The sequence below is a fragment of the Syngnathus floridae genome, chromosome 1 (genome assembly GCF_059516105.1).
Source record: "Syngnathus floridae isolate MCC-2025c chromosome 1, RoL_Sflo_1.0, whole genome shotgun sequence".
Taxonomy (NCBI): domain Eukaryota; kingdom Metazoa; phylum Chordata; class Actinopteri; order Syngnathiformes; family Syngnathidae; genus Syngnathus; species Syngnathus floridae.
In genome coordinates, this window is record NC_142413.1 from 17,077,597 (window position 1) to 17,304,236 (window position 226,640).

Genomic DNA, 226,640 nt, shown 5'->3' on the forward strand with positions numbered 1-226,640 from the left:
TTTGCTTTTGCATCCATGGATGTGTTCTATTTGTGTCTTGTTTTGCATGTTTGTTTTTTCCCTCTATGGTAGATTCTGGCCTGATTTGCAGTGTCCTTAAACACACTGGGGAGGATGGCATTGAATCTGTTGATTTTAGACAAGCAAGGTTGTGTTAACACCCTGGTATTGTTTAGGATTTGGCATCATTGCACACAATCTTGACACATTCACAGCACATTAGTTTGATGTGAAGATTGAGTGGATGACTCAAAACAATCTCAGAAGTTTCCTCGCCCTTGAAGACTGGCAAGAACACTTTTTGGCAGACTCAGACGTTTTGCTCATTTTGCTTGAGCGTGCCATGCATATAAAAATCATTTCACTCTCTTGTGCTATACTTAATTGTGTCTCTGAAATATACTTATTTAGGTCCAGCATACATCTGAGGCTGCAAACCGATGACAGATATTTGCACTACCTAGTACTTTCTTGTTACCCTTTTTTTGGATGAAGAAACCCTAACCCTAACCCTAACCACAGCAAGAGCAAGCCTAACCCTAAGCCTCAGCACAGCAAAAGCAAGCCTAAGCCTAACACAAACCCTAACCCTAACCACAGCAAGAGCAAGCCTAAGCCTCAGCACAGCAAAAGCAAGCCTAAGCCTAACACAAACCCTAACCCTAACCACAGCAAGAGCAAGCCTAACCCTAAGCCTCAGCACAGCAAAAGCAAGCCTAAGCCTAACACAAACCCTAACCCTAACCACAGCAAGAGCAAGCCTAAGCCTCAGCACAGCAAAAGCAAGCCTAAGCCTAACACCAACCCTAACCCTAACCACAGCAAGAGCAAGCCTAACCCTAAGCCTCAGCACAGCAAAAGCAAGCCTAAGCCTAACACAAACCCTAACCCTAACCACAGCAAGAGCAAGCCTAACCCTAAGCCTCAGCACAGCAAAAGCAAGCCTAAGCCTAACACAAACCCTAACCCTAACCACAGCAAGAGCAAGCCTAACCCTAAGCCTCAGCACAGCAAAAGCAAGCCTAAGCCTAACACAAACCCTAACCCTAACCCTAACCACAGCAAGAGCAAGCCTAACCCTAAGCCTCACACAGCAAAAGCAAGCCTAAGCCTAACACAAACCCTAACCCTAACCCTAACCACAGCAAGAGCAAGCCTAACCCTAAGCCTCAGCACAGCAAAAGCAAGCCTAAGCCTAACACAAACCCTAACCCTAACCACAGCAAGAGCAAGCCTAACCCTAAGCCTCAGCACAGCAAAAGCAAGCCTAAGCCTAACACAAACCCTAACCCTAACCCTAACCACAGCAAGAGCAAGCCTAGCCCTAAGCCTCAGCACAGCAAAAGCAAGCCTAAGCCTAACACAAACCCTAACCCTAACCACAGCAAGAGCAAGCCTAACCCTAAGCCTCAGCACAGCAAAAGCAAGCCTAAGCCTAACACAAACCCTAACCCTAACCCTAACCACAGCAAGAGCAAGCCTAACCCTAAGCCTCAGCACAGCAAAAGCAAGCCTAAGCCTAACACAAACCCTAACCCTAACCCTAACCACAGCAAGAGCAAGCCTAACCCTAAGCCTCAGCACAGCAAAAGCAAGCCTAAGCCTAACACAAACCCTAACCCTAACCCTAACCACAGCAAAAGCAAGCCTAACCCTAAGCCTCAGCACAGCAAAAGCAAGCCTAAGCCTAACACAAACCCTAACCCTAACCCTAACCACAGCAAAAGCAAGCCTAACCCTAAGCCTCAGCACAGCAAAAGCAAGCCTAAGCCTAACACAAACCCTAACCCTAACCACAGCAAGAGCAAGCCTAACCCTAAGCCTCAGCACAGCAAAAGCAAGCCTAAGCCTAACACAAACCCTAACCCTAACCCTAACCACAGCAAGAGCAAGCCTAACCCTAAGCCTCAGCACAGCAAAAGCAAGCCTAAGCCTAACAGAAACCCTAACCCTAACCCTAACCACAGCAAGAGCAAGCCTAACCCTAAGCCTCAGCACAGCAAAAGCAAGCCTAAGCCTAAGACAAACCCTAACCCTAACCACAGCAAGAGCAAGCCTAACCCTAAGCCTCAGCACAGCAAAAGCAAGCCTAAGCCTAACACAAACCCTAACCCTAACCACAGCAAGAGCAAGCCTAACCCTAAGCCTCAGCACAGCAAAAGCAAGCCTAAGCCTAACACAAACCCTAACCCTAACCCTAACCACAGCAAGAGCAAGCCTAACCCTAAGCCTCAGCACAGCAAAAGCAAGCCTAAGCCTAACACAAACCCTAACCCTAACCACAGCAAGAGCAAGCCTAACCCTAAGCCTCAGCACAGCAAAAGCAAGCCTAAGCCTAACACAAACCCTAACCCTAACCCTAACCACAGCAAGAGCAAGCCTAACCCTAAGCCTCAGCACAGCAAAAGCAAGCCTAAGCCTAACACAAACCCTAACCCTAACCACAGCAAGAGCAAGCCTAACCCTAAGCCTCAGCACAGCAAAAGCAAGCCTAAGCCTAACACAAACCCTAACCCTAACCCTAACCACAGCAAGAGCAAGCCTAACCCTAAGCCTCAGCACAGCAAAAGCAAGCCTAAGCCTAACACAAACCCTAACCCTAACCCTAACCACAGCACGAGCAAGCCTAACCCTAAGCCTCACACAGCAAAAGCAAGCCTAAGCCTAACACAAACCCTAACCCTAACCCTAACCACAGCAAGAGCAAGCCTAACCCTAAGCCTCAGCACAGCAAAAGCAAGCCTAAGCCTAACACAAACCCTAACCCTAACCACAGCAAGAGCAAGCCTAACCCTAAGCCTCAGCACAGCAAAAGCAAGCCTAAGCCTAACACAAACCCTAACCCTAACCCTAACCACAGCAAGAGCAAGCCTAGCCCTAAGCCTCAGCACAGCAAAAGCAAGCCTAAGCCTAACACAAACCCTAACCCTAACCCTAACCCTAACCACAGCAAGAGCAAGCCTAACCCTAAGCCTCAGCACAGCAAAAGCAAGCCTAAGCCTAACACAAACCCTAACCCTAACCCTAACCACAGCAAGAGCAAGCCTAGCCCTAAGCCTCAGCACAGCAAAAGCAAGCCTAAGCCTAACACAAACCCTAACCCTAACCCTAACCACAGCAAGAGCAAGCCTGGCCCTAAGCCTCAGCACAGCAAAAGCAAGCCTAAACCTAACACAAACCCTAACCCTAACTGATTCTTGTTGTCTTGGTTTGACTGAAGCATTCACTGTTTGCTTTTAGCAGTGTGCCACTGTACTCATTTGTGCAAAACTGATGCGTGCCGAGCTAAGATGAACTGAGCCAAAACAACACTGTGCAGAGAAAAAGCGGCATAAGTCCAGCCACCTTCACTTGTGTTCTCTCATTTGGTGATGCATCACATTAGCATTCAAGATGTCCGGCTATACTGGAAGAAGAACCGTATCTTATGACAACAATAAATATGCCTTGGTGGAATTAATCAATTAACAGCCCTATGAATTATTGAGATATTCGACACGGCGAAATATTTCAATGAACTGTGCTTGCTAAAGCTGATTTGCAAACAGTGGTCAAGGGCAGTGTCGCGGAGTGAAGGCTCGCACGACTGATGGTGATTTAATTGACCCGGGACTGACAGTGACCTAAATGTAATATGTAAATGGAATGAATGTAATTAAAATTTGTTTCAATTTAAAGTATTGGGGGCCCAAAAATAAGTGTTTGTTAATACGCTCTAAATCACCGGTGAAACCCCTAACTTTGGTTAAGTCATGCAACCTGTGTTCAAGCAACAGTGATCTTGTTTTGATACAGTAATATCGTAAATTAAAGTGCCAACAGGATAATGCAATCAGTAGAGTCCAATCATAAATATAATATGGAGTGAATTGGCCTGTAAAACGGCATACACGAAATGTGTCAAAAAGTATACTAGTATAAAGGGAATGAGTGGCACAAGTGCAAAAATGTGAGGACTCCTAATTCCAAGGCTATTATGTACTTATCTATAATTCAAGTTAATGGCTCTTCAAAGCACATACTGTTCTTTAGGAGGGGTGCATGATATATGATAGTGCTAAATTTAATGACTTTCCATTTGTGTATCCCAGTCAAGCATAGCCGTGAAAGCCAACATCATTGCAACAAAGTCTGGAAATATTTAAAAAAATATATTGATGATGACAACAAATGCAACCAACTGAATTCAAAATGTAGCACGTAAATCATCAGACTCAGCCTATAAAAATACAACGGCAAAAACGTAGGGATAAATCAACACATGACACGTGGAAGAGTGGCAAAATATTTGACCTTGCTGACCTGACAGGTGTCTTAGGGTGCAGGCCGAGGAGAGGAAATCTGACAGTGCAGCTGCAGCTTGCAGCAGCACAGATTCTTAACTACTCTCTTGAAGTGAGAGGAATGAGTGGAAGAATGGGAGGGTGGTTGTAAGAGGAAAGTTGGAACAGTGGGAAACTTGAGTTTTTTTTTTTTGCCATAGTCTAAAAGATTGAAGCGCTCATCAAGGGGTGCTGAGAATAACAGACTGTGAGAAGAGAAAAAGAGTCAACAACTACATTTTTGGGGTAAATTGCTGAGAAACTCACCTCTTCACAGTTTTTGTGCTCTGTGGTCACATGCTTAACTGCAGTATTTTCTTGCATTTTCTTTGGCCAATTCAATAAAATCTGTCCGGAAGAAGGCCCAGCAGAGGCTGTACTTCCTGAGACAGCCCAAGAAAGTTCACCCTGCCGCGAGAGCTGCTGAAGTCCTCTGCACCTCCATCACTGTCTGGTTTGGATCGGCCTCCAAACAAGACAAGCACAGACTACAACGGACAATCAGGACTGCAGAAAAGATAATTGGAATCAACCTCCCATCTATCCAAGACTTGTACCTGTCCAGGACCAGGAAACGTGCAAGTAACATCTCTACAGACCCTTCTCACCCAGGTTGCAGTCTGTTCAAACTACTCCCCTCCGGACGGCGTTATAGAGCTCTGTACGCCAAAACCAGCAGACCCAGAGACAGCTTCTTCCCCCAGGCTGTTGTTCTGATGAACTCACACCACTCTTAGAGTCTCAGAGTCATTACTGTGCAATAACATCCTGCTCTCCACAACTTTTTTGAATTGTCTACACTGTTTGTACTATGTGTCCTCTCTGCATCCATTACAGCCTGGTCATCCTGGAAGAGGGACCCTCCCATCTGTGGTCTCTTCTCAAGGCTTCTCATTTACCCTAGCTGGAGTTTTGAGGTTTTCCTTGCCCTCTTGGGAAGTTTAAGATCAGGGGATGTTTGAGAATATTTGCCACTTTTCACATGTCCTGAGAGTTATTAGTCACCTAAATGTTGAACAGAGGCTGTGATTTACCGAAGTCAAATTCCTTGTTTGGCACGCTCAAACATGGCGAATAAAAACTCTTGAATATGGCATCTTGAATCTTAAAAGTATATAAAAGTATTTTTATATCTAGCACTTTTTTGCTGTTTATCATTCTTTCATAGAGTCCCCTAAGCTCCAGGAGAAAGGAAATCATCGTACTGGTTTAAAAAAATCGGAGTAAAAAAGAAACACTTCTACTGTATGCTTCAAGAGCTTTATAAATTTTAACTGATGACACACAAATCACATGAGCAGTCGATGTGAAAATGGAGGGCGGCAGTGATTTAGATTTTTCCCCATTGCTTATCAAACCACGGCTGGGTTTCAAATGCAAACAAACCAAAAAATTAATTCTCTCTTTTGTAGCCACTACATTAGGTACACAAAAGGAATAGCATGTGGTGACTCTAGAATTATAATGTAGTTTTAAAAGTAAAAGAGAAATTTACAATGAAAAACTATGACATTTATTTTTAATCAATGATAAAAAAAAAAAAACATTCATAGCTTAACAGGCTTCAACAATTATGATTGAAGCTCAACTGCTTCTGAAGTGTCTGCATTGTTTTGTTTTTACCCCATGAAGTTGACATCAGCTTCACACTGAGCTCAGTAGTCTGACTATTTGACACAATGTGAACGCACAATCTGTTATCACGCACATCCCCACTGCGCGCAGTTTGCACAAGGGAGTCTGCAGCCTCCCTTACTGCCCTTCCATCCTACTTCGCCGTAGTCCCACACAACGCCCTGTTTCACGACTGACACTCAAAACAAACAAGTACAAAAGTCAACAACATATGTTATCATCATATACGTCAGTCGATCGAAGGTGTAAAATCGACAGAGAAAACACATCCTCACCGGGTGTTTGCAATGTTGAGGAAGACCCATCTGTTACGATCCTTCCCTTATGACCATCATCTTACTGTCAAATAATGAAAGCCTGCAGGAGGGAAAAGTTCATACCAAAGCTTCTAATAGATGTTTCCGAGCTGCATCTATGATTACTGTGGTCCTCCCTAATTTTCTCAGTGCTGATTTCTAATCATGTCACATGTACTGGGTCAGGAGACTTTTATTTAATTCTCAGTTTTTGAGTAATTACAAGGTGATGAGATCACATTTCTCATAACTAATGTGTTCAGCTTCACAGCAATAATTGATTAAACTGCAGATTATAAGAACGTATTCATGTACATATGTGTCTGAGTGTGTGCGATGGTTTGGCTTTGATTTCAGGTTCATTTTTTCATTTGCATATTTTTACAATTTCTGGTGTGATTTATTTTCCCAAAGAATACTGTTTCACTTTCTAGCATTTGTTTTGTTAAAATGGCACAAAGTTAATGGTGTATGGTGCCAATATCTAATGGCCCGACGACCGTCCAAATTGTTGTAAAGGGGAAATCAGCAGTTTACATTAAAAGGAGAGATAATGATGCATTTGCACCATTTCAAAAGCATTACACACTAAAGCTAATGAATATTTGATATGCTGCACAATGTGAACTGTACTAATCTGATCCACAAATATATTCTTCATTCAATGGGATACAGAAATTGTTAGAACAATCAGAACAAACCTTTAATACAAAGACTTTGAAATTTTCATCCTAAAGTCAAACTGCCCTTGCAACTGTAAAATGGTCTAAAACTGTTCTTAATATATTATTATTTCATTTAGGTCACAACTGTGACTGATCAGTCTCTGACTGTATTTGAAGTAAGACATATACACTCAGCTTCTTTAAATAGAGAGCCATACGGTGCTGTAGATGGCATATGAATGCTGATACAGCGCCGGGCCAAATTATTAAAAGCTTTATCTACAACAATAATTATTCTGGGAGAATGTCTGTCTTACCGACCCCAAATGAACCCAGATTGCTCTTAAAGAGAGGGCAGTCCGCCCCCAAGCCCAGTAGGCCAGAATTAAAGAAATGTTAATTCCCAGAAAATTAAAAATATTCCAGATTTACAGTCTAGCCCCTGCAGTGTATCAGCAACTGTTGAAAAAGTAATTAAAATGGGTAGGGCCTAAACTTTGTAAATTGGGAGCCCGGCTTCTACTCTTCTGAGAAGACTTTCTGAAAGAGTTTGCTATGAGGTTTGCTCATTTATACAGAAGAACATGAGTGAAGTCAGAGGTCACTGGTGTGAATGCCTCACAGTCTCTTTTCTAGCTCATCCCAGCGTTTTCTGATGGCCAAAACCTTCCAATTCGTTTTTTCCCACGCAGGACAAAAACATAAAATGCTCCAGAATGTCATGAAAAGATGATGACTTATGGTTTACTTATTGAAAGTGTAAAAACCCGGTCGGTTATGTGTTACTTTTGTCAATATAGGCTACAGAGCTGAACTCACAGAACACATTGTTCTAGAGCAGGACTGCCCAATGAGTACATTTATTCCCACTCTTATATTCCACATCTGTGTATAAAACAAACAGGGACATTAAATCAGGTGGAAACTCCATCCAGTCGGCATTTGCTTCCGCGCTATCAGTGGAAATGTACGCCCCAGTTCCAGTGTTGTATCTGTGTTGGGGGAGGGGGTTGACATGTTTATGGTCAATTAGGTGACCTCAGTCAAAAACATCTTATGGTGAGGTCGATGACAAAGTGCATTACGAAACATTGTAAACATTTACGCTGTGTTTGTGATGTGATTAGTTGGATCCACTCACATCCGCATTCATTTACTATGAGTAAAAGTGACACCCCAACCAAAACAGTCTCAGACTTATTTTTCTACTGTCTCCATGATGATTATTACTCTGAGACTCTAACAAAACTTAAAGGGAGTCTAACATTCCTGGCCTCATGGTTGATCCTTCAATTTAATCGCATTCTTGTATATATGAGAATTTAACATAGCAGGTATGCCATGTTGCAACCAATTAGTTGTATATTATCTTTGCTATTGATTACTAATCTGTCATTTAACTGTGTTCTTTATTCATAGTTATTCATAGCTGCATTTATTGCACTTTTTGTTGAAAACCATATACAATGCCTATGTTCAATTAGGATGAATCTGTTACATTTTTTGATAGTGACACTTTAGAGAAGAAGAAAAATCAGCAATAAATAATCAACTGAATTTAAGACACAGTGCCAGTATCCTTGTCTTGATAAGAATACAAAAGATGAGATACATTTTGGCTGGCCATCAGTAAACTGATTTTTATTCCAGAGTTGGGTTTAAAAAAAAAAAAAAATGCATGCTCCACAGTATTTGTCTATTCTTTATGGCCTTTTTTGGTTCATCTGCTATTTAAAGTCAAAGTCCCAATGATCGTCAACACACACACACACGTGGTGAAATTTGTCCTCTGCATTTAACCCATCCCCGTGTGATTTTGATCCATCCCCTGGGGGAGAGGGGAGCAGCGAGCAGCAGCGGTGCCACGCTCGGGAATCATTTGGTGATCTAACCCCCCAATTCCAACCCTTAACGCTGAGCGCCAAGCGGGGAGGCAATGGGTCCTATTTTTATAGTCGTTGGTATGACCCGGCCGAGGTTTGAACCCACAACCTTCCAGTCTCAGGGCGGACTCTCTACCACTAGGCACTGAGTTGAGTTTATATTTTGGTCTCACATAATACGACACAATTTCAGATTAAAGATAGTTTTAATACCACCTAAAACAAGCTAACGGTGTGGAAATTACCAGACACATCACTTTTTTTTTCATGTGTCATGTTAAATTTGTTGTGAGGTTCTTTTTTCAAACATTCTAAAATGGCCAGTGTTGCATGTATTGAAATATACATATTTGTTTTCTGCATCTAGGAAGAATGGTCTGCCATCGTTGTTTTATGATAGTGAGCTTGGTATTTGGGTAAACGCTAGACATTATCATAGTTTGCTTTCAGGTCACTTGCAGAAATAAAGATGGGTTGAGGCAAAATTATACAATAGGCCTATTGATATTTACTCGGTTCCACTTTCATTGATTCTCACCTCAAGGATTTAAAAAGAGACAGACACAGAATTTGAACATTTAATTTGGCTAAGGGTGAAATTTTACACTTCAAAAGACATAAACGACAATCAGCACAACAAAGATGAAAATTAAATTCACCTTTTATGTACAACAGGAGCGACTCGACTCTTCTATGAACATACGCAGAACCTATATTGACATAGAGCTTCGATAAAGGTTCACCATTTTGCAGTGATGTCAATTTTTTTTCTTAAATTCTCACTCCTTTACTAATAATCTTTATTTGAAGGAGACACGTCATGAGACTTAGGGCCTTTAGTAATTATCTTTGTTTGAGGGAGACATGTCTCCCTCATGTCTCCCTCTGTGAACTCTGTATCCATGTATATTACAAAGCAAAACACCCACAATCTTGCATGGCCAACATGCTATTGTTGTCCCTAATTTTTAAGCCGTTAGTGTTGTGAAGATAGGTTTATTAAATCCCTCCAAATGTTTTTATTTTATTTTATTTATATCTTACAAATCCCACAAAATTATTGTGAGATACAGTAACAGACCGTCCAAGGTCACTATAGCGACTTTGAACTTTCTTTATAGTAGCTTACCGCTGGAGTTTCCAAGCAAATAGCTAAGGACATAAACTACAATAAAATACATTTGAATGACAACATTGAATCTGTATTATTGGTCCACTCCAACCAGTTGATATAAAGCATTTTTTTGCACTAAACACAAAAGTAACCCCAAGAGTTTAATACAGTACAGATGTAATCACTCAAAATAGCGAACCAGATTTAAAATGTGATTCTCACAGTGAGCATCTCTACATACTTACAAAAGCAAAGAGTGTCTGCTCACTTATACCAGCACATCATTTCAGTTGTTTGAAAAAGCGCCCCCCCTTGTGCCCCACACTCAAATTGAAATGTGCAAAATTATAGGTAACGTTAATGGTGGAAAAAGTTTCCAGATGATAATTCATCAAGATTGTAATTTGGCAAGTGAGCTCAAATGGACAACATGTATGTGTGTTTGCACATAGAAGTCAGCGGTAGCTGAGACTTAAAACATCTATATTTACATAAGAAAAATACAATAAGAATTATGGCCCATAAAGAGTGATAAATATTTTTTTTCTGCATCTAGCTATGTGAAGTCCTTGGAGACAGCCTCTATGAAATTGGGTGCTGACATGAGGATGGTGAAGGTACAAATGATGGAGAAGAGCGAGAAGGCCACCAGGCACAGACGGTCCACCACTGCAGCTGCAAACTTCCACTCACTGCTAATGGCCTCAGCTTCATCCTGATTCCGGAAGCGCTGGGCTATGTAGGTCACCTCCTCCAAGATGCGCTGAATCTCTGGTGGCGGGATCCTGACTCCCATCCCCGCACCCATTCCCAGAACACTGGGGGGCTCAGCCTCTTCACCAGGGGAGCTGTGAGCGCGACCCCCCAGTGCTACACCAGAGTCGCTGGACAGTGGGCAGTGTGGAGTCTCCACTGGATGGTAGTTGCCAAAGTAGAGGCTCATTGAACCGTTGGAGGTGCCTGAGGTGCATGGTGGGCAGGACGTTTGGGAGATAGGAATGGAGAGACTTGGAACGGCGCCCATTTCGATAGAGTTGCTGCTGGAATGGTGCTGTGTAGTATGGCGGTGCTTGTAGCCGGGACGCCTGCGCTCATCGCCAGGTTGCTTCATCCGCAGAAACCAAGCACACCAGTTCAACAGGACCACCCGAACCTAAACATGTACAGGGCACTCATGGAAAATTGTGTTTTTGAATTCTTTCACTTTGTTTACACAACAAGCAATTGCTCTCATCTCATCTTGAATGATCAAAGAATAGTAACAATAAAAGTACATTTTCACCAAGCAGGATCCAATTGGTTTGAGTAAATATCATGTGGCTCAATAAAACTTAAATCAATTTGCCAAACTATTATTGAGACAGATTTTTATGTAAACTATCAATAGAACACTTTGATGATGTCAGATTTATTTGGAAAACAAATCCTTGCTACTTTGCGTAACAAGCTGACCAAAAATAAGTCCACTTGAACATTAAACAAAAGATGATAGATGATCTGAATTAATGGTCATCTATATAATCGCATTCTCTCTCTCTCACTCTCCCTTTGTCTCTTACACCCATATTAATTAGGTCTTAAGTCTGCTCGAGGTTTCTTCTCATGATTGAGTACATGTTGGCTTATCTGAGTCCCCCTGTCCCTAATGCCTGGGATGGCAAATCCAAGACCAAAAAGTAAAATCCTCCCCACAGCTTGGCTTAAGCCATTGTAGGTTCTGGATTTCGCCAGGTAAACAAGATCCTGAAGCTTGTATGCCTGCAGCAGAAGCATCTGTGGCTAAAGCCAAACTGTGGCAGGGTTTTAACTTTTGGACCTGGATGTTCCATTTCTGCGTAATGAGGAGAGCTCACAGGGAAAAAAAATCTATCACTTACCCACTTGGGCATCTTGCCTCCCTGAGGGTCATGGTGATGAAATTGCAGGACGATCACAGTCACCACCACCGACATTCCAACTATCATCATGGTGCTGGCAAAGTATTGAGCTGGAAGACACACAACAAACATGAGCATACTTTCTGGGGATTCAAATCTCATGGTAAAAGACCTATCTTACATTTCAGGCAGTACTGTTGAAAATAGTTAATAGCCACATTCAATCATTTTAATTGACAGGGCAGTTAGACTTGTCCTTCAGCCATTTAAAGCAAATATTATGTTTGGTTGGATAGCCATTTAGTTATTTAAACTGTATTGTTAACGTAATACCTCTCAGACAGTGTCACTTACATTGGAGAAAACAATATTTATAGCAGTAATACAATTAAATCTGTAGGTTGTGCATTAGTGAGGCCTACACTACTAAATGTCCAACACAACTGGTTGCTTTAACGGATATTCTGATACAAATAGTGAAATGCATTTATCTTTCGTGTTATAGACTAACATGGAATCAAACATTACCATTAAGTCCTGTCATTCCCGATGGAAGGCTTCCAACTTCTAAACCAAACATTCTGCGAACACTCTTGTATTGACTTTTATTTGATTGTGCAGGTCTTCCTAAAATTGAGGTTGACGAGTGCCCCTGAATTACTCAATCTGGGTAGGAATCACAGAGAGCACTTAGTCAGCTCAAGGTCTACTTTAATATGTCTGAGTTGTGGGTATGGATCAATTTATTTGATGTACAACTGCATTGTGCTGTAATTTGTTTAACATCAAATATGATTGTCTCTTCCCTCTTCTTTTACATTTTCCATTTAGCCTTTATTGGATGTTCTTCCACCCTCTTGTTTTAAGTTTCTTGTCTTGGTGGTGCTGACAGTATATTCACTTGGGTCACCCAATTTTACCAAAGAACTTCTCTGGAGAGCCGTGGGAATGATGTTTGGTCAACCTCAGTGTCTGCCAATTGAACAATTCTTCTCCAGGTGACCATATTGAGAGGTCAGTCAGCATTGAATAACACATTTACCACAATGCATGTGTTAATATTGCTTGCAGAAACACTCCCAAGGCTTGTGGTCAATAATGTCAAAGCGATGACTGAAAGAATCAATAGTCACTTTGCTTTGATGGGCGGAGCCATATTGCAACAGTATGTACGTGCATATAAATAGCTCAACAACATGATTCCACTGTGTCAAGTTCTTTTCCTGTGGGTGATTCTGTGTATATGACACATAGAGTCACACATAAATAGAACTTACCGATGAGGGGAACTGAGTCAGAGGTTGCTGGCATGATCTCAGCTACCAGAAGCATGAAAACGGTTAGCGAAAGCAGCACGGTGATCCCTTGCAAAAAAATAAAAATACAGAGACAAGGCATAAAGAACATACCATAAGGAAAATGATTAGTGTGAGGTAAACAACTGACGTGTGAAATTATTCTTGAAATAACTTATGGTCATAGTCAGTTATCTTCTCAAAACCACAGTAATTTGTCAGGTGGAATGCTCAAGGAAGCTTAGCTCTCCAGAAATCTGTCAAATTCATGTTAACTGGTGACTGCTCATCCACATGTGGCGATTCATCAAAAACCGCAGATGGAAGTCCCCTCAGAAATTCAATTATTCCAAGCGGTTTTACATGCATGTATTTATGACTCGATACATGATTTATGAGAATGTTTGCATACACATATGAACACACAGTATTGCATGCTTTGTACTTAAATGTAGGTTGGAAATATACAATGCTGTCAGCATTTCTTCTAAAAAAAAAGCAGCATTTTGACCCAACTTGTTCAGTTGAATGAAAAACCGACATTTGGGTCGTCCCGCATATTATATTATTATTTTTACCCAACTATCTTTAGGTGAGGTCCTGATTGAGCATCCCCAAAAGAATTAGATGTTCAAGGATGGAACGAGGTTCCTTCACAAGAAACTGACAAGCTTTCACACTAACGCTGTCAGTGAGTAGGAACTCAACCTGTCATGGGTAGGGAACTCCGGTCCTTGAGGGCTGGTGTACTGCCAACCCCTGCACTACTCCATCAGTAACCCTGACTTATTTGAATTTTTTTTATTAAATCTAGGTTTGACTAGAAATATTTTCGAGACAACCCACACGATGGAACACCAATGTCACTGTCGTGTGACAAAATGTGGACAGAAATTCCAAAAGGCACAGTTCTAAATCTAGAGTTTTCCCAAAAACGACAAGGTTACATCTATGTACAAAGCCATGGCCAACTCCCAAGTTCTTAATTGTTCACATCTGTGCATCATCTCACCTAGAGAGATCTTTTCTCCTGAGTCAGCAGGCAGCAGGAAGACCAAAAGAGCCAAGCCAGAAATGAGCACGCAGGGAATGAGCAAATTGAGGCCGTAATAAAGCGTTCTGCGGCGCATGGTGACTGTGAAGGTCACATCAGGGTAGGGCTCCTTGCAACAGTCGTAGTATAGCTCATTGCGCTTGACTGGGACACCTGAGGGACACAAGTGCACAAAACATTAACACAATCATCCCATCTGTCCGTCTAAACAGCCATATGGGTGAAAGAAGGATGAATGGAGAGATGGGTCACACAATTAAAGAAATGTATCACATTGCATGCAACAGCTTTGGTTTTGTCGCTTATTAGCCATGGCACAAATAGTGAAACATGGGAATGAAGTGAAGCAAATTTTCAACATAGTAACTTATTAATCGCTAAGAGATGTTTCTATCTCCTCTCACATACTTCATGCCTGTCAAGCTAGCAAAATATAAAGCAACTTACCCACAAGATCCCACTCGCCATTGGGTATGTAGGTGGATGTGTCCACATCCAGCATCTGAAGATCCAGCAGCCAGCCATTGTGTGTCCAGGAGCCAAACTTCAAGTCACACTTCTGGACATCAAAGGGGAACCAGCGCACGTCAATGTAGCAAGTGCTCTTCAAGATGCCGGGTGGGATGTACTGGCAGTAACCCGAAGCATTCACTAGAACATTGGTGTGGAAAGTGGCATCGAAGCGGTCATCCGCACTGGGAGGAGAGTAACAAGTGAGAATTATCTGTTCTATGGAGACCCCATGAATACATCAAAAGCTAAAATAGCTTAAAAGTGATGTGTTTGCAAGGTTTAAGTAAGAGGTGGTAGCAGGTGTGGTAATGAGCGGCAGGAGCGGGCAATAACAGGACGGAAGGGGCAGGAGCTGTCCGAGGTTCTGATCAGTGCCAGGCGTGGCTGAGAACAATTGACGGAAGGAAAATCACTGGTTGGATGGCAGGTCGTAAGGGGACGTGACAAAATCTGCCTTGCCTCGCCTTTGAATGGCTCAATGCACAGCTGACAATTTTTTTCTCAGAACTATCAACACCGTTAAGGCTCAGACCCGTTGAACTGGACTGCCCATACACCTGTCTATGGACCCCGTTGAGGCTATTTTGTGTGTTTTGGGGTGTTCTCTGATATTGAGGGGTGCTGGTTGGCCGCTGTTACTTTTTTTCCTTTGTCTTTTTGCTTTGCTTTGCTTTGATGGCTTTTATTTTTCGCACTTTCTGGCTTTCTTTGTGGCGCCGTTGTGTGGCAGCCTTATGAGAGCCTATTGAGTTGCGCTCATGCCATCTGTGTGTTTTTTGTATACCTGCTCTGTGGTATGGGTACTGCTGGGGCTTGAATTTCCCCACCCCCGGGGATCAAAAAATGTTCAATCAATCAATCAATCAATCAATCAATCAATCAATCAATCAATCAATCAATCAATCAATACATGTGAATTAAAAGCACACGCAATACATCCACACTCTAATCCCAAACTTGAGAGATAAATTGCTGGATCCGACTTGAGCTTCATTCACAAGCCCAAACAAAGGAAAGCATGAACTGCATCTCGGCGCAATACCTGGAAGGACCCCCTTTTATTTGATCCCGCCTCTAGTCAAAACGAGTCATATAATTGTGTTGTGATTTATTCTTCTTCCATGCGTGCCACTATCAGATGGAGGTAGTAAAACGGGGCGACAGAGGCAAAACCACGTCATGAATTATTCAAGCTTTTATTATTGAAAGATTTATTTAAACCGAAAGTGTTCACATCCTTGTAATCCAGGGAACGTGGCATGTGTAGGAGAGCGCGCATACTTGTGGTGCGGACAACTTTAAAGATGTATGTTGTCTTCAACCTATAAATAGCAGTTATGAATTCATTTGGATCGTACACATAAAAACAGTGGGCTAATAAACCATCTGCTTTAACAATCAACTGTGGATTTGCTGTGAACATAGAGGAGACATTTTAAAGTCAGATATGCTCTTTTGTAAGGAACAAGCCTTGGCTTCCTGCACAGTCAGACAGAACACTACACCGTAGGCCCTACTTTTGTGTCCAGTGCAAGAAGTTGGAGTGTTCTTTCTTTTGGGATTTTCATAGACATGCAGTTAGAAAAGAGCGTCTGTGTCATTGTGAGAGCGAACAGAGCCAACTCATTTCCCAGCCAATGGAAGTGATCCCTCTCATTCCCTTTAAAATCAGCATGCCCGAGGCATTGACACAATATTGAAACAATATTGCAATGAAACAATATTACAATGTTTGCCTAGGTCCTTTAATTATGTACTCAGGCTGATATCAGAAAAAGCTGTCTGCCTGAAAATAATGGGCATCATAAGATGCGCTGAAAGAAAAAAAACATTGACAAACTATTGAGGTTTTTAGTGAGAAGATTTTTAGTGCTGACATCAAAAAGCAAAATCATTTACAAATAATAATCAAATTAAACAAAAACTGCCGTACGATTGGTTTTAATGTACGATTGGTAGTAATTTACAATTGGTAGTAATCAATTTGCACAGTGAACCAACCCGCTACACATTTTTGATTTTGCGCTTGAAAATTTAATTCTATTATTTGCTTGAAAAAAGCCACTTATTGGCTGTCAACTATTCACTTTTTTGTACACTGGCCAATATAACCCTATTTTTTATTTGATGCAATCTGGTGGCATCTTTGTGTTAAGGATGCTGAGGTGAAGTGAAAAGTTTGAGTTAGACATAAGTAGTGCTTTCCCACCAACATGGCAATTACAAAGCTTTTGTCATTTTTTTGCCAAAGAATTTTGTGTGAGCTTGTTGATCTACTTCTACATACATACAAAAATATTGACCATATCCCCTTTTGATAACGAGCACATCTATCTTACAGCAAAATCTCAACAATATGTAATTGAACTAAAGACCTTGAATTGGTGTTAGGCGTGAAGGTGAGAGTGAATGCTGACTTATCTGGAGTTTAGTTAGTGCCTGGATACCACGTTGTACCTTTGTTGATACCAATGTTACTGTTGTTTACTTCACTTTAGTGCTTGGCGGCATTTTTTTTCTGACGGGAGCAATTTTCAATGTTTTTGAAATGACTGAACTGAGATGAGTTTGCACAAGTTCATGATTTCACAGTCGAGAAATACAATCGTTAGTCAGGAAATCCTGACATCTGGGCTCAGCGGTTAATAAGATGCCAAGAAGCCCACAGGCAGTAATAGTAGGCTACAGTACAGTGATTCCCTACTTTCAAGTGATACATATTTATAGTAAGAAGAGAGCATATACGGCAAATGAAGCGGGCTAAATAGATTATATCACATCATCATCTTCCTCAAGTCATCCACTGTAAGAAATGTGGAAACATACAGCATTGGATCATTTTGCTGAAATAATGTTGCATTACACAACTGTTGCAGCATGTTGTTTATTTTGTATTAATATGCCACCCGATGTAATTTCACATGAGCTTTCATGTGTTATTATATTGTTAATTGTCCAGTCAGTCAATATGTAAGCAATACATGCATGGAAAAACAACAACAATAACAATTGGCTGTACGTATTATTTCCGCATTTGTGGTACGGAGGCTAGACTAAAATAGCGATAGCACCAAACTCTTTAAAATATACTCACAATCTGCTGAAATTGTGTCAAGTTACCATAAATGACATTACATTTCCACATTTACTGTACCGACCTAACTTCAGCTGTAATGTAATGTACCTACCTTTAAGTAATGGATTGATCGTCAGTCAAGTGAAACCACTGACTTTATCCTACAATAACAAAGGAGGTTATATACAGTAGTTTATGTACTAAATTCCCACAAGGGCCATTTTGTGTGGCAAAAGCAAGAAATGCAGATGAGGAATCAGTTTATGCCCAGTTAAATGCCATGTGGTGGGAGGGTTCAGTTATGTTGAGCAACATCATTGAGGGTAAACAGCAAAAAAAAAAAAAAGTGCAGAATATTGAACAACTATGTCAAGCATACCCATCAGTTTGCATCCAAAACCATCACAGAGTCAGATAAAAATACACTGTTCATTTGTTTATGTTCTGATTTGGTTGAGAGTGAATAGCCGGCTCATTGATCTAAAAAGGTATCACCATAGTAATATAATGGCAGGAGTTGGACAACTCATCAGGAAAAATTTCAGATCAGATGTATTTCATCAAATGATGCCGTCTGACCTCATAGCTCCAACAGGTCAAAGGGCATGTGAAGTCTCCATCCACTATTCAAAACAATGAGATTACAGTGGTGCTTGGATGCTCTCTGATGGGATAACAAGTACCGTAACAGTGTGCCTTATGCCTGTGGTGGTATTTGTGTAACAATTAACTGGCTGATTTTTTAGTACAGCTCTCTGGCTCATCACACGAACTTGACTGAATGACCATATCACCAGTTCGGATGTCAGTATTTGCATTCCAAATTACAGCTGAAACTGTACTTTTTCACTTCTCCTTAGGAGAAAAGCAAATCAAAGGCTAAAGCAAAACAAAAATTTTCTCTCCACAGTCATGATGGTTAATTGCCCCCAAAAATCGTATTGTCCTTGACAGAGATAATAAATTCATTTGCAAATAAAATTGGCTCATTGAGCACACCTACCGTAAGATGATTACAACTATCTTAACTAAGGATAATAACTTAAAACAAATCATAGATTTATAAGAGGAAGAGTCAAAAAGTTGATAAATTGTAGGAAAACAAAATGGGAGAAACTTGTGAATATAGTGACTGCTTGACAAAATCAAATTCTGTGGAGGGTATGATTTATAAACAGCAGCTAGAAGAGTTCAGATGATAAAATAAAGAAGAAAATTGAATAGCGTGAATACCGGTAATGACAGAAAGATGAGTCATGAAAGAAAAAGGCCAAATGCGAGGAGCAGTAGTGAAGAAAGATGGATGAATGAGAGAATGAGGCAGGAAAGGGAGGTTCCGGGTAAAGGGTTGAGATGGGGAAAGAGAGCAGCAGGATTAGGATGGGTAATCCGGCAGGTCTAAAAGCTGAGCTTTAAATATTTGGGTTAATACACCCAAACCTTTGTTCTGTCCTTGTGCTCCCTTTGACGTATGTGTAATAGAACTGGTACTTAAATACACAGTAGCAACAGTTTTGTTTAACTAAAATGAAATGATCTCATCCCTAAAGTGCATGTGTGTTATTAAATCACCATTTCATGGTTATTAATGTTAAAGCAACACTTGTCCGGATGTTTAATATACACTCCCAGACATTTGAGTTGGCAATCATTTATTTTCTCTGCTGCATAAGTAGTTTTTCTCACATGATCTCACACTCTCATCTGAGACAATTGGATTTTTAAAATATCAACCATTTGCTCTGCTTTTTCTCCAAAGAGAAAAAAATTCTGCACATTATTTTTTATTACTACCCTTATCCAGAATGAGACCAATAGTAATCATGCTTTTAATAAGAGATTATTTGGCAGCTATTTCTATTTCTATGTCAGGATTAAGAAGAGCAGATAGTAAAATAGTGCCGGATGAGAAGGATTAGACTGTAATTGAAAAAAAAGTATTATTAAAAATCCATTTTTATCATAGAGAAACCACAAGATACTCACATTCGCAATAATGTGGGGGGAAAAAAACTCCCTCCAGATTAGAAAACACTTGGTAACGATAATAATTTGCATCAGCTATTTGTTTTGCTTCAATCCCCTTGCTTTAAAACAAGATAAAGCTGCAGTGTGTGAGAACAAGGAAGAACAATTGAAGACAATTTGAACAAGACATTAAGATAATTACAAAGTCAGCCTATTAGTGCGGAAAAAAATCTATTTAGGATTAGAGGTCTTAATGAGTGTCTCAGAGGGATTTGGACAAACATGTCCTTACATTAATCTTCAGTACTGTGGTTGTGTCTAAGCAAAGATTCACGTCAGTTCCAGTCATCATTGCCCCCCCTCCAAAAAAGCCCATTTTATCACTTAGTTTTGTCAATATTTATCTTCTTCATGCTGCTGCTCACATTTCATTTTATATTTCTATGCAGGGGGTGGATATCTACAATTATGCTTCTGCACGACTTCTTTTCTCTATTTATTGGCGTAGATTATAATGCTTTATAATCAGTGGCGTTTGCAATATGATTATGTAATGTCCATGAAAAAAATCAGCAATGATGTTCAGTTCAAATAAACCTGCGTTTGCCTTCCTGCACATGAACAAGTGCATACACGATGCTATTGCATGTAAATGAGCCTGCTGGAAGAAGAAAGAAACCTGACCTGTTGTAAAGAAGGATGTCAGGAGTCCAGATCTGGTCTGAAGGGAATCGAAGGTTCTGGACACCAGGGTAGTTTTCTGGGTTCCAGCTCAGGTAGATATCAGTCCAGTACTGAGAAACAGGGAGATAGTCTACTTCTATATGACATTTATTTGCACGGTTGTCGTAATGCTTACATAGGCGAATGAGAAGGGTCATATCTTTCTAGGGATGTGTTTCCATGATCTTTCATTCTGGGAAAGATGCTGATGGTGCACAATCTTGTGAGGGCCAGTAAAAATTCAAAATACAATTTTCATGCACGTATCCTTTTCTTTCAGAGGTGATTTTATGCTTGGCAGCTTTAATTTTATAGCCTGAAACAGTAACTTTTGGTATTGCTGACGGCGTATATTAGGGTTGAGCACTGTATAACTATGTTCACCATAGACAGCCAAGACCCTTGCAAATGTATGATGCTACACCATATGGACACAAATTGAAGTATCAGTGATGTTATTCTGGATGAATGGACATAATAAATCCCACAGACATTTTGTAGAAAATCTTTGTAACGACTCACCAGCTGCAGCCAGGCGTTGGTCATCAACACTTGGTTCTTTTCATCCTGACACCAGAGAGACAACATCAAGAAAACAGTTTTTTTGCACAAATGCAATGCAACATCTTGAGAAATGTAATTCTTTCAAATTGTGTTTATTGTGCATTGTTTTATTTTATTTATTTATTAATTAATTTATTCATTTATTTATGCAGTTTGCTTAACTTGTAAGTTTCAATTGAATGCATTATTGCTAACATCCTTTTCATTTGGCTCAGTTATCCACAGAGAAATACAACTGAATAACAATTCAATATTATAGTACCAAATGAGTTTACAGTTTTAATTGTCTTGCTTTATAGATGCTTTTAGATTACACCGGTGGGACAAAACTTTTGGATTTTTACTACCTTCTAAGTGAGACTGTTTTCATTTGTAAATATATTAATTATACATTTGTGAACACTTTAAAGTCTTCAGTTAGTCTACAATGTATATTTTTAGGACGGTGGAAGGAAGCGGTCGGAATTAAAAAAATAGAACAAACATGGGAGAATATGTAAACTATGCTAAGGAGAGCTTGAGCCGAGATAACTACTATATTACCATGCTGCCCAAGAAGCAACTTTTGTGTTTTCGTTACAGTGTATGCAGATCAGATTCTCAATGTTGCAACATGAAAATGTCTGCATGCAGTGTTCGGAACATTGACAATTACACTCCCTGCAGTTTTGTATATTTTATGTACTGCAGCGAGTGTAATTGTCAATGTTCCGAACACTGCATGCAGACATTTTCATGTTGCAACATTGAGAATCTGATCTGCATGCACTGTAACGAAAACACAAAAGTTCAACATGAATTTGAAAACGGAATTTCAGAAAATGAAATATTTTTTTATTTTTAAATGTTTTCGTGTTGCATCGGCTAATCCACCCACATATATGTTTTGACCTTTTCCTTTCAGGTTGAAATGTGGCACACATAGCACACTCTCCATCATGTCAGACAGCAGACCATGCAGATGTTGGTGCATTGCTTAATGTCAGTCTCTTCAGAGATTTATAACTTGTCTGCTAAAGCATCTGCAATACGTCTTGGAAGTCAGCTTCTTAGGATGTGGATATTGCGACTTCAAATAATGATGTTATTTATATCATCCTTCATGAGATGAGCACACAGACCTTTGAAGCCCTAAATGACTGCCCCTCAGACATCTTTCTCATCCAATTAAGCCCTCTTGAAGACCCTCCACCATCTTGGTTCTCTGGGTCTTGCTTAGCCTGCCACTGTTTCATGCATTTTGGTCTAATTGTCCACCTCTCTTGTACTCATTGACTCTTTTCAGTCTAATAGCACATGGGTGACGTGAACTACCTCTGCTCATTGGTCGAACAAATGTGACATTTCTGTGTGACTAGAATTTTTGAAGATACAGTTTATGGATAGAAACCACAAAAATAAACATGTTCATCCAACTATGCTGTTGCTATGCCTTAGTTCTGAACACTGCAGCATTGTTTTGCTGCCCTACTAAATCTCGTCTCAAAGCCACAGTTATTTCTCTACCTCCTTATTCTTGGCCATTGTTATTGTTTCTTAGTGTGTCATGAACTGAATAATGTCTGGCTTTCACAATTCTTCTAGCAACTTTTTTGTATTAAAAGCTGAACACTCCAAGCAAAGGCAAATAGAGCACACTCATGCACATCTGCGGTAGAAAAGCGGTTTAGCTGTCAATTTGGCTTTTTTTGAGGAATAAATGCAAAAAAAAACCCAATAGTCTATCCACTTTGTTGAAGATATTGCCGAGCCACATAACCAATGTAATTTCCTTAGAGTGAAAGAAAAGAGGCCCTGCAGGGGGAAAAACACCACATAAGCACAAGAACTGCAGTTTCTGTCCATTTTGACAAAGAAGAAGAAACAGAACCACTTATCTTCTTCTGAAAGAGGATCTGAATTGCAAATCAAAATTTAACCTCGCACAGTATTTCAATACACTGTTGGTCAAGGTCACTGTTGTGGCTACCCAGGATTTTTTCTGGGCTGTCCCATTTAGACGAGCAACTACTTTTAAGAACTTTGAATTAGAGCAAAAAAAATTAATGGAGGTTAAGAGATTATTGCTATATGAACATATTTGTGTGTATGGGGTTGGGGATTTCTTTCCCTGAGTCAAACTGCTCATATAACATGAGTTCATGATTATGTACATCGCTGGCGTCGGGCGGAATTCTTGTATCTCCAGACTAAACACTTTTCTGAAGACCCCAAAAATGGCAGTTTTACCCAACCGTTAACACTGCATCGGGTACAAGTCAAGCCATTTTCAACTATTTAGATTGGCCAATAATTTTTCAAAGTAACACACACATCTGAACTGACCAAAAGTGTAGATTTTTGAAAATATATCTATGAAGTTCACCAAAATGTGACATATGATGTTTTGGCCTGACACCAGCGACATTCAAGGTGTATATGGTGTTGATGCTTTATGATCCACTCCATTTCAATTGTTTTCCACATCATACAAGAGAGCAAAGCTTGATATTCACAGAATGCAATATTGCGTTTGATTTGATTGTTACAGACTTTCACTGTAAATGAGTAATTTAGGGGGAATTTATGAAGAGAAGTTTACCATTCAATGCCACATCTTTCATGGCATATACCTGGCAAATAGGTTCTAACATGTACTGTTCATGCTCCTCACCACATCTATTATCTGCAGAAGAGTGAAGCCCAGCTCCACCAGGATGGCAGCTGAGTCATTGACCACTGGTCTTTCCAATCGGTTGTAGTTAGCAAGCAACTCCTTGTAAAGTCTCCTCTGGTACTCTCCTTGCAGAGATCCTGGGGACCAACAGGAGTGAAGTTACACAAGGTAGCTAATTTCCTTAATACAGCAAAGCTTTTTTTATTTGTTTATTTTCATTTTAACAGCGCCACTTAGACAGCTGCACAAAACAGTTCAGCTCGGCTTTCCATGGAGGAATTCCTCCATTCGGCAACCATCCCAATTGCAATTATAGTCAGCTGGATGGCAGAAAGAGCAAGTCAATCCTAGCTTTGTGAGGAGTAAAAGGAGCGTGCATGTCTTCAGCCTGGCAGGGTGCTGATCGGGCCATTAATGCCCAAATGGGAAGCGTTATGGCAAGTTAGTGTTTGAGGTCAGACAAAATAGAGCAAGCTATCAGAGTCTAGTCAGCACATAATATAAATCGGCATTTAGGAAAATATCTTAAATTACACATCAAGGTAAAATATTGATTGCATGGGATTTTTTTGTGTGGCACAAATGATTAAAAATTATATTTAAACTATTAAATTGATGCAAAAGATTTAAGAAATAATCAGTGCAGGTAAAGCCATAAATTTGCGTATTTTTGCACAATGTATTCAGAGACCAAATAATGAGCATGTGTTTTGTCACGGTGTGAACTGAAGTTCAAAGAAACATAAAAAAATAATAATAGTAAAGCAGTCATTAGTAGGGGATATTATTGATCCTGCTGCTCCCTGACTCATGAAATTGTGCTGGTGAGGAAGAAAATGTCTTCAATGCCTGAACAAGTCATGTGCGGCTCACGCCAGGCACAAAGAAAAGCACCCCAGTTTATTCATTTTTAATAAATATCCCAGTATTGAATTTTCATTTTATTTTGAATTTGATGCCTAAAACATGTTAAAAAAAATATGCAACAGGAGCCACAAATGACGGGGACAATTGAGGAATGCTTAAAAATATTCCAGAGGTTAACAGGTTGATTGGAAACAGGTGAATGTCATGATTGGGTATAAAAGGAACATCCCTGAAAAGGTTCACAGATGCACCAACTTCTCCAACTGCCTTGTCCTCATTGGCAAACTTCACATCATTTGCAAGTGGAGATATTCTAGTTCCTTGAAAATGTACTTTGTGCGCACTAATCTCTTGCATCTTCATGCCATGTCGGTCTCAGTCTGCACCGATTTTAAAGGGAACTAGTTGAGTTGCTGCATTGGAAGGCAAGCAGGTCAGCTGCGTTCCTTCCCACATTGCACAACAGCACAAGCACCTTTTTGCCTAGCCTTCTAGGAGAAAAAATAAATTTCCACTCATTCAAAAAGTTTGACTGCACTAGATTTGCGCTGGGCATGAATATAGGGCACTAAATGTCCATGACCTCCGATCCCTCAGGCGGTGCTGTATCAAAAAACCTGTAACACTGAATAAAGGATTTTGCCACATGGGGTTAGGAACACTGAAAAAAAAAAAAATCCAATGTGATGTAAATGACCCAGAATTGGACCTAGAAGCAGACAGGGCACAAAAGTGGCAAAGTAGAATGATTTATGTACACACTCAAAATCTGCCAACAGGCAGTGAAAGGCACAAAGTAACAACAAAGAACAAGACGCATTACTGGTAGAGCGCACGACGAGTGGTATGGGAGTAGACTTGTTCTGGCAACGTGTGACTGAGCAACCAGAGTAAATATGAAAGACAAAAGGCCAGGCCCAACCCATAAAAAAATAAATGACCCAAAGTTAACACAGTTTGTCACTTAATGCAAGTTAATACTCGACCACTCTAAGCAAAGGTCGTATGTATATGAACCTTCTCAGATGGACAAAGTGGAGAAGTAGGCTGTACCGTTGTTCGGCAAGTCCACATCTCTAATTGCTTTTGAAATCAAAGATGTCATAACCTCCAGGTCAAAGATGAAAAAGGACTTCCCCGAATGTTTTCAAATTCAAAAGCCTCTTTGCATCTGTATGGGGGATATGTTTGAGCCCATGACATGTGTACTTTGCAGCATTTATGCTGAATGCTACATAAAGGTTTTTGGAACAATGTATGCTGAGATTCAAGCAGTGTCTTTTTAAGGGACATTCCATCTTATTTCAGTAAGACAAGCCACATTCTGCATGTGTTACAACAGTGTGGCGTCGTAGTAAAAGGGTGCGGGTACTACGTTGACTGGCCTGTCTGCAGTCCAGACCTAAAATGTGAAATGAAATGAAAATGTGTGGTGCATTATGAATTGCAAAATATGACCTTAGAGACCAAGGACTGTTGAGGAACTCATGTACATTCAGAGAGAACAGCAAAGAATTCCACATTTAGATTTTCAACAATTAGTGTCCTCTGTTCTCAGGTCTTTAAAATGAAAAGTGATAAATTAACCCTTGTCCCAGCTTGTTTGGAACATATTGCAGACATCTAATTTCAAAACTAATGAATATTTGCCCCCCCAAAAAATAGTCAGATTTGTCATTACGACATTAAATAATATATCTTTGTCACGCATTCAGTGACATCCAGGCTGAAAAGGATTTTCAAATCATTGTATTGTTTTAATTTAAGTTTTACACAAGTTCACAATCTTGATGAAATTGGGATTTTTTTTCTGTCAATCAGCAAAAAAGCTTCACTCATCCAGAATGCATGATAGCGATGGGCTGTGGGGAATATTGAATTATATAATATCTAAAAATACCAATTCTGTGAGAAACATACACTCACTGGCAGCCACAATTTAAAGCAACCCAGCAAAGCTACACAACGTTTCATTAGAAATTACCATCTGAGGTTGTACAACGTTAATGTTCTAAAAAATATTTCAAGTCACTCAAAGCTCCAAATGATCTTTCAGCTCTTTCAGATCTTTCAGGTACAAAATTGTTTTAAATCTACGCAAAGCATCCTCTCAAAATTAGTACTGGTCGGGCAAGATGTGTACCACTGCCATTTTAGATCAGCTTCCCTAAATTATATACTCAAAACATCCCTTGCTTAGTTTAAACAGAATGAGTATTCATTTAAACAAATAGCCATCTTGTCACATTTGAAAGGAAACAACAAAGTCTAAGTTAGAGATGCATCAACTCGATTTTAATGGCAATGACACTGCACTCATTCATACGTAGAACATGGGCTGAATATTTAGAACATAGAATCCTAAAGCGGTTTTTAATGCTCCATACAGGTTGAGGAGTGTGTACTGGAATTGGATCAGAACACTGCGTGGAAAATTAGTTCTGACTTAATAAGCAGCGCTAGAGCACCTCTGGGCACTAAAGCAAGCCCAAGGGTATCAGCACCACAGCAGGGGCCGTGAGGCAGAGGCGCTTTTAGCTTTGCAGCACCGTACAAAAATGCACATTTCTCATGTTCCTTCAGTACAATGGTTTCACTGACCTTGTTTCCTTGACATCAAAAACAATATTTGACTTTATGATGCAACCGATGACAAAGGTGATATGGAACTTGTGAGAATTTCAGGGATACCTCGCTGAAACATCAGTTCTATATACAGATCTATTACCCAAACGTTCAGCCTAATCAACAGTTGTTTTTATTTTTTTAGAATGGTGCAGAAATTTTCAGTGGCCTACAGTGTACTATAATAGAATTTTTTAATTCCTTCTGTTTTGCTAAACATCTACGGGGACGGCATGGCTCAATGTTTGGTTGGTCAGAGGTTGAGGGTTCTACCACAAAGTGTCCTTAAGCAAGTAACTGAACACTCAGTCTTTCCTGATGCCGTTAGGCACTATCAGTAGGTACTGTAAACTCAAAGTTAATGTAAAGTGGTTCGAGTGCCTTACTATACAAGTCAAAGACTGATTATTGTTCTGTATTTTAACATTCATCATTATGGTGGCATTCAGATTTTTTGCGACTTGGTGTAAAAAGTTTGAGAAGCTCTCGGCTGAATGATATGTTCAGCACATTTATTCAAAAAGAGTCCATATACACGACCCTACGAGTAAATAGAATAATTAAATACATTCAAATACAGTCTTTAAGTGCACTATGACTTTAAATGGCATTTTATTGTGCTGCCCTGTTGTTTAAATGCAGCAGGTAACTACCCATAGTGCACACCATTGGAATCATAAGAGTTTTAAATGTCACATGAAAATTTTAAAAAGGAAAAGTCAGAAGCTTGTTCTTATCTTCCCTAATCTCTACATCTGTTTTTGTCCCAACCCGATGCTTTATACATCACCAGTGTTGCTCATGAAGCTCTAATTTATGCAACCTCATTTTTAGTATATTTTGTTTGAGCATCCTCTCGTTTGATCTCATTCTCTCCTCTCACAGTCTTTCTGGCTGCTCTGAATCCACTTGTTTTTTTTGTGCGTAATAAATTAACACATTCCGAAGCCAATTGGGTTTTGGATTGAAATGAACGACGAGCCAAGAAAAACACGATTGGCACCATTTCCAATTAGTTCGCGTCACCTAAAAATGAATGCAAGGAATTTAGTAGGATCTCTTTTTATGCAGTGTGTGTTTCTCCAGCATGTTTGTTTGGGGCTAATCAGGCCATAATTCTCTACTGCTGTCAAACAGCTCGGTGATAACGTCTGACTTTGAGACATGCTCATCGGAGCTGGTATACCCAAAAACAGACCGCCACAGGGACACATTCTCCCTTTCACAGGCTCACACACACTCATATCTCATGAACACACACTCACAGACAGAGACACAGGAATGTCTGATGTTTTTGTGTCTGCGCTTAGTGGCGCTAAACCCTCTCAGGCTTTAGCGTCTCACACACATTTATTTGCTGACTGTAAATTAGTGTATGTAAATTCCAAGCGTATTTTACAATAATTCAATGCAATATTGAGTTGAAAAAATATACTTGGAAATATGGTTTAAAAGTAACATTACTGGTTCAGCACTATTCTTGAAGTGCTGTATCTTTTTAGTAAAGACATAAGGGTCAAATTGAAATCTTTGCCTCTCTGCCACTTACTTAGTCACTATCACACATCTATTTAGTCCATTCAGGCTTTGCTGCATCTAAATTTGCCTATATCTGCATAAGTAAACCAAAGCTTGGAATTCATAAGGGTCACATGAATCATGATGAATAAACACAGTGGTAAACAATCGGCACAAAAAAGACAAAAAGTCATCCAATTACGTTAAATCAACTTTGATTAAAGACACTGACACTTGGTTGCATACGAGACATACAAATACTAAAAGGATTTGATCGGATCAACACAAAACATGATGCCGCATTTGAATAACATAAAAGAGCATCGATCCTTTAGTGTTTTGGGCCAGCTTTCAAGACCTGCAGGGGGGACGGGTTCTGCACAAAGAAAGCGCTGTCAGCCCACCCCCTCCTTCGGGGTCTGCTGGTGAGTCAACCAAATGACAACTCTGCACATCTCCAGCTACTTTGGTGCAAATATGTGTTGGCTTGTGTGCAAGTGTGTATAAAAAGTAACGCAAATATTTCAATCCTCTGTGAAAAGGGGCTGAAAAATAAATTCCCAAAGCAGCCTTTGTTGTTTAATTCAAAATGGTGACACTTTTGTTTGAGAAAGAAAAGAAACTGCACTTGAATACCTCACCCAAATAATATAGAATACACTCACTGAGCCCTTTATTAAGAACACTGATGCAAAAATAAGGTCAAGAGAAGAAGATCGGAGGAGTTCTGCAATGAAGCTCTCCAGGTGTTCAGAATCTGCCATCTAAAACTCAGGTCATTTTGTTTGTTATCCATGAGGAGAGGTGATAGTTGGGCACAAGTTGAATGCAAAACCATTTCAAAAGAAAACAGAGTTGAAGTGGGGTGAACACTTTTTGGCAGGTTAGAGGACCTGAAAACCGCATCCTATGAAGCTGCCGCCAAATTAAAACCTTCCAGAATTGAAGTTGCCTACATTTAAATTTACAACTGCAACTGTGTATACAACGATTTCAAATGTAATGATTAAATGTGTCCTAGTTACAAAAAACAAAAACAATCATTTAAGGACTTTAAAGAGAACTTTGTGCATTCAAACGTGAAAAGAGCAAAATGTGACAAGCAGAACACATGGACAAGTGTCCTAATAGCGCTCTCCAGATAGATTGAATCATATAGGGGAGTTTTATAATCTATGGTAAGGGATCACAGCCCTAAAACCACTCGATGTTTAATCCTAATCCGGAAGCAAAGACCTCCAATGTGTCTTCAATTTTCATGCTATAACGTGTTCTGTTAAAACCAATGCTTGTGCTAACCCAACATGATACTGTAGGTGTCCAGCTTCGACCAGCAGTATTTCAGATCATTTATAAGGTGATTTAGTGACTCAATAAAAGCAGTGGAGCATTAACCTCACTAATGAAATGTTTGACATTTCAGAGTCTGGATGATGAAGGTCACAAGAGGTTTCCATTGCTTTGAGTTTCAAGAACAAGCTAATGTGTCAATTTAAGTGTCATCATTGACTGAAGAGTGTCACATAAACCACCGCATGCCATGGATATCAAACTGAACAAGGGATTAAATATGATAAGATATATGTAGGCCATTATTAAATAGCAAAGAGGCTCGGGAAGAGTCACTTATTGCTGACTTGGGGAACATATTAGTCTGCAGTACAGAATAAAAAACAGTAAAAGAGACACCAAGAGAGAGAAGAGACGTTGAATGGAAATGATGCAGATAATATTACAGCATCTGGGCCAGGCAGATTTGGGTTTACGAGCGTCTGAACCTTCATGAGGGTCAAGAATAAAAGATCAATCCAAAAAGTTGTTGGATGTGAGTAAGCCCGATACACAGCACAGGGCCGGTGGTCGTTTGAATCATATTCCCAAACTGAATACGAATGTTGTTTTGATGAGTCTGACTTTGAAAGTTACTTCAACTTCTATGTACAACTTGTGTTCAAAGAGTAGCAAAACCTCAGTGGTGAATAGGGATAAGAATTGAGAAACCTCTCTCTGAGGGTTGCTTTGCTTGCCTGATGATTCCTCTTGTCAATTGAGTGATGGTGTCATAAGAAAGAAGAGGATTCTGCTTTGGAACTTTTCCAACATGGTGTCAAGGCAGAAGCACTCCAAAGCTTGCCTATATTTCATGTATAAAAGATAACACTTGGGCTATTTGGAGCACTTGCATAACATTAGTTTCATCAAATGAGTGGGGATATAATTGTATGATTATAATGTACAATGTACAGAAAGGATGAGCTTATATTGTTTGATTCATGAGTGCGTGTGGGTCACTTTTCTATTGCATCATCCTTGTGCCTGTCTCCACGAATGACCAATCAATTTCGGCTCAAATCAACTGCAACACTACTGTAACAGTTTGATTTAGCGTGCATTGATTGTTCATGCCTGGAGAGCTGGCGCTGTAATGACATGCTAAAGAGGCAACCAGTTATCAGACAAGAGTGAATAGTCCACCATGCTTCCAGCATTCTGTCTGACTTTCTGTTTTAATTGGCAGCTTAATGGAACGCCAACCGCTTTCAGTTCAATAATCATCTTTCCTAAGGTAATGACGTGTCAACTACCAACTGTCGTATCAGCCATGTACAAATAAATACCTCCAAGATTTACAAAAACAGTGGTTGATTATTGAGGTTTTTGCTGTAGAAGCTTCTGCACATGATATTGCTTTTAAAGCTCTATTTACTATTTACCACCTTTAGCCACCATCAAGTGGAGATGGAGAAGAGCATTGAATATGTTCTTAAAGCTGCCTCACCTAAAAATCTTTTATCTAAAGATAAATTCATTAGTTAATGCTTTTTGGATGGATGGATGGATGGATGGATGGATGGATGGATGGATGGATGGATGGATGGATGGATGGATGGATGGATGGATGTGCAAGTGGGAAGTAGGCTATTGTATCATTGGTAGCAATAGTTGTACCGATTAATTATTATGCACCCTGTATGTAGAGTTTATGAAAGTTATATTTATGCCCAAACTGTAGACTGTAGATAAATTGTAGACTAGCCAGCATATTATGTTAATATCCATATTGTTGATTGTACATATCTAGGTATAACTTAATAGCATGTGTCCAGAATAGTTAATCAAATATTTTCTTAAACATTTGAATTCAAAAGTATCTTGCACTTCAAGTGCAGGGATCATTATTGCTCAACTTTCAAAACTTGAAAAATACTCCTGGATTTCATGAATAACCATCACAGGTGTCGAATTGCCTTCATCTTCAATCCCCCCCACACACACACACTTGTTCCAACCTGTGCCCATATTGAACAGACCTTGAGCGTGCACTGTAAATAATTTGTTTGTGACATACATACCTTTGAAGAGGAGGGCTGTCCACATGTAAAATCCAACCGAACACGCGGCCCAAAACTTACAGCACCGCATCCTGGCAGGTTGGCACCGGCCCTGGCTACGGGCTCTCTGCTGCTGATGCTCTTTGTCGTTTGGAGGGTGGCGGGAACAAGATACAGGAGAGAGGCGGGGTAAAGGGAGAAGAGGCGAAGAGTGAGCAAGAGAGGAAGGGAGGGGGCACTGTGCTCACTGTTGACAATCTAGAACAAGTGAAGATTAGTGCATTCATGAGACTTCATGATATTGCACAATGGAGCGCGCTTGTGGTGGTCAAGGTGCGATTTAAACTTATTTTGCCAGAAAATGTACATTAGGACTCATCCTAATAACATGATACAGCTTTTAATCGTGTAGGTCAGAAATAAAGAAATTTTAAAAAACCTGGATAAACTGAAATAATTATGATTTTTGTCACAAATTAGCCAACCTGCAAATTTACTTGGTGAGAAATCTGGTCGTTTTTCAAGAGCGGATATATAAACAAGCAAATATTGTATATGGCTCCACAACTGTGCACACCTCATAAATGGAAGGTGGGTGTATTCACAATAAACCAATAACCTTTAAACTCATGTTATATGAAATTCAGCAAACAATAGGGATGTGGAGAAATGGGGGTTTGGATGCCCTGACACGTGCTCCTTTTCCCTTTAAAGTTTTTTAAATGTATTATTTTATTTTTGTTTACCATGTGCTTGTTTTTGAAAGTCTTTGGCCTTGTGACTGCAGGTCATATGACCTCTGCACATTTTTTCCACGTATTCCCCCCGTTCTTCATATAGCAAATCTTTATCAGCATTTCAAAGAATGTTTGAGCCTTATTAAAAAATAAATAAATGAATTATCCCCAGTGAATTTGAGTGGGTGTCAATTTATGAGGATTTTTGCTATTCGTAGGCCGGCCCGGTCCCTCCATGTTGCAAAATAAAATATCCAATCTGGCCAGGCACCTAGGGAGTCCAAGCATATTTCAGGACAGTGCCCCCAAAAGCACCCCCGTCCCACTCTTGCTACTCCACCCTTGCGAATACTGTACTATGAAAATGTTGGTAGTTTTATATAATTAGCCTGTGTTACAATCTGCAGGTGTACTCATTGATATCAGTTAATTGTCACATAATATTTACTCATGTTCACACTTCCAGCATTTCGACCAAATATTGGTTGTTTTTATCATTATTGTAGGCCAGTGTGGCTCAGAAGCAGATGAGCTCTGGAGACAATTCCCAGCAGAAATAGGATCCAAGAAGCAATGAGGTGGAAAAACTCTTTAAATGTTCTTATCAACTCACTCTCTTTCACGCGGTTTTACTTTATTTCATTCAAAAAGCAGTGCTGCCATTGCATTCATGTCTCAAGGCATTCTTTTGGAAGACTATCGTGTATTTAGATTTTATTTGCTATAGAATTTAATCCATGTGTGCTCGGACAGCCATAGAGGACACAGAGCTCAATACTGGACTAAAAGATAATGTTTTACATTTTCCAAGACCAAATATAGTATATCACGTGATATTAGTCAATTTTAAGGGGTTCTCCTGAAGGTAAAATTGATGTACATGTACATTGAAATGTAAAACAAAAAACAGCTGGAAAATAAAAACGATTTGCCCACTTGCCTTATTACAGTATAAAAGTTCACTGTGATCGTATCTTTTTAATGCTAACAAATGCTTAAGTGACAGGTGATTAATGTGACGGATGTATGACATCATTGTTTGAATATCTGTAATTGGCGGAAATCGAAAGTCAATAGTGTGCAATAGCTGCATGTTGTACACTAGAGCTGGAGAGTAAGTAGTGAGCTGATGATCTGATTTGCTGTTTAGAAGGAAGCAGACTCGAAAAACTGGGTCAAACTTACATAGTGACAAACTAATGGGTCTTGGTGCTTGATCTAATCTGAATTGTGCTGTTGAAAAATTGCCAGAATGGTTTACTCCATGAAAGAGTTTGATTCCCAACTTCCATTGTCATCGCACATTCCAATGCACAGAATTCACACTATAATTTTTTAATGGACATAAATTTTATTCACGAATTGAATACAATGCAACGGTAGTTGCATCTTAGTGACTAACAGGATTTGTATTTAAGAGAGTATTATGCTCCATATAAATTTGTCCTTCTCAAGTGTGAAAACAATTTGCTTGCACTAAATATATTCACACACCCCCCCATCTTGTGCCCTGAGGGTTGCACACACACAAAACTGCATTATGGAATAAAATTTCTCCCAAAAGCTCCCCAGTTTGAGCTCCAAAAGTTGAGCCAGCAGGACAATAAACAGCACCAATAAAGTCTTTAAAAATTCCAACATGCATGTCGATAGACAACAGAAAGATCATTGGTTCATCATGTTAATGTCAACCTGCATAATGGTGTGTTACTTTTGCAATAGAACAATAGTCTTCCTGTGGGTGTGTGCCAGGAGAGAGACAGTAAAGAGGTAAGTGTAGAAAATACTGCAAAGAGCGGAGGGAGATGTTAATTCTCTTATCTTTAATACATGAGCAGTGTTCCACTAATGGACTTAAATGTTGTGGCGTTGCTTTTTCACTCTTCTATCTTGGCTCTGCATCTCCTTGTGTGTGTGTAATTTTCTTTTATAGTTGTCTCTTTTGTTGGCTTCTTTTCTCATCTGTGGTCACAGCAAAGACCGTGGTGGAGAATTGGAATGTTTGGACACAAATGGAATTCTGTCACAAAAATTTGCATTTTTTTCCTTGAGTAGAAGTGGCTCAGCTAATGATGTTTGGGTGTCTTGTAGTTTGTTGTATTTAAGTTCATCCATCTGATATAATGCGGTCGGACCTAAACTCAATGACTAGCTGGATAAGGTACTCCAAGTATTAATCTCCCTATGGTGCAGTGCAGCTCTATAGAAGTGGTTCATTAGTTAAAGGGCTGCTGGAGCCATTCATGAATGTAGTCAGAACCCCACCCAGTGGAGGAACCGTTATTGTACTGACACACAGATAAATGCACACACACTTCCAAAGAGAAAGTAGAAGTAGAGAATATTTTTTATTAAATAAATCTTTATTTAACAATGCAATTTAAATTGACAATATATTTACAGATCACATCAATAAATGCCAGGGTTCCTAAATAAAAATTAAGAAACATTGACAATATTGAAATGGGACCATGACTTCAAAGTTTTAACAGCTTTGTTAGAAAACGGTAGTCAGAGAGTGTACACGGCACAAGATAATGGGGCATGACGTACACATCTATAAAAAAAAAAAAAAGGTCAGAGACTTATATTTGAAACTACCACTGCATGTACTGCTTTTGCTGCATGGCTTCCTCTTAAATCTCAAATCATGCTCGGAATTATTCATGTTTCATAAATTTTAAGCGGTACCTCAAGAAAGTGAGCTCATTAAAATGTAGAATTGTTTGTATGCATGTATTTTTTGTATATTTTGCATGAATTATTTGTATACGTTTTTCTTTCAAAGCAAGACTTTGCTTTTTTTTAATTGGTATTATACATAACTTGTACATTGATGACTGCTTAATACAGTCGTTGTCTTTATTATAAATCTCAGAGCTTAACTTGTTCCCAAAGTGAAGGAGCAGTGTGTGTGTGACTGTGTGTGTTTTGGACAGTTACCTTCTAAGTCTTGTTTGTTTGACTTAACGCATTCCTCTCAGCTTCTTGCTGAAAGAAACTCTTGTTCTCTTCCACATTCATTTGTGAGGTTCTCAGTTTGAAGCTGAGATCAGCACTCACTCTGCAGGTAAATTTGGAGCATTTTCTTCTCAGGATAAATAATGTACTGTATTTTATATTACTCTGAATAGTTTTGTGTTGAAACGATGCACCTAAAATACTATTTTCTTTTTCTTTTTATAGACATGAAGTTTGTAATGCTTTTTGCTCTTTTGACTGGTAAGTACAATATTAACATAATTATTTTATCATCATCAAGTCATAGGTCACTGAAATATTAATGTGTATTTGTTATAACACGTTACAAATTACTCTTCTATTGGATTGTACAATTTACTCTGATTGGCTGTACAATATGCTTGTAGCATATTTAAACACTGAAGGGTAGTTTGTTTACTACATTTTTTTCCCAACTCCATTAATTCATCATTTTTCAGCCCAGAAAGCATTTTTTGTCCAGGGTCCTTTGCACTGTTCAAGCTATGTTCTGTCATCATTTTATATTTAGGGGTTCTGGCGGCCCCATTTTTAAAAGATGAGGAAGCAAAGCGCTTCATCCGGCTGAAAAGACAGTCAGGATACTGGGACCCCCACAATTCTCAGAACCAGTGGGGTTACACCATCCAGGAGCAGGTGATGTGGTCGTCACTAGTTTTGGACAAACGGCACATATTTGCCGAAAAACACACCTGATTCCTTCATAAATGAATGTGTTGCTTTGGCACCCTTTGTGACTTCTCATTGCTAAGGAACTATGCTGTAGTGACTTGTGGAGCTTCAAGTAGTGTGCAATGGTCAAAAAAGATATTTTATTTTGTATGAATTTCCTTGACATCAATTTTGTCTCTCAGGCTAACGAGTACTGGACAGCCCTTCGAACAGATGCCCAGTTCTACATGGATATGGGTCACCTGATGTTTGACCGCTCTGTGGCAGAGTAAGTCACAAAGTATTCTAATGTAGAGCCCAACACCATGGCAGAATAATGACAGTTAAGAAGAGAGTGATGACATTCACAGAACGCAGGCTTGGAATCCTGACTGAGGAGGTGCGAACGAGACTGTCAGAAAGCAGTTGTCAATCGTCACCAAAATTTACATGCACATGCCTACGCATGCCCACATGAATCTCTGACATTGTCAGAATGATTTCTGCAACATTTTGGAGTTTATGGACATGACTGTTTCCCTCCTTAAGTGCCTACGGCGACAAAGGCCTTATAATGCCTATAAAATCCAAAATACAAAGGCACTTGTTTTGATATTTTTTTAAGTTAGAGTGGACATAAGTGGAGATGTGCATGTTGAGTTTTTACAGTGATTACTATTGTTTTCTGACATTTAGTATTTTTTTGTTGTCTGGGCAAGAAAAAAGCAACTTCTCCTAAGTATTCGCTCACGATCACGCCTGGCATGACGATTACTAAGTGGACGGTGTAGCACAGTTTTTTAACATATAAAAATACCACTCAATGCATCATTTGTACTTGTTTTTTATTGATATTTTATTTATTTACATCACCTGGGGCTGAGCTTTCTTTATAATCAATAATGTCATGATAATAGTAATGTCATAAACAACATGTTTCCATTGATGTTGCAGTGAGAATCACAGACTGTACATGGAGATGTTGCGCAATACGAGAGCTCACTTGGACAGCCAGACCGGAGGACGCAAATAGAGAAGACAAAGACAAATTATATGAGGGTTGACATGATAGACAAACATGATTATAATGTGGCTAATGCCAAGGGAATGTTCCATGTTTGTACTGTAAAACTGCTCTGTACCCATGTTTTCAATGCAAATAAGAGATTAAAAAATAGCAATTTAACGCATTATAATTTGACTGCACCGTCTACCCAACAATATCACAAGAAAGAAATCATATGAGCCAGAGATGATGGAACATCATTTGGAACTTTGTTGGCTGAGACACACTTTGATATTGCATTTCAAACAGAAAAACTGAAATACAAACAGTTCTTATTGTGTAGAAGAGGTAGAATTCTGTAAATTTTGTGAAATGGATAACTGAAGAGTATCACAGTTGCAACAAATATTGGTAACAAAAATAATAATACATTTCAAGTCACATTCTTCTTCTTTTTATTATTATGATGATGATGATGAACTATAGAAACAGTGGCGATTTAGGATATTCAGGATTATCAGAATCAAAAGTTGTTTCATATTTTGCGACCACTAGGGGGTACTGTCATCTACTGACAACATTGCATTGCCATTCTTGCATGTGCTCCAATTCCATGCATGCATCAGCATCACGTTGAGGTTTTGCTGGACTGATTAAAATAAAATGTATTGGAAGACCTAAAAATGTATACAACTAAGTCATTTTTCTACCACTTAGTCAACCCTCAACCCTCAATACTTTACTATAGTCAGTGGTAGCTAGAATATACTTGTGATCACTGAGTGCAAATTAACATTTCAAGCCAAGATAGCGGTGAACATTTGTCTATACAGTACTTATTTTGACCTAGGTTTGCTACTTTTTGTTGCATATATTGGAAGAAGAAAATTAGCCAATGAAAACTACAATGTTCTTAAAGTAGTGTCAAAGGGGTTTGAGTAAGTTGATATATGACAAAACAATTCAAATCTGTCAAAACAACATATTGAAGAAACAGATGTTTCAGACACACAGAGCTATGTGGAAGAGATTTACGTGATAAGTGTAAGAATTATCACAAGTGTAACAGATCCCCTGTAATAAAATGATTAATACTGCGTTATTGACTCAAAAATCAAGTGATCTATGCTACAGCTGTGAGCTTGAAGTTGGATCCTCACTTGGAATTGGTGGTGGGATTTTGAAGAACATGTACAGAGCTGGAGTGAAGATGCAGATGGTGCCAAGTATGGAAACAGTTAGGAATGCCCACAGGAAGATCCTGTCTAGCACCTGGGCCACAAACTTCCAGTCTTGAACCACCTGGAAGAAAAGGGGATGTGAGTATCACAACAAAAATTTTCCACATACTGAGAGCGTATTTAAAACAACACCCATTCACACAGACCTGTAATGAGGGAGGGGGACTCAAAATGACCAGTCGCAATTTACCTTTGTGCGGAAACATTAAGCGATTGTGCACCGACTTCTTGGATACGATTCACAATGTCTTTTGATTACCTTCTGCATAAATGTGTCATGAACATTTTACGGGAGTATGGTTGTGCTACTCCACTGGTAGCAGTACATTGCAGTAAATGCACACTTAGCTAGAAACCTTTTAAACTCATCAAAGTCTTCTCTCGCAGTTAGTGAGAATTGAACCCAGCCTCCCATAGCAAAAGTCTGTGCCCCCCACAGTTTTAAATTGACTGGCAGTAAAGCACTCGCAGCACACATTGGTGTGCCACGGAACTCTGGTTGAGAATCACTGCTTTGGACTAGCAGTGAACAACTGCTGGTGAGGTAGCTTGTGAGAGAAAAACAAAAAAGATCTATTTTTAGAAACCTGATGAAGGCCAATTGGATAGATTTTGAGTTCCTATGTTGAGAGTAATTAGTAGAAATGAGTTATGTTCTGGAGAGTGACAGGTTCACTTTTCAACACAAACCCTTTCAACCATTATGAGGTCATCTTACCTCTCGAATGAAGTGTTCCTTGCGAATATGTCTGCTGATATAGCGCACTGAGGAGATGGCTTTCTCCAGCATGGTGGCCCAGGCCTCGTCTTCCTTTCCGTCAGAAGCACTCTGTCCTCCGCTTGCCCTTTGGCCTGCTCTCCGAGCACCAGATCGTGGCTTCACCTCGGGACTTTCAGGAGCCAGCTCGGGGTAGTGGTACCGGTCAATGTGACCTCGCATGCACAGCAACCTGGGCAGCTTTTGAAGAAAGAGGTTGCGAACCCACGGCGACATGGGGTGGTAGGTGGCCGACGAGCGGTGGTGTACGTTGATGACGAACACAGTGACTATGATGGAGAGCGTCACAAAGATCATGATAAAGAGCAAATACTCGCCGATAAGCGGGATCACTTTGGAAGACGAGGGGATGATCTCCTCGATGACGAGGAGGAAGACAGTGAGCGACACGAGGACAGAGGTAGAGAGCGACAGCTTCTCCCCTTCGTCGGACGGAAGGTAGAAGACCAGCACAGTCAAGAAAGACAACCCCAGACAAGGGATGATGAGGAAGAGAGTGTAGAATAATGGCAACCTCTTCAGGATGAAGGAGTAGGTGAGGAAGGGGTAGGAATACAGGCCATCCTTCCTGTTTCCCTTTGCACCCGTGGCATTGAGGATCTCCCATTCGCCGTTATCAAAAAAGTCCTTCCGGTCCACGTGGTTGTCAATCAAAACAAGGTCGACCATGTTGCCGTCGTAGGTCCAAGAGCCAAACTTCATGGTGCAGTTCTGGCGGTCAAAAGGGAAAAAGGTGACGTCCATGGTGCAGGCCGACTTGTAACTGGCAGGCGGTGTCCAAGTGATGACCCCGTTGTACTTGACAATGGCTTTGGTCATCAGCGAGCCCTCAAACCGTCCGTCAGCACTACGGAAAAAGCAGTCGCAGAATGTCTATCTTTTTGGAATTGTTTAAATAAATAAATATATAATTTCCATAAAACATGGTCATGTAGGATAGTCAATGAACTCTAGAATGTTGCCATGAAACAGTCCAAAAGGTTTTTGGACAATATGTCATGGCTGCACGGCCATAATGGTCCCAATTTCTTTTTATTGTTATTGTTGGCTTTCTAGTTTTCCTTTTCAATGTTAATTGACCGTCTCTGATCATGTTTCTTCTTAAAATGACCTTTGTAGAAAAATGATGAAAATGTCAGTTCTTACTTTTCGTACAGGACAATGTCAGGGAGCCAAATGTTTTCAGATGGAACTCGAATGGAAGTAATGCCTCCATATTTATCTGGATTCCAACGCAGCTTGTAATCAAGCCACTGCTGCTCAACAGAAAAACAACACACACACACATCAATTGATTCATTAACTGTAAGCATCAAAATGAAAGTTAGGTCGTTATTACCGTGAGTTACGGTGTCTTTTTGTAGAATTTTATTGTCACAGAGAATCTTTGATTGTTGTGTCTTTTTATGGAATATGTAATGCATGATAAGTCTATCCATTTTCAATGGCGAATTTCCTCATTAGAATTGAGATTTGAAACTTTTTCCACATATGCAGTGAAATGTGTGTATATTATCGTCTTTTTCAACAAAAATAAACAGTGCAGTAATATAAACGTTGACTGCTATTTACCTGCCAAAGCCAAACATTAGTCGTCATCAGCTGGTTCTTCTCATCCTAATCATATTAGCACAAATAAAAGAGTAACATGAAAAATGTATTAGAGATAATCACATGCTCAAAAATAACCAATGGTTGATATAATTATAACAGTTAATTGAGTTGATGGTATTTGTGTGATGTATTTGTTTCATCCACCATAAGTGACAAACATTTGGAGTCATGGTGTGTGTAATAGTCATTTAGACAATTATACTAATCATTCACCTCACTGGTTACACTTGCATAGATGTATTAGATACAACAGATAAGATGTAAAAATATCTGCCATTGCAAAGATTACTCTATGTTCAGTTTGTATTAACACTGTCAGGAAGATGTACAGATTATGAAACAAATATCAACTATATTGTGTCACGCCCGTGCCAGAGCACGCTCGGCCGTCAACTTCCCTAAGCCACACCCCTTCATCACCGTAATGTCTGTCACCTGCTTTCTCTTGTTACCTTATGTATTTAAACCCTGCCCGTGTGTTTCTCCCTGTTTGGGTCTACTGTTGTCTTCCGTGCCTGTCAGCGCCCGGTGTTCCTGTCAGCGCCCGGTGTTCCTGTCGTCTGGTTTCCCCTCGGTCTTGTCTGGAGGCTCACGGTCAGAATTTTATCCTTGTCCAAGGTGACTTCTGTTGGTCGGTCTGTTTGCTGGCCGTGAGTCTCTGTCCCGTATGTGTCTTCGGTTCCCCACCGGACTCCCTTCCAACTCCCTTTCCCTTCAATAAACCCTGGTCCAAGCTGCATTTGGCCGCCCTGGCTCAACTCATTTCCTGACATATTGTTGTCTTTGTAAGTATAAGTGGTGCGGAATAAACTGCATCATATTGAGAGGTGGAGATTATTTACCTTTTAGGGACAGAATTTGGAATTAGCTTTCATTAGATTGTGCAGATGCACCTGATGAAATTGAAATGAAATGTACAGTCATGTTGAGGCCTCTAATGTTGTGATGCCTTGGCATATCAGTTTAAAGAATCTAATTTCTTCCCCCAGACATTTGTAAAGGCCATAAAAACCTGAGGACCTAAATGAAGGAGGACGAGCACTGATCATAGGCCTCTTTAAGATGAGATGGAGGGACGAGACTAGAAAAAGATGTCAAGAAGATAGAGTATTTAAAAGATGCAGAGGTCTGCAGGTGAGAGAGTGTTTCCTATGAGCCCTGACCCCAGCTGTCACCCTTAATTGGATGCTGTGGCCATCACACTGAGCAGAGGTGAAGCAAGATCTAATAATGAGCTTTGCAGCAGACAAATAGGCAGGCTCAGGAGGGCAGCGCACAACACATTGTCGTAGCACTCTCCCCTCTTTAGTCGAAAATTCAAAAGGACCACCTGGCTGTAGCGATTGAAAGTTTTTTCTCTCACCCAAGAAAGGACTTCGAATTCAGCTCATGTGGCAGGTAGAAGCTAAAACGGTAGCGATGAATATTTCACTCTGAGGAGTGTGGTTCATCCATTAGCATCCTCCATTTTCCTCCCTTTGAACAAACCAAAGCATCATCCTATCAGCTGCAGCTCTGAAATATTGAACGAGCACTCCAGTCAGAAATGGAATGCTTGTGGATATACAAAGGAAGTGTTCAGGATCTATGCTCACAAATTCATGAACTGAGATAGTTACAAACTCGGCTTCATTTATAACAATAATAATAATAATAATTGTCACGTGCCACCTGCCATCCAACCAGTGATTTTCCTTCAATTGTTCTCAGCCATGCCTGGCTCTGATCAGAACCTCGGACAGTTCTCTTTCTCTGCTCCTGCCCCTCCCGTCCTGTTATGCAGTGATCAGCATTGCTTGCCCTCACCTGCCTCTCATTACACCTGCTCCCAGGTACGTCTGGCTTGCTACTTGTCTGTTTGATACCTGTATGCTACCCGTCAGTTGCCCGACCTGTAATTCTGTTCTCCTGTAGCTCTCTATTACCCAGCTTTCCACTTCCCCTTTTCCCTCAACTCAATAATAATAATAATAATAATAATAATAATAATAATAACAATCATAAAGCACAAACATGGTGTTAGAGAACATTTTTACCAAACTTTTGGTAGCGGACTAGATGGAAAGTCTCAGAATATTTGCATTTTAAGTTTAGATTGCAGAACGGATTTCTTATCCAAACACCCCTAAAGTCATATAATTTATGATTATCCATAACTTTGGGAGAGAGCTTTGAAGTTCAAACTGTAATCAACAATCACCTCAGTATATCCAACAATAACTTCTCATACGTATATCAACATCATTTTTTTCCTGTGGCTTTTTGTTGTGCTAACTCCCAAAAAGAAAGCAGCTGAAACAAGGGGTGTTGGGACAGAAAGTGTGCGGCAAAAAAGACCAGAAATTACACATTTGACTCACACTGAGAGCACACGACTCAAGTGTCACCATACACATCTTCATTTGTGAAGTTAAGGTTGAGTTTTTTATTGCTTTTACAATATTATTGTGGCTGAGGCAGAGCCCAGTGAGCTAATATTTAATTATTACTTTGGGGCCAACGTGTGCCATATTGTTGAAAATGAACTATGTGGTAGCATACCCTGTATATGCATCTATTTACAGCCTGTATTGTCACCAATCATGGCAGGGCTATTCTCTCTTCAACATAAGTGACATAAAATAAACGATAAACCAGAATATAAATATCCATAAACGCTAAACCAGAATATAAATATCCAGTAAAAAGATGATTGCAGTCCATTAGTGTGTGAGTGAGTCTTGCCCTGTACTCCCCCTGTCACAAAATTCAGGCTTTATAAAGATGACAACCCTCAATATGATGAGGTGAAGTTTTACACCACTAAAAAGCAATAATAATACAAAAAAGGCAAACCTTTTAAAGCACCTCTTGGATTTCATGGCATTGTGCATATGTACCGAATGAAGTGTAACTGGTAAGCAAGTTTATGTTAGCAATTTCTAAAGTGTAAGTTATGAAGCAGAAGTAGTGTTGTATTCGCTCTCACCACATCGACCAGCTGGGAAATCTTGAGTCCGAAGCGGACCCTGATGGTATCGTTGGCATGTTGAATGGGCCTCACCCAGCGCTGGTAACCTTGGAAGAGATTCTTCAGCAGGGCGTCCTCCATCTCCGCCAAGGATACAAACTCATTTGATGCTCGAATGAAAAGAAGACAGTGAGAGTGAAACATGACATCCAACAACCCTAAGTCTGGTACTGCATTTGATGCTGTATGTTGTTCCTTTCAGAATTCAAAGGTATAATTCTGTTGTTTACAAGTTGAACTGTCACCACTGTAATGTAGTACATAAAAACAATATGGTACAGTCATTCAAACAAGCAGAAATGTATCTTTTTCCTCTTTTTGTCTCACCTCTCTGATTGTTTTTTACCAAGTCCTACAGCTCCAAATTTACTTTAACTTTAAAAGTGTATTAAAGTTTTCTTTGCAAAAGGATACCTCATCAGCAATTAGATATGAAATTACCCTGAAAAACAATCCAGTTTATTAGGTACTCGTGCATAATCTAACAAAATCGAATGTACTTAAAGTACACATATACTTACTGACACTTTAAGTATTTATTTACAAACATATGTATAGGATTGTGGTTGTATTTTGCAGTGTATCAAAGTGCAAAATTCTGTAAATATTCAGTACTTTTACAAAAGGTGCAGGATACCATTCTAACCACAATGAGATACATATTGGTAAATGAACATTTTGAAAACTGGAACATTTATATTAGGTATTTTATTATCACATTATTATTATTACTAGCAGTAGTAGTAGTAGCAGTAGTAGTAGTGTTTGAAATTTTACAAAAATTTATTCTCGTTCTTGTGGACTCAATCTCGTGAGACTTCTCGTCTCATGGGATTTATGTCTTGCCTCATCCCTACTGACTAATCAGGAACAATTGTGATTGGCTTGGTTTATTGAACATACAAACATTACATTATGTGAAATATTTCAAATCTATGGGAAAGAAAAAAAATTGATTATTGTAGATCTAAGTTGTTAACATGTTCAAGAGAGTGGGTGTGATAGTGATAGTGAGTAGTCTGCAATTTCTTGCATATCAAATTAGAAGTACAATTTGGGGCCAAAGTTGTTTTCTTTTTGCAGAGATGAAATTCATCATGTTCTAGTGACAAGTCATAATAATTGTTGTAACAAATATGACAAATAACTGAAATTGCTTGCATAATATGAAAGTAATTGAGGCACCACGAAAAAGGTTTGTATTTGCTGATACTGACAAGTCATAATAATTGTTATAACAAATATGACAAATAACTGAATTTACTTGCATAATATGCAAGTAATTGAGGCGCCACAAAAAATGTTTATATTTGTTGATAGTTGCAAACAAAAACAAATGCCTCAACTCACTTCAACACCAAGATGACACCATGTGTGGGGCAAAGCAAGAGTGTATTTTTCTTTGGCGTGAAACAGCTAATAACAGTAGGACTAAAAGTAACATACAATGTGACATTATACTAGTTAAAGTCTGGCACTTCATTTGAAGTACTATACTACTAGTGAAGCACAGGATGTTGGATGTGCACACATCTGCACCCAACTGTAGTACGCAGTGTGCACATGTCAGTTTGTGTAGTTTTGCTTTACTAGTAACATTTGCGATGCCAAATTAGTCATTTGTGCAGAAATGTCATAATGGTGGAAAGCACCAGTGGTGTAATAGATACATTTTAAAAAAACGTTATGAGTAAGACACATTCGTTCTACTAGTGCGCTCAGCCTAATCGTTATATTGCGTTGAATTGTCTTACTGGCAAGACAAAGAGCGTACCGAACCAGAATTTAATATATTGGATATCAAGGATATCGAGTCCACGAAAGAATGTTCAAACGACTTTGCATGCATGCGTGCATACGCATCAGTTCATTCTTACCACTGATGGTGGCGAGGGCGAGCGGGCAAGATGCAGCCGAGAGGACAAAGAGGAGCACCAACTTCATCATGTCCTGTGCGCTTCTGCAGATTCTTTTTGCTAACATCTGACGGTCCGGGGACACGCCGAGGCTTCCATCAAGACGAGGCGTGCAAGCTCCGGTCCTCGCAGCGATACAGCGTGCACGCGCAGATTCAGGGATGGAGCGTCAAAGGGTGAAGAAGGAGGTAGGATGGAGGAAGAGGACGAGGGGTGGAGTCACAGGGAAAAAAACGTGGAGCATTTTTTTCGATTATTTTCACAACAAACATGAATACAACACCGTGGTGTAATAGTTCACGTATTTTTCTTTATTTTTTTTATTTTTTCTTTATTATTATGGAATCACCCTTTTTTTAGATGAGTCATCTATTTTTAGAGCGTGTCCAAATAGTTCTGCTCTATTTACATTTAAGATGTTAGGATATAAAACGCTCAAGTGCAAAAGCTTTCGGTTTTGAAATTTATATCCTAACATTTTAATTGACTGAGATGTAATATAACACCTCATGTAAAAGATGAGGGAAACTCCAACGCTCCTAAAATTACGAGTGACTGATGCTTCATTTTAGGATGGACTTCCATGTACATCCACTGGAGGGCAATAAAACAGGAAAAAGATTCAAGCACGTTGTCAAAGAGCATGCATAACGCGTCATACTGATATTCCCAGGTGGAGAAGTGAGAAAGCAGCTACCTAGAGATTTGCAATGCATTACATACGGGGAAAAACATATATGTGTTGGAGTCATTCAATTAGTTCCTCTCACAGGATAGGTGTGAAAATACTCACGGGAACATCACCAGAACAAGTACCTATGTGCACTGTGCAGCCAAATGTTCACTAGCTCCAAATGACAGCTTTACTATATAAAACTGCCCATTAGAAATGGCTGATGAGAAAAATGAGAGATTGACTTATTTTCAAACAACTTGTGATGCCTTCATAATCCAACATGGTTTATATCACAAGACAATAATTGTCCAGAAATTAGACTATCCGCTAATTGTATGCATTTTTGTTACAAAGACACCCATGTAACTTGTGACTGATGGCCATGGGTTCTCCCAGATGATACCACTTTTGATAGTGTTGCAAGTGCTGAGAATCTTGTAGGAAGAGCGTGAAAACGTCAAGCTGAAGTGTTAAATAAACAGTCGATGGTTTAAAAGTTGGCTTAGTGAATTACGTAGAACAAATGTCCATTTTCCATGTTGCTTATTCTGTTCAGACTCAATGGGGGCTGTCAAAGATAAGAGACCACTGCAAGATTTACAAACAAAGCTTAAGAAAAATGAGATCATTTCAAAACCAAGGGTTGTTTTGGACTAGTTTTGCTTGCTGTGCTTGGGTCACACCCATATAGACAGTAGATCATGGGGACTCAAATACTAATCTCAAAGGGCCACCAAAACCTTTTTCAATCAGTCAAAATGTATTTATTAAGGTGAAACAGGTCACACGCAATCATACTGTAGTAGTCAAGATAAAATGTTCTTTTCATTCAGAACAACAACGTCATTTCCATTTGATGGAGCGAACAAACACGGGAGCGACTGAGTAGAAGAATTGAGGACAAAAGGAACATACGCTATGATAGTTTCTGCTAAATGATCATATCATTTATTTAAAGAAAAAAGTGTATCTTTCTTTCCTACTAAACATCCCTTTAACTTTCGAGTGATTTCAAAAGTTCAAAAGCCACGATTGTTTTTGAAAAGACAAACTGTACTTCACAAAGCAGCATCAGATACGATAAAAGATACAAATCTGCAACCCCTGCAGGTGAAATGACCCAAACTATTTTGGTGCACAACATGCAAAGAACAACGCGTCAAGCACAAAGCGCATGTTTGCTATTTTGCATCTTCATCTCCTCCTTCTGTCCTCATCGTGGGCTACAGTGATGGGAGGCTGGTTATCACAATGAAATTATCCTGATTTTCTGCTCCACTTGGAGCCAGGGGGACGAGCAGCTGCTGCCTCCCAGATCGTCCCGTCCGCCTCCCCTCTAATCATTTGGAAACAAAATTTCTTGTGGGCTGGAAACCTGCCGGTTCCTTCCATTACGACTCAGGACAGCTGGGTTTGGAGAAGCATGTGTGATTGTACTGCGGTGGGTTTTGTTACATGCACGAGAGACCCCAGAAACCAAAACGAACTACTTTTGTTATGTGTGTATTGCTGTGGACTGGATAATTGTGTCCTCTGTTGTTGCATAAATTCATTGTGCATAATTTGGCTGGGTGCAACAATATTTGTTAAAGCAGAGGAAGCAGCTGTGTCTCGCCTGTGCCTGTGGGTTTAGGGTTAGCCTTAAAAAACTGGTGATAAAAGCAGCACAAGAACACAAGTATAAGTATAAAGTCACTGGTCCCACACATGCTCATCTGTTAGTCAACAGAGGTTGCCACCAGCACTTTAAATGATGAGATGATAAACTTTAAAGCTTTCATTTAAATGAGTTGCACCTTGACTATTGTCAAGCGCTGAGTGAAGAATGTATCACTGAATTTATTAAATGAATCCGCTTTTCTCACAATTACTAAATTGAAAGACAATCGAACGGATGAATATGCAATACTAGTGAACCTCATATATCAATTCGATTTTGTTCTTATGTTTTAATTTATTAGGAATACTTCAAGTGGGATGCAAAAAAAGACATTTGCAAAGTGTTTTCAAAATGTGTTTGTAAGTGTGTGCATGGATTATGAGTGTGTGTATACGTGTACGCATGTGTGCATGCTGCAAGTCAGGTGGCAGAATGAACTCTGGCACATCAAACATGTTGTCATCAGATGTGACTCAACTGTGCTTCTTGTGTCTCATCTGTACTCGTGCATCATGCATGAATGTCTGTTGACGGTATGTGGTTGCGTGCGTGTAGTATAGGTAACGAGGTTCATAAAAGTGCAGGGCCAAGAGGGCCAAGAAGCAGAGGCCAAGAATTGCAATGAGTACTGCCTTGAGAGATACAAGTGACATAACTTGATTTGTTTTTAGATACAATGTCATTGTTGAAGCAAATCATTACATTTACGAGTAAACGTTTGAGATACGAGCGCTGAAAAGGCAACATACGTTATAATTTTCTCTCTCTCTGCCTCTCTCTCAAAGTCATCCATCCATTATTTGCAATGCTTGTCCCCATATAGTATATGTATATTTTATTACATGAACACACGTACACATACTGACCTGTGTGTTTGATGTCGCCATTGTATCAAACATACATGTGATGTCATTTACAGTGTAGTCAACACTACAGGGCACGCTGCGATGTGTGTGAGTGTGAATAGTGTGTCTCAGTGCAACTTGACAGTGAAATTTGTCTCTCTTTCCCATTTAGAGTCAAAGAGATGTTGTATAACCAACCGACCAGCGCCTCTGGACAAGAGCGACAGATAATGAGGCGCCTTCTGTCACGTCACATATGCAACACATCACGTGTGCTTCGAGCTGCAGTGACAGCATCAAGAGGACCTCGATTTTTGGCTGACAATATCTCTTTGTGTCTTCAGCTTTTAACGGACATAATGTACTGCAGCGTTAGGGTAGGCAGACTATAATGCACCTTTCAACATTCATTATTCATCATGCACTGAAAGAAGCTTAAATGTATTGATGCTGTAAAAAAAAAAGACAATCTGCACAATACAAGAGGAAACCACTAAAACAAGCACTCAGTGGATGGTTTATTAAAGTGTGATGATATAAAATTACGTATCAATCCTTTTGGCTACTATACCGCGTATTCTAGTTAGGGTTGTGGGTAGCTGGATATTATCCCATCTGGTTTTGGTAAAATGGTAGGTTACACCATGAACCCGTCACCAATCACACAAAAAGTAATGAAATTAGGAATATATTGCTTAATTACAAAAACTGTTCTGCCACAAGAGCATGAATTTTGATCTGGTAAACATATTCAATCTACAGCTACATCCATTCATGAAAGTCTCATTACCAAGATGGCTCCTTCCATGAAATCAGGCATCATCTCTCACAAAACCATCTCAAGAAGTAAGGTTCAGAGATTATTGGAGGATTAGGAGAGCAAGTACTAATGGTTTCACAGGTCCAAGTGCATCTGCATGTCGAATAACAATAATGATATTTTATATAATATTTAATATAATAATATATTAGATATATAATTTTTTCATCAATTTGCATTAAATATTGATGAATGGGTGGACCACTATATTGCACAAAACATTTTTTTGTCACCAAAAATGTGTAAATTTCTTCCAAGTTCCCAAGGTGATACTGAATGGAACCCAGCCTATGAAACTGAGGAGAATGACAATAGCTATATCTGCTGTCGTGTTTCCACAATTTGCACTCGAGAAGCTGTTTATTTCTGCGTGACCTGTGTCTTGTCCATGTTTTGAGCTAACTGTTGATGATTCCTTTGTTATTTAAGTCAAAGGCCCGTATAACTCTCAACAGTAAAGGTTTCTCACAAAGCTTCCAGCCTTAGAAGATCAACGGAATAACAAAAGTGCTCATCACCAAATCAACCTCACATCAAAAGTGAAGCACGGTGGGGGCAGCATCATGGTCATTGGCTGTTCTTCCTCAGCTGGAACTGGGCCCTTCCTCAAGGTGAAAGAAATCATAAACAGTTTCAAATAAGAGTCAACGCTTGCACAATACTTTAAGGCTTCTACGAGAAAGCAAAATAAACTTTACTTCAATTCTCCCCCCCCAAAAAATAATCATTTGAGTTATACAGGTTTTAGGTTAAATTAATGATGAAAATAAATTTTGAAATTACTATGTGTTTAGAATTTAGCTGTTAGCGGTATCACGGGATGGAAGTTTGTATTTGGATGAACTACAAAATATTAATCGTTATCATAATCACATCTTTTGGAGCTGAACAGCAACTATCTGATATTAATCTTACCTGCATGAAAAGATTTAATTTGGGGAACACAGTATTATTACTTGAAGCAAAATAATGTCCTACTAATAAAACAAAACAGCTACGCAGATGACTCGCTTCATTTGTAAAGATCATAATCTGAATTGTGCGTGACCTTTCAGTCTGAAACCCAAGAAAGCGCCAGAAGCATTTTGTGTTGTTAAACCAAAATACTCTTAATTTCTTCGACAATGTTCCTGTATCCGTCTATAAATATGCATCCGGTATCTCTGCACTTGTGTGTTTGCCTGTGTGTGTGTGTATGTGTGCATTCAGAAGCCCCCCCCCCCAAGAATGAATTATTTAGAGAAGAGTCTCCTCGACTTATCCACGGTCGAGCGGCCTCTGGCACGTACGGTTCTGCTCACAGCGGCACAAGAGACCCTAATTCGGCATCGTCTGCCGCTGTCCTACCCGACAGCGCCACACAATCTTCCCTGCATGCTCTAGTCCACAGCTGATGTCCCCTTGCTGTGCCCTCACCTTTGCGCAACTTCTCCACCGGAGGGATCCGGTCTTTTGGCATATAATGTATCTTCAGTTAAAATAAAATAACACACAATTTCATGTTCTCAAAAACATTGGATTTAAAACATTGTTGATTGCCGCTATCTCGAAGCCGCACTACGTGTCCGCATAGACGAACCATGTAAAATATTCATCCATATGGCTGGCTTAATAATGTATTATCCCTCAATTTAGCACCCAGAGCTTTGCTGGGCTCAGCTTTGCTGCAACCGCCACCAAGCACAAGAAGTCCAGTTTCCCAAGCTTTGAAAGTATCGCAATTTCACACTTACAAATTCCGATTAATGCGGTGGAGCAGCTTGTAGAAGGCACCCTTCTCCAACCTGCAGCTTGTCTGTGTCCTTCACATCATACAGGGAAGGTGAAAAAGTATTGCAGATTTGTTCAGGTGCTTAGAATGTTCAGTCGCTCTGTCATGTTTACGATATTAGGTTAGATGTTTTTTACAGGTTGTGTATTTGCAGGATTATGCAAAACCTTTTTTTTTTGTGGCAGAGTGCAGGAGCCATGAGGCATTTTGGTATGAATATGACAAGTGTGGATCCAGGAATATTTTACGGATTATGGGGCATTTTTGTTAAAAAAAACAATAACAATAAAAACTGACAAAACACATGAAAGCTTACCCTATGGTGCTGATCCAAATTATGATTGTCTCACTATATCAGAAGGCTGTTATCTATGAGTTCCTATCTAACTCCCCATGTTTCTGAAGGGCATCTCAGAAGCATACACAATGTCCCAATATAGTCAGGATCACCTCACACAGTGGCAGCTGATACTGATGCGGCCACCTCCTCTATGAGCCAGATTAAGACTGATGGGATAGTGCTTGCTTCATCTCTGTATTTTTAACTTGACTCTGTCCTCTCTCTACAAGTAATCCCCAAGCATCCAGGTTCTGCCTCACGTCCACACAAACATACAGGGAAGCTCACACTTTCCATTTCTCACTTTGCAGGTGTCGTGCAGTCTTCCCCCACCTCTGTTGAGCGCACACATTCTGGGCGCGCACACACAGAGAAACATGCCGCACGCAAGGGGGGATTAAGTGTGACTGGTCGAGTTGCTGAGAGCCACCGGCTGGGCCCATTTGAAACCAGGCTGGGATCAGACGAGGGGAAATTTGTGACCACCAAGAACGTTCCATGTGTGTGCTTGTCAGTGCTGACAGGCACATTCAGGCTGAGCTGTGACCGCCGATAGATGGAGGGAAAGAAGGAAAAGAAAACAGAATGTGCTGTGCTGTACTTTTGCCATGGAGAGAACAGAAGTTCACTTCTCTAAAAACACATCAACTTTTCTGAAGTGGGAAAACTACATAAGTGACGCAACATCATTATGCAGAATTTGTAGCAACAGCTATGAATAGCAAGTACGGTAAATACATACAGCAATTGGGTTTAAATTCTTAGGTAGAAAATAAACCTAAAGAACCTTACCCAAACAGGTGAAATCTTCATCCAATTTGGTGCCAACATGTATAACTGACACATCATTATTGTCACATATTACACCATGGTGTTAAATGTGCTTAAATCCACAGTGGTGTGATTAAGATGCATATAAAATTATTATGTATTGGCAAAGGTTTTGCAAATGCAAGCGTGGACTCACAAAGAATAAGAGTGGCCCAACTTTATGTGAAACACAGAGTAAATACAGCACATAAAAATATTAGGAATTTGTTAAACAAATTCATGATTTGAATTTTCAATATGCAACTTTTTCACTTGTTTTACAGTAAATACATCACATGAAATTATTGGGAATTTGTTAAAGAAATTCATGATTAGAATTTTCAATAAGCAATAGTCGTACTTAATTCAGGCTACGTAAGTTCTACCACTCGGATATTATATTCATGCAAAATTAAAACGTGGAAAAGACTGTGAATAATCAAAAAGTGTAATAAATTAAATATAAAACAGTCTTAACACTGACTTAGCAACGAAGTAAGCCCTATTCCATACGCTTTCACTTGAGTGCAGCTTAGTATAATTTTCTCTCGTTACTTAGTTCCCCTAGTTTATGCTATGTGATGCTTGAAAAACTAAATGGGGTTGAAAAAGTGTTTTCAAGGAGAGATTCCTGATATTACTGTGTATTTTCTTTTACTCCCTTCTTTAATCGCTTTTTACACAGAGCTCCAAAAAACTGACAGAAAATTACCACCAGGTTTAATTTCCATTGTTTCTATACACAAGCTGTGTAGTCTGTAGTAAATGTCTCTCTGGGAATATTTCTACTCATTGTGACAAAGAGGCAAACAGTTATAAAGTCATGTCCATGTCTCCTGTTCACAGTCCATGCATTTGTCACCTGTATCCTAGAAACAATACTACAAGAATACATTTTGAAAAAGAAAGAAACAACAGGCGGTGTTTCACATGATCCAGTTGTCAGAAAGAAGTACAGTAGCTAAATATGAATGATCATGCTGTCAATTACTGAAAAGTAGATTGTCTCTCTATATTGCTAACTATAAATAGGACATCACTCTGTCTTCTATTCTGGTGCTCTGAGGAAAATGTGTGCTCTACTCAATTTTTATTTGATGTGCACTGTTTTGGGGCAAAAAAATATTTTGACCTTATACATGTGTAAAGATACACCTAAATCGAACTGTGTTTGATCGAGGTGGAGGTTTTCGCAGTGGCCATCTTAAATATCATAAAAAATACATTACAAATATTACTGTTGAGTATTTTTGGAGGAGAGGCTGAAACGGATTCATGGCATTCCTATTCATTTCAATGGTGAACGATGATTTGCGAAAAGAATGTTATGACATATGAGTATAATTAATTGAACTTGAATGTCAAAGCATCACGGTAGTTGAGATTAAATATCTTAAAAGGTCTTGAAGATCTGGAATAGATGAATAACAGCTTTTAAGATGGAAATGTCATATTGGCGGTCAAATCCTACACAGCAATTATGACCACAATGATTAAACAGTACTGTCTCATAATAGTTGAGAGAATATTTTGAAATAAAATAAATGTAAAAGGAGAATACAAGGTGGCAGTAGTGGCATTTAAGGACAAAATAGTAGAGCAGGAGAGCAGATGTTATTTTCTCACTAACACTTATAGGGTAGTACACAAGATGGCTTGCGTGCACATCAGTGGGGAGAGGCACAGGGTGATTGAGGAATTCTGGGTAGGTCAAGTGTCGGGATGTGCAGTTGATGGCGAAAGGTGATGACTGACGATTGCCGGGGAGGAACAAGAGAAGGGAAAGACGACAGTCCAACGTGTGACTTGAAACACCTGCAGGAAAGATTTTTCCCACAGTGGTGACCAGCAAGTGACTTTCATTTAAAAAAGCTGATGAGCGGCTGGAGGAAGAGCCCCAGTGTTCCCAGAACACACACCATCACAAATACCCACAGGAAGATCCTGTCAATGACCATGGCAACGTACTTCCAATCGTCTTCCACCTAGTGAAGACAGAGACAGAAGATGCAGCTTATTATGTTGCATACATACTCATACAGCAATAGAAATCATATTAAATTAATCAAATCAATTATATATGATAATAATATCCCCGATTAAAATGATCCCTGCATATTCATGCTTCAGCATTCACCTGTTTGACACACTTATTCACTATGTGCTGAGGCCCAAGCCATATCTCATATATATGTACAACTTTGGTGCAGTCCTGTGGCAACTTGTCGTATGGGAAGTATGGTGAAGAAGTTTCATATAGTCTGGCCATAGCCTTGTCTAATAGAAAAAAGAGCTTTGCGGCAACTGCAGGCAACTATGAACTTTTTTGGAGCAGGTGTGAATAACCTCAGTGACCAGTGATTGGCAAATTAATTTCCGGTTAACTTCGTGCTCCAATCACAACTGCACCAAAATGAATGGATAGAAAATCTCTGGCACTTAACTGCCAGAAAAATAATCAATATTAATGAATCTGAAGATTCCTAAATATCTTATTGTGCTGAGTAACAACAAGACCCTTCCTCTATATTCTGTGTATCCACTGCACTCCAACTGCAATTTGAAGAAAGTGGTAGGAGATGATTTCGCAAATAGAGTGGCTCAATCCTGTGAAAAAACTACCGAATAATGTTAATGGAACTTTAAAGTAGGCCTCACATGATATTTACTCATTTTTCTAGCAGTTAAAACACTTTCTGTCTGTTCATTTCTCCCCGGTCTATGCAGCAGGAAGTTAACTGGAAACTGATCAATGGTGAGATTGGAAGCATGTCACTGACTTGGAACACCTAGTCCATCAAACAAAGACACTTGGATACTAACACCATGACAAAAAGATGTATAACATGTCAATTGTAAACACTGGAACAGAATAATTCGAACCAAATGTGGCTCTCCTTCGAGTATTTGGATTTTTTATTTTAAAAAGGTCAACTTCTTCATGACAGTAAAGAATGTTGAAATGTCACCTAACACATCAAATGCTTTTGATGGTAATAGTTTGACCATGTCAGGCATTATTTCCACCTCTACCACAGTGCTATAACAAATTGCCTTGCACCATCTATAATAGCAGAGGTAGATATACGTTTTCCCCTCCTATGAAACTGGAACAACACATGTGGACCAAATAAAGGTCAAGCTATTGAGGTGGCTGCACATGTAAGCGTACAGTTTGATTTAGCACTCGAGCTATAGTGTGTGTGTGTGTGTGTGTTTGCTTCTGGTCCACTCTTCTGCTTTTGGTCTACTCTTTGATCATTCAGGTGTGTACAATCGGATCAGGGCTGCTGTGGCCATAATGCTATTGTTGTGCCCAGAGAGGAGCCTACGTGGCTATTTTACACAGCCAGATTGCAACGTTACAAAGAAAAGATGGCACAACAAACATATCAGGCCCATCCAGAGTGTGAGGATGAGATAGGAGAAGCCCTTCCAACAAGAAGCTTTATTCTCCTTTTATAGCCCCATGCTAACACTCTCAGGATAGAGACACACACAGCCAATTTTGTTCTTTGACTTAGAAGCAACGTTTCAAGGGATGAATCACTGGGGCTTTGATTCAGTGTGATTCTTTCTGGTTCTCTTATGTTGTATGTATGAAATACAGACAAGGTCTCATGCAATGGAATGGACTAGGGGTGCAACATCAAAATTTTCTTGCTGATCACTGGCATTAAAAAATGCCTCATTTGTCAATCCTGATTCATTTTTAACAACAGGTAACATCGTCAATGGTCCAAATAAAATCAGGACTCACAATTTCATGATTTGATTGCCAATTTAAAAACTGTAAGAATAAATAACAGAGATTGAGCACTGTATTTGATCATACCTCTTTGGCTTTGTTGCGAATCCGCATGTTCTCAGCGATGTACTTCACGCTCTCAATGGCCTGCTTGACCTCAGGCGAAATGACAGAGAATGCCACAACAGCATTCACTTGAGAGGGGGAGTTCAAGGCCCTTGGCAGTTTGGGCAACTCCGACTCTGGGGGTCTTTGGGTCTGAGGGCCCTGGGATGAGGGGGCCACCTTAGGAGGAGGGACAGGTGTTGGAACCTCCTTGCCTCTGTAGGGGCATCTTCTGTTCATATCCCGCTTATTGTCGCGGTTCATCTCACCATACTCGATACAGTTCATGGAACCGCCCACTGAGGAGGCCCCTCCTCCACCTGCTGCACCATCCAGCGGTGGGCACGCCACGCCCCCTGTGATGCCCCCGATGCTCACACTTCCTGACCCGCTTCCGACGCTGTTCTTTCTCTTTTTGTTCCCTCCGCCGCTCCCTCCTCCGCCCGTCCCCGCTGTGATGCTGGCAGTAGACGAGCCGCCTTGGTCAATTGGTCGCCTCATCAGCATGACCCTCGGCAGCACCCCGAGGAACACTGACCTTACCCACTCGGGCATCGTGTGAGTCATGGGAGTGCGGTAGTGAACGTTCAGCACAAAGACGGTGATCACGATGCTGAGCGTGACAAAAATCATGGTGAAGAGGAGGTATTCGCCGATGAGAGGGATGACGAGTGACGTGGAGGGGATGGTCTCCGTAATGACCAGCAGGAACACGGTGAGAGAGAGCAGGACAGAAATGCACAGGGTGACCTTCTCGCCGCAGTCGGATGGGAGGTAGAAAACCAGCACGGTGAGGAACGAGATGAGAAGGCAGGGGATGATAAGGTTGATGGTGTAAAAGAGCGGCAGGCGGCGGATGTAGAAGGAGTAGGTGATGTCTGGGTAGATCTCCTCGCAGCAGTTATACTTGATGTCGTGTTTATAACCAGGTGCGTCAATGATCTCCCATTCTCCGCTTTCCCAGAAGTCTTTGAGGTTTACCTAAGTCATTGCAAATTTGAATTAAGTCATGAGTTTGTCTTGCAGTGCATAGTACGTTACGCAAAATCATCAATTTGACATAATGCCATTTTGGGATCTTCGTACCTTTGAGCCAATAAGGACCAAGTCAATCTTGGCCTTGTCATACGTCCATGAGCCAAATTTCATGGAGCAGTTCTGGTAGTCAAAAGGGAAGTAGGTGATGTCCATGGGGCAAGAGGATTTAAAAATAGCCGGAGGAACCCAAGTAATGGTGCCATCAAACTTCAACAGAGCCTTGGTTTTATCCTCCACCAGAAAATCCCCCACAGCACTACAAGAGAGAATACCCAAGAAACTCAAATGTTATTTCACGTAAAGGTCTTCACAACATTCGACCGAAAAGGTCAGCACACGGTGAGCTAAATACGAAATTGGGGCCATGTGTTTATCAAAGTGCTTTGGTATAGTAATCCACATCAGCAGACAGAATAAACAGCAATAACTAAGGGTATCGTGTGATCTAATCTGTTCTGTGTCTAAAAATGGAAAATGAAATACACAGATCCCGTGTCTCATTTTGCAGGCTAAATTGAGATATCATTCAACCATAAGTAAGCCTTTAAAATAATTTCAGTGTGATACCATTCCCATTCGTGCATAAGTCAATAATGTACTGTAATTTCCGGTGTATAAGCCGCGACTTTTGTCCAAAATTTTGAACCCTGCGGCTTATAGTCAGGTGCGGCTTATATAAGATTTTTTCGTGATTTTTGCAATGACTTGATCACTTTTACTCTTAACACTATTATATACAGTAAAAGCTACAAAACAAACTGACAAATAACTCGTTTTCAAATCAGACGAGTAAAAACTGGTCAAATATGTTTAAAAAAAGATATTATTAAAAGTGAAGACAATTTGCAATTCTAGTCATGACACACGAATTTGATGCACAATTTGTCTTCGTGGGCCACATAGAATGATGTGGCGGGCCATATCTGGCCCCCGGGCCTTGAGTTTGACACCTGTGCTCTAAACCCTTTCTCTTACTCTGCCATGTAACTCAGAGATTACACAAAGCAGTGGCGCTGTTTGGACCATCTGCATTGTATTAAAACCCAATCAATCAGCATTTAAATTCAATTCTTCTGACATTTTGCTCACCAAAAACAAGTTGTAATGAATGTGAAGTTTTAATGCATTTTATTCAGAAGGTTACTTTGAACCCTGAGGCGTACTTATGGATTTTTACGGCCTCCGGCCTCTAGGGGGCGCTCTAGCAGGAAGCAAGAGCGAGACAGGCGAAGAAGAGATAATGCGCCGAAGAAGACGTGCTAGTTTGTTTACAACATTTCGCGCATCATGCAGAAAGCGATCAAGACAGACATTACTGAAAGGAAGGTTTTATACACAAACCGTCATTATGGGGGACAAAAGAAATTTAAGCTAAAGGCAGTCGATGTTGATGACATTGTGTTGCGGCACCCTTTTCTTTAAATCGTGGACTAGAAGAAATGGATAAAAACGACGACAAAAGAGATACTGAGAAAGTGTGTGGCGAAGGATATCTAACGCTATTCCAATCGGAAATTGAGGAGGAAGACTTCGACGGTTTCAGTGCACAGGAGGAAGATGAAGACGATGAAGCTCTTTTTTTTACTTTTACTTTAACTAGCCCTGTTAGTGCTGTGCTACCGTGTTGCTGCTGTGTTACCGCCGCGTCACAGGCAGTGTTTGGAAAGAAATGTTAAGGTATGTTATTAAAACTTTAAAAAAGCTTTCTGTGTCCAGTTTTTCTTTGTTAATAACTCACGTGCACACTTCCGTGTTGCTGCGGTATTACTGTCGCGTCACAGGCAGTGTTTGGAAAGAAATGTTAAGGTATGTTATTAAAACTTTAAAAAAGCTTTCTGTGTCCAGTCTTTCTTTGTTAATAACTCGTGTGCACACTTCCGTGTTGCTGCGGTACTACTGCTGCGTCACAGGCAATGTTTAGAAAGACATGTTAAAGCATGTTATTCAAACTTCAAAAAGGCTTTCTGTGTACTGTCTTTCTTTGTAAAAAAAAACTCGTGTGCAAGTGTGGCTTATAGTCCGGTGCGTCTTATGTAAGAAAAAAACTAAAATATCCCCGAATTTTAGCTGGTGCGACTTATACACCGGTGCGGCTTATACACTGGAAATTACGGTAATACGTAAATAAATGCAGTGAACATTCTGTCGTCAATTTGCTCTCCTTTCAGGTAAGTAGCGTAATAAGTAGGCATATTGTCATAACAAAAGATGATCAAAACATTGAGCGAGTGTTCAATCAATCTTACTTGTTGTATAAAACAATGTCAGGCCTCCATATCTTATTGGATGGAACTCGGATGAACTCAATTCCATCATACTCAACCGGTGCCCATCTTAGTTTGTAGTCATTCCAAACCTAGGCAGCGGAAAACATAACAATAAACCAGAGAAATCTTTTGTCACATGATAAGTTCAACAATCGGAAAAAACATTAGGGGTGACCCATGAACACAACTCACATGTCTGAGCCACAGGTTTGTTTCCATTATTTGATTCACCTCATCCTGCCAAGAACACATTTGTTACATAGCCTCAATAAAACTTAAATACTTTAGCTTTTTATTCTGAGAATAATTTTAAAGGTTATAGCCTCAATAAAACATATTTTTGCTATTTATTCTGAGAATAATTTTCATGGTTATCTTACCACTTTGACCAGTTGAGACATGGACACCTCGAACTCCACAGTGACCGGATCAGACACATTCTCCACTGGGCGGATGAACTGGTTGTACCTTCGGAATAACCTCCGAAATAAACGGTCCTCTGCTTTGGACGCAAAACAGCCTGATGGAAGAAATTTATAGACAAACAGCTTTGGTAAAATGGGAATACAGGATGTAGTATGATGAACATTCGTTAAATACAATCACATTGTTTTCCAATAAGTGTGACAGTCTGTCTCTGTAAATGCACTTCACCTTTAGAAAGAGAGCTGAGCAGATGATGATGGAAATCGCATGTGAGTCTGTTTGTGTGCATGCACACATTAAATTAACGGTCTGACATCCGAATTTGCAAGAGTCGATGGAAAAGGGCTACAGTGTCGAAAGCTGTCTTGGCAATGGGGGATTGCAAATACCCTTGAAGCTAACCCCTGCAGAATCTTCATGAGTTCATGCCATAAGGAATTGTCAAATACAATTTGTTGGTAAGTTTTAGGCACAAGAAGCATAGACAAAACAACTGTTGGACTTTTTACTCAAATACAGACTCGACCATTGTCAGGTTGAACTTAAGGTCACATTGTGGAAAAGTGCCAGGAGTAACACTGCTGCATGGGATGGCATACAGAGCTGCTCACGCCTGTCCGAGCAGAAAATGTTGCCTCGCTTGGGACAGTGAACACTCACACCACCAGCACTCTGCGCCAGAGTCCTAACAAAGCTCTGAAGCCTCCACATATATCCAAACATGAGTCATCAAAATTGCAGTTATCAGCATCCATATGCATTTATATTAACTCCAACGTGATTCATGATGGAGAATATGGAAGATTTATGAGGTCAGCATTGCAATCATTTCTTCCGCACCAAACTCAACCAAGCAGGCTTTGCCTGACCTTGCATTGTGCAATGGAACACAGCCGTGCCGCAACAGAAAATGACCTTGCTTCAGTTACAAACTACACAAACATACGGTAGGCAAATAAAAAATTATCAAGTACACGTTACTTCAAGGTCGATGCTTCCGCCCAGGCTTTTAAGCTGAGAAATGATGCACACACAATTCAACGCCATCCCCACTACACCAACCTGTACTTTCTTTTCTGCACTAACCACAAGATATATGGAGGTCAATGTGCTTCACTTATAGGACAACTGGAGCACAACACCCATGTACACGCAAAAAGCTTCACTGCTATTCACGGAAGAATAAATAAAACATGCTGCTTTCAAATGATATTTTCTTGCAGGGCTTCAAAAGCACTATGGGAGGCGTTTTTAAACCCTTATTCATATCTGTACTTGTATCATCTTTAAACCCCTTATGGATTTCCGCTGTTAACCAACAATGCTATAATTAGCTATTGATAAAAAAGCACTTGCACATAAAGATGAGTCTACTGAGGCCTGCACTGTCCAAACTTTAGACAACTTCTTTATGACTTTAAACTCTGAAAGTCATAAGGAAGTTGTGTACCTTTTTTGCCCTGGGGATTACTCGTGATGACAGAATGTAGACATCCTACATTAAAGGCTGCATTGTTGTGTGTGCATCTGGCTCTTGGCTTGTGTTTCTCCACTCTTCTGACCTGTCCAGGGAAATAACGGAGCTAACTTATTTGAAAGGTTACCTTACTGACACGTCAATCTGGAGTGCAGCACAAAAAATGAAGGTGTAAGACAGAGGAGAAGCTGAGAAAACAAGTATTTCGATTCAACATTGTACAAGAATGTCACAGCCTTGTGGGGGTGTATGGGAAGGGGGTAAACCTCCTTCACCAGGGACATGTGATCAGGGGAGGGAGGGGAGGCAAAGCCTTACCTGCATCATACCTAATTTAAAAAAAAAATGACCACAATGGTTAATGAAATTATGTATTTCAATTTTGGTTTTCTGGTCTGCACTTTGTATTGATTTTCTTTTTTACTCGAATGATGTCCATGATTTCGAAATTGCTCAATTTAATTGAATATACTGTTGAAATGCGCACAGTATATAGATGTGAAACATGTGAAATAAGGCAGCCTCACCTCAGCTCTGATTGCACAATCCCACAACAATTGAATTGAGGAGGCTTGTTTTGTCAAGTGCCATCCCCAATACAGCAGAACCCTGACAGTCAACCGCCTCGGAACTCTTACTTTGCCACACATAGGCAAACTTTACACACCAGAATCGATTATGATTGTTTTGACTGCCCACCCAACCCTAACCCCAAAGTCAATAACACAAAAGACCAGGATGAAGAACATTTTTCCATTGTTTTACTTAATAAATGTCGCTATTTTTTTTATGGTGCGTTATTAATTAACATTTGATTTGACCCGAAAGACATGAGAATTTTTTTTTCTATTTCTGAATTGGCACATATAAAATGGCTTTGCAAAGGTTTCCCGGGGTCACTGCACAGGCGAGCTGAGGCTTCCGGAGTAATGAGACAGTCACCCTCCTGAGACGTGCAATCTCAATGCCTGTTACCTGCTTTTAAGCATTCGGTGCACCCACAACCTTGCCTAAGCCTCTAATTGGGTGTGGGCAAAGCAGAGCAATTATCATCAGTCAATTAATTGGACCTTGTGTTCACTGTTGAAAAATAAGTTGAGCTATCTTTTTTTTTTTACGCTGGAACTTTAATTCTCATTACTCCCTCTGCCACAAAGTATATGAGTAGTGATAAAACAATGTAAAAGAAGTTAATTATAACCTTGGCTTCTGTTAAGTGGGTGTCCAAATATTACATTAAAGAACACAGCGGCATAGGCTTTTAGAAGGAGAGGTTTGCTTTGTGCAAAGCCAAGAGTGCATTCACGAAGGCACATGTGACAGCAACACAGTTGGTGGTAAAACATTCATGACTTTAGATGTTTTATGAAGATTTCATAACAGCTCAATGTGATTCACCGTGAGTGAGCTCTAGATAAGATCAAGAACATTTTAAACAACCTAGAAGAGGATTTAAGGGGGGGTGGCTTATATGACGGAAATACTGTAATTTCCTGTGATTCCCACTTGGTCTAAAAACTGACGTATATTGAATTTTGTGCCATTGCAAACCCTCATTTAGTGTGTTTGGGAAATTAGCAGACCATATTGCAACAGGCAAGGGTGTATTATTTACCTGCACCTGACAATTTGGTAACTGACAGTACACTAGACCTACAACCAGCTCAAAGCAGGCGTAAGCAGTGGCGCAGGTGGTCTAATGCGATTTCGATGAGTTTGATCAAGGTGCAGGCAGACAGACTGGTGGATGTCATCATATTTCATTCATAAATATGTCAAAAGCATCCATCAAACCCTCTGAATCCTTATAAAAATCAATTCAATGAACGCATTGTTATTACCATCCTTATTATACTCTAAAACACGCCCGCTGGGCAGCAGCACAGCGTTGCTGGGGTTGACGTCCACATATGGGCAGGAACAATCAGAGTGGAAGGTTGTCTGCAGGAGGGAATTTCTGTGGTTCAAATCACTTGATAGGTTTTTTTTCTCCATCCCTCTAAAATTACCCATCTGTGTGAAAGTGAAAGGTTGTTAGTCTATACGTTTTCTTTGTCTGGCTAGCAACTAGTCTCCTGCCTACCTCGCCCAAAGTCAATATAGTCCAGATAGGCTCCGACTCATTCCTAATTTGTGCTATAGAAAATGTATACGTGGATGAGAGCTGTTAGATGTGTACGGTTTCTTCTCATTCCCTTGAGAAACCTGCTCATATTGCTCAAGCTTAGACTGAACAATTGCAGACATTTTTGGTCATCAAAATGTGATGACGTGACGAAAATGTGACAGTCTTTGTTCTTGGACGAATGAAAACGAGTTGAGCAGTCACACGTGTTCGGCCTCAAATAGCCACAATGATTGAGAATTAGCCAGTGTGACTCCATATCTCATGGCTCCAGGAACACAAAGAGCCAAAGCCTATGGGAGGTTCTTTGATCAGGCATGTGCTTAACAGGATGAGGATGGAAATGAGTGCTGGACACTCTGAAGAAACTAATTACCCTCCAATAATACATGGTTGATGGTGTGTGTGTGTATGTGTGTGTGTGTGTGTGTGTGTGTGTGTGTGTGTGTGTGTGTGTGTGTGTGTGTGTGTGTGTGTGTGTGTGTGTGTGTGTGTGTGTGTGTGTGCATGCGTGCGTGCGTGCGTGCGTGTGTGTGTGTGTGCATCTGTGTGCGTGCGTGCATTTGTGTGTGTGTGTAACCGTGCATGCGTGAACTATGAATAGGTTTGGAGCCTTTTTGATGTCCTGCTTGTGATACGTTAGACAACAAAAATAAAGTAAAAGAGCTTCAAGCCACTCATTTCAACACATGGTCCAAAGCTCTTTGCGTGAGGGGTCCTATGTGTTCCCGTGTGTGCGTTTTATTTTTATTTATTCTTTTTGTGAAACACACATTCTCTCACCTTTGCCTCAGACAGCATGTGATATTTTTGTTTCAGTGATGCATTAAATCCAGTGGCTTCTTGATCGCACGCTTTAATCTCTGAGGATGTGGCAGTTGATGTCTGATTCACTGCGAATGTTAATTTATCATACAATGACATGTCTCCAAACCAAAAAATGTTTGGGACTAGGAAAGGAATGTATCTTTGTTTTTTGTCTCTGTTATGTCTGAACCAGAAAATACATTAATTGGCTGAAAAATCATCAATTCATCCATCCATCCATCCATCCATCATTATCTGTACCGCTTCAGGATTTATATTTTATTGATCTTTCTGAAGTAAAATAAATTCCAGAAAACTAATTTCTATACACCAGCAATGACCAGAGGTAAGCTGTATTGCATATTTTAGATGTTTCTCTCCTCCAACATACCTAATCCAAATAATCATCTCGTCATCGGGTTTCTTCAGAGCTGATCATTTGAATCAATTATGTTAGAGGAGGAAAACATCTGAAACAAGCGGACATCGATGACCAGAGTTGGACATTGAGTAAGACTTTATATTTTGTATCATATATACAGTACATATGATATATTTACAAACAAAAATAAGCAAAGTACTTGTTACCTCTCTGTCTGGCATACATCAACATGGCAACCAAGGGACCTAAATGATGTGAAGTCATACAATTAAAATCACATCAGTTAAGAGACCAATACATGGCACAGAAAAACTCATTATGTCCATTTTTATGTCCATTTTTTGTGTTTCATCTGCAGTGAACACAAAGTAAATGATGCGTTGGATGAGCTGAGCAGAGGGAGAGCTAAGAAGCATTCCAAGTAAACTGTGAGGCAAGTAGAGTTGGGGAAGGAGATGGAGACAGTTGGATCAGTACAGAAACACATCTAATATGTGGGTCAAAACATCCAAGGTCATCAAACTTGCATGATTAATACCCTTGCCATCAGAAACAAACAATTATGAACATTTTCATCTGGAAAATGGATACAGCTTTTGCAGATATCAGCAATTAGCAATCATCATTCTATTGTGACCTTTTGGCCCTTTTGCATTTGTACGAGACACAGCAGGGCAGGCTATCATTTTGTAATTGGTCGTCTATGGTTATTAAAAGCCCACAGGGAAGAATTTAATGGGTTGAGACCTTGTATTTTTCAGTGAACCTGAAGAACACGTTTTTGGCATGTGGGAGTAAGTACTTAGAGAATATCCACACAAGCAGGATATGCCAATTTAGTAAGGGAAAGCTTGGATTCTACCCCCCCCAACCCTTAGACCTGTGATGCAAATGTGCTAACCACTTACAAGTCAATTTTCAATATGTCCCCTTCAATCACAGTCTGTGGCAAGACCCCGCCAGTTAAGCACTTTTTGTGTTATTGTGCTAGTTACGACGAACAATGGAACCAAAACAACAATTGGTACGTTATCTCGCATCAGCAATCACGGTATGAGAATTGAATTATCTGCTGTCTTGGGACGAGAATGCGTTGCACTTGCAGCTGCAGCTAATGTAGTAAGCACTGCTAATGTCTTCTCGTCTCTGCAGTGTGGCCAAAACAGAGGAGGCGATTACACACAACATTAGCGAATCATCAGTGTTCACATGGGCGTGACCTAACACTATAAGTGGCTGCTAAATGTAATCAGTTTAGCAGATGTAGACTACAACATAGAAAATAAAATCAATCGATTGTTGTCTATTCCTTCATTTCAGAAAAGAGGACAAAAATAACTAAGACAAGGAATGGTGCAGTAGAAGTTGAAAGAAACTTATATTTGTTCTTGTACTAAGTCTAAAGTATTGCTTTGCCTTCATGTTGGGACATCTCAGTGCCAAGCAACTATGTTGAAATTAATTGAGGATCTTCATTTAGACAAATGTAGTGCTTTGCTTCTAACTTGTGGCATCTTGGAGCCAACAAACTATATGATGAACCGAGGTGATGAGTTTGCTTTTGACATATAGTAAGTAAGTAGTTGTCGCCATCTTTTGGCATATTGGTGGCAAGGAACTATGGTTAAGTGACTTAATGAGTTTCATTCTAACATAGTGATTTAAAAAATCTGTAAAAAATTGTTGACCGGTGTCAGTACAAATCTTTGTGGAGGGGGTCTCAATTAGTCGCAGACTTTGCCTATTTGGAGCAGGGCCGATTGCATTACATACATATTTGCTAAAAAAAATAATAAATCAAGAAAAACAAAGGCAGAGACTGCTAGAATATTATTAAGGTTACTGTGAGATTGCCACTTCACAAAAAAAACAGCTTTGACGTTATACCTGAGTCAACCATGCTTCTTGGAATGGTTACATTTTATAGGGAAGCTTTGAAATCACACCTTGTAGGTTCCAAGTTGTTTACTTCTGACTTTCTGACTTTATTTAACTCAATTTATACAATAGGTGGTCGGGTGAGGCTTCTGCTTCGGCCTGCTGTTGTAATTCTGAATGTGTGTATGGGAGTGGGTGGGGAAGGGAATGTGGGGTCTCAGTGGCAATAAAAATCGGGCTAAGCAGATCCTGCTGCCCCCGCATGGGCCTTAGGCAACGTGCAACCACACGCATTCTCACTGAATGCCTGTTAGACTTCTATGCAACTTTATTACATCTGGGAGGGAAACCAGAGAGATGCTTGCTAGCATCAAACTCACAAGAGCATTTAAGTCTGCCGCAAGAGCAAACACACTTGGAGACGCTGTGATTCAAGAGGACATCCCTTTGCAAGCACATCCAAGCAACACTGGCTTTGTGTCAACAAATTTACTCAAAGGGAGAAAGCAAAAGTGATTTTACATTCAGGGTACATAACGCAGTGCTTCATCCAATGGCATCTTTTCTGTTTGAATGTTTGAATGACCTCCCCTTAAATGTTAAGCAAGCCCCCTCTTTGTTCCATTTTTAAAACTCATGTGAAGTCATGGTAAACTCTTGTGTTTTAATCAATGAATGTGTAGATATGTATGTATGTTTGTGCACTTTAATAATTGAAATATAAGAAAATTTATTTTCTAGCTAACAGGGACTTTTGAACCTGTTTTCCACAACACTGTTAATTGCAGGGTGCATCGTAAACATATAAAAACAAGTGCCAACCCTCAGAAACACACCTCCTTTTTCCCTGCCAAGAAATTAATACTAATGAAGGCATAAGATAACAACATGTACCATAGAGAGATGCAATTACTATGGGGTTGGGACTTATTGAATTAGTTGACTTATTTATCAATTATGTGGCGCTGACTTTACGTGTTATTAAGCAATTTGTTTACCCAATTCCTCATTTTGGATTCTTAGTCAATTCACAGCACAAACTGGCTCCACAGCAGACGAAGCATCTGTAAAGATGAAATGCACCGACTTTAATATTGTCAGTCCTTTGTTTGCCTTGTGCTATCTAATATTGCCGAGGACAGTGTGACTAATTTCCTCCTTTTTTTTTCCAAATGAAAAAAAGGTAATCACATCTTTCTGTTGTGTTATTTTTATTTTAATATTAATAGTCAGCTGAACATAACTTTTTTTATAGCCAAGGTAAATAGAGATAAAGGGTCAGGCCTATGAACTACCACAGATCTGTTTCATGCCAGCTTGGCTGGACATCCCTCTAAGCTGCTGCATCAGGCAAACTGCCTTGGGCCGCTAAAACATATTATGCAATTCAGCTGATTTCAATCACTAAATCCCAAACCTTAAGACACTGTCTCATCTTCAAAATTTGCTGATGTGCACCACAGCCCATCCACAGACCGACTCTTTTTTGAATGTCATAAGGGCGTCATATTAGCTACTAGAGTCAGATTATTCTTCAGAAATAGCTTGATGCGACTGACTGCAGCTTCAGCGCTTCATCTCTTGTGTTGACATATTAGCCATGGATGGCAGGAGACAATATCCTCTGCAGCACACAATTCAGACCCCCCAGTGCGAGTTCCTGCATGGGTGTTTTCAGGCTGTGATCTGTACACACAGTCCAGTTCAGAACGACCCAAGCCCATAAAGGATTGAGCAAAGAAGGAGAAGGAAGACTCCTGTTGTTTTTTTGGGTGTTGTCGTTTTATTCAGGTTTAAACCCAAATAACCAACTAACTGTGTCTATTACAAGAACTCATTGTCCAGTTTCCTGACATTTTTCCAATTTTGGTTAGCTGGTTGTGTCAAAACTCTCTGGATGAAGCAGAGCTAAGAGAGAAGTCAATCCATGTGCATGCGTCAAGTTAAAGGCTGTGTGTGACTCAACGGCGTGCACACAATGACTACGCTGTGACAATGCGAAGCACTCAGCACTGCTTCTGGGGGATGGGGCATATTTATTTCTGCACTTAGGGCTTTGAAAGTGAAAAGTTTAAAAATATTTGAACAGAACAAAACTTTTTTAAGAATCAAAGCACTTCTTATCCCTGCGCTGCACTTTTCTCTTGGGAAAGACTTTGGATCTTTTGGGAGCAACGTTTAAACGCAGAGGTATTTAGCATGAGCAGCGATTACTAACACTGTTGTCACACCCTGCAGTTTGAGTGACAGGCTGAAAAAGTGTTGTTGAAGCAGTCCAAATGCCAAGATTAATATCATTTCAATTTAAGGACAATATTATATGTCATCTGGAAAGATGCTCATTATGCTCACTAGAGAAGACCATCTCCTGAAAAATTAGTTTCACTTTAGACTGTGAAATAAATTCCGGGAATTCAAATAACACTGCCGAAATGCTGAATGGCCCACTAGAGAGCCACTTAAGGACCCCATGATAAAACTGCCTGTAGCTATTTACATTTAAAACACACAGAAAACTGGTGACACCACAAATAATAGAAATCATTAGGTGCTGGACCATCCAAGAGAGTGTTTTAAACCCACACAAAATAAAGCACACGTCCTTTAATTAATGATGTGAATGTAATATAATATATTCTTATTTCCCATACTACATAAAAATATTTGTTTTGAAAAAAATTTCTTCTCCTGCACGTATTGTTCAAAATGTTTAGCCAAGATAGTGAATGAAACAAGCTGAAAGGAGAATAAAGAAAACAAATATAAGATGGCCTTGTAAAGGCGATATTGCAATCAAAGAAGTAATGACTACATATGTCAACTTTAAAATATCAAGTATTTATCACATTTATGATCTGAGTAGCAGTAGCAGAAAGAGAGAGAGAGAGACAGAGAGAGAGAGAGAGAGAGAGGAGAGAGAGAAATACTCAATCATCATCCCTGTACTGGGGCCGCTGCCAGGCAGTTGGAGACCCTAATTTCCTTGCAGCACTTTCTGAACATTCCAATTTTGATTCGTCTGTCATCATCGACGCTGCTCACATAGTAGCAGGGTATTTGGAGAGTGCTAAAATGGATTGTGATGCAGCCATCTAATGTTATGTTACCTTTCACTCTTTAACGTGATGCATGCATTCTGGTTGGTAAGTGAAAACTATGAACATACTTGAGCAATACAAAGCAAATCCCACTACTTTTTTTGAGAATTAGCCATTAAACGCCAGCATCTAAAATAAACCAAACCATAAGAAGATAGCTTAACGCAATAAATGCTGTCAAGTGACACAACAATGCTTTCAGGTTGAAGGCTGTGTCCAACAATGACCTCTGGCCTGGACATTTGCAAGAGACCCACAACCCTGCAAATTGCATCAACATCAACCATGTTCGTATTAACTGCATTAGCTCCAAGGGTTGACATATGGCTATGATTATGTATCCATATTTTTTCACTGGCCACAACGTTAGGGATAGTTGCATCCGGATGAGAGCACACACAAACCCTGTATAAGTGTTGTGGTTTCCAGTGCACACTGGATTGTAACAAGGATTGCAAAGGGGTGGAACATTTCTGGCAACTTTCCAGTAAATTTCTTTGGGGATTTAAGATTTTTTTTTTTATTTTGTAAAAATTTCAGATTGAAAAAAACACATGTGAATTTAAATGATTACCGGAAGGGTACCATTATCAAAGCATAAACATAAACATTTTGTTGTGTAGCAGAAAACCATACAAAATGAAGTGCTCTCCTTGCCCACATGCGAGGGCATTGCAGTACCTCAGTTACTCTTTTTTTTTTTCTTCACTCAAGCGTTGGCGTAGTAACAAAAAAGTGACGGTTCAAAACTTTAAAACTCATAAATAGGGGCAATCACAAATCAATATATTTGACCATGCTTGTGTGAAATTTGGCTGTTTTTGTCAGTACCGTATATACTATAGCAACAGCAGACTTTCACTGTTGTGCATTCCTGATTTACTCTCAAAATTGATTGTTAATTCCCTTGGAAAGTTTCCTACTTGGAACTCTCCTGGATTTTGTAACCCTGATTAAAATTGCACTGCATCAGGGTGAGGTGTTTCCTCATACCTTTTGTAGCCAGCTCTCACCACACTGATACCACATTATAAAAATGTTTCAAAAAATATTTATCCTCAAGATCTAAAAGGTCTTTCCTCATCTCCGTAATTATGAGTAGCATCCTGTTCCCAACACCACTACATCTTAATCTTGACTCCAGAAACATGCGTATTTGGTTGGACTCGTGCACACTGATGCGCTTTTATCAACTCAACTAAAACATATTCCATCCACGGAACGTATTGTTTACAGATGAAGTAGTGTCGCGCGTGTAATTTGCTACTTCCTGGGTTTGTTTTAGCTTTGTGAGTGCAGCGCTATTCAGTGCGCTTACCTTGCGCCGTAAGGAGGACCAGCAGGAGAACGACGCTTGTTTTCCCGGGAAGAATCATGGATGCATCGGGCAATCTGGGATGTTTTTCGAGATTTAAAATAAAAACGTGATGGCGATGAGACGAGACGTCCTGTAAGTGACCTGTTTCAGTCAGTCAAGCTTCAGATTAATTAAATAAGCATTTTTCTTTTACGCGCTGCGAAGGAGAGGTTTGGACAAGCGGTGCGCTTCGCCGGACAACTTCGGCGCCTCCCCTTCACCCTCACTCTCTCCCTCCTTGGATCTTTCTCTCTCTCTCTCTCACCCATCGTGACTCAGAGGTGATAAGTTTGCAACCATGGTATCCAAGTAACGCCCGAGGACGCGCACAGGTTTGTGAAAATGCTCAAGGCATTATGCAGTTTGGATGGCGTGCGTCTGTTGGGGGTTTTTTTCTGCTCGAATGGTTGCGTTTGCGTGTGCGAAAAACTATAGTGTACACTTGATATCCGTCAAACTTTGTGAGAGGTCGAGAAAGATAAGGAACCCACAGTTCACACTTTAGTGACACAATCCAATTAAAGTGTTAGTGGGGACATTTCGGGACTGTTTTAGTTCACGTCGTTATGCCTTTTCTCATTGTTTCGGTTGATGGTTTGCAACCAATTTGCAAAGCGAATCACCACCATCTACAGGACTGGAGCGAAACCATCTTCATTATTTTTCATTCATCAATTTTTCAGACTCCTTAGTTTTACCTGAAGTGGTTGATGGTGTAGGTACACTTGTCTGACTTGTGTGTGGGCATCGTGGGGTCGACGCCCGCTCAATGGTGCGTATGTGGGTGTGACAACCAGTATATCTGCCTTGCAACCAGCTGGTGAAAAGGTCAGTGTGTATTCTCCCTCTCACCCAACGTTAGATGGGATAGCCTCCAACGCACCCCATGATCATGAACAGGATAAGTCATTTTGAAAATGAACGGTGTTTCACATGCCATAAAGTGGGCAAGCTCTAACTAATGCATCGAATTGCCTTATTTGTCAGGATAATGAGCATACAGTAAGATGAACTTGAAGCTAGATATTCAAGGCAATTTGAATAAGTGCTCAAAGCTCTGCCATATTTGTCCTCATTTGGGTTGTACAAGCTTATTCCAGTATGATTTGGGGTATAGCTCATACAGGAACATGTCAAAAAAAATTCAAAAGTTTAATAAAATACATCCTAGTTGCCAGAAATGCTGATGATTATTAAATTTAAATGTGTGCATATGTTTTGTGAGCCAGTATGATTTGGGGTATATCTCATACAGTAACATGACAAAATCATTTCAAAAGTTTAATAAAATACATCCTAGTTGCCACAGATGCTGATGATTATTATATTTAAAATGTGTGCATATGTTTTGTGAGTCAAAGTTGAATTACTGACCAACCCGAGGACAGAAAAATGCTAATAAAAATGCTAATAATAATAATAATTATTATTATTATTAGTAGTAGTAGTAGTAGTAGTAGTAGTAGTAATAGTAGTAATTATTACTTGTAATAATAACAATAATTATTATCTATTACTATTAGTTATTATCATTATTATTATCATTATTATTATTATTATTATTATTATTATTATTATTATTATTATTATTATTATTATTATTATTACATTGTGATATGAGAATTATTGAAATTCAGGTTTTAAATGTAGGCCTTTGCGTCAGCCTTGCAAGCCTGTACTATACGTTTGCATTCAAATGGTTGGGGTCTATGAGTATGAAAATTATTATACCATTATAACGTTCTAGTTTTCTTTGTTAGTATTTCTCTCAAACATAAAGCTATATTTTATGGAACTGCACTATTAGAGAGAGTGCTCCGACCTGCACACACCAACAGCTAAACTGGAAATGACCCATTAAGCCACTTAATTGATTTTATGCAAACAGCAATGCTTGGGTAGCTTAAAGCATTAGCTGCTCTGTAATAGTAGAGCGGTGCGGGCTGCACTGTCCATCCCAATCAAATGATGGGAAGCTATAATTGCATAGGGGCACTATGCAGACTTGCAATGAATGCATGGCTAAATTATTGTGTCTCCTTACCGAAGAAGTACTTAGTTGCTTTGTTAATGGCTGACACGGAAATTGCTTAGAAAGTCGCCTCTTTTTACACATACATACGTATATTGAGCAGAATCTACAATTGTATATTTTATGCTCACAATGTATGAATACAAATATTATAGGCTGACCATGGACATAATGAATAGCGGTTCCATGTAATACATCCCATGTGCGGCAATGTGTGGCTGTACTGCTGTACCTGTGTGATAACTGATTTTGTGTTCCGGCCACTTTATTAGTACACCTATGTACATTATAGAGCTGCAGCAAAGTTAAAAAAAAATACATAAAATAAATCCCTGTTTTTATTGATAGTGGAATGAGTATTGGACTCCTCCCTGAAAATTAACGATAACATTTGTTGCTGCAAGCTGAGTTTTTATTCATAGTGGAATGAGCATTGGACACCTCCTGGAAAATTAAAGATAACATTTGTCGCTGAAAGCTGAATCCCATATTCATGCTGAGCAAACTACATCAGAATGTTTGTTAACAACATGGTTGTCATTTTAACCCCCTGCATTATACTGTATCAGATATTTTGCAAAACTACTCAGCGTGCACAATATTAAACATACTGTTAAATGAATGCAGTACATCCGTGAAAATATGTGACAACCCCGCCATCCTTGCACAGGAGACTGGAAGACAAAACAGCAAGTGACAAGGATTTATTTTTCATAACATTCACTGGCAGTTAGTATGGTCTACTCTGGGTAACCCTGAGGTAAAAGCCCACATGTTGTATTCACTAACAATGTACGAATATACACACGAGGTGCACTTCTATTAAGTTTGACACAGCTTTTCCTGCTCCATCATGTCACACAAACGTAAGCATCACACTAGTCCCATATGACAACTGAATCAGTGGTTCTAATGCAATGTAAGCTGCTGCTCCGCTGCAGCTATGTGGCAGCAGGAAGGTGCCTCGCATGTTTGCAGCTAGAAGGTCAGCAGACAAGAATCGGACGAGCAGTGGAACTGCTCAGTCCTCAATTTTAAACTCAATTAGTTTTGTCATAGGAAAGGCAAAGCCAGTCAAGGTTGTTGTCTGGGATCCGGGGATTGGAGGCTGCGCTGATTACAGTTAGAGGCCACCCGGCTGAACCAAAAGAGGGTAAAAAAGCAGGAAGGTACAAGAGTGAACATGATGGATGTCATCTCGTGCAATTGCACGCAAACAGTCAAGCCTTTTAAGGCATTTTGCACGTTATCCTCAGTGTAAAGCTGTCGCTTGTCATTTAATCCACACTGCCTTCAAATGTGATGGGATGGAAAACATTTTATGCCTGACAATACCAACCATTAAGTCAAAAATCACTTTAGAAGAATATAATGATGCAGATAAAGGCCGGTTGGGATTAGGCAGATAAATGATGATGATGATGATGATGATGATGATGATGATGATGATGATGATGATGATGATGATAATGATGATGATGATGATGATGATGATTATAATGACTATTATTTACAATACAAAATAAAAATGAACGACGATGAAAAATCCCCAAATGCCTCGGACTCCAGTCTTTTCATGCCGTTGAACGTGGACAATTTTACACGTCCAAAGAAATATTGTCAATTTTTAGCAAAGTTCTGAAGTCTTGATCATCCCCCTCCGCCCACCCTTTTACAATCCCGTCCGCAGTTAGTATGAGGTGTAACAATCAATGACTAGCCAATTATGCTGAGTCTGATATAAGTGGGGTGTGAAAGTAAGCTGCTCCACATGTTAACACACCCTGATCTTCAAATGTGACAAGCTGAAAGGAGCAAAGCCTCAACAATGCAGAAAATAATCTGTGTTTTTGATCCTTGTCTTTGTCATTGAGTGGTCACCACAAGACAGGAGTGATAAAGAGCAACACGTAAATAATGGAACATCTCAGAGGAAGCAGAAAGACCTTGAGGCCCCAATGGAGGCAGCAGAAAGGGCAAGTGGTTATATCACTGAAGCGTCAGATAGGAGTATATCCTCACCCATTTGCTTCAACATGACACTCACTGTGCCTACAATTATATTTTTATTTTAACATTCATGCTGACCCTCCCCAGGACTCCACAATTATTTTTGTTGATGTACCTGTATGAATATTACCTGTTTTTTAGGAATCATGTTATGCAGTACCTGTTATTTGACCACCTCAATTCGCAAAACTGAATACTCTAGGTCAGGGGTCACCAACCTTTCTTAAACGGAGAGCTACTTCCTGGGTACTGATTAAAGCCAAGGGCTACCAGTTTGACACATACTTCTGAAATAGTCAATTTGCTCAATTTGGCTTTCACTATGTGTTATTATTGTCATTTCCAGTTCACATGTAAGTGTGATTTTAACAAGAATAGCAAAAATACAGTCAAACCTTGGTTTTTGACCACAATCCGTTCCAGAAGGCGGTTCGAGAAGCAAATCGGTCGAATTCCGAATCTATTTTTACAAATAATGGGAAAAAATATAATCCGTTTCAAGACAAAAAACCCCGCCTTTCTTAAGCATTTTTTCATTTGCGCATATTTGTCCGATCGCGCAACATCAGCGCACCGCCGAACGCGTAAACCGTAGCGCGTCGCCCACCGCGCAACTGCACCGCGCCGGTCGCATTATTGTCACAGAGCCGTCGCTGAAATTTAGAAAATATTTCTAAAGTCCTGAGGTACTTTCCAAAATTTAAGTGGACCTAAGTGCGCAGGGAGCTTAATTTTGTCCGATCGCGCAACAGCAGCGCACCGCCGAACACGCAACCGTAGCGCGTCGCCGACCGCGCAACTGCACCGTGCTGGTCGCATTATTGTGACAGAGCGGTCGCTAAAATTTAGAAAATATTTTTAAAGTCCTGATGTACTTTAAAAAATCTAAGTGGACCTCAGTGCGCAGGGAGCTTAATTTGGTCCGATCGCTTAACCGCAGCGCACCGCCGAACGCGCAACGTCGCCCACCCCGCAACTACACCGCGCTGGGCGCGTTACTGTGACAGAGCCGTCGCTAAAATTTGGAAAATATTTTAAAAGTTTTGATGTACTTTCCAAAATTTAAGTGGACCTCAGTGCGCAGGAATCTTAATTTTGTCCGATCACGCATCCGCAGCGCGCCGGGCGCTCACTGTCACATTGCTTTAAGAGCGTCTTTGTGTTTCAGAATTTCTTTACTGCTCCCACTTGCTGTCTTTGGAGGCATGATTAGGGGTTAATACAATCCTCAAAGTAACGAAAATACAATAACAACGGAGTCAGTCGGCATCCGGGCCGCGCGGTCGGGTTTTCTCGGGTCCTCCCGGCTCATCTCGCGAGGTTCGACCTCCGAATTTTGTTCTACAACCGAAGCAAAAAAATCTCGAATTTTTTGTTCGAATTCCGATTATTTCGAGAACAGGGACGTTCAAAAACCGAGGTTTGACTGCAAAATAAATAGATGCAGCTCAGTGACAAGTGCCGCTATTTGAGCTAATTTTAGAACAGTCCTGCGGGCGACTCGTGCGGTCCTCACGGGCGACCTGGTGCCCGCGGGCAACGTGTTGGTGACCCCTGCTCTAGGTGGTGTAGCTGATCTTGGGAGTGCCCCACTTAATGTGTTTTCCTAGTTACAAACTTGGTCTTTCTTTTTTCTTTTTTTTTTTTTGCTTGGCAAGCTTGAGTGATGTATGTGTGTATGTAGAGGGGGGGGTGAGAGTTGTACTTTCAGCACATCTACTTAGTTAATGGACAAATGCAAACATTCACAGGGAGCATGTAGCAGACCTTTCACTGAACTGACTACGTGGTGAATGGTCAACCAGTGCTGGATTCAGTTTACTAGGCCCCGCCTCAAAGGCATAGCACAGCCATCTTATTTCTTGTTATTCTATTGTTTTGTGTTTTACAATACGTAATAAAAAATGTACTACAGTATTATCATCAAGAGCTGAGTAGGTAAATTGGAACATGTATGCCTCTGTCATTCCGTGTGAGGGACTTGACTTAGTAGATTCTTGTGAAAGTGTCATGTTTTTATGTATATTTATATATATATATACATAAACATATATATATGTATATGTATATGTTTATAGATATATGTTATATATACATATATATATGTGTGTTTTTATATATATATGTATACACGTATGAATATATATATATATGAATAAATAAATAAGCAAACAATAAACATTAATCATAAACATGTTAAACATGTCAAACATAATTAAACCCAAGATCATGCCCGTGAACCCTGCCCCCGTGTCGAGTAAAAAAGTCTCATGGGGTCGGGGAGAAATGATCCCCTCAGCCTTTCCATGGAGCAAGACGGTGACAACAGCCTGTCACTGAAGCTACTCTTCCGCCCAGTGACAGTGGGTGGACGGGGTTGTCCTTGATGGACAGCGGCCTGGCCAACACCCGCTGCTCTGCCACAGATGTCAGATCAGGCAGCTCTGTGCCCACAACCGACCCGCCTTCCTCACCAGTTTGTCCAGGCGGGAGGCATCCCTCTTCTTGATGCTGCCCCCCCAGCTGCAAAAAAGAGGGTACTTGCCACAACAGATTGATAAAACATCCGCAGCATCACATTGCAGACGTTGAAGGTGCCAACCGCCTGTACAGCCAACATTGTCCTTTTCTGCACAGGCATTGTCCTTTTCTGCACAACATTTTTTAATAAAGCCTCAGCATCTTCTTGTCTTGTCCTGTCAGTCACCCTGTGACCCTCGACCTCATCCAGCCTTCAGGGAAGCCCTCTCTCTTACCCTCTCCTTGCTGCTTCCTCCTCTTCCTTCTCCTATCACATCCCAGGGTTCAGTAACACGACTGCCTCATTTATTCCATCTATCCAGTGCTGACTAACTGCTGTCTATGCAGCCATTTGGTGGCCTCCTGCAGCCACTAGTGGTGGATACTTATTCCTGCTTGAATGGCTCTGCTCTTAATTAAGTCCTGTTTGCTCCCACAGGCTTTCAGAAGGACATCTTTCGTCATATTTCTCTTGTGACGACATGAATTTGACACTTTTCAATAACACTCATTTCACTCTATAAAAAAATAAAGAGTCATAAAATAAAGATCCATATTGTTTATATTCTGTGCAATTCAGTGATCAACACTTACTGTATAACAAATACTACATTAAACTGCCAAATTTGTCATTTTAACTAATATACAAACTGCAACATTAGCTCTATATAGAAAATGGATGGAAACATGTATAAAGTCTTTACATACTGTAAATGCAAATACTATACTGTAGTGAGTAGACAGACAGACAGACAGACAGACAGACAGACAGATGGGCAGATACCTTTGATAGATAATCAGCACATCTACTTATAACAGTGTTCTGTATTTGTACTACTTGCACCAATTAAGCACAAAGTGTTAATTTTGCCACCTCTGCTTTTTGGTTTGTCTGGCGTTCTGATATATACAAGAGAAAGCTGCATTGACTCCAACAACCACTAGCAAGCAGCATTGAGAACTTAAGCCCCCGAGGGAAAACAACTTGAGGGAAAATGTATTGCTTCATCAGATACATTATGAAGTTACCTCTGAGGCCATTTTTGAACCCCACCACCTTTGTCTGCTACGTAGACTCAACAGCTGGGGCCTGCAGTGTGGATCAGCCCCTGACGTAATTGCGTGCCAGCCACACATTCGCTAATGCAGTTACGTAGCCCATGAATATCGACCAGAGTGCCACAATGGCAGGGATAAATCATAACGGTTGTGTAGAAGATGATGGGCAAAATGGACGGCATCGGTGGACTACAGGAAACACATCAAACTGCAGACACTCGCCAGGCTGCATCACAGTGGCATGAATGTATGTACGCATGTTTATCCCCGTTATTCTATTTATATTTAACTGCTGACACTCACCAGTCAGCATCACAGGCTAGGGAGATGCACACATGTGAACGTATGTGTGGATATACTCCGTGTATTTGCTGAGTAGGGTGCTAAGATGAGAGATGAGATGAGTTGACAAATTGTATAGGATGCATACACATACAGTACATGTACTGTAAGCATTGCGGCCTACACAGAGGATAAGTACTTATTGATTTTTCAAGACATGAAGAGGTCCTTAATGTTGACTGCAAGGAGTTCAGGCATCCATCTTTATGACTAGGCTTCAATATCTCTCCCTTTCTCAACCAAAATTAAACCAGTGTGATTATTATTATTATTATTATTATTTTTTATTATTATTATCTTTACAAGGATTAGAGTGTGTTTGACACTAATTCACATCAAAGCCCCCCAAGTGTGCTTACAGTATAGCTCTTGACATACAGTAAAGGAAAAGACAGAAATTCCTCATTGATACAGATGCTCAACAAAATATATTTTGAACACCATGAGGCAATTGTCACTCCCAATCTTCATTCAGAAGCTGCTTTAATGAAAATGCATGCAAACGTCAAGAGTCTTATTTATGTGTCATGCACAGAGAAATATGCAAGTACAACTTTGCGCTATAATTGCTGAATTTGACTCCAGTTCCACGGCTGTCACAACATTTGTGGGATTATGTCGCTGTTTGCCACACATTTGTATGTATATTTGTATGTGTGCCTTCACATTACTGCTCTTGCGGGGCCATCACTGACACGGATTAGCATCAGCACAAGGAATTGTGTAAACGTGACGTGATCAGTGGTGGCGTGACGCCAACAAATACCCAGATTTGTATGATGCCTTCAGGCCCCATTTCGGGCTTGTCGTCACAGTTTTAGAAATAATTTTCTATCTGATAAAAAGAGCGAAAGAACACAAGATTTTCCAGTCTTATAATTGCGTGCATGTGTGTGTTGCGCTGACTTGAGTTAACAGAAAGTGAAGTTATGCAGTCTACTGTTACAAAATTGTTAAAGGAGCACATGATGCAAATACTGAACGAGGTTGTAAAATGTCAGCATGTTAAGCGAATTTACCACTGAACAAAACTGTTCAACTCACAAAACAACCGTTGATCTGAGGCACTGGGCAGACGAGTAGGGATGGAACAGCTCAGAGAAGTAAGGCAGCATAAGTATTGTGATCTGTGAAGAACACCCAAAGACAACAGTCAGTGACATCTCTACCATCCTCCACAGCGCAGAGGTGAAAGTATAACAATCCACTGTTCAAAGACGAGTTCAAGAGAAGAAATACATGGGCCATATAACAAAATGCAAATCACTCATTCGCATAAAGAATCAGAAGGCCAGATTGGGTTTTGCAATGAACTACAGAGAGGAGACTGATGAGATCAAGATTAATCTCTAGCAAAGTGATGGAAAAGCCAAATTATGGAGAATGAAAAGTTCTGCTTATGATGCAAAACACACAAGATGATCTGTGAAGTATGTTGGAGGTAATCTCTTGGTTTGGGTTTGCATGGCTGCTACTGGAGCAGGTCTTTATTGATGATGTAACTCACGATGGCAGCAGCAGAATAAATTCTAAAGTCTACAAAACAATTTTACCTTTAAAGAAAAATATATCCAAACTAATCTTGAAAAGCTTCATCTTGCCGCAGAACAATGACTCAAACACATTGCCAATACAACAAAGGACTTCATCAGGGTAAAAATGGAATGTCTTGAACTGGCCAAGTGAATCAATGGACCTTCACCCAAGAGCATGCATTTCATCTACTGAAGAGGAGACTGAAGGGAGAACCCCCCCAGAAATAAACACAAACTCAAAGAGGCTGCAGTAAAGGCCTGGAAATTAATTTCAAATAAAACATGTGACAGTCTGATCAAGTCAATGGGCTATATGCTTAATGCAGTTATTGTAAGAAAGGATTATGCCATCAAATATTGAACATTATTCACTTGAACTGAATTTAATAATGTCTGTTCCAATAGTTTTGCATTCTTCAAACAAAATGGACTTGACATTGCTGTCCCAAGGCTGTATGTGCTTCCTCATTGCCTACATGTTCCAGATAAAAAGTAAACTGTTTTTAACATTTTTCACTTCTTGGAGCTACTATGTGGAGAATTAATATTATCACTCTTTCAACATCAGAAGTTTTCTTTCATAATATACCAGACAATATTCTTTTGGTACATCGGACCTATCTCTTGTGTCAGAAGCCATTCAAAATCAACCAAATTAATTCTGAGATACCTGATAATACTGCGATTGGCTGGATATGGTCTTTCCCAAAGTCAGCTGGAATGGGCTCCAGTTCATCTGTGACCCGAATAAAAACATGTAGTATATAAAATGGATGGATGGCTAGCAGATAAAAGTACAAGGCAGTTTGATGACGATTGATAGAGAATTGCGATCAGTGGACAAGAAACCTTTGTGCAACTACAATAAGCCATTAGCAGAGTTAAATGGTGTGATGCCTCTTTTTATATTGCTGAGTCAAGCCATGCAGAAGCAAATGAACAATTAATGTTTCATCACATCAGCGCGTTGCTTCCACTCTCCTTTATTGATATAGTTACTGACATCAACTCAGTTTCCTTACATCCATCCACAAGACAGGCAAAACGACTTCAAATTAAACCAGCACGAGATGCAGCACATGTTTGTTTTTTTACTCACATTAGCCCCAGCAACAGATGTAATGACAGTAACTTACACTTCTTTATAGAAATAACTTGAACGCATCTCAGAGAACAGACAAGAATTCTAGACAGGAAAAGCAAACGAGAGAGGCTTCTTTGTTTCTGTCAGTATAGAATGTTATTGCTGTAATTTCCTCGGTCATGGTTGGAAAAAAAAATTTAGTACCATTTAGAAGAAAAAATGAGAAGCTTAGGGTCATCAGTTTTGCAAGCAGTCCCCCGGCTTGGTGTGCACCAGTCTGGGTCTACAAACTTGCATGTGTGTATCTGAGAGTGAAACAAATTGCTCTTCCAGTGGTTGTGCGACTCAGTAATATCACGGCATGTGTGCTACTGGGAGAGAACGCATGGAGGTGATCTTCTTCTGTGAGGCTTATTGATAGTTCCCTTACTGGCACGATTTGTGTGTTTTTAATGTCTTTATCTGTTTGTTTTTTGTCTTTGGGCTCTTGGGAAAGGAAACTAGGGTTTTGTTTCATGCATGTGGAGCTAGGAGAGTAGAAAATAATTCACAAAAGAGTCAAAATAGAACAAGATCTTGAGCCACTCATAGTTAGGTTTGATCCGATTCACAGTAAGAGTCATTAACATGCTATCTGGGTATACGAGGTGATATCCAGTGCACAGTTGGAAGCAAAACCTGTGATGCACTTATGATGAAACTTTAGTTACTGCTGGAATATTTTGTCTGCTTTTTTCTCATAACTGATTTTACTGGTGCCATGCTTGAAACAGATCAGAAAACAGAATTATTATTTTTTTTGCAAGTGAAGAACATTGTGAACACCATGTACAACAACTCTTGCATCAAGACATAATTGAACCCTCACCATAATTTGTATTCATCTCCACTAATGGATTAGCAAAGTCAAAATAGTTGCTAACATCTTGGGACACAACAAGAAAATTTACAATACACTATAATAGTACATGGACTATAGGCTTTGGACACGCTTTTTCTCCTTTGAATCCCCCTTTAGCTTGAATTATTGATCTTAACAGGATATTCCAGACTGTGAGTTTAGGGAAGCTACTTTTAAGTTTCAGCATGATTGCGTCCCACTGCATAAAGCAAGGTCCCTTAATGGAAGCTCGAATAAGTTTAATGCTCAAAAACCTGACCTAAATGCAATCAAACAACGTTAGGGTGAACAAGGACAAAGAGTGTCAATTTAAATTCTCATGAGAATCAATGGGTTAACCAAGGAAGATCAATTGGACACAACATTGTTAACATATAATAACTCGTCAGGGAGCTTCACGATTAGTGACCTTGCTCAAACGCAGGAAAGCAACAAAAGCAGCAATTTCTTCTTCAAAACCACATGGATCTCAGTTCTCCTGCTTGATCAGAAGATGGCAGGACAAGCACAAGTCAAAAAGACTAGGGAGTGAGTTCAGAAGCAGAACAGGTGCTCGAGGAAGAGGGGGTGCATCAGAACGTCAGGTGATGAAAAGGATTGATCTGGCGCTTTGAAGAGAGGCATAGTAGGAATTAAGGTTGTTTTTTGTTTCTTTTTGTTAGTTTTGTTTCCCAGAGTTTGGGTGTCATTGCTCAGTTCTGGTCCATGTCTTCAACAATAGGTGTGTTGTAACTTTGAAACAGAGGCTGCATGAAGAGGCCCACGGTTCCTACCACACATACACACACAAAAATCCAAAGGAAAAGTCGGTCGATCACCATCGCAACATACTTCCAATCCTCAATGATCTGGAAGAAGACAGAAGTGAGTGTTAAAAATATATATCATTGATGCATTTAGAGTTTACCAAGTATCTAACTTGATTTAATGTAAGTCTATTTTTAGAAGCAAATGGAGACCGCCTTACAACCCGATCGTGCATATGTGTGCCCGACAGGCTCCTCCCTGCAATTGTGACGTGTCAGGATAGTACTTTTAAACATTTTTAAGATGATAATGACGATAATTCGTTAAATGAATTGATTTCTACCAAAGATTTTGAAGTATTGTCCCATCTACCACACAAGTCTAAGGAGCTCCACATCTGTCTGCCTGTGCCTCCATCAAATACAATAAAAATTACGTTACACAACCTGCACTGCAAAATAGACCTACTTCTAGTCAGTCTAAAATTTAGTGTACTTTGTGTGACCAAATATGCACATGCGGCACAGGGCATAGCAGGACCGCTCCGAGATGCGTAGTGCTCACGAAAATGAAGACTCGCCCATTTTTACAGCAAGTGCAGACTAATCTGTTACCAAATTGGTGGATGAGTCGGCGGTGAGGCAACTCCATGAGCCAGAAAGCCTGGACGCGCAAGACAGCCGAAAACATGGTAGTGTCGGCTCTAAAATATAAGACTAGTTTTTACACTGAGCGCATGGGCACCACCTACCAAAATAGGGCCCAACAAATTAATAGGATACCATTAGGTAAACTTTGACGCTGTTAGTATGCTTCCAAATCCATCCATCTATTTTCTATTGTACTTCCCATCTATCCATCTCATTCACCGATTAGTCTCACTAGTCCTCTTCAAAATTTCTTGCATTATATAACAGTATGTGCAGTGGTGAAATGTTGTATTACTTCTGACAAATTGGAGTGGAACTTTACCAGAACATGCTGCTTTATCAGAATGAAAGGGATTTGTCATTGCACTTAGCGTAGCAGCATGTTTTCAAAATGCATTTTCTGCAGGCATATTGTGAAAGTGGACAAAAAGAAGGGATTTGATCAAGAATTATGTGCACATCACACATGCATTGAGGCATTCCTTGAAAAGCCTACCCCTTCATCATCATCCTCACTCTTCATCTTGTCCGCAATGTAGCGCACACCATCTACGGCATCCTCCACATCGATGCTGCTTTTCAGTGTCGTCCTCTTCCTGAATTCTGTGTTGTCGGCAAAGTCACTGAACATCCAGCCATAGCGCTTGGCCGACTCCTCGTTGACGTAGAAGGATGACGAGCAGTCGGCCAGTCCCAGAGAACCTGTCCCCGCATCCGCCCCTGCTTTCTTCTCTGAGTACGACCGCTGTTGGTGTTTTTTCCGGAACCTCTCGCGTATGTTGGATCTGCCAGGTCTCCGCATGAAAAGGTAGGAGGGAAGTTGGTACATGAAGACGCGTTTGACCCAAGGAGGCATGGTGTGCGTACTAGGGGAGCGATGGTGCACGTTGAGCACGCAAACACTGGTGACGATGGAAAAGGTGACCAGCACCATGGTAAACATCAGGTACTTCCCGATCAAAGGCACCGCTAAAGATGTGGGTGGCACAATCTTTGAGATAAGGAGTAAAAACACAGTGAGGGCCAGGAGCACTGAGATGCACAGCGTCATCTTCTCACCACAGTCTGACGGTAGGTAGAAGACCAGGATGGCCAAAGATGTGATCAGGATACAAGGGATGATCAGGTTGATGGTGTAGAAGAGAGGTTTTCTCTTAATGATGAAGTCGTAAGTGATGTCCAGGTACCTGACGTCAGCGGGGTCTTCATTCTTGCGTCCCGGCAACGACACAATATCCCATTCACCGCTGGGTTTAAAATCGTCGCGGCTGGCAAAGTCACTCAGGAGGATGAGGTCGATCTCGGTGTGGTCGTACGTCCACGAGCGAAACTTGAGGGTGCAGTTCTGCTGGTCGAACGGAAAGTCGCGGACCTCAATCTTGCAGGCTGACTTGTAGATGGCGGGAGGGAGCCAAGCCACCTCACCGTTGTTGGAGACCACCGCGTTGGAGTAGAAGGAGACTTCATAGGTGCCGTCAGCACTGAGGGATGGACAGGGAAAAATTAAGAGGAAGAGCACAAATATATCTATTAAAAAACGTCCCTACAATCCAGCCTGAATCCTTATGACCTCACTTCCTACATTATTTTTGATAGTGTCTCAACTGAAACTAGTGAAGGTCTTGTTCTACAATGTATGACGGTTGGAAGGTGATCAACTTGCACTGACTAGCGGTGCACCTGAGATCTGATTTTAAGGTTTGATTAATCATTTCACAGCTCAGCGCCTTCCTATCTTGCTGACTTAGTGGTGCTTTATGTTCTATCCAGAGCCTTACACACACACACACACGCACGCACACACACGCACGCACACACACACACACAACATGGTGCTCTTTTGACTCTGGGAGCTAAACAGAAGTCATAAAGCAAAGAAAAAAGCAAAAGTAGGTTCTGGTCCCTCTTGGACCTCCACTACTTTGGACTGCAAATTACAGCGGGTATCTCTAGAAATTTTTAAATTGAGGACTTAATTCTACACTCTTGCATTTGGTTCTAGCCACCACACCTAGTATACAATAGTCTCTCACCCCATCACACTACCAGGTATTTGGATTTTCACCTGTCTAACAGTTTCCATTACTGTTTTTGTGAATATTAGACAGTTGCTCCTTTTAAAACAGGTCCAAGTTCAGCATTTCAGAATATTGTTATCATTCTTTGGGGGAAAATTCTATATCAGCAGCATTTCAACAATCTCCCCTATACCTGCCTTTAATGCGCTGAGACGTTCCTTTTGAATTGATCTTACCAAAGCTACAGGCATTGCATTATACATACATAGACCATCAATTATGAAGTAGGTCAGGAATCCAGTGTCACATTCACTTCCTATTGGTAGAAGACAAGGGCGGTTCAGTCATGGAGAGCACTGAAAATGAGGACCTTCTCCTTCATTCTGCGACCTCTAGCCCCATCATCTTCTATCATATGGACCAATTTTGCCTGTTGTGCAGTCTTAACGTTGACCAGCAATCTGTCTTCATGAAGGTTTCATGGCTACCAGGAGAGCATAGACAGTGGTGCACCACTACTGACCACAACACACGAGGCATATCCATCCACACAACCAGATAACCTCCACCCATCTCATATTTACATGCACACAACCAGATAACTTACACCCATCTCATATTTACAGTTGATTGATTTATCATCATTTTTATCAACATTTCCAGGAGGCATCATGGTATGGTTTTATGGCACCACTGATACTAATGTGTGGCGGTGTTGATTAACAAGCTTGTCCACCTAGACATGGCAATTGGATTTCATCGCTTGGTGTGGGGTCACCCTAATTGCTTTACACAGCCCTTGATTGATGTTTATGTTCTCTCCCCGGGACTCCTCTCATTTGTGATCCGATTCTTTACAGGGTGTTTGGCACTGGAGAGCCCCTCCCGCCACATATTGGTACAACTGCCTCTCACTCAGTCACCCTGTCCTGCTCTTTGCTACTCATTGCCTCACCTTCCCACAGGGTTTAGCGCTACCTTCCCAGTCCTCATACACAGTATTGGGTCACTGTCAGTATAACGTGACTTTGGTATTCTCGTCAATTTCACAATCAGTCATTACAATGCAGCAGAAAAATAACACTTTGAGGTCAAGTAGCCAACCTTTTGCACACATAGCAGCACATTGATAAGTCTCAAAGTGTTTCCCTTCATTTTGTTGCACTTTTTTTTATCAGCTGTACGTGATATCGGCATGATCCACACACTGTTCTGCTAACTACAGTGTGCAATAAGTGCCACTAAAATGGCACCAAATAAATTCCTTTGCACATGTCTTCAACAAGGTTATTTCAAAAAGAGTCATTTTGATCATTTATATTCTGTTATCATGATCATTTTTAATTTATTTTGGACAAATTGTTACCATAGGAAATGTGAAGGTGTTCTAAATAAAATTGTTACTTTTTCTTTGCATCAGAAATATCCCAACGATATACTATACCCTTATTAAAATGTGTTATGATATTACAAACAAGTATTGATTACAACAACCAGTATGTAGAATTACTGTAGTCCGTATACCACAATGGCATGCAGGTATGTCAGAAAATAATCCTTAACAAAAGTTTTAAAAAAAAACAGAAAAAGTGTTTAATGTTGAAACAAAGACATTTGTCTTGTGTGTCTAGCTTTGTGTCTGTTGTTTCATTTTGCAAATAGTTGGAACCCTACTTGTTGTAGAGGACAATGTCTGGCAGCCAAATGTGTTGTGTCGGGAGGCGGATTTTCTTGATGCCGTCGTACTCATCAGGGTCCCACATTAATCTGTAGTCGTTCCACACCTGATGATTGTTTGGGAAGGAAAAAACACACTAAGAAAACAAACATCTCATGTATTTTCATTATCAAACACACAACCATAAATTATGTGGCAATAAAATGTGTATTGCTGTGTTAATTTTACTCAGTGAAATATTTATCCCACTGGGTCATTCATGGGTGCTTATTCTGATGCATGATGATTCTGTCCACATATTTTTTTGAGGATGGGGGGGGGGGGGATATTCATGTGCATGTACAGAGCCTAACTTTCGAAAAGAGACCAAGACAAGACAAACCTGGGTTAGCCAACAATTGGTGGTCATGATCTGTTCCCTCTCATTCTGAAACACACATCATTGTCATCATCATCATGATTATCACATATAGGACTGGCACGGCTGATCTTCCTCACCACATTGATGAGCTGGGCAAGAGACACTTGGATGTAAATGGTGACTTGCTGGCTGTTGTTGACGGCTGGTCTGATCAGTTTGTTGTAGCGGTCTGCCGACAACAGGTGACCCACAAGACGTTCCTCCACCTCTGCACACAAGGCAACTGCAAGCACACATGCACACACATATGCACACAAATCTAGGTTATTTAGGACTGCTTTACATCCAACATACTGTACGTTCACAGGCAGTTGGATTCATACTGACGCTAGCGTCACCATTGAAGACATATCGAGTGTGATTCCAATACAAGAGCTTGAGTTCCTAAAACGGACGACTTGGAACAACTTGGAAATCACTACGTTTGTGCCTGAGGAATTTTGATTACCACATCAACTTTGTTTATCCAGAGGATATGCAATACTAGCATGAAGGTAGCCGGTCCCATCACATATTCAGGAATTCAGTAATGTTTCGTTAGAAAAAACAAACTAACTTGATTCTTATCCAAAACAGAAAGAAGTAATTTTGTTCAGATTAGAAATAAAGACTCAGAAATTTGTAGAAGACTTGCTGAAAATTTGAGTCTTTCATATAAACAAGATCAACAAATATGTCCAGAAACTAAATAAAACTGAAAACAAAACTCAATAAATTCATATTTACCACGAATGCAAAATAAAAGGGATGATTACTGTATATTATTTGTGTTCATTGCAAAAATGAAACAACAAATTGCTGCTCCATGCAAAGGCACGGGCGGGATGTAAAACATCTGTCACAAACCTAAAAAGCTATGAATAAACATACTATACGCTACATTATTACAAAGAATGGAATGGCACAATAAATGTCTCTAAGTGCTAGTTTTGTGTTGCACACCACTTATCCAGATATGACAACATGGTTGAAATGGTTCACAACAATTTAGGAGAGCAATGCTTTAATGTTGCTCAATGGTTTCATTCAGACAAGATAATTTGATCTGATAGCACTGACAGGCTAAACATGTCTGCATCCAAACATCCTTATTTTAATTAGCATATTTTTTTTCTACCTCAGCAGACAATACCTACTCTACATATACATTGTAAAGCCCAATGTTCTCATAATAATATAGTGGAAATCACAATAAACACTCCTCACATAGGGGAATCTCGCGATGTGCCAAATAAAATAAATATCCAAATGCGTGCAGAGCTGTGTACTATTTTGGGCTGTGCAGATCCTCCCATCAACTAAAGTGTGTCCATTACACACCTTCACTCTGGATGGAGCAACCCCGGAATGAGATGTGAGTGCATGTACAAATGGTTGTTTGTCTCTGTGTGCCCTGCGATTGGCCGAAAACCAGTTCAGGGTGTCCCCCGTCGACTGCTCAATGACTGCTTGAATAGGCTCCAGCACGCCTGCGACTCGCAACAATAATGGATGGATGGATGGTTTTATTGTTGGTGCGCTTACATTTAAAAGTGTCACTTACCTACATTACCTGCATAGGTAATATCGGTGATTATGCCTTTTTATACTTAGAAGTAAATCCAACTACTAAATTCTTGGAAAAGCATGCTCAAGCATCCTAACTAATTTTATTCCATAAAGCCAGAATATCCTCCGGCTGTTACGCAATCTCGTTCTATTGGACGCCATGCCAAAAATGTCAAACCACAGAGTGCAGCTGCTTCTAAATAAACATTCCACTTCTCTGATTTTGACTTCCCTAATTTCATCATCTCAGCTGAGTGCTTATCGGGACGATGCATTCATATCAGGCTAACGTGGGTCGTCGACGGGGCCTGGCGTTGCATAATGTGTGTGTCTGAAGTGATTAGCTATGCTGACTAGTTACCCGGGGCCACATGTAAACACATGCGGTTTGATCCTGCCGCCACGCACAGGTAGATGTCTGTACTCCCCTCTGATAGGAATGCGATATGTCACATCTGAGGTGTTACGCATGACATTTTTTGGCTGAAACAAAAACAGGTTAAAGTAACACAAACACAAACAGTTTTTGGAAAGGTGAAAATCCATCCAGGATATCCCACACGTGACGTCGTGGGAAAAACATTTGAATGTGGCCAAAAGAACTTCATTTGTGGCCACCACAATGATACAATGTACACAAAATACTAATTTGAGGGTTTAATATCATTCTAATGAACAACTCGGATGTCTTTGTAAGCAAATGTGGTGCATTTTTCCCAAGAAATCAATTGTCAATATCCTGTGATGTCAATTTCTTCAGAATGCCTAAAATCAAATTGACTACCTCTGATGGGGAAGGTGCATCCTATCGCTGATCCAACTGTCTGATATTGAGCCACGGCTGTTTTAGTCGTTTATGGCCAAAAACTAGCATGTCTTTCTCACATTGGACCTCTTTCGGGGGCACAAATTAGTATTTTGTGGCCATAAGTTAGTCTTTTTGCGTGCATATTTAACTTATTGCATGGACAAATTAGTACTTTATTATTTTGTGCGCATGTTACACCAAGTGGAAACAAATTTGTATTTTGTGCAAATAATATTCAATTCATGGACACATAATATTTTGTGGTCACATATTATTATACATATTTTGTATTATATTATTTATATTATGCATATTTAATGCGCACATTATACCTATTTTGACAAAGATTTGTGGCTGCAAACAGATTTTTTTTTTGTAGTCACAAATTACTATTTTTTGTGCCACCCTTGAAATGTTTTTCCCCGGCATCATATTCTTGGCCTCTATATGATTCTGATGATGCAAGCAGGACATTCTGATCCTACTGAGTCTTCTCACAATGTTCAAATCCAAAAGGAAACCAATTTCAAGAGATTTCTTGACCATGATTAAAAGACACAATTCAAAAGTGTACTTGATATTCAAAGTATTCTTCCTGGTATTTGTTGACCTATTTAAGATTACCAGTGTAGATTGAAAGGATCACACAACAAGAAACGTACTAACACTTACACACGCCCATGGCAACAGTTGGTGAAGCGATGTTTAAATGTCGTGCTGCAAGGTCTCACCAATTTGGTGCTCGAGCAAAATAGCATGCTGCTCGATTGAATGGCTAATGAAATAATTGCGTGCGTGTGCGTGCGTGCGTGTGTGTGTGTGTGGAGGGGCTCTTAACCAGATGTATTTTTGCACCCATACTGACTACACACTGTACCTTTTAAAAATCAAGGACTGTCTATAGATATATCATATCTATGTTTGTTTATTATACTTTGTACATACAATATGCTGATCAGCAGTGCTCGTAATGTGCAGCTCGAACGAGAAAGATCCAGATTTAACACACACAAACACACACAAGCACACACAGGCACACACAAGCGCACACAAGCGCACATAAGCGGACACAGTCACCGCCGGGCTGTTTTCATCCATGTAATCAACACAGAACACAGTCTGACTGGGTCACAGAGCTTCCGTGACAGTTGCTTGTTTCAAACATGCTGCCAGAGTTTTGTACATTACAAACTTCTGAGCCCCTTTCCTTTCCGTATGTATATGTAGAGCAGTGGTTCTTAACCTGGGTTCAATCGAACCCTAGGGGTTCGGTGAGTCGGTCTCAGAGGTTCGACAGAGACTCCACTGAGGAGGTCCGAACAAACCTGATTTATTGTGTAAATTCTGATTTGCCAGTATGTAATTTGTTGTGAGTTCATGCATTGTGTTGGTTTTGTTCGTTGAACATGAAAAAAAAAAATGTTCATGCACGGCTCATTTTGTACACTAGTAAAAAACATCTATGTCTTGAATTAAAAATACTAATAATAATAATTCACTAAAGAGGGGTTCGGTGAATGCGCATATGAAACTGATGTAGAGTGCTTCGCCACAATCACAGTTGTTGTGAACATCATTCCGAGAATTTTATGATAAGAGTGTAATGTTACATGTACATCTTTGTGTCATTTGCAAGACAAATGGCTACATGTACACGATCTAATATATAATATTATTGCTGCAAAAAAAGTGTCTGCCTTTGCAAAATTAATTAACTTTTTGATTGACTTTGACAAAGATATTAACTTAACAATGATTCTTATTTATGTTTTCAATTGTGTATCGGTGACAACTGTTAAAAATATTACAAATGTCAAAACATTTGATGACTTCATACTATTTCAGTTTATTTTTCTTGTGGTTATTGTGTGTTATTAGGGCCTTTGTGACAGCCTGGTTTGCTATTCATGAATCATGTTTGCTTGACAGGACAGTGGAAACTGCGGGGGCAAAACAGCGCAAAGTAAATGTAGATGAGGCAAGAGGTCAATGGTTGTTTTTATAGCCAAAAGGGACAAAAGCATTTGCCTAAAACACTAAAAATATGTTGCTTAATATAACTTGCTGATCTTTCTTCAGTTGTAGCAAGAATTACTAGCTATGCTTTCATTTGAAATGTAAAAAAAATATGAATACTGATAACCTGTCACTAACATCTTGTATTTCTATTCCAAATAAAATGAATACAACATTATCATAAACAGCTGTGGCTTAGGTGGGAGAGTGGGTCATTCAGTAAATGGTGGGTTGAAGGTTTGAATCCCGCTCTGTCTGGGTCATGCAGGGCACACAGAGACAGACAACCATTCGCACCCACACTCACACCTAGGGACAATTCGGAGTCTTCAATCGGCCTACCAAGCATGTTTTTGGAATGTGGGAGGAAACCGGAGTGCCCGGAGAAAACCCACGCGGGCCCGGGGAGAACATGCAAACTCCACAGAGGGAGGGCCGGAGGTGGAATCGAACCGCACCCTCCTACTTGTGAGGCGGACACGCTACCCAGTGCGCCACCGAGCCGCCCATTTTATTAAACATTTATGTTAAAACTTGTCTGGTGTTTTATTCCTTGTTTTTATATTCGCCAATTAAAACATAAAAATCAGACATTTGGTTAACTGCTTTATATGACAACATGTGTAGGTACACTTCATGGACACTTAAATAGGTACACTACACGAGGTAAAAAAAAAAAAAAAGAATAAATAAATAAAGGGTTAATTGCACAATAAAAGCACATTCACGCACTTGGGATCAAACCAAGATCTTACCGAGCAAGAGCCCGTGTCACTAACCAGTCGGCTGTTTCGACACGATAGGCAATGGTTGAATGCACTGTTTTGTTTGGCCACTTTATTAGGGAAATACACAAGGTGAATCTTGGAAAACATGTTGGAATGCGGCCCCAAGGACTAGAGCTTGACACCTGTGACCTTTGACCATGATATTTCCCTAATAAATTGGCCTGTTATTAGGTACACTTGAAAATGGCGGTGTACCTAATGGAGTGTCCGTGTGATTCCCTCGTTAAGTGCACCTGCGTGAAAAGTTTTAGCTCCTGCGGAACGTGAACGTGACCAAAAACTTTTCACGCAGGTGCGCTTAACGAGGGTCACTTGGAAAACATGTTGGAACGCGGCCCCGAGGACTAGAGCTTGACAACTATGACCTTTGACCATGATATTTCCCCAATAAAGTGGCCTGTCATTAGGTACACTTGAAAATGGCGGTGTACCTAATGGAGTGTCCAAGTGACGTCACAGCTCAAACAGCCAATCCGGAGGTGGGGGTGAGGGCGAGTGTGCCACTTTTCACTTTCACTTAAGCTTTTTCCCTCTTGGCCTGTGATGCACATCGCTAGTACAAAACAGTGCATTCGACCATTACCTATTGTGTAGGAACAGCGGACTGGTTAGTGACATGGGCTCCTGCTCAATAAGATCTTGGTTCGATTCCAAATGCTTGAATGTGGTTTTATTGTGCAATTAACCCTTTATTTATTTATTCTTTTTTTTTTTTTTTTTTACCTCATGTAGTGTACCTATTGAAGTGTCCATGAGGTGTACCAACACATGTTGTCATATAAAGCAGTTAACCAAATGTCTGATTTTTATGTTTTAATTGACGAATATAAAAACAAGGAATAAAACACCAGACAAGTTTTAACATAAATGTTTATTAAAATAATAATAATAATAAAAGTACATTTCAAACCAGCAATCCAATGTGAAATTGCAGTAGATATATTGGATAACAATATTTAAACGTATTGAAGGAATGCAGTAGAAATACAGAAAGTCCTGCCTAGCTACAAAAACAGATATGAACAGTGGTTATCTGCCTCACACTTGAGAGATTCTGAGTTTGAGTCTCATCTCACACCTTCCTGTGAGGAGTTTGTATGTTCTCTCCGTGCTTGCGTAGCTTTTATCCAAGCACCCCCCCCATCTTTGCCGACATTCCCAAAAACACAAACTACATTGCCCATAGATGTGAAGGTGAGTTTGTCAAAATGTGCCTTGCTGTGTACTGGAATCTGCATCTTGCCTTAAATCAACTGGGAGACACTCCAGCCCACCTGCGACTGTGGTGAGGGCAAGCACTATGGAAAATTAATTAATTTAGCTTTCGTTTATGGGAACAACATTTGAGGCAATGTGAGACTCACATGGATACACCCTAACCCAGAAGCAGTGCAGCTCAACTGAATCCATACTGCAGCACTGTCACAACAATAATCAGCAACAAGCTTGATTCAAAAACATAGTATTCACTACAAATGTAAGTCAACTCAAGGATGACACTCTGCTGTTGATCCAAATGGCTTTTGCACTTTAGAATTGTAGATGTGCCTGTCGCGCTCTGTTAACATGCGAACGTCTAAGTAGTTTAGAAAGCCGTTCGGATATGGTTCATTTCATATTCATAAGCTCACTGTATTTAATTTAATGTGTTTTGTCTGACTACAGCTGAATCAGACAAGTCCCAATGACCATGCATAAAATGAAGTCTGTCAGTGTCAGTATCTTATAAGTAGTTTCCGCGTCATTACTGTAGAGGGAGCACAGAAGAAACCATCCTTCCTGTTCAGTGATGTGAGAGAGTGAGTTGAAGCCTATCACAGCTGACTTTGCGGCCAAAGTCAGACTACACCCTCATATGGTCGCCTGTAAATCACTGCATAATACAGACAGACAACTGTTCGTGCTCACATTCACACAGTCAGTGAACTTTTGAATTGAACCCCTGCAACAAAGTCAAAGTTTCATGCAATTTTAAAGCATAATTTTGCAAATATTTTGGTTCAATGATGTCATTCAACAATAGTTTGCCTACCCAATCAGGGACTCTCGTGGCTTTGTCTCACTGCATGATAGCGGCTGTTATTTTAAATGCATCAGAGTTACTGTGCAATTTGTCATAGCTGTGGAAAAAAAAATATTAAACATAATGTGGTTGGATGAGAGCTGCCATTTGTCAAGAGGAAAAACACATTGCACATTTGAGTTCACTGGTTTGCTTTCCCACCAGCCTCGGGTATCTTGGAGTTGTCGCGTTTGACAGGGCAGCAAACCCAAGTTTGACAGCTGCATGGCCGGATTCCCTGTCAACGTCATCCAGGCCAAATATCAGCAGAGGAATATGTGCGTGGTTAAGCATTCAGCCTGAACCAGTTGTGCAAACACTTGTGATCTGACATCAGCAAGATACACGTCTCCTGACTTCTCAAAGTGTGTGAGTTGGCAGCTTTGGATGACAGAATCACAAGGTTTTGTATTTGCGGCCACACTGAAGGCTGTCACATTCGTGACGCCTGCAACGGGATGTCTGGACAACTGCAAAGAAGAGGTGCTCTGCCAGAAAGCTGAGGTCCATTGAAGACACATCATTCCACATTACACTATAACATATGTCTGAGTGAGGAGGACAAGCGCTGAGAGTTTGAGCATCATGATAGTCGATGACGTTTAAAATCTCCAACAAGGATTAGGGTCAGTAAATCAATGGTTGGTTTTTTTGTGTGTGAAAGTACTAGACTTGACTCCAAATGTTGCGCAAAAATTACTCGAGTGTTTTGACAGCCAATAAAGATGATTCTGATACAGCTACGCTCCTTGACTGCATTAAGACGAGTGATTAGGGCATGCAAAGGGTCGGGGAAATTTTGGGGAGAATCCCAGCAGGTCTCAACACACATGTATGCAGAGAGATACACATTCACTCGCGCACACACACACACACACACACACACACACACACACACACACACACTCACTAGTGTCTGCCTTGCTGCACTCTCCAATCCTCAATAATTTATTTCCTCTAAAAATAAGAATGCCATCATCTCACATGCGCTACGACGGACAAAGAATCTTCACCAAGACATGCGCAGCAAATTTGTGTTAAACTAAAGTTGATCAGGTTTTAAAAATGACAAAGAGGGCGATGCCGTTCCACATTTTGCTTCCTATAGGGTTACTTTCAAGGTATAGTGGTGTAGTGATGTTAAATATTCAGTACGTGGCCATCGGAGGTGGCCTATCTGAGGCCGAAATGTTGAGATCCGCCCCTCTTTGGTTGAGAGATTTCTATTCTGAATTTTTTATATCCCTCCCTAACATGAGTTTCATTTTCGTTTGGTTATAGGTCACGTCATTACGAAGAAGAAAAAAAACTTGTCATGGTTACAGGAAAAAAAAAAGGTACTTTAAGCGGTGTCTTCACTTTATCTTTATGGTGATATTTCTCAGACTGAAAATAACTATCTTGCAGATGTTTTGACTTGGATTGGGTTGTTACAAACATCAGACATGCAGCTATGCTATTGGCCACACGTGGCATTTTACAGTCGGGGCTTTGACCAAGAGACCTCAATGGCTATGTCTCAGCCAGTGACTGGTGGCCGCCTGCCTGAATCGTTCATATTACTTTTAGATTAATAATCTTACTTTTATTATTTCTTATTACTCATTACTCAACGTAGATCAATCAAGAACTTCACCTTCCAGCTCAGCTCGCTCTTCCCCATGACAGATCGAAAGAAAGTCCTCATTATTGCAGATGCTGCACCGATTCGCCTGAGGATCTCCCTCTCCATCCTCCCTTCACTCGTGAACAAGACCCCAAGCTACTTGAAGTCGTCCACTTGGGGCCGGATCTCATCCCTGACCCAAAGAGGGCATTCTACCCTTGTCCGACTGAGGACCATAGTCTTGGATTTGGAGGTGCTAGTTTTCACCCAACCGCTTATTGAATATGCCGGGTAGATGCCAGGTTTTATGATCTCTTCAAAATTTCAAAACCTTTTTTCCAACTTTTTGAAGTGATCCATAGACCTACAAACTCAGATAGAAAAGACAATTATTTTTAAGAGGGTATTTCAAAATAACTTAAATAATATTGTTGCACAATTGTGTACAACTTCTTTTAACTGAGATGTTGCTCTCCTTAAGCACATTCAATCAAAAATAGGAGCAACCAAACCTACCAACATTTCAAGCAACTCTGATTAACCCCAAATAAATGTAAACAAGATATTCTAGTATGCTTTTCCTGACTTTTTTGCCTTGACTGACTGGGATTTGGAACTCTTCTGTATTCCCTCCACCAAAAGAATAACACCCCAACTGCATGATGCAGCCACCATCTTGCTTCTATGATGGTATGGTGGTATTTTCCTTGTTTGGTATGCACAAACTTGGCCAATAAAGCTGATTCTGATTTTGGTGATAAGCAGTCTTATTTTTGCACTCTCTGGTACCTTTTAGAAGTATGGCTGAAAAGTTCAAATTTGGTTTTATTGAATCATAACAAACACAGGGGAAATTTTTTTACCCTCTCAGAAAGATTCAAAGAAAGCTGTGCAGGTTATAGGTCACTTTAATGTTTTATTATGATCACATTTCCATCCAATCTCCGAACTACTTATCTTCTGTTCTGTTGGGTGAGAGGCAGGGTAGACCCTAAACAACATGATTTATCATGGTCTGATTTTTTTTTTAATAAAAAAAAAAAATTACATTTGAACAATATGCATGTGGACTTTCTACACGCACTAGACGGCATTGTTCTTGTAAGGATTACGATGTATTCTTCTGTACAAAGTTTGACTATCCTTATAACTTTTCAACATTTTCCTCGAAAAAATATGATCTTGTGATAACATTTTTTTTTCTTGATGTTGGGAATTATTTTATTTCTTTGGTATTTCAGTGTATAAACTGTACTCATATTTAATTGGATCCTGGACCCCAAACGTTTGAGAAGCAGTGGAGATTTGCAGCCTCCTCCTGCTTATCCCTGTCTCAACTTTTCAACACTTAGCGTGCATCAGCAAGAGGAGATGTGGTACTCTGAAAGCAACAACATACAAATAGGTGCCAACATAGTGAATCATCTTTGTCAGCTCTTGCCAGAGAGCTCATTTGTAACATGTCAAGCAACAGCTGTTGGCCCGAGAACAACACTGGGATGAAACGAACATAGTTCTGCCCATCCACATATGTAGTATCACCATGGGGCCACACAGAGTGAGGGCTTCCATGCAATTAACTTGGAGTTTTGTATGTAGTTGTATATACACATATATACAATCCATTAGACCTCATTGTCAAACTGTGAAATGTATCCACCATAATTGTACAACCTAATGAGATCAAATAGAAGGGTTGTGTCAAAATTTCTCCCTACACAGATAATTTTCTGAATTTTCTGTCCATGTCCTTTGACCCAACACTTTATTAGTATTGGATTTTAATTATTTTATATATTTTATTCTATTATTTCAATGCATTATATATTTATTTTCTTTATTGTACTTTATTGCTCACGTGTACCTAATGTAGTGGCCAACAAAATTCCTCTTGTAGAAAGTAACACTTTAGGAATTGAGATGTACAATGCCTCTCTTACAACCCTTGACCTTAGTTGCTTCGTTATTTCAAGTATACAATATATCGAACAGAGATAAAGAAGATTAAGCTTCCCCGAAAGAGTCAACGCGGCGCTGCGCATGTGACGATTTGGCTCAGGAACAGCCAAAACATGTTTGATCCTCTTTGATTGACACCTCAAAGTACAAGCCCCTCGTTCCCGATTTGGAAGGATTTGGAAAAAGTAGATTAAACTACTCACTTTTTGACACGGTGACAACCAGGAGAAGCAGGGCAGCTTTCGCCAGCACCGCCATCGTCCAGAGGCTGCGAAAACACGCGTAAACTTGAAGATGACGCTCTTTTTGTGCTCCTCTTCCACTGTAGACTTGAAATGTAACAATAATGGATTATAAAGGGCGTTGGTGCGTTGGATCCCGCTGAGGGAAAGTGTCTATCTGAGGCTCGGAGGCATGGAGAGTTCCACTGACTGTTGCCTGGGCGCAGTCAGATTGCAGGAGCGCACCGATTGTGCGCAGCGGCACCCGGCTAAAAAGAGGACCGTGTCCCCCTTGTTTTACGTCCTCTTGGTCGATGCAAGCGGGTAGATGAGTGGAGTAATGTGCGGCCATGCAGGAGCAAACAGCAGTGTCACAATCGTGCAATCTGCGAGATAGCCATGCCTCCGATAAAAGATTCAGACTTCCCGGTGTTCACATGCTTCTGCAACCCGCCCAGGGAGCTCCGAAGCCGGGTTCTGCTTGCATGCCAACTCGGTCAAAATGGACAGATCTGTGAGAAGATATTAGAAATTAGATGTTCTCATCGAGGTGAGCATTTAAAAACTAACCCGCTCTAGTGAAAAGAAGAATCATGGGAATAATTCATTAAGTTAATTAAATGTTTCTTGATAGAGCTCTGGACCCTAAACAAATTTGTATTTCTTTGTGTTTCTGACCAAGTTAAATGAATAAATAAATTTCAAAAATGACATCTTATGGGCCTTATCAGCAGTGAGAAGTTTGGTGTCAAGAAGACTGTGCCATCAAGTCAGGTACAAGAAGCATACAATTCCTTATAGGTCTCACATGGGTCGGAAACAGAAACACGTGATAATAGAGCCTGCCCATGCCAATGAGGTCAGACACGATGGCCACTTTATATCATAACAAGCATGTGCTCTTAAGAAGTGATATGAAATCTGCAGAAGTCACTTACGAAAATATAATAATCACTTGGACTGAGAGTGGACTTTGCCACCTCCTAAAAGAGAGGCCTTACCTCTGCAGAAAATATTTTGATTTATTCATATTTAGAAGTGTAGTCAAAAACGTGTAAAAGGTTGAAAAAGAAGTGATTGTGAAGAGCAGAATAGGCCAAAAATTAAGAAACATTAGCCATTGATAAGACAGAAAGGGTGGTGCAAATAAATAAATAAAGACCTTTAAACCACTGTTGAAGACTGTAATATGATTTCAGAATTTTTTTTTCTAAATATATTATTACAATAATATTTTCTATTTGCTGATCATTGCCAAAAACGTGCAAAAACTCTGAAGAAGTCTATACTACTGAGTTGTGGAGGTATAGTATAGCAATAATCTGTTATTCATCATTTCTGCTTTCCAGATTTTGGGGGGGTGCAGCGAAAAGATTGTCCAAGTGATTCAATGAGGTGTACAGCATGAGTCACTGCTCCCTCACTATATTTAGTAGTTATGTAGTTGGATGGCCAGGACGAGTCGCACGTTCTCCACCACATAATTTTTACCAGTACATACTATGTGCAGGTAACAAGCCAACTACACTCCATCGTTAATGCAGGCGGACATAGTTTGGCCTAATAGTAAATAATCCTGTTTATGTATATTGGCACAACACAAGTAGCTAATACATGCCAAGCTACAGCAGAAGGGAAGAGGAAGAAAAATGTGTGTAGATGAATCAGGCATGACAGCCATCACTTTTTATTGCACATGATGATGCAGTCGCAGCTGGTGGGTCAGAGGTCTGATCGCTCATTTTGGAGGGGTGTGAGAATCTCTGCATGAGTGGAAAGGCTCAAGGCGTCCTCACTCTGTACATGTCTTTGCCTCCATTGAAAGGACCCCGTGGTGGAGAGGGCAGATGTCTGGACTGTACGTACACTCAAAAATCTGGGGTCAGCTGATGCTCGCAAAATTATTTAAAATGGGGAGGGGGGTGCAAGAGACTGTAGTAACCGTAGCTTTTTAAATAATTTTCTATGCTATGCTTATTGTGAAATGAGTATATCATACAGGCAGTCATACCTTTAATTTTTGCTCATAAATCAAAGTTAAAATCAGCTGTACACCTACAATGATAAACATCTTGTTAAATTAATATCTCTTAGCGTTAAAGTCAGATTTTGGCTGTAAGTATCTGTTAATTGTTTGTATGCACAGCAAACTGCCCCATTGAGTCATTCATTTGTTTTTTGACGTGTGCAGTCATGAGAGCCTATTCAACATCGTGACGTCTCATCTGAACTCAGCTTCACATCATCGCCACGCAGCCAAGTGATTTTATGGCTGACACATTCATGCACACAACACAAAATGAACTCTGTTATAAGCATCTTCCAAGTCTTGTTCCATTCCAGACACTCGCTTGCCATCCCCCACCTATCACCTTTATCTATGTGGCCTAAAAGCAAGTAAGAGGAGCAAAGGGAAGCCAAATGTAATTGGACTCACATTGTTAAGTCTAAATGGCTGCACAGCAGTTATACGCGTAATGTTTGTGTTAACTAGGTAATTGTCTTACATGGTCCTGTTTCCAACCTAAACTGTTGTAACTTGGGCCACTTTAGGCCTAATTATATTCATATGTGATTTATTTTTATAGCATTATTGATGGTGGACTTTTCTGACTACAATTATTGGCCACATCATTAGTTACACTTTCAACCTAAGGAGGGCAAATACAAGAGCAGCATGAAAATCAGAGTTGTCAAAAGTACTCACTCTGAATGTGAGGTTACTCGTCAACACACGGGCTCATGACAAACTGTAGTTGTTTGTTTACATTAAACCTGTCCGACAATCATCTCTATATTACATATTATTATATTTATGTAAGTAGGGGCTGTAGTAGGGGCAAGGACTCCACATCCCTGCTGCTTCCAGCTGGACAGTCAGCCAGAAAAGGGGGAAAAAATGCTACTCTGCCCACCAATGCAGACATGCGTCTCTTGGAATGAATGTAAGACTGGTAGCCTGTCAAGATAAGTCATTGCTCTGATGCAGTGGACAGATTCTGAATGATGTGGCAATAATTGCATATTTTCCCTTGTTTTGCATACTCCGAAGACTTACTCCTCATGTTTTCTTTCATTTGTATTTGGACTATGTGTGTGACCTTTGTATCCATTTATTCTACTCCTGTGGCCATGCCCTATTTTGAAAAATGATGTTCCAATGGAGAAATCTGCATAACTAAAAAAAACATCAACATGATTGTAACATATACAAAAGTACATACAAGTTCTTTTTTTTTTTTTGTGAAGACCTCACAGGATGCCACTGTCTCCATGGCAGCCCTCCGCCACATAAAGCTTGTCAGATAATCTTCACTTCAGGGTGAAAAGCACACAGAAGAGTGCAAACATAATCCAAAACCAGCAGCAATCTGACAGGTTTGGAAAGCAAACACGTGTAGTGGGGAGGAAATTTGACATTTGCACCATAAACCGTGTTCCCATGTCACAACCGACGTGTACCGAGGTGAGAAGGCTTCCTCAAACCCCAAAGCCAAATTCACATGCAGTGCATTGTTTAAACTGAGGATGGCGTCACACAAACGTTGACCAGGACACGTTTTAACAGTTAATCAATAAAAGATTGGTTTGGGAATGAGAACCTCTTTGAATTCTAAGCTCCTGTCATGTCGACAGGTTTAACAAATAGGACCCCAAAAAATATTTTTGACAGCAATGGCTGTTGACATGATGATGCATAGCTTGCTTGAATTGTGCTGGAGAAACATTGTGGGATTTCTATTAATAACAATGACAAAATATCTGTTACAGCAAAAGCTGTTGCGAAAGTGCTTTATAAATAAAGTATTGTAATATCATTGAATTGTAATGTAATCATATTTTATAAACATGAAAAAACATTTTCCCTTTTCTCAAAAAACATTGATTTAAGATTAGTCTTCCGTTTACTGTGCTCAACAAATGTTTACTGTTTTTTTAATCACGTCAACGTTTCTAGAGGAATTTCGTGCTCACCCGGAATCTCCCCGTTTTTTTATCTGGCACATCAGGTTCTCATAATAATAATAATAATAATGATGATGATTGTAATGCGAGTAATAACAATATTATGATAAGTAATCTGGTAATATATTTAGTAAATTTTATGGACTAAGCCTAAAAGTTGGGCTCAGCAACACATTGAATTATTTTCTGAACCATTCTAGCAATGAATTACAACGCAGGGTAAAATATGTGATGTGCAAAGTGTTGTAGGTCAAACATAACTTAAAATCTGTGCTGCAAAAAAAGTAAAGGCATTTAATCAGTATCAAAAATACATTTTCATGCATCAAAATTAAGTTAGAATATACTGTGAGTTCAAGGGGAAACGGTGCGTTGGATACTATAACTACAAAAGCCCTTTTTTCCCTGTTAGCTCCCTGGAGTGTGAATGGATGTAGCAGACTATGGAAAAAACTGGAGGCTTGTATTGTCCACATCATGCATGTCCCAGTATCGTTAGGAATGTATGTCAGAAAGTGTGCATTTCATAAACAAGCTTGCTGCACTCCTCCACCAAGATCCCCTTCTCCTCTTTGGATTGAAGTCCTCACCTGACATTACCTCTTCCACTGAGGGCCTCCTTGCTTCGATACCTATCCCATCCTACTTCATAGCTCATTACTGTCTGTCTGTCCGCCCGGCAGTCTGTCTGTTGGTCTGTCTGTCTGTTGATCTGTCTGTTTCAATCATGTATTTGGGTCCCTCCCAGTCGGTGTATGACACCATGGTAGTGATGGATTATGACAGCCGTGACAAGGGAAATCCCCTTCAAATGTGTTTTCTCTCTCTCTCTCTCTTTCTCTCTTTCTATCTCTCTCTCTCTCTCTCTCTCTCTCTCTCTCTCTCTCTCTCTCTCTCTCTCTCTCTCTCTCTCTCTCTCTCTCTCTCTCTTTCACACACACACACACACACAGGTTTCATTTGAAGAACAACTAATGCGTTCACATTCAACCCTCACACTGCTGAGTGCAGGTGGTTTCTTAGTGATGGACGAAAGGAAGACAGTGCTTGCATGTGTGAGCATGACCCTAAAGGGAGCAGGCAGCTTGAGCTCCATGCCCTCACTTTGTTGTTATATATACATAAGAGCACAATGGAGATTCCATGTAGCCTGTCAGCTTGGAACAACAGTCTCTCTCTCTCACACACACATGCACACACACGCACACACACACACACACGCGCGCACGCACACACACACACACACACACACACACACACACACACACACAACCTTGCATGTTTCTGTAAAGTGTGCCAAACCAAAGAAACCCAGCCTGTAAGCTGAATTCTCACAGAATTTGTTTGTTCACAAAAACAAATATATGCAGTGAAGAGCTCTGCCAAGTGATTCACATATCAATCTAGATCTTGCCAGGTTAGGACAGAAACAGAAATTCATTGTGAATGTCATAGTCTGCTGTTAAAGCTGTCTCTTTAAAAGCATGTTGAACTAAGGCTAAGGTTTAAAAGTAGGAGTTAGGGCTTTAAATAGGGGTTTTAAAATAAAGTAAAGGTTTTAAAGTAGTGTTTTAAACTAGTGTTAGGATTTCAAATTAGGGTTTTAAACTAGTGTTAGGATTTCAAATTAGGGTTCTAAAAAAGGATTACGCTGGGAATTTGGTAGAGCCACCCAATGTAAAGAGTCACCACTGCTTCCACCTCTGGTTTAGTGATACAAGATTCCCTTAATTGCAAAGAAGGCCTGTTTCTTAAGTCAAATCCCATGGACGTACAGGGACCGAAATTGGATGTCATGCGCACCAGTTTCAGCTGGCCATTCCGGTAACCCCTGAAATTCCCAATGGCCATCCCACACCCCTTGTAAACTACATAGTGCCAAGGAGGCATCCCACACAAATTGTATGGGTTGCAACCTGAAAGCGTTCCAGGTGAATGTAAATTGTATTGTTTTTTGGTTTGTTCTGTTGCCCAAACAGATTTTGACCTCCAGCAAATCTGCCTTAATTTGGTTTAAGAACAATGTACTATGTATATTATCTTAAGCATTGCGTACATGTCACTAAGTGACTCGATCCACGGAGATAGTAGCTTATCTTCACGCAATCAGTACAAATCACATTGTGTTACGTGAAAATTTATATCATGATAAATAAATATAGATTGCTACATTTGAATAATTTAATAAATTATGTCTCGTCATTCACAGCTACATAAGCGTCACCACTGTAGATTGACATCGGAGTGAAGAGGGCGATATTTTTTCTCTGACTTTGCGAGTTGGACTTCCCAATTTGAATGTCATTCATGTGCTCTTTCCCTGATCTGAGGTTGGAAAACTCATCTCCCAGAATGCATATTACTGTTGAAGCTTTCACACCGTTCCATATTAGCCTACTCTATAAACTATTAAATTATGAACCAGTCATGTGATGTGAAAAGTTAAAGTTAAAGTGAAGCCCCAAAGGTTCCATGTTTGCGTGAATCATAGCTCTTTTGTTGGCGCATTGGGATTTGTACAGTTAGCCTTGAAGTAAAATATCTTTAAGTTTTCTGTTTGACCTGCAGGATACATATTAATATAGGCCTCTTCTGCACCACTGGATTGTCCAAAAAGATGCTGCACGTGTTGTGTGTTGTGTCAACTCAACACATGCAGCTGCCAGCCAAACAGCAGTATACGTACTTGTACATAAACACACACAGGGACTTACTGTGCAGTGGGGTTAATGTCCTGTAATTATAGGTATATGTATATACATATATATATATATGTATATATATAATTATACATTAGTATATATATTATATATATGTATATAAGTATTTATGTATGTATATATGTATACATACATATATGTATACATACATATATACACACACATACGTACATACATACATGCATATATACATACACATACATACATACATACACATATACACACATACATACATATACGTATAAATGTGTATACATACCTACTATATATACCTATATATATATATATATACACTATATATATATACCTATATATATATATATATATATATATATATATATATATATATATATATATATATATATATACATACATAAATAAAGGTGAGTTCTCTTTAAAGTGTAAATAAGAACGCTCGAAATGCGGCAGATCTTGTCAGATGGTCGTACAGAAAAACGTCAACACCATCTTGTGGCAGCTTCACGGGAGCGCACCACTAAGACAAACGTATCAACTTTCTTTGGGAAGGGCGCCAAAGAAGAAAATAAATATGAAATTGAATTGAATTGACACAGGATGAAAAAAGTAAGATTGCTCAAGTAGCTAAATTGTCAGTGTCAGAAATTTGGGAAACGGGGACAACAGCAGCCTAAGGCCTTAGATTACCTTCACACAAAAGGTTCGATCCCTAATATAACTGTCCTAAATAAAAAGGAAAGGGATGGGGGGGGGGGACAAACCAAAACAAAACAAAGGCCAAGTTTAAAAACTTCTTATCAAGCCTTTTATTTGGTATACAGATATTCATACATTTATACAGTATACATATTTATATAGTGAGATATCTATATAACATGTGCCACTGCAAAGTCACAAACATTCAAACAAAGAAAAAAGGGAAAAAAATGCATAATATGTGCTTACTTTTAGTGCTGTGAAGCTCTGGTAATAAGTGGAGACAAGAATGAGGTAAAATGCAAGGCAGGACAGTCACTCATTATGGTCAATATAACCACTAATTCATGAGGACCATCAAAAAAACACAATGATTAAATAGTGGCACCATGGACCCTTGAAGTCAAACTAAAGAAAGAGGAATTTCTTAATACACATTGTTATATAATACATAAAGACCCACAGTGCAGGAACATACAAATGGAATATTACCAATCACTCATGAGAAGTCGTCAAGTCTTTACTCTGACACATACATTCGGCACACATGCACACCTGCACGTTCATGCTCAAATGTCCACAAAAATCTCACACACAATCCTCTTTTAGAGGCTTGCATAATAAAGCTGACCAAAATACACGTGGACTCTTATGGTGCACACATCAACAGAGTAATTAAGTAGGAAGGTTGTGCCGTTCAAAAAGAAATAAGAACAAACATTGGGCACACACAACTTAAATAGAAATAATGAAGGAAATTGTGTCTGTCTGTGCATATACAATCATGTACATGTATGTAACAGATGAGGAAGAGGCAGAGCAGGCAGTGCTGAAAATGTCTAATTTGTATTGTAGCGCATCATGTGATCACTCAGAATCTCTCTGGACCTCGGAGGCGTCAGCCCTGCAAATGGGACACGTCCGGTTGGCCTATAGAACAAGATGACCGGTTTAGTTCACCGTATTCAAAATTACTGCCACCTAAAGGACTGCAAATTGATCTCCAGTGGTATTAGTTATTCCCAGAGAGAATATATGCTTGCGAGTATTGTTGTAGGCTCTGTTTGTTTATATCGCTGCTCCTTGTGCCAAATGTTGGAAAATTGATAAATACTTTAACGTCTATGCCAATTCCCTTCACGTAGTCCATGGAGTTTTGCTTCTTTTAGCATTAATGTAGCGGACTTTGCTTAGATGAAAACATATGATTAGGTTGAATATTTTGATGTTTCATTCCCTTTTCTTTTGTGTCAGTTGTCCAGAAAAGAAACTTACCCTCAGCCATTTATCGACACACTTGCCGTGGAATTCGTGGCTGCAGGGTAGAACTCGAAGCAGTTGGCGGGACTCAAAATCACTCATACACACCACACACCTGTGTGATGACAACAAAAGGACAACAAATTTGGTGTGCTAAATTGAGTTTGAAAGAGCTCCTACAGGAGTATATCTATGGAAATGCTTTAAATCAGTGGTCCCAAACCATAGAACAAAAATTATTTTTGTGATGATCATATACTGAAAGAAGTTACATTGAATGATTTATTAAAGAGGTGTGATGCATTGGCGGCTGTATTTACAGTGTTTGTTCAGATTGATGGTTATTTGGGTTGAAGCGATAGGAAGGAAGCTGCTCAATGTCGCCCTTGGTAAGTCCTCTGAGTTTGGCCTCCCCAAGACGCTCAGCAAGATTGAGGAGGGCCTGCAACAGAAAATTAGTCTTCGGGCTTCAATACAAACTTCGTTGTTTTTTTTATTTTTTTATTAACTGCCTTATCGACAAACCTCATAATTTTCCACTTCTCCATCATCGACATCCAACTCAAGACTGATTGCAGGGCCAGTTGGCTGGACAGGCAGCATTGATCTACAGAGAACACTTTTAACTGTTAACTACATTTATTATTATCCTTTTTAAAATGGCCCTCACACCACAATAAAAATGTGTGTGCTTTCTCAGAAATGGAAGCTGTTCTTTTCAGTGAAAAAGGAGATCAACTCACAGGAAGTAAGGCAGGAGGCTGGGGTGATAAGGCGAAGGCGGCAGCGGCTGTTGCGAGCGGTACCTTCGGCCCGCGAGGCGACGGGGGATTAAGTTTGGGTAGGACTGGGAGACAATTGGCATATGCCCATCGGCTTAATGGTGTTCCATTCAACAGCAAACTTTAACTGGTCTTAGGACTCACCACTCCAAAGAACTCCTGGGGCATGGGCTCATGAGAGAGGAAATGGAGCTGTGTGGAGTGTGGGGTGAGGGCTGGGTGGGTGGCAGGAGGGTAGTGAAGTCCTGCACCCAAAGACAGATGCTCTCCCAACAGCTCCACATCATTTTCTATCCTCTGTAAAGGCTAGAGGAGGTAAATGGGGTAAAAAAAAAAAGTGTTAATATTACAGCACTGACACACTGTATGGATCATTATTACATACAAGCTGAGACTGATGAGGCTTGCTCGTGTTATTTTGCTTTACTGGTACGGAGACTATCATCATTGGGACCAAAGAAGATTGGGGTATGTGAAACACTATATATTCTCTTCAAAATGCCATCTTCTAAGTTGTATGTCAAATGCATGTGGTTTAAGTAAAAAAGCATTGGTCACAAACGACCACCAGAATGTTCTCATGAGTTCCATCACACAGGCACATATAAGCACAAAAAATTGAAATTATAACCAACTTTTCTTCCTGACTTTCTTCATGGGTTGCAAAGGTCAAAGATGGAGAGATTATCAAAATTTTATAACCCCAAACTGTTCTTTGCTACTTACTGAACGGGCCTGCTGGGTCGTGTAGGGTCCAAACTGTCCAGGCTGCGGCAGGTGAGGTGGATGGTGGGAAAGATGTGTGGGAGGATGAGGGAGGTGAGGAGGTGGGGGGAGGAGAAAGGCTTGGTCACCGGATAGCAGGGAAGGGAACGGGTAGGGCATGGGTAGGTGCTGCACAGAGCAAGTCTGCAGGACCTGACAAGAATTATGAGAGGTCAGAATATAAATGACAGTATGTGGGTAAAACTAGCCAAGCAAAAAGGCCTAGATGTAGACTGTACTGTGAAAGTGTAGGTTCTGTAGCTGCAATACAGGACAAACTCACAGGAGGAGCGACACTGCAGACGGGATAGTGCTGTCCACTGAAGACGACCGAGCATGCTGGGATTTGCTGCGGGGCTGAACGAGGCGGTAGACCAGGCGGAGGCCCCGGGGGGGACACGGGATATGTTACCGGAGCTGAACCCTGAACATGGAGAAAAAGGATTGCAACCATTGTTCAGTCTGACAACCATTAAAGCAGTCACTTAGACTCACCTGTTCCTGAAGGTCCAACACCCCGCTACTCTGTTGCTGCGATGGGTGTGGGTGCTGTGGGTGTGCCGCAGGATGCAGCAGTCGAGGAGACAGGTTTGAGGACGGATGAAGGGGTCTCGGGGAGGGGTTTGGGGGGTGGTAAACTTGGCGCTCTTCCATGCTGGACCCGGGCCCTCTATGGGGCTGCTGGCCATAGGGCAGGTAGCCCTGAGGGGGGGCTGAGTGACGGTAGTTCTCGTCTTGGTGGCCTGAGGACAGCCCGTGGTGGGAGTGCAGGTGGTGATGATGGTGGTGGTGGTGGTGAGGGTGATTGTTTGGGTGGTGATGGCTGTTGTTGTTGTAATGGTGGTGGTGATTGTGTGTGTGGTGATGACGTGTCAGGCGGTCTCTGCGGCCACGAGGACGTCGCATTGGCGGGCTGAGAAGAAAGAAGAGTTTGCGGTATAAATTCTTTGTTGCCTATGATAAATATGAAGCACTAAATCAACCAATAGATGTTGATTTTACTAGTGTATTGACTCTAATATAGGATGCGCAAACTTTGTATTTTTGAATCGACAGCTGCACCAGATCAAACTCATGTCTTTGTCATTCTGAAATCGTTTGGCCATTATTGTGCCTATTGGATGCAAAGGCACCCAACCTCCTGCGCTGCTAGCCTTCGCATTGCGCCATAGCAGCACATACTTAATAGGTTGGTCAACAGCACTTGAAAAGTTCTTTCCAGTCAGACATTACGATTCATTATCGCTTGGTTTCCTCTATGACATAAATTAAATGTACCGTAATTTTCGGACTATAAGTCGCGTTTTTTTTCATAGTTTGGGTGGGGGGGGCGACTTATGAGGACCGACTTATGTGAATTTTTTCAAAAATTTCCCCCCAAAAAAAGTGAAACCGCGATAAACAAACCGCGATGTAGCAAAGGATTACTGTAATTTGAATTTCAAGTGATGTCAGTAGCGCGGCATGGCGGTTGTTTACAAAAAGGACAAAGATTGATCACGGGATGACGAAGATGACAAAGGGCCCCACGTACTACCGGCATCATTAGCGGCTTTGTTTCAAAGTGACACGGAGGACGAAGAGTTTGAAGGATTTAAGTATTTGGAGTGACACAGTAGGTTTGAAAAACTATTATGGCTTTTACGCACGCCCGGTCCTACTCTACGGAGCTCTTTCACCTCCGTGGATAGAAGTCGGGGGCCAGCACTCGGCCGGGTGGCTGTCCGGGGACGGTGGATGGGGCTCTGTCATGGTTTTTACGCACGCCTGGTCCTATTCTATGGATCTCTCTTCAACCTCTGTGGCTGGAAGTCCACGCCGCCACACGCCTGGAAGTTTGTTTTGTTAAATAAAGAGCCGTTTACCAAACCCACGTCTTTCCTTGTACTTTGTTAACGCTACAATCTAGTTATATACTAGATCTGTGGAATAACGACGAGGATGACATCAGGGCGCACACGCGGCGTTGTTGACAAATGACGAGGAATTTGATCGATGGATTTAATGATTTAGAGTGCACAGATGGTTTGATAATATTATTGCTTATATAATAGTTATTTGATATCTAATTCATATATCGTTATATGGGCCTGTGGAATATTTTGAAGTGCAAGCGCCGTCAGCGGCGCGCACCCATTGTTGACAAAGGACGATCGATGGCTTTAATGAATTGGAGTGACACAGATGGTTTTATAAACGTGTTATTTGTGTAATAGTTTTTTTTTTAATAACTCTGAATGTTACGTCAGGCAACGGGCCTCAGCTCTTTGTTTGTGTTTATGTCACGTTAGCATACCTATCGTTTAGCCTCTTGTTGCTCGTTAATGTCTGTTCTTGGTGTTGGATTTTGTCGAATAAATTTAGCCCCAAAATGCGACTTGTACTCCGGAGCGACTTATATATGTTTTTTTTCACGTTATTGTGGATTTTTTGGCTAATGCGACCTATATTCCGGAGCGACTTTTAGTCCAGAAATTACGGTACGAATCTGTTTAAAAAAAAATTTTAAAAAATGCCAGCGTGTGTTGCGTACTTACCTTCTTCGATTGCGGACAGGTGTGTGACATCTCTCCGGTGCATAGTGGGCATGCGGCCTACGACTGGGGGTGAGCTCCCAGGGACGAATGGGAGAGGAAGGGGTAGAGGAAGGGGCGGAGCTTAGATCTAAAATGGACTGCTGAGAAAGACGCTGTCTTTTTGGGCTAGGGCTATCTTCCATCTGGAAACAGTGGACCAAAAAAGTGTAGTGGTTGTCCAAGAAAATGCCGAAATTATTAAAACAAATCTAAATGAAAAAAAAATGTGTATAAAAAAAAAATTTTTAAAAATCAAGTGTCGTGGCTTACTTTGTCTCGATCCTCATTGAAAACATTATCTGGATGAAAGTGTAGCACCCCTGCAGGCAAAAGAGAAGCAAAGAATGGGGCAACATAATCAGATAAGATGATGCTGAGAAAAACATCATCACAAGACGCTTGTTGAGCCAGCACGACAAACTGGCCGCCTCAATCTGATTTTCCTGTGCAGGATCACAAAGGATATGAAACAGTGATCGGTCTGTTACCCCATGTATAAACGGGCATCGATGTAAATCAATCAGTGTTGTGCTTCTTTGGTCTGACAGGCTTTTTCAATGGTGGCTTGAAACAAAGCAGAAGAAGCTCTCTGTGGAAAAAGCTACTCTGGATCTTTCATTGCCTCTGATGTAGTACCAAAAACATCTGCCGCTGTATGGCGCTTCTCTCCCAATCTTTGGATAGTGACATGCTGCGGTTGTTATCTTTATTAATTGTCAAACCAATGCACAATGTGCCAAAAAAAGTGACGCTAACTCTTAACCCACTCTGAAACAGCTGTTGGGTTTAATTTATAGATCGGAGTTAATTTACAAAAAAAAGCTTGAAATATAGCTTTAAATATGAATGCTGCTGGGAAGTACAGAGAGATCTAATTTGGATGGACACCAAATGGCAAAAAGAAAGTCCATGGATAGCTGGCCTCCTGAATGAATCAAGTAATTAAGATTCATGAATTATTCACTGACAAATTATCCCGACGAGCCCAGAGGTCGTAGGTTCAGCAGTTTGCTTGATTTATTTTGGGCAGGTCTATAAGGAGAACCACACGTTTGGCGGTGGGAAAGGAGCGCTTTTGAGCCGGCCTGCCACACAAGTGCAAAAACACTAAAACTCAATATAAGTGTTCTAAAAAGCTCAAACTTTACAAAGTAATTGTGAATACAGTGGACAAATCTGTAGTGCAGTAAATGCTGGAGAAGTGCCATTGTGGCCAAAACAACACTCTGCTCCTCCATCAACGATTGGTTCATTGTAATTCCCAAACTGACCACATAGGCAAGCACATTTTCCACTTCCTCCATTCCTGTTTTCAGCAGGAGCTGAATATATTTGTTTTTGATAAATGTGTTTTTGTTGTTGTTTGAGAGTTCAAAAGCATGATTTTTCTGTTCAAAACAAAGCATTACAATCAAATCACAATTTTGCCAAATCCTGTTAACTAAATGTGCAGCAAAGAAACCTCTTGGGTTAGGCTAAATAACCAACAAACAGCAAAGAAATGTGATAAATCTGTTCTGAATAAAAACAATATATGGCTAGCCGCTTATCTGACAGGGCACATGTGCAATCTGGAAGTAGCACATACACACATTTTATGCAGCATGAAAAGACGTCCTTCAGATGACAAGGCTTTGGCTTAAGCAGGGCTGAAAAAAATATTTCATCACCAAAAGGGGTGGGGGAGAAGAAATCTCCCCCTTCCTCTCCATTCCATGTCTCCCTCAGAAACAACAGATCTGAAAGCACACCCAACCTCTTTGTTGTCCTTTGCAGAGCCACTCTGGGGCCATGTGATGTCTGCGATAGTGATGGCTCAAAGACGCCCCGCTAGCGACTCTGAAGAACAGATGCAAAGACGGCTGACTGAGCAGCTGACACTGGAGGCAACATGCCGTCGTCATAGCTTTCTCCATCAACTTCTAGCCCTTGCTGGGTCCTTGTCCCGCATGCATTTTGGGGAGAACTAGATCTTTAAAGCCTTGGAGAGAAAACAAGCTTATTTCCTCAGAATAACGGTGCTGTTGAAGCAGAACACAATTGATTCCATTTTATATGTATTATTTCATTACTAAACTTTTCCTTAAACCAGTGCACAGTATAGACCAGGAGTGCCCAAACATTTTCAGCTCGCTACTTTTGAAATGACCAAATCACAAAGATCTACCCACTAAAAAAATAATTATATATATATATATATATATATATATATATATATATATATATATATATATATATATATATATATATATATATACACACACACTATGTCATCGTGACAAAAAAGTCCTCCCATTCCCTATGAAAGTGATACTTTTTTAAATCTTTTTACTATGTCCAACTGCCCTTTTTATACCCTTGCTTAAGTTTAAGAGAAAAAACAGGGATCTGACTATTGAAGGGAACTCGCGAGCGTTAGTGTTGTGTTGTTAGCGCCGGTGTTTGCGCACGCGTCAAGTGCGAAAACCCCCCAAAAACATTTTAATGTCACGCGATCAACCAGTAGTGGCTAGGCGATCGACCGATCGATCGCGATCGACATATTGGGCACCCCTGGTATAGACCTTCTGCTGAAAGTACTGTTGTGTTGTGTGTTTTGTGTTGTGTTGGGCATAAAGGTAAGGCGATGTATAAATTGAATGTACAGATTTAGGCGACATTGTTAATGACAACCTACACAGATTAAGACTGATAATAGATGCTTGCAGGAACCCTGTAGAATTGACAACATTCTGCGACCTAATAATTTGGGGAAACACAGTAATGTTCATAAGATATGTCCGCAGTGGATAAGCGTTAAAAAAATGTGATCCATGACCAAAGGGCCTTTTGTTTGATTGCCGCAGCCAGTATTAGTATATTTTCATCGGTTTCGACCTGCAATGAGACAACAAAGCGGTCCTAATTTGAAGTCTTAACTGACAACGGTTGCTTCTTAAACATTGTCTTGCAATGCATGTTAGTGAAATGCAAACAAGCAGACAAAATAGGACTCTGTAAGCCTGCAGCAGCAAATGTGTAATAGGGACAGTCGGAATGGCACACGCCAACACTATTAAGTGACATGTCACGCCTCTGACTGTGGAACATTGGCTCACCATCTAAGATTCCACGCCGAGGGGGAGCATGAGGACGGTTTTGTTTGGATCAGTGTAGCTGCCACAAAACAGTTTAATGGGGGCGGTTAGTTTTAGGATGGCATTGTGTTAATGAATTCAAGGGGCCTCCAGATTATTATGGGTGAACCACTCACACACTCAATATCAATTCTTGATTGATGATTTTGGATCACTTTCAATCTGATGTCACGTAAATCTAAAATTATTCTTTCATTCGTGAAAAAAAAATTTAAAAATCAGGCTTGGTTCTACAGCAGCGAAAGAGCAAACTATTCTCTGACTAAAATAAAGGAAACTGTAAATACTCTGTTGACCTATTACAATCGCTTAGACTTCATGTTAATTTTTGCAAAATTATGCTCATGCTTAATGCGGCAGGAAAACAACTGAGGTTTGTAGATAGTTGTCAGGCTAAGGACTACATGCACCATAAAGGTCAAAGTTTAGCACCCGTTTTTACACAGATACACTCACTGGCCACATACATGAGAAACACAGAAACAAGTCATTTGTGACCTGCTTCATAACTCAAAACACATATCTCAAATTATATTTCCGGCCCTACCCTCACACCCCTAAAGAATTGTCATGTTTTTTTTTTTTTAGTATTTTATTCAGGGGCACTTCATAAACTGTTATTTATAAAGACAAAGTCAGGATATAGTTAAATATAATATAAAGAATGAAACCGTTTTGGCAAAAATTTTACCTGCAATTGACTTTACTTTGCTTATGGGCAAGGGCCCTTGACAGACATACTGCCACACTTGGCACCAGTCACTCTTTAGTAGTACATGGCTATTTGTTAATTTATCAATGACAGCCACATATCGTAACAGGAAAAACAAAGTAATGCTCTTCCGCTGACTAGGTAATTGATGATGCATAAATAATCTGTATATCCACTTTTTGTGAAAGGTTTTGCAAATTTGGGCACCATGATTTTTTTTCCCAATGTGAAATTTGTGCCCTGGCTCAATAAAGCTTGAGAAACACTGGCTTAAAGGGTTATATCACTGCGACACGATGCTATTGATTAGCCCGTTTATGGTGTTTTCATTTAGGTGTTGGCATTAAGCAAGCTACCTTTATAGCAAAGTGATGTACTTGTTTGAAAATACACATGTAATTGTCTTTATGGCAAAGCTACGTGACTTTAAATAAACAGCGAGGAACTCTTTATTTGGACAGTAAACCGCTTCAAGAAGGTTTGCTTATTTCCAACTGCAGGTTTTTATATACTTGAGCTCACTGCCTCCATACTAAAGTCATAGCTCAGATTTTGAATACAAGAGGAACGACATCATGGGTATTTGCAAGATGTTGTTGTTGTTGTTTTAATTGACATTGTCAGTGAGAAATGGTATTTTTATTTTTTCAAATTGGGATAAACTTAAATTCTTATAGTTATATAACACTACTGAGACTTGCACAAAATGTTTAATCAGCTGAGGGGAGCAAATGTCTCATGTTAGATGTGGTGCAATCCTACAACATGCAAATTAGTGCTAACATAATGAACAAACATGTCAAATAAAATCAATATTATCGTTGTAAAAGCATAGGTTGTAATATAGAACCACCGCACTGGAGCTCACTGAGCTGTTGAGGTGAGTGCAAACAGTGGACAAACGTCCATTATAACACACAAAGGGTTTTTGTTCGAACCACAGCTCCTCGATGAAGCCCAAAGGATGCTTGGTAATAGCCGTCCTCACCCCCATCAAAGACGAATATAATGGTGTTTCAAACAGGCCCACGCCACTTACCGTTTCCAGGGTGCCGGTGAGCTCCGTGACGCTGCGCCCCTGCAGGCAGGTAAGTTCCCGGCTGCTGCTGCTGCTGGTGGTTCTCCGGATAGCCGCCGCGGCCGCCGTGATGCGGTGCCCAACCCGCGTTGCTCTGCTGCGGGAAGCTCATTCCTCCTCCCCCTCCTCCGGCGCTCATCATGCTCCCGTTACCGAGCGCGTTACCGCCGCCGTTACCTCCAGCGGGGTTGCTCACGGCAAAATGATAGAAGCCAGACCGAGACCGTGAGCGTGTCCTCGGGGGGTCCATGGTTGGCTGGAGCGGACGAGGAGGGCGGCGACGGTGGTGGTAGAAAAGTAGGCGAGAGACTCAAAAGAGGAATGGAACCTCCCTCGTCAGACAGCTTCCCAGTCTTGCTTGAAAGCTAGTTAGCGCGGAAGATGGTCTTAATCCGAAAGTGCTACTAAAATGTGAATTTTAAACGGAAATCTTGCACTTCAACATCCAAAACTAATGACTACAAACACAAACCGGACCAAACAAAAATACACTTTCTATTGTTTTGGTTTTTTTGTCCCAAAAGATTAGCACTGATGCCGACTGTGACTACTAAAAATTACACACAAAGTCAACTCATTTGGTTTGTTACCAACTAACGTGTCCGATATAAGCTAGATTTCTTGTACATATATTAGCGATCTTCACAGGACGAGTTAAAGCCCTCACTGAATCAACATGGCTACAGCTACAGCGGGTTAGCAACAAACATTAGAACCACCGAGAGCGAACTGTCACACTATTGCCGCATTAACTTTTAGGTTTTGAATTAGACGATCCGATCAACCTACCCGATCGCGGTGCAGTTCCACCCCTTTGCGATGGCAAACTATACTGGCACGTTCATTAGCATAATGTCGGTTCCCCTAAGCTACCACAAGCTAACAGGAAGCAGGCTGCGATGGGGAAAACAAGTCCAACCGTGTCGACGTTAAGTGGACACTAAACGCCGTGTTATGTCGACGTAAGGCCGACAAACGGTGCTTCTGGGTGGACTTCTTCAGACCGCGTTCGTCCAAGGGCACCGAAATGGGGAAATATGAACGTTTTTTCGCGTTAATTAATTCCCCTTCTTGGGTTCGCTATCAAATGTTTTCTCCGGTCAGCAGGGAGTGTAGTGGCGATCAATCAATGGGAGTTTTATACTATGTTCAGTTACTCTCAATCGATCCCTGAAACATTACATAACGCATACTTGCCTCGTTTTGGGATTAATCGACTGCATATTAAAGTTGTTTTATTAAATTGTGCACGGAAATACAATAAATGCGACAAAGTGGTACGATGGTTGAGTTCAAATATAACCTTGTTTGCAATTTCGATTACTAATGCCTGGCACTCATGCAGGCACTTGCCCAGCTCATTAATAATTCAGCAGCTTCAAACCAGCAATACTACGGTAGTAACTGAACTAGTAAAACGCAATGGATTTCGTGTTGCCATTTCGAGCATGAAAAATAAAAATAAATAATTGTGGTACGCAAAACCCCTTGCCATAGACTACTGATGATTCCAGTGACAGCCTTTTTTTTATTGGGATTTCCCCCCCCCCAAAAAACGTATACTTCATTGGCATCACATTTAAATAACAATGTAACATATCAATGTAACAAAGACATCTGCAAAAAAATATTGATATAATGAGACAACCAAAATATTAGCCTACTGGTAAGGCCTATAATATCGGTGACCTTACTCATAATCGTAGATATACAAACTGGAGCGTCAGATGCTTTCTTCAATACTAAAGTAAATACAATAACAATGTAGCAAGCACTTTAAAATCTATTTTCACTCCTTTACAAGTAACATTGTTTCCAGTAGCATGTTTCATTTTACATTGATTTGATGGTACCCAGGGAAATGTTTATCATACTGTTTTTAGTCATTTAGTTTTAGCCATTACTACCTGATGAATAAATTATTTCAACACTTGTACTGTATTTGCTAAGCATATAATCAACATTCAGCAAAGTATCAAACATTTTAAGACCCCTACGAATTCACTACTAATTTCACTCTCCATTCAATTTTCTTCTGTAGCACTGCTGTCAGTACTATTGGCTGTTGTTGAACATAGTATTTGGTGTTGCTGTGAAAAAGGTTGGAAGTTTTGATTTAAAACGACCAAAAAAAAAAAAAACGCTCATTTTCATCTCGGCTTTTCCTCTTCACTCCACTGGGATAACTACGCTTCATTTTCCTCACAGTTGCGCCAACATGTTTGCTTTTTTCTGATTCAAGTCTGCACATGAGCAGTAAGAACGTGGAAAACCCCAGAGCATGAGAAGAGGAGCAGCCACAACAATTATATCGTATTATATAACAATTATGACGTATTTCATATGGCTAAAACAATAATAATTGCTTTAAATTCAAGAGAATATAACATTTATCAATTTCATATCTTTTGAGAGCCCATGAAAATTATGGGGCCTTGGGCAATTGGCTGTGTTAGGTAAGTATGCCTGTTTATATCAATGATTTAAAATGCAGTTGATACTGGATTCAATTTTAATATGCATGCATTTGTAAGTCTGGGTGTGAAATCTCACAGGTACATATCTGCCATGAAAAACAAACACTTGTTCAATAGTTAACCTGCCTTATATTTTAAGGCTTTGGATGGGATCTGATAATGTTGCATACGTGGTAAGAGTTTTTACAGTATATTAGGGGTGTTAAACTGTATTGACAAATGACTACTTCCTCATTGGTAAATCACCACAGTGCTTCCTCATTCTCGCTAGCATGACCCCATGATAACTGAGCGAAAAGGAGAATGACTAAGCTTGAGTCCATCATTATTGTCAGGAGCAGCACAAGGTAAACACAGAGACTAAGCTATGCGGAGGCTCTAAAGAGTTTCTGGACTCCAGTTAGGCCAACTTGGATTAAATCAGGAATTTGGAAGCTCAGAGAACCCGTAAGGCTCGAAATCATGTCTGTGCCCACCAGAGAGGTCCACAAGCGGAGGGCACACATCACAGCTCTGCCTCTCTACTACACAGGGCACCTGCTCAAGAAACACTCCCACGAGACGGTGAGGGCAAATGATAAGAACTGATTTGGGAATAGGAATGTAGCGTGAAGCTCAGCCATCCTAATGTCATTATCATCTTCAGGATTTCAAGAAGTACTTCGCAGAACTGCGTGGAGACACCTTGTTTCTGTACAAAGACGATAAGCAGGATACAGTGAGGCCACCTCTTGCATTTGCTTTATTTATGATTGGCTAAAATCATCATTCAACAAGCATAACTAGAGAGACTTAAATACGAATATATTGTGCTGAATAATAATGATAGCAACTAGAGTGGAAGGTCGGCTGGAATTACTCTCTATCCACTATCCACTGTATCATAGCTGTAAAAAATTCAAATTAATTTTAGTGGCAAATAAATCTTTCTTTTTTTAGGAGCTGTGGGAAGTGGTGAAAACAAATGCTTTTAAAACCGATTCGGGGGAAAATGGTACAGATTTTGGGTCCAGTGAAAGGAACAAATCCTGTTATTTATAAATATTAAGTAGACACCTATTTTTTTGCTTTACTGGGCCACGTAAAATTCTGTGGCAATCTGTATCTGACACAAAGTGATTTAGTTGTCGCCATTCTGTAAAATACACACCCACCTGTGAAAACGGCATAATAGTGTTATAATGTATTATTTAGTCAATATTTGTTAGAGAAGAGTCACCCGCTGACATATAACTGGTACGTTGTATTAGTGCGACAGCAGTGATGTAATTAACTGTGCCCTCCAGTAGTGTTTCAACGCTATGTTCATAACTACACAATCCATCATATATAAAAATGAGACTTTAGTGATTATTGATTTGGCAAAATGTAGAAGATTCCCAGTCATAATCCAATAATTGACTGGCATTATGTCTAATTATATATAACTAGACATAATGCCAGTCAAATAACATTACTTCATGATGTCCTTCCTCTGTCAGTATACAGAGAAGCTGAATCTGCTGCAGCTGAGGTCCATGCAGTTAGCATCCCCATATCAGAGGAAGATACCCACCATCTTCATCATCACGATGCATACAGAGGAGGTCCACTTGAAGGTATTGGTATCCAGTCCAAAATCCAGGCTGTAATGCAATCACTACAATTTATTTGAGGAGAGTGATGGTATTTTTTTTTGGTGGGGGGGTGCAGCTGGACAACCCTGACACAGGAGAAGAGTGGCGGGCTTATATCATGACTATGGTCAAAGTGAGTAAAAACACACACACGCACACACGAATAACAGGTAAGCATTTGAATAACTCAGCAAGCCATACACAATTTATGAAAACAATTGGGCATTTTTGAAAAGCACTAGAGAAACAAATTGCTGTATTAGTTGTACTAAGTTCATCTTGTTTTTCCTTTTTTAATCACTTCACTGGTTTCTTTTATATTAAAAAAAATATATTTTAGGTGCATTACCTGACATGTTTCGGCGGTTGCTTCCGCTGATGAAGGCGGAAGAAACCGCCGAAACATGTCAGGTAATGCACCTAAAATAATTTGTTTGATATAAAAGAAACCAGTGAAGTAAATTGCTGTATTTTATATTATTAATGGACATGGTACAATATGTAATCAAACCACTGTTCATAATTTCACATTCGGGGCACTTAGGTAGGATACAGTAGCTACGTAGTGTGGATGAACAGATGGACATCCGTCCATAAAAAGATAAAAAGACAGAAAAAAGAGAGAACGAAACGAAGATATACATGGTGGGAATTTTGGAGTTCTTTTTTATTGACATATTCAGGGTCGGCATGCAAGGGACAAACCCACAGTATACCCAACCAGGAAGGATTCTTACATCAGGTCAACAATTAACTAACCCATTTAAACACAAACTTGCTTTCCCTGATATATAAAAAGAAGAGAAAAAAAAACAGCACAGACCAGCATGGTTTCATTGCATTTCTTTTTCAACAAGACCAACAGCAAAAGCAAAACATCACAGCCAAGATTAGAACAGCTTAAACCTTCATTCACTGATAAACTCGCTTTAGGAACCAAGCCTCATCCACCCAGCTGGGTCAGCAACTCAGCATGTTGATGGGGCCCGCCCAGGAGCTGGTGATCGTTGATGACCCACTGGTTTTGCTGGTGTCACCAGGACAAATACAACATGTTGGTCTTGCTGGGTGTCTGTGGCTTAGTTGGTAGCATTGTAGAGTGACTAAACATTCGCCCATCTGTCCGTCTGTCCATCTATCCAGTTGGATGTAAAAGTAATTGTATGTTACTCTGTAGAAAGAGATTCCCAGCCAGCTGCAACTCCTGCCCGGCCAAAGGTTGCTGCTTGAAGATGCTCTGGCTCAGGAGAAGATAAGAATTTCCCAAGTGGAGAAACCCCCACTTCCTCCTCGACCTGCGCACCTTCTTGGGGCTTCCGCATCCGTGCCCCCACAAAAGGAAACGCATGATCACATCAGTCCAGAGATGTTACCGTGACTATGATTTGTTTATTTCTCTAGTGTTTATTTTTTATCTAGCCATTAAATCTATTCTCCGATTCTTTCAGGTGTTTCTTCAATGTAACCCGGCAGGAAGCTGAGAATATGTTGTGGCGGAACCCGGAGTTTGGAGACATCATCCTCCGCCCATCCACCATGGCCAACAACTATGCCCTCACCCTCAGACATGTCACAGCCAAGTACGTTACTGAATATTATTAATAATTACTTTATTGTCTGAGACGATACCCGAAAATGGCAAGTGTATACCAAGGGTACGCTAAGAGTATCATAACAGTCACATAATGTAGCGTGAGACACAGGAAATGTTTTATTAAAGTATTTGAGGCACTGTATTTGTAAGGGACGACAAATATAAACATATATAAGTGCCGTATATAAAAATGTTAGTATTGTTCTGAAGTTTAGTTTCTTATCTTTTTAGTGAACAATTTTGAATATGCATTGCAGTCATGATAACTTGTTTTGTTTTAGGGGGCCTGTCATGAAGAACTATAGGCTGATCTACACCAAGTCGGGATTTATCATCCAATTAGAAACAGCAGTATGTTTTTCCAGCTCTCAAAGCATTATACTTATAAATGCAGCCACAGCTTGAGTGAGTTTAGCAAATATGAAAACTCATCAAGCACTTTATTAGGTACACTCGCACAGAGACTTGCATCCAAGCTTTCTGATCAATTCCACCTTTACACAAAGATAATCAAATTCAAATATGAAAGATCACATTTGTTTTTGTGACTACACAGCAACCACCAAAAGCAGTGTGTAATATTTTTTCGCCTTCATAGAAAAGGTCATCAAAATATTGGAACCAGCTCTGAGAATGCAATCACTGTAAACTTCACCCGCAATAACCGGATTACAAGAATGTTGTTATATTCTGACATCGTCGACACAGCATTGTGGTCAATGAGATTTTTGATGTGCCTCACACAGTCGGTTTCCCTTCAGGTGACAGTCTCCTCCCTGCAGGAGGTATTAGAATATTTTCTAGAGAAGACAGAATACAGGCTTCATCCTTACACACCGGGGGGCATCTACGAAACTCGCATCGGTGAGTACTGCATGGGATTGGTGACCGTTTTAAAATATTGGAATGACTGAAATCCTTTCACGCAAATGTGCTAATATAATATTCGCAAATGGGTTTCACTTGTATATATGAGTGCACAAATTACATACAAGAGAAAAATGTCTATCATTAGTGAATGTGAACAATAAAGAAAAACAGGAGCAAAAAAAAAAACATTTCAGTGGTGCGTATGTGAGAGCATGCAAAAATAAAAATTCTGCAGCATTTCAGTAATGTGTGAGAGGTCAACCTTAATTGTCACATACTTACAGCGGTAACACATCCCGAGTGCGTCACTCCCTCAACACAGACAAATGTACTCAAGGCACAAGTGGCGCCATCGAGGCTGATGTGTTCACAGAACAAGCCTGGGGAAGGGGAATATGTGGTCCCAAATGAGCACAACTTGAATAAAGGTGCAACTACAAATGTGCCAATGTGTTAACATAAATGTGTTGTGTTAAAATGAACTGAAAGTTTGCATTGCTTTCAAATAGTTCAGCTGGATGAAGAGCGACAAGTTGTACGATTGTGGCAGAACTACACGAAGAGCGAGCACACCAAGTATACCCTCACTGGCACTCACTTGCCATTTATCATGCAAAATATATGATATATAAGATAATAATAATAATAATATAATGTTTGTAATATTTAGGATATTGTTTCAGTTTTTGTGACTACATTCTTTTCTTGAGAATATTTTGCAATGTTTAAAGACAACCGGAAATCTCCCTTTATTACCACAGCTATTGTTTTGTAGGTTTATGAGATTGTAAACACAATAATTCACTGCCATGTTAATAAAAGGAGTTTTGTACAGTATGTCACTTCATCAAGATGACACAGGCTAACTCTAACATTTAGCAGCCTACAGTTCATGTGTATTTGGCGTTGGTCAGAATGCATATTAGTAATGGTGACAGATTCCTATGTGCAAATGAGTAAATAAACCATCCCCAAGATGATCTTTTTTTTTATTATTTCATTTTTTCCACACAAACATGAGCAAGTCAACAAATGTTTCAAAGGTTCTCTTTGTATATGCTGTTTTATTATGTTTTTTTTCATCAGTACCATGGATCATTATACTGTAGGTTTAAAGAATTAAGACCATTCATCGTTCTTTAAAGACAGCAAGACTCAGCAAAATATAGAATTATAATTTTAAAAAAACTCCCTTTCTTTTCCTCTGACATTGTTGTCAATCAGACTATTAATTTGCACATTGTGGGCCCTATTTTGCTAAACTGAGGCCCATGCACTGGGCGTAACTTCATTTTCATGCCAGTGCAAGTCTTGTCTAGCGTATTTGGGGCTGTGCTGCGCTCATCTGGGTGTGCCGGCGGATAAAGCAGCTTCGCCGCTGACTCACCTGCTAATTTGGTGACAGAATGCAGTGTGCATTTAGCTTAAAAAGTAGATCAATCTTCATTTTTGTTCAAGAGTAATGGTTTAGTTCAGCGTATTTGTAAATTTGGTAGACACACTATGCCTCTCTGGGCGTTTCTGCCTCACCCACTAGCGCATCTTCTAATTTGGTAAAAAACGGTAGCGATAAATTCAATCTAAATTCGAGCCTAAAAAAAGCAGGTCTACTTGTTACTGCAACGTCAGGCACGGTAGACTCGGATTTGCGTTTCGACCGTGCTAATTTTGATGCAATAGAGGGACATGGTGGGATTTGCAGTGAAAAGTCTACTTCCGTCCCACAACAGCACACAAAGGCACAAAAGGCCCTCGGTACACCCAATTCTACCAGCGTAAGGTCTAGCGAAATACCAAAAGAAAGAAAACTCCACCCATCCGCAATTAGACTGCGCTCTGCACTAGACTTGCGCCCGGAACGAAAACAGGGCCCTTTGTGTCACTCACTCTTGTTCACACTTTTTAGGGACAGTAATCAGGTAAAGGAATAAATAATACATCTGTAATAACTTACTATCTCTGGGTTTAAAAATAAAACCAGAATAAATTAGGAGTTTGCGTCCCCCAATGAACAACCTGCCTCTGCATTAAAGTGACACTACTTTTCGGTGAGTGATAGTTGCAGGATCCTCTCGAGCTCCTCTTCTTCCTCTTTACGCTTCCTGTGAAATGAGAACAAATCATCCGACTCAATAAAATGATGTAGATTTGATAATGGTCTACCATGACATCCACATGGGGGCAGGTTAAGGTGTTGATCACAATTCTAGATTTAGACTACAATAAATCCCAGTTGTTTGAGAGGGACAGGAACAGAACCCTGCTTCAAATAGCGATAATAACAAAGGTTTTAGAACTGCAGAGAGTGGACATCTTAGTCACTCAAGCAATATCTATACTCCGGCATACAATGATTCCTTGGGGTATAAAACTTCAGTTTTATCAATATATCAATCATTGTGTGGCGACTGTGGCTCAGGCAGTAGAGCTGTTCAGAAACCGACGGGTCGGCGAACCCAGCTCTGACCGAGTCACGTGTCCTTGGGAAAGACCCTTTACACACCTTGCCTTAGGGACTACTGATGAAAAAAAGCCCTTTGGCTAATTCTGGTGCATCTACAGAAATGTTCATTGTCCCTGTCAATTAAACAAAATGAAAAATAAATAAATAAATAGTTTAGATTTTTTTGCTTTGACTTGCAAGCAAAAAAATAATTGAGACCTGGGGGGAGTGAACTTAACTCAGTTCACCGCTGTTTAGCAGATAGTAAACAATTATTAAAAATTATTATAAAAGAATTCAAGCTTTCAGCTGAAGTTCATACAAAAAGATAATTACGTGTTTTGTAGTTAAAAATACCACATAACTTTGTTTTAGCAATGTATTGATATATCTATTTAAAAGCTGATAAACGTAGACCCTCACTTGTCTATCTCCTCTTGTTCACGGCACGACAGCTCCATGGCAATGCGCAACTGCTCATCGAAGCTGCTCGCTCCACCAAAGGGTCCCGATAACTGCGGCTCGGTCGCTGTGTTGTAAGAGAGAGGGTAATTGGGGGTGGGGTTCAATGGAGAGTCTGTTGGAGGCTGGCTGGGGTCCTCCGCATCATCTACCCCTTCTCTGCTAGCCAACGAGATGGACAAAGACTCTTGAATGGCCCTGTCCAAAAACATAGGAATAGGAAGGAAAGACAGAAAGGTATCACTGCTGGGCCTCAGTTGAGGATGACTGGGAGTAGTCGCTGCCCCCCGTGTGGGTTGAAAGGAAGTGCTAATCACAGACTTCTATTCACAGATGCCTAATTATCTTACTTAATTACATGTGAGAGCCTTTCTTCTACCAAATCAGGCAGATACCATCATGATTTTGAAGGATGGAGTTCCACGTTGGATAGCCTGACAAAATGTTAGCTCACCTCTCCAGCTGAGTATCTTCCTCATAAAGGGGCGACTGAGGTCCTGGACGACTGTTGGTCAGAGCCTCCCAGATGGTTACCTAAAATAAAAAAAATCATATAATGCTATATTGGTACCTCTACCTACGACGAACTTAATTGGTTCTACGATCGGGTTTGTAAGTAGAGGCAACGTACTCCCTGAAATATGCTCACGTACTCGTCACTTTCTGGTGCAATTATTGAGTTTTCCAACTGTGTGAGTGGTCATTAAACGCACCTCGTGCAGAACGTAAGTGAGAACTTAAAAAAAAAATACAAGAAAAGAGAAGGAATCTAGCTTCGCTGGAGCGTCAGTTCGGAAGTCAAAAATTGGTTCCTAAGTAGATGCCAGAAAATCACGAGGCTCCAGTTCTTATCTTGAAAAGTTTGTAAGTATAGGCGTTCGTAAGTAGAGCTACCACTGTATTCTAAGCTTTTCAGTTAACTATAGTCAACTCATATTAATTTTGAATACTATTAAAGCCATAACTGATTCCAATGATTGTTCAAACTATCAAAATTGTTGTTCTCGTTTACGTAATAGGAAAGAGCCGTGTGATTGAGGTTGTGTTCTAACCTGGTCGCTCTCTGTGCCAGCGTCCAAAAGGCTCTGCTGGATGGCGAATTGCAGCAGGTTGTCATCCTCGTCTCTCATTGGCTCGCTGCGCCCTGGTCCGAGGGTCGTGTAGTCTGCTGGGGGCTCAAACACCGAAGGGTCCACCTCGCAGTGGAAGGGAGCGGCCGACTGCCCTGTGATGACGGTTTACAACAAATTAGAGATGACGACTACATGTGACTATCATTGCTAATAACTTGCTAAATATACTTTAAATGTAATTTTGCAAAGATGGCTGGACTACTGCCCGATGACTGCTGGGATAGGTTCCAGGCTTGTGTGTCTGAGTTACGCACACCAAAATTGTGTGAATTCATCGTTACCTGCTTCTTCTGAGCTCTCCGGTTTGTGAACCGTCACTGAGCTCACAGGCTCGTCACAGCCGCACAAGTTACTGAAGGTCACTCTGGCATTCAGCACGTGAAACAGCGGAATCTCTGAAGAGCAGAGGGAATTCAATCAGAAAAGCAAATGAGGTAAATGATGACCAGCCCTAAAATGTGACTTTGCTCTCACCTATTTTCACTGGAAAACCTGGGGGCAAGCGTAAGGTGATGAAGTCACGCAGCTTAGCAAAGTGAGCGTTGGAGATGGCCATGAGGTCAATGATGGGCGTCACCTGTTCGGCCAACGACAGCGGGTGGGTCTCACTCAACCACAGATTTGCCTTGAACCTGGAGACAACCAAGGCAGAACAAATGTTGAGATCTATCATGCTGGCTCTTATCTTTTTTCATAATGGCTCAGTCAGTACCTCTGCACTTTGCTGGTGAGCTCGATGGGACGTCCAATGTCCCGGCCATTGAGGTTGAACTCTGGATTGAAGTATTCTTCAGCCGTGATGGCTGTGGGATTATGGGGACTGGCGCACTGGGACACATTACTCTACATGAACACAGGAGAGACGCTGATATGTGAACTTATTCGACAGACAAGCACTGTCTCCTCACAGAAAGGTGCCACGTTGTCGGCATGCTTTTGTTGGTTCTAAATAACAATACAAAAGGATTCGATCTTAATATAAGACACTTGTCCATAGGTGAATAATCAAATGTTGTATTGGATCACAAGGTAAAATTTTGCATGTTCGCTATAATAGAGCGAGAGAAAAAAAAGTTTCTTCATTCTCTCTCAGGGACTAATAAAGTGTTATTCTCGTCAAAGAGGCGGCATGGCGTGTAGGTGGGACCATTTGATTCAGTGGTGCTTACCCCATTGTGAGCAGTGTGCTGTTCAGCTATTCCCAGGAAGGACTGCAGAGGAGTTTTGGAGCCTGAATGGGACATATTGAAAAAAGCATGTTGCATAAACTCAAAGGGGGGCATATGTGTGTTACATTTTAATGTTTTGTGGATGGAGATTGTACTTTTGGTCTGTCATGAAATTGCTCTACGACCTCACCTTTGCTCCGGGATTTATCCTGGTCTGATAAATGCTCTGTTCTTGACCGAGTTACCAACTCCACATTGGTTGCACTGTAAACCTGAATACCATCACCAAGTGTTATTTCTGAATAAAAATGATATCTTAAGTACACCAGAGAGTCTAACCTAACACAGTATATTAATTGTATACAGTTAAACACAAACAACACAAAATGGGTTCATTAGATCGTATTTTCAAAAATACATTACAGTATACGGATTGCCCAAAAAAATACTGCTCTGAGTTCTATATCAAATAATGAAGTCATAAGTCTCACCTTGGCTTCATACCCACTGACCATTTCACTCTTCTCAGAACGCCAGCCCCATATGCCAGACTTGTTCCTAAAAAGAAAATGCACATGTGGGTCACAACTTTCCCATTTTATGTATGCCTCGGTTTAAAAAGAATTCAAGTTATGCTAAAAATATTCAGTTGAAAATTTAACTCTATTTACATATATTCAATACATACAAACGGTTTCAGATGGATCTATGTGTGGTCTATCTATGCTGCAGAACCTATTGGTCATGTGCATAACGCATTGCTGTAGACTAAAAAGTAGTTGTATCCCTCCGTGGCTTAACACAGAAATGAGTTGTACGTAGGCATCCAATCACAAATGATAGATGTGCTAGTCTAATAGAAGATCAAAAATAATTTTATTTTGGTCAGACAATACTATCGACTGTATCTCGTTTCATTATTAGACTTGGGGTAGGGTTTTATTTTTGACAGAGCATGCACCTTACCGCTCAAAGGCAATGTTGCGCGTGTTGAGGTGCGTGGAGACGATGGGCGATGTGAGTCTCTGCGCAGTGTTCTCTTGCGATGGCTGCATGGCGGCCAGCAGGGACGGCGCATCGCGTGGAGACAAGACGAGCGGCTCCGTGTACACCACCTGCTTCTCATGGTCCACCTCCATGACTACCGCCCCATTGTCTACAGAAGAGGACAGATGGCAGTGAAGCACAAAGGGCTTAGTCGGACAAGATTTTGGTTGCGGTCAAACTTTTCCATACAAACCTCCACCCTTAAAAATGTAGCTCCGTCGTCCTTTCAGCCAGGTCATGTGTTCAAAACCCAGGAGGGTTGTGTCTACGCGGAGACACGAGCCACTCTTCCACACCCGATACACGTCACTGGGGCAGACCTTGGACACCAAAGGCACTGAGGGGGAGAATTGGTAGAAGTTATATTTGAACAAAGACAGGAAGTGTGATATCAATGCCCCTGGAATTTATTATTTCTATCTCCATTATTTCCTAAGGGTAAACACTCCACCTGAATCAAAAGCTTATTATGCTCAAACTTTGAGATTCCACAAATAGTGAGGGCCAGCTGGTTTCATTGAGGCCTTAGTACTGAAAAGAATGATGAATAAAAACAGTCACCCCAACTGGTAAACTCCCACTTCATCTCCACATAGAAGTCACGCGCCTGCAACAGATAGACAAAAACAGAAAGACTTGGTGTTAACCAAATTTTATTGAGCCACTGCGTGTATTTTATATCAGAAAAAAAATCTCAAGGCAGACAAAAATGTCACTTAAAAGTAGATATACAAGTTAAATGCGACTTAATGTTCAGGCATCATGCTTGAATCAATCGTGAGGGGGGAAAACAAACAGAAATTGCAGCTCTGATTAGATGAAGCATTTATTGGTTCTCTTTAAACTTTTTTTTGGGTTACCTGTCTAAGTTTACTCAGAAGCTCCGGAATTCCGGCCAGCCGCTCAGTCGCCCGCTTGAAGTCTCTGTATTGAAGCACCAGTTGAACCAGCTCAGGATCTCCAGTGCTCACAGCCTCTTGCAAAACTGAACCCCAAACACATGACTGGTCATCTGTGATGCTTTGTTGAACCCTGCCAGCCCTCAAGAAGCAAACGCGCAGGCACAACAGAGCACCCACTTGTCCAGCCTTGTGCGTTGCAGTGTGTCGGGTCTGCTGTGTATCTGAGCAGCACTCGGGTGGACTCTAAGTGGCCCAGGGACACAGCGAGCTCCAGTGGGGTGCGCCCCCTCGGATCCACTCGTTCTAAATTCTGCTGCGGTAGCGCACACACACGCAACAAGCAGCTTCAGCGCAATGCAGTGCGACACGGAAGGGAAAAAGATGCCAAACAAACCTACCTCTGCCTTTTGCATCGCTTGGTCGAGCTCCTGATACTGATTGTTCCATACCAGGAAATGCAATGGATACTCTTCTTGGGCCATCTTTGACCCTCGATTGACCGTCCAATTAACAATGGGGGGGAAGAAAACTTGCGATGGGACTTAGCGACTTTTGGGGGCTAGCTAGTTGGTTAGTTAACAGGCTAGCTCTAGCAAAGCAGCAGCAAAATACAGTACATAAACCAAAGATAAAAGGGGCGGGGGGGAAGAAGCTTCACTGGTAAAACCTGTCGCAAACCAAATATATACGCGTTGCTGTCGCGAGGAAGTCAACGAAACTGTCGTGTGTGTTTTTTAAATTAGTGGGCTGAGTTGTCAACTCAGCCCACTAATTGGATGTAACGGTGGAGAACTAAGGCTAGTGAGCTAGGCTAACGTGGATAACTGGCGCTCAGCATAACTGTCTTGCTCCACCTTTCCATCATGAAGGAAAACCACTTAAGGCACCTTACATCCATGTGCGTTCGTTATCTTCCCTTAAGTGAGTGGAATCCGGTCGACGTAAAAGCTTGCCACCCACATCTCTGGTGTATTCGCAGTACTTTGTTCAAATATTCGGCCTTTCTTCGAGTTGGACATCCACAACTCCCCCGGTGTCGGTGACAGCCGCTGACGGCTACGCTCAGCACTTGTCCAATTGAAATCCAAGCGCATCACTTGGAAAGTCTGCGGAATGTGCGTGATGACATTTTATTTCTTAAACAAAACAGGACGCCTGATGCTAGTTTATTTATCCGTAGAGGCGGTCGCGGCTCTTCCTGGTTGAGGAGGGTGGAGCCGCCCATCAGCTGACAGGCTGCAGGTCACTCCTTTATCTTCAACTGTGGTTCCCAACCTTTTTGGCACACTGAGTACCTGCTCACTCATATATGGTGATGGTTATACAAAAACAGAACGTAACACGACTTCAATATATTTTTTCCTCCATAATTTTAACATTTAATTCTTGGCCATTCACTCTCCCTCTCAACAAATCAATAAAAAAAGAGAGAATCAAAGTTAAGAAGAGCACTCCTTAGTTATCCATAAAACTGGAGGGTTTTATTTTTACTAAGTGCCATTTAAAAATAATTTTGAACCCTAAATGTCATGAATCAAACACTTAAAAATAATATTCAGATCTACAATTGCAGCTTTATTTTCATCAGTCATTTGAGACTTAATGAGTCACTTGAGCTGACTGTGGTTGAGCTGTTGTGGTTTTGTTGCAGCTGTGCCACAGGTTATTGATCTGGGGAATAAATTGTTAAATGTTTCGACATACCCCTGGTTGGAAAACAGTGACCTAGAATAATTTTGTCATTTTCACATATTACATGTGTGTGTGTGTGTGTGTGTGTGTGTGTGTGTGTGTGTGTGTGTGTGTGTGTGTGTGTGTGTGTGTATGGGGGGAAGAGACTCAGTACTCACTGAGAATCATTGTTTTTATTTTTCTTGAAAAATACATAAACGAAGTAAAAAAAATCTGAAAATAATTATAATGCTACAAGGATCCCAGTTTTGAACACCTAATAGGGGGAAAACATTTACACAAAAGTATATATATATATATATTCATTTGCAGACATGAGGCTACAAAAGCAGTCTCTGCCAGGAGTTTGTATCAGGTTAAAGTTACTTGTTGGGTGCAACGAAACAGACAATCCTATCCCCATTTATGCCGCCCTCCCTCAAATAAACAAGTTGTACATTTCTACAATGAACTGTGTCTTGATATTCTGTGAGAAAATTTAATTCCAGAAAAATATATCAGAGCTGGGGAGAAAGGGTATACATACCTGCATTTCTCTAAACAATCTCTGTACAAAAAACAAAGTGTTTGGAAATAATAGCACCTGATGTCTAATGGTGGTTGAAAATCCACCACTGTTGTGACACCTGCTCCTTGGCTTGTTATTGGAAACAGCCCCCCACCCCGACCGCTCATGGGGTAGGGTCTAGTTGCCGTATTGATTAGACTCATAATTCTCTTATTCATGCATACTTGCCAAGTAAACAAATTTACAACTTAGAGATTCTATTTCAGAGTTTGGCTTTAGTTTAAACGAATATCAAGCAACAGTTGCTGTGCATGAAGCAAAAAGGTGTCACCAAAATGGAAGCAAAAAGTGACAGACCCAACCAAAAGGAGCTGAAATGTAAAGGGGGTATGTAGTCTAAAACAGCTAACAATGACCTATTTTCTCCCCGCCGCTCAAACGGTAAAACAAAAACAAAAATAAGGACTCCTGAGTCTCTTTAGGTACATTGTCCTTTTCCTCAACAGCAGAAGAGGGAGTAAGCACTCTTGGTGAGGTCACTCCTGCATTGCTGTGGTACATGTGTACTTGAATGTCCTCGCTCTGCAGTGACACTTAAAACCGAGCTTTAGGATATCCTTTGGATCAGTTTTTCATCTGACAGGCAGTAGAGCGTATTGACTGATAGCTCTGAGATAAAGGACTCGCACGCTTTGCGGGAGACGCCTTTACAGCCTCGCAAGTCGAGTAGTGATATGCAAGACAGGCGGCGGAGATACGTTAAACAAGCATCTGTGAGTTTACTGCTCCCTGAAACACAAACAGATGCAGAAGTCATCATTACAACTGGGGGAATAAGACCATGTATTGGTGTTCTGCATTCTAAAACATCCGTCCGTCTCTTACCTCCTAAGTTGAGCTCTGTTAGTGTGTTCCGGGTGGACGAACCCACCGCAGTCAGCAGGTTGATGGAGTGGTCTGTGAGGTTGTTGCAGTGAGAAAGGTCCAGTTTGGTCAAGTGGGGCATGTGGCGGATCACCAGGCGCAGGGTAGAGTCACTAATGTCCAAGCCGGCAAGTCGCAAACACTGCATGGTCCTCAACTGACTGCGGTTGTCACAACCTAGAACATCACCAGAAAGGAAATTCACTGGTTGGAATGCTTCATAGTCACAAAACGTCTTGCAAGTAAAGCAAATATAATATCACTTATAGAGGCTCATTTTCTATTGCAATTTTAGTCAAGGAAGATACTTGTAAAATATGAATATGCAAACATCACTATGACATAGTACTCATTTGTCTTTTGGGAGCATGCCCTTGTGAGCGCTCTCAGTCGCTGTGACTCCAGCCCCAGTGTTAGCATCATCTGCATGCTCCTTGCAAGTGATCTCCTTTTTTTAGTTGGGTATTTGACTCCTATCCCGCTCAATAAATGGCTGAGTGTAGTGGCGACTGTCCCTCTCCTTTTTCTTTTCACATTACTCAGTCGCATGTCTGAAACTTGATCTTAATCCATTTTTTACTCTCAACACAGTCAAAGCATTAAAAATGGGGGGAGGGGCGACAAACAAAAAAAATATTAATAAGTTCATCTACTCAAACGTCAAGATACTATTGTATTAAAGACAACAAAAAAAACACCTGGGGGAGTGACCAAGTCTCTTATCTGAGCATCTTTAACCCCATCTGCATACCGCACGTCCAGAGTGCGGAGGAGAGGACAAGCAGAGGAACAGAGTGCTGAAATGGACGTCCAGGAACAACCTGCCAACATCAGATCCTTCAGACCTGAAAAACAAGATTGCTGATTTAATTTTCCTTTATAATGTAACAAGAACACATGTCGATGACCATTAGACATTAAACAGTCATTCTGCTTGACTTTAGTATCAGAGCCATCAGAGAGGTCAGAAGTAGATATTAACGTACTGATGACACTCATTCCTTCCACTTTTTTGCTGCTGTCTGACAGTCAGATTGCTGAATGCATGTTGCTACATGAGCCTGTAACTGTTCAATGGATTATATCAAAGTGATCACCTGGAAGGCGACCAACAAGCCAACCGAGTTGTTTTTTGGAGATGTTGGTCCAGGAAAGATCAAGTGAAGCAGGCTGTCTCTTTATGATTCCCGTCAGGGCTTGAGGTGTGATGGTGCGTTTGATGCTCAGGTCAATCTGCGCCCAAAGTCGCTTGTCAAGGCACCTGCACACAAGTGGACATAATGGAGTATGACTACATTAACAACAGGCCTAAGTAAAATATAATGTCGAACACTTACCATTTGTACCAATTTTTGCAGACCGCCATACACACACAAAGATCTGCTCGACTTAAGTAGCGGAAGACAGACACCCACACTTCCCTCTCGCAGTCTGGCCTACTCCCACCACCTGCCCTGTCAGCTTCACTACCTCCATCTTGCAAGGCAGACAAAGGGATGCGATGGTGCAGAAGCTCAGAGGAGCAAGAGGAGGAGGCACCGTTGCTCAGCTTAGCTGCACTGCTCTGCTTTTTTCGTTTGGCGATTTCGTGCCCCTCTGTTTGGTGGGATGTCCGTGTGTGGCCACCGCGATTGATTGCTGGCACCTGACCGCTGGAATGTTTATTAGGGTTTCTGATAGGTGGCCTGATGAGGGTTTTGTTGGGGTTGTGTTTTGCCACAGGGGCAAATTGAGGTGTGATTGCCTCTAGTTTGGGAACAATTGCTGAAGGTTCCTGCTTGTCATTGGTTGGCCTTTGGAGTGTCACTTTAATAAACGAACCATTGGCGCCCTGCTCCATCTCATCGCCACCATCCTCTCCACCATTTTGGTTGGTGTCTCGCCTCTCTTCCTCTTCTTGATCTTTGGTTGCTTGTCCTCCTGAACTTGACAGTGGCTGGTTCTCTTTATTGCCTGCTTGCTTGCCATTTTGCACTCGCTCCCCTTCTTCGTCATCGTCAGAGCTGCTGCTGTTAGTGCTGCTGCTGCTGCTACTGTCTTCACTCTCCACTTCCAGCCCCTGATGGTACCTACTGCCTGTCATTCCTCTTCCTGCTCCTCCTCCACGCAGCCTCACCCCTCTCCCCCGCCCTCTGCAAGGCTCTACCTTGGGTTCGCTGGCTAGACTGGGAATAGACTGTAGCTGGAGGGACCCAGTCACTCTGGAAGAGCTTCCGTGAGGGTAGGAGGTGCCCCGACCTCTTCCCTGAGATAGTGCATTTGCTGGAGCGCGCAGGCGCGACTGTAACCTGGCACGCTCCATGACTTGTTTTTGCTACAAATGAGAGGGAATATTTTTTCAACACACATCACGGCTTTACAAAAACATTTCTTGCAGAAGTATGTGTTCAACTTACTGCAAGAATTTTGCTGCGCTCTAGTTTTATCTGTAATTTAAAAGAAAAAAAAGACAGCATTACTCTCACATTACATGGCACAATAATCAAATTTAAATGCAGCAATTTTTACACTAACGATTGCTTACCCTTTTCTTGAGTCGCAGCTCCAGTAGACTTGCTCTTTTACGGCTACGTCGATGCTGCAGTAGCAATTTCTGAGAGGGTGGCGGGGCTGTGGGCCGAGCAGTGGGTCGTGATGTGGCTTTGCCCCGTCGGCCCCGTACGCCAATACCTTCCCGATACGCAAGTTTTGATGGAGGCAAGGACGTTGAACTCTCTGATTCTTCACTTTCCCCCTCACTGGAAGACTGCTATTTCAAGAAAAAAAATATTGTATCATTGTAAAGAAAATATTGTGGGTTATTGGTTAGAAGAGAAAAAAAAAATGAGTACATACATCCGACTCGGAGCCTTTGCTGTTATAACACCGAGGACATTCCCAAAGGCTTGGCAAATCTGTATTTATTTTACCCTCACCAGGATCCTAACAAAATAAAGACATTGAGAGATGTACGCAGCCAAAAAAAAAAAAACAGTTTCTATGTGATTCACTTTTTTTAAAACAAGCTCACCTTCATGCAACGCCGATGGGTGATCCGTGAACAAACAGAGCACTCCATGAGCGTGTGAGTGCTTGGGTGAGATTCCTCTGCTTCGCCTTCTTCACAAATTGCGCATCTGGCTGTATTTGGCAAAGCAGGCTAGAGAGACAAGAAATGTTTGGTTTAATCACGTGCACATTTTGACCCCAGACAACAACAAATTAAAATTTTATTTTTATTTCAATAAAAAAAAATCCCAGGCCCCTTATAGAGAAACTTACCATGAGACACTGTCTCATGACGCAGCCCTTCTTCATTCTTCCAGGCCCGCCAAACTTCCTCATGTCAAGACAGAACTGGCAGTCACCACACTCTTTCCTGCTGCACCCGGCGCAAGTCTTGCACCGCACTCGTCGGCGCCTCAAAGCAGAAATGCGCGATCGTTTGTGGCCCAACGATTTGTGGAGCGGAGGAGCCAAGCGGGAACGGTAAAGGGGCGCTGGTGGAGGTTCTGGGGGTTGGTACCATGATGGCTATATAAAAGAAACCCAAAGAACTTAGTAATTGAAATTGGTTAAAAAAAATTGTTTAACATTGTAATGGCACATTATTGCATTTAAGTTGCTTGTGCATCATATTGCCTGGATGGTATTGAGATTATTTTGTATAATTTAGTAATCAATAGATTCTACTCACTCTTTTGGGCCACTTGACAATGGGTTCTCCAGTGTAGGACAGCTTGGGGATATCCATTGCATGCTCTTTCAGAACAGCCTACACATGAACAAGAGGGGACAAACAATAAAACTCCTCTGGTTGTGTATTATCGTTATCAAGGACCTTAGTTGAATACCAACCCTCATGTCTTCTAATAATGCTTCAGGATTCCCAATTCCAGAAGGGACACACTTTTTGCTTGCAGGCAATTCCTCCAGCTTCCCCACAAGGTTCCACAGCCCCTCAAGCTCAAAGGGTGTCATAATATGCCGCGGTCTGATGACTGGATTGTTTTCTTCCGTTAGGACTTCTTCGTCTTCGGATTCCTTCAACTTTATCTCGACATCACCGTCAATGCCATTGGAGGCACCGTTACCTGTGTTGTTATGGATCCCAAGGTCTGCTCGCGTCAGGCCTGTAAAGAGACAGTTCTGCCTTTAAGCAACAAATCGAGATGGTTGCAGAGCAGCAAGGTTAAATGTTTCTGTAAGGAGTCCTAACCTATGCCGAGCGAGTATTTTTGGAACTCGGGGGTGAGGTGGGAAATGTTTGTCAGGCAGTAGAGGTACCTCTCCAGGACATACCAGCACATCTCGTAGTAAAATGGATAGCGAAACTTGGCTGGGACCTAAAAAGAACACACCGAAATAATTAAGAAAAATATCTATCATGCAACAAGTGGAAAGCCCAACCAGGATTAAAAAAAAAAAATAGACCTGCACTGATACCTAAAGAGTGATGGCCTAAGAGGTACAGATCATGTTGCTCACCCGAGTACGATCTTCAATGCTGTAGATGTTGAGCTGCATGGGAATATTGAAGCTGTGAAGGAAATTACCCCCAAACACCAGGGTGTCCTCAGGTGTGTACACAGCATGGATCCACCCTGCAATGATGGTGATTAGCATTTTTACACTGCAATACAGAGTCAGTGTATTTATTGGTGAGAGACCTGAGGGAATCATGAAGGTGTTGCCCTGCTTGAGCTCTATCCTCTGGCAGTCGTGACACTTGTCTCCCAAGAAGATATCTCCCTGCTTTCCTGACAAAACCCAGTTCTCATACATCTCCAGATTCTGGGGGCTGGGTGGAATCAACCAGAACACCTGCAGGAGGAGACACAGGTGAGGGAGGGTGAGGGTTTCAGAACAAGCCGGTGTAAAGCACTGCCTTAGCATGGCAAAAAGACATGCACTAATTGGGAAGGGATATCAAATATCTTTCAAATCGACCATTATACCATTTATCCCACCGATAAATCAAAAAAATAATTTTGCATATTAATTATTACCAAGACAAATGTGCACAAGATGTAGGCATTCTTTTCATTCACTTTGGGTCACCATCTTCAGTGTATTATCTGTGAATTTAAATGCGTTCACCTAGTGAATGACACGCACGTCAGCAAAAGTGTGCAAGCGGCTGTTGTTAGCTCAGGGTAGCGCATTGAGTGCCTGCGCGTCAGTTGTGGTCACAGCATCTTGTGTATGAATGTATTTCTTTCTTTTGTTAGTTTATTCAATGTAGCAATTGAAAGAGCATTAGCAACAGCAGCTATTTTTCAATCCTTGGGAGAATATTTAAAGACGTTCTAATTAGCGGTGACAGGCTGTTTTAAATTAGCCTTGTGTTGTGGCTGTGTCGTTGCAGTGGGCACATTGCACATCATCTTCTTTCTTAAATGTCTGCAATTACAGAAGTTTGTGCCGAAAAATGATCCATGCGAAGCTTTGAGACAGAGACTTTGTTTCGACTTTGTTTGTGATAGAGTTATTTGATTATCTGCTTCAGCTGTAGGCACTAACCTTTCCTCCTCGGAGTATGTGATACCAGACTGAAGTGCCGCCAAAGTCGATATGGAAATCTGTGAAGCAGCCCTGCACGCTCATTAGACAGTACCTATGACAGGCGAGAAAGGGATAAAAGTGCTTGCTAAAAAATAAATAAATAAAATAAAGATAAACAGGGTGCGAACTTTGCTAATGTTGTAAGACTAAATCCAAGCTACTGTGTGTTTTGTTCATATCTTGGATCAACTTACTTCTGTACTTTGGGATAGTGCATGTCAATGATGGCGTTGGTAGAGTCCCTCTGTCTCTCCTTGAGATGGCGAGGCCACATGTTGTCCACCCAGTCAATCAGGTCCACCTGAAACAACCAAGCATTAGTATGAAACATCGTCTCTGTAAGCGTGCGCCCTGTATGCACTTTTAAAACCATGTGGCAGAAAAGCTGGTGTCTTCTTACTGAAGCAGGTCTTTGGACCAGATTCTCCAATCTGGTGTGGCTGAACTCCAAGCTGATAACATTATAAAGTTTCTCTCTTTCAGATGGCGGAGTCTCGTAGTAGCGCCGCCACTGTGCCATTGACATCTCGATTCCCTTCTGGGTGTTCACATCCATCACGTCAACGATGCGCCGACTGCCTGTGAGAAAATAAACGGGACTTCAGTTTAGTACAAAGACAAGTCAGATTGGGTGTATTGTATATTTTGAACTCTATATTCAGCGGAAAATATTTAGTGACGGAGAATGCTTACCAACAAACACCTTCACATCACTCACGCTAAAATCAGAGTCTGGCATTCTGCAAGCATAAATAAAGCAGTTTGTAATCCACATGGAAATGATTAACATTTGCTAAAATGTGACGTAATGAGGAAACTAACTGTATTCCAAGGCCTTCATCTTTCTCAAAGATGATGGGATCCCTCAAACCTTCTCGTTGGATGTATTCAAACGTGAAATCTTTATAAAAATATAAGCAAACATCGTCTCAGTTTGGCATGAAAAATCATAATAATTGTATAAAATAATGGCATTTTACCTGCTAAATGTTTTAAATAACACTAATGCAAATAATCTTTTCGACTCAAATTTATCTAAAGATGTAAACATTGTGAGCTCACCTTTCCCTTCCATATGTTTGACCAATTCAGAGCCAAACCTGCTACACTGCAATTTTTCATCCAGGTCGAACATACGTCTCCCTTCGATTTCATCGTCAGAGATTCCGTCATCCTGGTACCGCCGCCGTGTCCCAGTACGCTGGTGACAAAAAAAGGTACGTCTTAGCATCTAAATCGCATAAAACACACGCACACGCACGTTCAATAAATGCTTTTCCAATTTCAAAAACATAATTGTGTAAATGATCAATATTGGACAGAATAATTGGAATTATGATTTTTACCCATAATCGAGCAGCCCTACGCTTTGCAAGTTTACATCGGAAGCTCCTTGATTAGTTTGTCCCCATGTTTCAGGACCAAGACTGTGATGCATTGTTGTGCTTATGATTATGCCATAAAAGGTACTTTACGCTCTAAGTCACCATTTTTGGCTGGTCAATACAATAAAATAAAAACTATACAATAAAATAAAAACTAGAGTGTTTAAAATAATAATAATAACTGACAGAAATTACATGTTATATTTAAAAAAACAAACTATGGGTAGAACAAATATGTTTTGGGGTTCATCTTTGTTAATTTAATACATAAGCTTTCAAAGTCTGTGGGGTATTGAGGTAGTTCTTGTATTTGATCAGTTGATGGTTGTTCATCTGCTATTTGGAAGTTCAAACTCAATTTTAGGTAGATCTGATCGGCAGACATTTTGCAGTTGTTCCAAATTTGGTGATTGCCTGTGATGTCAATTTGCCAATCGATCATCCTCAAAATAAGACATTGAAGCAAACAATCTTGCTCACTCCAGGGAAGTTTTACACTGCCATGGTTAATCATTGGAGCGTTCTCATTATATACAGTGGTTTTGTTTTCCCCTTTTCTTCTCCCTTTGGGAGGGGGATGTCAGGATTTCCCTCCTATTTTTGGTGTATTGAATGTTTAGCAGCGTTTTGGGGAGAATTTTTAGGGTTTAATTGTTTTTTCCCCCCCTACATTTCAATATGCACCTTAACGTTAATTTGGGGCATTTGTGGGCGAATGGCAGGGAATTGGCAGTAAATAGGTTTTCACTAGATTGGACAGAGTCGTCCATATTCCAATCAGATTGGTGATACATTTGTATCTAAACTCGCAGCTCAACTCCAAAATTCTGATCGTGCAGAGCCTAGTTATGCCATTTTTAAATAATTATATATTTTGCATGTAGTTTTTAATTACACAATGCATAGAATGATCTTTCATCAACCTTGTACCAAACAATTCTCAGAAAAAAATGCTAGAAACAAAAACTTAAATGCGGTGAAACAAAGCTGAGAACACACTAAAACTCATTTTGATAAATGAAATGAAAACTAACACTAATGAAAAAGGCCAAATTAGTGATCCCAGGATTCCTGCATGTATTATTGCTTGTTTAGTCTTAATATTGACACTATGAAAATACTTCGTTGTTAGGACAAAGATTGGCATACAAGTTGGCAGCCTTAAACCTATTTCCCCATGAAGCATGAGTGCACCAGAACTGGTGTTGATATTGGACAGAGAGAAGAATATAAAACAATGACTTTTTAGGACGTTGACAGAAACAGAAGGATAAATTGCATTAGAACAGCATTCTAGTTCATGAGGGTCCCAAACAATACAGCACGACAATAGAGAAGGGGTTAATCTTCCACACATTGCCCCTCCTCCTTGCCATTCTCCACATGTAACACTGTTTGGCTAGACAGATGGATCAGGCTCCGAAAAAACGCTATCAGATATCCCCACCCCCACACCGTTCTTTATGTCAGTCAACTGTATTAAATCAAATTGTGGGCTTCGAAGCTGTACACAAATAAAAGTGTGTTATAGCTTATAAAATTGCAAAATAAAATGCTACATGTTTAATTGGTACATTATTTCAATGTTTGCTATATTTTATCAGGTCACACTCCGACACATTAAAAAACGTGTTGGAAATAAAGTGTTAATAGTGAAGATATCAATAACGCTGATGTAGATGCTTGGATTAAAAATCTCCCAAATGGGGTCCCTGCACCCAAATGACGATCTACTCCAATATAACTAACGATTCTGGAATCAGAAAAGAATCTGATAGTCTAGAGTGTGAAGCAGATCACAGCAACACCGTCAGGTCAAGACAATGAACTTGACCCTCTCTTGAACCTAGAGTCGTTTAGACACGTCCATTGCTCCAGTTTTACGACCCACGCCAAACCAAACAACAACAGACCACCGCCGCAGTGTCATGTGGCCCAACACACCAAACAAATGATATGAATCCAATTTTAAACGCAATCCTAAATTTGTTAATAACCATCACGAATTGCAATCAGCTGCTTTTTTGCGACACAAGACAAGAGTCAGGAAGACGCACTTTACTTACCAGCCGTTTGCTGTATCGTGTATGAGTATCCTCCATAGTCTCTAAACGACAGGAAAAGTCTCATGAGAAGCGTAAAGGCAAAAAAATAATTAACTACAAATCCCGTGTTCTGCAATGTTTTTGCGCTGTTTTGACACTTGGGTTCTTCTCGGTGGGGAAGCTAGCTACACATCAAAGCTAGCATTAGCCAACCCTGTTGTTTAAGCCAGGAAGCTAAGGCGAGCCTCTCGTCTAAAACAATTATTCAAAAATAAATCGCGTCCATTAATATAGACGAGTGTCGACTAAAGGTGGGTATTTAAAAAGGGAAATCCCAGTGTTTAAGTGGTGGTAATTACACGGCACTACTTCTGTCGTTGAAAGTGATCGCAAGCTACCTAGCCGACGTTAGCATCAGCAGTTGTGAGCGTTCCAAGCATTTTACCTCTACGTTGAAACACCGTTTAGTCGCAGCAGCCGGGGTGACGCTTCACAAGATGAGCGAGAAAAGCTTCTCGGATAAGTTTGTCCACATGTTACGAGGCCGAAACGCTGGTGTATTGTTGTGTTTATTAATATGCCATAAAGTTAGACGGATTCGACGCTACGAGCCGCCATTTTCAGCTGGTCAAACAACACACATACGCACGAACCTAGCACGGAAAAAAAAAAAAGATTTACCACACCCCCTACTTACCACAGTGTTTCCATAAATTTGCGTAGAAGCCCTCCCATTGGACATAGCCTGTGCTATTTAAGCAAGATTAGAATACGTTAACATACAAGCGTGTTTGATTTGTACATGGGTTTGCGCCGTTCAGTTGCGTGGGGCCAATCATTTTTACTACGTATATATTTTTATTAAATCAGAAGCAAGTAAATTTCACTAGAGTAATGTAGATTTTTTTTTTTGCGCTGATTCCAAATCTGCCCTCTTTTCCTCTATCACAGTAGCTTTACATATAAAACAATAATAATAATGATGATAATAATAATAATAATAATAATAATATGCATCCATCCTTTATCTGAACCACCCATCCTCACGAGGGTCGCGGGAGCGAGGAGCCCGTCCCAGCTGACTTCGGGCAGTAGGTGGGGTACACCCTGAACTGGTCGCCAGCCAATCGCAGGCCACGCACAGACAAACAAACATTCACACTCATATTCAGACTTACGGACAATTTGGAGGAGTCAGTAGGCCTATCATGCATGTCTATGGAACGTGGGAGGAACCACGCAGGCACGGGGAGAACATGCAAACTCCTCACAAGAAAGTTGGAGCCGGAATCAAACCTACAACCTCTGCACAGTGAGGCGGACATGATAAGTCGTGCTTCAGAGTGCCGCCCTCACTTGAGAATAATATAATATTCCAATACAGGGGTAATTTTGAATGCCTAAAATGACGTTACATTTGTATGGTTTCAAAGTCATGAAGGTCAACAGAGGAAACAAAGCAATAAAATAAAAATAAACATCCACGACGTGGCCCCAGAGGAATGGCACCCCGCTTTAAATGGGTTAATTTTGGTACAAATCGAGCGCACCATTCACTAAACTCCGCCCCTTTATGCTGACAGCCGGGCTATTTTCTCTTCTTGCATGTTGGAACATTGATAAAGACAAGGAAGATGACGTATTTATGTAATACTGGCAGAGTGATACAGTGCTACATCGATTTGGGTCAGGAAAACCAAAAGAATAACCTTTCAAAATTTTTGTGATATATTTAAAAAAAAATAAAAAGTCCACCGAAGAAACGACACGTACACCAGCTGGTACAACGCACAGCTATCGTTTATTACGTAACACGCTTTTCTGGGTTGACAGGCAGCCAGGGAGTGACAAGAAAAAAAAAAGAAAAAAAACCACGCATTTTGAGAGCCTACATGCACGCACAACATAGTCAACACAAATCATGACAAACAAAACCTAAAATACTTCTACCTGAGTAGTCATTTGCACGCTTGTAATCTGCCTTTTAAACCCCACAAAGACGAGTTAAATTTCAACACAATTTTGGAACGCTCAGTTTTTTTAGATTACCACCAGAAGGTGGTGTGGTGCAGCGTTCCAAAAACATTCTGGCAATAACATAGATTCATACATCAATAAAACAATTTATAACAATATATTTAGAGGGAAGTACGGAAGAACACATGACTTAGTCACTCGAGGTGAGTATACGTTTGTTTTTACCTGATGAAATCCTCTTTGAAGCAAACATCACACAAGGCAAAGACGTTGCATAATCAGACTATGTTTCTTAAATCATTAATGTTGATGAATGATACCTTTTATGAGAAGAAGCTGTAGAGATAGGAGAACACCACGATTCCAATGATGGCACAGCACAATGTTATCATCATCTTTTTCTGTAGACATGGGACATCAAATAATTATTCAAGCGTTGTGAACTTAAAATGCATGGGGCACATAAAGTAGGGATGAGGGGGAAAACCAAGGGAAAGAAGTGTGTGCATGTGTGTGCATAGAAAAACTCAATTACCACAATGTGGAAACAAGAACTTACCTTTGTTGACATTTCCATTGCGTTTGAAAGGTCATTCAAACTATATTTACCAAGCAAGGAATTACAAGGAAACACCAACTCAACCACACAAACAGAAAACATCTTTAATTTGCATTGAAATAATTGACTTGTGAACTTAAAACAGCATACAATTAAATACTTTTGTTCCCTTGTTACAGGTGGGTGGCTTCAAACAAACAAACAAACAAACAAACAAAACAAAACAAACAAAACAAAAAAACAAACAAACGGCACCAGGCTGCAGTCCACATGGAAATATGCGTGTTTTTCAATGGCAGTGGCTACTGCACACACTGTGCAACTCATGGATTGCAGTCACTGAACACAACAGAGAAATTATATCTGCGAGACTCAGAAATAAGAGCTCTTGAAATTAATTTGATTATTTTTGCGAATGGGAAAAAATTGTTGCGATCTGACATCAAATGCTCACAATGAAATTTAAGATGACCGTTATTTCATTCAAGTACCTTCACTGTTGCGTATGGGATGAGCAAAATTTTGACTGTATTTCTGAAAACAATATCGTGACCTTTGGCGTAAGTATGATGGAAGAAACAATTTGAGTTTTCTGTCATTATTTGACTCACTAATTGGAATTTTAGAAAAAGCACGTTGGTAAAAAGAAGCCACCAGCCAGGCTACAGCTTTGAATGGTGCCCTTTGTGTAGGTGCAACTTTATTAGCAATATATCAACAAGTATAAAATCAAACAGTTTGGGTACCATTGTTACTTGTGGTACTACCTGAGGCCTTTTTTTAGCCCTCTGCATTAAAATCGTTCATTACAAATTTAGTTTTATGGAATGCTTTGCTCATCACCTGCAAAGAAGAGTGGCGACTTCAACATGTGCACTTTTCAGTCAAACAGACATGTTCAGGACTCGAGGTTGGCAACAAACAGCAGTAACTTCACTATGTATAATAATGTAATATTTACAACCAAGCTCAATTATAGCAACAAGGTGAAAGTGCCAAAACGCCCATGAACCTTACAATTCCCAGTTCATTGTGAAATGAGTCAAAGACTCATTAGAAGTGAGGTGCTTCGAGCAGAGGGTCAGGTTGTTAACCTGTTAGGCATTATGGCACTACTTGAACGATGGAATGAAAAAAAGACACTGAAGTGGAGCTGCATTGTGGCCCCACCAGTGCTTTGCCTAACATCAGGTTCAGTCTTGTGTCTAGCAGAACAAAGTGTCTTTGGCTTGAAAGATTTACAAAATCATCGTATACGACAGGCCGTCCCTCCAGATGTTAAGGAATGACAAGTACATGAGGTACAGCGCTAGGAAAGTCTTTTCTTTGGTTTGCACGTGGGTGATGGATGGAGTGGAGATGATCATGGTGACCGAGATCCTCGCTATAGAGTCTGTGAGAGGATGATGGCGAGGAGGATGACAAGGAGCACCGCACAGATGACACCGATAATGATCATCTTCTACAAAGGGGGAGGACAAGAATTAGCATGGGGTCAAAGTCTCTACTTGCATAGGAGGGGAAAGACAGTCGCCACGAGCACCGCTTTTTGTTTGCTCCAACCAAGTGAGAGAAAACACCCGCCCGCACTCACGCAAACTTTAAGTCACCTTACACACAAAGCCTTAGCAGGAGAACAAACTCATGCAAACCCTTTTCAAGACGGCCTCCACCCTTTGTGAGAGGTTATTTGTTCCCGAGTTACTCACCTTTAGCAATCGTCTTACTCAAACATCTTGTCAGCTGCGCGTCAGGCCCACTGACAATCCAATTATGAGAGCTAGCACAGCCACCAACACCAGAACAATCAGCACTATGTACACCAATCTCTGTTGGGAAGTACAGATGGGACCCTTCAAGAGAACTTTCTACCGTCCAGTGTCAGTCAGCACGATTTATTTTTCTGTCACTGTCCATGTGTGTATCCCTAAGAGTCGATGGGTGTGTTGCCCACTTGAACAAGTAAACAAAAACGTATTTTGGAGCGACTACTAGGAAGTTCGAATTCAGTCATCGATAAATATCTGATATTAGTTAACAGAACAGAAAAGAGCAACTAATTTTCAAAGGAAAAAAAAGTACTTTTACTGTTGCACTACATTTTGATTTTATTCACCAGTTTTTCTCCCACACGTACTTAATTTACCTACGACGCATGTTGAATGAAAACTTTACCAAATATTTATTTTTTTGTAATTGGAGAAAATACAGCATTAATGATTAGACACAAACGCAAAGCATCAACGATACTTGTATGCTCATAAAATACAGCATTAATGATTAGATACAAACGCAAATCATCAACAATAATTGGTGTGCTCATAAAATAGAGTCAACAGAAGGAAGTGGATCAGTTCCATAAGATTAACAGTTTGTCACTCCGCTTTCTTACAGAACTACACAGACCCATCAGAGCTTGTTAGAGACATCAAATACATTTCACTTGTCATCCAAGTCACCATTTAAATTACAAATTTTCACAGAAGCAATGAACTCATTTTCTCACCAATGCTGCCTTACCTTGACTGTTCAAAAGAAACTTTTGAAACACACAAGCTGACAGACAAAAAGTGAAAGAACCAAAAGTGTAGAAAACAGTATGTTTGTGTGTTTGTATATGCATGTGTTGTTGATAAGTGTGGTTTAGTTTTGCTGTGGTTGGGGGGGCAGGATCACAAAGGAAGAGACAGGATTACACTGAGGCTCCGGGGTTGGGTACCAATTTCCCAAAAGCATGCTTTACAGGAATTTATCTTGTACTGACTGGATGTTTGTGTAGGGGACACTTATGAACGGATATAAAATGGACTGACGTGTACTCGCAGTTCACCACTCGCGGATTAGCATATGCAATTTGACTGTGGGAATTTGGTGTGGGTTATTTGTTTAGTACAATTCCCCAGATGAATTTCAATGGTCATGAATTTTATGCATATCTTCACTATTACCAGACCAGCCAGTTCTCTATCCCTCGCGAATAGCAGTCATGACTGCATTTAGTTTATACTACAAAGCAATGGATATAATTAATGATCCATACCACGAGGGCCAAAAAATGCAAATAAACTTTGATTGTTACTAGTAAATTGTAAAAGTGCAATGTGTTGCTGGACATGCGGCTCTGAGTTGAGTGAGTCAGTCTTTTTGTTTCGATTATCCTGACCACTACTACTTTCGCCCATCACAACGATAGTTAAAAGTATTGGAAATAGCTTGTAATGGAGTTACACACTGCACTGCAACAAAAAATGAATGCGTCTCTCACAGAATCAATTAATCTAACATTATAATCATTGTTAAGGCAGCATTTTTTATATAGCTCTTGATCTCACTGGGATGCACTGAGGTGAATGTTTTATCATCACAGTATTCATTTTGTCTCAATTCAAATAACACAGAGTGTTCTGAATACTTTCCTAAATGGTTGACCGCATTGGCAAATCAAGCCTTATTGTTACGCTGTACCACGTGGCCACTTTCATTTTATCATCATTATCGCTCGACTACAGAAAACATTCGGGTATCGCTGTGTCACAGTTGAACAAAAAAAATGGACAAAAAATGATTTCCATGCTTTTGGGAAATGGAACCACTGATTTTCACAATGGTAACTCACGCGTCGGGCCTCTTGCTGAAATTTTGCAGCTTTCTTAGTGTCCGCAACTGCTCGCTCCACAAAGCCCACCGATTGGTCCATGTTGCTCTCAATCCTGTCAATCATCCCCCCCTTTCGTGGTTCCCAGAGCAATTATGGATTAATTCATGCATAATTAACACACAACGTAACAGGGGGCATGTTGACATGAATGGATTGTAACCACGATGAGTGGCTTGGCCTGTGTGTATGTGTAATGGCCACAAAAAGCAAGCAGTCAGAGAAATGAGGAAAAACAAAAGCAGAAGGGGAAACTGATTATCAATTGGCTGGACAACATTACCTTGCGTGCTTTACTCTGGTACCTTAGAGCCTTTTTGGTCTGCTCTTTAGCAACCATGATGTGGTCCACTGACTTGGAAACATTCTGCTCTATGTTGTCTACTATGTCACCCTGAAAAAATACAAATAGGTTTACTTAGGTGACGTTCAAATTACAAGCGAAACAAATAGAATGGTGCCTTAAGATACAAGCTATAGTCAATGCTCCTAATCTAAAAACCCATCTCAAAAGAAATGAATGGAAAGGACATTAATCCCCTCCAGCCTGCACTTTACACTATATTGCAGTTTATAAAAACATATAATAATGCCAAAAGAATAAAAGAGCTTTAGCCTAACTGTTGCTCCACCAGGGGCAGTCATATGACAATAAATGGAGGCTTTCAAATTTCAGCAGGTCACTCTAATATTAATCAATCCCTGCAGAAGATAAGGACTATATGCATGTGAATATTAATAGATTAGAGATACATGTTGTAATATCTGTGTAAACATCCGGCTCCACCATTTGCATTCATGCTTGTTATCAATACACAATTTAGGGTTAGTTTGACAATAAACCTCAACTGGAAGTGGAAATCCCATCTAGGGTTTTATTGGGCTAATCAGTCTATTGCATTTTTGTCAAATTGTGTAAAATGAGAATTAAGTTCACCACCACCAGAACGCACTAATATTTCAAATTTATGGTCTGGGGAAAAAAAAAAAAAAACCTCAAATCGAGTCACTTATATCTCTTGAGGGATTAAACAAATAAATACGCATTAGAAGTCATGTCAAATTTCTTTAATCACAAAAACGTCTCAAAGGGCTTCACATGGCCATAGTTGACAATTACTTTCGACATCCCCTGATCTTAACCCCCAGGAAGGCAAGGAAAAATATTATAGTACTTGTTTGTGTTTTTAACGATTAAATTCACGTGTATCCATGTTAACGTAAGAGAGAAATAAAATAGTTTTTAAAGAAACAGTGCGACTAGAAACATACTTCTTGCCTCTTACCTCAATAGAGACTTCCCCTCAGAAAGCATGATGCAAGGAAATATATGCAATTATACCATTTGTGTAATTTATATATAAAAGAAACATGGCTTCAAATAATTATGAGTTAGTCTGATGCTTTGAGTCATAAAATGCTTTTGTGTTGACCCATAATTGATGAGTGATGAGATGGAGGTGGCATAAGAGAGTAACCGGAAAAGTGAAAGTTTCATGGGGCTGGAAAAGACAGAAGGAAGACAGACAGTCAATGATCAACACTAGCAGGCAGCACATGAAGAGCAGAAATGCTCTGAATGCAGTCAGGATGCACACAAATTAGACAGAAAGAAGTCAAGGAATGCAAAATGTCAAGTACTGGAAAAATGAAGGTGACAGAATTTTTTATGAAAGGGAGACATGATGGACAGGTGGATGGGCGTACCTGGCTCTCCACCAGCATGGCGATGTCTACAAACATGTCGTGCAGCTCCTTGATGCTACTTTCCAGACGAACTATGTCTTTGTGGCGGGCTTCTATCTCACTCAAAGCTTGTTTGGAAATCCCAGAGTCAACAATCTGCAGTCAGTGCAAACATTTTAAGCATATTATGTTTTCTACCCATATTGAGATCACTACTTGCATAAGGGCCAGGGGGCAACATTGAGCATTTATTAGCAACAATGCTCAGCATTGTCACGCGGTTCAACAATGGGAAATGACTGTTGAGCTCACCGGACCAAATCTAAAGCGAAACATTAACCGGTTGTTTTGTATTTTATTGAGACACTGAGAGCTGGGATTGAGGACTTAACGAGTAAGGCAAAGTGCAACATAACACCATCACACTCACCCCTGCAGTAAACACCGCAGCATTGCCACTCTCCAACATCTCCTCAAGTTCTTCATCCGTTGTCGCCTTCCCGGCTAGACAAAACACCAAATGAAATCATATGACAGTCACACTTTTACCCGGACTCTTTATAGACAGGCATCACTCACTGATCTCCAACTGTCTCTGAATACGTCCTTTACTCCTCTCCCTGAAGTCCACCTGAGCTTCATTATACTTAGTCATGACCTCCACAAACTTCCTAGACAACACTGCATGCTGGAAAAGAATAACATAAAATGAATGGGAGGGAAAAAGCAATTTGATAATCCAAGATCTAACAAATGATGATTCTAACCTGTGATTTACGTATCCGCACGTCTGCTGACACCCTCTCCTGTTCTTCTGACTCCAGATTCCTCTCGATGGCTGCAGAGAAATTCATATTCTAGCCGCATATTTTTTAAGTTTGACTTCAAAGCATCAAAAGTTGGCATCAATTAAAAATGAATGCAGTTAGGATGATGTAAGGCAGGGGTGTCAAACAAATTTTTGCCACGGGCCGCATCATAGTCATAGTTTCCTTCGGAGGGTCATTATGACTGTCAAAGCCTTATATTGTATACAGTATAGGCTACACAACAAACTGATCAGAGCGTAGTAAAAACTTAAAATATTTTAAAAAATGAATGCTAATGAAAAATTTGAGCAATTTTTTCTATTTTTTTTTTTTTAAAGTGAAGACAATTTTTAATTTTAGTATTGACACATGAAGTCGATGCACAATTTGTCTTTGCGGGTCACATAAAAATGATGTGGCGGGCCGTATCTGGCCCCTGGGCCTTGAGTTTGACACCTATGAACTAAGTCACAAACTCAGTCATATGAATGTGTGTGTGTGTGAGTGTATTGAAGGGTTCAGGCTCACTCTTGAGTTTGTTTCTAGCGTTGTTTGCCATTTTCTTGATGTCGTTGGTGATTGCCTCCAAGTCATCCTGTGTTTCTGAAAGAAAAACATGTTTTTCCCAAATAAACATCTACTTAATTAAAAATGTTTTATATTTAAAACAAGCAGGTTTTTAACACAACCTACTTTTATTCTGCTAATATTGAATGAAAAAATTTATACCTGCACCATCTAATAAAATTTGATACAAAATGAAAAAAGAATTAGACTTCATAAAGAGGAGTAATCTCCTTTGTAATTGATGTGTTAAACTAACAATGTGTTTCATCGACAAAGTAGTTTGTACTGCAATTTTGAATACTGCTGAGAATTTTTTTAACCTAAATGAGCAGGGCATAAAAATAAATATACAGACTGAATTGCAACGATGTTAATAACGTACAAACTACAGCATTTCATTTTGAAGGAGCTGCTGTATCCGCTCTCAACTCTTATTATATCCTGGATGTGTAGAAAGACCATTGAGTGAATCTGTTTAAAGTGACAAGAACATTGAAAACCGAAAACATGCATAAGTAAGGAAGATAGGCAAACAAAATGACATTAACACAAAACAGTGCGGTTGAGATGTCTTACTTTGATCTGATGTTGGAGCAGACAGAATAACAGAGAACAGCTTTTTGACCTCCGCCACATTCTCGTCAATTTTGTCGATGCTGTTCCTGATGTCCTCAATCTGAAACATACAAGGCAAGTTGGCTGTATGCTAATGTCTGAATGTGCTAATTTGCAGTAACATTTTAATTGTCAAAAACACACCTGGGAGAAGAAGTCATCCATAAAGGCCGCATTGTCCATTGCAATCTCCACTTCATCGTCATCTTGATTGCAAGTCTGAATTGTCAAAAGCAGAGCAAGTGTCAGCATTTTAGGACATTTTATGCAGTTGTTCCATAAAATTAAATCAGCTCCCTTTCCATGTTTTTCTAATAAAGGTGATAAAAACATCTGTTGTAATTTCATTCATGGGTGACGGACTTTATCACCAAACCACACTGAGTGATGAACACATGACTTGGTGCACATCCAATACCATATGCCTGACACTCTCTTTCCCTTGTTGCCATAAAATACAGTATGTGACATTTATCAGACGCTAACACGTAGCACAACATTCGTCTCCATAGAAATAAAGTGGATCCTTGCTTAGTTTCACTGCCAAGTCAATAATAGCTTAGATTTAGTGTGTATAGAGCACCCTGGTGGAGAAACCCCATGTCACGGTCAAGAAAAAATGTGAAGGGCCCAAAATGATTGAGATTGAAATTTCACACTTGATGGGTGGCGAAGCGTTCCAAAGACCCAATTATTTGCATACAAGCGATTAAAAACTGAATTATACAGAAGAAATACATTTAATTTGTTTTTATGTGTGTACATTTTCTAATGCATTTTCAGAATTGCACATGGGAGTGTTCTTGTTTTATTTTTAAAAGTCTCAAAGCAGTCACAGTCTTTCCTTTAGCAGATAACAATCCAGCCACCTAAGTCAAACACCCAGCGCTCTTAGAGACATCCTGCTGAACAAACTAACTTGAGGCCAAAATAGCTGCAAACAAATTCAGTGTACACAGAAAGACTTGTAAAATAGTTTAGAAAATAGGAAGTTGGAAAATCTATTTCCTACTGGGGAATGTGTGATGCATGAATAACCATAACGGCCATTTTAAAACAATACAGTGTGCAATAATAAAAATGACAGAGCCTTACGGAAAGGTATTTTTCCCATATTAACAATTAGTTTATCTTAACAAAGAGCTATAGGCGGACACAAACAAACTATAACGAAAAAAAAAATGTTGTTGGGGTTTTTTGGGAGGTAGGGAAAATGTTTTACAATGATAAGGATGTCTCAACATGTCAGGAAAACATCTGACAGTGATAAGGACGCCTCTCCAAATAACATTTCAGTTTGTCAAAGTTGATGCAAGACTACACCACTCACTTAAAAGTAAACAACATTGTCATATTATTTTCATACAAGCCAGGGTTTGGTGTCAAGCTCCCGAGCTGCACAAGTGTCTTTCGCAGCCATTGATGGCTATGCCAAAGGCCCGCTGGCAGAGAACTGGGAGGGAGAAAAAGAAAAAGAAAAAAAAAAGAAAATAATCCCACTGTAACTATCACGCTTGCCTGCTCTTTATTTTTCAAATAGATTTCCCACAATATTGAAGCCACTTTACACCGTCTGCATAAAAATGATAATTTTAAAAATTGAGTAAACAAAGTAGCCAACAACAACTTTCAAGGGCAATTTCAGATGTTGGTATGTAGAATCCATTCCAAATATCACATTAGTTTTTCCATGTACACCCTCCCATTTTTTTTTAAATTGGACTTTTTTTTTCTTTTTTTTAACTAAATATTAAAGCCGATAGAATAGTTACTTGTTTACTTGGCATAAAATAAAAAGATGACAAACTACTTTATTACTTGATGTAAAGGGGTTTTGGGCTAATCATATTCTGAAAATATTAGAAGAAAAACTCACATTATTTTTTTATTCTTTTCACGACACAAGGTTGCTTTTCCATATTGCCTCGTAACTTATTGGTCCAAAAACTTAACAATTGTCACCAAAATGGTCTATAAAGACATCAATACAAATTATCTAATCATATTCTGAAATTATTAAAACAAACCTCACAAGATTGTAGATGATATGAATGTAGGAAGCAGTTCCAGAATTTTATGCATTTGCATAATAATGCTACTGACATTAATATCATCCAAAATAAGTGAGTTTTGTTCTAATATTTTCAGAATATTATGGTTAGGAGGAGTGTTTATATCACAAATTAAACACGGAAACCAGTCCAGAATGACAGTACCACCTTACAGCACATGCTACGTCAATCCAGCATAATGGTGTGACGGACCTCAGTAGCAGGCCTCTCACCGAGCAGGCCAGCAGTTGGGGGTGAGGTGATATGTTGTCCTTTGTTGCTTTGATGACTTGTTATATACATCAGCCTTGTATCTATTAGCAGCAGTCATGGAATAAAGACATGTTCCTCACTTCTGCCACAATGGGTCTCGCTATTCTTTGATGGTATTTTGATATTTAAACGTTTATTCTTCAAACACGTTATTGAAAGCTAGAAAATATATATTTGACTGGTTTGTCTTTGTGCTAGACGGATATGATTTTTTTAAGGGCCGATACCGATTATAAGGGATTGAGGAGACCAATAACCAATGTTTTAAGGTGATATTCATTCACAGTAAAAAAAATAAAAAATTGGGCATCATTTATTTATGTAATACACACCCAACGCTTAAACTCATTTAAATGCCAAAAGGGCACCTGTTTATTGAAACATCAGATTTACAGCTTATTTCTGTCTTTCTTTAGCTTTTTTTAAAAACAAAAACAAATGACACCTTTATTTTAAAATTGGACTAAAAAAAATGCAAAAGTTCAAAAACAAAATAATACAGAGTTTCAAGGGTCCGTGGCACTTTTTGTCAAATTCAATGAAAATTTTAACAAATAAATAGCTCCCTGAAGTTTTATGAAGTAAATATAATTTAAATGTTATTTTTTTTACTCAACCTTGCTTAAAGTTAAAAAAATTAAGTATAGGATTTCTTATAAAGTTAACTCAAAGGGAAGGGAAAGTATCTAAATGTCAATGTTATATTTTAACGTGATAGCAAGGATCCTATAGTTCAAAATTAAGATGCAACATTACTTATGCTTAATGTAAGTACATCTGAAAATAAAGTACAATAGCTATAGGAGAAACTATTAATATCTGACCCAGTTTTGAACTGATGACTCGATGTCCGTTGGATTAATAAAAAAGGCTGATGCTGATAATGGGCAGAATGACAAATATTGGCCCAGACAATTTGGAAGGAGTTGCCTCCTCATTAGCAGCAGATGCGCACCAGTCCGATTGTGATCACACCAAACATTTTGCACGCTTAAAAAAAGTCACAAGGTCAGTAAACCCAGATGGCGCAGCAGTCTGCACAAACAGCTCTCTGCATAGTGAAAGTGGCAGGAATGGGTTTCAATTCCAGTGCTGAAGACTCACATGGGCTTCGCCAAGAAGCTAAATTATGTACAGGTATGCATGTATATTAGAGATGCTAACGTTGCTGAGTAGATTATGCTTTACTATATCACATCAATGAAATTCATGAATCGTTCACCTGGAAACGCACTGACGATGCTAAAAGATTGGAATGCAGTTTCTGTCATGCCTTGATTATTTTTGCCTGAAAACACCTATTTATCAAAGTAGTTGGTTTTTTGGGGGGAGGGTGGAGTATTTGAGACTTGTTTTATTAAGTAAAGGCTTTGTCAAATGAAGTTCTTGTTATCAGTTGTTTAAAGTTTTACACCTTTCACATTCAACACAAATTCTAAATTTGGATTTCAAATTACTTCTTTGGATATTCGACTTTGGCCCCACTGTGGCGGCGGTGGACACATTAAGACATGGTGACAAGTGTTTCTTTTCCTGATGCTTCAGCAAGTCAAGCCAGAGTATGAGGAGAACATTCTTTGGCTTGAACGAGCTTCATATGAGGAAACACTAACTTCCTTCCATTACCATTCACTCAGCAAAATCAAGTCAGGAAGCACAGTACATAGCAAGAGACAAGTCAGTGGTAGATAGGACTCAATTTAGACAAGCATAAATGCTTAAATAAAAAACTCCACCCACACATCAGTATTCCTTAATTGCTTCTTTTTCTACTCTGCTTGTCTTTATTAGGGCCATAGCTGAGCTGATGCTGATCACTGACGGCCAATATGAGCACACACTTCTATTACAATCCGGTCCATTTCTTTATCTTGCCCAAAACTCTTTAAAGGTGCTAAACTGTTGGACTATGTCTCCATAAATCATGAAGTGCGCAAGAGTCACAGTGAGACAAGGAGGTCACGGCACATATCAGGGGCAACAATGCACAAAACACACAGTGGCACTATGACACAAGCAAACATAATCACAGGTTGGTAGGTGTAAATGTTGCAAAAAAATATGATGGCAAGATTTGAAATGTCTACATTACTGAAGCTACAACAGTGTTGGGTCGAACAGTTTGTCGACTCTGTTTTATAGTTACTTTTATAAACTGTACAGGCAATTTAAGTCACGTCTTGTATTAACTTTATTGACAGATGCAAAGGTCTGTCATTGTTTCGTGTATAGCTTTGACAACGAAACTGCTTTAATGCCAAGTCGTGGACAAGTAGAAAAAGAAGGAAGTTCAAAACAGGTAAATGTCAAGTGACCTCAGAAAGCAGATCTCTTGAGTGATATGCAGCCAGAAAGTAAACATATTAAGATAAGGGACATTGCAGGAACATTGCACAGGTAATAGAACCACGAGTTGACTTCAGAAGATGGAAAAAGAGATACAGTAATTAAACTAGCTATTTGTGCTCCAATAAGGTCAAATCTATTAACTTCCCAGCTTGCTTCAGCTGCTATTTGTTCTTCATTTCCCTGAAAAACAGACCAGCTGTGGGAGACACAGAAACCTGGGGTGATACCACAGTTGAATAACTTCAAACACAACAAATATTTGGTCAGGACTTGGTTGTAGCTATGGTAACACATCCCGAATTGGTACATGATACGATAACATTTGGCCTCACCCCTTATTATGTTATTTCATCATCTGATTTTGTCACTAATGTTTCCATTGATGTCAATGCTAAAAAAATAATAAAAAATAAAATAAAAAATAGGCTGTAAGGAGTATCCACGTTTGGCATGTAACCACGAACCATATTCTCTTCTGGCAGGTGCTGTAACACTGATAGAAGTCTCTCCTTCACCGGGAAGAAGTACATCAGGACATAAGTGACCTATTTTCCAAATGGCTGTAAAAGCATTAACTGTGAGGCCAAATACACCCAACATTTTACGTATATTTAATTTGATTACTCACTAATGACATGATGTAATCAGATACGAACACGGAAGATGATTAAGGGATATACTATATAGATCACGTATCATACAAATTAATGACAAGCAAACTAGTCGTTCTAAACACATGACGCTTCTCATTATAAGCCGTTACTTTCAAGATGAGAATGTTAAAACATTTTTTAAATTTAAAACATGTGTTTAAAACACCCGTTTGTGATAACACTAATCAAAGGTTTATGAGTAGGTTAGTAATAAAGGACCACGTAGAAAAAAAAAAAACGGTGCAATCTCCGGACTCACCGCTCTCAGTTGTTCCAATCGGTCCTTCATATTTCAGCGTGTTAAATAAACGCCTCGAAAGCAAGTAATTGGGCCCAAATAGTTTGAGAAAGCTCGCCTTGGTCTCTCTTCTACTCAGACAGCTGACGAAGCTAGCTGTCCGACATGAAACCCACCGCCAGTGGCCTTGAAGGCGAAATGTAAACTCCTCAAAAGTCTTGTTAGGGTGGTTAGACCAGAGTACTTTTTTTCTGAGAATCGGAGTCCTCTCTTCGTTTTCCCATACAATATGGCTGCTGGGTTCGAAGCCAGTGTTTTCTCCTGTCTAAATCTCCTTGCTCAGGGGATTAAAACAACAGTTGTGTGGAGCCGTATAATCTGTCTCTCCGCTTGCCTCCGCCGGTAATCATTCTAAAACGCACTTTTCAGACCCGGGCATGCGCACACAAATGCCCGAGCACAAGGATGAAGCCACGCCCACAGCCACCTGCGCTGCCGGTGCATTCAGGTGTTGTGGGACGAGTCAATGTGCTCCCGAGACACCTTGCACTATTTCATAAAACACGATGGATTTAACTATTTTTTTCATCATTGGGTATCCAAAGAATTAACAAATATTTGGATGATCAGAACTGGTTTCAAATTGTTACAATTAGATCACTTGATCATATTGACATACAGTAAAAGATGTATCCAGATGATGCGTGATGGAAAATAAGTACCACAGCCCAATATAATTTGCGTGGACATGCAAACTGCATTTCTAAATCCAGATCAGTGTTGCGGGTATATTGGTGTCACAGTAAGCACAAGATTGTTACGTAAGAGAAACAAGGAATACTATGCAAACAGCTGGACTAAGTATGACTGACCCCTGGTGGTCTTACGAATGCAAATTTCATTGTAATGATTTTTTTTTTAATTGTCGACAAGGGGGCAAATAGGCTGGACAACGTTTGTGAGCCAGGCTGACGTTAACGAGGAGGAACCTCCGCACGTTCGGTCTTCTGTCTTTATCTACCATAATGTGTATTTCAATATAAAACTGTGACAATCATGGGCTTCTTCAAAACATCGAAATCCTATGGCGTGGGAAGGCAACTCTTTCCTCAAGGGCCGGTGTCCTGCATGTTTTCTGTCCCTCTGTTGCCACACGCGCGATTCAAATGATCAGGATTGTTACCAGCTTCTGCAGAGCTTACTAATTATCTGACCATTTGAATCAGTAACAGGGAGACATGGAAAACATGCAGGACACCAGCCCTCAGGGACCAGTTGCCTACCCATGTCCTATGGTGCCTATAATGGCCCCACAATAATAATAATAATAAATATATACACATCTCAACATGTCTTGAGAACATCTTTATTCAAACTTTCCTCCCTTAGTGCTTCCAACACACCGTTCAACAGCATTGCAAGCTGGCTAAGTGTAATGGATGGTGCTCAACAAAGAGAAGCATGTCATGCTAATTACACTAAGGAGGGTGTCTATACAATGAAACAATGACCCTTTTTCCACCAGATCTTTTCAAAACTGACTTTTAAAACAAAATAAAACAGGAAACAAACACCCCCCCAAAAGAGGAGGGAAAACATCAGAGGGTTTTAACAGTTATGGGGGTAATTTCCAACAAGTTGACCCACAGAGGGGAGGGAGAAGAAGGGAGACAGCGGAACATGTTAGAGGTCATCGTCTTCCTCTGGGAGTGCCGTTTGTGAGGCAACCTGGACAAACAACAATTAGATGAAGCTAATACTTTCTGAGGATTAAAGTAGAAATCATCCATCCACATTCCACTCACTTGAAGCTCCTCCTCATACTTGGCAGCCATGGCTGGGTCCATTGCAACTTCAGGGGGAGCGAGAGCAGGCATTTCTACAAACTCCATGTTGGGATCCCCGGCTAATTTCTTTGCCAGCCACAGGAAAGGCTTCTCAAAATTATAGTTACTCTTGGCAGAAATGTCGTAGTACTGCAAAGACAGCAGTCAAAATGTCACATTCAGGATTGATGTGATTTACATATGCTAACTTTGCTTGAGAGCATTACCTGCAGGTTCTTCTTGCGGTGAAAGACAATACTTTTGGCTTTGACTTTCCTGTCTTTGATGTCGACCTTGTTACCGCAGAGCACAATGGGAATGTTTTCACACACGCGCACCAGATCACGATGCCAGTTAGGCACATTCTTGTAGGTGACTCGTGAAGTGACATCAAACATGATGATGGCACACTGGGCTGTGAGAAAACAGTTTGTTTGCTTGAAAAAAAGTCTTTGTTTAGATTCATTTTAATGCCACATGGAGTACGACAGTCACCTTGAATATAGTAGCCATCTCTCAGGCCTCCAAACTTCTCCTGCCCAGCTGTGTCCCACACATTAAACCTGATGGCGCCTCTATTTGTGTGAAAAGTCAGTGGGTGCACCTCCACTCCCAGAGTAGCTGCACATACAAGAGAACAGTAAATACGTCATGACGATCAGCAAGTGGAAGTTTAGGGCAAGTGGAAGTTTAGGGCTTGGTTGATTGCATTTTAAATTGGGTAAATTTGAAGTGTTTTTAAGATCCAAAATGGCAGTTTCTCATTATTCAATTTTCACCTAAGATCAAAGCAGGCCACAGGACTGAGTTTGATTTTAATGTTCAATTTGCTGGGTTCTATAATAAGCATTGGGGTAGAGGTATGTTGGCTTGTTTGCCAACACAATCAGTTTAGACCACGATCCAGCACACGCATTATGAGACGGACAATTATGGTCCATTTGAGAGCATTTTTATTGAGGCAAAGCACACCACCAAACCTAAATTAGTCCATGGGCTAATTATGTAGCTCCTGCCATCTAGTGGAAGAGCATTTAATTGTCAGTCACCCTACACCACTGGCACAGATCAATGATTTGTAATGAATATTCTGTGTGTACTGCAGCATGTTACTTGCTTCATGTGGAGGCAGTGTTTATGTTAGTAAAAATGCTGCTTGTTTACTTTCAAACTTAGCTTGTGGCAAACACGAGTGACTTCAAGCATATCTGTACCAGCGGCGATGGGAGATTTCAAACCTCTCCCATCTATAGCCACTTCAAAAAACACAATGTAAATAAGAATGAAGAGTTTGTTGATTGAGACTGCATTATTTTTCTTGTTTCCTGTCATGATTTAGCAACTGTGCTACCTTGGGAATTAGTTACTTTAGAGGTAAAAAAAAATAATTTTAATACCACCAAGATTTGTATTTTTTCAAGCATGGTGTAATTATATGAGGAGCTGTATGTTATTTGTCTCAATCGAGTGTGATGGTCACCTAAGTGCGATTAAATAATTTATTTCCTTTGGTTGCTGAATTAAAAACAAAGAAGTCACTCTTATTAACATTGATGAACTGAAAAGAACGAATGATACACAGATTTACACAGACTATATATCCCCCTTGATACAGTCGATGTTTTTTTTTCGCAATAGCACTCACCAACATATTTCTTTTCAAACTCTCCTGTAAGATGTCTCTTCACGAAAGTTGTTTTGCCGGTGCCTCCATCACCCACCAGCACAAGCTATCAAAGAGATAAAAGCAGTTAGTTAGAAGTGGATTTAAATCTCATATCCTTCCTAAAAATGTTTTGCAATACTGCAGAAATGCATCCATCCACATCACCTACCTTAAAAGTAACCACTGCACTATCATCCAGGGACATGTCTGCAAAATCTAGAGACACAAGGCGGGATTACAAACTAGCACGAATGTGTACGTCATCCTCGACTTCATGCTGTATCACCAAGGAAGAGCGGTGTTGCGCCAACAATGGACTTGAGCCAAATACGGCTTTTTTTTATAAACTAAATTAAAATGAAACATTTTTTTTTTTAAAGAAGCTAGTTTTGTATAACGCCGCCCGTTCACGACACAGCGCCCAGTTCTGGTATGTTCCATGGTAGCCTAGCTCAACGTGCAACGTACTTAATCAAATGAGATGTTACACTACGATAACATGTTGGGAAAAATAAACACAACCGAGAGGCTTGTAGATGAACACGCACGTAGTTTACTGTGAACCATTTAGTCACTTTTGCTGAACAATCCAAGTGGAGGAAACTAACACGGCCGAGGCCGTAGCAGATCTTAGACGACAAAACAGCTCACACCGCAAAATCTAGCGAGGATGACTAAATTGTAATGTGGATATTTTTTATATACTCATTAAGTCGAAGCGAACAAACCAGCATTAAATCCGCAAAAGCCTTTTGCTAGCTAGTTAGCACGCAGGATGGGCGCCATTCTTTCTTTACGCCATGCTAACATGCTAACCCGGCTACCAGTTACACAAACGGCCAACTAAAAAAAAATTCCATTACCAACACTGAAGGCCGCGAGACAACCCCACAGACCTTAAACGCACATATGTATACTTAACGGAGTGTTAATATATATATTAATGGATTATTGTTAAGATTTTGAACGTGGAGAGGCCCACGAGGGAATGAGAAAGCGGACTTACCAGTGGTATATCGAACCAAGGAAAGAGTAAATGGCTGCGTGCGGCGGGAGATTCGGCGTGGTCTATGAGTCAGTTTCCGCCCTTATCACGTGACCAACACAGCGGCAAAATCGCCCTGCGAAAGCAGCAACCATAGTTGTTGTGACGTCACCCCGTTTTATCCCCCCTCGTCTATGACTTCACAATTGAGAATACGTCGTTTCATGTGACGTGTGAACGTATCTGTTGTAATGATTGAGGAGAAAAACGGGGAAACGTTTGTGGGACCCTTCAGCTTATTCCAAAGCATACGCTTATTTATTTATTTATTTATTTATTTATTTATTTATTTATTTATTTATTTATTTATTTATTTATTTATTTATTTATTTGGTGGGGGGTAATCTTTCCGAAGAGCCGTCAAAGCGCGCTTAAAACCTGAAATAAAATGTTGGATTTTAGATTTATCTCATTTCTTGATATGGAGAATGTGCAGGGACGGGAATAAGAACAGTGCCCAAGATATCCGGAATAACATAAAAATAAAGAAATATATTTTGAAGTTGGAATAGTTTGTAGAAGTCATGAAACGTGAAAGGAGGAAACATTTTGGTGTATGGTAATTTGTGTCAGCTCTCCAGCATTCACAAATTTGCAGCAGCAGAATCTTCGAGAGAAAAAAAGACAGCAGCAGTCTTGGTTTCTTCAGAGACCCCATTATTGTGCACTTGCGTCTTTTTTGGGAGGGGGGTCATTGAATACATTCCCTGAAGATTCACCGGTTGTTGAACATAAACACAATCATCACAGATAAGTCAGACAAGAACATCTGAACGTTGTTTAGCTTCTCACGAGAACAGGGTTCACGAGCAATACACAATAGGATTTGATTAACCCTACCATAAAATAAAAAAAAAGAATAAAACAGAAGCATCATAAAATTGTGAACACCCCCTTAACTACTTTTTAGTTACTAATAACCTGATTCCTCAGCCTACAGAGTGTACATATTATGAATGCTTGGTCCTGATAACGTAATCACACATTTTTATGTATAATTTCTGCCCATTAATTGAAAAAAAATAAATTGTGACATTTTCAGACAACAGTCAAGCACTAATAACAAAACAGAAAAATAAATACTGTAGTGAAATTTTGGAAAAACGACTTTATTTGAAGATTTTAATTGCATCAAGAAAAATACAAACAGAACGCTGCCTCAAAGTCCTGACTGTAAAACAAATACAATAATTTATTTATCTATGTGGCTGGAAGCGTGTGGAGACACTGCTATCTATAGCTAGACTTAAGTCCTTGTTTGTGAGAAAAAATTATGATGCACTGGAGGATAAATGATGTTTTCAAGGTGGACACATACGGACAGTTTGGCCTGGCAGCTCTCCCGAGCAGTCTATCTGTAGAGGTAGTCTGCTTGGATGTTGGCTGCAATCTCAGCCTCCCATTTGTCTCCATTGTTAAGCAGCTTCTCCTTGTTGTACAGCAGTTCCTCATGGGTTTCAGTTGAAAATTCAAAGTTCGGACCCTGGAGGAAGAACAGAATCGCCACAAGTCTTAAATTGCTTGCCACATCTGAACTTGAGGAATTAAAAAATAGCATGCTGATATTGCTCACTTGTTGCTCCAGTGCGTTTCACTCATACATTATGCAATGAATACATTTTCAGTCTTAATCTTTCTTTAATGCAACACCGTCTACCAAAACTGAGCATGAAAGCTAGCCAGATTGTGCAAGTGTAGCTAATCATATTTCCAAAAAAGCCCTGAAGTTCCCACCTCAACAATGGCATCCACAGGGCAGGCTTCCTGGCAGAAGCCACAGTAGATGCACTTGGTCATATCAATGTCGTAGCGCGTGGTCCTCCTGCTGCCGTCAGCTCGAGTCTCAGCCTCAATGGTGATGGCCTTGTTTGAAAAGAAACCATGAATGAATCACTGATGTCAGACTTAAAAGAGACTCAAAATGGTATGATCGTGTGCACCTGAGCGGGGCAGATGGCCTCACAGAGCTTGCAAGCAATGCAGCGCTCCTCCCCGCTTGGGTAGCGACGGAGGGCGTGCTCTCCACGGAAGCGAGGTGAGAGGGGACCCTTCTCAAAGGGATAATTGATGGTTGCCGGTTCACGGAAGAGGTAACTCATGGTCATACCCAATCCTGAGGGAAGGAGGGGTGCCCAACAATGTACAAGTCAGTGTATTTTACCATCAAGAGTGGAGAGAGCTTTGGAAATTACTAAGCAATGCCGTCTCCAAGCCAAAATAGTTTAACATTAGCTTACTTTTTAATTGCTTGTATACATTTGCATCTCTGGAGTGCACCCATCATGTGAAATTAAACAATCAGATAAATATTCTAACTGTTGGCGGATTGTGACATAACAATGGGGCTATTTCACACAATACCCCCACATTGTTTTTTTGGCCAGAACTTGCACGTTAGGTAGGTAAAAGCAAGCCACAGCCATACTCCATGTTATCATATCAAAGCGGCTGAGCAAAACTTCAGTGTTAGCAGTGTTCATTCATTCATTTGATTGGGGGGGGTAATCACACTAGCACAAAACCTCTGAAGAGTTCGGTCCATAGGAGAGTCGTTGCAGCACGGTCAGTGATGGACTTGAGGTCTGTCTGCGGCTCCACAGCATTTACATACTCTGTAATTGGAGGGAGACATTTAAAGGCATGTATTAGATGCAGATGCAATATGTGAATCAGTTGATTGAAGGACTCACTGAAGCCACTACGTTGCACACCAACGCTGAAGAGACGTACACTAGTGCACCCAAACGAGCCTGCAAACATACAATTTTTTTTCGGAGTTAAATTAATTATGTCCTTGCTTTTTTTTTTTTTTACATATTTTGAATAGGCAGTACCTGTCTTGGAGTAGCAGTGGAGAAGGCGCTGACCCAGTGAGGCAGACATCTGAAAGGCGGTTTTAAATAAGACTTAAACAGCGTTTGGAATCATTCACTCTCTATTCATTACATTATGATTTTTATACAGTGGACCATAAAGTTCACTCATTTGTCATTTAAAAAAGAAATGTTTAGCACTACACACTTCACACACCGTTAATTATGTCATTTCTGTGTTACAATTATAATTTACTGGATCAACATGAATAGAAATGGAAAATCTTTTAGCTGTATTTGCACAGTACATCATGGGATAATTACCATTGCCATCCACTATTCCTTAAGATGCATTGAGGGATACATTAAGGACATTGTAAAGAGAATGTGGTAAACTCAATATATAAAGCACAATGTAGTGGATAGGTAGTGCTTCCAAACACAGATTTAAATCCTTAATTTTAATCCAAACATAGGAAACTAACTCCCAGAACTGCGATCACAAAAGATATTTTTCAAACCCAAAATACGACTATTCCTATTCAATTTCAAGCAGACGATCAAACATCTTTATATAATATGTGAGAAGCAAAGGTTGGGGCAGGACAACTCATAGCTGCTTTGCAATGAAAACCTGCCTGCTCACAATGCCCTGAATACCAGTTTTGAAATTGACATTTTGACATTGAGATGGCCATGACAACAGCGCTGCAGAAGACCCCGGAGGAACTCTTTATGGAGTGCATGAAAGCAGCAGTGTAGATTGGACAGGAGAAAGACTCCAGGGGGATGAGTTCACTGGGGAATACATTTGTGACGTCAATCCTGGAACATTTCTGACAGAACTCGTTGGAGCAGCGCCACTTGTAGGCAATCCCCGATTCTACACCAGAATTGTGCCACATTCAAGGGACATGGGAATAATAGGAAACAAAACGTGTGAGGAGCGTTCGCGTGTTATTACAAGAGCTTTAGCTACGACAGTGGACTAGTAACTGTTGACGTTAAATACGTACCCGTTCATCAACGCATTTAATAATTTAGCGGACTGAGTAAATGTTTTTACCACACTAGGGCATCGAGGTATGTTGCAAAATGTCGCGCTGGTTACATTATATATATGAACACACTTGAAAGTTAGCTAATCGTACGCATACTGACCTCAACTTCGTAGAATACAAGAACATAATAGTTCCATAAATATGATCCTGATTTATTGGCACGGCTTCAGTTTTGACATTCAATAGCATTAGAAGTATTCGTCGATTTGTAATTTTACAGGTTAAGCTAATTTAGCTAAATAGAGGACACGCTCAGAGCACTGGACCTCCCTATTTGTTCTTGTAACTCAAAAGGGTGGCCATCAGTCACTCTCGAGTTGATTATGTTGACGTCTGGATGAACAAGCGCTATGTCATATGTTGTTAACGATGACCTTTGAAGAGTCTTACCTCTGCTGTCTGTCGATCGCCGACCGGAAAACGCCGCTAACTGTCATGCGCAGTGAATGCAAAAATGCGTTCATGGCCCTCGGTTATTTGTGTTTCATCTAGGACTTGCAATAAAAATAAATATGTAAATAAATCATAACTTTGCAAGGAATTCTAGTCTTTTCCAAGGTTGGATTATGTTAAAGAGGAAAATGTATCTTTTTATAAAGTGTGTGTGTGCGGGAGGGGAGGTGCATTGTTACTCACACTGATATCATGATGAATGTGTCATCTTCCAGCAAAAAATATGCCTCAGACAAGTTTATTTTCCATAAAAACCCACGTGGTTTAGTTACAGAGAAGTAGATTTGAGGCAAGACCCTGCCCTGCGTCAGTAACAGTGGGAGATGGCAGCAGAGAGAAGAGGAAGTTGTTCATTTTCCACCGCCACAGAATCTCACTCATCTTCAGTTCAGTGACTTTCAGTGATGAAGCAGGGCGGACATGCCAGAAGGTAATGAATTCCTTTTAATTGTATGTTGAACGACTCTTATGTATGTTGTTTAGTTACAAGGTGGAAAGTGATCTAAGACTACATGCTTAAGGTTGAATCTTTTTTTTAAATGTATTTTTCAAAGCTGGAAATAAGTTCGATCATCTCTCATCTCGTCTTCCAGTGAAATGCTGAGGACATTGAGTCGTGGAGGTCTAAATATGTCCAGTGATGAGGAAAGTTCTGGATCTGATGCAGGGTCAGAGTTCAGTCCTAAACTTCAGACAGACCGCTTTGGCTTCATAGTGTTGAATGGATCTGAAACCAGGTAAGCAGTTCCTCTTTCGTGATTGTTGGTAGCCTCACTCCTGACTGACTGTTCATGTTCATAAAGCAGATATTGAGTAATCATAAGTTATGATTTTTTGTTTTCCAAAAATGACATCAAAGGCATGCAATCTAGTACTTAGCACGTCATTTCCCTCACAGCTCTGCGGTTTGGGGTTAAAATCTCAGGCGGATGTTCTCCGTGTGTTTAGGTGGATTCTCTTCAGGTACCCTGGCTTCCACCAAAATTCCAAAAACCTGATTGTTAGGTTAACAACTCAGTAAAACTGTAATATTATTGAAGTACTAGGTTTATCTTCTATGTCATTCCATATCTGCCAAAAATGGTTAGGCCTACTCACATTCTGGTATAGGGAGGTTTAAGACCTGTGCAAGTGCAATCAAGCTGTCTACCATCTAGTGTTGGATATTTCTACTTAAAACTATATAGTGGAAAGTCGCTATTCGTGGGAGATAGGGCCCAGGTCACAATGTAATTCACGGCTATTCTAATTGCAGTGGGGAAAAAATATATTACTGTACATGTCATTAAACCCCCAAACTTGTTGAATAAGTGGTACACTGCCAGTAAACGTGACCATGGGTGTTAGTTTGCAAAATAATCCACAAAAAACGTTGATAAACCTCCAATATGCTTTTTTCATTAAAACAGGATGATAAACATGTTAATAATTTGTTAAACATGTTTATAAGAACTGTTGTTTTTTGTTTTGTTTTGTTTTGTTTTAAAATCAAGGTGCCATTCACTGTGGTCACCTGTTGCACATCCTTGCTTAGTCTATGACATGGACTCTATGGACTTTGAAATTCACATTGTGCGCTTTAGTAAAACCATGATTATCAGCAAAGTGTATTTTTCCCCCTCGTTTTTTGGGGCACATAACTAGCACAAGCTTTTAATAATAAATATGCGTTTCATGGAAGTAAGAAAGTTAAAAGTCACCAAATCTGACGCACAGCTGAAGTTGAATGCAGTCTAAGTGATTTGTTTTCATACTCGGAGTCCTGACTGACAACACCCTAACCTGTAACCATGGAGCCATCGCACTGCTGCCGTGTGGTTTTCCTGTTTCCTGTCCTACTTCTGGAGGGCTCAGCACTGAAATCAAGTCCTGCAAGCAGCAACACTGCACAACTGTTTAATTACCTACATTGTGTACAATACTTAGTTTGATGCTGTGAGCAGTATGTCTTGGCACATTGGAACATGTTTGAGAGCTGGTACTGTACAGCTGGAAATTGTCCAATGTCACTGAAATTGGCCAGGAAGTTATCTATTTATGAATGTTTCACCTTTTTTCATCTATCTATGCCACTGACGTATAGTGACAGACAGTTCAATGCTCTTCTACCTGATGACAAATATCTGTTTTTCTTGGCTCAGTTTTTCTGTACTATTTTGTGATTATATGGTTACGTGATTAACATGATGGCATTTCATGATTTTTCAGAGGGAAGTGAAATGTCATTTGCTTGTTTGTCATCAGGATTGTGGGTCCACATCCTCAATTAGTCAGACAGAGGGAAGCCAAGTGGATCAACATCATAGACCAATGGCAGAGCATCTTGATGAAGAAGACTAACATGGTGTGTAGTTTGATTCAGTGTTCCAAATTAAGATGAATGGCTGTCATGCTGGTAGATACACATATGACCTTTCTACAGATCAAAGTGCAGTGTCAAAAAGGCATCCCAACTTCTCTTCGAGCAAAGTGTTGGCCTTTGCTGTGCGGCGCCACCAATAGGATGAACCAAAACAAACAACTTTTCCAGGTATAAAAAAAAAAAACATGACCGTATCAGTCAAACATACAACTAAAAGTTCAAGATGCATGCAGCAATGAGCAATTTTCATTGTGAATCCTCAAAATGATTATGTATTAGATTTAAAAACCGAATGTTGTTTAAATTCAATTAACATCTCTCACTGATTTATCTTTTAGTTGATCATGCTATGTACCCGTTTATTTACTTTGGCTTTTTTTTCTGTGTTAGTCTCTGGACTCACAAGTCGCTCTGCAGAAGTGGGTGGACATAATCAACAGGGATCTGGACCGACAATTTCCTTTCCATGAGATGTTCCGCTCCAAGGATGGACATGGGTACGGGACCTTTCCTCTGACGCTGTTATACAGAAAAGACATGAAGGCTGTCAAAGGCAACTTTATCAGATTGTAATGGTGTTTCATGTGCATTTAGGCAGCAAGGTTTGTTCCAGGTGTTAAAAGCATACACTCAGTACCAACCAGGGGAAGGTTACTGCCAAGCACAAGGGCCAGTGGCCGCTGTTCTCCTGATGAACATGCCTGCAGAGGTAGTTGCAATTATAATTGTCTAATTAGCACATACAGTAAAATGTCAAATGCGATTTTGATGTCATCTTATGAAAGCTACTCTTGGCAGGAGGCCTTTTGGTGTCTGGTCCAGATAAGTGAACACTACCTACCTGGGTACTACAGTCCTCTATTGGTGAGTATGCCCTGTTTCTCAACCTGTAGTGACCCAAGGAACATATGCTCAATTAATGATGTGTGTTGACACTGAGAAATAGTTTAATTGGTCCGCTTCTCTATAAACATTGTTGGCTCAAACAGAGGAAGAAAGATACATTATTTGAGGTAACTAAATAATAATTGTTAGACCAGTTAGGACATAAATATGAACTTCACGTGTGGTGCAGGAGGGAGTCTTGTTCGATGCAACCGTGCTGACCTGGGTTTTGAAAAAGACGTGTCCATCGGCATACAAACATCTGCGGCGCCACGAGGTGGAGCCCCTCATGTTTGCCACAGATTGGTTGATGTGTTTGTTCACGCGCCATCTACCCTTCAACGCTCTCCTCCGAGTGTGGGACCTGTTTTTCTGCAATGGTAAATTCCTGTCTCACACTGACAAAACATGAAATAAATGCTGTGCCTCAAAATTTACCTGCAAGACAATATACAATAACGCACAAGTCCTGAAGACCTGAGAGGATAATGCTCAGTTTTGCTTAACACTGTTGGAGGAATGATCCTTTAATGTTGACATGTGGACAATTGACTTTTTAATGACTTTTATAAAAGTAACAGGGGTCTCTGGACCAATTTTTAATACAGTGAATCCCTGATGTTTGCTAAAAGGTTTATAATTGCTGATAATTGCCATAAGCCCACGACAAAATATTACAAAAAGATCCTCTATTCACTTCAGCATAGTTCCATGGAACCAGGATGCCACAAGATGGTGCCAAAGCACCACAGTTTTTGCTTTAGCAAATTGTGAAATAAACGCGTAATACCAAATGCCTTATGACAGGATTTGGTTGTAAAATAAGACACTAGAGATGATTTTCTGTGTGTGCGTGTGTCCCGTCACATCCATTTTGTGCTGCCAGGGGTGAGAGTGCTGCTGCAGGTGGCGGTAGTGCTGGTGCGTCGTGTGCTGGGACGAGTCGAACAGAGAAAGCAGTGCCGGGACCAGATGGAGACTCTGCAGAGGCTGAGGGACGTCAAGTGTGAGGTCGAAAAAGAGGACGACGCATTCATAGTAGAGGTAAGGCATGAGACATTGACAGGACCTTTAGGCATGATGGCAGAGAATCTTTTTTATATCGGGACATTTCCCTTTCAGTTTTTGTGATGTTCTCCAAGGGACACCCTAAATTCATGAATAAAATAATAAGGGCTGGTCGATTAATCAATTTGATCAGTTAATTAAAATTGTAGCAGCTTCCATAATTCCTGGTTTACCTGCACGTCTCACACTAACAGCATAGCTACAAACAGAGAAATTAGTTTACAAAAGTGCAGTCAATGTTACCAAGTTAACAACTTTATGAGCCCTTTAACGATTACTTTTAAACAATGCAACTAGTGACTGCATTTCCTGCAAACAGGCAATGTGAGCACAATTATTTTCATTTTACATACTATGTTTACATTACCGTACAAAAGTTTGGGGTCACTTAGAAATGTCCTTACCTTTTTAAATAAAATTTCTATTTTTTCAATGAGATAACGTTAAACTAATAAGAAATACACTCTATACATTGTTAATGCGGTAAATTATTATTCTAGCTGCAAACGTCTGTTTTTTTAATGCAATATCTACATAGGTATATAAAGGCCCATTTCCAGCAACCATCCCTCCAGTGTTCTAATGGTCCATTGAGTTTGCTAATTGTGTTAGAAGGCTAATGGATGATTAGAAAACCCTTGTGCAATTCTGTTAGTTTTCATGGAAAACACTAAATTGTCTGGATGACCCCAAACTTTTGAACGGTAGTGTACATAGGTTTAAACACACATAAACACGGTTATCTATCATCATAAATAGTTTTACTCTTACAAATCAGATAAAAATATGTTGATATTGCAGGTGTGTGCCGTGCCACTTTCCTCCAGTGATTTGGAGAAACACACAGAGAAGGAGCTGGCAAAGTGGAAAAAAGACAGACCCTCATCGACCTTTGACCCTCGAGGTCGCTGCCATGGATACCGTATGGCGTGGGAGAGGGCTCAATTGAACCAGGCAGAGCTGGACAGGAAAGCAAGGGAGACGGGAAACCTCTCTGTGCCTCTTGCCCGCTCGGCCTCCCAGCTGTCGCTGTCCCCTTCGCTTCTTCACAAGAAGTGGAGCAGCGGGGGGAACGTCAGAGTACAGAGGGTCGGGGGAGGAGTTTCAAGGTATCACTCAATGGGAGCAAATGATTGGAGAAGTGACAATGAGTTGAATTTGGAGATGGGACTAGAGCATAAAGCAAAACAAAGACAAAACTCTGATGAAAAGAAGAAGGTGGCAAGTGCGATGACAGAAATGACCCAATGTACAAATGGACAAAATCGTCCTTTGCCTGTTGAACACACCTCTTGCAAGGACCCAAAGAAAGACCACATACACGTGCGTGGAGACTGTATAGATGAAGTAAGAAATCAGATTGCGACAAAACCTAGAGCGGAGGTAACTTTAAACATGAATGCCAAAAAATCAGAGTCAGGCATGAACAATGTGGCTAAGACAGACACAGTTGATGAAATAGCAACATCTGAGCTCCAAACATGTCCAGAATTGGATCAGGACAAGTCTATTCAAGCTGTCAACAGGCATGTTGTCATGATGACTGAAAGGACTTTGTCACAGGAAGAAAACCACCGTAGGACTGAATCGTTAACAGAAATCAACCTGGAAGCGCAGACAGAGAGACAAAGTGACGCCGTGGCACAAACCCAAAAAGATGAGGTCGGGAAACATGCAACCATGCAGCAGCAATTAGATGACGTTCAAAATCATGCCAAGTTTTGCTCCACAAATACTACCTGTATGACCTCGCTTCAATGCATCCATCAGATAGAAAGAACAAGTGAAGCATGTTCTCCTTGCTGTCAGACAGAAAGCAACAACACAAATGAACCAAAAGAATCACATAAGGAAATAATTCCCAGCCTGAAACAAGCCTCTGTGAACGGGGCACCCCACTTTTCTGGTGACATTTGCATCCGTAAGTCCTCCGGCTCCCGCGGCTCAAAGTTAACGCGACGCTTGTCAGAAGATCTCTTCAGTGACCCCGCTCAAAGCGTAAATGCCAAACCTCCGGACAACAGTGCTCATCAGAGCAAACCTCCTGAGCCGGCTAAACATTTCAGTCTTTTCCGCAGGCAGCCCAAAAAGTACGCAGAGGAGGGCACAGCTAAAATCCAAATCCCCACTATCTTGATCCAGGATTTTAGTGATGGTATGGAAATACTGGTTGAGGAGGAGGACAAGGAGCAAGTGAACTCCAGGGAGAGGAGGAGGTGGTGGCAGCGTGAGCAAGCACAAAAGGACAAAAAGGATGAAAAGTTGAGGAAAAACAAAGAGAAAGAGGTAAAGAAAGGGAAGCAAAGAGAGAGGAGAAAACCACAAACGATAGGAAAAAGTTTTCAGGTGCAAAGAGAGACAATGAAATGTTCCCCTTCTTATGCTGAAGCGTACTTTTAATATATCCTCTGCTTCTTCTTCAAATTGGGTTAATGAGTTCAAATGCTTAGCTACTGTAAATGAACAGAATCCTGTTTTCTTTCTGTTGTTTGGTTTATTTTGAGGAAAATATTTTCATCTTTTCAAAAGAAACTGAAAGACCTTCATGTCTAGTTTCAACATGATTGCCAGTTCACAATGTAATAATAACAATAAAAAAATAAGTTTATATTTTACAAGGGCAAGTGCTCTCCACAACGTTACCTCAGGCTATCACTTAAGAAATGGAAAATGAACACAGAATTTTTTCAACCCACAGTCAGTCTAGTTACATGTCGTCCTCACTGTCACTGGCGAGCACTTCCTGGTTGCTCAGTCGCTGAGTGCTCATCTGAGACGACAGCGGAAGCACCGATCCAAACAACAAGGAACAGAACTGTGACAGTACACAACAGGAAAAGAGAAACTGTCAGAATTTCATCAGACTTTACTTAAGAGCATTTTATTTTTCTAGTCAATGTTATATTCTAACTAAAGTGGTGCCTTGGGATATAGTGAACAACTCTTAAAAAAAGAGACTGTTAAAGGGAATTTTGCAAGACTTGGCTATACATTAAAATGTTCTCCGTAATCTCAATTGGCGATTCGATAATAAATATTGCATTGTAGAATATGAGTTAAGCAGCAAAAGCCCCATGTTAAAATCCATCTCAGGCCGTGACCACGGTGGCCAAGGCACACAAACTAAATGGAAGCATACAATTATTTCAATATTATATGATTTTATAAAGTACAAAATTATAATGTTATTTTTCTAACTTAAAAAAAACACCCGACTTGTTTTTTTGGAATTGATTAAAGGTATTTCCAAATGAAAAATATTACAAATTTTGAGTTACAACTGTGGTCATGGAACAAATTAAAATCTCTAGGGACCCATTGTACGTGTTTATATGGAGAGTGGAGCAATGAACTTTTTATGTGGAGAAACGGACCTTCTTATTTGGTGGCCCATATATTTCCGCTGTTTCCTCTTCCTCCTCTTGTTCACTGTGCAGCCCTGTCCTGTGATGAGCTCCCATCTGCCGCTTTGAACTTGTGGAATCCGCTGTGGATGGACCTGCCACCATACTGGTATCCATGGCGATGAGGTAGGAGTCCATGTCGTCGTTCATGCAGTCGTCAGGAGGGGGCACACTGGAGGAAAGATGATGAGAATGAAGAAGTTAGAATTTTTTTAAGTTTGGTAACGGAGATAATCTTCCAAAAATCACCACAGTGAGCTCCCACTATTCACGGAGGATAGGGAACTGGGCCGGAATGGAAAAAAATGGAATGGCTGGAATGGTATTTTTTAAATCCATGACAAGGTGAGTCCACAAGTGTGTGGTATAATGCAGAAATCATTCAAACAAACATAAGGTCATTGAACAGCATTGTCTTTGCAGCTTTTGAAATCCTATGTATGTATCATGTTGTGTATTATTTTCCTAACACTTGACCATTTTTACTTTTGGAATGTGGCATAAACCAGGCCTTGTAGCTTACCTATAAAAACTCATTTACAGAGCAACTTGCTTGAATTTCCAAATTCTGATATTTATGTGAGGAACATTACCACGGGACAGTTACTGCAGTATATTTTGTAATGGGATAAAAATAATTCTGCATACTGTTTAACATGTGCAACATAATCATTACTTTGTGATCATAATCCTTCAAAAAATATGACTTTAATATTTGTGATTTTATAAAGTAAAAAATGAATAAGTGGAGAGTGAAATGAGTGATGCTTTTCATTGCCAAGCTGTGAGTATAACAGCGATTGAAAAGGTAAACAACATTAAATGTTGATTCATGTTGTTGAGCCCCTATCCCACTGAGTGGCAAACCATTGCAATGAAAACTAAACCCCACGTAGTGCCTACAAAGTTGGAAAAATACCAAACCCAAAACCCAGCTTGCATAACTCAATACTTTAATAACATTACTAACACATGCATGGTTGCTGTTTGTTACCTTTTTGTTTCGTTTCTGGTATTTTCTGAAAGTGTGGCCAGCACAAAGTTTCCTTCCAGGACGCTGTCTGATACCGAGAGCACAAGAGGGCTGAAACATACCCACACAAAGACACGGGCACATATCGATAAACAACAGTGATAGTGATGTCCATTCAGTTAACGTCGCTTCTTGAGTGAACATGCATGCATACCTGCCCGGCTCATCGAAGTACATAGTAATAGGGAAACCTGTATTCTCAGCAAAAAATAGTAAACCCTGCAAGAAAGATGACATCAATTAACGCTGCACTCCAATTTTTTCCAAATGAGACTCTGTTGAAAAATCTCTTTAGTTCTCCTCTCACCCGTAGTTCCTTTAGGCAGAAGGTTATGCTGATGTGAGCTTGGGCAGCAAAATGTTCAAACTCCTCGGAGGCCAGACACAGTTCCGTAAGCATGGCCTTGGACTGTGCTGAGAGAGAGAGGAAAAAAAACCTCTCAACATGAAAACAAAGACAGATGAATCTATTTTGACATCATTTTAAGAAAAATTGTGACAATCAATATAACGTAAGAAAAAAAAACTCGGGAATTACCTAATTCCTCATCCACATGATTTCTGAGCCACATTCGCTCATCGCTGACAGAAAGAGTCACTTCTTCCAGAGATGGTGAGAAATGTGCAACTGTGTCCAGAAGCAACCTCAGAAAGACAAGGCAACACTTGATGAATTTCATTTTGTATAGTTTCTCTATTGTTTTCAAATGTTGATGTGCCAATTGCAGTTTCTTCATGATGATCAAAAATAAAAGTCGATTAATTTAATAATCTATTAGCTGTTGATTAATAGATTCATCTCTATTATCTAGTATTGGTAACTGGTATCAGTCAGTACTCAAACGTAAAGTAAGTATTTTCAGTAGGAAAAGTGGTATCGGTGCCTCGCTATGAAACAACAAACCTTGGAATGGCTCGAAGTACATTTCTGCAGCTGTCCTTATCAAATACCGCTTGTAAGCTCTCACTGTCCTGGAAAGACAGGTTGTAAGTCTTCAAGAGGCCTGCCGATAGCAAAACAGTGATGGTATGCAAATTAACGGAGACTGAAATCTCAGAGTGAAATGATGAAATTAATTGTTTCACTCATGCGAGCGTAATGTCAGCCAACGGGGAGGAGGAGTTGACGTGACCACACCATATTTGCAATGCAGTGTAAAGATGAGGCGATCCTTTTGCTCATCCAGATGGATGTGACACTTTTCCACCGTTTTTTCCAGAGATGCCATCGATCTGAATACTGCCTGCACGCTCTGGATATTTCCATATGACAAACACACAGAGACACACGTGTGCGCACACGCACACAACAGATGCACATATACATGAAAAGACATTCAGAACTATGGACTGCAACATTATCATGGAACTTTCATTTCCTAACACACCTTTATTAACATCCTGCAGCGGAAGGCATGGCCATTGGGGACAATGTACCTGCACAAAACAAAAGGAGAGGGACACTTGGTGTCAAAATATCCCACGCATGGACACACGCACACAGTCTACCCATGGTCTGCACCTGCTGAAGAAGAGAGGCGAAAACAGGAAGCAACCATAAGCCGACCGAGAAGAGTTCACAGACCGCAGAGCGAGCTAGAACAATAAGAGAAAGAAAACAGCATACGTTCAGAACAGCAGCACTCATAATATAGAAAGTGTCTCGCTACGGGAAGTTTCATCATTTGGCGAAATTTACCCCATTATCTTTCTGAGGCTCGACGTAGAGCTCCTCTCCAATTCTGGACAAGGAGTGGATGGCTTTGGCCAATACTGGAGCGTATATATGCACAGAGAATATACTTAGAGCTTGCAAAAAATAATAACAGCAAGGCATGAAATGAATGTAAGCGTCTACCTTTCACGTTTCCACTCATCACAACGCAGTCCATTTCTATAGGAACAATCTTTTTACTAGCAACTGAACGAGCAAGCTCCCTACTAAGGAGGAACAGCAGAGTTTTGCGCAGCTGGAGAATGTATTCCGTATGCCGTAGTCATAGTATGTTTTGGGAGATACTTAGTTTTGTTAATCTAGCAATGACCGGACTGGAACGATCACACCGTGCATCTGTTGTTTACGCCGCCACAAATCACTTCCGCCCTGTGGACCAATCAGAATAACAGACTATCAAATAGGGGCGCGTTTTTGCCATACGCATGCGCATCAAACCTCATGAAATAAATGGCCATCAATTTGTGCATAAACTATTATGGATTTTTTTTTTTTTTTTGCCAACTTAACATTTGATAATATTCAGTTAACATCATTTGTCATTTTCTAGTTTGATTTCTAGCCACATATACTTGTGTAATATACTAAAAACTTATGTGAAACCTCCCCTCAAAAACACACAAAAACTTCTACAAAATTGAAACAGAGCATAACATAACTGTATTAACAATTTTAAATAACGATAATATTTTCAAGATGCTTAGTGCAAACTTATTTTTTTCTGTTATGAATGGCAAACTTCATGTAATTGTAAAGTCAATCATTCAGTAAGGTTTCCACAAGTTCACTATGAAGAAATAGCCGATAGAGGCCGACTCAACCCTAATAATCAACTCCATAAAGAGGCTATTTATATGTTTTGTTCCTCAAAGCAGCACACACCACTGTGACATTTTATTATTGCTATTAATATATAAAGCACCCAAGGCAAATAGGTATCAGGTGCTCTCAAGATGCTCTCTCCACCACACAGCTGAAACCATGAACAAAACTATAAAAAAAAAATAAAGTGAGAGAGCATGAAGGTTGTTCTCAAGAGCCAATTATCTCACCTCACCGGTCTTTCTTGTTAGTCAGCTTTGGCGTTCCACCAAGCACCAGGAACGTACTGCCTCTCCACCCATCACTGGGTGCGTGTGACTGCTTGAGTGGAGAGGAGCCACTGGACCCTGTGCAGAAAGACAAACGTAACAAATCTTGGGACACCAGAGCTTGACTCAGCTGCTATATCGGCAAAAATGGCTAAGAATCAGGGGCAAAAAATATGCACGGATTGAGATAGAAGCTCTCACTTGTGGAACGGTGGATTTATTATGCTTGGTGAAGAAGTCTGAGAAAAAGGTAAAGAAATCATGGAAACCGACTGGAATAAGTCCAAATTGGATAACAACCATTCAGAGATTCTTTTAAACAACATTTATTCTGTTTTCAACCACTTTTCTGAATGAACTGTGTATGGGTGTGTTTTGTTTTATGTCCTCTATGAACGCTTTAGGACTTAATGTCTTACAATTTTTTAATTAGATGTCTCAGTTGAGCAATCCACCAAACAGTCAGGCGTTACTGCAGTCCATGTTGGAGAGACTGAAACTCCAGCCTGGAAGAGAAAGGCATGCACAAGAACATCCGGGTGAACTGTTCGCCCCTGCCCCCACATGGGGGACAGATGGAGTGGGATCGATCCAAAACCACAAGAAACAAAGTGATGCCCTTACAAATGGCTTCGTGTTTGGTGATCCTGAAAAAAGATTTGAGGTGTCTTCTGCGGAAGGTACTCTTAGCCCCAAAGCTGAAGAGAGATTTCATGGCTTTGAACAATACAAAAGTCACCTTCTCTTCCCACCCCAAAGAGACAAGAGCCACACGGGTGTCGATAAGGTGTCGAAGAACATCACTTTGTCTCAGATCTCCAATTCGTCAACAGGACAACGCTTGTCGACAAAAGCTCTTCCTTCCTCAGAAAGAACGGATACCGGGGTGCAGGAGGACAACATATTTGGAAATAAAGAGCCAGACCGTGGATTTCAACACAATGTCCATGACTGGTCATGGGGAAGCACTGATTTTACTGTGGACAATCAAGGGAATAAACCATTTCATGCTGTAAATGGAGGATTTGGAGATTTGTCTAAATGGAGAGACATGCAAATGATTCCTCATAAAGGTAGCAGCATGACCAAGAGAAACCAACGATCATCAGAAAACAAAGCAAGGAGATGGACTCGGAAACTCAAGGAGAGATGGCTGGAAAGGCCTGGCAAAAAAGGGAACGAGGAGTCCGAGGAGGATGGGACGAGCACGGTGAGTTATAGATATTCATGAATTCATTTCCACTCACGAGTCTAAAATGCTCTTTATGATCCCCAGAGTTCAACACAAAGCCATCTTATCAGGACATTAAATCAAAACACAGAAAGGAACCTCCCATCGGCAGGAAGCGGTGAAAACCCCACTGTGCCATCAGAGGATGACGCGATTGATGCATTTGTCAGGTAATTAATCTGCAGTACTGTACTTGAATTGATTGCAGCAGTCTGTCAAACACTAGCTGAAAGTTCTTTCGGATCCGGAATCTAAAGCAAAATATGTACGATGTTTGCGAATTTTTTTCATATTATCACTGTGATTATATCGTTGGGCTACTTTTTTCCGTCGTTGTGTTTGATGTGTATCACGCTCTAGTCCCTTACAAGCTCCTAAGACTACGGGAACAATCCAGTTGAGATTGATTCAATGCCAGGATGAATTCCAACATTCACAGGCGTACTCAAGTAACTGTGTGACAATCAGTTCACAAATGAGTGAAATGAAAATGCTCGGTATGTGTTGTTTTTGCATTCATTTGTAACACTTTGATAGACCAGACGCATCATTTACATTTGTAGGAAAGCGCCTATTGTCATGTATTTGCAACTTCAAGTTTGATTTTCTTTTCCTTCAGATCAAGTGACGACTTTCAGTTTGCCTTCAGCTCAGGCAGCTTGCTGGAGGAGATTGTCTCAGGCCAAGAGTGGGCCAAGTTCCTTAATGCTGACTTGTCGGTATCCTCAACTGACCAGGGAACACCGGAGAAGACGCTGAGCAGCCTGGATGTCACACCTAAACAAAATCATAATGGTCCATCCATTTTTGCTAGCCACCAGTCAGGAGGGTTGAACAGGCAGCGGAGGTTCGGCAGTAGTAACTTGCCAGTTCCCGTCAGAGCGAATTCTCCGGAAACACCTACGCAGAACAGCGCAGTGGACAATGAAACTGATCAATCAGAGCCAATGGAACAAGGTCAAACTCAAACGCAACAGAAGCAGAAGGGACGCCCACAAGCAAGAACTTCCACTGTTGAGGTTAGATACCATTGAACTGTTAATGGTGCAGTCCAACTAGAATGAATGGTATAGCAACAAAGTGTTTCCCAAGCTTTATTGAGCCGCGGCACATTCTTTACATTGTACCCTCCACCATCTTGTGGGCCAGCATTTCATTGTTCTGCCTGTCACTACACAGATACTAGACAGATAAGCATAAAGGTATTCCAAAGTAGATCATTTTCAGAAAAATGACGTATCCGGATAATTTCTCAGGACACTCCTAATGAGTTCTCACAGAACGCCGCGGCACATTGGTTGGGAATCACTGCATTGCTGAACAAATGTAAGAATAAATAATATTTTGCATTCTTTACTCTTATCTTCCAGCGTGCAGACATTCTAGATGACTCGCCACCGACCAACCGAGTCAACCGGAAGCGACAATATCAATCAGCGGAGACGAGCCCCAGACGAGAGGGACAACAAGGACTGGAAGGTCAGAACTAAAATAATATATAGGAGTAAGGATATGATGGATGTAAGTCATGGGTGGAAACTGTATTCTTTCTTTTGTTGCAGAGAAGTTGCCAAACAGCCATGAGATGGGCGATGCAGAGCTGCATGACACCCCACCCTTCTTGAGCCCGAACAGATCTTCCGCATCTCCTGCTCCCTCCCATTTTTCTCCTTGTGGTCCCGTGCCCCGCGGAGTCCTCAGACACACCAATTTAGATTCCTCCTTGGAAAGCAAAAGGGTAAGGAATTTGGAGGTGGAGTACCCCACGGTGAATCTCGCTATTTGTCATAAAACTCAGAGGAGCGGTGCCCTCGACTCACATTTATTCAATTATTAAAACTTTATACACATCCACATTAGCATTACGAAATGTATGGTGACACTATTAAAATAAATTAAGGCTCATGGTAAATGTTGGTTATACTGCTTGTGTGGAGGCATTTATTGCGTGCTCTAGCAGAAGGCCATATTCAGGTTCTGGTTTCATTGTATTGCTCTTATATATGTGACAGAATGCACTGACAAATAAGTGAATTAAAATTTTTTGTTTTCAACCGGATACCTCTTCCTCTGCTTCAGAGACGAGTGGAGCCCAACCGGCGAGTTCGTTTTGCAGAGACAGTTCAGGTGATTCCACCGCTTGATGTGGATGTGGATATCTGTGACTCAGAGGACGAATATGGAACAGAACTGGGATCAGAAGAAGTGGAGGATGAGGAGCATGTAGCAGCAGAGGAAAAGAAGGAGGAGCCGGCACGTCGACCTGCTCTTCCTGCCTGGATACGGGCCCTGAAGAAAAGGAACTCTGGCAAGAAACACAGATAGCCATGCAGTGAAACCTGTCTCATTTATTTAAACTATACATTGACACACCTATTTACAAGATCTAATGAAATACTATGCAATGTGTATAAAAAAAATGTCTTTACGAAGATAATGATGCACACATTTTAAAAGAAACAAAAAGGTATTAGCGGAACAATGTTTATTATTATGGTTGTTTGCAGTGGCATAGAATTGCATCATCTATCCATCTATCTATTTGTATATCTCTACATCTTTCTAGCTTCCTAAATGATGCCGTGCAATTCCACACCACTGCAATCCACACCAGTATTGATAAACATTATTCAATTAAATACCATTAAAAGTGCACTCCTAAATTGTTTTTGTAATACAATATAGTACATACATATGTTTGAAAATAATTGCTGCAAACACGCAAAGACTGAGAACTATGTAGTACTGAACTGTGGAGCTATTGCTATAGTTAGCCTACTTTTTATTACTCGGCCCAGTTGCCTACAACCCCAAAATCTCTTGATGACATAATTAACAGAACATTTTATTGTCATTATTTAAATCCATAAGTGAGAAGGTGATGCGGCGAACGAGCCTGCCACCCGTTTGATGAAAGTCCCTGAAGCTTGTTAACTCTTGTGTCTCTCACTGTGGCTTGAAAAGCCGGTAAGATCAATTCCAGTCATACATTAAACAGAACATATAATTACACTCTTCTGTCTAAAGACATATTTCACATCACAGAGACTTTAACACCTCTCCGTCAGTGTCAATCAAAATTAGCTTTGCAAAGACAGATTTTTTGAGACAGATCTTTGTTTCATGTCATTATATTGTGCAGGTGGTCGATGTATAAAACACACACACCACTTCATTGTGTACACTTGCACGATCTAACAATGTCATGGTCTTTCTGAAAAGAATGCACAGTTTGGATTGATAGTGCCAGTATTAATGAACAATATTTGCAGTTGCGTACATACTAAGAAACATTTCTAATATTTAGTAACACAAAAGTGGGCAATATATAATTTAATCGTCCCTCAAGTGTCTTGTAGTGGGTCACAACAGGTACCGAGTGACTTGTGGTTTGTGTAATTTTATTTGCCTCACAATACTGGAAGCACTATGACTTTCCTTAACGGTTCTCCAGGATGCCTCCACCAAAGTGGCGCTTATTTCAAAACTTACGTGACCTATATGCCGCAACCATGCGGCTTTGTCCTTGTTACAAGGATGTTCACCAAAATCTCAAAACTCAAGCATCTTTTATAATCTAAAAGGACTCGTTATTCCACCTGAACTTGTTGTTTGCTCGATATCAGTGTTTTCTTTTGGATGAGGAGTCATTGTTATTTTAGTGGACAAGTTAAAGCTCCAATAAGCTTTGAGAGTGTTGCACCATTATAACAGTGGCAGCCCATGTTGCAAGATGTTGAAGGAATTTGCTAATGGAGATAATGAAAGTATTGTTTCTTGTAATTTTATTTCTTTATTTCTTTATTAAAAGTATTTTTTGCTCATCTTTTTTTTTGGTTAGTCTTCACTCTTACCATTCACAACCTATGCACTCATTAGGTTACTTGGTAATTAAAAGATTGAAGTGCTCTTACTTCTATCTATCTTTTTAAGTAAGGATGTAGCAGATTAACACTGAAGTGGCCAGCATGATGAGGAGATGTTTAAGGCAAAAGAAAAAAACGTGAAAAATCTCAAAGTTGTTATAAGCGAAGACAACTTTCTGGAAAAGAAACACACTTATGATTTACCTTCACGGGCCACATAAAAGGATGTTGTGAGCCAGACCTGGCCCCCGGGCCTGGAGTTTGACACCTGTGATTTAAACCATTATTTTAAGTGGGTGACATTATGTGCCCTGTTTGATACCTATGATTCAGCCCATTATTTTAAGAGGGTAACATTATGTGCCCTGTGATTACGTCACAACCAGTTCAGGGTGCGCCCCTTTTCTTGCCCAAATGTCAGCTGCCATAGGCTTGACTCCAGCTTACCCGCCCACAAGTTGTGCAACGCTAATGAGTAAAGGCGGGATACAAGAAAGTACAGATGGACAAGGAGCAGCAAGTAGTCATTGTCGAGTAAAAGATGCTTCTTTCCCAAAGACAGCAAAGTACAACTATTGTCATGTCCAGCATGCAAGACAGGCAGCCTGACTTTTATCTACCCTTTTAAGTTTAATCATGAGGACACACAATCAGAGTTGAAGAGTGGAACCAATTTTAGCCACACCTCATGATGCAATGAAGACCTGCATTTCTGACAGATCTGAAAAATTATTAAATGATTACATTAGATCACAGTAAACTAGATTCGATTTGTCTCTTAATGGGCAAATTTGCATCGTTGGTTTTGATTGTTGATCATGATTTTTACTATCAATCTATTTTTTTAAAAATGAGTCCCTACAAACTCAAGTTCTTTTACCTCACAATAAGAGGTTTTATCATCCATTTTCATATGCATATTAAAACATAGTTCCTTGCCCTCTAAAGGACTATGACCAGCTACAATCCAAGCTCCACTAAGGAAACCTAAACTCGAAATAACCAATATTTTTTACGTTTGTATTCATGCCTTTCCGATTGGTTTCAGTGACAATGAGAAAGCATTCAGTGAGTTAGAGTACTTAATGGCACTGTCATTCCCTTTATATGCACGATATTGATTGCTGTGATCAGATTAGTGCATCAGACATTGTGGCTAACAGCTGTCAATTCTTCAGAGGCCTCCCTTCACAGTCACTGTCTTGGCTCTATCCCAATGAGAGCCATAAAGAGCATCTTAGTTGATCTAATAGCCACTTGGTGAAAGGAGCCCGTCTCCATTTCAACATTTGCCGTGTGTTTATAACAGACAATCATGTTAGTACGATCTGAAATGAAATTGTGGATGTGCCAAATAAACAGAAATTCCTTGTGATAATGCAATTTTCTACTCAACAAAGTAGGGAAACTCACATTAGTCCATTAGGGCTCAGCCGGCCATGATTGACCAGAGAGCGACTAATAATGGTCCATTTGGAAATTTCTGGCCAGGCAAGCCTCATGTTGCCACGCTCACACACGCACAGACACACACATATAAGCACAGTTCAAAGAAGTGGAGGGAGCTCATTCTTGTGTATATCTGTCACAATGTCCAAACAAAGATGAGGACAAAGACACACAATATTTATTTTGAGCCAGGAAGAGAGGAATTACTGCAAGTATGTTTTATGCCTTGCTTCTTATAATGACTCATTTGAGCAAAGCAAACAAGAGATAGCTGTCATAGCATGGAGTTTGCTTGGGTTCATAACCAAAAGGGCGAAAAATCATCGGTTATGCTGATATACAGGTGCTACTGGAAAAGCACCTCATGTTACTGCAATACTTATTTACAATAAATTATGTTCTCGACCTAAGCGTGTGATTTTTGTTTTGTTACCTGTGCTGTATGGCTTGCATGTTTTTTGGGTTTGCTTGCGTGACGTTTACAATACAAGTCGGAGGGCACTGACGTTAAGGTCAGTTGACAGCAGAGGGTGGTCAATTGTCAAATTGCCTGCTGGCCCTCTGGGATGGATGAAAACGGGTGGATTCATCTGCTAAAGTTTTCTTCCACCAACACAATCAGAATACCGTGCTTAGAATAGTGGGGGCATATTATTGCAATGTTTTTTCCAATTTTAGTTCTCTTTTAACTTAGAATTACTCTGTAGCTTATCTTTATTTTTCCAACTCTGAATCTGAGCGGTTCAGTGAGTTGAAGTTTTGTCATACAATTGTGGTTTGGTTCATGTAGTGTGTTAGAAAATTGAGTGGCTCATTGAGTGATTCTTGATGTTGTGTAAGAGTTTGTTCTTCTGCATGTATCTTGTGAGTTAACCATTAAAAACATGATTTAATGATTAATTAATGTTTCCCCTCTGAGTTTCATTACTAGAAATACCTCTAACAAAGTTCCAACCAAAAGGGCAAAATCCTGCGGGTGTTGGTCTTGAATGTTCACTTCTTGATTTGCTTATCATAAATACTCCGTAAAGTGCAGTCCGTCTTTACACAATTCCTTAAGCTTATTGAATAAAATCTGCAGGATCCACAGTCACGAAAAGGCTTAATGATTGGTGGGAACAGCAAAAGGTTCTGTTGTGTCAAACGGTCTGATCAGCAGCGGCCAGAGAATGGGCTCCCGAGTCGCAGGAGCGTTTCATAACTTCTTTGATGGACATTTGGCTGCTGGGGCTCGCAGCGAGGGACGCTTCCATCTGAGCCTCTATCTGAGCCTCCGACACCTAAAGATGTGGGTGGAAAATAAGTTACAAAACACAGATGATTACAGGCGATTGTGAGCTCAATGTCATGCTTGCCTTTACTTCTTCAAATTTCTTGGCCTTGTATTGCTTTGCTCCTTTGAGGAAGTTCAGCAGGATGAGGTCACAAAGAACCGTACCCTGCCAAAAACAGAAACTCAAATGAAGATAATGGCAACATTGAATAAAAAGCATTATCATTTTCATGATTTGGAAACTTACAAGTCCAATGGAAGTGAAGGCAGCGACCACGTTAATTAATGTTGGGATCGTGTCAAACTTTCCCGCCTAAAACCAGAAAATAAGGAAATCAAAGTCTTGCAAAATTGTGACTATAATTTCAAGGACTGCTGAGGGGCACACAAATAATCTCGGGGACAATAATCAGGAAAGTAGTGCAATTTTCTTCTGTTAACATAACTACAACAATGTACTTGCATACAGTTCCGGTGCACAGTGCTATTTCAAACCACGGTGATCAACTGACTCACTTTGCCGGTGACCATGACATCAAAGCGGATGGCGAAAGCTTTGTGCAATGTCCGATATTCAGTACCGTTCGGCGTCTTAAAATATTTGGCAAACCTACATAAAGAGAAACGTCAGAAAAGGGAATGAAACGGAGCGGGATGAGCGAATGAGCAACCTACCGGAAGTTGAAACCTCGGGAGATGGCGTTTTTGGCAAAAGGAGCATCCAGTCGGGTAAAGGAATACTTGGGCACGCAATACTCAATGTCCAGGTCAAGATTACACTTCCACTCAATATTTATTCCAATTTCACCACCCTGGAAAAGGAGGCCGGACATACATAAATGGATCTATAAGTGCTTTTAATGAAATCATGAAAGACAGACAAGTTTCATTAAACGTGGAGGAAAATAACTTTCAGAAAGCAATCCCAGGGAGAGCATGCAAACTCCACACAGGAAGGCCGGAGTCCAGATTCAAACCCCAAATGCGATGTGCATATGCTAACCATATTTTCACTGAGCTTAATTTGACCCCAGAAAAATAAAATAATGAATCTGGGAAGACCTGTGTCGCCAGGCTGGTCACATTCTGTCCAGTGTAGTTCAGAATGTCGCCCACAGCAAAGATGGGGCAGAAGGGGTTGGTGTCGGGGTTGTATTTACACTTCTTTATATCATCAGACGTCATGTTGGATAGAAAATTTCCTCTGGGGGAGAAATGCTCCAGTCGGTTACAATGTAAAAAGTCATATACTGTGCGACAAACGAGTGCAACCTACCTAACGATGTTGAAGAGAGGGAAACGGATGCTGTTCTTGATGAAGATCGTGAAGTGTTTCACGTCCTCCATTGCTTCACTGCAGGAGCATGAAGGCAGAAGGAGGATGAGAAGAAAGCAAAGCGCACATTCCAGCACATTCGAGAGATATGTCTCACATTTGAATCCTGTCGTTCTCGACGGGACACCATCCCTCCACCTCACACTGACCTTTGGACTCGTTACCGTTGTGAAGACAAAAACCAGTAATCTTCCCTGGCGGATCAGAGGGGGAAATTGAGGGATTAGTAAAGTGAGACTACTGTAGCCTACGTTCAAATCTTGCTAGTGGTTTTAAAACTGCAACAAAAAAATTGAAAACAATAAACCAAAAGCATTTTATTTGTGCAAGAATTTGAGGCTGGAACAATTTCATGTCCCAAATTTCCCAAGGGAAATCTGTTTTGAAATTAGAACAACTTTGAAAGCCGACTGGCATCACAGAATTGATTGGGCTTGACTTTGGAGGTTCTGCTGTCATCATTTCCACAAAAAGAAAATATCCTTTTACCGTTTGTAAGGATGGAATCAATATGCTGCTCACAGTCGTCGTGTGTGTCACAGCTGTACTTCTTCCCATTCTGAAACATGCAAAGAAGCATGATGACATTATGAAAACCTGAATGAGAAGAAGCTTTGGAACCAGCTCTAAAAATTCATCCAAGAAAATTTCCCTTGCATCTCTGATGATAAAATTTAGTTCAGGTTTGCTGACCATGTTTTAGGCAGAACAAAGATGCTTGCATGACCGTTCAAATCTATGCTGCACAATCATCTGTTTCACTTCTCCACGAGAAAGTTGCCAATGGTATGGTTCAGTAACGGTATTATTTTTGACTTGAGAGGTTCCACTAAAAATTTGTTGACCAGCGTTTTTATACAAATTACAGACTCATGAGACATAACCTGGAGAACAATGCCGTGAGTAGACAGAATTAAAAAAAAGCGACTGTTGTGTTACGTGATACACTCGATTCCTTGTTTGGGTTCATCGCACAACTTGTGGCTCCTAAAGAGTATCATGAGTGCAAAATACAAAACACTATAATGGTAAAACAAATTATTGCCTCACCTCTCCACATTTTCCTTGGAACTGATTCTCCGTGATGATAAGTTTAGTCATGATGCAGAACACAGCTGCACCCTGCACACACACACACACACACACACACACACACACACACGCACACACACACACACACACACACACCAATGAGAATACTTGATGAGGTAACAAACATTTTGCCTTTGCAAAAAAGTCAAACTCGTCATACCTGTTGAGGGAAGACGTAGTCGGCCACATCCATGGTGCGGTTTTGATGGTAGCCGAAGCCCTTCACCTTAGTCATGACAGATGACTCTATGCCGGTGTCGGACACCTGGTAGGCTTTCTCGTGGATGAACACCCAGCTGCACGGAGTGTCTTAGTCAATGTTTCAACGCTACCACTACCATAACTAGATCACTGATGTCACATAGTCAACTGTCACAAACTTTGACTGATTAAAATGTGTTGACTTAATTCAATCATCCGCCTATCTACCACATGTATACTCCTCATAAAATTTGCAGGTGAGCGAGATCCTATCCCAGCAAATTTTGGGAACTCGTTTCTTCCCACATTCCCAAAAAACAACCGAATGAAAATTGGTACAAAATGTCAATGGAAAAAATGTATACAATAATGAGAGCTTTCTTCTGTGCTTTTCTATGTGGCCAAAGAAACCTTACATATATTTACACTGTCAAAGAAGTATTTAGAAATATGTAGTATGATAATAATGTTAGCCGAACAGGAAAAGTATTTTTTACCTTATTGTCACAATATAAATTTCAAGGCATAGCACCGTGCTCGTGAAGAGTTTTTTTTTCGGTCCAGGGTAGCAGTTGTGGTAATTGGCAAAAGTTGAATCAAGGTAACAAGACAATTCTTGTCTGATCATTTTCTTTGTTTCCAAAAACATTTTAAACTTAGGCAATTATGTATAGTTGTCAAGTAGAAAGAAATGCTATTTTCACAGTTTGCACTACCCTCGCAATGCAAATATTATTTTTAAACGTGAAACGTCATATTTTCTGCAAACATGCTGGTTCGAGTGACCAGCACAAACACGGTGCCTGCCCCCAATCACTCACCCAATGAAGTAAGCGATGATGAAGACCTGCACGACTCTGTTGACGATGCCCACAGACCAGCTCTTGACCACCACAGATTTGGTGGTCTCGTAGGTGAAAAAGTCCGTAACCCAGCCCCATACCATGGTGGTCTTGCTGGAAACCAACCCTCACTTCTCAATGGAAAATTTCTGTGGAAAAGATGAGGGAACTGGCTCGCTACAAAAAGGACTTCTCGTTCAAGAATAACCTGGGCTCAGCTGAAATTTATTGAAGATGTGGTTGATGGTTGTCCCACTTCTTCTGCTACTCCATCCCTGGACCTCCCCTTCCTCTTTGCAAATGAGGGGATGAAAGTATCCCTCCCTCTTTGTCCTCATTCTCATTTTCCATTCACCACAAACCCCCAATGCCAGTGTATGCATTTGCACAACGGACAGACTTTGTTCAATAGGTTTCAAAGTATAATAATAATAATAATAACAATAATAATAATGATAATAATGATAGAGTGCCCTTTCTTATGGGCAGCCTAAAGTGCACTTGTGCCACCATCATGTTGTCCAGGAAACATTTTAAAATAATCCACATGGATTATTACATGGTTGAATTATTTTGGCAAAGGAACGGTGTTCAATAACACGCTTTTTTATAGAATTTTAAATAGTAAATAGGAACAAACCTTTTGCATACATCTTTGAGTTTTGCTTTTGACAAATGGAGAAGGGGGGCATCAGAAGTATCTTTTTATTTTTGTCCATTTTATAGATTCATTTACTCTCCATCTATGATAATAATAATACACTCGTGCTGCTACTTCAACTACCAATAATGAACAACATAATGATAATGAATAAGGGATAGACATCATAATCAGACAGGAATCAGTCAACAGCAAAAATGTTTTTATGATTGAACATTGTTTTTAACCCTCATCAAAACTACTCCAGTCACATCATGAACAATGCACACTTGCTAACATTCCGTCTGTGAATGTTCAAGCTATGAGGCATACAGGAGGACAACCTGCTGCTGATGTTGATACTGAATACATACCAAAGGCTGGGCCATACATAGGCAACGATGAGACACAGAGGCCAGGACAGTGACTGGGACTGTATGGTGTTGAAATTGGCATAGGAGGGGGAGAAATAACTTCTTTCCTTCCCTTGAACTTGTCATAGCACTAAAGGCCCAGAAAACTAGCCTGGTTAGGGATGTGACAGTGCAAACCTTACTGTCTATCAATGCAAGCCAAGGAAAAATTTCTCCATACCGAACATTGTTCACACAGCGTCAACATCAGAAGTGGTGGCAAGGCCAAACCAGAGATTGTTACATATTTCAACTGAACCAATGTTGGAGTAGATGTGCTTGATCAAATGGCGAGAGAAAATTCAATGAAAGTACCTGGACATGACTGCCATAAATGCTTCGATCCCGTTCTAGAAATGCACTCGTGAGATGTTGTAGTTGAAAGGTGCAGGTTACTTGTGGTGACTGTGAGCCATATGCAAAACAGCATAGCATCATAACAGCAGAGTGTCTTGAGCTGGCTCTTAGTCATCGCAGCATTTTGATATCATTTCATTTTCATTGGCAAAGTCTAATAATAACACCAATCTGTATTGAAAACAAGATGCACTAAGTTTTTTTGGTCATTTTCACAAAGAAAATGGTTGCAGTTCAAGTTTGCAACTTTGTACTTGTAATTGCAGAAGAGTTATGTTACGTCAGTTAAATAGATATGAACATCATAATTATAGTTTTAATTTGGTGGCCTGATGTGTTTTGACTTAATCCATCAAATTATTCATCGATCTTTTTAATACAAATCACCATTTTTTACAAATAATATTGGCGCAGTCAAAATGACTGCTATGGTCATTCTAGTAGTTGCAGAATTCTGGGAGACCGAGTGTTAAACATCACATCAAGTACAAATCAAATAAATGGGATTCCAAGCCATCATTCTAAATGCATTGTAATACATTTCAAAGTGTAGCATAATCGCCAATAACAGCGACATACGATAGGACCACTTCTCAATACACTTGGCAGCATTAATGCTTGAGATAATGCGGTCACGCAGTGACAGTGTATGTGTGTGTGTGTGTTCAATTGGACCGTGTCATTTCTTAAGTGGATCCATTATGTTTGTGGTCAGTTCATTGTAATGTGATCCATGACCAAATACATGTTCATGCTTGGCCGTTCGTGGGTGGCCGAGATCCCAAATGTAGACCATTAGACTTCCTGTTATAGATCGAGTGGAACCTACTGTATTACATTGATGCAAATAATGCGTTTGTTTTTAGCCCGGATGAAAATGAAGGTGGTATGTCTTCTTTGGTAATGAGGAAAGCCTTTATGCTCGTGCAACTTCTGACTGCCTACGAGATGAGCATGCCTACACATTGATCGTAGCCCATGATGGAAAGAAATGCTGTGGTCTGAACATCAGAGTGAAACATTAAACGTAAGGGGAATTAGGGCCATAATTGCCAATTTTGAACTGAAATTATTTGTAATGGTACATGATTAAGTTGCAATAGAACATCTTTATGCTACAATGTCATTATATGAGATACCAGTTGAAATATTAAGAGAATAAAATCACATTTTTCCACAAAAAAAATTTACGTTAAGATTAAAAAAAAAAGTTCTCATGTCATGTGAAAAAGTTCTGATATGAGAAAAATGTGGTAGGTGACCCAAAAAACAATAGAAAAAAAACCATTGTACTTTCAGAGTGTTTTTCAATTACTTTAAACTGTCAACTATTAGTTTGGCATTTTTTTTTAAATTTTATTTAAGGTTATCAAAGTCCTAAGAATTTTATCTGTTCAAGCGAAAATATGTTCTGATTGCATTTGTCCCCCATGGAGCAGATTGGTATCTTTGTGGTGAATTTTAAAAAATGCTTTAACTTTTGAAAACAATCTCATTTTCTGCCTATTTTCTGACACATTTCAGCCCAAACCAGAAAGTGAATCATAATTAGTGTTTTCTGCACTGTCAATCTGAAACGTCCTCTTTTTGAATTAAAAAACAAAAAACAAAACAGCAATCGAAACATTATTTTTGAAAGACTGTACCAGGCACATGTGCTGCCCAGCCTTACAATCTCTCAAATATTTACTGACTTCTTTCTTCTGAAATGAGCCATAAACGTGGAGGACAACGGAAGTGACAATGTGATTATGCGACAACATTCTGCCAAACGGATGATGAACAGGAGGAGGCCACTCAGGGATCAGCCAACAGGAAGTGCAGGGAGAGCAACTCATCACGGAAATTGGAATCAGAGTGGTGGGAGGCCAACCACACACGCAGGGAGTGTTTGCATCTTAAAAACCAAGCTCTTGAACCTTGAAAAAAAAAAGATGTCTTTTAACAAACCTCCATATACTTAGCCTCCTGTTTGAAACCAAATCTCTCCACTACCGCCGGTGTCACCGGCCGACTTCCCGCTAGTAGAGCACACTCGCAAACCGCCTGCCTGGTTAATTTGGCCTGATGCACAACGCCACAGTGCAATGAATCCCGTGGGAGTTTTTCAAAGGGGTGGACCTACAGTAAGAGCTTTTTGTAATGGGGGAGAGGGCATATCTCAAGATGTTAATTACCCGGATGCATTGTTAGTGCGGTGTATGGAGGAAGGCGAGCGGGAATCCCAAATGTGGCAGAAAAGCCCGAACGGTGTTCACTTTGGAAAGAATGCAAAACAACCGCCAAGGATCCATTGTGGAGTCTATCCTGAGGATGTACAGGAGAAAACATGCAAACTCCTCAAAAATGCCAAGTACTGCCACCTGACCACGTGATATAGGGCATAAAGATTCTGGGCTCAAATGACAGCATTTTATTCTATCCAGAACCAGGACATTATTTTTTTGTTGGTGTAGAAGCGCAAGGCATCATAATGAGAATTGGCTTGAATATTTTGTTCGTCGTATCTAGCTCGATTAGATTAAAAACGAAACACTTACTCTCTGGCAAATTGTATTTGAAAGGGAACGTGGGTTGACTTAGTGCTTCAAGAGACAATGTTTACATTTGAATGTTGTAAGTAACATCGATATCAAAGAGGACGTCAATTATGCAATACTGTATAGTGTTTATGGTACAAGCCCACACAATATTACCGAGATCAATTTAGGCTCACAGAACACGCGTGTTGGTGACTGATTGGTAAATTAAAGAGATTAGCTGTCATTTCCTGCCATGTGTTTCATTGATTTGAATTGAATTACAAGCAACCATAAAACTACACTTCATCTGTAGAAATTTGATGCTGGAAGCAAATATGCACCTAAAGAACATGAGTTTTGGGTTTTTTATTAAAAATTAGTTTTATTCAATCCTAGAAACATGACAATGGAATCTGAACTAATAACTGCACCATTAAGCGCTACAAAACTACAGTAAGTGGTGGAACACCAAAAGGAGGAAAAAAAAAAAAAACAACACAAAATCAAGACTAAGCTTTGAGGAAAGATGTCAGTGATGGAGAGTTGGTGATATTGTGCTAAATTTAAAGCAAACCTTACAATTTTGGTGATTTGTTTTGTTTTCAGTCCGATTGAGAGAACTCAACATGAAAAGTGTAAATGCCTGGTCCTTGAGTGAGCTATATTGTATGTCAGTGTATGTGTGTGCGCGCGCGTGTGTGTGTTTAGTCGGACTCTTCCTCTGAGCTCGCAGGTGTGGATGCAGCCTCCTCTTCCTCCTCTTCTGATTCCTGGTTTAAAAACAGATGTTAAGTTAGTAAATTTATTTTATATTAATGGCTAAGAAGTGTCCATGCATCCATTATCCAAAGCGCTTTATCCTTACAAGATTGCGGGTGTTTTCATTGTGAGTTTGTGAACCGAAGCGCCGCACAGTGTGACTGGCCAAGTTGACGTTTGCTTTATTGGATTTTGTTTAGGCTTCATGGACGCATTACTCAGAAGCAATTTGGAACTTCAGACGATGAAGATGTTGTGCAGTGATTTGTTTTTGACCGCAGAGATTGGAGGATGTGAAAGAAAGCCACAGATGAAGTGGATAAGATAATGCATGTCGTCATCGCCGCTCATACGCACTTCCTTCTTCTTCTTCTTCCTGGACTTGCTCTTATGGTCCGAGTCAGACGAGCTCTCACTGGTCTCAATGAACTCTTTGCTCTTGAAGCTCTCGTTGCCGCCACTGCGCTCCCTCTCCTTGTCTCCTCCAGAGGACTTGGACTTCTTGTCCTCCCTTTTGCCTCCAGACTTCTTGGCCTCCCTGAAGGGAGAGGCGGGGGGTCAGATGAGGAAACATTAGAGAGGGTAGCCTGACCGTACGTAATAAGTCATGTGAGGTTATGAGTCTTACCTCTTAGAAATGGAAGAGTCTCCTCCACCGCTTTCCTTGTACTCCTTCTTTGCGATGTCGTATTGCCTCTTGGCTTCTCCTGCCTTGGTTTCCCACTCCTGAAGAAAGGATAACATTGGCGCAGACCACGACAGAATGTGATGTTAAGCAGAATAGGGTGGCAGCTATTGAATATTTTTGAACTACTCTATAATGGATAGGAATTTGTTTTGCATTATAAAAACACACTGCCAAACATGTGAGGAACACGCATCTTCGCGTTCTACAATCGTATCTGTGACTGAGCGCAAATGGTGTTAAAAAGTGCCTGACGAGGTGAGTGACGAGCAAGAAAAATCGTGTTTACCAGGATTATACAGTACCCATAAGAGTATTTTGCTTTATATTTGAAGGGGTTATTTTGTGAGTAAGGCTCAGTTTAGCTTTGACTTTTCACAACGAATTTTCTGAGCGAGAAAATGATTTTGTTTTATGATTTTAACAAACTAAACCAAATCACAGCGCAGTCAGCGTATCCATGGTCCTCCTCATCCCTCACCTCTTTCTCGTCTTTGCCCAGCTGCCTCCACAATTCACCACCCTTCTTGGTGATCTCTGTGACAGAGATTCCGGGGTTGTCCGATTTGATTTTCTCACGGCTGGATTTGAGCCACAGCATGTAGGCACTCATCGGCCGCTTGGGGCCACCTTTGTCTTTCTGCTTCCTCTGTGGTGGTTTGAAAGAAGAAGAAAAAGAAAAAGAAAAAAAAAAAATCATGAAACTGCTGTTCAAAAGGGTCAGCGCCATCACATTTTGCAGGATTCCAGCTTCTTGCTTCTCACCTCTTTGCGTGGCTTCCTTTCCTTTTTCTCCCTCACCACTTTGGGCTTTTCAACTTTTTGCTTCTTCTTTGGACTGTCATCTTCACTCCCGTCGCCTTCGTCGCTGCTGTCGCTGGCCGACGCCTTGCTGTCGTACCTGACGGCAGAGGGGAAAAATGTTGTCTTCACGGTGAGAAGAGCAAAAAGTGTTTCCAGGAGTTGACGTTTTCCTTACTCCTCTGCAATGTCATCATCCTCCTCACCAGGATTGAAAGACTCATCTAAAGAAAGAAAAGGGAAAGAAAAGTCTAACTTAATATTCTAGACACAAAGTGTCAAAGTCAATGTCCGTGTCATAAAGTGGCCGGCGGGAATATTTATTGACTACTGCTCAAAACAATCTATAAAAAGTTATAATGCACACACCACTAAATCATTACAATTTAATTCAGTGACAGAGAGCCTCTTAAGGTTCCCAAAAAGAACATATCAGGCAAGAGTTAACAAGTAGAACTGCCTCTCACCAAGCCCGTGAACAAATTTGCTGCTCCTGCTCTAAACATGTACTCGTCAACTCACCGCTGCCGCTGTCGGAATCATCGCTGTCATTGCCCTCCTCTCTGATTTTGCCCTCAGCCTTCATGCGCTCCAAGTAGGCGTCGTGTTTGTCCTCGTCAGAGTCGCTGTACTCGTCGATGTTACCCTTCATTCCCTGGAAATAAAGTACCCAGTTAGAAAACAAATGCTTTAAAAGAGCCTGCCTACACAAGCCACCATCCCATGGAAGCGCTGACAGTAGAAGTTCAAAAGAGATCAGAGTTTTCATTAAATGAGTTCAATTCAGTCACGATAGCATTCTTCAGCAAAAAAAGCCCTGATTGATTTCCCAGCCAGCATTGTTTGTGCATAAAAACTTTAAATGTGTGTGTTTTTGGGTTGTCTCCAACCACAGTTGTATTTGTGTTATTGCCACACCAACCCAACCAACCCCAGGCCACAAATCTGCACAATGCAAACCCCTACCCACACAGTTAGTTAGTTATACGCTACGCGCCCGCACCCGTCCAATGTTAGCCAAGAATCACTCGTTGAATTTCTCCCAATCCAAAAGAAATGTTTGCAACACACCCAACCACAATGTAAATTAACAACACGGGGCTGGCTTTCGGGCAGCACGCCATGCAAGCATATATCACGCCAACCACGGGACGAACATACGCACCTTCTTCTACACGAGCACAAGTATAAGGAGAAGGGAGGGCGACAAGTGTCATTAAGTGGGATTATGATTGACATAAGGGTGTCTTGTATGAGATAGGGCGACTGTGTTACCTCTTTGAAACCTCTGTTCTTGATGTTGAGCTTCTTGGCGTTGACAAAGTCAAACAGCTTGCCGTACTCTTCCCTGGAGGGGGAGATGGAAGATGTTCGCTAATGTGAGGATGGTGAATGAAATAAAACCGTAAGGAATATCAGGAAATGAGGGTTCTCAATGACAGTGCTCTCACCATTTTGAGGATATTTGAGTTTAAGGTGACCTTTTTTTTTTATTTTATTAAATGCACTCTTTACTTTTACAAGCGTGCTTGAATTGAACTTTTCTGAACTTTTGGGTGTACATGTCTACGAATTGTCTGAGTATTATAATGGAGTGCATTTTGGGGTCATTCTAAAATTTCAACCAAAAGTCAAGATGTGGTCTATTCTTGACCGGTGAAATTACTCAGCACGAACAACACAATGGCGTCACCTCTCAATGTTGCTGAAAGTGTACTGGTTTCCCTGCTTGGTCTCAATCTCAAAATCAAAGGAACGGGTCGTGGTGGTGCCTCGGGCAAAGTTGACGCAGGAGATCTCCTCGAAGCGCAGGTGTACAGGGGGCTTGTGAACGTAGATGAAGCCCCTCTCCAAGGGATAGAGGAGACCCGAGGTTGCCTTGTAGGAGCAAGTGATGCACTGAGCACCAGAGTGGCTGGGCAGGAAGTGGCAGAGGTAAGATTATTTACGTGGGGGTCATAAAAAAATAAAAAAAAACATTAAAAAGAAAATATTTGGCATTATGAGGCATTCGGAGCGTACCCCTGAAAGTTCCCGGGCACTGTGATCTTTCTGTTGACCAGGGCCTTCATCACCCTGCTGACCAGCTCATAGAGAGACCCTGACATGTTCTTGCTCAATTTGCCCTCAAAGCGGCGCTCCACATCATCCCTGATGAAAAGAAAAAAAATACTGTCAACCAGTAGAACTTTGCTTCCCCCCAGTGGGAAAAACTATTTAGAATGGCCGTGTGAACTGCAAGACAAAAAGGGTATCATGAGGACACATTTTATTGACTTAATGGAAACACAACTGCACAATTGAATGACCTGCAGTGTTAATCGTGCATTATGGTAATTGCAGTTTCCGGAGATACGATGCATTTCCTGTACATCAAGTGTCTCTCGAGTGTACTTGCAGCACATAAACTCACTCGCTCATGGTAAGTGAGAGGCTGATGTTTTCTTCTTTGGAAAATAGCAGAATCAGGAAGTGGTATCGTGTCTGGCCCTGCTTGATGGGAGGATCCAGACTAATCTACACCAAAAGACAATAGGTGGGAAGGGAAGATGCATCATGTTCACAAAAAAAAAAAAAAGTTACGTAAAAATAAAGTAGACAACATCTCACCTCTAAAAGAATTTGAAAGCAAAAAAAGTCCACATACCACAAAGAACATCTGCCTCTGGTCCTTGTGTGGCAGCAGGAATAGACGAAGGACGGTGGTGTAGGGAATCTTGTAGTCAAACGTCTTACCATGGAGGTGAAGGAAGGTTGGGTAGATGCGAATGTCATATCTGGCCACATACACATACCGTGTTTAATAGAGTTGAGAAGCGGCAAGGTTGGAAACATTCGATTTTTGAAACTGACAGACGGAGGAGTCATGTCATTTGTAGATTCAAGAACAGAGCTGGCTTGACTTTGCACACCACTGATCTGAATGACGCTTTTGGCTTGTGGGTGATTTTACCTTCCTCTGGGTGTAAGACACTGCAGCTCTTTGAAAATACACACGGCATCTCCCGTGGCCTGGATCACATCCGCCTTTGATAAGACATTCTGGGCAAAGGCCTGAAAAGAGGAAAACATTCATTCGCTTTCAGCGCAGGGGCGAAATAGCTTCAACGAGGAAGCGGCAAGGGAAACGCCCTCTCACCTCCACAGGGTCCTGCCGCTCGTCCGCCTGACTGGGCGGGACGTAGAAGCGGACCTCCATGAGCGAGACCTCGGCGTCGTCGTTCTGGTGGAATTCCAGCGTGACTTCATTCTTGCCCGTGGCGCACTGTGACACGTTGGCTAGAGGGACCTCGAAGGCTGTCGTGTCATTCACATCAAACGATAACAACGGCCCTGCAGTGGAAAATTTGATTGGAACTGATTTTCTTGAGAACATTATTTTTAGGTGTGCAAATACACGCAAATTGAACTCGATTCATTTCAGACTGTGACCTGTGTTCTGTGCCTGACAGCAACAGGCACTGAATTGAGTAATGATTGCTGATTGGCGTGTTGTGTTTTTACCAGAAAACTTGGCCGTTCCCCAGTTCCACCCCTTCACGCACATGTCCTTCTCTGTTAGCTCCATGTTGTAGTTTGCTTTGAAGAACTCTGAGATCTTCTCAAAGTCCTGATGCAGGGAGACAAACACAAAGAATTTGTAGTTAGGAAAACCCTGAAGTGATGCATGGGTCAAAGCTTAGCAAAACATTTCTTCACCAATGAGAAAAAAGTGCACAAGGGCTCGGGGGGCTAATTAAATTGACGCTGTTAAAACCACGCCTATTGTTCGGGCCTCCCAGGACCACAGGAGGTGAACATAATCCATCTAACTACTTTGTCCTCCTCCTCTCAACATTGCCGCTGACAGACAGAGTTTATTTAGATTGCGGGCTCGCTTACAACCACACAACACACACACATCCAGGCACTGTCCTCGTCACATGTGGAAGTGATTGTGGCATGCACGGAAGAACAGAATGAGACTCTGTGGGGAAGGGAGTTTACACACCTGGATATCTGCCTGTCTGCGTGCTTCATACTGCTAATTAGAGCCCGCATAATCAGTGTGTGTATATATACGTGTGTGTGTGTGTGTGTGTGTGTGTGTGTGTGTGTGTGTGTGTGAGAGGCTCCTCATTAGTCCATTCGTGACGTTGTTTAAAAAAAGAGCACGTGTTTTAGTGGTTGAGCTCAATGTGGACCGTTTTCTTCCATTGTACGCCACCATGTCATCACTGTAGTTGTTGTCCTAATAAACGCAAGTCTTACAACAAACACCACACAGCTCAGTCCAGAGTAGCCATGGTGTCTACTGATTCTATTCTGCTCTGCAAACAAACTACATTCCCGCACTGGTGCAGGTTAGTTAGGTTAATTAATAATCGTAATAACATTAGATAGGACTCTACTAATTTGGAACATCATTACATTTATATATGAATCCTTGGGTTTGTATATAAACCACCATTCCGATGATGTTACAACACTGTGCAATATGTCAATACAGTGAGAATTACGAGTGAAACGAGTCCTCAAGTAATGTCAGTGCCTTGGTTATGTCATGTTGGAAAAATGTATTATTTAAAGGTGAGCTTGGTCCACAACAGAGCTGCTCGCAGGCACACGTTCAACATCTCGCTAAGGTTACCGTGTCTACACAGCCAGAGGGGCTAAACCTGCAGTCATTGACCAATTACTGACACTGTCTGAGGGATACTAAACAATGACATCACGCTCCGGTGCTTGGCGACGTGAGGATTTATCTCCGAAAAGTCGTCTGATTAACCCCAGGAGACGCTGCTCACACCACCTCGGGTTATACCAGAGCCTTCTTTCCACTCATTTCCTGGCATCCTGACAATCTCTGTGCACGCACGGCAGCGAGCGAGAGGGAAAAGTAAAACACACAGGGAGATTTAAAAAAAAAAAAAAAAAAAAAAAAAAAAAAAAAAAAAAAACCTTTTCCTCCACAGCAGTCTTAGCCAAATTGTTTCAGTGAACTGATATAAACACTGACTTACATGAGCCCATGATTACACTGTTTATGCAGCACATGTGCGAATGCCGCGCTCGCTCATTAATCCTATTAGGGCCTGACATACACACACACACACACACACGCAGACTTTTCAACAACTCGTTCACATGGGGGCAGCACAGTGGTGCTTTGGTTAGCGCTGCTGCCTCGTAACTAGAATTCTAGGTCGGATTCTCATTGTTTAAGTTTCTTTTTTTGTTTTGTTTTGTTATGAGCTGTTGATGGCTTTTTTTTTTTTTTTTACATTGTCCTGCCAGTCAAAATTTCACTCCTGATGTCTGTCGTCATTATACCAAAATGACTGATGCTATGCCCCAAAAAAAAAAAACTGTTGAAATTGTTAGTGTGTGGAGCTTCAGACTGAATAAAGTACACTACAGTCTACCAAGGTGTTTCATTTTCAACAAATACTGCCCGTATTTTCCAGGAGTGACAAATAAACAGCTTAAAGCAAGCACGCTTGGCTTTCTGAGGAGAACTATTCGCTAACTGCAGAAATGTGTACAAGTAGTACTGGTACTAAAGGTTGGTACTTGGTAAAAGGGCTGGATGATTTCAGGTAAAGATTAAAAGGCGATTTTTCAGATTTGTCTGACAGATATTGCAATTTTTTATTTTATTTTATTTTTCTTATTCAACTTCAGCTTCACACATTCATCAATCCAATATGTACCATCAAAATTCATTGCTATTAGTCTAATCATGAAAGAACACTGTGTGAGGGAGGCAGTCAAGTTTTGTAAATGAGGCGAGGCTTTTGTATCGGTATATTATGCAACCCCTGTTACGAGCAACCGTCAGATATGCCGGCGCTTGAGGGAAGGGGGGGGGGGGGGTAAGAAAAGTAGCATCTGCCAATGCACTTTCATCTTTTTATCGAATGGGATGAATTGCAAAACAAACAAACAAATACAAAATGAAATCTTTCACACAGACCACAGACAAGTCACTATCACTGAACTAACCGTGTGGTAAACAGTCAACCTGCCTGGGGGCTCTTGACTTGGCCACACCCATTTAGACAAATGTATTACAATGTGAGCCTGACTTTTAGCGTAATTACACAGTTTAACCAGTTTATGGCTTAAAAAAACCCAAAGAACCTTTCTTCATATGAATAAATCACAATCGTTTATTTTTCATTAAAATTCTAACCAAAAAACTCGGGTGGTTTTCTGCGGGCAGGAACGGATTAATAAGATTACAATTCATTTCAATGAAAGAAACTAATTTGCTATTTAAGTGACATCAGTTATGATGAATGAACTCTTGAGTCAAGGTACCGCTGGACTCTATGTTGCACATAGGTGTAAATGTCTGCCTGCCTGTTTGTGTGTGTGTGTCATATGTGTGATTGACTGACTGACTTCCCCAGAACCCTCAGGGAGCTATGAAATTAATAGGTGGCCATTAACCCAAGATCTTTTCTGAGAATATATATCATACCCAAACGGCAATATAATTAGCTTTTAAGTAAGGGTGCTCCAAACGATTGGCCACCGATTGCGATTGGCCGATTTTTATAGAAGCGCGTGATCAGTGATCATCAATCATTTTAGATGACCTATGATGTCATATTGTGTTTATAGAGAAATTTACATTCTAATTTTGTTGCTTTTCAATAACATGACAGTCAGTGAAGCAATTTGTAAATGATTCCTTTAATTTAACTTTCACCATCGTTGCTCAAATGACTAAAATAAGATGTCACTATTTCACACTCAACCTTAAGTCACAGTTTGTTTTAAAAAACGGACATAAATGAGACTGTTAAATATGACACATTCGAATGCTAGTAACACAAACACACTTAAGGATTGAAGTCCTTGAGTGGTTAGATATGACAGTGTTGGTGAGTTCTGTGTTAATCTGAGTCTCCCCAAATTTTTTTTATCAAGCCTGTTACGTTTGCAATTGATTACACAGGCTTGGCGATGACCAAAAAAAATCTGTCTAATGAAAATCAGTTGAGAATTGAGTAAGCTATGGCTTATTTTCAATGCTTATTTGCATTTGACTTCGATGGGAAGGTCACCACAGGCACTGGCCTAGCATTAGCATGTAGCTTTGCTGCGCTCCGCTCATCAGTTGAAAACCTTTGATCACCGAGTTTTGCAGAGGGGCGCTGTCTGGACTTATAGCAGACATTCAAGTTTGGACGCTGTAATATTCTCAATAATCAGTGATTATCTTTGTGTCTGATCCATATAGGACAATTGCAGAGACCTACCTTTACGAGGGTAATATAATGAGCCACATTTCTCTTATTTTCTGACATGTTACAGACCAAAAAGTAACTACATAATAATTTGTTTGTGCATTTTCTTCATTGTCAATTTGAGGCAACATCGTTTTTTTGAATAAGCAAGGGAATGAGATTTAAGAATGTGAAAAAACTCGAACGGATCAAATTATTAAAAACAAAAACAACAGATGAATCTTTTAAGAAAAATAAGTAACTCGACACGGAATCTGTATGATTGGCATTAGTATCGGCCAATCACATATAATTGGAACACACCTACTTCATACACCTCATTAATTTCATTAACACTCCACGAGATAAGCACGCCTGGGTCTCTTGCCAATGTAAGGTAATGTTTATTCCAACATTTCACTATAGGCTTCCAGAGAGAGGAAACTACATAAAGCATGAACACAAAAACAACTGCCAGATCACTCCTCGAAATGTGGACGCAGAGCTGGTGGAACTGATGTGCACGTGTAATACACTCACCGTGTCCCTGAAGCCGTCATATTTGTAGGTGTGTCCCGCGCTGGTGCTCAACTTGATTCCGTGACCTAAACACACGCGTCGCCATTGCGCCAGGCTAAGTTCACCTGCTGGGATGCTGTCCACCCTTCCCGTCTTGCTGCTCTTGTACACCACATTTTGCTTGCTGAAGCGCAGCCGGCCGTCATTCTGCAGAGAAAGAAAAAAGCACAGGCTCTTGTGAAAAAGTATTAACTAGTGTTTACCTGGTTTTGGAAGACTTGTTCAAACTTAAGCGTGCAGAAAATGTACAGTTTAGACAATAATTCTAGCTTGGATAAGAAAACATGATACAATACATACATGTTAGTGAGGTAAACATTTAACAATATACATTGTCAGCATGTCTCATACTTCAAATCAGGTATCTTTTATGGTCACAGAACATTGTCCATTCGCAAGAGAATTTTTGATAGGGCACATACCCAGGAGCCTTTGACTTCCTGGTAGATGTCGTTGAACTCCAGTGTGTCTGCCATCTCGACTACAGGCTGATGCTCTGCAGATACAAATAGAATATAAATGAACTTGTTTTCATGTGCACGGTAAATTACGTTATGTAGATAAGAGCAGGAAGTAGTCATAAGGGAGATACATCACGTCATGTGCACACAGGAGGAATGATTCTGTAAACTTGCAATGTTGCTCAAGTATCCAAATCTCAACCACTGCTTCATCCTACTTCATGAATAGTTTCATGTCAGCACTGTTTCCAAACATCATGTCGTGTTCCATTGGATAAAGTACGCGGAACACGTTGAAGTTATCGCTACGACGTTCGCTGTCTGCGCTAACTTGAATTGCACGAGGTGCGCTTCTTTGATCATATTGCATTGCGTTGCAGTCAGAAAGACTGCAGCCATTACGGGAGTTAAAGCAAACGGGATCAAGCACCGCCCCATTTAGACGCCACACACTTCACAACGAGCGCTGCGAGCGAGCAATGCCAGTGTAAGGAAACAAAGTGACGGCATGCTGAATTAAATAGCGAATGGAAACGGAATAAATGGACAGATAAAACACGTCTTGTTACTTACAGATATTAGAGGCTTGCCTACAGTTAACCATTAACACCGTGGGAAAACTTTAAAGCCCTACTGTCAATATGATGAGGAGATTCGCCTGTTTCCCGCGTGTAGCACGGGCGCTAACCCACGTCACAGGAAGCACTTTACGTTATTCGCGACTACTTCCGGTATTGCTATGAAACGCACTCTCTAAAATCAAAATATATTTATTACATTCTGATGCAAATGCCATTTTTTACGGTAAATTTCAAAATTCGGCCTATTATTTTGTTAACGTAAAAATTTGTTGTTTTTGTTTTTAGGCGCTCTATGACCCAGTGATGCAGTGATTACTTTCTACCTTTAGATGTCGCTGAACCCATCTAATGTAAATAGACTGCCACGTTCAAGTGGAAGACGCTTCACGTTTTTTTCCCCAAATAAAATTGGAAGCACGTTTTATTTAAAGGAAATCATGAAATTATAATGATGATCAAGATTTGAAGTCGTTTGAGAGGTATAACGATATGTGCAGATCAACGAATCAATTACAACTTGGGGGATGAAATAAAATACATTTTAGTGAGTGATTCCCCTAAATATACTGCTAATATTTGTGCCATTCATAAATCAAACAGAGGAAAGAGATTCAAACACCACGTAAAAAATGCGAACGAAAACGTAGAAGAACCAAGGCAGAGTTGACACGTTCAACAACTTCCATGCAGCTCCAATAGTAGTTATTATAATTTTTAATTCTCGTTATGTCAAAGAACTGCATCTTCCCAAGTTGTTTCCTTCCCATATTTACATAAACTCTCTGACACATTTAGTATGTAGCTTTTTGGGAGGTCTGCATGGGGGCTGGCTTGTTTTCCAGCATGATTATAATCAGTGCACATAGTTTGTCCATCTACGTTCTGGAATACAAACCGACCGACGCTTGAGCACTCTTTGGGAATACATATCCTTGAGTTAACTGCATGGGATGGGAGTATTTGAGGCCTCGTCGGGGACACAGTTTGCAGTTCATTGAGAATTCAAGACGAATCAGACCTATATGATCGAAATCACTCCTGTAAAACAGTTGTTAAAATCATTATAACTGTTTTATTTAAAAAAAGAAAAAAAGAAACCAGACAAAATGAGGACATTTCGACTTTCAAAAAATAATTGAATCAATTTATTCCTGCATTGTGGTGTTGCAGCCTTTTAAAAATAAATTTAATGTACTTATTTCAACAGTTTTTTGAGCTGCAAGCAGCTCATCAATTATCTAATTCCACTTAACTGGTGTGAAAGGTATTATTTATACAATTAATTTGGTCATCTATCAATGTCTACTTTTTGTCACATCTTGTTTAGTGGTTTTCTTTGAGAAGATATATGTGCTTTGGATCGATGGGAAAACACTGTTGTAGAATAATTATGCGTCGTCATTTATATTCTCTGCTGTTTGTGCATGTATTTCATAATGTCTTATGTTGTTTTTTTAAATGTGCCTTTTAATGATAGATTGATGTCTTGTCATTTCATTTTTTTGCCAGTTCAGCAGCTACGGCTATATTATGGCCAATACAGACAGAAAAAGAAAATTGATTGATAGAGCCAGACAGGAATGAACTTGAATTCGCAACTCGAACACTTTGCAACCATTTTATTGGATTAATACTACTAAATATTTGAAAACAGCTTGGAGGGAAAAAAAAGTGGAGGATGCTGAAGCGCGGAGACATCAAACGACCACAAGTCAGCGTGCGTGAAGGCTGATGACGCGTGCGTGCATGAAGACCGAGATGAGTTGAGACAAGTCCCGTGGTTCCGGGGCGAGCAGTGATGCGTCAAGCCGGTGAATCAGCCGTCGGGATAAAAAGAAGAAAGGGGGGGAAAAAATCGGGATTCGGGGATGAAAAGGGGGAGGAAAGGAGGAGAACAAGGAGGAGGGAAGAGAAGGAGGATACAAAAAGCCTTCGTCGCCTCGGAGAGTGTCACACGGATCACAGCATATGCTCCATCCTGACGCGCCTCTACTTCAGAGCATTTAACGATCTGCTTTGGACCTCCACCGTTCCCAACTTTTGCTTTAGAGAAAAAAACAAAACGAGAGAACATTTTCAAGGGCTCCTCAGTTGAATGATGAACTTCTGAGTACTGCATGGAAATAAAGGATTTCGAGAAAGGAAAATGACATATTGCACAGGTAAGTTGGCCTACGGAACTGAAACCTATTTAACTTATTTAACCTAACTTATTTATTTGGAAAAATGTATTTTCTTCTTATTTTACACCTGTCTTCTCTACATTAAGAACTCATATTTTATATTAAAACGTATAAAGGTGTTCATTTTGCTGCATTCTAACATAATTACCAAAGTCGTTTTTGAACAAATTTCAAAAACAAGAAAAAATCTAACAACAACAAAACCCACAACAAATTCAACACAGTTGCCTCAATTAAATTTTTGGGTTTAACATGAACTGGATGACTTAGAATATAATAGACATAACTGATATTTATTATTGTGAAAGTGACAAAGGAAATTATGATAGTTATGGACATCTGTGATTTTTTCCCTCATTTTTCTGACCATTATCCCAATTGAACTACTAACCAGAAATGACTCAAAATTCAAGAAAGGAAAAGAATAAAATTTAATTAACATATTCTCAACGTGTTTAAACAGTAAATTCTATACTGAAATGGATAAATTTCAAGAAATGAAATAAAATACCAACACGCCTGATTCTTAGCCATAGTCTTTATTTTACGCAGAACAAGGAGAACGTGTGTTTCCAGTGCTTGTGAATAATCATTAAAATGATACATAGTTAAACAAACCCAAAGGTTTAGGGGTCACAGCAGGCTTTAAGCGCTTGTCTCGTTAGCTGTCACTGATATGTGAAAGTTCATGATTCATGTTAGTCACACACGCCACACATACACACGCACACGCAAATGCAAACACACACACACCCACGCGCACACACATATTTTCAATCCCTTTTACAAAGAAGTCTGTCCTCTGGTGATTAAACAAACAATACAGGCATAAACACAAAATGTATTATTGTGATGGTTGAGTGGATGACTGTGAGTGAGCACACACACAGTCACATACACACTCACACAGACTCTCAATCACACACACACACACACACTCACCACAAACACACTCACGCGATGCTATTTGATTGGCCTGCACGATATCAAGCAGTAACGGAAGGGTTAATTCCAAGCAGACTCCCCACTGAAACAAGTCCACAGCACCCACAAGGGAAGCGAGAGCAGCGGGAAGAAAGGGGGATCATATAAAATGAGTCGGTCACGCTTTGAACAGTTACACATGCTGTTTACATTTTTGCCAAATTAACATGGCCCCTCGGCGTAGAAAAAAAACTTACCGCAGCCCCCCTTTCAGATCCTCTCCTCCTCCCTCTGTCTGTCCTGCAACACTACTGCAAGTCAACATACAGTATCCTACAAATGTTAAGTAGCTGTCACATGCACAAGTGGATCATTTGGATCTATTTAAGGAATTTATTGCAGAAGAATTTTAGCTGACAAGGGCTCAACTACATTCACAATTTGATAGCCGTATGACACATTAAACTGCCTTTAACGCAATTGGTAATAAAAGCGTCAAAGGAAAACATTCTTGCAGATTATGTTCTCAGTTAATAGATTCATTGTTTCCTTTAGAATGCATCAAAAGGGCACCAACAGGAAAAAACTACTAACTTTTCCCAGTTGCGTGTCTTCCAAAACATTGCAGTTACATTATTAAAACAACATGAAAAAGAATTATCTTTGTATCCCAAAGTTAAAACTTGAAGATTTAAAATGTCTTTAATTACTTACGAAGTCGTTTTTACATATTTTCACAAACAAAGGGGTGGAGGGAGGTTGAACTATTGTACTATTGTAAATATGAATTAACCTCGGAGGGGCTGTTATGACAAGTCCAAAAACATGTATTCCACAAATGCGCTTGATAAAATATACTTGACGGCTGCATCATTTCCCTCACTAAAAATAAAGCTTTATAAAATATGGTGTAAAAGGTTTCCCCACCCGTGATCTAAAGTAGGGGGGAGCTGATGGGGGGCTCTGAAAAAGAGGAAGCAAGCAATGAAAGATGAGGATGGAAGCAACAAGTGGAGCCAATTAGTGAAAGGAAAACAGAGTGAAGGCAATTAGGCCGAAGCCTTAGCCAAGTTTCACTTTTCACTGAGATTTGGAAAGAAAATCCGGAGCGGGGAAAGGCAGAAATTGACAGGCTGTGTGAATAAACGTGACTATCAAAGTAGATTAGGGGCGGTGCAGTCAAAAGTGGAAAACAACACAGATGCTCATGTTTGACAGGTTGGTAGTGAATCCGGTGTGGGAGAGTGGACCTGTGAAATGTATGTGACAACACACTGGTTTGGTTATACGGATTCTTCAGCCTGCGTGTGCGCTGCCTTGGATGAATATGTGTGTGTCTACGCCTGCTCGTTTGTGTGTGTTGAGTTAGTGAAGGAATGCGCGTTTGATTGGCTACAGGCTGCTCATAAATCTGGCCTCTAACTGTACACACACACACATGCACATACACACACACCGCACTGACCCCGACCCCCAACTGTCACCCGCACTAACCTTTCCAATGGCTTCACGTGTGATGTTAAATTAGCCTTTAAAACAACAACAACAACAACAATAGCAACAACAAGTGTCACGGCTTGACCTCAGACAAGCTCTGGTATTATTGCAACCATGACAAGTAACCTATGCCATATCAAATTTGACCGTGAGTCCTCATGGGATTGGCCAGAATCGACTTTGTGTTTTGACGTTGCAGATACAAATATAGTGCGAACTCTGACAAAGCAGTGAGGTTGTTTTCTCACAGGTACGTTTTCATGTTACGGTTTCAAATGAAGTGTGACTGCCAAGGTTAAACACAGAGCAAACTCACATGCGTCGTGAACTTGAGACATCATTCTCCTGTCTGCGTTTGAATCAAACCGCAATACATTTAAAAATATATATTTTTGCATCTGGCTTTATCTGCTGGGAAAAAAATACCACATGCCACTTTATCAATAAAAATGTTATGGAGATAATTGTTTCTTATCCATTTTAATTCTATCAATTTATATATATATATATTTCTTTTTTTTGACAATAGGCTGTGTGCTATCGGAGCACCTGAATTTCCTCTCTTGGGATCATCGAAATATTTTGTTTGATTGTTCATTGTTTTAAAGGATAGTCCCTTGAGATGCATCATCCCATTTTCACGGGCGTCCTTTAAACACATACAAATAATAACAATATACAAAGTAACAATTAAAACAGCAAACAATAAAAATATACAAAATAAATATTTAAGATGAATCCACAACTTGATGCAAAACTTAAAAACAAACACATTATACTTTCCTAGTTCTTTATCTTTAATACTCGCTATGTTAATAGTCATTACCAGGAGGCTTCCCTCTCAGTTTAACTATTTTATGTATGCCAGAAAGATCGAGACACAGCTGTGGAGCCTTCTCTGTGAGATTACGGAAGAAGGTCTAACCCCCACTTCCAGGTTTCCTACTCTTATCCTCTTGGCCGTCCACCTGCAAGGGGGTGATTCTGCCTTGCCTGTGTGATAATGTGACCTTACAGTCTTAAATGAAATGCATGTGCAAATAGTGTCATAGAGAAGGGAAGGCCAGAGAAAGCAAGAGAAGCGTCACAGCAAGTTATCGGCTGTTCTAATCACGTGTGCCAAATTCTAATACACACTCACACACAATCATTTACATTCAATAATGCTCCCTTAAGGTTTTATATTATCTTATGTGACTTTTGTCAAAAAAAAAAAAATCTGATACAAGATATATGCCTTAGCTCAATAAAATTTGAGAACTTAAATATTAAGATACCCCCAAAAGATACGTACATGTGAATGTAAAAATAAAGAAATGAACTGAGGAATTATAATAGTACTTAATAGCAATATCAGTGCTATTTACTTTATTACCTTTCGGTGGAGGTTTGACATAATCTGGTTTGTGGAAAAGAAAATGCCTTTTTGCAGAAGTAATGAGAGAAAATCACAGCTTTCAATAAGGAGCAACACATTTCAGTTTGAAATGGATCTGAACATGTGTGCTTCAATGGGGGTGCTTCAAATGAGAGTAAAGATGATAAAAGTCAAAAGATAATCCATGATGATGCGTGCTCGCATTAGTCGGTTTGATTGTTTGTCTCAGCATTTGCACGATCGCGACTTCAAACGCGGCCTCTCTTTCACTAATGGTTTCTTTCACTTGGATAATAGAACACAAAAAAATCTGGAAAAAATAATTTAATGTCTGCCATCAGTGAGGGAATCAATGCTTACTCAAAAACTAGCGGGTTACCATGTTGTCCTTTTACACAGAACTCAGTGAAATAAGATCATTTTGAAAAGCCTGAAAGACTTTGTTGTCCATTATGTTTCTGTTTGTGTGTCTTTGCACATTTTGTCCAGCTACAAAGTCGGCTTAACTCATACCATGCCAGTTTACTTGTGCTTTATATTTAATACAGAGTGGTGATTCAATATGGATGAGCTGCCTCATAATCCTTAGAGGGCTTTTAGTATTTTTCCTTGTCTCCCTGACTTTATGTTCCTGCCAACTCCCATCCTGCATTCCGTAAAATGGGGAAAGTCTGAAGTTTTTAATCTTTAACTCGAAAAAATGTGTGAAAACACCACTCAACAACAAAGCTGACGTGCAAACCTGCAGCCGTTTGGGCGTTTTGCATTCTTTGATAGCATTCCTCTCAATTAAACTGTAATTCTTTTTGTTTTTATGTTTCGATTGACATGCAGTAAATTTCAACTGAGAGTGGCAATAAACTGCTTGTAGCCTCATGAAGAATTATTTACTATCCGCTAAACTGCCGCTTGTTGTTGAGTGAGTTTAAGCTGAGCCCTTGTATATCAAATTCAAAGACAAAATCTACTGAACGGTGAGACGGGTCACCTGTACCTCAAGGCACCATTGTACATTTGAATTGAAGTATTTGTTTTACAAAATAAAACGTTTATTTACATACAATTTTTATGAAACTTTATCATGCAATACATTTTAATTAGATCAAGATCATTTTTTATTTTCTGATATTTGAGCACATTCTTAAGGTTCAGAATGTGCAAGTCCAATATTGCAGTGGCTTAAATGAATAGAATTTACTTTTTAGGGATGAAATCTCAGTATTAGGCTTATCACTTGAGACGAACGTAGTGTTGACTACTTTTTTTTCATAAGATGAAAGACCACCGCGATAGGCAGGTAATGTTCGGACAATGTGGGGACGCGCTTGTGTTGCTGTAATGCAGTTGCCCCAAAGAGAATGTTCACGCTGAAAAGAAGGTGCTTCCACTCCGCACCAGGTACATGCATGCAGCTTCAAGCCTGCGGCACTCACCTCTAAATCTGGCCGAGTGCCAGCTCTAATGAAGTCACTCATTATAACATTACATAACAACAACATGGAGGTGGGTTTGACGATATGCTAGTCATGCTGCTCCTACAAAAACCGTTTAGGCACGATGGAGGAGGATGCCTCCTAAAATAAAAAAAATATCAGAATGTCAATTCACCATGACCATCATGGAACTTTTTGGGTATTTTGTGTACTTTTCGCTGTGTGGGAACAGTTTTTCCACTGTGAAAAGGATTTTTGTTCAATTTTGTTCCCTCGTGATGGGATGCCATTAGATGTTCCACAGGAGGAAGCTCTGCATGACCTGATTGTCTTCTAATGTTCACATGTGGCACAAAGATGCTTATTGGTCCTGGCAGGTGATAGGCTTCTTTGGGATGAACGCATTCTTTCGGCTGATGGGGTTTGTTCTCAGTGTCTTATTTTAAGGTGTGTGTGTGTGTTTGTGTGTGTGTGCGTGCGTGTGTGCGCGTGTGTGCAAGCATGCGTTTGTGCATGTGTGCGTGTGCATGTGTGTGGGAGCGGCTCGGGACTACGGAAGAGTTTTTCAAAATACTTCAAAAATACTTCATGGAAACGCTTTGATGTGGGTAACCGGAGGTTCGACGGGTCGTGTTACAAGTCATCAGCCCTAATTAGAAATGTAGCCACGTGCACGTCAGACAAATTACAAGACATCCATTACTCAGTTTGTTTAAAGCAGACCAGACCTGCTGCTCATGACCAGAATTAAAATATATATGAAATATGGTTTATATAAAATTGTATATACTGTATATGTATATAGTTTTATACAGAATCACATACGGGACTATTTGTTGAATATTGCATTGCGTATGATTCTTATCAGTAAGATGTCTCAAAAGAGTAAAAGTGGAAAAAAAAAAAAGAATTTTTTGAGCCAATTTTTTAAATATCAATTTTGCTCACTCACAAATGAAGTTAGAATCTGTTAGTGTCTCTTGTACGTATTGGATTGGATGATTGGATGACATCACTCAAAAAAATTAAACATTGGCTTTTATTCATATATTCTTGCCAGATTTTCCCCACAATTACTTTGTCAGCTAACCATAAATATATCATAGATCAAATTAATGACAAAACAATTATGTGGTGGAAACTGTTTGACAAAATGTGCTCCCCATATTGTATAATTAAGTGACACGATGAATATTGTTTAATTAATACCCCTCTGTCAATGAAATCTGAACATTAGAATAGAATAGAATAGAATAGAATAGAATAGAATAGAATAGAATAGAATAGAATAGAATAGAATAGAATAGAATAGAAAACTGCAATAAAAAAGTCTGAACTTGGCTGTTGCATAATTTTCAAGTGAGTTTCTTAAAAAACCTGTATGGTAAGACAACATTTTTGTTGATAGAATCGTAACTGGCATAATTGTATTTCTGTCAATACAATCTTTCATAAATAGAATTTTAGAAAACTCACTTTACTTCACTTGAATCTTCTTTTCCCACCTGATGCACAAAGAAACAAAATTCTTTTGTCTTTTTAGCATTCACATTCGGTCTGAATGTACGGATTACACACGCAAGACAAAGCAGGAACAGAAACCCCTATCTTTGACAGACTTCCATGTTATTGTGCCAAAACGATCCGAGAATTTAGTCGTCACTGATCCAGGGTAGCGACAATTACAAGAATAAATCAAAACCCACTTCCTTCTACACTCAATCCGTCCTTTTTTTTTTTTATTTTCTCTTTCTTCGTCTTTCACCCGCAAAATGGGAATTCGTTCCGAACGGACGAACGGATTTTTCCATCCCTGGGACGGAATGCCCACCTTTGTATTTTTCCGGTCACTTGAAGTTGCTCTCTAATTTTGCATTGTTCATTGTTGACATGTTCCATGACAGGGACACGAAGGCTTGGAGGGTTAAAAAAAAGGGCCAAAAAGGGGACTATAGGCGGCTAATCGGGTTAAATTGTTTACTGACGACATAAGCAAGGAGCCGTAACTGGGCGGAACAAAAAAGGACGAGTAGGGTGACGCAAACGAGAGGCCCGAGGTGTGTCAGTCATACAAAAACTGGCAGAGTCGCTAAAATCATTGTGCAATCCATAATTCACACCTGTTAAACAGCGGCATGTTTCGACCATAATTACACACATGAATCACCGCCTGCTGTCTGGGTGTCATGCGGTGTGAGACAGGCAGTTTGCAAAAGAGAATATGTTCGTGTGTGCGCGTGTCCGTGAGTGAAACCAGAAAATGAGAGGTCGACGAACATGCAGTCCCTTCTTGCTGAAAACCACCTTTCAGCTCCAATCTTCTCTGTTTGAAACTCGAGTTGAAAGCACTGAACACACACACACACACACACACACACACACACACACACACACACACACACACACACACACACACACACACACACACACGAATTACATTACACAGCGGTACCTTGACTGACAAGTTTAATTTGTTCCTGAGACCAAGCTCATAACTCAATTTACTCATCCTTTACTGATTTAATCAAAGCTATTTTGCCAATTAAAATGAATTATTAAATGCCTTTCATCCATCGTGCCCCACCCAAAAAGACAGTGACATCAGTGACTGGACAGGTGAGTTCAGTGTGAGCGTCTGGCCATAAGTAGTCGCCTGCAGCAGCTCGTTGCGAGGGTTCTCAGTTTTTGATTGTGGTCCCATAAAAAAAAACTGTGGCTCTCCTTTCCAACATGCCCTCCCATATCGTAACTGTAACATATCTTATCCTCCACAAATGTTCTGCAAACTACAAATGACCTCCAAAAATATAACTAATGCAAAAACATTTGGTTGAAACCCTTTTTTTAAACATACAAGTGTGTTTGTATGAGAACATGGAAGTCACTCATCCCTCGCTATTAAGTGAGGTTTTATTTGAAGCCAGTGTAAACCTCTGATAGCCAGAGAGCCCAAAATAAGAGTGGAAACGGAAAAAGTTTTATTGGCAGTGTTAGATGAGTGTGCTGGCAGTGTGTAAACAGACAAGGCCATCGCCATAGAGACAAAGAAGTACACTGGAATATTGTAAGAGAAAAAAAAAAAACTATGACGGAGCAGCAACTTAAGTTTGGAACTCATCGCCGGTTGTCATTTCTGGCGCTATGTTGTGATTATGAAAACCTCTTAAAGCTATTATAAGTATTACAGCTGGAACACTTTGACTAATATTTGTGTGTCGCCTTTGCAGTTCATCAAATCCACCTTGTGTTCTTATTGGCTGCTGCCACAGTCGCCACCGTGAGTTCTTCCCACAGCCTGGCCAGTGAGAGAAGTTCAATAGAGAGCACGTACGAGCTCACCAAATTTCTGGAATATCAGCTCAAGGAAATCAAAGATGTCTACGTGAGTTTTTATTTTCTTTTTATTTCATTGTGTTTGTTGTGTGCTGTCTGCTTCCAGTTTTTGATCGGCAGAAGTACAGAAGCACTCAAAATGATTCAACGCTCTTTGTAAATGTATTATGTTTCAATTTACCAATTTTTAGCATTATAGGGGTAAAAATACAAAAGCATAATAATTTAAAGACACAATTAAAGACATAATTTTTCTGACACAAGTCAGATTACCATTTTGTAACTGTTATTTATATATTGGTCATTTTCAGTGTGTGTCAGTATTCCTTCATAAATGCTCAAATGAAAAATCCCCCTCCTCAATTTCTATGCTAATGGTTGATGTTGAAATAGCATAGTGCCTCTCTTTCAACTGTTTCAACAAAATTTGTAATATAGTATATGCATGTAGAAGCCTAACATCAAATGAGGTTTTATTTTGATGTAATCCAGGATACACAGTTATATTTAAGAAGAAAAGTCTCAGTCAACATGTACACACACAGTCAAATATTATCAAATGAAGTTGTAATTTACCCCCACCCCCTTGGATCCATAAGAAATTCTGGATTGATCTGAAAATGTAGCTTTTAAGTTGATCTGGTCAGGGTCTGTTTTGGTAACACGCATGGGAAGAACTGCAACACAGATAATCACATTTCATCTTAAATCTTTTTACCACATGAGTACTGCAGAGCAATGTTACTTCTGGAGAATTACTCGTGGGAATTATTTGAGTTGAAAAGAGATTTATTGACCTAGAATACCATTGTGCCATTTCTGTGTCAGTTTATATTATTTCTGATAGTTTAGGCAGATATGTCAAGGTTGGGTTAGTGTTATTTCAAACATTTACTGCACATATGTGTGTCTCAGACAATGGAAGCATTTTGTTTTTGGCGACCCTCCCGTGGGTCTTCATCAGAACATGCCTGCACATCTGTTTGGTTCTGCTTAATGTGCTTGACAAGATCTGAAATTCTTAAAATTCAACTTGTTTGTGTGTCGCCCCATAGTTGACATACCTCGGCCCCCCGTTCAACGATAAAGACTTTTCGCCGCCGAGGCCCAATAGCACGGCTCTTTCCTTGCCCAGCGCCGCCACCCGCCTGGAGTTGTGGCAAGGCCTGGAGAACCAAGCCCGTCTGGCTCAGAACCAGAGGGCCTACTCAGTCCTGTTGGCGGCTGTGAGGGAGCTGGCCCGCTCCACCCTCTGCCCGTCCCTCAAGACTTCCCTGCTGCACTTCTGCACAGGCCTGGACGGCCTGTTGGGCTCCATATCGGCGCTGATGAACACTCTGGGCTATGCCCTTCCTGAAAAGAAGTTTGGTGAGCTTCAGAGGAGGACAGGGGGAGACCGCCCGGCACCTCTGATCAGCAGCAGCTCATACAGGTCCAGAACCAGGATGAGGACAGGGAGACGGGGCCGAGGGGAGAGCGAGAGCGGCCTCAGTGTGCATGTGAAGCGAGGGAAAGCGAGAAGGCGGCAGGAGGCGGCAGACGGAGGAAGGAGCAGTGAATCGAGGCAGAATGCAAGAGGAGAGAAGAGGAGAGGGAGGAGGGAAGAACCGACCGTCTGGAAGTGGGACTGGGAAGAAGAGCATCCATCGGTAGACACAAGAAGATGGGGGAGGAGCTTGTTGAGCGTTGGCGAGGAGGCAGAGAGGCAGTCCGGGTCCGCCGTCGTCAAGCCGGCCGGCGAGGGATACAGCTACAACCTGGACTTCCTTCACACGGACACGCTCAGGAAGGAGGACGGCGCCATTGTGGATGGAGAGAAGAGCTTCATCGTGGATTTCTCCTCATCGCATCATCAACGCCGTCCTCGCTCCCTCCTCCCTCCCACGCTGCATCCTCCTCCATCCACCTTCTCCCTTCTCTACCAGCTGGGGCCAGGCGAGGAGCACGGGCTTGTCCCCACGCCCTCAACGCTGTCTTTACACGGAGGCCCCTCGCTCCTTTCTGCCTCCTCGTCATCGTCGGCTGTGCTCCTCTCTGTGCGGCCGTCCATGAGCGACTTTGCCAGGAAGGTGGAAGGCTTTTGGATACTGCGCGAGCTGCAGAGCTGGTTGTGGCGTTCGGCGAAGGACTTTAACCGCCTTAAGAGGAGACTGAGAGGCTGAGAAGATGCAGCAAGACACATCCAACTCACACAATGTGCAGTGTTAACCTTGACAGTATTTGCACTAGGGGCTGGGCATTGACCCCGTTTTCGACTCTTGGTGAAATTAGCAATCAATGAATAGATTCTTTATTTTACTTTGTTAATTTTGCTTTATTATTCTTATTAATGTGGGCAGCGCAATGCTCAAATTGTTAGCACATTCGCCTCGGTTCTGAGATTGAGCGGCTCCGGTCTGCCTTTGCCTCTTCTCACATTCCAATATGTTTATTGAAGACTCCTATTTAGGTATGAATGGCTGTCTTGTCCCTGTGCCTTGCAATTGACTGGCATAAAGTCCAGGGTGTGCCACACACACACATGCACGCACGGACGCACACACACACAGACTCACGCATGTACGCACACACACACACACACTCACACACACACACACACACACACATACACTTAAGAGTCAGCTGAGTGACAGTGCAGCCATTGAGCAAAAACAGATTCAGTGACACAACTGGTGTGAATCAGCAAACATTCATCAGAAATGTTATGAATGGAGAGTAGACAAAAGGAGTTTGGCGGAAGAGGAGGAGGAGGAGGAAACCGCCGGAGGGGTGAACAAGTCGCAGACGAAGGGGCACGAGAGGAGAGCAAAATGAGATGAGTCAGTGGACAAGCGCTGGAAAGAATAGCCAAAGGGGGAATGTAATGCTGAGTAAGCACAAGTCAGCTGGTCAGTTACAGTAACTGTACAAGAGCGCTTTACACTTCAGTCGGACAGTGGTGGTTGCACACATGCACACACACATAGCAAAACCTCTAAGGTCAAGCACAATCCATCATGGAATGGTATTTTTGCAGACAAAATATTGGACACTGCCACCTTTATAGAAACTGTACTAACATGTTCCTTAATGTTCCAAATATGTTGGCTTCCTACAAATTCCACGGTGTTTGTGCAAAATGCAACAAAAATATTCAGAGAACAGGTTCTACCAAGGACCGAACACAGTGAAAAACATATCACCAAGTTATTTCTTGGATCGTTTTACACTTATCAAATGAGAAGTTTTTATTGGCTGTAACATTTAGGGCTTAGCAAACACAAGTGATCCAGAAAACTGAAACACTAAAACATGATGCAGCCTGATGGAGGTTATACCTAATATGTGAGCAGGAGAAACTCGATGCTCCACCATAAATCTTTACCGCAGGTATCTTTGATGTGGTTCTTGATAACCTCTCTTCTCAGCCATAAATCCTCTCTGACTGCATCTGCACAAGAGAGTGTTGTGCATGTGTGTATGTTGCTTTGGACCTCCTCAGTGTTTGCGTAGAGGACAGTTTACAAGAGGAGCAGGATGCACTCTCATCTACTGGAAATAAAAAGAACAGAAGTTGGGTTTTGGAGACAGAAGGCAGAAGGCATGGCTTGATCCAAAACGGACATCCATAAACTTTGCCCTCAGGAGCTGGCATGGAAACACTCTCTTCTGTGTATGTTTGCAACTCACTTGTGAAAGTGATTATTTATGACTTTTTAAAAAACTTATGTAGCTTCATTTTCCCCCCTCCAAAGAATTTATGAATCTTACAATGGGCCTTTAAGATGTGGTTAAAGGTTGAGATGGAAGTCTTGGGCCATCGCTAGATTTACTAATGCTATCATAATCAGAACAATTATTTTTCAGTCTTATTATTAGGTTACAATCAGAAATGACTGGGAAAAAAAAAACATATGGCTCAAAGTAAAGTGTACGCCATTGCTCGTAATGTAATAGACAATGATGACTTTTCATTCATTTAAATTCATTTAAAAAAAGCAATGCAAATGCAAACGATTATGAACTTAATTGGGTTGACTCTAAGTTGCATTTCCCACTATTGTGTTGTATGTCAAAATCACTGCTGCATATTATAACACTAGTGGTGGCCTAAGACATTTTAACAGTACATTATTGTATTTATTAAAAAAAAAAGTTTATTTATTTTTATCCTGTGTGGAAAATACTGTATCAAAAACTCGAAAGAAAAAATAAATACTAGCTTTTGTACACAATGGGTTGTTATTGGTCATTGGGCAACCAATTGTAGATTTGTTTTCAGATGATAGGGGATGAGCTGTTGTGTGGAAACAAAAAAAAAAAATCTTCAGGGCCTCCCACCCCACCCCTGCCCCCAAAAAGGCAAAGAAAGGCAACACTTTTTTATTTGTCTACTGAGGTGAAAATCTTTTCCTCTTTCTTTTCCTCTTTCATCACCCACCACATCATTGCTCCTCCCTCCACACAATCTCACGAAGCTCCTCTTCCTGCGAAACATCTCCCTGACCAGTGACAGCAGGGATTGACATCAGCGCAGGTACAGACACACTCCTCATAATCCCACTGTCATCTCACACAAGTTTTGTTCGGGCTTTTTTCTCACCTGCCTTGCTTCCCCTCCTCCTTTGGCTCTTTGTTGCTTTTATTGCTCTTACCTGAGCATTTTTCCCATGTGCTCGCTGGCTCCTTCCCCTTTGCCCCAGGCTGGATATGAAGGGATCAATGAGGATATCCCAGCTATCACCTCCAAGGTTCACACCTGCAAAACAACTGCACGCCATCCCCGACACACACGATTGAAGTGAAATGCGTGTGGGTGGACCAAAGTGCTGCTTTTCCATCGCACAGTAATACCTCCACTTGTTACTTTGAAAGTGTCCTGTGGGAAAATCATGGAGCATTACACATATCAGTCAGAATGAGACACGCTAAGAAGGAGGGTCCTGATTTTACTTGGCGTAAAAAAATATATTTAATTATGTTTCTTTGGGCAGTACTGCTTCTAGTACATGCTTTTGGATGTTTTTTTTTTTTTTTTTTTTGTCCAATCAGTTTTCAGCCCTTCTTAATCTAATCTGACCAGGACCTTCAGAGTCAGGACTGCTGCCAATGCGACCGTTTGTGTTATCAATCAGATTTCAAATTTGTTACACAATCAGCTAACTTGTATGAGCATTTTTTCATCCTCTGATTGGTTGGATAGAGGAAGTTTATTGTCATTTTTAGCCATGAATCTTTTAATATGACAATGACATAGCTGTGATTGCAAAATAGGGTGCATTTGAACAAAAATGATAAATTGTAAATTACAATTATATCTATCTTAGTTCATCTATCTACAGTATGCGACTGACACACAGTGAACGCAGAACACATAAATATTGTTTATCCATTTATGAGCGTGACAATCACATTTACCAAACCATTACTGCAAATACACTAGAAATGGTGTGTTGAAATAATAAAATTATCTTGCTCCAGATTCATGTGGCCCACTTTGAAAATGCATTTCAATCCAAATGATTTAATTACTATTTGATGAAAAAAAAATTGAGTAAATTCAACAAAAATCTTTTTCAGGGTAGCTCATCATTTATGAATGTCAAATTCTGAACTCACACAAAGGGTACCCAGAGGACTGTTTCAGGAAACATTTCCACAAGACAACGGAAACGTGTCAAGGCAGCATTAGCTGAGCAGGAAGTGACTTCTATGCATGGTGTCACCGCTGACACATTATCACGCATTACTCACAAGTGAAAGTTGGGGATGTGGGGGGGGCAGGCTGACTGGGACATGACACATGTACATGAAAACACGTTCAAGACATACGCTGCATGTTTTTTGCATTTAGTTAACAATGAATGAGCGTCTGCCACCAGTTACAAAGACAACTTTGTGCGCTCCGGTCTATGCGTGCATGACCATGTGTGTGAATCATTAGTTATATGTCCGAGCTCCTTCATATGAAGCCCACTGGCCCACCACGTTTGCACTGATAAGTAGGACAGTAGAGCATGCATGAGTATGCAGTACCATCAAATAACAATAACAACCAAAATAGTTATCGCTCAGATGCACACACAAAAAAAAAACCTCTCAAACACAGCAACCTCACGCATTTACCCACACTCTAAATGTTACCTCTCACATGCACCCAAAATGTCATAGGCAAAAGCATCAAAACATCTCTGACGTAAAAAAAACCCTCTCCCACTCAACAAATAAACCTCGAACAATCTCTCATGTACACAAAAAATAAAATCCCTCCTAAATTGAAGCCAGCACTCACCTGCCACTATTTAAAGTGCCTCTGGTTAACTCCGAATACAGTTCATATGTGTTACTAAGCTTTTCCTCACATTTTCTGTTCTCTAGCAAAAGCCAGAAGGTTTCGGCTAGTATTTGGAACTGTTCATAATTCTTTCCAATTTAACTGAGGTGCCAGTTCGAGATGACAAAAATACTTCATATTCATGGAATTTTCTGATTGGTTCAATTACGCCGCATTGCCATCTAGTTCATATTGCCTTAATGTCACCCAATTTTTGTTGGAGGTTATCTCATCGTGTTAGAAATGGGGGCACTTAATCGGAATTGTCTGATGCAACCCTCAATGTACATCCAAATAAAAATGGTTGGACAAACGGTGAATAAAAAAGCAGCAAAACGCTGCAGAGTGCTTCTTTCGATACGCTTTTGAAGGTCTGCTCGCAAATGTTTTTCCATGTGTGTCTCTTCCTTCCCCCATGTCCCGTCGCATCCCATCAAACTGAATAATTTCCCATTTTGTCTCATTTGGTGTCATTTTTTTTTCTCCCCCTCCGTTTTCACCCCACGTGTCCCCTTATGGTCTGCTACAATCAAAAAAACCTTTTCACGCTTCCTTTCAATTCCCTCGGCCACCCCCGTGTTTCTCCCTCTTTTTCCATCTGTCCGGCGCCGTCTCTCTTTCTTGTCCTTTCTCTCCCTATCAGTTCTGCTCACCTGCAGCACATAAAAATTCCTCTTTTCCTTCTCCAGAGGATTGTCGGGTCGCTTGGGGATTTACCGCATTCCTCCATGCTGTCTCTGTGTGTCTGTCTCCCCCTTTTTCTCGGGCTTTGGCAGCGCTACACAGCTCGTGATCCAGCACATCTTCTTTGTCTTTTTAGCGCATTTATATCCCCCATCTGAGCTTTTTTTTTTTTCCCCCACCTCCTTCCATCCGTCTCGGTCTTTATTTTAACACGCACTAATCCTACGAGCTGTCAGTTTGGTGACCTCACCCGAGCCACCATACCTGCCCCACCTGGCCTCTCCCTCCAGCTGCCACGAGCTGGAACATCCCGCCTACGCTTTCTTCGCTGGAGGGCGCAGGGTTGGGCTGAAGCTTCTCACCGAGGTTTAGGGGGTGCATTTTAGAGGGAGGGGTGCCTGCCGCTCCCGGGCTCGGGGGGCTGGGATCAAGTTGATTTACACGTCCATCCATTGTTCGCTGGATGTTGGGGAAGCGAAACGTTTCATGTCACACAGTCTGAGACCTCCAGTGCACTAAACACGAAGACAACCTGTCGTTACTCCTCGTTGCTCTTTGAACATGTTTTCAAAGGCAATTAGGGGGGAATTGCTTCATCTGACATTTGAATGGCGTTACGTGTGAAACTGAAAGACGAAGGACTCTCAAGCCATGACAAGAGAAGCCTTATCTGATGCTGAGAAGCAGCAACAATACCTTCAACTTTTAACCTACTTCACACACCTACCTACTGTATTTGGTCACTTCATCTTGCATCACATTGCGAGACACCAGCCTCACTTCCAGACAAGACAACAATTATGTCATCAAAGTCAAAGTCAGCTTTATTGTCAATTTCTACACATGCCAAAGACATTTCTACCAGTTACTCATTGGCAGGTTGAATTCCGAGAAAAGTGACCCCTGTTGCGTAAAGGGTGATAACTACCATAATGTTGATGCCAAAATTTGTCAGACTTTCTATTTAATTTCAATTGTGTGTTAAGATTAAGTTAGTGAACTTTATGCCCAAGTTATGTGAGTTGGGGAAATCACGAAGTGCAATTCATCTGGGAATGCCAATGCAGTTGTCTGCCATCATTTAGTGCTTTCAACTCAAATTTCTGCACACAGCTGGAAAAAAGGCTATAATAAGGTAAATGTGGTTCTTGGGGTTATGGGTTTTGTTGGGGTTGAGGAGTTTGGGTTCATTTAGGGTTAAGGTTGGGGAACACACGTTTAACCAAAGTTTTGATGTGTTCAGGAGCTGATCTGATGCAACAGCTACAAAATCGATGTGAAACTTGTTCAGTATTTCTAACATCTACCACAAAAACATTCATCATCAAAACTCTTTCAGCTCTAAATTCACTCTAGTGGCTCCAAAATACAGTACAGTAAATCTGACCTCATAATTCTCTCTCCTTCACGTGTACTTTTACTTTTTAGAAATTATTTGACATGTTCAATGCACTTTTTTGTGCCTTGCTGTCACCTTCCTCTTGCTCGTGTACCTCTGCGTGTGCTGTTGTGGAAGACAAGATGAAAAGAGACAAGAAAAAACTGTTTTGAAGACAGGAAACTGCAAGTGAACTGGGCCAGCTGACACTTGGAAGATGGCCATACGAGTTCGATTAAATGTGATTGCGCTGATGAATGACATGCAAACATAAAAAGGAGAGACGTCCACTAAAGGAGAAAAAAAGAAAACATTCTGATATGCTCCCAAATTTAGAGTCACTTCAACACCTTTTACAAAATAGCCTTACATCATAGAAGTTGTCATGTAATAAATTGCTCTTCGAATTTGTTTTGATCGTTTTACTGCAATTATACCTATTCCTCCACCACACTTATTTGTGTATGATTAATGGTGTCTTCCCTCGAGGCTTCCACTGAGTCAATGGAGCGTTTAATACATAGTCGACGGTACACGTTTGACGCGTCACGCTTTGTCAGTGTTGAAAAAAAGCTTGTTGCGGGCCAGCTGTCGAGCTGCGCCAACATGACATACATTGCGGTCTCTCCTGCACGCTGCATACACACAGGAAGAATGGTGCGAAAGGTAAATAAAAAGCTTTTAAACTGTCTATGTGACACACAAAGACTGGAGAAGATAGACGAAGCAGACACCAACATTTATGGTGGCCACACACACTTGTTTGGTCGGCCTCTAGAAACACCAATTGAATTGTTGTATTTGAACCAGCACGCTTGGACATACACTACTGTTCAAAAGTTAGGGGTCATCCAGACAATTTTGTGTTTTCCATGAAAATGACACAAGGGTTTTCAAGGGTTTTCAAATCCTCTATTAGCCTTCTAACACAATTAGCAAACACAATGGACCACAGGAGGGATGATTGCTGGAAATGGGCATTTATACAACTAGTATGTAAATATTGCATGAAAAAAACTGACGTTTGGAGCTAGAATAGTCATTTACCATATTAACAATATATAGAGTGTATTACTGATTAGTTTAATGTTATCCTGGTTGAAAAATAGTGATATTATTTTAAAAATAAGGACATTTCTAACTGACCCCAAACTTTTGAACAGTAGCGTAGACACATTCAATTCTTCCTTGTATGTCAGGTATTATTATTATTATTATTATTATTATTATTATTATTATCATTATTATTATTATTATACTCTTCCTGTTCCTCTTGCTGAAAATAGTCCAATTCAAACATTAGTGTAGTGCTGCGATTTTTGTAAAATTTGTTCTTAATTATCGTGGGAACTTATTCCTTGAGTCTGGTTTCCACAAACATGAATCTGTTGACAAGATTCTGCAGCGGGCTCAATCCTAAACTAAAAGCAGCCCCTCACCACCCAAATAAAAGATTTATTCCTATTCCTCTTGAAGTTGTGCACACACACACACACACACACATACACGCATGCATATACGCACAGTGTTCAAATACGTTATGTCTATTATGAAAGGGACAAGCAGGAATGTTGAAGCTGTACCAGCACAAGTTGTTTTCAATAAATGTCACAATGTTCCATGTAGTTTGGTCGACAGAGCAGAGATGACATGCACAGGTCACTTTGCCGCCCTGCTCGTGTGCGCATGACAGTCAACATGAATCCTCATCAAAGAGTCGGAAGGGCGAGATAATAAAAATTGACGGGAATGTGATTTGCTGTTACGTGCCCCGACTTGATTGACACATTCTCGAATCAAATCAAAGCAAAGACAGCTGGCAGTGATTTCCCACAACTATTGTGGTTTAGGCACACAGAAGGAAGGAATGGGGAAGTTCCAGGGAGATGGAGACGCTTTCTTCAATGTCACCGCAGGACCTCATTTGAAGCTTATTTGTTTCATTTGTTGATTGCTCAGGAACACTGTAAACTGGAACACATGAGCAGCGCACACAGCTAAACAGGGGCTAAAAGAAAACAGATTGTTTTCAGTGAGTGCATGTATATTGTGTTAATGTCATGACTTTAATCATCTGAGAGCTAAACCCACGAAAGGCTATTTATTTATTTTAGGCCTCAAAATTCAAACTTTTTTTCCCATCCCCTGTGAATGTGCACACATCGCGCAGACAATGATTGAAAATAAAGAGGGGTGGGTTTTTTTTTTTCATTTTTTTGCATCTGACTTGACAGCCATCTTGTGGACTGGGCCTTACAGTTGGTTTGGCTGCTTTAGAGCGCCTA

At 40.5% G+C, this 226,640-nt stretch overlaps 18 protein-coding genes and 1 long non-coding RNA gene across 35 annotated transcripts; 6 read left to right on the plus strand and 13 right to left on the minus strand.

The window, feature by feature from the left end:
• Positions 1-9,365: 9,365 nt before the first annotated feature.
• LOC148404330 (neuronal acetylcholine receptor subunit alpha-7-like) lies at positions 9,366-32,170 on the minus strand. Its single transcript, XM_088379519.1, has 9 exons — positions 32,005-32,170; positions 23,639-23,778; positions 20,944-20,988; positions 20,383-20,492; positions 14,589-14,836; positions 14,100-14,294; positions 13,070-13,156; positions 11,793-11,902; positions 9,366-11,068 (listed from the first exon to the last, which is right to left on the minus strand). The coding sequence occupies exons 1-9, from the start codon at positions 32,072-32,074 to the stop codon at positions 10,472-10,474; spliced, it is 1,602 nt and encodes a 533-aa protein (XP_088235645.1). The 5' UTR covers positions 32,075-32,170; the 3' UTR covers positions 9,366-10,471.
• A 3,507-nt stretch (positions 32,171-35,677) lies between these two features.
• LOC148404331 (uncharacterized protein C3orf85-like) lies at positions 35,678-38,041 on the plus strand. 2 transcript variants are annotated; one of them, XM_088379545.1, is made up of 5 exons: positions 35,678-35,790; positions 35,907-35,942; positions 36,232-36,356; positions 36,575-36,660; positions 37,326-38,041. In XM_088379545.1, exons 2-5 carry the CDS (start codon positions 35,909-35,911, stop codon positions 37,402-37,404), a joined length of 324 nt encoding a protein of 107 aa, XP_088235671.1. In that variant the 5' UTR covers positions 35,678-35,790; positions 35,907-35,908; the 3' UTR covers positions 37,405-38,041. The 2 variants fall into 2 exon arrangements, with proteins under 2 accessions (XP_088235671.1, XP_088235679.1); XM_088379553.1 differs by lacking the exon at positions 35,678-35,790 and adding an exon at positions 35,791-35,826.
• LOC148404332 (neuronal acetylcholine receptor subunit non-alpha-2-like) lies at positions 37,200-46,152 on the minus strand. The gene is made up of 6 exons (XM_088379533.1): positions 45,898-46,152; positions 43,979-44,130; positions 40,969-41,013; positions 40,543-40,652; positions 39,337-40,243; positions 37,200-38,679 (listed from the first exon to the last, which is right to left on the minus strand). Exons 1-6 carry the CDS (start codon positions 46,001-46,003, stop codon positions 38,506-38,508), a joined length of 1,494 nt encoding a protein of 497 aa, XP_088235659.1. The 5' UTR covers positions 46,004-46,152; the 3' UTR covers positions 37,200-38,505.
• LOC148404333 (uncharacterized) lies at positions 41,506-44,313 on the plus strand. The gene is made up of 4 exons (XR_015859168.1): positions 41,506-41,604; positions 42,000-42,144; positions 42,721-42,842; positions 43,991-44,313. It is a non-coding gene; the product is annotated as an uncharacterized LOC148404333 (long non-coding RNA).
• A 7,343-nt stretch (positions 46,153-53,495) lies between the features above and the next one.
• Positions 53,496-71,810, minus strand: LOC148404334 (neuronal acetylcholine receptor subunit alpha-3-like). Its single transcript, XM_088381516.1, has 7 exons — positions 71,528-71,810; positions 60,397-60,536; positions 60,209-60,253; positions 59,996-60,105; positions 57,798-58,005; positions 56,694-57,692; positions 53,496-54,843 (listed from the first exon to the last, which is right to left on the minus strand). The coding sequence occupies exons 1-7, from the start codon at positions 71,583-71,585 to the stop codon at positions 54,718-54,720; spliced, it is 1,686 nt and encodes a 561-aa protein (XP_088237642.1). The 5' UTR covers positions 71,586-71,810; the 3' UTR covers positions 53,496-54,717.
• Positions 71,811-82,031: 10,221 nt separating this feature from the next.
• LOC148404335 (neuronal acetylcholine receptor subunit beta-2-like) lies at positions 82,032-100,357 on the minus strand. Of its 2 annotated transcripts, none has more exons than XM_088382631.1 (6): positions 99,554-100,357; positions 88,641-88,786; positions 88,525-88,569; positions 88,139-88,248; positions 84,943-85,927; positions 82,032-83,897 (listed from the first exon to the last, which is right to left on the minus strand). In XM_088382631.1, exons 1-6 carry the CDS (start codon positions 99,606-99,608, stop codon positions 83,742-83,744), a joined length of 1,497 nt encoding a protein of 498 aa, XP_088238757.1. In that variant the 5' UTR covers positions 99,609-100,357; the 3' UTR covers positions 82,032-83,741. The 2 variants fall into 2 exon arrangements, with proteins under 2 accessions (XP_088238757.1, XP_088238765.1); XM_088382639.1 differs by lacking the exon at positions 99,554-100,357 and adding an exon at positions 89,120-89,215.
• A 6,661-nt stretch (positions 100,358-107,018) lies between these two features.
• Positions 107,019-118,363, minus strand: LOC148404336 (E3 ubiquitin-protein ligase RNF38-like). 2 transcript variants are annotated; one of them, XM_088380494.1, is made up of 13 exons: positions 118,032-118,363; positions 117,204-117,498; positions 112,586-112,635; positions 112,277-112,458; positions 110,235-110,652; positions 110,023-110,163; positions 109,701-109,892; positions 109,119-109,280; positions 108,936-109,039; positions 108,718-108,799; positions 108,513-108,634; positions 108,208-108,307; positions 107,019-107,862 (listed from the first exon to the last, which is right to left on the minus strand). In XM_088380494.1, exons 2-13 carry the CDS (start codon positions 117,490-117,492, stop codon positions 107,800-107,802), a joined length of 1,905 nt encoding a protein of 634 aa, XP_088236620.1. In that variant the 5' UTR covers positions 117,493-117,498; positions 118,032-118,363; the 3' UTR covers positions 107,019-107,799. The 2 variants fall into 2 exon arrangements, with proteins under 2 accessions (XP_088236620.1, XP_088236611.1); XM_088380485.1 differs by having other exon boundaries at positions 117,204-117,607.
• Positions 118,364-119,380: 1,017 nt separating this feature from the next.
• Positions 119,381-124,779, plus strand: LOC148404337 (signal-transducing adaptor protein 1-like). Its single transcript, XM_088379720.1, has 10 exons — positions 119,381-120,283; positions 120,366-120,437; positions 121,201-121,317; positions 121,412-121,468; positions 122,513-122,709; positions 122,784-122,915; positions 123,211-123,280; positions 123,691-123,793; positions 124,084-124,227; positions 124,309-124,779. The coding sequence occupies exons 1-10, from the start codon at positions 120,182-120,184 to the stop codon at positions 124,422-124,424; spliced, it is 1,110 nt and encodes a 369-aa protein (XP_088235846.1). The 5' UTR covers positions 119,381-120,181; the 3' UTR covers positions 124,425-124,779.
• Positions 124,775-132,192, minus strand: ankrd13d (ankyrin repeat domain 13D). Of its 2 annotated transcripts, none has more exons than XM_088379706.1 (16): positions 131,354-132,192; positions 131,133-131,265; positions 130,914-131,038; positions 130,615-130,660; positions 130,247-130,390; positions 129,973-130,162; positions 129,498-129,564; positions 129,197-129,278; positions 129,007-129,068; positions 128,550-128,680; positions 128,312-128,469; positions 128,119-128,232; positions 127,757-127,929; positions 127,159-127,238; positions 126,666-126,902; positions 124,775-125,901 (listed from the first exon to the last, which is right to left on the minus strand). In XM_088379706.1, exons 1-16 carry the CDS (start codon positions 131,435-131,437, stop codon positions 125,838-125,840), a joined length of 1,890 nt encoding a protein of 629 aa, XP_088235832.1. In that variant the 5' UTR covers positions 131,438-132,192; the 3' UTR covers positions 124,775-125,837. The 2 variants fall into 2 exon arrangements, with proteins under 2 accessions (XP_088235832.1, XP_088235826.1); XM_088379700.1 differs by having other exon boundaries at positions 131,133-131,268.
• Positions 132,193-132,801: 609 nt separating this feature from the next.
• kdm2ab (lysine (K)-specific demethylase 2Ab) lies at positions 132,802-143,724 on the minus strand. 2 transcript variants are annotated; one of them, XM_088379689.1, is made up of 23 exons: positions 143,499-143,724; positions 143,075-143,115; positions 140,686-140,824; positions 140,446-140,524; positions 140,317-140,363; positions 140,024-140,202; positions 139,818-139,924; positions 139,582-139,675; positions 138,729-138,882; positions 138,547-138,662; positions 138,278-138,404; positions 137,917-138,191; positions 137,756-137,833; positions 137,341-137,592; positions 137,090-137,218; positions 136,915-137,001; positions 136,604-136,825; positions 136,476-136,505; positions 135,417-136,393; positions 135,177-135,340; positions 134,778-134,924; positions 134,041-134,256; positions 132,802-133,944 (listed from the first exon to the last, which is right to left on the minus strand). In XM_088379689.1, the coding sequence occupies exons 2-23, from the start codon at positions 143,108-143,110 to the stop codon at positions 133,763-133,765; spliced, it is 3,837 nt and encodes a 1,278-aa protein (XP_088235815.1). In that variant the 5' UTR covers positions 143,111-143,115; positions 143,499-143,724; the 3' UTR covers positions 132,802-133,762. The 2 variants fall into 2 exon arrangements, with proteins under 2 accessions (XP_088235815.1, XP_088235804.1); XM_088379678.1 differs by having other exon boundaries at positions 136,604-136,828; positions 143,499-143,723.
• A 1,111-nt stretch (positions 143,725-144,835) lies between these two features.
• Positions 144,836-158,921, minus strand: stx3b (syntaxin 3b). 8 transcript variants are annotated; one of them, XR_015859215.1, is made up of 12 exons: positions 158,507-158,915; positions 153,066-153,140; positions 152,883-152,982; positions 152,268-152,342; positions 151,698-151,768; positions 151,510-151,618; positions 151,361-151,434; positions 150,952-151,086; positions 149,528-149,638; positions 147,299-147,418; positions 145,351-147,051; positions 144,836-145,268 (listed from the first exon to the last, which is right to left on the minus strand). XR_015859215.1 is itself a non-coding variant. In XM_088379773.1 (12 exons), the coding sequence occupies exons 1-11, from the start codon at positions 158,534-158,536 to the stop codon at positions 147,329-147,331; spliced, it is 981 nt and encodes a 326-aa protein (XP_088235899.1). In that variant the 5' UTR covers positions 158,537-158,919; the 3' UTR covers positions 144,836-147,051; positions 147,299-147,328. The 8 variants fall into 8 exon arrangements, 6 of the variants coding, with proteins under 6 accessions (XP_088235899.1, XP_088235890.1, XP_088235867.1 ...); XM_088379773.1 differs by adding an exon at positions 149,206-149,316 and having other exon boundaries at positions 144,836-147,051; positions 158,507-158,919; XM_088379764.1 differs by lacking the exons at positions 147,299-147,418; positions 149,528-149,638 and adding an exon at positions 149,206-149,316 and having other exon boundaries at positions 145,351-145,431; positions 158,507-158,920.
• A 914-nt stretch (positions 158,922-159,835) lies between these two features.
• ran (RAN, member RAS oncogene family) lies at positions 159,836-163,104 on the minus strand. The gene is made up of 7 exons (XM_088387546.1): positions 162,984-163,104; positions 162,147-162,193; positions 161,957-162,041; positions 160,807-160,932; positions 160,539-160,726; positions 160,291-160,461; positions 159,836-160,213 (listed from the first exon to the last, which is right to left on the minus strand). The coding sequence occupies exons 2-7, from the start codon at positions 162,180-162,182 to the stop codon at positions 160,169-160,171; spliced, it is 651 nt and encodes a 216-aa protein (XP_088243672.1). The 5' UTR covers positions 162,183-162,193; positions 162,984-163,104; the 3' UTR covers positions 159,836-160,168.
• Positions 163,105-164,110: 1,006 nt separating this feature from the next.
• ndufs8b (NADH:ubiquinone oxidoreductase core subunit S8b) lies at positions 164,111-167,387 on the minus strand. 2 transcript variants are annotated; one of them, XM_088379824.1, is made up of 7 exons: positions 167,287-167,387; positions 165,857-165,905; positions 165,713-165,772; positions 165,545-165,634; positions 164,963-165,135; positions 164,757-164,885; positions 164,111-164,505 (listed from the first exon to the last, which is right to left on the minus strand). In XM_088379824.1, the coding sequence occupies exons 2-7, from the start codon at positions 165,903-165,905 to the stop codon at positions 164,374-164,376; spliced, it is 633 nt and encodes a 210-aa protein (XP_088235950.1). In that variant the 5' UTR covers positions 167,287-167,387; the 3' UTR covers positions 164,111-164,373. The 2 variants fall into 2 exon arrangements, with proteins under 2 accessions (XP_088235950.1, XP_088235960.1); XM_088379834.1 differs by lacking the exon at positions 167,287-167,387 and adding an exon at positions 166,997-167,251.
• Positions 166,762-174,284, plus strand: tbc1d10c (TBC1 domain family, member 10C). Of its 3 annotated transcripts, none has more exons than XM_088379802.1 (11): positions 166,762-166,918; positions 167,618-167,779; positions 167,904-168,086; positions 169,594-169,693; positions 169,772-169,879; positions 170,102-170,208; positions 170,306-170,420; positions 170,510-170,575; positions 170,787-170,976; positions 171,483-171,640; positions 172,466-174,284. In XM_088379802.1, exons 3-11 carry the CDS (start codon positions 167,947-167,949, stop codon positions 174,062-174,064), a joined length of 2,583 nt encoding a protein of 860 aa, XP_088235928.1. In that variant the 5' UTR covers positions 166,762-166,918; positions 167,618-167,779; positions 167,904-167,946; the 3' UTR covers positions 174,065-174,284. The 3 variants fall into 3 exon arrangements, with proteins under 3 accessions (XP_088235928.1, XP_088235909.1, XP_088235918.1); XM_088379783.1 differs by having other exon boundaries at positions 167,943-168,086; XM_088379792.1 differs by having other exon boundaries at positions 166,773-166,918; positions 167,565-167,779; positions 167,943-168,086.
• rad9a (RAD9 checkpoint clamp component A) lies at positions 174,139-178,213 on the minus strand. Its single transcript, XM_088379813.1, has 12 exons — positions 177,960-178,213; positions 177,801-177,874; positions 177,624-177,697; positions 177,490-177,538; positions 177,240-177,354; positions 177,006-177,105; positions 176,640-176,746; positions 176,409-176,515; positions 176,256-176,320; positions 176,063-176,152; positions 175,039-175,240; positions 174,139-174,479 (listed from the first exon to the last, which is right to left on the minus strand). The coding sequence occupies exons 1-12, from the start codon at positions 177,991-177,993 to the stop codon at positions 174,372-174,374; spliced, it is 1,125 nt and encodes a 374-aa protein (XP_088235939.1). The 5' UTR covers positions 177,994-178,213; the 3' UTR covers positions 174,139-174,371.
• A 727-nt stretch (positions 178,214-178,940) lies between these two features.
• Positions 178,941-183,982, plus strand: LOC148404345 (uncharacterized). The gene is made up of 7 exons (XM_088390814.1): positions 178,941-179,177; positions 179,361-180,137; positions 180,204-180,328; positions 180,778-181,177; positions 181,529-181,637; positions 181,721-181,896; positions 182,238-183,982. Exons 2-7 carry the CDS (start codon positions 179,361-179,363, stop codon positions 182,481-182,483), a joined length of 1,833 nt encoding a protein of 610 aa, XP_088246940.1. The 5' UTR covers positions 178,941-179,177; the 3' UTR covers positions 182,484-183,982.
• Positions 183,983-186,145: 2,163 nt separating this feature from the next.
• p2rx3a (purinergic receptor P2X, ligand-gated ion channel, 3a) lies at positions 186,146-190,461 on the minus strand. The gene is made up of 12 exons (XM_088373198.1): positions 190,197-190,461; positions 189,335-189,470; positions 189,133-189,204; positions 188,572-188,641; positions 188,180-188,276; positions 188,023-188,100; positions 187,809-187,950; positions 187,422-187,558; positions 187,263-187,356; positions 186,994-187,059; positions 186,835-186,912; positions 186,146-186,753 (listed from the first exon to the last, which is right to left on the minus strand). The coding sequence occupies exons 1-12, from the start codon at positions 190,319-190,321 to the stop codon at positions 186,613-186,615; spliced, it is 1,236 nt and encodes a 411-aa protein (XP_088229324.1). The 5' UTR covers positions 190,322-190,461; the 3' UTR covers positions 186,146-186,612.
• Positions 190,462-194,500: 4,039 nt separating this feature from the next.
• ssrp1a (structure specific recognition protein 1a) lies at positions 194,501-205,363 on the minus strand. Of its 2 annotated transcripts, none has more exons than XM_088388099.1 (18): positions 205,225-205,363; positions 204,613-204,686; positions 204,152-204,337; positions 199,899-200,004; positions 199,534-199,727; positions 199,348-199,448; positions 199,042-199,171; positions 198,808-198,911; positions 198,417-198,545; positions 198,088-198,309; positions 197,670-197,742; positions 196,917-197,049; positions 196,573-196,618; positions 196,359-196,494; positions 196,075-196,242; positions 195,537-195,634; positions 195,266-195,446; positions 194,501-194,919 (listed from the first exon to the last, which is right to left on the minus strand). In XM_088388099.1, exons 2-18 carry the CDS (start codon positions 204,664-204,666, stop codon positions 194,854-194,856), a joined length of 2,127 nt encoding a protein of 708 aa, XP_088244225.1. In that variant the 5' UTR covers positions 204,667-204,686; positions 205,225-205,363; the 3' UTR covers positions 194,501-194,853. The 2 variants fall into 2 exon arrangements, with proteins under 2 accessions (XP_088244225.1, XP_088244233.1); XM_088388107.1 differs by having other exon boundaries at positions 205,286-205,347.
• Positions 205,364-207,114: 1,751 nt separating this feature from the next.
• Positions 207,115-220,245, plus strand: clcf1 (cardiotrophin-like cytokine factor 1). Its single transcript, XM_088379879.1, has 3 exons — positions 207,115-207,394; positions 215,875-216,029; positions 217,036-220,245. Exons 1-3 carry the CDS (start codon positions 207,379-207,381, stop codon positions 218,140-218,142), a joined length of 1,278 nt encoding a protein of 425 aa, XP_088236005.1. The 5' UTR covers positions 207,115-207,378; the 3' UTR covers positions 218,143-220,245.
• Positions 220,246-226,640: the final 6,395 nt, after the last annotated feature.

Excerpts from the sequence above, each read along its gene's own strand:
- LOC148404330 (XM_088379519.1), bottom strand. The coding sequence starts at position 32,074 with ATGCGGTGCTGTAAGTTTTGGGCCGCGTGTTCGGTTGGATTTTACATG. Across the intron at positions 23,779-32,004 it reads GACAGCCCTCCTCTTCAAAG|GATCTCTGCAAGGAGAGTAC; the intron begins GTATGTATGTCA and ends GTTGGTCCCCAG. Across the intron at positions 20,493-20,943 it reads CCAACGCCTGGCTGCAGCTG|TACTGGACTGATATCTACCT; the intron begins GTGAGTCGTTAC and ends CCTGTTTCTCAG.
- LOC148404331 (XM_088379545.1), top strand. The coding sequence starts at position 35,909 with ATGAAGTTTGTAATGCTTTTTGCTCTTTTGACTG. Across the intron at positions 36,357-36,574 it reads GTTACACCATCCAGGAGCAG|GCTAACGAGTACTGGACAGC; the intron begins GTGATGTGGTCG and ends TTTGTCTCTCAG. Across the intron at positions 36,661-37,325 it reads TTTGACCGCTCTGTGGCAGA|TGAGAATCACAGACTGTACA; the intron begins GTAAGTCACAAA and ends TTGATGTTGCAG.
- LOC148404332 (XM_088379533.1), bottom strand. The coding sequence starts at position 46,003 with ATGTTAGCAAAAAGAATCTGCAGAAGCGCACAGGACATGATGAAGTTG. Across the intron at positions 41,014-43,978 it reads TTTCCCAGCTGGTCGATGTG|GATGAGAAGAACCAGCTGAT; the intron begins GTGAGAGCGAAT and ends TAATATGATTAG. Across the intron at positions 38,680-39,336 it reads AGGAACACTTCATTCGAGAG|GTGGTTCAAGACTGGAAGTT; the intron begins GTAAGATGACCT and ends CTTTTCTTCCAG.
- LOC148404334 (XM_088381516.1), bottom strand. The coding sequence starts at position 71,585 with ATGATTCTTCCCGGGAAAACAAGCGTCGTTCTCCTGCTGGTCCTCCTT. Across the intron at positions 60,254-60,396 it reads TGTCTCAACTGGTCAAAGTG|GATGAGGTGAATCAAATAAT; the intron begins GTAAGATAACCA and ends TGTTCTTGGCAG. Across the intron at positions 54,844-56,693 it reads TTCGCAACAAAGCCAAAGAG|GTGGAAGACGATTGGAAGTA; the intron begins GTATGATCAAAT and ends TGTCTTCACTAG.
- LOC148404335 (XM_088382631.1), bottom strand. The coding sequence starts at position 99,608 with ATGGCGGTGCTGGCGAAAGCTGCCCTGCTTCTCCTGGTTGTCACCGTG. Across the intron at positions 88,787-99,553 it reads GGTTGTCACCGTGTCAAAAA|TTGCCTTGTGTGCAGAGGTG; the intron begins GTGAGTAGTTTA and ends GTGTGCTTGCAG. Across the intron at positions 83,898-84,942 it reads GTGAGGATGATGATGAAGGG|ATCATTGAGGATTGGAAGTA; the intron begins GTAGGCTTTTCA and ends GTCTTCTTCCAG.
- LOC148404336 (XM_088380494.1), bottom strand. The coding sequence starts at position 117,492 with ATGGACCCCCCGAGGACACGCTCACGGTCTCGGTCTGGCTTCTATCAT. Across the intron at positions 112,459-112,585 it reads TCAATGAGGATCGAGACAAA|ATGGAAGATAGCCCTAGCCC; the intron begins GTAAGCCACGAC and ends CACTGTTTCCAG. Across the intron at positions 109,893-110,022 it reads TCTGCAGTGTCGCTCCTCCT|GTCCTGCAGACTTGCTCTGT; the intron begins GTGAGTTTGTCC and ends AATTCTTGTCAG.
- LOC148404337 (XM_088379720.1), top strand. The coding sequence starts at position 120,182 with ATGTCTGTGCCCACCAGAGAGGTCCACAAGCGGAGGGCACACATCACA. Across the intron at positions 120,284-120,365 it reads AGAAACACTCCCACGAGACG|GATTTCAAGAAGTACTTCGC; the intron begins GTGAGGGCAAAT and ends TATCATCTTCAG. Across the intron at positions 121,318-121,411 it reads CAGAGGAGGTCCACTTGAAG|CTGGACAACCCTGACACAGG; the intron begins GTATTGGTATCC and ends GGGGGGGTGCAG.
- ankrd13d (XM_088379700.1), bottom strand. The coding sequence starts at position 131,437 with ATGGCCCAAGAAGAGTATCCATTGCATTTCCTGGTATGGAACAATCAG. Across the intron at positions 130,391-130,614 it reads GTGGGAGTTTACCAGTTGGG|TGCCTTTGGTGTCCAAGGTC; the intron begins GTGACTGTTTTT and ends TCTCCCCCTCAG. Across the intron at positions 129,565-129,972 it reads CGCAACATTGCCTTTGAGCG|GAACAAGTCTGGCATATGGG; the intron begins GTAAGGTGCATG and ends TTTTCTTTTTAG.
- kdm2ab (XM_088379678.1), bottom strand. The coding sequence starts at position 143,110 with ATGGAGGATACTCATACACGATACAGCAAACGGCTG. Across the intron at positions 140,525-140,685 it reads CAAACATATGGAAGGGAAAG|ATTTCACGTTTGAATACATC; the intron begins GTGAGCTCACAA and ends ATTTTTATAAAG. Across the intron at positions 135,341-135,416 it reads TGCAAAAATTGGTACAAATG|GTGCCTTGACAAGCGACTTT; the intron begins GTAAGTGTTCGA and ends ACTTGTGTGCAG.
- stx3b (XM_088379728.1), bottom strand. The coding sequence starts at position 158,536 with ATGAAGGACCGATTGGAACAACTGAGAGCG. Across the intron at positions 151,087-151,360 it reads CTGCGGTGTTTACTGCAGGG|ATTGTTGACTCTGGGATTTC; the intron begins GTGAGTGTGATG and ends CACTGACTGCAG. Across the intron at positions 149,639-150,951 it reads CCATGCTGGTGGAGAGCCAG|GGTGACATAGTAGACAACAT; the intron begins GTACGCCCATCC and ends GTATTTTTTCAG.
- ran (XM_088387546.1), bottom strand. The coding sequence starts at position 162,182 with ATGTCCCTGGATGATAGTGCAGTGGTTACTTTTAAG. Across the intron at positions 162,042-162,146 it reads GTGCAGTGGTTACTTTTAAG|CTTGTGCTGGTGGGTGATGG; the intron begins GTAGGTGATGTG and ends TCTCTTTGATAG. Across the intron at positions 160,462-160,538 it reads ACCGCAAGAAGAACCTGCAG|TACTACGACATTTCTGCCAA; the intron begins GTAATGCTCTCA and ends CTGTCTTTGCAG.
- ndufs8b (XM_088379824.1), bottom strand. The coding sequence starts at position 165,905 with ATGTCTGCCTCACTGGGTCAGCGCCTTCTCCACTGCTACTCCAAGACA. Across the intron at positions 165,773-165,856 it reads CCACTGCTACTCCAAGACAG|GCTCGTTTGGGTGCACTAGT; the intron begins GTACTGCCTATT and ends GTATGTTTGCAG. Across the intron at positions 164,506-164,756 it reads CTGTGGATGCCATTGTTGAG|GGTCCGAACTTTGAATTTTC; the intron begins GTGGGAACTTCA and ends TTCTTCCTCCAG.
- tbc1d10c (XM_088379783.1), top strand. The coding sequence starts at position 167,754 with ATGAAGCAGGGCGGACATGCCAGAAG. Across the intron at positions 167,780-167,942 it reads CAGGGCGGACATGCCAGAAG|TGAAATGCTGAGGACATTGA; the intron begins GTAATGAATTCC and ends CTCGTCTTCCAG. Across the intron at positions 169,694-169,771 it reads TGATGAAGAAGACTAACATG|ATCAAAGTGCAGTGTCAAAA; the intron begins GTGTGTAGTTTG and ends ACCTTTCTACAG.
- rad9a (XM_088379813.1), bottom strand. The coding sequence starts at position 177,993 with ATGGACTGCGTTGTGATGAGTGGAAACGTGAAAG. Across the intron at positions 177,875-177,959 it reads GATGAGTGGAAACGTGAAAG|TATTGGCCAAAGCCATCCAC; the intron begins GTAGACGCTTAC and ends TATACGCTCCAG. Across the intron at positions 176,516-176,639 it reads TCATGTGGATGAGGAATTAG|CACAGTCCAAGGCCATGCTT; the intron begins GTAATTCCCGAG and ends TCTCTCTCTCAG.
- LOC148404345 (XM_088390814.1), top strand. The coding sequence starts at position 179,361 with ATGTCTCAGTTGAGCAATCCACCAAACAGTCAGGCGTTACTGCAGTCC. Across the intron at positions 180,329-180,777 it reads GCGATTGATGCATTTGTCAG|ATCAAGTGACGACTTTCAGT; the intron begins GTAATTAATCTG and ends CTTTTCCTTCAG. Across the intron at positions 181,897-182,237 it reads CCTCCTTGGAAAGCAAAAGG|AGACGAGTGGAGCCCAACCG; the intron begins GTAAGGAATTTG and ends CCTCTGCTTCAG.
- p2rx3a (XM_088373198.1), bottom strand. The coding sequence starts at position 190,321 with ATGGTATGGGGCTGGGTTACGGACTTTTTCACCTACGAGACCACCAAA. Across the intron at positions 187,060-187,262 it reads ATGTCATGGTCACCGGCAAA|GCGGGAAAGTTTGACACGAT; the intron begins GTGAGTCAGTTG and ends TTCTGGTTTTAG. Across the intron at positions 186,754-186,834 it reads AGGCCAAGAAATTTGAAGAA|GTGTCGGAGGCTCAGATAGA; the intron begins GTAAAGGCAAGC and ends CCACATCTTTAG.
- ssrp1a (XM_088388099.1), bottom strand. The coding sequence starts at position 204,666 with ATGGCAGACACACTGGAGTTCAACGACATCTACCAGGAAGTCAAAGGC. Across the intron at positions 199,728-199,898 it reads GGGAACGGCCAAGTTTTCTG|GGCCGTTGTTATCGTTTGAT; the intron begins GTAAAAACACAA and ends TTTCCACTGCAG. Across the intron at positions 198,310-198,416 it reads GTGCCCGGGAACTTTCAGGG|CCACTCTGGTGCTCAGTGCA; the intron begins GTACGCTCCGAA and ends CTTCCTGCCCAG.
- clcf1 (XM_088379879.1), top strand. Across the intron at positions 216,030-217,035 it reads AGGAAATCAAAGATGTCTAC|TTGACATACCTCGGCCCCCC; the intron begins GTGAGTTTTTAT and ends GTCGCCCCATAG.